Source organism: Macrosteles quadrilineatus, unplaced genomic scaffold (genome assembly GCF_028750875.1).
Source record: "Macrosteles quadrilineatus isolate MER2022 unplaced genomic scaffold, UCM_ALF_1.0 Scaffold_2__2_contigs__length_208266976, whole genome shotgun sequence".
In the NCBI taxonomy this organism is placed as follows: Eukaryota; Metazoa; Arthropoda; class Insecta; order Hemiptera; family Cicadellidae; genus Macrosteles; species Macrosteles quadrilineatus.
In genome coordinates, this window is record NW_026542595.1 from 71,522,040 (window position 1) to 71,794,821 (window position 272,782).

Genomic DNA, 272,782 nt, shown 5'->3' on the forward strand with positions numbered 1-272,782 from the left:
CTGAAGGGTAAATTTTAATGCCATGACCAGACTAATCGTCCCATAAAGGTTAGAACTGGCTAAGGAACTTTAATCTGGTTCTCAGATTTGAACTAGCTCACTTGGCTGCGTTTTACAAACAACCCTCATAGAAGAATGTATACAAGCCATACAGGATATAGTTACTGGGTGTAAATCCTTAAGTATTTTAGTAAGAAAAATCAACATTTCTAAGAATAATTATTTTGATCCAACTTATCGTACATCAGATGACATAGAGAAGAGCCTGAGGATTTTGGCTGTGCGAGGCAGCACACTGATGAGTCTGGAAGCAATGTTGTTGCACGCAGCATTGGACGGAGCACAGACCAACTGACGTACAGCCTTTCCCAGGGATGCATGCCACACCTACGAACAAAACTGTGGATTAATTGTTTTTTCGTCATCTATGTGGAAAGAACTGATGTAGCGATGTTGGGCTCATGTGGATCGTTCTTTGGCTCAACCAGTACCTAAAGAGAAATTGTGCAATATTCCAAGATTGAATTTTGAAATTACACCCAACTCTGACTATCTCACTATTGTCTAGTTCACTCAGTGACAGCTTTAAACTCGTTGATACAGTCACAAGTATTCAAACATACACAATGACCTGAGGACCAATCGGGTCAATACTACTTTTTACTAACAACTTTTTGCACAAAATTTTCAGTGCTGACATGATTGGTCCTTTTTTTGTGTCCAACTCTCAACTTGTGTGGAAACTTTGTAGCTAAGGTAAACCAGTATAAAAATATCATGTAGCTGGAAGCAGAACTACAATTCTGTTTGGCACTGCGGTAATCAAACTAAACACTGGCATCGCAATTAATTTTTGTATATAATAGGTTACATACCTTAGTCCCTCTTCAGTCTTAAATTAGTCTAGGGATGACTAGTTTCGAGTCAAAGACCCATTATCAAATCCTTGTCAACGTCAAATTGGAGTTATTCATAAATCCGACGGAAGTCTTCATCAACACGTAAAGTTTACAATTAAAACATAATTTAAATACATTCAAAAGGCAGTCGGCTGGCCACATTAATACACGGGACTAACCGACACAGGTTGTACGGCAAACATGACAGCACTATCCATGGATAGTAAGTTACCATTCTGTAGGTTACCTGAGTAATGGCCTCCACTAGAGTGACAGTTTTCCCAGTTCCTGGAGGACCAAAAACCAAGTAGGGAGCAGTTCCGGACGACTTCTGTACAATATTTCTGACAGCAATTTGTTGTTCAGGGTTTGTACCAATCAAAGGATTTATCCAAGGTCTGTAAAATTGGAAATGAACACACTTAAGAACAAACTGATCAGAGGTCAATTAAGCATCTATATATTCATTTGAAACTGGTTTTCTTTGTGACAGCTAATTTGAGAAAACGGCTGGGCGTAGAAACTCGGTAGAGGTGTCTAAAGAAAGGTCTTGGTCTGTAGATGAGCCATCAAAAGAGAAACATGGTGAATTCCCTTGGGGCTCTGCCCCAGTGGCCTTTAAATTCCCATCCCATGTTATTCTTATGGAGGAAAACTGGGTTTTTGTCACAGCTAATTTGAGAGAACGGCTGTGCGTAGAAATTTGGTAGGGGTCTCTAAAGAAAGGTCTTGGTCTGTAGATGAGCCATGAAAAGATAAACGAGGTAAATTTCCTTGGAGCTCTGCCCCAGAGGCCTTTTAAGTTCCCTCAGCAGATTTGTTTACATTACGACCATATGCATAATTTTACACTACTTTTTAATGAAACAGCTGTTAATGTTTAACCCTTTGGCTGCTATGCAACGATATATCGTCGTTGGCATTCATGCCGAGAACTGCTACGCAACGATATATCGTTGTTGGCTTTTGTTCTGAGAACTGCTATGCAACGATATATCGTTGTTATGAATTTTTTTTTTACGGCGCTAAATATTAGGTTATTTTTATGCGGTTTGCGGCAAATGACGGTTTAATAAGTGTACTGTTCGTTAAAAATTATAACAACACTTGTATTTGTCGAGTTTTATATAGTACACTAATAACGAAAACAGCTGTGATCTAGACTGCACTGGAACAGAGTTATCTGCGTAGTTGGAGAAGACAGCTGTTATTGATGTTCTGAAGTTTAGTGCTTTGGTGTTTCTATGGTTATGCGACGTTTGTTATGAACAAGTTTATTTTATAGTTGGTGTTTTAGTGAGTTGACGAATTATGGGTGATCAAAATCGACCGAAATCCCCAGTTAGTGAGAACACGATATTCAATTTTGCCCGAGAATCGGGACTGAACATTAATTTAGATAATAGTGAGGACAATGAAAGTGACTCTTCAATTGATGATCTATCGTCTGTTGATTCCTCTCCTGCTTTTGTTGACGATACAGACGAGGATCCGACGTATGACCCTGCAATTCCGGGCACATCAACAGGTAGGAGGGCTAGACGTTTTCCTGAAATCCAAGATGATCGTCCTGACTTAGGCCTAACCTCTGACTCAGAGGTAGATGAACCTAGGCCTATACAACAGACTAGGCCTTTTGGTGGTAGGGGTGTAAGAGGTCGCATGGTAAGGCGTAGGCCTATGGGTAACAGGAGAGGTGTTGGAAGAGGTAGGCCTAACGCTGCTCCTCAGCAAAATGCAGGGGATAGTAGCAGCTGGGACGAGGTTGAAGAAGAGAACGATGAGGGATACAACCACCAGTTTCAATATTCAGAATTGAATGGACCTAAACATTGCCCGCCCCAAAATTCAAGGCCTATTGAATATTTAAAACTTTTTTTCACTCTTAGTTTGTTAGAGACTTTTGTCACAGAGACAAACCGTTATGCCAGAAAGTTCATCGCAGATCAGCGTCAGCAGCAAGGATTGTCTCCATTTAGTCGAGTGAGAAAGTGGGTGAATTTGACCGTTCTAGAATTGAAGGCTTTTATAGCAATAATTCTAAATATGGGACTAATCCGCAAGCCAAGCATAGAGAGTTATTGGGACACCCACTTCAGCCAAGCGACGCCATATTTTGCAAAAATTATGCCGAGGGATCGATTTCAGGTTATTTTAAAAATTTTTCATTTGGTTGATGTGGATAAATTGGTGGCACATGGGGAACCCGGTTACGATCCTTGTGGGCGTTTCCAACCGATAATCGATCATGCAAATCGGTTGTTCAAGCTGTATTATTATCCGACAAAGTCGCTCTCCGTCGACGAGTCTCTCGTCGGCACCAAAAAGAGAGTTGCCCTAACTCAGTATTTGCCGAAGAAAAAGCACCACAAGTGGGGCATCAAATCGTGGGTGCAGTGCGACTCTGTAACCAAGTACTGTGTGCAATTCTATTGCTACAAGGGTGCACAAAGGAATGATGACAATGAAAGAGTAGTTGAAGCAGGCTTGGGCAGTACAGTAATGATGACTTTATTGCGGATGGCAAATTGTCTGAACAAAGGTCACCACATGTACCTGGATAATTTTTTTACTTCCTTGTCTCTTGCCAAATTACTGTATGAACACCAAACCTTGTGAGGTGTTTATGTCGGGTAGGGCACCTATCGTAAACTTACCTCCGATTTGCTCGGACAGCTCGAGTAGTCCAGGGTCTCGCTGACAGTCCTCGTCGCTCGCTTACCACTTCTGGATCTTCGTAGATGTTACTGTCGCGCCGATCTGCTAGTACACAAGTATACACTGTGTACCTCGGCACGTCGACGCACCGTACACGAGTTGCTATTAAGGAATACACTAAATATGGTTACTCCTATAACTTGGTGTCAGCACAGCGACGCGCTGACAAGGCCAAGTCGAAGTTAACTACTAGGGCTGATAGATAACTAGGCGAAGATTAGAAAATAAAATAAATACCCAGCTCCTAGGCTTAACGAAATGTCTCACTTTTCAAAATTAAACAAAAAATAATCTTCTCGGAATTAAAAGAAAACGACGCTAACTCGCGATAAGTAAATAATAAAATAAAATAAAACTTAGAAGGCGCCTATGCCAATTCTTCTTGGCTTTTAGGAAAATAAATAAAAACTCTTGATTAAAAGAAAACAAAACCGCTTTGGATTACTAAAAGTAGGCGTAGGCTACTGCGACACTACACTCGCAGCGTCGGTCGATAAACTACGTTATTCTATAATAAACTACGATAAACGTCCTAGAATAGCCTAATAAATAACGTAATTTCCCTCGCCAAAGTGGATACGGGGATGAATACAACGTATACGCTAGCTATATACAGTGTACTCACGTAACACGATACTTCCAGATTACTCTCGCCTTCGTCCGGATACCTTATTATTAGGTTCGCTCGCACAGCCTAAGAAGGGTTGGTGTGCGCGAACCTATCGCTCGCCGCCGACTGTCCAAAGAACTGTCCACTGTCCGCTGGTCTCGGCTTCTCCCCACCACGTCTACGGCAGCGCTTCAAGGTGACAGCGGCCGAGTCTCGAACTAGGAGACCTGCAGTGGACATGTTTGACATTGTTGTCGTCGTGACGAACCGCCGCGATTAATCGTTCGCGTATATAATAAAAAAAATTACCCCTAACAAAATTTGACCATTACAACCTTAGTCACTGGTACGTTGAGGAAAGATAGGGTGGGCCTCCCAAGACAACTGTTGGGGAAGTACGCTGTAGGCCAAAAAACTTATGTCCGGAAAGGGCCCATTCTCATCATGGCCCATAGAGAGAAGGCCACAAATAAATCTCAGTTCATAATTCTCAGTACTGATAGTGAAGCAAAAAAAGTGACATACACTATAAGAAGAAGTGGAAGAGATATTGTGAAAAACAAGACAAAAATTGCACACCAGTATAACATGGGTATGGGAGGCATAGACTCAACCGACCAAATGCTATATGTGTACCTTGACGAACGGAGAACCATGGAACATTCAAAAAAAGTTATTTTCAATGTGATGGGCCGCATGGTGTTGAATGCTTATTTGCTGTATAAGCTAAACACAACTCAAGGCAGGATGAGTAGGGCTAATTTCATGAGATCGGTAATTGAAGAGTGGTCAAATGAATGGCTTGCCAGCAAGCAGGATCAGGGTCCTGAGGATAACGAGGGTGGTGGTGATGGTCCACGTGTTGGCTTTGGTCTGAGGAAGTTACCTGGAAGGAAAGAAAAACTCTGCAGAGCCTGTTCAGGTGAAAACCATCCTGAAATGAAGAAAAGAAGATCACGCACAATCTGTGTACGGTGCGGAGCTGGGGTACACGCAGAGTGCTTTGTCAATCACGTGTGCCAGTAAAGTGTCCCAAGAAAATGTAAATAGTGTAAATATTAACTGTAGTTCTTGTTATTGTGTTCATAAACTGATTTTTTATATTTTACAATTATTATTTGGCATATATATGCCGGACCCACAGTTACGCAGTTTCTTGACGCCAATCTACAAAACGGTAAGTTTTTTTTTGTTTTATTGATAACTGTGTAAAATTCATTATTTTTGCTTGCAACTTTCAGGATTTACTCAATACAACATGTACTTTCAGTTAAAAATAGAGTTTACAGGAAGAGTTGGATTTTTATTTATGTTTTTTAGTCTCAAAGTTGAAAAAAAAAAAAAATTTCGTCAAATTTTTTTGGGCGTACTTTTATATTTATTTTTTAATGTTTTATTTTTTTATTTATTTAGAATAAAATATCCTACAAAATAAAATAAAGATCAATTTAATAACTTTTATTTTGCGGAAGTTATGATATTTTTAGTAAAACTCTACAAATTCACCATTTTAGGCTTAGCAGTTTAGGGATAAAACATGTAAAAAACCTTAGCAGTTTTCGGATAACATGTCAAAAAATTCTTAGCAGCCAAAGGGTTAAATTGTGATTTACAGAATTTGTCAAAATGAAGTATTTGCAATGGTTTTTTCAGATTTTAAAATTGATTTTCTTCTGCATCGTGTCATGTTTTGCAATATAATATTCTATTACCAAATCAGTGGAAAATCCTAATATCACTATCTATCAATATATAAAGATAAGATATTTACAAAAAATTTTGATTATATCTAACTGTTGTGTACATCTTGAGTATTTCCATTCAATCTTTGAGTCGACTGCTATAAAGTCATCCCAAATTTAGAATTCACATTTGCTAAATCTAGTTACTTTTAACAAATCAGAATAAGTCCAGATATATATTTATTTCTTTGTTCACTATATTATAATTTAGTGAAGGTCGGATCCGGATATCGGACTACCGGATCCGCCGGATCCGAGCTACAACCGGCACCGGATCGGATCCAAAAAATTCCGGATCTTGGGCTGGATCCGGTTTTGATGGATCCGATTTTTTCAAATTTTTTCCCGATTTTTTCCTAGCACAAAGCTGTCTGTATCACTGTACAACCCCCATTTGTTTACTACACACAAAGCTGTCTGTATCACTGTACAACACCGATTTTTTTACTAGCATAAAGCTGTCTGTATCTCTGTACAACCCCGATTTTTTACTAACACAAAAAGCTGTCTGTATTACTGTACAACCCCGATTTTTTACCAACACAAAGCTGTCTGTATCAGTGTACAACACCGATTTTTTACTAAGACAAAAAGCTGTCTGTATCACTGTGCAACCCCGAGTTTTTACCAACACAAAGCTGTCTGTATCACTGTACAACACCGATTTGATTACTAAACACAAAGCTGTCTGTATCACTGTACAACACCGATTTTTTTACTAACACAAAGCTGTCTGTATCACTCTACAACCCCGAATGTTTTTACTAGCACAAAGCTGTCTGTATCACTGTACAACCCCGATTTGTTTACTAAATACAAAGCTGTCTGCATCACTGTACAACACCGATTTTTTTACTAACATAAAGCTGTCTGTATCACTCTACAACCCCGAATGTTTTTACTAGCACAAAGCTGGCTGTATCACTGTACAACCCCGATTTTTTACCAACACAAAGCTGTCTGTATCACTGTACAACCCCGATTTTTTACTAACACAAAAAGCTGTCTGTATCACTCTACAACCCCGAATGTTTTTACTAGCACAAAGCTGTCTGTATCACTGTACAACCCCGATTTGTTTACTAAACACAAAGCTGTCTTTATCACTGTACAACCCCGATTTGTTTACTAGCACAAAGCTGTCTGTATCACTCTACAACCCCGATTTTTACTAACACAAAAAGCTGTCTGTATCACTGTACAACACCGATTTTTTTACTAACACAAAGCTGTCTGTATCACTCTACAACCCCGAATATTTTTACTAGCACAAAGCTGTCTGTATCACTGTACAACCCCGATTTGTTTACTAAACACAAAGCTGTCTGTATCACTGTACAACACCGATTTGATTACTAAACACACAGCTGTATGTATCACTCTACAACCTCGATTTTTTACCAACACAAATCTGTCTGTATCACTATACAACTCCGATTTTTCCAGATTTTTTTTCTAACACAAAGCTGTCTGTATCCATGTACAAGACCGTTTTTCCCCCGAGTGTTTGTCTCTTGATGCAAACAACTTATATGGCAAGGCCATGTCTCGATGTCTGTATCTAGATGCAAATAACTTGTATGGCAAGGCCATGTCTCAGTGTTTGCCTCTTGATGCAAATAACTTATATGGCAAGGTCATGTCTTAGTGTTTGTCTCTTGGTGCAAATAACTTATATGGCAAGGCCATGTTTCAGTGTTTGTCTCTTGATACAAATAAATAACATATATGGCAATGGCATGTATCTTTCCGAACTGAATCCGACCCGATTTTTCGGATATCTTCACACCTCTAGTTTTTAGTTTTGTACCTGGATGATAAGCTAACGGCCTATAATTTTGTCTCAAAAATATCCCGTTAGTATTTTAATCTCACCCGAAGCTACGTGATAAAAATAATAAAAGTATGATTTAAATTGGCATTCTGTTAATTACGTTTTTTTTTAACCCGCCCTTATGACAGTGTGTATCTGGATCCGGATCCGAAGTTTTTCAAGATCCGGATCCGGTACCGACATTTTCTTGGATCCTCCCATCACTATTATAATTAGATATATTAAATAACATAAAAGCTGGCTGTGATAGGCAGCTAAGGTAATATTGTGCACTTTGACGAGGTAGGCAACTTCCTTGCAGTAGAGTTGAACGACGACAGGAAATGTGCGTGATTTGGTAGTGGTAAGAGGAAGGTATATAGGGCCCAGGTATCTTCATTTACACTCATACTACTCCACATCACCACAAAACCAATTTTTTTAAAAATGTTTAAGATGATTATAATTTTCATTATACACGTATCGACATAGAAACATAAAAGTAGTTATAAATTTCTCAAATAAAGATTATTTTGGGAAAACCAATTTTTATCCCATAAACTCTGTTAAACCATAGTCTGATTAGGCTGTTTCCCAAACTCTTTTAAATACATGTAGGTTCACCTGTTTCTACCAATTGTCATCCAAATCGAATGATTTTTATTTGAGTTATCAAGCTAACAAACTTCATAATATATACATACGAATTTGAATTGATAGTGCTTTTTGCCATTGGGGGACATCATAACAAAAAAGTAAATGGGTCCAGAGTCTAGGTCTTACCATGAGACCTACAGATATTACTTGAGAGTGAGAGGCCTTGTAGGAGGCATGTAACCTTCCTCCTCATTCTTCCCCAAACCTACTGTTGCAGGTAAAAAAACATCCACATATAACTTACTTGAGAGTAAGAGTCCGTGTGGGAGGCATGTAACCTCCCTCGTTCTTCTTCTCTGGGAAGACAATCTTCAGAGCCTTGTGTTTTTGAATGAGTGACAGAGCTCGATGCATGTTCATGTAGGGAAATCTGTTCACAGTAAAACGCACATCCACTTTCGGTCGCCTACCCATGTTTTCCACCTTTCTATATTCTTCTGTAAACCTAAAATTTGACAAAAAAACTGATACATTGTACATTGTTAATTACAGGGTAATAGAGGTTTATGCAACAATTACGTAAAGATAGTCTTTACAACACAAGTAGAATGTTAAGGCACAAGCTTTGGCGGGTGCCTTAAAAACTTCTACATGTGACATAAAGGCCAATTACGCGAGTTGCTTACATTAATTTCTATGACCATTAAACTTCAACTATCTGACATTTTCAAAATCTTTCAATATACCTTCCAGCAACTGTTGGTAGCTAATAGTTCACCTTAGATTAAGGAAAGAATGAGCTTTATGGAGTTTATGGTGGAACTCAGTAAATCAACAATAATTGAATTGTCCGTGAACAGTTGATAAGTTGACGTTTGAAGCATTACAAAATTTTACTTCTGTTCTCTATCCTTAAACCCCATTGGAGTGCTGTAAAGTAAAGCGGTAAAGTGAATCTTATTTGATGTATTTCCCAGTGACAAGAACTAGAATATTTGATTATTGAACGTTTGTTACCTTATAGCCTTTGTTCTTGTAGAAAGATGTTAAATCCTCCAATATATTTCGCCACAGTGTGTGGCATCATCAGGGAGACGAGAAGATCTATTTACACATTTTATATACACACAGTTTATATACACATCACCAGACCGTACGCTTACGTCGCAGCGGCTTCGCGAGCGCGAGCGCGGGCGCGGACGCGCGACGAACACCTGTTGTAGGGGATCACACTAGTACCGTCACCGTCTTTGTTCACTGACCTACTACTGCTGAGAAGGGTTGGTTTTGCGGGTTGAGAGTCTATGCTTTGTTGGGGTGGGAAACTTTCTCTATTGCGGGGTTGCCAAATCGTTCGTAGATTTACACTGTTGCCGGTTGGTGCTGTATTTTCTATGTTGTAAATGGTTTCAAAAATGACGGAACTGTTGTATTCTTCTTTTTTATTAAGTAGGTTGTCTGGTCCATTTTTGTTTACGTGTTTGTAAATTTGGTAGCTCTCTTGTACTTTGGCTATTGTTTTGGAAAGTGTGTGGTTTAGTACTGTCAATGAATCAGGGAATGTTATTTTGTGGGTAGGATTTTGTTTAAGATGTTTAGCCACTATTGAGGTTGGATTATTATGATGGGCAGTGTTGTGTTCTTTGAAACGCTTATCAAAAGTTCTGTTGGTATATCCTATGTATTGTTTATCACAGGGAGAGCATGTGATTTTGTATACACCTTTTTGCTCCGCTATCGATTGGTCTGTGGTGACATTAAAATTATAGTTTGGTACCGGGTTGGTTTTAACTTTGTATGCTGGATTGTATCCTGCTTTTTTGAATATTCTTCCAATCTTTTCTGTGGTTTTGTCGATGTATTGGATGGATACATATTTCGGTTTTGTGGTTCCAGTATCAATGGTGTTATTGGATGTGATAAGCTGATCTCTATTTATTTTCTTTTTCATTTTGTAGATTATTGTGTCAACTATTGCAGGATTGTATCCGTTGTTTTTGGCAATGTTTTGAATTATGTTTTTTTTCCTTATTGTATTCATCCTGGTTTAGGTTGTAGTTCAGGAGTCTATAAACTAAGGAACGAAAAGCTGCCAGCTTTTGGTTGTATGGGTGGTTAGAATCTGCAGGAATTACAAGGTCGGTCTGTGTGGGTTTTCTGTAGATTCCAAATTGTAGGCTTGAATTATTTTTTAATATCTTAAGGTCCAGGTAGTTTATGGATTTATTATTTTCTGTTTCCATTTTAAATTTAATATTGGTGTGTATTTTGTTGAGGTAATTGAGGACAAGGGTAGCTTGACGTTGGTTACAATTAAGAATTATGAAGGCGTCATCCACGTATCTTGCATAGAACTTAATTTTGTTATAGAAGGGGTTGTTGTCAGACAGTATGTGCTTTTCTTCAAAATGCTGCATGTATAGTTCAGCCAATGTGGCGGATAAAGGACCTCCCATTGGTCCTTCTCAGCAGTAGTAGGTCAGTGAACAAAGACGGTGACGGTACTAGTGTGATCCCCTACAACAGGTGTTCGTCGCGCGTCCGCGCCCGTGCTCGCGAAGCCGCTGCGACGTAAGCGTACGGTCTGGTGATGTGTATATAAACTGTGTGTATATAAAATGTGTAAATAGATCTTCTCGTCTCCCTGATGATGCCACACACTGTGGCGAAATATATTGGAGGATTTAACATCTTTCTACAAGAACAAAGGCTATAAGGTAACAAACGTTCAATAATCAAGGTAAAGTGAATCTTTCCAATTCTAAAAATTGAATTGAAAAGGATAGTTGAAGAAAATTAGTTGCAGGTAAAAAGTTTTACGGTTTATGGAAACACACTCAATGAAATAACAACAAAATGTTTTCTCGGGGCTGAAAATGCATTTGTTAAATGTGATTTTGAAAAGTTTGAACAATCTATACTAATTGCTTTTCAAATGTGACTATTGTTCAAAAGGTATAAGTTATTAAAGGTAATTATAGATAAAAAAAGAGGCTTCAACGTGGACTTCAAAGGCGTGTTCATGGAATGTATCAAGCAAAGCAAGGCATAAGCCATTGGGTAAGTACAAGATAGAAAAACATTGATAAATTTCAACTGTCGGGACTTGACTCCATGACACTTAAACTTTTCACCATCCTTTACTTTGCAAAAATCTCCTATGCCAACAGCCTCTTGAAAGGGTGACACATGCCGAATGGATTCAACAAAAACACATAGTACCTCCCAATTAAAACTGTGTTTAGCATGTTTATTCAAACCACACTTATCTACAACATTTAGAGTGGATTTTGCAACAAGATAAATGAGTTTAGATTATATTTACTCAGTTACTCACTGGCGATGCAGACTAAGAAGCAGACCCTCGGCTTTGATTTCAATAATCATAGCTTCATAAATCCATTCGTTGTTATGATGGAACTGAACATGAACTTTGTCTCCTTTTTTGACAGAAGGTCTTCCTTCTGATAGGTCTGGAACCTGACAACATCGATGCAATTCCACTTTGAATGAGTGTAAATAAGCCAATATTTACGAACTTAGTTTGGAGCTCATTTTGGTTCCATATTAAGTGATTTCCATTTGAATTTCAAGTCTCTACATTTAGTACAATACATTTTCTAATACATTTCTATTCTATTCTATTAAGGGTTTTCTCTGTAACATCCCTTTTTAGCTGTCCTACTGAACCGATTTTTATGATTGAGGTGTCATTTTAAAGCATATGATCTATTGCAAGGACGAATTGTAAGTACAAAGGTAATTTCTTTTAGGGCTCCACACCTATTGTCTTTACTTTATTTCAACAGGTCCTTTCAGTGTTCAGGTGCTGCTTACAAACTTCCTTTTGAACGGTTTTAAATGTGAATTGTATTATTGTAATTTAACAGCTCTTAACCTTAGTTGAATTCCCACAGTCAAGTTGTTAAAGATAGACAAACAGTTTATAAAAATAGAATTTAAACAGCCTGCTTCTGTTATTGATTACTGTACTGTGACCTATTAAGTTTTGTTTTAGGTGAATCTTTCTTTATGGATCTACAATAAAAATATTTTTAATATTGTACCGATTTTGTTGTAAAAAGGCAACAAATCAATACAGGGTAACGCGAAGAACAGTCAGCTGGTTTAAACAATAGATCAGTATAGACCAGAATGCACCACGCACTAAAGCAGGAGAGGGGAGAAGTCTAGCCGGGTGGTCATTTGCTCCCACGAGTAGCCAGTTCCTATCCAAATCTCATCGTAACTAGTTCGGTAAAATTGTTTTTCGTTCGTGGAAATTAAATTCATCTCGCGGCGTTTGGTCGGGCAATCTTAAATTTCCTTAAAGTCGTACAGCCTATATCCCTAAGGGATATAATTGCCCCGCGATTGGAAATTAGAATCAGTGTCATTGTCAAAAAGTGAAAAAGTTTGTTACCGGCCAACGCAGTTCCGCCATTTGAAAATTACACGTTCGTTTCACGAGTTCAATTCATCGCGTCTTGTAGAATACCGGCTAGTTACATTTCCCAATCCCTTCCCCTTTATTTGTGTTATATTTGTGGACGTCCAAACTGTAAGTAATTTGTGTTATTTATTTGTTAATTTAAGATTTCAGTGAGTCGCACTTTTGTAAATTTTTCCTGTCTTGTTTTGTCATTTCATGTAGAATAAGCACATGTTCACAGGTTCGAATTCAAATCACTGATTTTCATATCCATTCATATTGTAGCAATCCGCTTTATTAATTAGATTGTAATAATCCTATAGTATTAAGAATAAATAGGTAAAAATGTTTTTATAGGGCAATTCAGAGTTATTTAATAAGATTTTTATAGTGTTGGAATTTTTACACAGAGTCATTGTTAATTCTCATTGTTGAGCGAATGGTACAATTCTTTTAAAGAGTGTCACAGTCAGTATCTTTTGGGGGAAATAAATTATTATCAGAGGAGGGAGCAGGTAGCTGGTTCGATTGATACGGAAGTGTTGTTGGAGGTTGTGCCAGTTTGAACATAGATGAACCACCAAAGTGCCAAATTAGCTATAAAATAATAAAGCAACATTCTGATAAACATTACTACGATTGAATACAATATTGTTCAATCAGTTGGACTGCGAGACGACCTTCGTTTTTAATCGTTGGCCAACGAAAGGATTTGCTTGGTACAGGTCATCTCAACCATTAGATTAAATACCACTCTTCCATTGATACTTTCGAGATCGGTGTGAAACCGCACCATACCTCCCCTTTGATAAATCCATTCAACAGTTTCAATAAATTTCCAACTGATTGTGTATCTCAAGGTCATTTTTATTTAAAAGAACACAACAACGACTGTAAACTGAAACAAGTGTATTTATTAAATTCTGTGCAATAAATTCAAATTGTTACTCACTTTTAGTTCTCAATAACCTTGGTATTTTAGTATATGCAATAGTATTTAATTGATAAACAAAAGGTAATTCAGTAAATCATAAGCCACTACAAAAGATTCACCTTTTAAGTGCAACACTAGTCACTAGTGTAGTAGTGAGCAAGTAAATTCAGTGTAGAATTAAGACTGGTAAATTGATCTCATTAAAGGTATTACTTTTTTGGAAGAACTACAAACAGTGCCAGGGGCGTCCCCTAAGGACCTTTGGGGAATATTTATATTTTGCAGGGTCCACTCATATTTTTCAATAACATCAAGCTTCCACTGCCAAAAAGCTCTGTCTGATATTTTTATTTTCTAGAGTTCTTCCAACCCAGGGGCAACCAACATTTGTAAAGAATTCATTTGAGAGCATTGCAAGGAGCAAATATATTTAAATATAACATTTAAATATATGAGAGTCTAAGTCAGAGTTACTTTTCTTTTTTTTCTTTACAAATAAATGGTAGCAGAGCGTGGTTTCTTGGTACCGTTTGTGTCTGTGCGATTCACTGAAATTGTTTAGATTATAAGAAATTCTATTGTTATTGCCATCGTCATTGTGTATTGTGCTGTAATTAATTGTCAATTGGTTTTTGTCATCGTGGAATATTCGTTTTGTTAAAGTGAGATATATTATCGTAAATTGAATTATTTTCCTAGCGGGAAAAATGCACGGACAATTTGGGCCTGGGTATAACACAACTGCAAATGATCGACGCGATCGTATGTCAAGGAGGAATTTAGAGGAATTACTCGATTTAAATGCGCCGATATACCAAAACAATGAACAAATTCCACCAAATAATAATGGAGTTAATTTAGGTAGACAAAATTCCGATTGTCGTTTACCGATCGTAAACGATGACCAACCATCGCCAATTAGACAAAATTCTAATAGTTGTTTAATGGACCTAAACAACCACGAATTGACTGAAATGCTATCAAGTACGTCGAATGCAACTCAAAACAACAGTCATGCCAATAGCTCGTCGTATGTGGATATTCAACCTTCAAACGTCGAACGTGCGAGAGAGATGGAGATATTCACTGCACAACAACGCTCGTCATTTCCTGTAGCGACTGGTTCATTGTCTACTGTTGCCCCGGCCAGTGCCACTGTACAGTCGCAACACACCCTCACTGACCATACCCAACACCCACACCCACACACTCGACCTCTCACATACACTCACCATGACACACACGTACACGCTCACGCATACAATGTCAGTCAATCACTTTCCAAAACTGATCAAATCGTGGTAATTGAATTAATTAATAAATTGAACATAGTCGACGGCACAGATAAACTTGAATTAATTTCATTTCTCAAAAACATCAAACCAATATTTGATATTTCTCCGAATTGTCATACAGAGATCATTAAACTTATTATCCCTAAGGTCAAAGGTCAAATGTTCCAATTGTTCTTAGAAGCAGTATCAAGTAACGCACGCTGGAATGTCTTACACGACGAGATATTACACAGATTTATTCCGTCAATTAGGCGACGAGAGATTGCATCGTTTGAGTTAGATCGACCACAACAACCGAATGAAACTTTTTCAGAATACGTCGATCACATCATATCTATCGCATTCGCTTTAAAATCGTCAATGTCAGAAGGCGAGGTGATTGAGATTGCTTTGACAAAATGTAATCCAACTGTTCGAAGTCATTTTCCGTTCGGTCAAATGCCGCAAAGCTTATTTGAGCTAAAATCATTCGCAAATAGAATCACTAGTTCAATGCGTGCCGAAGAGAGATATTTTGGTAATGCAAATCGACGCCCTTTGATTAATTCGTCGCCTAGGGTTGTAAACCAAACTCGTCATAATCCAACTACGTCGTCAAACGATCTACGTAATAGACCCAGGGAAAGGATCGTAAAATGTTATCGTTGTCAAGGTGAAGGTCATATCGCTAGGAACTGTAGGGTTTCTTTAAACTAGATTCCGACGTTGTCAAGGGCACACAACGTCGAACTGTAAAGTTATCGCCCAACAAAAGCATGCAAGCAACAGATGTATCCGCGAAACTGCCGCTGATTAAGGTATTGTTTGGAAACAATATAGATTGCCTATCGCTGATAGACACTGGCAGTAGTAGGTCATTGATTAGTAAAACACTTTTTAATAAGTTGAAAAGTGCGAATTTGATCAAACAGTCAAGTAAAATTAATCAATCAGTAGAAGTCGCGAACCGTCAGAAGATAACTGTACGGACGGAAGTCAAAGTTCATTTTAAGATGGATAATCTGTCATGGGACTACAATTTCTGGGTAGTTAATCAACTTCCGTTACAGTTAATATTGGGGTACGATTTTATGAAGTTTGCGCGAATGTCCGTGAATTTAGGTGATTCAACAGCGGAGTTTAAGTTTAGGGAGAGTATTAAATCATATTGTTTGATAGGAGAAGGAGAGATCCCAACTTGTGATAAACCCGATCTGGGTGACTCACCGCTCACGGAAGTCGAACGAAATAGCTTCGAAAACCTGCTTCGACAGTTTAGCGACGTTGTCACAGACAGAATCGGCTTAGCAAAGACTGAGCCTTACAAAATTCGTTTTAGTAAGGATATTGTGCCATTCCGACAAAGACCTTACCACGTCCAGCCAGATAAGATGGTAATAATGAGAGATACTGTACAAAAATTGTTAGACGAAGGGGTAATAGAAAAAAGTGTGTCAGAGTTTAGTTCCAGCGCTTTCCTAAGACCAAAAAAGGAACCCGGGAAATTTAGATTGGTAGTCAATTATAAAGAATTAAATAAGTTTATTGAAATGGACAGTTTCCCACAACCAGAAGTAGATAAAGTTTTTCCTTATTTTAAAGATGCTCGTTATTTCACTACACTTGATTTGAACAATAGCTATTACCAATGCCTATTACACCCTGATAGTAGGAAATACGTCGCTTTCAATGTAGGATATGCCTTATATCAGCCTCGTACTTGTCCCCAAGGAATAAAAATCGGCAGCCAGGTGTTAGGACGCATAGTCGACGAAATGCTAGGAGACTTAAAATTTAAATGTGTAATAAACTTTGTCGACGACCTCTGCATTTATAGCGCAAACCCACAGGACCATTACAATGACTTGAAAATGGTTTTGGAACGTCTAAGAGCCGCCGGACTTACGATCAAACCTAGCAAGGTCACCTTGGCAAAGAGGGGCATGCGTTTCCTGTCACACATAGTAAAGGATGGTAAACTGTATGTGGACGATACTAAAGCTGAGGTTATTAGTAATTTTCCTCGACCACGCAATTTAAAGGGTGTACAACGATTTATCGGCATGGCTGCTTTTTATGCCAAGTTCATACCTAATTTCTCCGAAATCAGTAGACCATTGAACTACTTAAAAAAGAAAGGCGTAAGATTCAGGTGGGGTCCCGATCAACAATCTAGTTTCGACAAAATAAAGCAAACATTGTCCTCGCCAGTCGTACTTCATTTGCCAGACTGGTCGAAAAAATTTATTGTGTCGTGTGACGCAAGTGAAAACGCCGTAGGAATTGTCTTGGAACAGGAAATTAACGGCAATAATGTTCCAATTGCTTTTGCCAGCAAAACCTTCTCAGGCGCTCAATTGAAATACAGCATGTATTTGAAGGAATTTGCCGCTGTATTGTACGGCCTGGAAAAGTTCAAAGATTACCTTACTGATAACCCATTCATCCTCAAAACAGATTGTATGGCTGTAACATATGTTATGGGTTCGGACAAGACTACTGGTATGTTAGCGCGTTGGAAGCTACGATTTTCACAATTTCCATGCGAAAAAATCGAGCATTGTAGGGGCACACAAAACATAGTAAGCGACGCTCTGAGCCGGATGTTTGAAGTCAATGAACCACAACAGACTAAAACCCCCGCGCCACAAAGCGACGTTGGCCCCGACCGAGTCAAAGTCAACAAACAACAGCAGACTAAAACTCCCGCACCATAAAATGATGTTGTCCCCGAACAAGTTTTCTTTCTACAACACTTCCCTGAAACTTTTGAGTCACTGAGTTCGAAACAATGCGAAGATCCACAGCTCCTCAATATTATAAATAACATCGAAGATGGAATCGACGTGCCAAATTATTTTATAAAAAAGGGTATACTACGTTATCAAAAAAACCCCAGAAATCCGTCTAAAATCGTTGTTCCGACTCAAATGAGGAAAATGCTAATGAAATATTTTCACGACATTTCAATATCCGCTCACTTGGGAATAAAGAAGACTATAGGGCGAATCACACGCGAATTCACATGGGAGAAAATTTTCGACGAGGTTAAGCAATTTGTCAGATCATGTAACCTTTGTCAGCTGTCTAAACCAGCTCAAGCGTTAAATATTGGCCTGATGAATTCTAAACCTCCCGAAAGATGCTTTGAACGATTACACATCGACACCTTTGGACCATTAATACGAACCGCAAATGGAAATATGTACGCATTAGTTTGTGTTGATACATTTTCGAAGTTCAGTTGGATTATTCCATTAAAAAAGGCGAATTCCAAAACAATCATTGCTGCGCTAAAAGAAAAAATTTTCACCCAACATTGTTTCCCAGAAATAATTGTATCTGACAACGCATCCATTTTTAAGTCTGAAATGTTTAAAAGTTTTCTATTCAGCTTAGGAATAAAACACATCAATACTTCTGTAGCTAGGCCAAACTCAAATCAGTCAGAAAGAGTAAATCGAAACCTGAAAATAGCGTTAAAAATATTCCATTCACAAACACAAAAACGCTGGGATGAAAATATCGCATATTTAAACATGGGTTTAAATTCAGCCGTCCATGAAACAACCAAAGCGACGCCTGCGCGAATTTTCTTAAGACGAGAAATTAATCATCCATTGCAATTACAGTGGGACATCGATCAGGAAAACGATACCGACGTTACAGAGGATTGTATCGCAAAAATCATGGATAATATTAAATCAGCCCATCGCAAAAGTAGCGCCAGATATAATAAAAATAGGAATCCATCTCCGTTCAAAGAAAACGATTTGGTATTATATAAAAGGTACATACCAAGTAATAAAGCCAACGAAGTATCGCACAAATTGACTCAAACATGGAAAGGTCCATACGTCGTAACCAATGTGTTAAGTCCAGTAAATGTCAGAATTGAATTAGTCGAGGATCCCAGTATAAATCGAGTAGTTCATGTATGCCAATTGAAAAAATATTACCAGCGGTAGGCGAATCGTATCGTATTGTTTTGTATGTGTTTAAATGTGGTAACGTAAAAAAATTGTAATTGTAAAAAAAAATATTGTTGTGAAATGGTAATAGTGAGTGATTTCCCTGACAGTGAAAAATCAATGATGTGCAACGGTGTAAGTGTGCTGGGTGACTCGCAGGCCAGACGGATGTGCGAAACATGGACTATGGACGACCCCAGTGTCAACATCGACGCCAGTGGGACTCGAGGCGGATGGACAACTACAAACCTATTATCATCCCTAAAATCCATAATGCCACATCTCCGTAAAACATGCTTTCTAATCATTTCTATCAACGACATATTTAAACGAGTCCCCCCAAATCATATCAAATCAAATATCAAAACCATCACAAAACTCATTAAAGCCAGCAGCAGAAATATCATCATTTCAACCCTCCCCCCCCACCCTCAACTATAATCCTCAACATCAAACTCAAATCAAAGAAATCAATATTTTCATTCAATCCTTACACAATCCGCCCAGAGTAAGAATTTTACAATTCCACAAGCTATTCCACCCTTTAAATAGTACACGGACGAAGAAATATTATAAACGTAGATATCCTAATGGAAAAAGGGACATTGTTCACCTGTCACGAGAAGGTTATCGCATGCTTATCGCATCACTGACAACACTGCTATCGGACCATTGTTGAGCGCTGGCCCACCCCTCCCCGCTGCGCCGCTGACTCACCACAACAATGGACTACTACTACTACACCACAACAATGTACGAGCCCAGCTGTTCGCCACTTCTGACAACACACTCTGCGGGTGGTCACCTTGGTGATACACCAAAATGTTATTCTGTGCGCGGGATGCCTTTGTGTGTTCAATAAGGGAAATGATCAGTTGATGTCCTTGTTACAAAATAGATCATTGTTATAGTTTAGTGTTATTGTTGCCATAATTTAAATTGTTGTCGTTATTGTTGATTGTAAATTGTAATTGTGTTCATGTGTATCGTCGTGGTCCACCGGCTAGACCAAAAATGCTCCGAGGTAGTACGATAGGTTGGACTGTCCTAGGCCGATCACGGATCATTTTTTTCTGCTAGGGGGCATTTTGTACCGATTTTGTTGTAAAAAGGCAACAAATCAATACAGGGTAACGCGAAGAACAGTCAGCTGGTTTAAGCAATAGATCAGTATAGACCAGAATGCACCACGCACTAAAGCAGGAGAGGGGAGAAGTCTAGCCGGGTGGTCATTTGCTCCCACGAGTAGCCAGTTCCTATCCAAATCTCATCGTAACTAGTTCGGTAAAATTGTTTTTCGTTCGTGGAAATTAAATTCATCTCGCGGCGTTTGGTCGGGCAATCTTAAATTTCCTTAAAGTCGTACAGCCTATATCCCTAAGGGATATAATTGCCCCGCGATTGGAAATTAGAATCAGTGTCATTGTCAAAAAGTGAAAAAGTTCGTTACCGGCCAACGCAGTTCCGCCATTTGAAAATTACTTGTTCGTTTCACGAGTTCAATTCATCGCGTCTTGTAGAATACCGGCTAGTTACATTTCCCAATCCCTTCCCCTTTATTTGTGTTATATTTGTGGACGTCCAAACTGTAAGTAATTTGTGTTATTTATTTGTTAATTTAAGATTTCAGTGAGTCGCACTTTTGTAAATTTTTCCTGTCTTGTTTTGTCATTTCATGTAGAATAAGCACATGTTCACAGGTTCGAATTCAAATCACTGATTTTCATATCCATTCATATTGTAGCAATCCGCTTTATTAATTAGATTGTAATAATCCTATAGTATTAAGAATAAATAGGTAAAAATGTTTTTATAGGGCAATTCAGAGTTATTTAATAAGATTTTTATAGTGTTGGAATTTTTACACAGAGTCATTGTTAATTCTCATTGTTGAGCGAATGGTACAATTCTTTTAAAGAGTGTCACAGTCAGTATCTTTTGGGGGAAATAAATTATTATCAGAGGAGGGAGCAGGTAGCTGGTTCGATTGATACGGAAGTGTTGTTGGAGGTTGTGCCAGTTTGAACATAGATGAACCACCAAAGTGCCAAATTAGCTATAAAATAATAAAGCAACATTCTGATAAACATTACTACGATTGAATACAATATTGTTCAATCAGTTGGACTGCGAGACGACCTTCGTTTTTAATCGTTGGCCAACGAAAGGATTTGCTTGGTACAGGTCATCTCAACCATTAGATTAAATACCACTCTTCCATTGATACTTTCGAGATCGGTGTGAAACCGCACCATACCTCCCCTTTGATAAATCCATTCAACAGTTTCAATAAATTTCCAACTGATTGTGTATCTCAAGGTCATTTTTATTTAAAAGAACACAACAACGACTGTAAACTGAAACAAGTGTATTTATTAAATTCTGTGCAATAAATTCAAATTGTTACTCACTTTTAGTTCTCAATAACCTTGGTATTTTAGTATATGCAATAGTATTTAATTGATAAACAAAAGGTAATTCAGTAAATCATAAGCCACTACAAAAGATTCACCTTTTAAGTGCAACACTAGTCACTAGTGTAGTAGTGAGCAAGTAAATTCAGTGTAGAATTAAGACTGGTAAATTGATCTCATTAAAGGTATTACTTTTTTGGAAGAACTACAAACAGTGCCAGGGGCGTCCCCTAAGGACCTTTGGGGAATATTTATATTTTGCAGGGTCCACTCATATTTTTCAATAACATCAAGCTTCCACTGCCAAAAAGCTCTGTCTGATATTTTTATTTTCTAGAGTTCTTCCAACCCAGGGGCAACCAACATTTGTAAAGAATTCATTTGAGAGCATTGCAAGGAGCAAATATATTTAAATATAACATTTAAATATATGAGAGTCTAAGTCAGAGTTACTTTTCTTTTTTTTCTTTACAATATTGTCAATTAGCAGTTTTGTTAAGAAATAAATAACTTTTAGTCGAAGAAATATAGGATATGACCTTAAAAAAATTGCAAGAAAACGTTTTATGGTTTTATTTTGAAGAGTTGGGTTTGCAGAATGACATACTAAAAGTTGCCAAAAATCGGTGCACGAGAAAACCACTAAAATCACAATTTAAAATGGCGGCTATTTCCAACATTGGGCAAACTAAAAAACACATTTCACATGCATTTGTTATGCACATTTTTCGAGATATTGACTTGGGACCACCGCCTGTATTTATTGGGTGGTTAGTACTTCATTTTGATAGGGAACATGTTTTTGGCCGCCATCTTGGATCCGCCGTATTGGACATAGATAATTTTTATTCAAAGTAATGATAGTGTTGTGACACATCATTACCAACTACACTTTTACACTGATTTCAATGCCGAAATCCGTTTTTAAATATCTTTATTCATTTAGAAGATATATTCAAACGAAAACTCTCCACCATACATTTCTTATGGACGTTTCGTAGTTTGATAATTTTTTCAAATGATTTTTCTTATATCTCCAGTTCCTTTTGACGCTTGTAGTTCGTTCTAGGCTTAAAATATTCAGTAATGTAAGGGCTTTCATTTGAGCTCTTGATCATTAAAATCAGACGACTTAATGACCAGCCACGAACCTTAGAACAATATTAAATTTAACTTTTTAGAAATATATATTTTATTAAAAGATTTATAACTGGGGTTGTTAATACGTCACAAAGTTATTTCTGGTCTCAAATTACTCAGTAAATGTTTGGCTTTGATTTGAAATGTTTGGTATTGATCATTAAACAACATCTGACAATTGTAAAATAAGTCATGGACCATAATTTAACATTATAATGTATTTATATTGAAATTTGTCTTTAGTTAAAGACGTATATCCCCAATTCTAAATAACTCCCAAAACACTTTATAGTCTTAAATAATTCGCCAAATTATTGACTTTTATTTTAGCTATGGATTACTTTCCAGGAGTTATTAGGGTTTGGGATATATGTCCTTAACTAAAGACAAATTTCAAAATAAATACATTTGAATGTTAAATTAAGAACCATGACTCATTTTAAAATTGTCAGATTTTGTTTAGTGATTAATAAAATCAAAGCTAAACATTCACTGAGTAATTTGAGACCAGAAAGAACTTGGTGACGTATTATCAACCCGAGTTATAAATCTTTTAATACAAATATATTTCTAAAAACTTAAATTTAATATTGTTCTGAGGTTTGTAGCTGGTCTTTAACTCGTCTGATTTTAATGATCAAGATCTCAAATGAAAGCCCTTACATTACTGAATATTTTAAGCCTAGAACGAACTACAAGCGTCAATAAGAACTGGATATATAAGAAAAATCATTTAAAAAAATTATCAAACTACGAAACGTCCATAAGAAATGTATGGTGGAGAGTTTTCGTTTGAATATATCTTCTAAATGAATAAAGATATTTAAAAACGGATTTCGGCATTGAAATCAGTGTAAAAATGTAGTTGGTAATGATGTGTCACAACACTATCATTACATTGAAAAAAAATTATCTATGTCCAATATGGCGGATCCAAGATGGCGGCCAAAAACATGTTCCCTATCAAAATGAAGTACTAACCACCCAATAAATACAGGTGGTGGTCCCAAGTCAATATCTCGAAAAATGTGAATTAAAAATGCATGTGAAATATGTTTTTATTTAATTTGTCCAATGTTGGAAAAAGCCGCCATTTTAAATTGTGATTTTAGTGGTTTTCTCGTGCACCGATTTTTGGCAACTTTTAGTATGTCATTCTGCAAACCCAACTCTTCAAAATAAAACCATAAAACGTTTTCTTGCAATTTTTTTAACGATCCCTATGTAAGTTTGTTTAGTTTGCTTGGACTATTTCTTAAATGAACCTTCATGTTATGTTTATTTTCAAATATGATGATGTTTTTTCTGGAATGTTAATTTTTTTCAGATACAAAGTCATTTTTGAAAGGTAAAAGGGTATTGCATTGTTCGTTATGCCTCTGAAACTAGTCTTCAAAGCTATTTAACTGTGCATGGGCTTCTTCATTATATATTATTTCTTTATGCTGAAAAATTCTAAACTGTTCTTTGTTTAAATTAATCAAAATCATTTGTGAGAAAAAAGTTCTGTAAGAAAACGTTAACCACAGCTCACAATTAAAAACATTAAAAACCTTAATAAAATTATATTTAAAAAACAAATCGTACCTCAAGGAAAAATAAAGTGTTACAACGCTTCAAAACTTGGTCTATCCGATCGTAGTTCTTGACCTGGCGTTGTTCTTGAAGCTCCTCCAGGTGTGCCAACAGAGCAAACCTGTCAGAGTAAGTGTCTGGTTCAAGCGGAGTGATGAACGGAGCCTTGGACTGGGCAACCTGACTCAGAGCCTCCTTGTAGGACAAGGGCCCGCACAGTAGTGACCTATGGACCAAATGTCAATAGACATTGTCTGGATATTAAATAAATTAGATAGGCCTAACTAATTTAGATTTGATTTTAGATCCAAAGTCAACACACAATTTAAACTGTGTAGACCTTTTTGTAGCCTATAGCTTAAAGTTGCTGATATAAAGAAAAAAATTGTGGTGCTTTATTGCCAGGAGGAATGAAGGACACTCAAACAGATAAAACCTAAGATTCAAAATAAATAACACACAGGAAATCCAAATTATCAAAACCACGAGTGGAATGTTTACATAGTTTAAAAAAAAATTTAATCTATGAATGTCAGGATGTATAATTAAGTTTGTATAATTTTAAGTTTGTATAATTAATTGATCCTTTACTGTACCAAAATGTTTTTTAAAGTACGTCTAAACTCCTCTAAAACAAGAGGGTTTTCTAGGAATTGAATTGTTCTTACGAATTAAATCCTTTCTAGGAATTAAGTCCCTGGCGGCCGAAAAAAAAGCGTGCACGCAATGCGAGGGTTGTTCTTATTAAAGTACAGATTTTCTTAGATGTATCATGTTTGTGTTCTCAATTTTAAATGTATGACAAATCTTAGAAGAGGATGAACCTGAGGATGTGGCTGTCACCATGAAACATGTAGTTCATTAACGACAAACAAGGATATTGTAAGGTAAGTAACAAAATATTTCTATTAATTTAATCAATATCCAGAAGTAAGACGATGAATTATAAATCGTTCTTCTCACACCTAAGCTGGCAGTCAGTCAGTACTGTAAAACTATTTTACATAGCAAATCGATGAACAATATAAAAATCATAAGTGGCTTTCATCTGACAGTTCCAACCAATAAATTAAATCCTATACTCTAAAACAAGCGCTTGTGCGGACCAACTTTTCGAACAAGGATTTTAAATTATTTGGTATATTGAAATGTTATCGACTAACGTCAATACCTTTTTGTAGCTGCAGTTAAGAAAACAGCTGATACAGGTAGTTTTTATTGCAATTTATGTATTTATAAAGGTGCATTAACATTTTTTCTTTGAATCATCAAAAATGTGTTCACATTGATTACCGTATAATAAATATCTTTAATTTATCTAAATAACCCATCAAATAAATATAATGTTTAATTCCAACCGAGCAAAGTTCTTTCTCCTGGTTCTAAATGAGAAAAAAAATTGTGGAATGGCATTCCTAGGTTTATTTTAAGAGGGGGAAAATTGTTAGACATTTTCATATTATCTTTTAAGGAAAAAATGATGATCACTAATAGTGCCAGCAGTGAATCGTGAATCAGAATTTCGGCTCATTCCTATCTTAAAATTTTAACGCAGATATTCATTGCTAAACACAGGCGTATCCACAGTTATAAAAATTCACAGCTTAATCACAGATCGGTTTTGAGATTTTCATGTTTGAGTCGGGTACCCAGATTTAATACATAAAAATGAGATTTGAACAATCCTACGCATTAGTGCACAATAACATTTTACCTTGAATAAACCTTAGTAAATAAATACCTCGAAAAGAAGTAGGTAACTTATCTCAAACTATAGGCTATGTATAGTTTTTATTACCTTAAAACTAAAACAAATTTGATAAAACTCACAGCATTCTTTTCAAATTTTCTTCATCTTTTTCACTCATGTTGTCATATCTTTCCAACTTGTGTATCAGGAATTTGTTATAGTAGTGTGGAACTTCAAACGAGCCAAGGGGCACTTTGATGACAAGTTTGAACTTGCTGTGAAAAAAGTAAGAGGAATTATACTAGAGGATGAAATAAAATCAAAATTAAATATGATGGATTAATCTCCATACATTTGAATAAAAAAAAACTGAAACTAGTTTATCAAGGCTCGTTTTTTCAAAGAGAAATTTAATATTTTAAATTAAATGTTGCATCTCACACATTTAATTTATTTATTATTTTGCTTTAGAATTGCAATTAGTCCAATCTTTTGACTCTAATAAATTATTAATTGATTTTATTATGTCTATTTTTTGTTTTCTCTCCAACCTTGTGAGCACTTAAGTCAAAATTTGAAATACAAGACAATAAATGTAAGACAATTTTCAATTAACACACACATAGAGTGTATAAGTAAAAAAGTAACAACATCCCCAATTTTATGTGCAACCGTGCAACTTATGAAGAATCTACCCATCCTGTCAGCTCCCACTGCATCTATTAGGTAGGCCTTCCAAACTATCCTTTGAGAGAAAAAAGGCTTAAATCATAACCAAGCTATAGATGGATTGTTTCAATGATTAGATTTACATCACGTTTACTTCCCTCCTTTTACAAGCATTGATTGAGAGTGGCATTCGTCGTGAGACTGCTTCATATAATCGCATGAGGAGAAGTCAAAGAGACTTAGAGAGTGAGTTGTTCAACACGGAAAGAGTGTTCAACAGTTCACAACTTGATGTAGTCAACCGTTAAAGACCTTGTACCAGAAATATTAGTTGAATTGTTGATGACATTGTTATAGCAGTAATTAAGTCTGACATTATATTCCAGCAAATAAGTTTTGGTTAAACTATTTTTGTGTTTGTTTAATTGTTTGTATAAAAATCTATTAACACCTGATAAACAAGCTGTCAAACAAAATAATCATTTAAAGTTTGTTTTCATTGTTTATGTTTACTTCTTAGCAGTTTATTTTTAACTGGATTTTTTACATTATTTATCTTATTTATTAGTTCCTATCTTATTTATTAGTAAGAGAATGTTTATTTATTCCTGTGTTAACTATTTCTACTTCAAAAGCTTCATACAAACAGTTGTGCATTATCAACATTTCAACTGTGTTTTAACACAGCTTAAAGTGAACATTGCCATTGCACACTTTTTTTGGACACTCCATTTTCATAGACCAGCTGGAATCAACTATTTTATAAGACAGGATGAAAAGACATCAAACTTTACTAAACCGAATACAATGTGCTGATGGCAAAGTTCAGAGCTATTGATAGTCAAAAAGAAGTTTGAAAACTGTTGATCTGTTTGAAAAAGTTGGTGTAGGCAACAAAATGTGAAGTTCATTAAATTAATTCTGAATAAAAATCTTAACTGGATATCCCAAATAACCCCTGATAAAAACAGTTGTAAAATTTTCACGTCCTAACTTTTTACAATCACAAAATTTTGGAAATAGCATACTGGGTTCATAAAAAAACCTGGTCACCTCAATAATGCAGCTCAGCGATAAAATGTCCTAACCTCACTGGTGTAAGTAGGTTTGTTGGGAACATACAAATTTTTAGTTTTACCTAACCAAAAATTGTAGACAAAATAAATTAATATAATGTGGAATTCATGTTCAAAGTGACTTTTTTACGCTTGATAAAATTGAAGCACGAGGCATGCTGAGTGAATATTTTGCTCTTGTTTACAAAGCGCCGCATTGCTCACTAGTTGAAAAATAGCTATTTTTCCACATATAATCGCATAGCCTAAACCAAGAGCACCCAGTGTTCACATCATGCAATATCATAAATTTGTGTTTTTGTTTTTTTTTATAAACCAGTGATTTGACTTACTTTTGTTCTATATACTCAGCAGGTAATATAGGACCTTCCATTTCCCTAATGATGGTCTCCTTTTGATGGATGTACGGAGCTGTCGGGGCCAGTTCGTCCATCAACTCAGACTCAACACGGAAAATCTGAGGGTTAAGAGTAAAATTCAACAACTTCAATTGAAGTATTCGATTTCTTGAAACACCACAGTTGACATAGATTAATATAACAGGAATTATGACTCCTCTCGTCTCACCTCCTCCTACCCTTGAGACCCAATGTTATTAGAACAGCTTTGATAAGTTAACATAAAAAAAAATCTTTTTTGAAAACGCAACTGACTAAGTTTAGGCATAAACACAAGATGTCAGAAACTTGTTGTCAAGTGCCTTATTTACATACCTGTTTATGTCTTAAGTAACTTGTTTTACTTTGCTTAATAACTTGTGATATACTTTGAATTTTGAAACTTTGAAATAATTCAATTATTGTGTATCACTTACTCTTAAAATAATTTTGATCTAAACTTCAAACAAAGTCATTTGCACCGTTGCACTATGTAGGAGTACCAAAACTGCCAAACATGGCAAGTAAAAAAAAATCATAGAGGGATATTTTCTTTCCAAAAATAAATGAGTGATCAAATCTCTGCATGCACCCTCAACAGTAATAACCACTAAACTATTATATTAATCAATATGGTTTTCAAAATATTACTCATAAATAATTGTTGTACAGTATGCTAGTACTGTGATGTATTTATTTTCCATAGTAAGAACGATTGGTTATAATAATTTTAGTTAGCATTTAACTGCAAGATTACACTAAAAAAAATATATATAGGTATTTTAGTTTTATGTGAGTGGAAAAGCAGCCGAAAACACCCTCTTGCATTTTAAATGTTTAGCACCTGATTGAGGGTTTAAAACTACATATATTCATGACATTTATTTTAAAAATTTCTCAAGACTTTGAGTTAGGAAATAAAAAATACAACGCTCTTGTTTTTTTTTCTAATTTAAAACACTAACCAAATCCTTGAGCAGGCAAAGTCTGTTGGTAGACATGACCTTGGCCACTAGAGGGTACAGATAGGCACCAGGCTCCTCAAACTTTGCAGATACATTCACCTCAATAGGAACATCTGTGAACAATGAAACACATTACACATCTGCAAATGTAGCAACTCTTGCTCAACAAATCCATGCATTCTCTGGTAAGGCAAAAACCTTTGAAAAATGTTTGATTCTATTGGATTATTAAGAAAGTTATGAAATGAAACCGTTCTAAACTTAACACTTGTTTTTACTGTACATTGAAGGCATAACATGAAATAGATTTACATGAAAATTTGAATTTAATTCAATCGTCAGTTTATCTTAGTTATCTTAAATTCCTATCCTTCTATGAGACTGATTTTCTTTTCAAGCTTCTTTTTTATCAAGAGAATAAGGACCAGTCCAGTACCTAATCAAGTACTTGTTTATCACTTAGGTTGGCTATGTTCATCACTGAGTTTATTCAAATACACCTGTTGGCATGGGGAGATTTGGTCATGTTTTGTTTAACAGTGGGCTTGAAGGTAACAGAGATGTTACTATCAGTGTGTCAAACTAGCTGGAAGGGATATACCAAGTCTGTCTACACATCGTAACAAACTACAAGAATATTGTATATTGTATAACCCTGCTTTGTTCAATTCACAGGTGTTTTCAAAATTGCCATCCTCACAAGGATGAGGACTGATTTACAAGTAAAACTTCAAACACACAGTCTGTTGCTGACAACAGCAGAAACTCTCTTCACCCTTGCTTATTTGATTTCAGGCAACCAACCCCATGAACTTCAGCTATACCACAAAGTGATGATACCTTGGAACACGTTGCTTGCTTTGCTAAGTTACTTCCCACGGTCTACCCAAAGGATGTAACAAGTGATTCTCCTTCACAAGACTAGTAATTAGAAGCTTAGGCTTGATTAAGCTGATGAGAAGGTTGGATACAGGTTGCTTGTCCTACACTATTAGCACTGTAGGCATATATTGTACCATTAAGTAAAGAAAGAGAAATAACATTTTAAAATTGTAAATTACATCTCAAACTACTTACTATTTAAAAACGTGAGAGGTGTCACACTTATTTCACCCAGGTTGAAATTTTTGAATATTTTAATGATATTAGCCTCTGTGTAAGTTTGACCTCCTAGCGAGACATTGATGTTGAGATGGCACTGCTCTCCGAGGCGTAGGATCACTTCTTTGTCATCAACGTTTCTATTAGCTATGAAAAATGAGGCGCCACCTACAGCTGATTTGAAGGATGACCTACAGAAATATTTACATTGATGAAGAGAACACATGTGATAATAAATGTTGATAAACATGTATTTTAAATTAAACAGCACTGAAAATAGAACACAAAATAAATTACCTATAAAAAAATAAATGATTGCAAAAATATAGTTTTAAATGTACAGGTTTTTTTTATACAACCCAAATTATAAGTGAGAGTCACTGTATCACAAAACAATGTTGCAAGTTGGCAACCTTGATTCCTTTATTTCCTTACTGATCAGCTGATATGCATTGTTGTCTGTATGGTTAAGGGTTATTGGAATTAGGTACTATTAATTTAAGAATAATAAACAACAAGGTTTTTTCTAAAACACAAAGAACCCATATTTTTTATTAATACACATTTATTTATGGAAAAACCCCAAATATTGTATTATTCATCCTTTACATTTTTAGCAAAATTCCCATTGAGAGAATAAATTATTGCCATAGGTGGTTTAAGGCCCGGGACTACTTTACTTTTTTGTTTTGACATCCCCAGAGGTCAAAAATACAATCCGTTCAAATTCATCTATGTCATACCAATATTATAATGTGAAAGTTTGTGTGTTTGTTTGTTCGGTTTGGGTTTGTAGTGGTCGGTTTGGACTGAAATTTAGCACGATGAAAGCTCACATTCTCTATTAACATATAGGCCTATTCTTAGCTCAAAAATCCTTTTGGACTCCACCCCATTGGCTCAAGTTACCGCCCCAAGGCCTTAACAGCTTTTTCAACTAAACAAGTTTGATCCATGATAGGGAGCGAGCTGGTCTAGTGGTTAGAGCACGAGACTTCGGGTCCTGAGGCCCCGGGTTCAAATCCCACCAAATCACCAATGGTTTTGATCTAAGTGATAATGCCGCAACCCATAGGTCTAGTTTGAAGTAATGTGAAAAACAATTCTGGGCTTGTGCCTAGAGTCGTAGGACAAAAAAATAATATATATATACATATATGATGTTGAATAGCGTTAAAAATTTACTAGGTTTACCAAAAGTGTGCAGCTCTATTCACTGTCAAAGTTTGATTGTTTACAGTTACAAGTATGTTTATGTTTTTAATTTAGCTGATTCAACTGGGTCAATTGAGCTGATTCTTTCCCATGAATAGAGCCAATATACCAAATCAAATATCTGTGTAAACAAAGAGTGAGATTTGTTCTTTTATAATAAAAAATATTTACAAGAAGATGTGTGTTGTGTTTAATAATATAATACAAGAAAGTAAATGTTTTTGTAATAAATAATTATGAGCCATACGTATTTCCACTATAAAAAAAACTACTGTGACTGTAAGTAAAATTTATTACAGTCTAACTCCTATAATAACATACACACTACAACATTGAAATGCCAAAAACGAGTTACCGTTTCTCGCGATACAGAAGTCGGAACTTGTGCTCGTCATCGTCGATGTGCTGCTCCTTGCTCTGCTCGTTGATGAAGGAGACATCGCAGAGGCGACACTTTGTCTGATTGACCACCTCCGGTCGCTGGATCTTGTCCCTAAACACTCCCGTCTGGTCGACGTACACCCGTGCTCGGGTAACAAGGGTTGGTGGCTGCACCTCTGTAATTGCACAAAATTACTGTTATAATTCCTCAAACATACACCATACATGTGTCAAGTTGTGTCCATTTTATTTTGTTACCCTTCATTTCCACTTTTTGTTTTATTGAAGAATGTTTAGTTTCTTGTTTTGCCTATTCTGACTCTCTGGGTTGAGTAAAAACAGTTTCATTACTTTAAAGTTCTTTCCTATGTTTTATTTGAGTACTTTCTAAGGACTGCTTTAGATACGAGTTTCTGAAATATCATGAAAACTTCTACCTCTACCAAAAATGAACTTCATACAATTAATTGTAAATAAGACAACTAACTCAACTACACTTATAACTGGGAGTTAATTAAAACGATTCAACAGAATCAAAGTACAAGTGTAAACAGCAAAACAACAGACAACTATGTATAGTTTGTTATTAGAATGCCCATCTACACCAGAAACATGAGAATTGCTCAAGTCAAAAGAGAGGCCCTTCTATGAACTCTTCCAATGAATAAAGCAGCCTATTCACCATTATCATACAGGGCATTTTTAAAAAGGGTAGCTCCAACTCAAGCATTTGTGAAAAGTGTTCTAAATAAACAACAGTTGCACTCTGAAGCCGATGAGACTAATATATCACCATTGGTTGGTCACTGTCCCGAGGTTAACAGAGAAGGTTGGATGACCACTGGAGGTACTGTATTTGGGCTAGGCTCTGTTGTGTGGCTTTTAAAAGTGAAAGTGTTTAAAAAAAATATAAGTTGATTGAAAGTGGATAGTTTTTAGATTTTGATTAAACAGGGAACTAACAAACCAATTTTTGTTGCGAAGGTAATGTGGCATCAAAAAAGTTGAGTGAGCCTTTGTTCTAATGATGGTAATTTGATAGAAAGAAATTTATCAAGGATAATCGAGTTAATATTTAATTCAAATGTAAAATCAGGAAAAAAAGGAAATCTTCTGACAGACACACGCATAACTAATATTTTTGAATTGTCGTCGAATAATCATGAACATTTGGTGACCAGAAGTGAACTCCTCTTTATAGAACCAGTTGCAAACAGCCTAAATGAGGAAATAAAGAATACAAAGTAGAGATGGATAAAACACACACTGATGAAAATAAACCACACTCTAGAAAAAGAAACTGTTGATTGGACGTCACAAGGTGTAAGGAGAATAGGAAGAGGAAGACCAGTAGGACGATAAGTGTTTAAATAAATAGAGGACAGGAAGGAGTTGGGAAGAAGTGAAGAGAGGGACCAGTGAATGAAACTTCATGATATCATATACTATAGTGGGAGTTGACAGAACTAAGTTTTATGTAAAGGTACAAATTTTTTACACAATAATGTTTTAGAGTTTATCAGCCTACAGGAGGTTTTGTTTGATCATACGCACTATTTGTAATATTCTGTACACATTGTGGTGAAAGTAAAGAAAAGACTCTTGAGTTCTAGTTCCATAGATAACTAACTCTGTCATATTAGCAGGTTTAGGGTTATCAAACAGCCACGCTACCTTAAATATATGCAAGTTAACCTCAAGTGAATTTTGCACACCACACATTACACTATTTTATAACCATTTACACTTTGCTATTTTGACACTTACGGCTAGGATGGGGGTGCTTGACAACACGGACGGTTTTGTTGGTTTTTTCATTCTTGTTTCTTTTACGCACGACCTGGTACTGTATCAAAGTATTCAATAGGTTGGGTCGTACAAGACTCGTGTGGAACTGAGGTTGGTACTGGTTAGTGAATATGTCAAGTAACTGACTCGTAGAGATGACCCCCACGTTGCTGTCCACTGGATGTCTTCCTAAGGCATCTAGTAGCTGAAGATACGCTCCAAAATGAATGGCAGAATCTAGAAAGTAAAGTTATATTATACTAAGGATTTACAAGTTCAAACATAACGTGGATTAGCTTCAATCCAATATTTATGTTGATAGATGACTTGTTTCTGGACATTACTATTCCATTTTCAAATCTTAAGTGAAACATTTAAACACAGTAGTAATGAGATAATACTTGAGGGATCTAAAAGATCCTGCACTTCTAAAATGATTTATTTTACAGAAAAATTCAAGATACATTAGATACTGTCATGTTTTCAAACATCCATCAATGCCAATTGTAAAACTAAAGCATACTAAGGAGCCAACGGATTTCTCACCCTTTATAGCAAGACAAAAGAAATATTAATCTAACTGTACCCTCAACTTAAGGAAACAACTTGATATTTGATCCCTAAATCAATAATGGATGAGTAACTAACATTTAGTTTGACATAAATTGTATCATGAACTGGAAATCGCTTGGGAGCGATAATCACAAATGCAAGAATAAATAAACAGTAGGCCTATAAGATAACCGATACATATTTTCTCCCATTAGCTTGCCAAAAACTCATATACCAATGGGTAAGCTATGGGAGTAATGTTTCTATGATATTTTTTAGGTGAAATCACAAAAATGCAATTACTTTTGAACCGTAATTTTTACAGCATTGGGAGTTATAACATTTCTAGAGTTTAAAGGCCTATAGCATAATAACTTTTAACGAGGGTAGATACCTGTGTGTAAAAAACCCCTTATTGTATTATTAAATATATTAAATAAAAGTCGTTCAAACTGTTTTTGTAACAGTCCTATTTTTCTGTTATTTTTGATTTTTTGTATAACAATTTCTACGCCTGGAGATACCATGGATTAGTACTCACGTCCCACATAACAAAAAATGTCATCAAAATCAGACCACAATGTAATTACAACTTTTTGGGTTCACAGAATGGTTATTAATGGATTTCCACAAAAAAATAGCTCATAAATATCTACTTTAAAGTAAAAAAAAAATAAAAATAAAAAATAATAAATAAAGCGAAACTTGTATACTCAGCTACAGATCTCCATTCGCAATAAGACTAAGAAAGTAAGACGTCTGGGGTAGCAGAGAGGAACTCGGGTACAAGGAATGAACAAAATGTGTTTTTTAAATAAAAATTTTAAAGTTAAAAGCAGTGTGTGCTAACAAAGAAAAGTATAGTCAATTGAAAATAACATCCTAATGCTGTTATGCCGAAAAGCTGCCTAAAGCCTGGTGCATATTTTTTTAGTAAAGTTCGGTGCAGTAAAAGGGGTTATCTGGTGGCACAGTCTGTTATAGTATTTCCCACAGAAATAGCAAACTACCTCCAGTACACGACCATTCACAGGGAGTGTCTCCTTGATAACCCAAGATCTCATAGACAAGATACTGTCATTAAAAACTCATATCTGCTATGTGTTCAAAGTAATTAAATAAAGTCACAATGATATTGGTACCAACCTCTAACTGGGTTTTCCATGTGATCTCGGAGGCTTTGCGGGTCTGGCACCATTTTTATAGATCTCTCTCAATAACATTAACATCCACAAAGCATCAATCTAAAACATAAAAAAGAGCTTAGATAACTACAATAAAGCCAATAATCATACTGAGATAACAAAAAATAACACCAACTGGCAGTAAAGTACCCTCATAAACCAGATAAGTAAGTCGAGAACCGTGCTACATAAGTAAATCCAAATATGACTATTTCATATTTTATTTTATAAAACAATGTACAAACACATCAGAAATTTTTCCTTGATTTAAGGATAACATTTGAGAAGAAAATACTTAAGATTTTATTAACTTAATCAGACACTCAATTAGATACTCAGAGAAATCTTGTTTTAAAGCAGCAGTTTTATTAGCGATTCACATTGCCTTCCCTCTACAATGATATCAGGATTTGATATCTCTGTAATGTTATTTTAGAGAAGGGTTTGTCACAGTCACAGAGAATTTGACTGTTGAAACAATGAGTCATATTTTGTTAACTTAAGCTATGACTAACTTTTGTCTTATCACTCAAACGTGATGATATGAATGAAAAGAAAATTAGCTTGATAAAAGTAGCTTCAAACAACTACCGCACAATGTTGGTTCAAATCGTATATTTCATAAAAAGAGTAGAAAGTGGGTCATTACATATTTCAGACCATGTTTAAGTGCAAGATTAATCAAGCATTTTTAATATGGTAAGAGAATTTATTTACCCATTATTACTCGTGTTTTAAACATTACTATTCTCTACACTCAAAGATATTTTTTTCTTAATCAAAAAAGACATTGGATATTTTCTTATTACTTTATTACAGCTAGGAACATTACAAAACCATGGCAGTTTTTTAGGTTATGCCTTCAAAGTTAATATTTACTTTGGATGTTGAAAATTACAGTAGTTGACTAAACAATAACAAATCTTTCTTTGTTAACGTTGGCAAAATAAAAAAAAAGTTAACATTACTTTCGCATAGTAAAAATTCTTTTTCTGTAGTAAACAATGTAATGATGAATTTTTACATGTGATAAACATAGAACGAAAGCTGGTCATTTCAGAGTAGTGTAGAGAAAATATTTGTATAACAGTTAGGAACATTTCAAAGCTAATAGTATTTTTTAGGTTAAGCTTCTATTTAAATAATTTAAAGAAAGTAAGTGTACTTACTTTTTGCTAATCATTTATTTAAACTCAATACGAGATTGATGAGATAAAGAAATTGGGAAAAACAATAGTATCTTATCTATAATATTAAAACGAAACAGTGTTTTTTTATTTCACGATTCTGAATCAACCACTCGACGGATTTTCATGATTTTTGTGTTGAAAGAAAGATAATTTTGTGAACTAGGGAATGTCGAAGCCATAATTTTAGTTTAGGGTCCCAGTTTTTTAAAAATTAAGTTTTAATTTTTTAAAAGTCTAGCATCCGACGCTAAGATTCTAAACTAGCTTTTGACATAAAATAATTTGCTTAACATAACAGCTGTAAACATTCAGCTTTTGTGTCACAAATTCAGCATTTGGATAATAATTACATGCTTAGGGTTGACTTATTTATATTATGTGTAATGTTAATCATTGATACGTTCAATTCTTCTGTAAGAGGATGACAGATTAATTGAATTATACATAGTAAAATACTAGGATGTTAAAATTATTTTTTAAAGCAATCTTTGTAATCTTCGATTTGTTTTAGAGCAATATAATTAGTTTTAACTAACAGCTGGTTAAATATAAACTATGGAACTATGAGGTTATTTTATTTACTCTTATTTTGTCATTGATTATAGGAAATAAGTTAGATTAGTAGAGATAATTAGACCACAGTTTAAAATAGTTTAGACCAAAATTATTAAACCACAGTACAAATCGAGGCTCTGTACACGAGTCTTAATAAAAAAAGGATAAATGCAAATTATTTTACTGCTCCACTTTTCAAGGAAAGAATAGAAAAATAACAATGTTTACATGTTTTAAATCTTCATGGTAGCTTTTTGTTTACAATTAATGTTTGTCTGCTTTAACTTTGTTTGGATTAGGCAGGGAAATATTGATGTCATAAAAAGAAGATCAAGAATAATCAGGAATCACGATTTTAAATTACCACCACAACCTCAGCCGGGTTTTATACAAAGATAAACAGATGGATGACATAGATTGAACACAACGTCAAAATTGGCCTAGGAGACTGCAATTAGACAAACCATCCTTTTATGAAATCGTGTTCGCAGTTGTGGTTACGTTTGGGGGTGCCTATATCAGCACCCCCAAACGTGAAAATATCACTTTTATTTCAATTATGAATATGTTGTAGTTTAAATTAACTAATATGGGAAATTACTATGTACATTTATTCAATGAGGGTGGGTAATTATCAAGGATAAAACTGATAACAGCATGGATAATAAACATTGACAATTACGTCATTAGCTTTACTAGCGTGTTTACTTTTTATATTCCTGCTACATGTGACCAGTTCTTTTTTTTTCAAATGAATGTTATTCGAACCAAACAGCTGTTTCAAAACAAACTGTTATTGTTTTTAGTTTTCTTTGTTTACACTTATTTATTTAGCAATTAATGCAGTGAAATTGATATATAGGATAGGTGTGACGATTAGTTTTGATGTTAGGACACCAAAGTTAAATTATGTGTACTGTGAATTTTATTGGATATTATCGTTTTATTTTAGGTCGTTTCTATTCAGACCTACTGGAAATTGTGTATAGTAACTTAGCTGTATTGTGGGGATAATAATTATGGAAGAGGCAGGTATGCTATGGAAGGTGGTATCGTTGTCTACGTCTATACACTTCTCAATTGACTATTACTCTCTCTACCGTAGGCTACTTATAATCAGTGTGCGTCTGTGCGAATCGGCTGCAAATCTCACTTAAACGCTTTTCACATCGTAAAAATTGCAGAATTGCTGTTTTATTGTAAAAAAATTGGATTTAAAATGCATATCGTATTAGGCCTATGATGGAATAAAAACATATTTGGTCACACAACATCTGTTTACAAGATGATTTTTCACATTAAAACTGCAAGAAACTTTGTCTTTATATGTGTAAACTAGCTGATCTGAATTGTACACGATTTTAACTGACTACTGATTTCCCGTACGTAGGACGGGCTAACACCTCGTGTTCAGTTAAAAATATTTGTTATTTTCATAGAAGCTATTACAAATGAATTAAAAATATAAATAAAATACCACCGCTACAGCAAACCAGCAGACTAAGCGAATTTCCAATTTCCTGGCTTGATTTTCTACTAAAATATTCCCTTAAATTGTCAGATTTATTTCCTACTAGCGAACCTGGGGCACAAGAGATGAAGGATTTGTATTCATCTTTTTTATTTGACATTTTCGGGATTCTTGGTTTTGTTGTTAAAGGTGTAGATGTTAAAAGGTTAATTTATTTTGCAGTTTCCATGCTGTTTATGCAGTTTTATTTTGTGAGAGTCAGTAAAAGATTCTCTTTTGATTAATCAACGATAACCTAAATGATAAATTAAAGTCCCTCGTTCCCACCACCACCCCTGGCTTAACTCTGGGACTTATTTTCCAGGCCAATTCCCTGTGAAAATCTTCTTTCTTCTCATGATTTGGCCACTTTCAATCCTCGTCCAGACACATTATGTGTCCAAAACCCTAACAGCACGAACCCTTTTCCCCAACTACCCTGAGCGATAGGGATCATTGGGATTTTCTCTAACCTTTCCTCTCCCCTTCATGGGGAGGTTTTCATTCCTTTTCTGTTGTTTCTTTTTTGAATTTTAAAGCCTGTATGTATCCCTGGTTCTTCCCATTTTCTTAGCTACTTTCCTAAGGGTCTCAATTGTTTCCTTGTCTCTCATCAAGTTTTATTATCTCATCTCTGGACCTTCCCTATCCAAGATTTCTTCCTGATCTCTCCTATTTGCCTCATGAAGTGGACAGTTCATAAATACGTGACTCGCTCTCTATTTCTCCTTATCTCCATACTTCCTCTTTCTCCAGGTTAAATCTCCACAATTTCGCCTTGAAATGTTCATGTCCTGTGACAAACTGCGTTCAATAATGGATCTTCCAACCTTGTTCCTGTCTCCTTCTGATGTTTAGCATACATCCAAACGTTTACCTTTATTCCTCACTCTGCTCCCAGCGCATTTGCCACTCATCTAATTTCTGCTCACTTCTGGCACTCTTGCTTTCCGATGTACTCCACCCCGCCTCCCTATCTTCCAAAATCCTAATCCTTTCTTTAATAAGCAGGTCAAGTGGTATGGCTCCGGTCAAAACCCCAATCATATTATGCAATACTGTGTTGTATGATTTCCCTACTTTCAACAAAACTCTTCTTTGCATACTCAAAAGTTTCCTTTTCAATCTTATCTTCGTAGTATCCTTACCCCTGAATTCACATCCGAACAGCATTGCTGGCTCAACACACTTTGTAAAGCGTCGTCAAATACTTCCCAGTCATGCCTCTATTTGGTTTTTCAAAAGTCATTCCTTTACCTACAGTCACTCCTTAATCAAGCCTGAAGACATATCTATCTATCTATATAATTAATACGCCAACATAAAATTTGTCTTTTGAATTCCTTTGCCATTTCTTAACTGATTTTGACCATTGACGTCTCATTGGAAAGAGCGTGTCGCGTAGATTTGCAAACTGACCTAATATTTTTGAAAAAAATCTGTTGGGCTCTGCCCCAGTGGCTTTTAAAGTTCACATGTTATCCTTATGAAGAAAATATTTTTTACATTATGATCATACATCCGTGCACAAGGGTTATACATACATTAAAGCAGGCTACATTAAAGGGTTACATTAAAGCACAATAAATATTAAAAAGTACAAACAAAGAAATTTCACTAATATATTTGTGACAAAGTATCAAACTGACAACTAAGCAGTGACGTCATAGCCAACTCACAGCTTGACACATTCTTCACTTTCAATACGACACCTGCTGCCTGGGATTGTTTGAATTGAGAGTTGCTGACTGCACGCTTAGCACACTGACCACAGACACAGCCACTTCAAACAGTGTCTACAACGTACTCCCAACCAGTAATACAGTGCAACACTGTATTCTTCATTACTTTACATCAACTTTTGACCAAGGAAATAAATTTATTTATTTATTTAAACATTTATACACACTCATTTTTTTCTAATTGACAGAAGCAACCAGCCAAAGCTTTCCTAAAAAACTTTCAAATTACAAATTTTTATCACACAATATTTTCAATTATCAACAGAAGCAACCAGCCAAAGCTTGCCTAAAAACTGTCTAATTTTTATCACACAATAATTACAATTTTCAACAGAAGCAACCACCCAAAACTTGCCTAAAAACTGATTAAACAGTATTTTTAATTTCCAACAGAAGCAACTAGCCAAAGTTTCGCCTAAAAACTGATTAAACAATATTTTTAATTTCCAACAGAAGCAACCAGCCAATGATTCACCTAAAAACTGATTAAACAATATTTTTAATCTTCAACAGAAACAATCAGCCAAAGCTTGTCTAAAAACTGTCCAATCTTTATCACACACATCATAAAGTCAACTCTCAAGACTCTATTTGGACAAAAGCAACTTAACTATGTCGAAGAACAACACAAAAGTTTCAAAATATCCCTGTGGTTAATGTAACATCGGTGTAAAATACTCCAGTATAAAATGTACTGGTCTCAAACTCCTGGTTTCATGGTGGGTGTGTCAATATCACAGAAAAACAATTAAAAACCCTTTCTAATGAGAAAATTGTCTTATGGAGGTGTAACAACTGCAGTGATCTTTCCCTCACCTCTGGAAACTAACATATGGAACCTGGCCAGCATTACAACTAAAAAAGACCAAACTCTCACACCCCCAAGTCAAATATCCTCTGAAAGTCAGATTAATAAAATGGGTGAGGTAGAAAACAAAATTCTAGAACTAGAAAACTCAGAAGATCCTGATTTAGAAACTTCTCTAACACTTGCAGCAGAAGTTGGAAACACACTTCTAGCACAAAATAGCAAACCAAGAGAAGAAGTACTCAACCTGACTCGACAAAACTTGAGTCTGGCCCAGAAACTAACAAATATACAAACCATCAACATTATGAACTACCACGCTCAAATAGAACAACTAGAAGATGAGAAAAACACTATTCTAATCAGAAACAACAACCTTATTGAAACAATAACTGAATTATAACACCAATTGGAAAAGGAAGTAAGTCTAAGAAACTCTCTACAAAAACATTTAAAGATTATGACAAAGATAGGGAAGAAACTTTTAATAGCTTTAACACAAAAATTAAGGACATGGAGAATGAAATAAAGCCTTAGGCAAAAAAAATACATGCAGCAGAATAAACACCAGAGAAGAATCTAATCAAATCAAACTTTATTGTCACAAAACGTTTATACATAGCATAGCTACAAAACAGGTGACATTGTCAAATTATAATAAATACATAGTTGGCCATCTTACAATTCTATAGTTAAAAATTAAATAAATTATAAAAATACTGACTTTGATTTAAAAATAGTTCACAACAAATACTCATTAATATTGTAGTTTTTTTTTCTATTAAAACTTTTGATAGATTATTTTTAAATGACATTATATTGGCTATATTGTTTAAACCTAGTGGTAACTTATTGTACAACATTTTCCCATGTATGTTGGTGTCTTTTCAATGAGACGCAGACGATGGATCGGTAATTGAAAATTATTTTTAAACCTTGTGTTGTATCTGTGGTCAAAATTATCATTTAATAAATTTTCATAGTTTGTTTGTACCATTACTAAGGTTTTGAAAATGTATAAATTTGGAACAGTTAAGATGTTTAATTCCCTGAACAGCAATTTACAAGATTTCCTAAAATATGAGAATGTCATTATTCTTAAAAACCTTTTCTGTACTTTAAAAACTTTAACTGAATCACTTGATAATCCCCAGAACTCAATCCCATAGTTAATAATTGAAAAAAAGAAAGCATAGTAGATATCAATTCTAGTTTTAAGGTCAATATAATTACGTAGTACTAGCATTTGATAACAAGCTGAATTTAATTTACTAATAATATTATCAATACAATTACTCCAAGAAAAATTAATATCCAGTTCCAAACCAAGGAAATTTGCGCTGCCACTGAGTGGTATCAACTGGTCCTGAAAGATAATTTCTGAACTGTAACTTTCTTTTGACTGTGCGGTACGAAAATTTAATAGTTGGGTTTTATCTTGATTAAGTTTTAGTCCATTAACTTCAAACCAGCTTGTGCCAATTCATAGAAAGTTTGATTAATTTTATTCTCCAATTCAAAATGGGACCTAGCTTTGATAATTGCTGTTGTATCATCTGCATATAGAATGATTTTTGTTGAAACATTCCTATAGTCGGGACCACGTAAGTTTGCAGTTGGTGGCAGCCAATCACAAGACAAGGCTAGTGCGATGTTGCCACATCGCTCGTTGACAACACTAATTAAAATATACTAAGCAATATTTTCAAATCAGCTGGTATTATTAGATTTGCAACACCGCACGGTTCTCATTGGTTCGTTCAAAACCATATGGTAAATAGGCTCCTCCCTCAACTGCAAACTTACGTGGTCCCGACTTTAGGTAAATCATTTATATATAGTAAAAAGAGCAACGGTCCTAAGATAGACCCTTGTGGGACACCCATTTTAATGACCCAAGGAGACTTAGATACCAAATAAGTTTTCAAAATTACAGTTCTCTGGAACTGGTTTTCTAGGTATGATTTAATCCATGTAATTGATTGCTTTGAAAATTTGTACACATCAAGCTTTTTTTAAAGGTATGCTGTGATTAACACAATCAAAGGCCTTGGAAAGGTCACAGAAGACCCCCATGGTTCGCTGCGACCCATCCAGAGCCCAAGATACTTCGTTAACAAGTTCGTTTGGAGCCCCTACTGTACTGTGACCTTTTCTAAATCCAAATTGCTCAGCGACCAAAATTGAGTGTGCGTCTAAATATGTAAAAATGTGATTTAGTGCTATCTTTTCAAAAATTTTGGAAAAAGAAGGAAGAACTGAAATAGGACGATAATTATTAGGATTTTCTTTTTGTCCTTTCTTAAAAAGAGGTTTTACTTCTGCATACTTTAAAGTTTCAGCAAAAACAGAAATTTAAAAAGATTGATTTATTAAAACCGATATAGGAACAGCAATAGAGTGCATTACTTTTTTCATAATCTCCAATGGTATTTCATCCCAACCTGCAGATTTTTTTTATTTTTTAGTAACTTTATTGTTTTAACATGATCTGGAGTCACATTTGTGAAACTAAATTTTACTTGATTTAAATCAAAGTCAGTCTGAGTTAAGATTAATGCGTCCTGCTCACATGGTTGAATACCTACTTATATCATTGCTCAGGTCAATAAACTTTTTGTTGAAAAAACTAGCTATATCATATCCATTTTTATAGGCATACTGTTATCTATTACAATATCAGGGAAATTAAGACAAGGTTAAATGTTACAACCGAGCTCAGATTTTACAACTTTCCAAGCAGCTTTACTCTTATTTTCTGCATTTTTTATAAGACTAGAATTATAAATTTTCTTTGACAATTTACAAACGCTACTGGAGATATTTTTTATAATTTTTAACTAATAAAATTTTATTTTTAATTTTTTTTATTAATTTTTAGTAAATTTTTTATTTTTTTATCAATAAAATTTATATTGTTTGACTGCTTTGCTAGTCTACTTAGCCCTCTCTTTTTAATGCTTGATATCCTAATACCATTTGTTATCCATTTTTTTTTTTTAAGGATTAACTTTACTACAAAAAAGTTTAAAGGAAATAGCATTCATCAAAAATTCTTTGAAATCATCCAAAAAAGTTTGAACAGTTTTCCTTAAACGTTTTATCCAGTGAAACTTGCCAATTAGTAATACTGATTTTTTAAATTAATGAATTAATGTTTTTATTTGAAAAAAAAAAATCATTTTTTAACCCTAGGTAAATCAGTTTTGTGCTGAGATGAAATATTTCTAGAAATATCCACAAAGATTGCCCTATGATCTGATATACCTAGTTCTAGGTTCATTGATGGAGTTTCTTCACACGTTTTTAACTTTAGTGATAGTATGTTATCAATACAAGAAGCTTTATTGTTGGTTATCCTTGTGGGAGAAGTTAAGTTTGTAATGAAACCGTATGTCTCTACTAGATAAAGAAACACAAATCTTTGCTGTGGTTTATTTGTGTATTCCAAAACATCAATATTGAAATCCGCTGCAATGTAAACATTATTTATTTGGTTGTCTTTGTTCAGAATCTATTCTAATTTAATACACAAGCAGGATTTTTGTGACAATTACTCCTCCGAAACTACTGAACCGATTGACATGTTTTTGGTCTTATTGGAAAGAGCGTAACGTGAAGTTGTGCAGGAAACTTTCTTTTTAGAGAAATAAATAGAGAGTGAGGCCCTTGGGCCCTTTAAAGTTTTGTATTTCTCCATAAGATAAACATGGGAAACGAAAATTGTTATGAAACTCCAGCTGTTGCAAGAAATTAAAAGTGAGAAGAAGAACATATGTTAATTGTAAACAGTCAATAAGTTTGCTAATTTAACAGCTTGCTAAAAACATTAACTGACTTGGTTGAAAATGTTTACTATTTGGGAAAAATCGAGAGAGCCTGGATAAATTGATATACTAAAGAAAACTGAATTAACACTGTGCTGCATTTCTTAGTAATCATTGAAAGAGCCGATTTGCAAACTATGGAATCATAGGAAAGTCATAGAACACCACCAAGGAGAAGAAATAGAAATAATGTTTTTGTTTTTTTAGAACTCATAATCGTTATTATGGACAACCTAATGCGGCTATGAGTAAGGCTATTTGTAGAAAACACTAAAAAACAAGATCAGCTTTTGAAAAGTGATAAGATATTTACAAGAAATTGTGATTATATCGGTCTGTTATGCACATCATGAGTATTTCCAAAATCATTGAGTCGAATCTTTTAAAATCATCAGGAATTATGACTGTTGTTCGTTTTAAAGTAATGCCTGTAATACTTAGCAATTGCTCGAATTCGAGCAACAGGTACACTAGTCCTTAATAAATCTTCAAACTTATTTAAAAATAATTTAAAGTTAGAATCATCCGGTACTCTGTAAATAGATATAACAATTATTTTTAAATCTATAACTTCTACACAAGACATTTCAAAAACAGAATCTGAATTAAAAATACATAAATCTTCCCTAATTTTATATTCTAATTTATTATTTTAAAGTATACATGAACCACCATATCCACAGGTCTCTCTACAATAAATACCCCCGCCGCAGCAAACCTGCCGTCTAAGCGAATTTCCATTTGGCCGAATTGATTTTCAATTGATCTATTTAAATAACATTAGGTTTAACGAGCACCTAGGTTTGCTGCTACAAGGAAACTAATAAAGTAGTGTGTTTTTAGTAAAATATTGATAGCTTACTATAAAATAAATAAATTTTCCAAGTTTGATATCCATAAACAAGCAAACTACAACATTTTACAATATTCTCCATAAAAATAACATGGGAATTTTAAATTTACCATTTTTTTAGTTTTCTCCGTAACCAATAACCGTACAAAAACACTTTGATATACTGAATTGTTTGTTTTTTTAAGCTCTTTAAGAAGGTTTAGAGAAAAATTGGGAAATTTTGTGTTTTGAGGGTAAGAAGTGAGAAAAACCAATTTTTACCCCATAAAACCCTGTTCCCATGGTCCGATCATGCTGGATCGCGAACTCATTCAAGTTTATCCCGCCTTACACCTTCAAACCAAATTTCATCAAAATCGGATAAAAATTACTCAAGTTATCGTGTTCACGGACACATATATATATATATATAAATCTATGTATATAAAAATTTGAACGAATGGTGTTTTTGGCCTCTGGGGACATTAAAATGAAAAAGTAAATCGGTCCCGGGCCTAAGTCTTACCATGAGACCTACGGTAATAGCTACTTCCCTATAGGGAAATTCGCTAAAATGTGCCAAATTATAATTTTCAAAACAATTTAAAATATCAATATTTCCTCTACTTAACCAATGTTCATTTAGGCAAATAACAAGTATGTTTGAGCTATCTAAAATCACCTCTAAATCTATTTTCTTATCAATTAGACCACCTTGAATATTCAAATGTGCCAATTATATTTCTTATCTATTTTGATTTCTTTACATACAGGCCATACTCTATTTACATTTGTTTTGTTAAGACTGTGAAATTGGTGGCAAAATAAACAAAAATTGTCTACATTTAAGTGGTCTGTATAGTCTTGTTTACGGATTCGTTTTTTGAGAGAACAGGGTTATCTTTGTCATTGGACAGAGATGCATTACTATTTACATGATTTACAACTAAAGCACTATTTACAATAGGAGACCTGTGTCTTGTAGAACACATGTTGTCTACCTTTGGGGTACTGGATGCAGGGCCAGTTGTGACGTCAAGGTCGGTTGTGCAGATTAGATCGGACGTGTTGGAGTCCAGTAGTTTTGTAGCAAAATGTTCGATGGTTATGTTGTCCCTAACACAACCCAGCGGGGAACACACCAAAGTTTTGACCATTTTTTTCAATCTATATAATTAATACGCTACATGAAACTTTGTCGGTTGAACTCCTCCGCCATTTCTTAACCGATTTTATCCATTGACGTCTCATTGGAAAGAGCGTGTCACGTAAATTTGCAAACTGGCCTTACATTTTTGAAAAAGTCTCTTGGGCTCTGCCCCAGTGGCTTTGAAAGTTTCCACGTTATTCTTATGTAGAACATAATTGTTTAAATTTTGATCAGTTGTATAATTTAATTGCTGTTATTTATTTTTCAATTCTACAAAACGCATTGGATATATTTACTGATTTTGTTGAAATTAAATATTTACTACTTTGATTTACATTCGTACATTTTACAATGAAAAAAATCGAGAAAGCCTGGGCAATTTTATATATTTTACCATATAAGAAAAATGAACTTAAAGGGTACTGTATTTCTTGAGCAATCATTGAAAGAACCGATTTTTTAACTATGGAAACATAGGAAAGTCATAGAACGCCACCAAGTATTGGTTTTTCAATACTGTAACTACTTTACTTCTTTGCAATTGCTCGATTTCAAGCAACATTTACACTAGTATCCTTTAAAGAGTAAATGAATTGTTGTAATCTTGAATATTAGGTTTGGAGTCAAATCTAGGTTTAGTTACCAGTCCATAAACTAGGCTTTTATTGAATTTTTGACAAGTAAGGCTGTTATTTACAAAGTTTGAGGACAATGGTTTTTTGAAATGTTTTTTGAAGGCAGTTGCAACCTCAGCGCTCATATGCCTGTCATCATTTACATCTGCAGAGATGCAGTGGGCAAAGGCAGTGTTTTCAGTGTCTCAAAGCTTGTGAATTACCTTATTCATGTCAGCCTCTACAACTGTGACGGGTTCTTCATCTGAAGGCAGTTGGATGTTGACGTTATTAGATAGAGGTGGGTTGAAACAGCAGTCGTGGATTATATTTAGGATTTCTTCAGAAATTTTTCTTTTACCTTTTTTGTTGAAATGCAAACCACGATTTGTGTACATTTCCCGAGGCAAGAGGTGTAGTTCTAGTAATCTTCTTTTTTCTATGGAGTTGTTCAATTTTTCTTCAAGCCAATAGTTTATGTTACTAATTTTGTTGTCTAATTTTGGCAAGTCATGTCGCATAGGCAGTGATGCAATAATCAAGTTTGTTTTATTGATACTGGTTAGTAAAGTGTTGAATTCCTCTTTTATGCTGCTCAAACTTTTGTCTTCTATATTATTTGTCCCACCTATTACCACAGAAAACGTACTACTATAACCCAGAATGCCAACCGCATGGTAAAAAGCATTAAGTGTTTTGAGAGAGCTTTGCCTGTCAATCCGTAGGCAGCGCCACCAGCGTTGCTATGCTATTGCATGGCAACGCTGGTGGCGCTGCCTACGGATTGACAGGCAAAGCTCTCTCAAAACGCTTAATGCTTTTTACCATGCGGTTGGCATTCTGGGTTATAGTAGTACGTTTTCTGTGCTATTACCAACAGATAATCATTTTCACGCAAGTCTTTAGAAAGATCCTTAACATCCTTTACGACATCACACAGCAATGCCCCAGGTTTTACAAAGGAAGTGATGTTAGCAACGGTCTTTTGTTGTACAAGATTGCCAAGGCCACGGCTATCAGCCAAAATTAGTAGTCTTGATTTGTTTGGTTTGTGCGAGAAATAGTTATTTTCTTTGGTTTTACATGTGTTTTAAAATTTTGTTTGTTATTTTTTCTATGTATAGAGGCTGTTACTGGTTGGGCTGTTGGAAGTTTATCCTCACCATTAGTATTTACATCCGAAAGAACTACAAACTTATTTTGACATTCAACTGTAGGCCTACACATTTCTTTTTCCCCCTTATTAGCTTTTGATGGATTTTTCTGTGTTTGCCACTCAGCACATGCTGAATTTTTAGTATTTATTCTCGGAAAACAATTTTAACATTTTAAACTGTACTGTTGGTTATTTTGCAGCTGAAGGTTTTTGTTTCTGAGTTCCTCATTTTCACTTTGTAGAATGCTAATGATAGACTCTAGTGATCTTATGGAGTCAATCATGTTTTTTGTTTCCTGACCATAAATATTACACCTTTTACAAGTGGTTTCACTAGACTTATCATTGATAGAATGTACATCAGAAGTTGCTTGTAGAGTTAGTTGATCATTTAATTTTTTTAGTGTATTGGCCTTGTTTTCTAAAGATTTAATTATAGCACCTAACTCATCTTCCTTTTCTTCTTTGGTTTTGATAAGATTTTTTATTTCATCATCTTTAACGATTAATTTAACTTCCAACTCAAGCTCATAGAGTGATTTTGAATTTTGTACAACATCATGTAAAGTTTGCTTCAACTCCTCATTCTCACGGAGAATTATTGCACTTCCTATCTCAGTAGCTAAAGTGAGAGAATTTTCAAGGTCGTCATTAACAAGTAACAATTTACGGCTCTCCATTGTACTTGTGGTTTTATCTTCCTCACTCCTGGTTTTAAACATGCAATTACACAGCCATAATTTTGCATTATCTAAAGATATTTTTATAGCCTCATTGTAGGTCCGATTTACACACCTAAGATGGTAACACTTTTTACAGGGACCATTGCAAAATATGGCTCCAACGGTAGCATTTTTCTCACAAACCCCACAAGGATACTTATTTGGTTTAAAACATTTTTTTCCATCTTAATTTCTATGAAATGCTAAATAAATTATATTAGTTAAGTAATGTTTTTACAAGTATAAATAATAAATTAATTAATGTATGGAATTTTCATACAAATAAGTTATTAGATAAGTTACTATGCCTTGTTTGTAAACAAAGATAACCAAGTGACAGTTATATTTACAAAGGAAGAAATTCAAACGAAAATCCGGTCATGTTATCTTATCATTAGCCGAGCATGGATTGAACAAACTTGCAGAAGTTGAGCAGGAATGATCAGTTCAGTCCTCTTGTTTGAAAAGCCCAACTAATAATTCCAGTTTACAAAAGTGTTCATGAAGTTAAAACTAGTATTAGTGCTCACCAGGTCTGTTGATGTTATGAGAAAAGCAAGCACTACTTTTATTTTTGAAACAGTGAGTATTAATAAATGTTATTTAATTTTAAAGCACACACATTTATAAGTCAACTTGCTTATAATATCCACCATCTTGCTTCTCCTTCAAAAACAAACAAAACCATTCAGAGAGACAAGCACACAGACAACCACTACAGAGGCGAAGGACTTCACAAACAAAACAACAGTTTCAGACAACAAAAAACCAGAAGCATCAAACACAGAAACATTAATTCTATTTGAACTAAAGGCCCTAAAAGAAAAACAGAATAATACGGATTCAAAAATGAAGAAACTAGAAGTTAAATAACAGTAGAAGATTCCCAGCACCTAATACATGAGAAAAAGGAGACTCCTTGCAAGCCAATTAACACAACAAACGAGTTTCATATAATAAAAACAAATTGGCAACTACTAAGAAAACCTACTTCAGTGTTTCCTTGCAAATAGCAAAAAGCAAGTTGAGGAAAGAAGCGCCAGAACATCAAAGTCAACCACAACAAACACAAAATCAAAACATTAAAAAACCTAAGGCCACCAAAGTCCCAAAAGGAGTTTGCTCTTTCCTTAAGGGCACTATCAAATCAACTAAACCAAAGAGCATAGGAAAACCTTCAATCTCCGCCAAGCTTCTTAAGCCGGGAGAGACCATTGAAGACTTCTTTTGGAAATATATAGACAAATATAAAAAGAATACTCTGTCACACACCAATATAATATAACACAATATAATATAAAGAATGTTTTTGGTAGAATCTTTAAATAGTATTATAATTGTATTGGTGGATCTACTGTGGTACACACTTCTGCAATTTCATCAGTGTTATACAGATTAAATCTGTGTTTTTCTTTTTAGAAAAATGTCTGTTTGTTGAGAAGGCACGTTCTTACTTCAAAGGGAGGCCCACCCTAAAGCTGTGTAAGTTTTATTTTTCCTTCGTCCCATCGGTCGTCATACCGTACTTATATGCTAATGAATAACCCTCTTAATTTAGCAATTTAATAAGTTAGGCCTATTTATTTGAGCATAACATTGATTCCATGACATCCAGATGTCAGTTTTCTCAGCCTTATCAATTAGGTACGGTACATAAAGTGTTCAATACTGTATAATATATCTTCAGAATGAATGTTAGGTGTAGTGGAAAGTGGAATATACTTGTAGTGAACCTGGCTTTTATTCTTGAAATGAGGGACCTCGTTCATATGGTCATGCGGCTTCATTGGCAACAAATAATGCAAATGACAAAGCAATGCTGCATTTCCAAAAAGCAAATACTGTAAACTGTTACGTAAATAGTGACGTTTACATGCATTGTTGTTAATCAACATATATCTTAGAAAGGATGAGGATATCTTAGTTCAAAAGGAACACGACCTTCCTGACATGACAGTAACTGCTTTTAAAATGGTACGTAATTACTCTTTGTGAAATTTGTTTTACAGTCGAAGTATAGTGTTATTTTCACAAATCTCACTTAAGGCCAACCAAGTTCCGTAATAGGCCACTGCAAAACATCTGTCAAGAAATAGGTACTATTTTAGACAAGGTTTTTGAGTTTGGATGTTATTAGACACAATAAGAGCACAATGTACTTCTTCTGCAGACAAGGGCGGTCCCAGGGCCCCCCCCCCTGCTGGGGGGGGGCTGTTTTAGGGTCAGGGGGGTTGTGACCCCCCAAAATATTTTATATAGATAAACTATTATACCAGGGGAACTTTAATAATTTTTATTGCAAATCGTTCTACCGAATTGAGTTCATTGTAGTCTTTACACTTGTGGTGAACGAATGGACAAATTACAAACTCTAACCCAAACAAACAAACCTCGGGATCGTTCGAGTCTGACTATTTTTTGTATGTTATGAAAAGTAGGGAAGATCGGCAGACGACGGAAGCTTTCAGCCATATACGGCAACGGCAGTGTTCGATGCTGGCGTTCGACCATCGGCCGCATTTTTCTTCTTATTTAACTTTTCAGCATTTAATGTTTTGTTGTTTTGTTTGAACCTAGATGGTTGAAAACTATAATTGTGTATTGGATAAAGAAAAGAAGTTGTATCAATAGTCAAAGCTTGAAAGGTGGTTGAATATCAATTTATCTGAGTTCAGCGATAGGAATTTGTTATTACAGTAATGTAATTCAATGATTACCGTAGAAAATTTTAAAACTTTCAATATTAAATATCATTCATATATTTAATGGTCCACTGGCGTAGAAAAAAATTTGAACACTGGAGAACCAACTCTTCAGGTCAGGTGGTACATCCACCTGAATCAGGTCTGATTTTGGACCATTTCTATTTAACATGCACATCGGCACCAGTTGAAAGGGTGTTTTCGTAAATCAAACATGCTTGAATGTGTTGTAATGTTGCGGTATTCCTTTGATATTAAAACCACAAGTCTCAATAATAAAAACATGACAATAATTGTCATGTAATTTTTTAACATTTTATACCTTTAAAAATAAACTGGGAAGCTTGAACCATAGATAAAACATAGGTACTCTTGAACACATTAAACTAGGTCCTCAAAATAACTTAAAAACCTATAATTTTAGCACGTTATGTCCAAATTTTTCCAGGGGGGGACCCCCAGGCCCCGCGGTGACCCCCCCCCCCAAATATATGTCTAGGACCGCCCTTGTCTGCAGATGGATAATCCGTTGGTTAAGAGAAATAAAAGCCTAATTAATAAATGTCACAATCCAAGCGCATTAAAATAGCTATGGCCTGAACTTTTTTGTAATATCGAGTTTGGGCATTTTGTTTATATGTTACTATCTGGGTAAGTTACCGGTGCACTTTGAGAAATTTCTTTTAGAGATAAATTAAATGTTTTTTGTTGCTGAGTAGCGCTAGTAAACATGTACAACCCTTTTCGTTACCGGTAGTTTAATAACATTCAAAGGCTCTACCCTATTGTGTTTTCACTAAGCTGAATGAATACATCGAAGTAACATCTCTAAAAAGTCTGCAATAAATTGCAATTTTGCAGATTAATGACTTTCTAAATCATGCACATATATCTTCATAAAATTATTAAAACTTAATCCAGTTGCTGTAAACCACTATTATTTTAACAAAATATGGAAACAGCTCATATGGGCAAAGAGCCTTTCTGCACTTGTATTATTTTGTATTGAATTACACAATCAAAATATTTTCCAATAATTGAAAACAAGTATGAAAATAATCTCATGGACCTATGATGATCTGTCTTGAATAGGTAATAAGTTAGGCCTACGGTATGTCAAAATATCAGCAAAAGTGGTTAAAAAGGCAGACACCAACCTGTACAATAGATATAGGCCTAAGATAATTCAATAAGAAATAATTTTAAGAGTTAGGCCTACTGTAATATTGAGGTTTTCCAATGATTTTGTAATATAACATTATATTACAAAACATGTTATGGTGCAGAACAAAATGAATTTTAAAATCAAAAAATTACATTACAAATACTACTTTTTTACAGACTCCGTAACTTCCTACAACGTGTTGTTTAAAATACAATTTGAATATTAACAGCTGTTCCATTAAAAAGTAGTGGAAAATTATCCATATGACGATAATGTACTTAAACATATCTGGGAAGGGAACTTTAAAGGCTTCTGGGGCAGAGCCCTATGGGAATTTACTTTGTCTTTCTTTTGATGGCTCATCTCCAAACCGAAACCTTTCTTTGGACACCTCTACCAAGTTTCTACGCCCAAGATTTTACATTAATCTTATGGGAGAAAACCCAACTTTGATGGAAGATCCTGCCCAAACTAGGCCTAATAGATTTCAAAAATTGAAAAACACTTTGCAAAACTACAGATCAGGGCCATTTTGTAAATACTTTAATCATCAAAATCGGACCAAAATCAGGGAGGAGTTCTGTTCACAAAAATCGGCTTAGCGTGTTATATATATAGATAGATGGCGAGTAGGCCAGCAAATTACTTAAAGCATTGCCAAATTTTTTATCGCTGTCATACTTTGGGAAGCAATAAGTTAACATAATTTTAACGCACCTCAAAATGTCAAATTTTGAATTTCAGGTGAGGTCTGGAGGTCGATATAATTACCAATGTCAAAACTCTACTTACAATCCTTCACACAAAACCTACAAAGTGTGCAAGGGGATAAAGTGGGTTTCTACCCTACTAGGTAGGCCTAGTAAGTTAATTACTTACACTTGCACTTTACTTTAAGTCCTACACTCATTAGAATGAAAATATCGATCAATATATCGATTAATCGATTGTTTCATTTGATATATCGTTTGGATGGTTAGGTAAGGTTACCCTAACCTAACTAACCAAACGATATATCGAATGAAACAATCGATTAATCGATATATTGATCGATATTTTCATTCGAATGAGTGTAGGACCTAAAGTAAAGTGCAGCCTTACATTAAGGTGTTAGGTACTTTTAATTTGACCTATGCAGAATTTAACCTAAAAATATAAATTAACATTTTTAAAATATGAGGTACCACTCATCTTACAAGTAAACCAACACTCTTAATAAAAAAAAAAAAAACAAATTAAAAGCAATACTTACAAGTAAATTGCACACAACTACAACTCAAAACTCAATACTCAATTGCAACCATGCAACCATCTATGTCTACAGGTTAGGCTGAAGCTGCTTGACTTGAACTTGAAACTGGGACTTGAAACTTGAAACAGTTGAAACTGAAAACGAGCAGCTGAGCAGTGAGTGAGCGAGCACTGAGAGTGAGCTCGAGCTGCTGACTAGCGTCTAGACTGCCAGTGCAAGTCCGAGGAACGGAGGATCGTGGATCAGATCATACCGGCGCATCAGCATAGCTTATCTAACTGTTCGCGGAAAATTGTTATCTGTATCACTGTTGCTGTCAAAACGTATAATTTGTAGATTAAATTTGAATTAAATATAATTAAACTATCATAACCTAACCAAACTAACGAAACTTGCTGATAATGATAAACTCGAATGAAGGTTTACTAATCGAAAAATAGCTCTGTTCTAAAAATAAAATTAAAAATGTCTCAAATTCAATTTTACAATCTTTTAATTATAAAATTAAACTGTCATAACCTAACCAAACCAACCAAACTTGCTGATATGAAAAAAATTGTTGACAAAAAGTTAGTGCTCCCAGTGGGATTCGACCCCGGCACCATCAGATTATCAGCCCGACACGCTATCCACTACACCACAAAGGCTCATGACTCAGTTCGGTTCAGTATCGTTGCAGTAATGGTTGACGTCACGCCATCGGCACTGAACGGTGGTGGGGGGTTTTTCGATCTGATTCACGATCCTACCGATCGGCCGTTCCTAGGAGTTGCACTGGCAGTCTAGATGCTTATGAGCTGCTGATACTCTTTTTTTCAGGGAATGAGAATGTGTGGTGGGGCACACGGGAGATTTTACAGTTACCTATTGACGTCACTAACCACTCGCGTCACCGGTCCCACGGCCGACTTTATGTGCCGGTCCACGCTGACACCGACAACGGGCTACAGCGAGATGGAGCACGGTGGATCAAGGCCCCAATAGAAAAAAACAGGCCATGCTGCAGCACGGGCAGCGCAACCACGGCCGCCTTTAACTACAGGCCGCGGCCTGGTAGAATTGGCATCGTTGCAAGTGGTGTTGTTCAGTGACAAACGTCCCATAAAATAACATGGCAGACAGGTGACATCAGCTAATTGTTTCGCACTTTATTTATTTAAATTTAAATGTATGAACATAAATTTATTAAAATATTGAAAATAAAACATGCAGAATTGCTCTGTCCCACAGGCTGATTTCCAAAGAGCTACGCCTGGCATGCTTCCAATGTTTAATAGCTATTTACATTACAAGTGTAGTAAGAGCGTTTTTACATCACGCAGGTGAATGTTGTGCAACGAGCGGAAGCGAGTTGCATAATTCACCTAAGTGATGTTTTACACGCTCTTGCGTAACGTGTAACGTACAAGATTTTACCTGACCCGACAATACATGGGTTTACGTACAATATTTTTCATCATTATCCATTTCACTCATCTTCTAACAGTAACGTTCTTTTACAAACAAAAGCTAGGTTAGGAAAATACTTTAAAGCATAACAATAACATTCAAGCGCACAGCTGATTTCTAGCGTTGAATGTCATTGGCTCCATAGAGGTATATTTTTTAAGTTATGCACTCAATGTTATTTAAATGGGTTTCTTTACATCACCGAGTGAGTTTCATACTTTACATCACTCGAGAAGTAAGGAAGTTGTATACATCACGCTTGGGATAGGGAAGTTTAACATGGCGGGTTAGGTAAATGATTTAATTTAATTTAGTTAATGAAACAGCTGGTCAGTTCAATGAACTGGTGTTTGTTTATTTACTCGAAAAAGATGTTTGTGATGCTTGATGTAGATTGAGGAGGGTTATGTTTGGTTTTAATGTGAGGTTGTATACGTTTTGTAAAGTATTTATCAAAGTTTCATTTGTTAATTTATATAGTAAGCTACATGTGAATAGGCTTGACTATTGAAGAATTATGGTAAAACATGTCATTCATGAATCATCAATATGAAGACTATAAGACTCAAAGAAAGCCAACTCCACTTGCTAGTGGTCTAAATGCAGTTGAGTTGAACCCCAAACCTCAACACACGTCTACAACAGCAAATTTTAGCAAATCCCCTCCAATATTTGCGGTTGTGAGAGGGAAGGAAGAAAGCTTGGAAGAATTTTTTAACAACCACTTAAAGGATTTTCTAGTAAGACAGGCCATAGGTACTAAGCTTACTCTTCGCCCAGAATGTGCCAACTCAGACAACAGAGACACACTCACGGCAAAGAGCCAAGATTCTAATCAGCCTCTCGGGTACTTGGATGCAAGTGCTCGTTTGGGGGCTTCGTGTTTGACTTCAGCTGGTGGATCTTTTTTAGACGGAGGTCAGAGCGGGAAAAGTCGATGGAAGCCGACACAACGGTAACTCCACATCAAAACCCGATAGCCAAGGATAGAAAACTTACGGTTTTTCATCAAAACGTAGATAGAATCTCCAACAAAATTGAAAGGCTTAATCATCTGCTCCATACTTACTCGCCTGATTTGGTTGTCTTGACTGAACACGGGAAGAACCGAGATGAGATCCTCAACACTAGGCTTATGGGCTACTGCTTAGTATCAGCTTTTGCACGTCAAGATATTCCAAAAGGAGGGGTAGCTATTTACAGAAAAAACACAATGGAGAATGTCTCAAGCTTGCATTTGGAACTCCGCAGTATCCCTCTGGTATGTGAGATTTCGGGTGTGTCAATCAAGCTCAAAGACAGGAAATCGCTTTTTGTTATTGGTGTATATCGCCCCCCTAACAGGGATCGTAACCTTGTTGACGAAGCCTTTCGGCTCCTGTCTGACACCTTGAACTCTTTGCCTTCAACATTCAGGTCCAAAGTTATACTTATAGGTGATGTAAATATAGACCGACTGAAGCCTTCGTTGGATTGCTCTCTTTTTAATGACCTTTTATTATCCCACAACTTAACAAGAGAGCAGCTACCAGCAACCAGGATTACCCCTACTACCAAAACATCTATTGATGCTGTGTGTACTAATTTCAGCAAAGACATAATCTGGGAGATATTAAATGCTTCAATCTCGGATCATACTGGACAACTGTGCTATCTTTCTTTTCCTGCTGAGCACACACTAACTAATACATCAACCCGCAGACACATTAACGCCAAGAATCTTCACAATCTTAAGCTAAATCTTGCAGAGGAGAATTGGAACGCTGTCTTTAGTTCTGTTACCGTGGATGATGCATACAACTCCTTTATGCAGTTACTTCTTGAAAACATTGACGTAACTTGTCCTCTGAAAAAGTCTAGACGTAATCACAAACCCGAGATGTCTGCAAAATATGACCACGAAGCTAGACTCCTAAAACAAGAGTTTCTAGATGCTCAGAGTAAGTTCTTACTCACCAACTGTATCCAGGACAAACAAGAAGCTTCTAAACGGAAGAAGGCTTATGATCTTAAACTTAGATCTCTTAGAAGAGAAATAAGTGCATCTAAGATAAATCAAGCCGTCAACAAAAGCAAAGCCATATGGCAGACCATCAACTGCGAGCGTAATAACAGATGTGATGTTTCCTCGAACTCAGTCAAACTGCAAATCGAAGGAAGGGAAGTGGAGGACCCTGTCGAAGTTGCCAATTTGTTTAATCACTACTTTGCAACTGTGGCTGAAGAAACAATAAGGAACAACCAAAACCAGGAAACCAAAAAGCAAGATCGATCGTCCAGAGTTTCTAGCATTGACAAACACAATGTAGTCTTTCCAATGCACAACCTCAAGCCGGTATCCCAAACGGAGCTCTTAGAAGTGATTAACTCCCTCAAACCTAAATCATCAACAGGGATAGATGGAGTATCAGCTAGGATAGTGAAATCCTGCAGACAGGAGCTTCTGCTGCCCTTGCTTCACGTAATTCAATTATCACTCACACAAGGTAATTTCCCATCGAACATGAAGACAACGAAGATCTCTCCCCTACACAAAAAAGGAACTCGACTTGACATTGGGAACTATCGACCAATATCTTTGATTCCAACCTTTTCGAAGATCCTGGAGAAGATTGTCTTGCAGAGGCTATTAGAACATCTTTTCTCTAATCAACTCTTGACAGAGAGACAACATGGTTTCGTCAAGGGAAAATCCACAACCACGGCACTTATTGACTTCGTAGAGTCCGTCATTGATGATATAGACAGTGGTAACAACGTTGTCGGCATTTTTGTTGACATGAGTAAGGCGTTTGAGAGTGAAAATTTAAAAACGTACGTTTTCAGGAAAAGCACTTTGCAAATTTTTTCCCCCTTTTTTCAAAACTTTTATTATTATTTTTATTTCATTAACATTTGAAGTTTCATAAAATGCCCATGGTAACGCAATATCTTTGGTATTTTTTTTTAAAAGAGCATCTTTAGTGGAAAAACACAAAATCCTGTCACGACCATAACAGACGTTTAAATGAATATTAAAAATAGTTAATATTATTTTTATAACTATGTTTTGCTATAAACTAATTTACTTTTATGACCATTATACAATAAAAAGGTCACTAAGCTTTTGGTATATTTGGTCTTTCTAGAAAAAAATAAAAAACTCAAAAAAATGAAAAAAAGCCAATAAAATCTTTTTAAGTTTGTATAACTCCGAAAAAACTTACCTGAGACCCGAAAATCGTTATGTTTGTATAGAGGTGTGCTTCTTTTGTGTATAAAACATTGAAATATGACGATATTTTATTTTTTGAAATTTTTATGATAGAAATCATAAACGTGATGGTCAGGGACAAGCGGTACGGTCGTGAATTTTCTGAAATAATCTAAATCTTTCTAAACAATCCTTTAATTATACTGTTAGGTATAATAAAAATAAGTGTTTCAATTGAACTAAACTGTTCAAATTACAATTATATTAAAGTTATTGTCACGACCAAACACACTATAATCCATAAGGCTGGATTGGTCGTGAAAAAACCCGCGATGGTCGTGAAACTTTGGTCGTGAAATTACGTGTTATTTGGCTCTGTTCTGGCGGTAGCCCTGCACCTCATGTTCGAGGATACAAAGTGGACTTCTAGGTTAATCTAGCAATTGAAATATCTTATAAACAAAAATTAACACCATGTCTACTTCATCGAATGACTACGTACGGTCATGGACACACCAAAATTACAAAAAACACAATCTTTCCTTTATTAATCTTGTAATTCCTCCTTTCAACTCGAAACGACCGGCACTACAATCCTGACGTACACCCCGAACTAGTCTCTAAAACCAACAGACTCCATCGACGCCAGGCTTGCCACTGTCGTGCTCCAAAGTTGAAAATTTTTCCCAAATGGTCGTGACGCAAAATCGAGGGACAGACTTATTTTGTCATGGTAGTCAGTTTGCAATGACAATAAAATTATAATATGCTCCTTTTTTGTAAGTTTAATAACCATTGATGGCATAAAAATATGGCTTTATATATTTCGGCATGAGTAATTAGTCTAAAAACAGCGTGAAAGTTGGAAAATGTACCCTAGGGACACGTCATGGTCGTGAATTTCGAGACTTTAAAAATACGAAAAAAATACCTAGAACCTATTTAAAACCAAATAAATGTGTGTAACATGTTGCCCCCGTCCCAAAAAATATTAAAACACATAATAATAAACTACAAATCCAGTATCTACGAAGTAAAAGGCCAGGGACATGAAAACGTACGTTTTTAAATTTTCACTCTTGACTGCCTGAGCCATGACTTGATCATCTCAAAGCTTAGCTCCTTGGGAGTATGTGGAACGGCTCTTGGTTGGTTTACTCAGTATCTGAAGGGTCGAACGCAGCTAGTCGAACTCAGCCACTTCAGGAATAGGACTATCACCACCGTTAGATCTGAAGTACGCCCAGTGTCCAGAGGAGTTCCACAGGGGTCCGTCCTGGGACCGGTACTTTATATCTTATCGACGAACGACCTTCCAGATGCCACCGAACCCTTCAGTAAAGCTATAATGTATGCGGATGACACTGTCTTGCTTTCTTCAAACTCATCCATCAACAACGTTGAAGTCAATGCCTACATTGGTTTGAGCCTAGCTGCGGAGTACTGCGACAATCATGACCTTGTTTTCAACGCCTCAAAAACCAAGCTAGTTTCATTTAGCAACAGGAAAAGTTTCGTCTGCTGTATTCCTGACATTGACTCTGTTAGCTCTGTAAGACATCTAGGTGTCATCATTGACGAACATCTCGCTTGGGACGAACACATTGAAGCACTCTGCCATAAGCTAAGCACCGCAATTTTTGCACTGAGAAGAACAATGGCTGTGAGCACAGAAGAGGCGGCACTAACAGCATACTATGCCCTTCTTGAGAGTATTCTCTGTTATGGCATTGTGGTGTGGGGTGGATCGTCGGCACAGAACCTTAACAGAGTTCTCATCATGCAAAAGAGGGCTGTTCGAACCCTGACTGGCATTGAGACAACAGATAGTTGCAGACCACAGTTTAGGAGGTTAAAAATCCTGACCGTAGTCAACCTCTTCATACTACGGACTCTTACCATTGTCGACTCTTCCAGGACCTGTCGTCATCAGGAGGTGCACTCATACAACACAAGACGAAGAAATGATTACAACCTTCCTGCTCACAACACAAGGCTCTATGAAGAGAAACCCTCATACTTGCGTGCCAAGTTTTTTAACGTCCTTCCCGTCCACTTGAAGTCTCTTCAACCCAGAAAACTGAAGAAAGAACTAAAGTGCTGGCTGTTACATAGACCATTTTATAGTCTGAATGAGTATTTGTCTTGGCAAGAACTTGAATAAATCATCACTGCAAGAACTCTGATCAGCTATTTTTTATTCTTAAAAAATAACAATTTGTTTTGACTTTTATAAAGCAATTGCACAATTCTGTATTGACGCCCTTTCAATCTTAAAGATTGTAAATAAAGTATTCTTGTATCTTGTATCTTGTATCTTGTATCTTGAAGCATGATGCTATTGCTACACTAAGGTATGATATCATATGGATCTATTAACATCAATGGTAGGGGTTTGAAAGTAAATAGGTTTACGCTTTTAAATCAGTTTATATTTTCAAATTAAATCATAGAGTTGCTTTATTTTAAAACGCACATAAGCACCACTTTAATAGCTCTCCAGGTCACATTTTCTTCCCGTTGCAAAGCACGGGTATAGCAGCTTGTATTTTGATAGTCCAGTAACCAAGCTTTCGTAAATACACCAGCAATAACACTAGCTGCTTCGAAACAAAACGGCTGTAACAACCCTACTTGCGACGTTGCCACTTTGAAGGCCGCGGCCTGGAGTTAAAGTCGGCCGTGCACAAGTTTTATCCCTAGCAATCTTCCAATCTTCTTCCCTATAAAGTAAGTTAGTAAGTCCCTATAAAGTTCCAAGGTAGGGTGAGTTCAGAATTGCTCGTCCGATTACGCTTATATTTTTGTAAAAGATTCCTTGCTCGGTCGAGACAAGCGGTAAACGGCTCTAACAGGCGGTCTTCTGCACTAATGATGACGTCATAACGTCGCCTGAAAAATCTCCCGTGTTCCGGACCGGATAATGTGTGTGTGTTTGGTGGCATGACAACACTCCGACTCTGGTTGAGTTGAAATTAGATTTTGTTCTATTTGTTCCCTGATCCCTGTTTAGTTTGAGTACTTGGTTTGAGTAGTGTAGTGAGGCTAGAAACAAAACCAGATCGTGGTGGTTCAAACTAAAACAAATATACGGTATCAGCAATTGAGCAGAATTCATTAACGTTTCTTAACCTATTCCTATACCTTAACATGTGTTAGTGCTATCATTGACTATTGGATACAGATCAACAAATCCAATTGTTAATTGTTAGTGCATTAACAAAGGAACAAGGAATAAGATGCGAAACGAAATTTACAAACGCCCCTTCGCATTTCCCCCTTTGTTGAGGAATAGGCTGTCAACAACCTTTATCATGGGGTTAACTGTGATATTTTACAGAGATAAATGACACAAGCTGCAATAACTTGAACCATAAATGTTAGAGCAATTAGGGGTCGCACTATTTTGTTTCGAATTGTAAGGACCATCTTATCTTATTTTATCTAACAGGGGCAGGCAAAGACCATAGCACATTATCCGAAAAATCGAAATATTGCGCACCCCAGACAATTGTTTCCTTGATGGAAGAGGTGGAATAAGAAGAGGTGAAGGAAGTAGTTAGGTGAGCAGTGTGGAGTGTGGGAACTGGAAACCGTTTGTAGCAGTTAGATGAATGTATCTGTATCTGCAATGCTGAAATGCTATGAGAAGGGATGGAAGCATCCCCACGACATAGAAAACGGTGAAAGAAGTAGTAAAGGCTAGCAGTGCGGAGTGTGGGGAATGTTTGTGGCAATTAGATTAACGTATTTAAAATACTAAAATGCTATGGGAAAGTGATGAAAACAGGTCCACAATGTAGGAAGTGGCTTAGGAAGTAGTAAAGTATGAGCAAAATGTGAGAACCGTCTGCGGCAGTTAGATTAATGTAACTTTAATCCTAAAATGCTTTGAGAAGGAAAGGAAACAGGCCTCACGACGTAGGAATAAGAATAAGAATAAGAAAGTTTATTGCCATTGACCAAGTTGTACATAGGAATAGGCATTGTCAAATTACATTAAATAAAATATCACTAAACATGTTCATATCTATAGATAACAAAAATTAAGAATAACGATTGAGAGTTTTTGATTTACAGTATGAAAGATTCGGCTTTAATTTTATAATTAATGAAGTCCTTAACTGAGTAAAATGGGTTAGCTATGAGCCAGTTATGAATTTTTGACTTAAAAAGAGGAAGAGAAAGGCTGTCTGCCTGAAGTCGTGTATGAAGTAGTAAAGGCTGGCAATAGAGTGGGGGGACCGTTTGGTTAGTTAGATAGATGTATGTAATACTTAAATGCTATGAGAAGGGAAGGAAACAGGCCCCACGATGTAGGAAATGGTGAAGGAAGTAGTAAGGCTTGCAGTGCAGAGTGTGGGAACTGTCTTTGGCAATTACATTAATGTATCTGCAATCCTAAAATGCTATGGGAAGAGAGGGAAACATGTCCACGACGTAGGGGGTGGTGAAGCAAGTAGTAAAGGTGAGCAGTTCTGAGTGTGGGAATGGATTAATGTATCTGCAATGCTAAAATGCTATGGGGAGAGACTGTAGACTGTAGGTTAAAATGATTACAAAGCATGAATCTATACATATTTTGATACATGCAATTGTTTACAATATAAATTTACAACTGAGTTCACAACAGCTGATTTTTACTCCATAGAAGCTACAAACGATTTTTACTCCCTAAAGAGTCAAAATGTAACTTTAGACCCTATGTACATACTGATTAAAAAAAATGTTTCATAAAGAAAATTAAAGACTTTAAGTTTCATTTGGAAATTATAGATGGTGTTTACACATACACTAGCTTAGGACAATAGTAAAAGAGTTGGTATTTGAAAATATATAGGAATTTGAAATGTTGGAGTTGTACAGTAGTATGGAACATTTGTATAGGGGTGTATAGGCAAAGATCAGGGTTTTTAAAAAAGGGGCTTAAAAAAATATCCTCGTGTTCCGGACTTTTTCTCGGTATAAAAAACGTCCAGGGCATGGCAAAAAAAAAAACGCCCCAAGTGACGTCTCTTTGTCCTATCCGCCCTACTCACTGAGGTGCCAGACCGGTGGTACTGTACTAGTTCTCTTCTCAAGCTTCCCAAAGAGAAAAGAGCATCAAAAAGCACTTTTGAACACTGTTTATTCAAACATGCCCACTAACGTTCTGCTTGAGACTCCGCCCGCATTCAGGCTCTTCAGCATGATGTCCATGTCATTAACCATGAGGCTCCACAGTAGTAAAGTAAGGGACACTTGGTCAGCCATATAAAAATACAATTGTAAAAGTCATATTGTAGGCTACATAAAATATTGAAAAATACGTTTAAAATTATTCATTATTTCAAAATCATTCATAATAACACCAGAAAATGAAATTTTGAATTTATTTTTCATTCTTTTTAATTGGACTAATGTTTTGATGAAAATTAAAAGATAACACTTGTTATAGCAATTGTATATTTTAGTGTATGCCTTTGCTTGTACCCAAAGCATCAACCCTCATGGAACGGGGAACGGAACGCAAAGCAAATCATGACGACGTAAGACGACGAGACGACGACCGATCAAGCCAAGAGCCAAAAGACTAGACCAGCAGAGCAGAGTAGGGATGGGGATGTTGCGATTGCGATACCACTGTCCTTCCGATATTTGGTATTGATACTGTATAGTGTATAGCAAAAAAGTATCGATACCAGCTCAGTATCGGAACTAAAGTATCGATACAGTCAGTATCGTATCCATTCGATACCAGTGACCTCATATTCTGATTCACTGATGTAAAGTTAAAGCTATGGTTAAAGTTAACTCAAAAGTTTAAAGTTCACTCACTCCAGTACAGTACAGCCAATATAGGATTCGAGCTGCTAAGAACTACTATTTACTAATTTATGTAAAAAGTTGATAACAATTAACCAAACCTAATTTAACCTTATTGGTTTGTTTTCAATTCTATCTTCAAGTAAAAGTTCAAGTACCTTATGTTCTAGGCCTATCTATTTTTAATAGACAATTTGATTACATTACCAACATACTCACACATTTGTGTTTACCGTCAGCCTAAATTGAAACAAGATGTTGTTAAAAACGATTAAGTGTCATCATTATTAGTTTAATTCGAAGTTAAAATAGTCCATGGTTTCATTTTATTTGCCAAACACAACGTAGCTAATATTGGGTTGTAATAAAAAATCCCTTTGCAACTAAATGCGACCCAATCCTTAAGTTTTACTTATACCTTTGACTATCACGTTAACTTATATTATGTAAAGTTCTATGAATGAATAGTGAATCATAATTTTTCCTAAATACCTAACAATGTTCTATCACTGATTTGAGAAAGCAAAGTGGCCAATTCGCCCATCAGTGAGACAATGTTAACATTGCCTCACTCTAATTACTTTGTCTCACTCCAGATTTGCAACATGAAGGAAGGCACGAACTAATGAGCGCGTAAGACAAGACAAGGTCGTATGCGCGCGAAATACGTTGGCAGCACTGGCTGTAAATCAGCTGGTCAGCTGTTGTACTGTTGCTACTTCACATTAAATGCCATATTAAAAGTTCACTTCTGTGTAAAAATATGCTATGTTTCTTTACCAATTTATTTGTTTTATGGTAACGGTAAGAAAAATATAATGTGCAACTCGAATGCAGCAAAGTGCAATCGCTCACTAGTTGCACAAATAACTAATACTCAAACCACATTATCATCAGACAAGCCGCTAGACAAAAAACTGAATATTTGGTTGAATGAAAGTCTTTCATTTTTGGGTCACTGTTGTTCCAGCCTTGGAAAACAATCGGTCAGCAGAAGGCACGAACGAGCGTGGCCATTTGACTGACTCAGATTAGGATTAGATTCAGATATTTCCTTCCGATACGATACTGGCCTCTTGGTATCGATACCAAGTAAATATCGGAACAACCGATACCGATACGATACAATACCAGCAGTATCAATCGCAATGGTACAGGTACAGACCCGAGACGACCCGACCATTTCCGAACGTAGGCGAAGATGGACGAACGATGTGGATTATTTGGTGTTGTCTACTGAATAGGATTTGTGTAGTAAGAATGATGTGAAATGCTAGTGTAATTGCAGGGTAATACATATATTACCCAACCCGAAATAATACATTTTTTTAACTATGTACTTCTTTAAACAGTGGTGATTTGTGTGTGTTGTCTAAGCATTATCGCTGTGGACTATTCCATAGAACGACCGTGTCTTCTTTCAAGATGGCAGTAATCTGAGCGACCTCGTCTTTGTTCCGGACAGTATGAAAGTTGTGTTTTCACGGGCGAAAACGGAGCGAATAAGGTAATATAAGGCTCAAAATAGTTTTTAAGCTCAATTTGTCCGGTATGCTACCTTTTTAAAACCACCTAGTGCATGAAAACCCATTTGTTTTTAGTCCGTATGTTGACACCGTTCCGTCGCAGTTGGGGATATCCAATTACGCAAATGTCCTCGCTCATAACTACTTAGATTAGGCTACTGTAGAAATAAATTAAATTGGTAAAACTTACGTTGCTAAACTATTTTAAATGTTCGCTCTACAAAACTGAAGCGTTGTATAACCCAACTCCCAGTAAAATACTTGTCTGGTTATGGTTATGAGTTGGGTACTTATTGCCTTGTAATGGTGGCCTATTTTTGGCATACGGGGCAACTAGGCCTAGGCCTAGTTCTTTTTATGTTATTTGGTAATCTATTTTCTCAGGTTTAGTAATCTTAATCTTTTAAGCTTTGTGGACTTGCAGTAGCCTAATAGATCATGGCTACTTAAAATAGCCCCTCATGATATTATTTTAGACTAAATATTGACCTTTAACTTATGTTAAATATCATGGTTCAATATGGTGGCAAGTAGCATAGTTGGGAAAGTTAGTAAAAGATTCTACCTAGTTAGAAGTTATTAGTTGGTCCCGTAAAAAGTAACTGATAGAAGTTGTTAGTTACCTATCTATTTTTTAAAAGGTAGGACTACAGTAAGTTAACTGATAGAAAATAAAGGTAGTTAACACGTTCACTGCGTTGTAGTTATATCTTCCAGCATTATTCCAATGGTGCGTCACCTACGAGATCTATAGTTCTCGTCCGCTATGATTACCCAGGTGTGATACGGGGTACAGTTTAACTGGGCTATGCTAATATCGATTGAAACTATTGAATTGAAAATATTGATTAATAATCGATATTTTTAAATATATCTATTATAAAATTAAACTATCGTAACCTAACCTAACCAACCAAACTTGCTGATGGTGAAAAAATCGCTTAAAGGTTTACTAATCGAATCGATAGTTTCAATCGATATTAGCATACAGCCCAGTTAAGAAACTGTACCCGCGATACGAGGCCCCGAGATTACATTGCGCAGTAGCCTAATCTTGTGCACATCATAACCTCGTAAAGAAAGGCGAGAGAGCGCTGAGTTTGTTTATCTGAACCAGTACAATGTTGACAATCTTCAGCCAGCCCAGGAAGTTTAAATACCAGACGTCATTGTACGAGACCCCGAGATCTCGTACCGCACAGCTGTAATAGTTCATTATTTATTTGTCCCTATTCTTTTCCTAACTTACAATAACAAATTTAAAAAAAATATATGTTAGGCCTAAGTATCTGTTTGTTTCCGAATTCCTTAAAATCGTAACCGTTATAAAAAATATATTTTATCTTTCTTTTATCACTTTTTATATGAATGCGCTTCCTTACGGCTGATTTCAGGCTAAATGAAATATGTTTACAAATTACTGTATTTATTTCGTTATAATTTTGGGGTTGGGCTATGACCTCGAAATGAGTGCGTGCCAACAGTGAGTCGAGTGGGCGGGGGGAAGGGATGGGTGCAACCTTGAAGCTATATTTAGACTTGCACTACTTCCCTTAAGGGCTGGGAAAGGGATTCCAATCGCAAAAACAAAAACCAATGATACAAAGTTGTTTATCGGAAATTGCTTGTCCGGTTTGACGATTATTTAGCATTGATTTTTGTATAATTTAGGGACCAGGAGAAATATTCGAATTAATGTAATGATTTGCTTTTTACTGTAGGGTACATCAAAATACAACATTGCACAATCGTGATATTTTAGGTCATTTTTTAACCCTCGAGCTGGCATGCGCCCGATATCGGGCGATTTACGCCGCGGCCGAAACGGCAGCGCCTGATACAACGTAACGGAAATCGCCGATTTTTGCACGAAAATGAAAAAAAATTCACTTAATATAGTATTTTATTCGGTTCAGAAATGAATAATCTGTCAATTGATGTGCTTTTCAACTATTTATACGCCTTTATGGGAAAATTTAAAACTATGAAAATAAAGCATCAGCTGACGACATTGTCATGGTGACGCAATTGCCTATTACCAGCGTCTGTTGTTGTTTATTTCGTGTTGTGTTTGGTTAGTTTCGGTGTTTTTTCATTATTTAAGTTTTATTTTTTATTGAAATGTGAGTTGATTTCACTTCAAGATGAATGAATGTAACTACTGTGACCGATCTAGTAAGTTCCGATTCTAAGTAGGTAGCGAGGAGACATGCAATTCAAGTACTAGGCCTAGTACTACACCGAATATGTATATGGTAATAAAAACTGTTAAGTATGTATTTTTTTTAGAAACAAGGTACATGTATTATATATCATTCTTTTCCTCATGGAATTCTGCACAACTTGTATATTTTGAAAAATTTTCATGAGTTAATTGATTTGTGTTATATTACCCGGTACGTAATTATATATGAATATAAATAAAAAAAGTTTACGCTTAGTAAATATACTAAAAAACCTTTTTTGTAAATTAAAATTTCATATCTAAAATTTATATAATATTATTCCTTGTTTTTTGCTGAAAAAAATGATACATAATATAATGTGTTTTCTGGGTTATTTATATATTTTTTTAAGTGATTTAAAAAATGGTTGCGCGGCACCTAAAAAACCCTTGCCACTACAGAGTAAAATGACTGCCAGCTCTAGGGTTTACAGTGACCTTTAATACGCATCCGTTAGTGCTGTTTTAAAAGAGAAACAAGTCGATAGTTAAACAAGATTTATGTTCCCGTATTTGAAAACGATAAATATTTAAACCTATAAAACATTAGATTACTCATAAAAATAACAGCATAAAAGCGCCATTATTCTTTCTCTTTGTTCTTGAATTATTTCTTTGGTTTCCTTCTTTCATCCAAGCATTCGACAAAGGTTACCATGGTTACTAATCACCCCATTAGCCTCATGTAGTGCTAGGAACAACTATTTTTGATACGGTCTCGTATCGTAATCAAGTAAAAGTTTATTACTTCAGTGCGTTACGACTTGTTCTTTTATATTTACTAGTTGATAGGCTACACCAAGAAAAATGCGTTATATATGTACAAGTTTCATTTCTTTACGATAACTGTACGCCGAAATATCGATGTCGTAATTTTTGGAAAGAAGTCAAATTATGGGTCCCGCACTACGGGCTAGGTACGATACAAGACCTCGGGATCTTGTAGCGCAGTGAACGTGTTAACTTACATAGTTTTCGTAGTAGTTAGCTGTTTGTTGGATTTAACTTAGATGTTTTAAAGGATTTTGTAATGACACATTTTGGTTATTTATCTATAGGCTACAATATGAGTAAAGTTTGCGCACGATGATTAAAAAAAACGGCTCATACGATTTCCTTCAATTGCAATAAGTTGCTAATGAGAATTGCTTAAATATAATACATTTGCAGTAGCCTATGATGTATTAGGAAAGCTGTGTACCCGGGACCTAATTCAGCTTTTAATTTTTTATTTTGATTTGTACTCAAAAGTTAAGGTTAGTTATATTACCTACTGATAACTACTACTCTTCTGCACTTTTTGTAACCGAAACTCAACAATTTTAACTGTTTCATTACAATTTGTAAACTAAGACAAATCGGACCTGGGTACAACACCACGATGTACCTAGGTCCTACACCTGATGTACCCAGGTCCTGATTGTGAAATATTAGTAAAATGTGAAATTAAGTTTTTCAATAGTCATAAAAGTAAACTTAAAAGTAGGCTAGGTTCATAAGTAAATGTCAAAACTATGTTTTTATTCAGTTTACCCTATTTGGTTTTGGTTTTAAGAATTATGATATCTTGAATGAATTACATAAACTTTAATAGTTAATGAATTAAAGTTAATGATAGGCCTAATAAAAAAGTAGCAAAGGCTTCAAAAATTCTTCAAACTTCTATGAAACTTAATTAACATTTCATTCCATATTAAATGTTGATAAGTTGACTCCAAAAGTCAGGTTTACAAGCTGCTTTGCTGTTCCTCCCTTGATTTTTGGTGGTGGTAACTTGAGAAGCACATCGTCTTTGTCAACATCATAACTGGTGTCATCAGCTCTAATAAATTGGAACGAATCTTGAAGCTTCTTCAAGTAGCTAATTTTGTAGTGATCGTCATGAACTTCATTCACCTCTGCTGTAAAGTACTTTTTGTCCTTCCTTGTAGTAGTGATTTGAACTGGAACAAAACTCGCCACTATAATTGCAACATTGTTTTGTTGCTGATTTGTTTCATCCTCTGAACTTGAGCTGCTCATGATTTTTTCTGGATTATCTACGTCTGATTCTGAGTCATAAAAAAACAGCTTCTTTTGCATTTTTTTACGTTTAATCAGATGCTGTTTTTTATCACATTTTTTCATCTTGTTTGCTGCTCTTGCATTTTTTTCAGCTTCAATACGATTTTTTCTGGCGTATCTGTTACAATACAAGATTTTCCTTTGGGCCTGCCCTTTCTGGTCAGCTTTCGAGGTGCAGCTTTTGGAAAAGGTCGTATTTCCTCTGGAGAAAATTTTGTTGGTGGCAGGAAGCCTTATAAAGAGTTTTTTGCTGCTGGTGTGTTAGGCCTACTGGATGATGGACCATCGTGTAATGGGAAAGTATTCCACTGGTTGACTGAGCAGAAGTGGTTGATGTTTCAACTGGAGGTGCCGAACAGGTAGACGTGGAAGGTGACAGCAGAGCTGGAACATCATCATTAGGTGGGTCTTCCTGGGGTCTATCGGTTACACTGCTAGACAAGAAGTCGATTTCACTAAAAATGTCACAGTTCAAAGGCGATACTCCAGTTTTTTTTCAAAACCAGCCAAGATATTTTTGGGTGTAAATGCTTCTAAAAAGGCACGATTGACTAGCTCAGGAATGTCATAGATAGTAGCTGGCTTAGCAACGTTCTCTGGTCTGGTCGTCCAGTCCTTCATTGCTTTGTTGTAAAACGTTTTGAAGGGGCCGAAAACACCTACATCTAATGGTTGCATCTTATGTGAGGTGTGCGGATGAAAGGTAACCATTATTACACCGTTGCTTTTTGCTGTCTGAATAGCTGCAACTGAGATATGTGACTCGTGGTTATCAAGCAGCAAAATTACTGGATTCTCAATACTAGCACCTGAATGCTTTATAAAGTGTAAGAGAAATTGAACAAAAAGCTCTTCATTTGACCATCCGGAGGGATTGGCGCCTCCGATACTACCAACTGGAGCTCCTTTGATCATGTGATCACGGTAATTTACCCTGGGAAATATTATCATAGGGGGGATGTAACCTCCACCAGCATTAATAGCTGCTATCACTGTTACATTGGTGCCACGCTCTGTATTGGTCATAGCACCTAGTTGTTTGACCCCCTTTTTTGTTACGACTTTGCTTGGCGCGTGAACATTAGTTACGCCAGTCTCATCGCAATTCCAAATTCTTTGTGGAAGTCAGAAATTTTCAAAAAAAAAGTAGCAACGTTTGCTCTGTTGAATGCTGTGGCAGGCGCCAAACTAGTGGCTTCGGGTTTTCTCAGGGATATGGGATATGCCATCACTGTACTTTGACCGAAAGAATCTTAACCAGAACTCACCTGCCATGCCGTTCTCATCCCAAGATTTATCGTAATTCTTATTTTTTTTTTTTTGCAAACTCATAAGCTAATATTTTTATGTCTTTCAGTGTTAATCCGTAATGGAGATAAGCCGCTGTTTCTATGTATTCAACTAATTGTAGTTCTTCGGCTTCATTAAAAACCTTCTTTTTGTCTCGATTATGGTGGTATTGAAAACTCAGCTCACCTGAATTTTGAACTTTTTCACCTGTCTAATCAAAGTTGTTTTTGACAAGTTGTAGTCTTTTGCGGCTCTGTAGTATGTCAGTTCACCCTTTGCGATGCGCTCAACTGCTACAGCTAAATCAACTTCATTAACGGGATCATCTTTCTTTCCATCTTTATTTCTTGGCATGGTTGCAGTAGGCTTAACCTGAAATCAGAAAATACCTTATTAGGCCTAGTTGTTTGAAACAACAATTAAAAAATTAAATAAATAAATTAGTTCAGTTTATTTATTAAGTTTCTCACAGTGTCACATATCCATTGCAAAAACAAAGTAAAATACTAGGCCTAACCCTGTTTGTCTAGTAACAGGAACATCTTTATAAATGCCTACTTAACATTATTTGTGGAATTAAAACACAAAAATTTTTCATAACATAAATAATTACTAGTAATTGAATTGCAAAAAAGTATTCTTCAAACACAACCTTAGGAGCAAGTGATTTACCCAGGACATAGGACCTGGGTACAACGTCAACAATAGGTCCTGGGTACAACTTCTGTACTTGTAATTTAAAAGAGTGAATACTGCCTTTGAGGTTATGTCAGAACCAATGTTATGCATATCAAATTAATCCTGAATAAATCCTTTTACCCAGAAGATCCTTTGTTCAGATCAAATTTATAGCACTAAAAGAATATGAAGTAATATTAATCTGAAAAATTACTTACGTTTTGCAGTTGAAAATTTGTGTTTTTCTCTCTGGCTTCAGCACATGGCAGCAAGTAAGAAAGAAGAGGGTTTTTGAGACCTCTGGTGGCAATACTAAAAACTATTAGTTACAGTTTAGAATTTCTTCAACAGATGGTGTTGTAATAAGCACTAGGACCTGGGTACATTGGGTCCCGGGTACAACAGCTTCCCTAACCAAAGGGATATTTACGATTGTTCAAAAACATTTAGTATTTTACCGCAAACTATTGAGTTATACACTGATAACTTATTGAACTTAAAATCCAAAGGAAAGGCTAAGAGGGTGTAGGCACATGACCCAGGCTGTAATCCTCTTTATCAAGGTCGGTTGACCTGTCAGTTCTAGGTTGGTGTCGAACGGTTCCACATCATAACGTGCATTGCCGAACTATTCGCGGCAAATTGTTAGCTGTATCACCGTCGTTGTCAAAACGTATCGTTTGTAGGTTAGATTGTCATAACCCAACCAAACTAACCAAACTTTATAAAAATGAAAAATCGAATGAAGTTTTACTACCGGTAATCAAAAAAATAGTTAGCCTATGTTCATACAATGTAATTACAAATGCCTAAAATTAAATTTTATAATTTTTTAATTATAAAATTCGGTAACTTAAACTATCAAAACCTAACCAAACCAACCAAACTTGCTGATAATGAAATTAATTTAATAAAGGTTTACTAATAGAAAAATAGTTCTGATCATAAAATTATAAATTATAACAAAAGATGTAGCCTACACTTAAGTAATCACATTCTAACTTAAGCGAAATCTTTGACAACAAGTTAACGCCTCCGGCGGGATTCAGAATTCTCGATTCCCCACCCCTCCTCCGGTGACCACTACCCTCAGGCCATAAATCAGGCCTTTAATCTAAAAGCCTAAACCTACCGTCATAGGACTTAATTGTTGCCACAAATCCGCATTAAGCTTGACCTGCCTTCCTCATCTGCCTAAAAAAGATCTGATATTAGGCATGGAAAGCAATGTTAAATGCTCAGCTGTTTTGACTTTTGTAACATTTCTACTTTTTATGCCTTTGTATTAGATTTACTTTTGTTTTTGTTGCTTTAGTTCTTGTAATTAGGTAAACTTACCTAAGTTGTTTGTGTCACCTTATGGATTTTGCCACTTTGTGTAGCCCCCTTCAAGGATGTTCTTGTTAATTAATCTTCTTATCACTAAAACGATTAGCTTAGTCTATCTATAATGTAATTATACACACAAGTAGCCATTAGTATTGAGGTTGGGTCCCGTCGACTCTACAACACGACGTCGGATACGCAGCGGAGTCAGGTCTGGCGGCAGAAGAGAAAGATTGGGTGCAGTTTCTTATCTGGAATACCATAACATTGATTGAACATATTGTTACTATCGAATGACATCGAACTTTTAACAATCTAATTGTGTTTAAATTGATTAAGTTAGGTACCGTTACTCAAAGTACCTAATTTACAAACAAGGTAAAATAACAATCAGATATGAAGCATGTCCTAGATCAGATATCCCCTAATCAATACAAATATGAACTTTTTATAGAACGAATTAAAACACAATAGAAGTTAAGCTGTGCTCGATTTTTAAGGGATCATTTAGAGCTCTCCACGGGGATTAAACAGATTCGAGTATTTGCTTAACTTAATGGATCTATGAAATTGGTAGTAACTTAGGCTATCATTATCGGTAAAGTGAATGTTTGATCTTTGATCCAATAGTTAAAAGATTGAAATATGCTTTCCATAAATCAGTTACTATGATTGTACCTGGTTTTACATGTTTGAAAATCAATGGGGTTTTTTTATTTAGGCCTTCCTACTTTTAAAAATATAAAATGTAAATAATTAACAAATTTCAAATAGTAACTAGACCTTGCCCCATGGTCGAAAACTCGACCAAAAGTATGTATTGTGCAAACTTCTCTATTTTCACTCCACGATGTAAATAAAACATAGGCCTAATTGGAATTTCTTCCATTTGTTTTGATTTTCTGTTGTTATTTTGTCACCAACATGGCAACTCATAAGGTCCATGCTATTTTATTTTTTATTTTTTTGTGCTATTTTTTAAGTGCTCTTTTTTACCCTATTTTAATTTATTAGGGATTCTGCTCATCTACAGGCAAATATCTTTCTAACAGTATGCGTAGATTTTCCCTGCGATGCACAGGAGCTGAGAAAAAAGGGTTTTCAATAAACAGGCTTGTCTATTAATATATAGAATTAGCCCCATGTTAAATCTCCATAAGAAAAGTTGAATTTCCATTGTTGACCCAATTAACATAAATATTCTCAAAATACAAATAAAACCTGCACATAAGACCGATAACCTTTCTTTTGGTACAACCCACGTGTAATTCGGTCCAGTAGTGTTGTCAGGCTACCTGTTATAAGTTTTTGTAAACTTTTTTATAAGATGTTAACAATCATATTCTTAAATTAAAAATCATCTACAGATTTCTATATCGACATAGGCTAGTGATTATAAAAATTTTGATATTTTTGATCATGGTACTATTTTGGTACTATTTGCGGTACTCTAATTTTGAACTGGAGACAGAATTGAACCATTAGGCTATTAGTTCTTAACCAGTTAGAGGGCAATTTCACATCTCGATCTAATGCAAAGATAATTGCCTTCTTAAAATGAAACTGCACCCGAAAGATCTCTTGCTAACTTATTAACATTTTATCAAAAACACTTTCCCTTCTTTGTAGGTGCACACCTAAGTACTTTATACTTTCTTATTAATGGCGACCCTACAAAGTAGGTATATTTTAAGCCAAGTATGAATGGAGATGAGTGTAGGATGAGTGGCGCGATCTTGTAACAAGACTACCTTAGACACAGCTGTAAATTGATAGCCCAAACAGCTAATGGCAACTAAGGGACCTACAGTTTATAGTGTAATCCACATTCTTGCCTTAGTATATACTAATTGGTCTAACTGTGAATAGTCGTAAATATGTGTTTATTCTAATCTTATTTCAATGGGGGGAAATTATTTCTTGTTAATGGAATCATATAGTTAAAATCCAATCAGACAAATTTGAAATTCGCATATTCTGCTGGTTTACCCTAGTGGGGATATTTTACATCTTAACTTGTAGAACGTACACAAAATTAAAAGGGCCATCAATTATTGGTAACACTGCTCAGTCATTAGACAAGATTTCATCAATTCTAGAGTCAGAACCTCAATACTGTGCTCTTTATTCCTCCCACCACCTTGGAGCTGTAAGTGTCCAATGCCGCCTGGCAAGCATTGACTGCCGCGGGTGGGTAAAACCATCCTTATCTATCTTTTGTTTCTCATACTCAAACCTTGTCCCTAACTTAATCTTAAACAAGATTTGAAAAATGTAAATTTAGTAGGATTAACAAGTAAATTTTACCTCCAGAAATATATATATATATATATATATCTGGATGGAATGGTGGTACAGTTGAACCTCGTTTGTACGAACCTCGATAAAACGTAAATAAAATAACAATAAGACAATAAGGTCTAGCCTCAATAAGACAAATTTTTTTTTGAATCCCCTTGAAAGACACTTTCATAAAGGGCAATGCTAAAAACACCTCTATACAACGTAGTAATTAAGTTAAAAACCTCCATAAGACGAATTTGTTTGTGACATGGGCTGGGACTGATTAACCTCTATACAACAAATATTCTTAGCACAAAACCTCTACAAGACGAACGTGACCTCTATAAGACGAATTTATCACAATCTTAACCTCCATAGTACGTAGTTTTCATAACAAACAGAAGCTTGTCTCAACATGAAACCCCCACCCATCCCTCCTCCTTCCTCAGTCATTGTTTGGAGAAACCTCTATAAGAAGAATAATAGCAGCATTAAACCTCGATAAAACGACCCTCTTTATTAAGAATACCTCTATAGTAGGCCTACGAATTTTTCCCGTACCCCTTGAAATTTGTCTTATAGAGGTTCAACTGTAGTAAGATTTTGTTTCATAATTCTGCTTCTCTACTAGAATAAATTAACATTATACCTACTGTACTAATTGTTGTCTTTTATATTCTGCAATAAAGAAGTAAACAAACAAAATAGGCTATATTCTGTTATTGCTCACATTGTCAATCAGGGCATGGGGGTCATCATACAAAAAATCCCGCTACTAGCCATAACTAAAACATACGGGTACCGGTTATTGGCAGTGGCCTACCCATAGGTATGGGTGAGTGAGTAGCAAGACACACAAATGTTTTTACCAAAGTACCCCCGCCAACCCCCTCACCTTACCATATCTAGTCCGCGCACAGAAACTTGGGGTGAACTATACCTCTAGGCTGATTGATTTCGTTGGAATTTTAAACTTAATGTCCTGAATTCTATGGGTTTCCTTAAAAAAAATATAAAAACACTAATGCCATTAAAATTATTGCAGATAATTTCTTTGCAGGGAAAGGTGTTGTGGGTCATGTTTACACAAACGACCAGCCAATGCGCCGGTAGCGGGAGTATTCAAGTCGCTCACAAGAAACGTAAACTGGAACATGTGTCCGAAACTTATGGGCCGGGCGACTACGCTGGATCGTTGAGACCTCGTGCTAGTAATGTGCAGTGTAAGAGCCCTACAGCGGTGCCTCAGAACTTCATTCGTGCATCCACTATCAAGCTCCTAGACACGTATCAGAGGTGTGGCCAAAAAGTAAGTAACCCATTCAGATATGTATTATTACCAATAATGTTGGCATTTCCATCCAGGAAATGTGTAGGCATTAATAACTGTGATCACCAAATTGCCTTTATGTGATGTTAACTGTCACGTTTCTTTGGATCACCTCACAGACCAGCAGGGTTAGGGTGTTTAGCCTTTGAGGTTTTTTTTCCCAGGTACTATTTTATTATGTGGGAAACAATTAACTAGCCTTTTAAAATATTTCACTTTGTCAATAGCAATTTGTTTTATAAACTAAACAAACATAGTAAATTAGTGCAAAATTAGGTCCATATGAAATTTAGTTGTAATTCTTAATATTTTCTTTGGAAAGTAACATAAACAATTTTTAAGTTGTTACATATTATTCATTTTTAAAGTTTTTTTTTTGTTAAGTTCTAAAAGTTCAAGCATTTATTTAAATTCCATTTAGCCTATCAAATTTTACTCCCATTGTGATAAAAGCTCAATATGTTAATCAATGCAAGTTCAATGTTAAGTCAATGACAGCCAGTTATCAGCTAGTGGTAAATAGAAGCAGATTACAACTTGTTTGATGTGTTTGCAAACTGTGTTAATATGGTGCATGGGTAACCCACTCTGTATTAAGAAACAAACTATTCTTAGTATAAAAGAAAATGTTGTCAACCCGGCAGACGGTCTTATGACCATTGCTGAAATGTGCTATTTTTAGTTAGGTAATTTTGTTCTCGTTATGCAGAAGATTGTGTTTAGTTATAAGTTGATATGTATTATGCAGTTTATTTTTGTGTAAATAAAGCACTTTTTCAATTTCAAAATTTCAATTTCAATTCAATTCTTAGTTGTGTCCTTTGTCAATATGCAGTTTGATAAAAATCAAAATTAATTAGTGAACTTGGCCAGAGCGCTTTTAGCTTGGTTCAGAGTAATTGTGCATAATTTTTATTACAGAAGATAAATTGGTAGCTTGATTAGTGTCAGTGCATGTGAGGTAGAGTCAGCTGAGTGTTTTATGTTGAGGTATGTTGTGGTTATCATTACGATCAATGTTATTGTGTTTACTTCGCCAATTCTGAGCTCTGGCTTCATTAGATTGTGTTATCTGGCCTATCTGCTCATTTGACCCATCATGTTATACTTACACAGCTTAGTTAAACTGCTATGGTAATCCAAGTTTTAACATTTTTAATTAAGATTAATAACCTATTGTTTTTGAAGTTGAGTAATATACTTTACCCAATATAGTCTGAGCCAACGTTTAAAAAGGTTAACCTCCAATATTCTTTTTGTATGGACTCACAGAATATTCCTTACCGGTAAACTTTATTTTTAGTAAAATAAACTTAGTTTGCTTCTTAGAATCTAAAAAAAAAACACACTTTTAAGGTTGAAAAGTATTAACTTAAATAGTCATTAACTCATCCAAAATACATGTGGAGAAGCAACACAGTTGTGTGATGATAATCAGGTGCCAATTTAAACAAGTGTTATTAAGTTTTTTTACAGTGCTACACTGAATGTTGTTAAACCTGGCTACCCAATACCCATGTCAAAATACTATTCTGACAATAAAGTTTTATATGTCTGCAAAAATGTTAAGAATTTAGTTTTGAAATTTAAAAAAAAATAGTTTTTTATTTTTACTTTTCTAACAGCAAAATGCCCAATTTTGATTACAACTATCTTTTAGAGCTTAAAAAAAACAAATTATTTTGTATGTTACCCGTTGTTGTAAAGTTAAGATTACAGAGAAATTATACTACGAAATTAAAAAAAAATAGTTTTTTATTTTTACCTTTCTAACAGCAAAATGCCCAATTTTGATTACAACTATCTTTTAGAGCTTAAAAAACAAATTATTTTGTATGTTACCCGTTGTTGTAAAGTTAAGATTACAGAGAAATCATACTACAGTAGAACCTCGGTTAACCGAGCCTCGCTTAACCGAGACTCCGGGTTAACCGAGGCCGTCCTCGAACGATTTTTTTTATTTAAAAAGCAAAAGAAACACGCACAAACTACGTACAGTAATGAGCGTTTGGGTGCTCCTTTTATCGCAATACGCACGCTAGCCTGCAATGCGTTAAAACTACTGTACAGTAAAATGTTGGCAACTGTTGTGTTTCCTCGGCCAAATATTTGCGTAGCTTAGCGCTTATCTTTGCCGAATGCATACGGCACTGTCACCCGACACCGCTCGCCAGAGCAGCTGCAGGTGTTGTAACCCGACACCGCTCGCCGCCGGACCAATGCGAACTGTTTCAATGCCGAGACGCAACTGAGCCACTCGCTCTCCCCACCACCCCGATTCGACAAAATTTTTTTAAACAGCGATGAATCTGATGGTTTCGACTGAGAAAATATCACATACAGAAGGTCTAAGAATGATCGAGGGAGCACTGGCATCACTGAGCTATAATTCTAACTGGAGGTAGCACTGAATGTCAAAGATGCGTGTCGCCAGCCGCCATGTTTGCGTGAGGTGTGAGTTAAAATGAAGCCATGTTATTGGATGAAAAAACTCACTGCTATGCAAACCTAGTTATAGAAGCCATGTTATGGATGAAAAAACCTGCTGCTATACCAACCTAACAAAATCAGCGACACGCTTTTGACAGACTTCTGCAATGGCAGTGCTACCTCCAGTTATAATTTTAGCTCAGTGACTGGCATACATTGAACAACAAGAAACCGGGCGCAACAACAAACGATTTAGTTTGGCTGCGACGCTGGCGCAACAGGGCGGCTAGCCTAAATCCTCTAATCTAAGTCAAAAAACAATAACTGATTTCTTTGGGAAAAAAGGTTAGCTTACTTTGTTTATTTTTGTACAATGTACAGTAAATTAATTTTCATTTCTTTGATTTAATTTTGTAAACAGGAATACTGTACTGTAACTAAACTTCTGTACATTGTGTAGCCTATATCATACGTATTCAGTTGTGCAATAAATTGAGTGTTATATTAAAACAGTGTTTAGTATTGTGAGTGTTACCGTTTCCTCTCACGTTTTATTGCGTACTAATAACATTTCTTGTACTAATAAACTAAACAACAGTTCAGTTAATAACTTTTGTTCATGTTTTAGTATATCTTGAGCTATTATTAGCCCCGGTAACGATTTTTAGGTTACGTTCCGTGTTATCCGAGGTTCGCCGTATCCGAGGTACCCTCGGTCCCAATTACCTCGGTTAACCGAGGTTCTACTGTACATATAAAATTCCCCTGTTATTCTTATGGATTGTAAATTGTTGTAGTTCGCTTGTTTATCAATCATTTGATCGAACTTGGCTAATTTATTTACTTCCTTCAATACTTATTAACACTAAAAACACACATTTTTATCCTCCCTGTAGAAACAAATCTTAGTTATTTAAATAGGGAGTAATTCTGAAATGTTAAATTTTTTTAGTAGAAGTCCAATATAAAAATATTTTAATCTTCACAGTCACGATGCAAAAATGAGAGCGAATCTAGACCTACTTTAATAGGACAACATTACAGTGTTATTTGATTAAAACGGTACTTTAGCTCAGTGGTAGTCTTAGGCTGATAAGCTAGACTTGGTTGGTTCAATAGTGGTTGCCTGCACTGTCTTATCACTGCAGTCACAACTAGCTTTCCCGTGTGACTCATACCATAACAGAACTTCTCTGGACAAAAATCTGTAGTAAACCTGTGGACTATGTAAACTATTGTTTGTGTGTTTGCAGCGCAAGTCGTGTGAGGGGAATGAGCCAGAGGGAGGGGGCACACACAGCAAGACGACGGCTCACAGTAAGGGTGGGGGGGCGCCCCCCTCCTCCCACCCCCAGGCCTCGGACGGAGACTACCAGCTGGTCCAACACGAGGTGCTCTACTCCATGACTACACAGTATGAGGTCCTCGAGTTCCTGGGTAGAGGCACATTCGGTCAAGTAAGTACAATCACAAGTGTGTGTTAAACCACTTTTATAAATACTGTAGATCTTTATTTGTGATGTGGAAAGCGAATAGGGACCTCTTGTCGGGAATTTTCGATTTTGAGTTATATATTATATTCAAATTCCTCATTAAATTCCGAATCACTTGGTGGAAGTCCCATGCATCTACGCTTTTTTATAGGACTTTGAAATTTTGTTATGGAAAAGGGTAATTTAAAAAAAAAATATGTTGAAAATTTCAAATACATAAATACAGTTATTTTCATATTTAAGAAAAGATTTTGGTATCAAAAGAAAGCTTACAATGTCCTCTTTGGATGCTAAACCAATTTTTGTATTAACTCCTGGTGGTTTTTATTTAAATAACTGTTTCATTGAAGCATGTCGTAAAAATCGCATTTCTTGTCGGCCCTATGTTATTTCTCCATAAAATAAGAAAAGGTACCTCTTGTCGGGACCACAAAATTTGTTAGATATTTTGTTCTCCGTACACTGAACTTTGTCGTAGTTCTTTAAATTTCCTCTAGAATGCAGGACAATTAATTTTTTGTAGGGATAGACGGGATTAAATTTTTAGTTCGGGACGGGATTTTTATTTCCTTCCCAATTTTTGGGACGGGACGGGACGGGATTTTTTTTCTGTGCATAAGAAGAAAGTCTTGAGTATTGCAGTTACCAAAAAAGACATAGGAAATCAATTTTTACCATTTGTGGCGCTGATCTATAAAAACAAAAAAATGGGTAACATAGAAACTTGTGACTCACGGTCACGGCGCGATCGTCAAAATGACCGCGGTCACGGGGTGATCGTCGGTATGAATCCGCAGTCACGGCATGATCGTCGGTATGACTCCGCGGTCACGGCGTGAACGTTGGTATGACTCGCGGTCTCGGCGGGATCGTCGAAATGACTTCGTCTCCTGCGTTTGCGGACCTATCGTGAACATCTCTCGCAACAGCGGCGTCATCGTTACTCTCGAAGCGGCAAAATCGCCGACGTTCGGACCAAATCCCGTCCCGAAAAATTCCCAAAACAAATTTAATCCTGTCCCGATAATCGGGAATATTTTTTTTCCGAAAAATTCCCAAAATTTCGGGACCCGTCCATCCCTAATTTTTTGGACTAAAGTTTGTTCATAAAGTGAATATTAGAAATGGGACCTCTTGTCGTTATGGCTGCTACGCACAGTAAAGCTTTCTGTAGGTCTATTTAAATAAATAAATATAGGATGGAGAGGACACAGCTAACTCACCTGATGAAAGGTTGCAGATGAGTCAAAGAACACATAAAATCACACACATAATTTACTTAATATTTCGCCTCTTTCAGAGGCTTCTTCAGAAGTAGGCCTAGATGGTAGTTACAAAACAACAGTTTAAATAGGATGACACAGTTTGAATTCAAAATGTCTGACAGGTTGTCCAACTGACACTGCACAAAGCACTAAATACAGGCACATTGCAATATTGTATTTACATATAATATGTACATTGAAAAGCAAATTAGTTTTGTCCATGAAAATAAATACTTAAGAGTTAGCTGTGAGGGTGAGGATATGAGGATATTATCTAATGTTGAGGTTAGGTGGGGTTCTGGAGTTGGTCACAAACTGGTAAGCTAATTCCCATCTTCTGAGCATTGAACTATTGCATTGGTTCTTTGGCAATGATTTTAGAGCTTTTATGGTGAAACAGTCATCAAATAGAAGTTGGTGGGATAAGGCATGTTGTGCAACTGGTTTTTCTTTGCTAGTTTTAACATCATGTCGATGGCCGTTCATGCGTTTTCGGAGAGTCTCGGTTGTTAGGCCTATGTACTGGGCTGGACAATGTGAACATTGAAGCTGGTAGATAAGGTTCTCTGAGCTGCAGGTATGATGGCCTTGGATTCTGTAATTTTTATTATGGTATGTGCTGGTAAAAGTTTCTGTAGGATGGTGTATCTGGCAAGATTTACATCGGTTTTCATTGCATGGGTATGAGCCCGGTCTTGGTTTCTCAGATGGTATTTTTGATGGATTTGGGAGTTTTGGGTGGACTAGCATATTCCTCAAATTTGGGGGTTGCCTATAGATTATGGAAGGGGCTCTTGAAAGGAGGTTTTTGGTTTGGCTGGAGGACTCTAGGATTTTGAAACCTGTTTTAAGGAGGTTGTTTAGTTGTTGCAGGCCAGGGTGGTAAGTGGTTATCAAATTTACTTGAAGATGGTTGGTATTTTTCTTTGTAGTTGGACGTGGGTTCTGAGCCGCTTGGATCTGAGATTTTACGAGAGTGCTAGGATAGCCTCGGTTTTCGAAGGCTTTTTGAAGTTGGGTTTGGTATTGTGTACGGTCTTTCGGTTCTGAAATTAGGCGATTTCCCCTTAGGGCAAGACTGTAAGGAAGTGATCTCTTGGTGTTATTCGGATGACAACTAGAAAAATGGAGGTATTGTTGGTGGTTGGTCGGTTTTATGTGGATAGATGTGGTGAGGCTATTGTTCCTTAGATGAATTGTAAGGTCTAAAAAGTTGATGGAAGTCTCAGAGAAATCCCAGGTGAAATTTAGCGGTCCAAAACTGTTGAGGTCTTCCAGGAACTTCCGTAGTGATTCTTCACCGTGGGTCCAAATTATGAAAATATCGTCAATATATCTAAACCAGCAGATGGGGAGGTGTTCACGGCTAGACAAAAACTTTTCTTCATAATTCCCCATGTAGAGATTAGCATAAGATGGGGCCATTCTTGTACCCATGGCAGTGCCCTTGATCTGTAGGAAGTGTTTGTCCTGAAATTGGAAATAGTTCTTTTCCAGAATGAATTTTATCAGTTGAGTTATAAACGAAGTGGTGGGTAGGGATCCTTTGGGTCTGTTTTGAAGGTAGTTTTCTGTTGCTGTTAGGCCGTGGACATGAGGTATGTTTGTGTAGAGTGAGGTGACATCAATAGTGGCCATGAGAGTGTTAGCGGGGAGTGGTTGTCTGACATTGTTAAGTTTTTGCAAAAAATCATTGGAGTCCTTGATATATGAGGCCAAGTTTTGTACTAGCGGTTGTAGATAGGCGTCTACGTATGAAGAGATACGTTCCGTTAAAGAACCGCAGCCTGATACTATGGGCCTTCCTGGCGGTGGTGTTATGCCTTTGTGGATTTTTGGTAATATGTAGATTTTAGGGCAGATGGGTTCTTCTGGTATTAACAGATTTGTTGTTTCTGGGGAGATATTGTTGGATTTGGAGTGTTTGTAAATTATTTCCTTGAGTTCAGCGGTGTACTTTATAGTTGGATCTTCTTTCAGAGGGAGGTAGGTGGAAGAATCACTGAGCTGGCGTTGGATTTCTGACACATAATCAGATTTATTCATTATCACTGTGGTCGAGCCTTTGTCAGCTGGAAGGATCATGATATCAGTATTTGATTTTAAAGTTGAAATGGCTTTTTTCTCGGCTTCGGTGAGGTTATGGAGTGTTGTAGAGGTTACGTTGTTTTCGAAAGTGGGATCTGAGATGTTTTGTACCAAGAAGTTGATGTATTGTTCTATCGGATGGTCTGCTGGTAACGGACTTCGATCCCCCTCCGTTACCAGCAGACCATCCGATAGAACAATACATCAACTTCTTGGTACAAAACATCTCAGATCCCACTTTCGAAAACAACGTAACCTCTACAACACTCCATAACCTCACCGAAGCCGAGAAAAAAGCCATTTCAACTTTAAAATCAAATACTGATATCATGATCCTTCCAGCTGACAAAGGCTCGACCACAGTGATAATGAATAAATCTGATTATGTGTCAGAAATCCAACGCCAGCTCAGTGATTCTTCCACCTACCTCCCTCTGAAAGAAGATCCAACTATAAAGTACACCGCTGAACTCAAGGAAATAATTTACAAACACTCCAAATCCAACAATATCTCCCCAGAAACAACAAATCTGTTAATACCAGAAGAACCCATCTGCCCTAAAATCTACATATTACCAAAAATCCACAAAGGCATAACACCACCGCCAGGAAGGCCCATAGTATCAGGCTGCGGTTCTTTAACGGAACGTATCTCTTCATACGTAGACGCCTATCTACAACCGCTAGTACAAAACTTGGCCTCATATATCAAGGACTCCAATGATTTTTTGCAAAAACTTAACAATGTCAGACAACCACTCCCCGCTAACACTCTCATGGCCACTATTGATGTCACCTCACTCTACACAAACATACCTCATGTCCACGGCCTAACAGCAACAGAAAACTACCTTCAAAACAGACCCAAAGGATCCCTACCCACCACTTCGTTTATAACTCAACTGATAAAATTCATTCTGGAAAAGAACTATTTCCAATTTCAGGACAAACACTTCCTACAGATCAAGGGCACTGCCATGGGTACAAGAATGGCCCCATCTTATGCTAATCTCTACATGGGGAATTATGAAGAAAAGTTTTTGTCTAGCCGTGAACACCTCCCCATCTGCTGGTTTAGATATATTGACGATATTTTCATAATTTGGACCCACGGTGAAGAATCACTACGGAAGTTCCTGGAAGACCTCAACAGTTTTGGACCGCTAAATTTCACCTGGGATTTCTCTGAGACTTCCATCAACTTTTTAGACCTTACAATTCATCTAAGGAACAATAGCCTCACCACATCTATCCACATAAAACCGACCAACCACCAACAATACCTCCATTTTTCTAGTTGTCATCCGAATAACACCAAGAGATCACTTCCTTACAGTCTTGCCCTAAGGGGAAATCGCCTAATTTCAGAACCGAAAGACCGTACACAATACCAAACCCAACTTCAAAAAGCCTTCGAAAACCGAGGCTATCCTAGCACTCTCGTAAAATCTCAGATCCAAGCGGCTCAGAACCCACGTCCAACTACAAAGAAAAATACCAACCATCTTCAAGTAAATTTGATAACCACTTACCACCCTGGCCTGCAACAACTAAACAACCTCCTTAAAACAGGTTTCAAAATCCTAGAGTCCTCCAGCCAAACCAAAAACCTCCTTTCAAGAGCCCCTTCCATAATCTATAGGCAACCCCCAAATTTGAGGAATATGCTAGTCCACCCAAAACTCCCAAATCCATCAAAAATACCATCTGAGAAACCAAGACCGGGCTCATACCCATGCAATGAAAACCGATGTAAATCTTGCCAGATACACCATCCTACAGAAACTTTTACCAGCACATACCATAATAAAAATTACAGAATCCAAGGCCATCATACCTGCAGCTCAGAGAACCTTATCTACCAGCTTCAATGTTCACATTGTCCAGCCCAGTACATAGGCCTAACAACCGAGACTCTCCGAAAACGCATGAACGGCCATCGACATGATGTTAAAACTAGCAAAGAAAAACCAGTTGCACAACATGCCTTATCCCACCAACTTCTATTTGATGACTGTTTCACCATAAAAGCTCTAAAATCATTGCCAAAGAACCAATGCAATAGTTCAATGCTCAGAAGATGGGAATTAGCTTACCAGTTTGTGACCAACTCCAGAACCCCACCTAACCTCAACATTAGATAATATCCTCATATCCTCACCCTCACAGCTAACTCTTAAGTATTTATTTTCATGGACAAAACTAATTTGCTTTTCAATGTACATATTATATGTAAATACAATATTGCAATGTGCCTGTATTTAGTGCTTTGTGCAGTGTCAGTTGGACAACCTGTCAGACATTTTGAATTCAAACTGTGTCATCCTATTTAAACTGTTGTTTTGTAACTACCATCTAGGCCTACTTCTGAAGAAGCCTCTGAAAGAGGCGAAATATTAAGTAAATTATGTGTGTGATTTTATGTGTTCTTTGACTCATCTGCAACCTTTCATCAGGTGAGTTAGCTGTGTCCTCTCCATCCTATATTTATTTATTTAATCCAAGCTAAATGCTTTTTCCTAAAAACATAACCCTGTAGGTCTATTTATTAACTTACAAAATTCCTTTGGCTATTAATTTAGCCCACATTGAACTCAAAGTAATTTCTTAATAAAGATCATTCTTAACTTGTGTTTTATTTATGTCTAATGAGGTAAGTCTTTATCTTAATCTTATAATATATGAATTACTTTAAGAATAAATAGGTGGGGAGAGGCAACGGTTGAAGCTCTGGAAGTCCATGTCCATTGTTTGAAATGATGTACAGCTTGTTAATTCACATACATGACACTTGCCACAGTAATTTTGATTTTCTTTGGATAATTTTGAAAAGTAATACTATATTTAAGATGTTATTATTTTATTGCAATTTTCTTACAATTATATATTATTCTAAGTAAATTTGATTATTGTTGGTTTTTGATAAGTATAGGATAGATATGGTGAGAATTGGCATACATATTATATTGTAAATATAACATAAACATAAATATAAACATAAAATAACATTGGTTCCAGAACAGAGCCGGTACTCCATACTTGAGAGTAGCCTCGTCCGACCACAAGCCATTTAAAAGTACACGTTGTTTGCGATCTTCTAGGTATGATTTAAAAAAAGAGAGAGCAGACCCCTTAACACGTTGACTGCTAACGCCGACTTTAGTCGGCGTCGCTAGCACTTCAATGTGGCGTGCGCCGACAAAAGTCGGCACCAGACCAACAGAAAAATATTGACTCAGTGTGAGCTTAGCCTCAGACGGAGACGTTATAATCGTTGCCAGACTGCCAGCTTAGAATGCGAGCTTTACTTTGGTGTAGGTTGGTACTAAAGTTTCCGGTAAAATCCTGTCTGGCAATGCTTTTGTCCCGGTTTCGGGGATTTTTTCTCTTCAACCCACATTACAAAGACACTGGATGCGGATCCGTGCAGTGCTGCTACCTTTGGGTGTTTCAGTGAACTACATCCACTCTCGGGGTAACGCAGCACAGTCACCACTGCTCTTTTGTGATTCGTCAGACTGAAATATTTGAATGCCAATTGCGTTCGCTGATTCGGTTGCGTGGCGGGGCCTCGCCCGCCACTGGGGAGCGCCTGTACGTTGTTTTCAGCAGTCAACGTGTTAATGCCTAAGTACTCTAATTTGCACAATAAATTATCATGGGCCACACAGTCAAAGGCTTTGCTCAGGTCACACAGTGAGAGGAAGGCCTTTGCTTGGGCCACACTGTGTGACCTGAGCAAGGCCTTTGACTGTGTGGCCCATGATAATCTATTGTGCAAATTAGAGTACTTAGGCATTAAGGGGTCTGCTCTCTCTTTTTTTAAATCATACCTAGAAGATCGCAAACAACGTGTACTTTTAAATGGCTTGTGGTCGGACGAGGCTACTCTCAAGTATGGAGTACCACAAGGCTCTGTTCTGGGACCAATGTTATTCCTAGTAGCCATAAATGACCTGCCAAAAAAAAATACGTAGCTTAACAAAAACCATACTGTATGCTGATGACACTACTTTTGTATCAGTTAGCAATCATTTAGATCTACTTAAACCTTTAGCTGATGGGGCTTTAAACAAGGCATCAGTGTGGTTTCAAGAAAATGGGCTTCTATTAAATAACGATAAAACACAGAATATTATTTTTAGTCTCAGGCCTGTTAACCTTGAACTGCCTAATAATGTAAGTTGTGTTAAGTTTTTAGGCATTTATCTTGATAACTAGTGGCCTGTAGGGGCCATAGCCCCTAATTTAGACTACAATAAAAAAATCATATATAAAAAGACAAATATTCGAAATATGTTTTTTAAATTATAAATTTAATGTTACTTCAAATTAACAGTGTTTCTTGTTTTATATCTTGGGTTTCCTTCCGTTGGAGTCTTATATTAGTTGCTTCTGATGTGTCAATGAAATACGATTGTAAAATAATGATTAAATAAATAACACAACATATTAACAAATGTAAACGTGCGCACGGTGTGGCCTGAGCCCGGAGAACGACGAATCAGAGCTGAAATCATACAGCCAACACATTGCACATCTTTTCTAGTTTTAAATTGAAGATTTGTTTTGTAATCTTAAGAATTCTGTTATAGTTTCCATTTTTAGAACCAAATGTAAAGGTTAAAATTATTATTAATTATTATAAAGGCAACTCCCCATTTCGCGGTAGTAAGTCTGAAATATATCTATGAATTTGTCCCTGAATTTTAAAACAGTAGGCTAAGGCCCATTTCCCGGAATCTCTTGTGTAGCGTAAAGCGACGCAAAAGCCATTGCACTGTTGTATTGCCTTATGTTTTTTATGAAGTTCGAATCATGTAAAAACAGTTCTTTTAGTTCGTCATTGACTTGTGGTTGTGGCATGTCCATTGTGGCAACATGCGTTGAAATGTCCATTTGTGGCCTGCTCTGTGAAGTGAAATGCGCCACAATGCATGCAAGTGCTTTTAGAGGTCCTAGATTGTGAGAAACAACACTCAACTCATTTTCCAGCGTTCTTCTAAAGACAGGTTGTATAACAGCTTCTAGATTTCTTTCACAGTTAGGCCCTACATGGCATTCTCTTTCAGCATTTCTTAAATCTGTTGAATTCCTGGACACTCTTCCACGTCTTGCAGGTCTTCCCCTACCCTGTCTAGTTACTTCACGTATTATAAAAACGGAAAACAAAAAAAATAAACAAATACAATTCATTTTGAAACATTATTTACCAACATTGACTTTTGGAATAAATGTAAACATTGCAAATAAATAAGTAACAGCTGATAGAATGCAGACGTTTTTCAGTCCCCATGCATTTCTTATGGTGGATATTTTACTTTATATCTCGTTTTCTGGTTACATTATGGAAATTCTGCTATTTTTCCCGAGTCCCTGGGGTCAAGACCTTTAATTCAAGACCTCTCCCACTTTTCTGCGACTTACCAGACGTCCACAATTTCCTGGTAAAGATTTGGTCTTACAGAATTATATATATAGATAACCTTCAGTGGGACAATCACATCGATCATATAGCTGCAAGATTGTCCAGAGTGGTACATCTCATTAGACGTCTTAAGTATTTTGTTGACTTTGACTACATAAAAATGGCCTACTTTGCATTTTTCCAAAGTATTTTCCGTTATGGTCTTATCTTCTGGGGAAACAGCTGCAAAATTACAGATATTTTAATCATACAAAAAAAGGTGGTTAGACTAATTGCAAGTTCCACCCAAGACGCTCATAGTAAACCTTTATTCCTCGAGTTAAAAATTCAAACTGTTGTTAATTTGTACATTTTTGATCTTATGTCTTATGCTTTAAAGAATCTATCAACTTCAATTTTTAACAATCAAGTCCATACATATAATACAAGAAGTAATTGTCAGATAAACAGAACATTTAATAGGCTGAGTAAAACATTGAAAAGTCATGTTGTTATGTCCGATAAGGTATTTAATAAATTGAGTAAGACTGTTCAATTTTATCCAGGTAGACATTCTTTATTTTTAAGTAAATTTTATGACTGGCTCTTAAGAAACCCTTTTTTTTCTATTGACGACTTCATGGCCGTAAAGGAAGTTCAGTTTTAGACTCATTGTCAGTGCCTAGGTTAGTTTATATTTTGTTAATATTGGTTAGTTTATATTGTTGTTAATCTTTTATCTTAATTGTCTATCAGCGTTTGTTATACTGTTTTTATCTCTCTTGTCTATTGTTGTTTATATTTTAAATGTCCATCAACATTTGTTGCAATTGTTAATTTTTATAAGCTTTTATCTTAATATCTGTATTTTGTTGTTGGTTCATATAATTTATTCTTTGTTAAATTTTCATATTTATTTACAAAATGTATTTATTGTTAAATCACACTCCATACTGTTGGTAATCCACAGAGCTGACACCAAAAAAATTAACATATTGGACATGTTAGTTGTAATGTCTAGCCTGACTTTAGCCATGCTATATACACATGACAATTAATGCATTTTTGTAATGTCCAATGACAAATAAATATTTCTGATTTCTGATAGGATGATATTTCTGTGGGGTGATGGGATATTATATAACATTGAACAAAATTGGAGAAAATAATACATTAACAAGGAGAAACAGATTAAATAACTGATAACACATTATCAGGGGCATTAACAAATATTATGGGAGAAAATATACAAAATAATAGAGAAATTAATGTTAATCATGAATGAATGACATGTAATATTACATGGCGAAATGACATTGAGCGACAAGAGGTACCTTTTCGCAGACCGTGCAGAGGCTAACAAAATGATTTATTTCGACCTTTAACGTCTTCAATTAAATATTTTACCGATACTGTCCTGTTCTATGATAAATGAGGTATAACAATCGATAAAAACCCAAATTTCGATAGTTTTGACCTTAGGTACCTATATCGGCCGTACTGAAAATTTTGCATCGCCGACAAGAGGTGCCTTTTCGCTTTCCACATCACATTTCCAATTTTGTATAGCTAATACGGTCTCTCATTTATCATACTCTGCTTTTATAAGCCTAAAAGAAAACAATGTGTATGTTGTTATTGTAGCCTTTTTCTAGCCTATGTTGTGAAAAGACGCCTACATCTGTCACTACTCAATTGGCTTAAGTGTTATAAAAAATTGTTAACGGTAGTGCCTCTGAAATTTGGACTAATAAAACTTGGTTCTCTATTCAGGTTTGTACCTTTACTATTGTTTGTAAGTTATCTATTGTATTAATCTAGGCCTAAATTATTAAAATATATAAATAGACAAACAAAATCCCAACAAACTGGCGCCGCCAATGAAGATTTTAAGTTGGCCTACAAATACTTTTAAAAAGTAATAAAAAGTCAAATAAAATCTATAAAATGTTAGGCAATAATTAAATCAATGTGACAAGAGCTTTAGTGCACTCTCTGGCAAGCCTGTTAATCTTCCCACAGTGATTATAAAGTAATACAGTATAAAGGTTTTAGCACTGTTATGCAGAAACAGTTCTAATCCCAAAAACAATTAGGCTATAAGAATCCTGATATATGTATCATAATAGATCACACAGTTAACCACAATATCCTGTTACGATCACAAACATATCTTATCTCTATGTGGTTAGTGGCAAACTAATCTTACTTGGAACTTGTGATATGTCTCTTGTCAAAGCTGTAAATAATATTTTGATTAGATTAAAATAAGGAAAAACATCCAAAGAGAATAAATATTAGGCCCTATGTTACGTTTGATTTATTTAAATTGTGTATAATGTGTAAGTGTGTCTATTAAAAAATACCCTGGTGCAGCAAACCTTTAGACTAAGCCAATTGCTTTACTGAATTTCATAAAAAAAACTGATTTATAAAAAAAATAAAACGTTCAGTTATGTCACCACAGCTAAGTTATTGTCTATGAGTTAGCGTACACAAATAGTCTCAATCTCTCCATTCGTTTATAGTTAGGGTAGGCCCACTATAGGGAACACAAACCATTTTTGTGTTGAAATTTTGTTTTTTACAACTCCAAAAGCCTATATATCATCAAATAAATCATGAGAACTAGGTATTATCCGTAAACACCCAATAAAAAGGAATTTATTTTTTTACCTTTATTATCGAGGACAACTGTAGCATACTAAACAAATCTCAGTAACCAAAATGTTTTGAATATAAAATCAAATACTCAATTTTACTTGAATTTTATTAAATAAACAGTTTTAAATTTTTCTTAATTCATTTTAAGAAAAGGGATAAAAGTAAATGTCCAGAGTATATTTAAAAAAATTGCAATGAAGTTCTCAGTGAGTTCTTTATTCAATTAAGACATAACAAAGAGTGATGATTGTTACACCCTAATATTTGTTTACAGGTAGTAAAGTGCTGGAAAAAAGGCACAAATGAAATTGTTGCCATCAAAATATTGAAAAATCATCCTTCGTATGCTCGTCAGGGACAGATTGAAGTAAGTATTTGTTGTCTCCTTTAATTTTTGAAATAGCCATCTAGAAGTCTTATGAGAGTATTTAATTTTACTTGTAAACAAGTCGTATGTAGACCCTAAACATCAACAAAATGTTAAGCTGAAAATAGCTTTTAATTTATATTTGCTCCCAACCAAAAAGCCAAACCCTTTTAATTTTTCTCTTAGGACAAAATCAAGGATTATTTAATAATCAGTGCCATCTTTCTTCTATAAAAACTTTTGACTTTGAATCATTAGTTGCAACCCTAAAACACAATACATTATGTTGTAGGTAAGCATATTATCTCGACTAAGCCAGGAAAATGCAGACGAGTTCAACTTTGTGCGAGCGTACGAGTGTTTCCAACACAAGAACCACACATGTCTGGTGTTTGAGATGCTGGAACAGAACTTGTATGACTTTCTCAAGCAGAACAAGTTCAGTCCCTTGCCTCTCAAGTACATCAGACCGATCCTACAGCAGGTGCTCACGGCCCTTCTCAAACTCAAGGTTAGTTAGTATACATACATGGCAAAATGCAACTGTCTATGTTTAAGGCAAGTTACATTCTGGTGTTGTTTTGATAAAATAGAATGATTCATGGACGTCTTTTGCGTGTTAGAAACATTTCTCCTACTATACTGTAGTGAACTGAACATAAATGAGGCAAGGACGTCTATTGTCTATTTTTGTTAATTGCACTTGCCAGAAAACGACGTTGACGGTGCAGGGTTTATCATGGTTAACCCATTTTCTAATGGAAACATAGAGTTATCAAGCTATTTGCTCAACAAAACTGAACCAATGATCACACATGTTTTCAAGAAAGAATATTTCAAAATTAAGGTTAGCACTATTATCAGTTAACCACTAAAAACGTGCTTTGTAGATGGCTGAATAACCTCATTACTTGGGAAATGAGTGCCAGATGACATGTCACACTAAACACCGACCAACTGGTCTCATGCGACCCATGTCCGATACAAAGATGATGTCTCGGACCTGCTTTGCAAGTAGTGTCTAAGCTCTGGCGGACACAATGTCTACAAAGCTAGTATGTAACCAGCCTAAGGCAGAGGTTGTTGTCGTTGTACAGTTCTAAAGAGATGCAAAATGTCATTTAGTATTTTTGTCAGTGCAGCGACATATACATCCCTCAAAAACTAAGATTTAACAGTTTACTGGGACTGAAAAAGTGTTCATTTTAGTTTAGATTACAATAGCGGTTCTATTAAAAATTTTCAAAATTAGTCATTAAAAAAGCTACTGTTGTATTAGTGACTTATCAATAAAGCAAATCTACCTGTTTGTCACAGCAACTGGGCCTGATCCACGCAGACTTGAAGCCAGAGAACATCATGTTGGTGGACCCTGTGAGACAGCCGTACAGAGTCAAGGTGATTGACTTTGGCAGTGCGTCTCACGTCAGCAAGGCAGTGTGCAACACCTACCTGCAGAGCAGATACTACCGGGCCCCAGAGATCATTCTTGGTAAGAGGCAGGACATCCAGTTGAAAAAAGAAGTCATCAATATAATGACTTCCTTCTGACCAAAAGTCAGAAATATATTTCGGTTTAGCAAGAATTAATTTTAAAATACCAGCACCAGGCCTAAAAACCTGTGATGTTTCAAATATGGAATGTATGTATTTAAAAAAAACCCTTAACCCTTTGGGTCCCAAGCATTATGTTAATTTTGTATCAGAGGTGACCCAGACCACTAGTTGTGTTGTCACACCAGATGACCCAGTTACTCTATGCACACTTTACCCCAGAATCCCAAGCCATTTTCAGCTGTTTTGTACTATTATCAAATAAATATTCATAACTCACCTTAGAAAGCAGCTAGAGTTATAATTTTTTTTTTATCTTTTAGCTAATAGAATCTACTTTAACAATGATAAGTAAAATTTTAAAAATATATGAATAAATATATATATATATACAATTTATATGTATGAACGGCCTAATATTTTCTCAAATTTTCATTTTGTAACCCATAAAAAGAATATTAGCTGTATTTTTTTTCCTATAAGTTTATTATTTTATTAAATACCACTAAATAAAGAACATATTGTGAAAGTTTTAGCAAAAAATAATAATAAATAAGTATTTTTATTTATAAAAATAAAAAACGTTACTTTTTTGCCGAAATCGACATATAACAAAAAAAACACATAAAGTAATTATAAAACCCAAGTTTATTAAATATTTACCACATACTACAGAAATACTTTTACAATAACATTTCTACATGCATTTATAAGCCTGGATCTATTTACAGTAATTAAAAATAAGTATCATGCAAGAAATAAAAAGGTAAAATGAAGTCTCTCACCTATACCACACTGAGAACACTGAGAAGCTACTGAGAAGAATAGTGAGAAGAATGTGAAAGCAGTTCATTATATGCACATCTTTCTTATTATGTAATGTTTTCTGTTAATCAATTGAAATAAAACATTTAGAAATAACACATTTAGAGCAAAATCTCTTTACATATTTACATTTTTTATGGAACGGCTCATATATTTACATTTGTGTCGAGGAAGACAGTCCACCTATTTCATCTATTTTAGACACTGAGAAGAATGTGAAAGCAGTTCATTTTATTCACATCTTTCTTATGTTATAATGTTTTCTGTTAAAAAATTGAAATAAAATAGAGCCAAAACTATTTACATTTTTTCTGGAACGGCTCATATATTTACATTTGTGTCGAGAAAGATAGTCCACCCATTTCACCTATTTTAGACACTAAGAAGCTACTGAAAAGAATGTGAAAGCAGTTCATTTTATGCACATATCTCTTACAGGTTATAATGTTTTCTGTTAAAAAATTGAAATAAAACGTTAAGCGCTAAAACTATTTACATATTTACATTTTTTCTTGAACGGCTCATCTATTTACATTTGTGTCGAGGAAGACAGTCCAAGTGACATCCACGCCTACAATTAACACAAATTGTTTTTGACCTTCTTCTTTTACCCATGGGGTCATTTTTCCCACTGCACACACAACAATTGCTTTCCTTATTCCCTTCTAGTTTTTCTAATCCAAATTTCCTGTTGGGTGAAAATCCATCGCCGCCCCCTCTATTTTCAGCAACCGGAGCTTTTTCTAAAAACCATTCATTTGCCAACTCCTCAATGATGGATACCTGGAAATGAAGTCTGGAGAGGGGTCTGTCTGTATTCAACTTATACAGGACATATGCATTCAAGACCATTCTACCAAAAATATTAAAAATTACCTTTTTGAAATGCTTCATACACCTACGCTCATCCAGATAGGTGTAGAGCATCTGGTCTGTCCCGTCTATACCTCCCATCCCATGATTATACTCGTAAACTATGTGAGGTTTGCACTTAATTAACATTTTTCCTCCTCTTTTCACTGTGTAACGCACACTCTTTGCTCGGGCATTGGATGATAGTAAAATGAATTGAGTTTTGTTGGTTGCCTTTTCACGGAAGGCCATGAATAAGAAAGGTCCTTTACGAACGTAAACTCTTTTGCCTACAGGGAACTTGCCTAATAGCTTTTTAGGGACTCCTTTTCTATCGGTACGAACTGTGCCAGTCAACCATGTAAAATTTTGATACAAAAATCTAGCTAATTTTTTTGAAGTGAAGAAATTATCAAGGTATAGATGGTATCCTTTGTTTAGGAAATTTCCCATCTCTAACAACTTTTTAACAACCGAGTAGCCCTGCCCTAGACGCTGAATTTCTTCTCTATTGTCTTCATATTTGGCTCCTTTATAACAGTAAAATTTTAAACAGTAGTTGGTCAAAGCATCACAAAGCACCCACAATTTTATCCCCCATCTGTGATGTTTTTTTTTTGGAAGATACTGTGTGAGAGCGACTCGCTTTTTGGTGCCAACTAGTGACTCGTCCACAGACAACTTTTGGTGAGGTATGTAGTAATGATGGAAAAGGCGGTTTGCATGATCTATCAGAGGTTGAAATCGTCCACAGGGGTTGTAATTTGGGGAATCAAGTGGTGCTAGAGCGGTTGAGTCTGTTAGATGGAAAAATTTCAAAATGGCTTGGAATCGATTTCGGCTAAGTACTTTACCAAACCAATCACATTTTTGAGAGGAAGAAGTGTACCAGTAACTTCGTATTGAGGGTTTTCTAATAATGCCCATGTTGAGTACAATAGCTATGAAAGCTTTCATTTCTCCTAGACTAACCTGGACCCAATCTTTCATGCGGTTTCTTACAGCTGGATTATTTCTGAAAAACTGCCCAGCATATCTGTTTGTTTCAGTCACTAAGGTATTTAGTAGATTTACAGTGAAAAAAAGGTTGAAGTACTCAATAGGCTTTGAATTCCTAGGTGGGCAATGTTTAGGGCCGGGCAATGTTTAGGGCCGGGCAATTCTGAGAATCCAAAGTTGTGGTTGTATTCAGGGTCATCGTCGGAGTCAAGTTCCTCCCATTCGCTGCTTTCTGGGCTTTCCGGTTGTTTTTTTGATTTTGATTTGGGATTTGTAGGCCTATTACATCTAGGGTTATTGTTTTGGCTCTTCTTCTGTCTACTGGTAGGCCTATTGCTTAGGGTCCTCGACACAACATGAGACCTCCCTGTAGAAGTGCTTGGCTCATCAATAGGTAGGCCTACAGGATCATCAGGATCTTCACTGTTTGACGTAGAACAGGTTTGGTTTACACTTACATCACATTCAGTCCTAGGCCTATCCTGCATTAGAGGGCTGTCACTGTCACTACCGGTATCAGAAATCAAGTTTCTTCCATTTTGTCTAAAGTTGGATAAAAAACTATATCTGTTAGGGGTAAGTCCATCTTTACCACTAGGGTCGTAGTCGGGATCTTCGTCAGTGTCGTCTACGTCCTCACTTGAAGAAGAAGAAATATCTAATAGTGAATCATCACTCTCATTTCCATCAATAAATGTTACACCGGACTCCAGTATATTTGAAATAAGTGTTCGTTCACTTTCAGGGGAATGTTTTCTTTTTGATTTTTTCTCACTCATTTTGATTGGCTGTAAGTTTTAACTAGGCCTGCTTTTATACTAATTTTTAGATACATACAACTTTATATCGGCATATAAGATGATTATAAGTAACTATACTTCAAAAAAAGTTAAGTTCTCTCATGATAAATGAAGGACAGAGATCTCAAGTTTGGCCTAGGCATACCCTAGTTCAAACGGTAAGATAGGCAGCCTAATTTAGTTTATTCACACTAAAAACAAGTTCATGCACATGCAAATGGAAAAGTGTTAATCAATTAAAAGTAAGGAATAGAGTATTAGTTTGGAGTAATAAGAGCTTTTAAAAAGAAATAAAACAACAGACACAGAGGACAGAGAAGTCAGGTTAGTCCTAGTTCAAACGTTCAAACAAAGCTTCCAATACTCAAGACATAATCAGTGCAAATTGAAAAACTTTCTGTACGTACACAATCTATTTTAGCAACAATAGTTTATATAGAAACTCATTTTACTTCATTTCATAATAAAATTCACTAAACAAACTCACGAATAACAACAAACAACATTTAGTACTTCACAGTGAATGTCAACAACGAACAACGTCGAGTTAATGTTTTGTTTTGATGCGCAACAGCTGTACAGACAGACCGGTCAAGGCCACGCAAATTTCGTCGTTCTTCTTACTCTCAAGCTCTATATAAAGTACGTTTTGAGCGTGTTGTTGAATTTACTTGCTTAGAGAATTTAATTTGCTCTCGTTTGATATATCTTTCAGTGGAATAGCTTTATAAATAATTTTGTAGTAGTAGATTTACGAAAAGCCGATGACATCGGCACTTGGGTTTTTTCGCATACATACATAGTGCCGATGATATCGGCACCCGGGCTTTTTCGATCGTAACGGCAGTGCCGATGTGATCGGCACTCGGGTCTTTTCAGATAAAACTGAAGTGCCGATGTGATCGGCACTTGGGACCCAAAGGGTTAATGTAGCAAACCTGCTGACTAATCGAATTTATTTGCTCACAATCTCAACCACAGAAAAGTAAGATACAGAGGATACATTCAATGGTACACTTAGGTGGTGTCTAGCACCAGTCGCTGGTGTCTAGAGCAAGTTCTATTCATAGTCTCTTTCCGCTCTTCTTTTCTCCCTCACATACTACAGCGCTCATGCTGTAGGAAGACCTTGTGTGTTACTGCTGTACAAAAATGCTATATGGCCATCGGCGTTCAGGCTGTTCCTTGCTCGGAACAAGTACATTTGAAATATATATTAAGTATCAAACAAAAACTTAAAAACTTCAAATAGCATCAATAGCATCGTATGTTAAATTTAGGGGTCTACGGTGCATTTTCGGTACGGTTCCTTAATTACCGCCATTGGTTCGGTACAGCATTTTACTCGGTACAAATTCGGTTAGGTACAGCCTGTTGGTTAGGACCACTTAAAAGGTTTATCAGATGTTTTTTACAACTCATAATGTATTACTAGGGTAATTATGCATTTTATCATGACAATAATTACAATATTGGCTCGTTAAAGTTTTGTCACTTTTATTCCTTTCTTCCTTTATTTATTACTTGCATTACATAATTATTATGAGATCCCAAACCTATTTTATGTGAAAATAATAGTTTTATAATAGCTGGTCAGTGTTTTGATTGTGTCTGGTATAAAACTGTTTACGGTTTCATATTAAACTTGTAATTAATGAACCCAAAGTTAAAACTTTTTTTAGATATTTTATCTTTCAATTAACAAAAGCAAAAGGATGTTGTTGATATGGACCCTTCAAAATAAATTAGGTCTAGGCCTGGGTCTTTTGATTCTTTTGAAGAGCTTTAAAATATAGTAACACAATTGAATTGAGCCCAAGATAATAAAAAAAAACACCCAGTTATTGTGTTAGTTGAAAATAATTTACCAATTGTGTGAAATTATCTTGCCAAATTATTTCTTCAAACATGTTTATTCCTAAAAGTTCTCACCCTAATTTTAAAACCACTTTATCATGGCCATGACTTATCTGAGTAGTAAAATATGTAAAGCCTTTGTCTTAACTATGTGTTTCTTTCTTGACACAATCCTGTTAGGAGTAAAAGGTTTTAATAATGTGTGGTACTGTGATTTTTGTTTGTAAACCACAGTGAATTCCATTCATAGTAATCTCAGTGTATTAAAATGAGGATTTAAATGCAATTTTGAGAAGAAAACGGCAAAAGTAGCCTACTTATAGCCGCAAATCGTACTAATTTTGTACCGAGGAAACAGATTAGTTAAATTGCATATAATTTTAAAGGTGTTGCAATTCCAAGGAACTTTAAAATCTAAACTTTATCTGTAGCTATCTCTGTTAGATTTGGAGTTAGCCTATCAACTTAAAACATGTTTGCCCATAAAATGCTTGTTTATTGTTTATAGTGCCGTTCATATCTCATTGGACCTTGTGACACATAGTTTTTACAGAGAAGGAAGGTACAGAGGAAACTCGCTTATGTGACGACCGTGCGCTTTCAGCTCTAGCATGTTGTGCTGGTAATATACTTGTGATGAGAGAGGAAGAACCCGAGTGGCGAACACTGTGTGAAAATTCCTATTATACAGGTCACAGAGTGTTTCTCCACCCTGAGCGTTGTAGTACATGATGGCAAGGGGGGGGGGGGCAGTGTTGGACTTGACACCAACAAATACTGCTAGACACCACTTGAGTGTACCATTCAGTGTTTCCTCTGTACCTTACTTCTCAATTTAGTTTTTAAGAATTAGCATGGATCTAAAAGCTTAACTAATATTTCATAACCAACATATTGATTGTTGTCCAGGTCTCCCGTTCTGTGAAGCAATTGATATGTGGTCGCTGGGCTGTGTGGTTGCTGAGCTGTTCCTGGGATGGCCTCTGTACCCAGGCAGCTCAGAGTACGACCAGATCAGATACATCAGCCAGACCCAAGGGCTGCCTACAGAGCACATGCTCAACAACGCCAGCAAGACAACCAAGTTCTTCTATCGTGACATGGACAGCACATACCCTTTCTGGAGACTCAAGGTGAACACTGTTCAGATTTGTATTTTTGCGAAAATACAAAATTTAATAATCTTTTGTAATCAATCCCATTGGACAAATTAGGTCACTAAACTTTTCGGGGAAAAATGGAATTATTTATTTATATATAAATACAAATCAATGTTTTCCTGTTGTGTTAAGGCATCCATAAAATTTAAATGCGCCAAAAATGGAAAAATAACTAATTGTTTGTTTGTTTGTTTGCAGACACCAGAAGAACATGAGGCAGAAACAGGCATCAAGTCCAAGGAGGCTCGCAAATACATCTTCAACTGTTTGGACGACATTGGACAAGTGAACGTTCCGACAGACATAGAGGGGGGAGAGTTGCTAGCAGAGAAGGCAGATCGCAGGGAGTTCATTGACCTGCTGAAACGCATGCTCACCATGGACCAGGTGGCAATATTTATACCTATATCTTCCTCAAAAACCCTGAAACTGTATAAATGGACGTTAATGTGATAATTTTTGTGTCTGCCATTATTGCTCTATTATAGATAATCATCACTGGATTCCAAAAAAAAACACAAAAAACTTCATGCCTACTTAGGTTTTTTTTTACGTTCACTTGAGAACAATAGCCCTTATAATTTTAAGCTCACACTCGCTATCAATATTGATTCAAATACTAAGAATCTTATTTTAACACTCTAGAACACAAGGTTATAAACAACGTCATAATCATTAGGCCTAAATGATTTTTAATGACCGTGAAAACTACTTATAACGTTTTGTAACACTTTTAGTGTCCAAACGATTTTTGCCGCCCTCTTTCTAAACTCACTGCCACTTGGTTTTTGCTCATATCATAGAAAAAGGGTGTGATATTACAAAGTAAAAATAACATTCGTTGAACGTAAATAAAAACATAAGCAAAAACTAGGGATGGTTAAGTCTCGAAATTTCGGGAAATTTTCAATCTCGTTACACGAGACGAGATTACTTTTTGGCCGAGATTTTTATCGAGACGAGAATAAAAAAAAAAAAAATAAATAAAAATTAAAAACGCCTGCAGAAAGTCAATGCAATACCCGCAATACAGGAGCGTGTTGTAGTTGCGTTTCCTTTTCGAAGGCGTTCTTATTTAATTAATTCTTTTAATGTAAATATTACTTTAATTCTTTTATATTACTTTTTATATTACTTATATTACTTTCATTATTTTAATAATATTACTTTAATAACATTTGAGAAGTTTTGTTAAGTGTAAGCAGTGTGAGGAATGTTTTATTACTATAAAAAAAGTCAAAACAAGTAACTATTTTATAAAAATTAATATTGCTTTTATTTTATGATTTATTTTATTTTAGGATAAGTTGAACTCTATCCTAACTGATATCACCATGTTTCCTAATCGTAGGCATTTTTAATAAGTTAGGCGTGATTAATAAAAAAATGTTATGCTGATGTTATTTAATGAAAGATTGTAAATATTCTTGCCTATTATCATTATTTTAGTATTTAAACAGTCATCTAACAATGTTACAAAATCAGGTAAAAATTTCGAACGTGCATTTCCCGTTGTGTATGAGAAGAGAAATCTCGTCTCGATCTCGTCTCGAAATTTTATGAGAAATAAAAAATCTCGTCTCGTCTCGTCTCGAACTAAAAATCCAATCTCGTCCATCCCTAGCAAAAACATGGTATTATCTTTATTTGCTAACCAATTGATAGTATGTTTCTCACCCGATTTGACAAAACCAACTGACATTAATGAGTAATTGAAAAATTAATAGCCTACAAATAAAGGCAGAGGATTATAGTCAATGATAATATGCAAACAGTGGCAGTGATGAGTCATGAGTGGGAACCGAAAAGTGTGTAGGATTCTACTGTTGCGCTATTTCATATATTTTCCAAATAGTGTCAATTGCTTGCGCCCCCAACAAAACCAAAAAAACTCTTGCGCCCTTGGGCCAAGGCCCATTTGTAACCAGTTGTGTAACCGAATTCCCAACTCCATTGATCAAAAGGGTGAAGCCCTTGGAAGCGCAAAATCAATGGTGGGATTCCGGCACAATATTGCTGAGGTGGAGGACCAACAATGACAACACAAGAGCTGGCTGGACACAAATATAAATTTATTCATTCAAATATATATATATAAATGCAACAATAATAAATAACAATAATAAATAAGACATTGCCCTAGCCAAGATATAATAATTAAAGCTTTAAAAATATTTTAAAATTTCTTTAATAAAAAAAATACAATTTAATTTGAAAGGGGAAATTCAAGTTAGGCCTAAATGACATTTAGTTGCAAAAACATTTAGTTTACCATCTCAAACAAATTTAAAACAAGTTAGCTTAGGTGGCCACCTTATAAAAATCATTTAAAAACAAATAATTTAATACCTTTAGTCCTAGGCCTACATTAAAATAAATAATTTTTACATTTAAACGAACATGAAACATTTACACATATCAACAAATGTGGTCGCCTCGCAAAGCCTAATAATTATTTCCAAGCGGTTAAAAATAACCGTCAAAGGCAAAAAAGAATTTTACCCTCAATCAAGGGGTGTGAAACAGAAATACAGAAAGGAATTTAAAATTTGAATAAAATATTAAGTAAGTAAATTTAGAGCGGAAAGACTAATTAGTTAAATAGCAGGTAAAAGGATTACAGATTTTGTTATATAAGTTAAATAAAAGCCTATGTTGAGTGAGATTTCTTCGTGATGGGTGAGACTCTCCAAATGGACTGGACTGACCTGACCGTAAAACCTTGCTGGCATCCAGGTGAGTTAGCAGGAAGTAGAAGTAGGCCGAGAACGTGGTGGCCGCTTCCCAGACACTGCAGCACGGTATTAGGCCGGAGTACACATAGGCCTAGCTGCGTAGGTGTCGCCATCAGTGGTTGGTGGTGCACAGTCAGTGGTGCGACGCAGTCCCATCCGCCTGGGAGAAGACTCATCGTGGTGCAGTTGTTAGCATTCTAATGGTGGCAGGTTTCAAGTGGAGTCGCCGACCCTGATACAAAGTATAGATCACTGACCTGGCCTAATTAAGCTAACATGTCTCAGAGTCCATTTATTTAGTTTGCACTAGGTCTGAATACATCAAAAGAGCGTAAAACATTCCCTTTACCTGCAGTCAGCGACCACATTTTTACAACAGCTGTTCTAGTGTCTAGCCTAATCAAACATTGTTTTCTAGAGAATAGTAACATGATCTCACATGAATAAAAGTGCATGAATGTGCTTGCTTACTATTCACAAGTTTAAGAACAAACAAAATGGATATTTAAAAGGTTATTATCTTGGCTAGGCTACTGTAATTGACCAGAGCAAAAATTTAGGCTAGCAAAAGTTACTAGCACAACCAAAATTGGAACTAGCCTAGAAACTTTTAACATGATTGGGTCCAGACCAGCTCACAGTTAAACACCAAAAATTACACAAAATGACTCAAAAAAATTACACAGAAATGACGTTGACACTTTAACTTGGTCTTTTAACCTTAAACATGGAAATTTGCTCAACTTTTAATATCACTTGTACTGACCAAGTTAACTCAACGAGGCATGCACATTGTGTTATCTAGTGGACTCGAAACTCTCAGAAAACAGTACAATAAACATCAAAATGACTCTATAAAACATTTCTGCACAATAGTGAAACAGTAAAAAAATGAAACAAAATGAAATAAGCGAGGACTAGGCCTGGCGAATTCAACTTACCCGTGGTATGAAAACTCTTAGCCAAAGTACGTCATGATGACGGGAAATGAAACGGATCTATGAAGGTAAAAACTTCAGGGTTCACAAAAGAAAACTCTTCCGGAAGAAAACCCCGTAGTTTTGGAACAATCTCAAACCCAAAGTCTGAGAAACGGGAGCCACAAAATGTCAGCCGATGAACGTCCAGCAGACGCGGCCAGTAGTACCAACCACGCAACAAAATAAACAGTGCCGTTGAGCATTGAGCACATACACACGGCACAGTTGTATACTCCATTACTTTCCATTGGTCAAGCCAGACCAACAACTCGCACCACAGCTGACAATTCCCATCAATTAGCTCTTTTTTCAATTGATTTTAATTTCAAATGTGATGGTTTTGGGTTAAATCTAACTGGGTGTGGATAATGATGTTTTACTGCATATGTTATCTGCATATTATACAAAAACGTCTTCTTTACGCTCTGCGACAAAGACATACTGAACTAACATTGTGGTTATGTTTGCAGGAGCGCCGCATCACGCCTGGTGAGGCACTCAATCACGCGTTTGTGACGTTGGCACACCTGGTGGACTACGCTCACTGTAACAACGTGAAGGCGAGTGTGCAGATGATGGAAGTGTGCCGACGCCACAACGCACCCCCAGCCCCACCCCTAGTGGCTACCCTCACATTCAACAACCAGGTACCTCGCCTCCGGGTCTCCACTCACCAACACCACTCTACCACCATTGACAATTTGGTTTGTTTTTGTTTTTTTGTGTTTTTCCACTTGAGAATTTCTTATGGATTAAGATGAGGCTGTGGAGTTTTTCTTTTGAAAGCATGTGCTTTAATTGGGTTTGAGGAGAAGCGGTAGAACCTTGTTAATTTTAACCCATTTAGGCCCAAATTATTTTTTTCCAAAAAACTTATAATTTTTATTTTTTTTTAAATAGTTTAGAGTATAAAAGTAACATCTTAAACAAAATTTTGAGTTTCTAATTTTTTTTATATAAAATAATTAGTGTTCCCAAATGGGAACAGTGGGAGCGAACGGGGTGCCATTTTATATATATATATAAGGATCTTTAGTAAGCATTATAGGATTATTTATGAAATAATTTTACAAGGCAAGATAACATTTTATTTACATACATATGAGGAAATACGATTGTTAGTATTGTTACATACATATTGATACTTAGCCTACTTAGGCTCACAGTGAAAGGTCTCAAAACAATGCTGGTGCAAAGCGACATTACATTTCTTACATTTCAGCCTAGCGTTTTTCTTACACAGTGCACAGCGAGATTGTCTCGCATTGCTGGCTATGAAATGACCAATTCTGTCGAACCGCGTTTCATCCATTACACGTGACTCAACTGGATTTACAAGCCTAGGAGGTCTTCCCAGGGTCAAGCGTTGGCTGTATTTCTGGAGGTATGATTTGCAAATCACTCTAGTAAAGCCTAGGAGGTCAAGCTGCTCACTCTTGTTTTGAACAGCATATCTGTGAAGCTGCCAGGCATTGTTCACTGACACATTCAATGGAAAACATAGCAGTTGCCAGTACCACTTCTTCCCTCTTATGTTGATTCTTAGCTTTGCTATGTTCTCATCTAGGCGATCAACCCCTCCCATGTAGGCATTATATAAAACAAAACATGCTGGCTGATCAACATTTATGTAGGCTTTACTTGATTGGCTAAACCTCTTTGCTTTTCCGATTGGTGAAGATCCAGCTTGCGTTGATGCTATGGTTACTACATTATTGTCGTTGTATCGGATGAGTGTGATATCAGTCTCTTCATTGGTTACCTGCACATGACTTCCACGCGGAAGCTTCTTCATTTCTTTTTTTGAAGGCAATGGAGCACCCAGTGACCTATTTATTCGAAGTGTTCCAGTCCCATGGGTTCCATTTTCTTTCAGTTTTTTCAGTAATGGGATGCTCGTAAAAAAGTTATCAAAAAATATGCTTACTTCTTTATTAGGTAGCTTTTCCACAAGATCCATTACAACAGACCCACCAAGTCCTAGATCTGGTCGTGTGTTTCCAGATTTTTTGCCTTGATATGGGATTGCCTGTATCAGATAACCCAATCGTGTGCACAAACACCAAACTTTGAATCCAAATCTTATGGGTTTACCGTGCATGTGTTGCTTTGCACCGTGTCTACCATAATACGGTATCATAGACTCATCAACACTTAGATTATTGTCTCCTGGGAAAAACTTTAACCATTTCTCATTTATTTTTTCCCATAGTGGTGAAACCTTGGCAAAACGATCTCCTTTTGCCAAGTTATGATTATCACACACGTGAAAATATTTCATGATTTGTATGAAGCGGTTACGAGCCATTGCGTTACTGACTGCTTGGTTATTGCAGTCAGGGCTCTGCTCCCAATACATACGGAGTCTTGGCACTTGACAATAACCACTGAGGAGAAGAATGGCTAAAAAGACTTTAGTTTCTTCAGTGGTGAGCTTTAGATTGTGTTCTCCATTTTGGAAAGCATTAAGGTTTGTGAGGTTCCGGATTAGATCGATGACTTCATCATCATAGAAAAGTTCAAAAAGCTTTACAGGTGAACCATCACTGTTTTTTAGCCAATCCGGGAGCTCAAACTCTCTTTCTTCATATCTTGGAATATCTTTAGTAACCCAGACTAGTGGGGGTTTTGTAGTTTTACTACTTGTTTTACCTCTCCCATTTTTCCCCACTAAAGATTTAGAAGACTTTGATTGTTTTTTTACTTTAGCTTTAGGTGTACTGTCTATATTAGATTTATTTTTCCTTTTCCTCTCCCTTTTTCTAACATCTATAGGCGTTACTACGTCATGGCTATTACTAGGCTGAGGCTCACCTGAGGAAAGGACGATTGCTGTACCACTATTTTCTTCTGCAATAGCACTGTTTTGCTCAAGTTTTTCATCATCTTGTCCTGAATTAACTCGTTCTGGATTATCTTGTTTTGAATCATCCTGTCCTGGATCATCTTGGCCTGGACCATCTTGTCCTAAATCATCTTCTTCTGGATATTCTTGTACTGGATCTTGTAGGTCTTCAACCACTTCCAAGTTCTGGTCCTCAATGATTTCATAAGGCTCGTCCATAACATCCTGTAGTGTTCCTATTTCCACGGTAACAACCTCTCCGTCAATAACCTTCCGAATTGTAGACTCAGCATTCGAAAGTAGCTGGTTTCTAGACAATCTTGAAAAATCAACTTCATCTTCTTCTCCACTATCAGCATCAGAATGTATGCCTTCGTTTGGTATGATGACGATTTCACCATCCAAAACATCAGTTTCATCTTCTAAAATGTCCTGAATTTGGTTCAGAGTAAGGCTGAAACAAAACAGAAATACTAACAACCTTTCTACTGACTTTATCAGCCCCTAATAGGCGCAATAATATAAATATAATGACCAACCTATTCAATCCCATTGTTCCCAAACGGGAACAAAATAATAAATCTAATGACCAACCTACTCGATCCCATTGTTCCCAAAAGGGAACAACAAAGTTTACACATAGATTAGTCACATCTAAGCTATCACAATTATACAAATATGTATTGAATCCATTGGCTTAGTGTATTAACAATATTATTTGTAATAGTAATTAGCAATATCACTAAATAACAAAGATTAACAGCTTACCTTTCATAATAAGTCATGGTGACAAAACATAACCTCAAAATGAACTACTGCTGCTCCAATGCAATGTGCTCAAGAAAAACAACAGGTGTGTTAGAGTAAACAGGGGTACCATACATACAGGACTGCAGTAAAAAATTCCCTCTAAAACATGAAATTTCCCACTTTATGGGGGGAAAAGTGAATGTTCCCAAATGGGAACAGCGGATCTAAACGGGTTAATATAAATTTAGTTAGACGTTGATTAATATGACCACAATGTTATCCGGGTTACAAATTATACTCCCTTTGAGTCCTTAAGATTTCATGTCGAATTCATGTTTAATAAAAAATAGAACACAATTTTCCGTAAAAAATATATTGTTATTACTTTATTGTGGTTGTACAGCATCGTTAAACTCTTTTGCAATTAAAAAAATTGAATTTTGTCAATGATTAATTAGCAAGGTTCTGCTGTATTTTGTTTATACATTTTAAAATATTATAAATAGTAGGCTATTTTTAAATAATGGTCAAAAAGATTTTTATCAATAAAGCCAGGGTTAAGTTTGCTTTTGGCTATCACTTGCATTCTAAAATACTTTGATTCTTTTAAATTAATCTTCATTTAATCATTTTAATCTTTGAAGATTAGTTCTTGCTCAATATTTAATTGCTCAAGGCTTTATTATACATAGGGTTTATGTTTCTTGCTTAATAATGTTAATCCCTATGTCAGGTTTTGTTATTTTAAATTATAATTTTGCAGTGTTATTTAATCTGTAGCTTTATTATTGCATTAGCATCAGAAGATACAGAGCAGATTTTAAAATTATGATTTATTTGTTACAATTTTTGCTTTGTGTCAAATAAAACTTGGTGTTGGATGTTTTGAGATTGTGGGTTTGATGTATATTAACTGAAATTTGAAGTATTTACATTAAGTTTATTGGCACTGTTGGTATCCATTATAGTGAGTTTATACAAGTTGTATTACTTTTCATTTTTAAGCACTCATTTTTCACCAATTCAGCAACAAATATTTTTACCTGTACTATGATTTGCCTTTTTCATCACAAGAAGAGGTATTCAAATCTTAAATTTTAAACTTTTGGTTGCTTTCATGTCCAGGAGGTATAATATAAATTTTACATTCATGCACAGTATTCTGAAATACCTCTTATGACTTGGAGGCATGTAGGATACAATTTAATATTAAATCTTACAATTAAATAAATATACTGGGTTGGAATCTCGGTCTTCTGGTTGGAGCCACGTGAAGTCGTTATTTATACTATGTACAAAACCAAACGTTTCGCCCATGCTGTGATGAGGCATTCTCAGTGGGGTGAGAATGTTCCTTATGATTTCTACGGTTTCTGGTATCTTCTCACCCCTAAGTAAGGAGCTTGCAGATCTGTGTCTCAGATCAACATATTTTTTTTAGGGTGTCTGGCATCCGGGAAAAGCGGGAATTATAAAGGAATATTATGACTGCGGGAATTATACGGAAATTCTATAATTATGGCAGTAATGTGCGGGAATTTTTTAGTATAGATTTTTTATTTCAAGTAATAAATATTTATTGAGAGTTTAACAGAACATGTAAAAATTTTCTCCATTCAGAAAAATTTACTAGCCTAAAAAGCTAAATCAGCATGTTACGAAGACGACAGGCTACAAACGCCATTTTCTCAAAGCCAGGACTAGGAATCGGGCTACTACGTCAGAGCTCGGTTATAGAACGACAACGCGACGCGTGAATGAATACAACTCTTAACTCTATGTTCTTGATGAGGTGTGTCTGTTCTTGTTCTTGATTTAAAAAGATCTGACAGCAGTCATAACATATCTTAAAAAATATTGTTTAATTTGGGCTCTTCAAATATATAAAAATAAAAATACTGTTCCATTTTGAAAATGTTTAGACAGTATCAATGCTAAGTAGGTGTAGTGGTGTAGTTGAGTTGAAGTGTGTTGTAACGGTTTATATTGGGTGTCCAGTATCAGTTGTACAACAGTCGCGGGGTGGCCAGGCAGTACAGTGGCACTAGAGCTGATCCCTTCGCTCAGCATCAGCTGGTGTCATCAATACTGTGCCCTCCAGGATATCAGAGTATGGGCTCTCCTGCCAAACATGTGACTGTGGTCAGTCAGCAACCCCCGCCTCAGCTGCAGATACAACCACCCATTATATCTCAGCAGGTATGTCATCTCTGATACTAAAAAAGGAACTATATTGATATGTTTAGGTTTTCCCGTTACCAATACAGTAATATTCCAGTGAAAAAGTCAGAAGTCTTCTATTAAATTTTTTTTTTTTTCAAGTTGGGTAGCCTCCAGATTACCAAAATCTACAGAGGCTTAAATACCTGTATTATTGATAATCTTATTGTTTGCGATGGCTACGAGTTTCATCTTGCTTTGACGGCGAGAGTTGTCTAGTTGAATATGACGGCTTTCAGAAGAAGGGATGTTCCCATCCTTGTAACGCCTGTAATGGTTCCATATCGAGTTGAAACTAGTTGCAACTGCAATCAATTTGATTACCAATAATACCAAGTATATTGCCTCTAACTTCTTATAGAAACTTTTCTTAACACAAAAATATTTTATGTAGAGGTTAATTATTTACTGTGTTTAATATTTCTGGAAAGATTTTGAAACAAAACATTTTCCTCAAACTAATGTTTTGGTTTTACTGATAATTAAAACTAACTAAACAAATAATATAAAAAAAAAAAAATTATGAGGTATAAATTTGTAATTTCCAGAGCGTGTTTCATGTTATTATATGTATTTTCAAGTAGCTCTGCCATTAAGAGTTTTCAAATCATATTTTTTGCCACAAACATCAGTGTGACTGTCCCTTGTGCCAAAGTGAACTTTTTATATTCAGGTAAGCCTGCCATTGTAACAAAAATCCTTAAAACTTAGGCCCTTGTTCTCTGTGTTACATCATTAGCCTATAAGTTATTGCATAGTTGTTTTGACTAAGATGTTTGTAACCGATTATAGAATTGTAATATTTAAATCGGACCAATTGAGTTTAATATTGGTTTTTTACAGGTGCCACAGCAGTATGTGCCGGTATCCATGGTGGAGAGTGGACGTCAGATGTTGCCAGTGCAGACCTCGTGGCCGACCAACAGACAAATGACCATCGTACCTTCCTGGCCGCAACACACAACCATTCAACAACTAGACACAGACTGGGGCAGACCTCTGCTGGTCGACTCCTCACAACTCATACAGGTAGCCAGTACTGGTACTTACAAAATATGTAGATGGGAGGTCATCAAGACGTCTTAAATCAGTGTGCATTGCTATTGTGGTTAGAATTCAAGCCAGAAGTTAATTGTGTTGTTTGCACTGGAAATTTCAAGTACACATATTATTAAAACTAAGTAAGAGAGTAAAAAGGGAGGGATAAAAAAAGGTGGAAAAGCTACCTTTTAGTGGCAATTTCAAAAACTACTTAGCGTAACTTCTCTGGCGGATTATATAGTATATTCTTCCTGTTCAGTGAATGAATTCAAAACCCAACAATCAGCCAAACTATAACAAATTTGACTCAAACCAATATTTTATACACACTTTTCTAAAACCTCAGGTGTGCAAAATTAGTAAACAGCCACACTGTACAAAACGAACACAATAAAGTGATACTGGAATAACATTCAAGTCACTGGTCAAAGTACTGCTTGTGTCCAAATTTGTGTGTTTCACAGGTAACTGTCCAAACTAAACACATTCTAAAGAGTGCAAATCTATTATGAACATATGATTGAAATAATGTCACACAAACTAAGAAGATTTTAATCAACATTAGTTTCCTCTGTTATTTTATTATCTTAATAAACCATTGGACAATAGCTTTACACTTATTAATTAATTACCCTACTTGATTTGTACTCGTTACACGTTTGAGAAATAACAACTAAAAGTGTTAACTATTTCCCATTTATTGTGCTGCAGTGTGGATTGACGGTAAGTTTGGTTATGGTTGTTTAATGTCATTAAATGTGAGATGTGTGAAGGATAGGCCCTAAACAGGTTCTTCCTTCTGTGCACTAAATCCTTGGTGTTTTTTTTTTATTTTTTTTTATTGTATTGCTCAAATATCAATCCGAACCTGAAGCATTTTACAATTTACTCATCAATATTTGTTCCAGGCATTTCTTAGGTACAAATTGAAGATACATTTAGAAATTAAATATATTTCTTTGTGTTCTAAAATTCAAAACCCTTTTCTTTTATCTATTCTAAAGATAATTTAGTTACAAAAATCTTGTAAAAGTTATATGCTTAATGATAAATTTGTGTTGTTTTGGTGTCAGTTGTGTTGAAGTTGATCTGAGGGCTATATACAAGCACCATGAACACAAGCTTATGAAAGCAATACCATCTGGGTTAGTTTCAAATGAAGGGGTGACTAAATTGCATGGAGTGATCAACGGCCAAATCATCCTGTATGTTTAAGGAGTACATAAAATTACAATAAGTTTGCCACTAGCTGGACAGTCCTAATTTAGAACTAACTAATGCAACACTTATTCCGTAATTTTTCATACAAAGAATCTTAGCAAGTTTTTTTTTGAGGTCCTTGAAAAATCCTGATTGTTTTTATTGGTATGTTCCATATCCATATATAAATCCCAAATTACCCATGAACTTTAGAGAAACCAGAAGTCAAACCGCCATATACTTAAAATTTTTATCATGACGAGAAACCTTGCGCAAAACTATCCATAATTTCCTAAATTGCCCTTTAAGGTCGCAATTACTTTCTAAAGGGAACTTTCCATATACCTAATGTTAAAAATGTAAAGAAAGGCAATGGTGTTTTAAAACTCATACAATACCGTAAAGATCTGCGGCACAGACAGTTTTACATTGGGTCAAACAAACATTTCCTTGGGTCTTCCTCAAATCGTAGTTGAATTGTGACTGTCTTCCTTGGTCATAGAAAAATGTTGAACTTCTTCCGGGGCTGTGGAGGAATTGTAAACGTCTTTTGTGGTCACGGCAAACATCCTCTGCGGTTACGGCCATACCATTGTCTCCCACAGCCGTATCTCAATTTTCGACCATGTATCTTTGTAGAGTCTTTCTGCGATCAAATCTCGGCTCTGCTCAGCCTCGGGCCTGAACGGATCCCTTGAGCCAACTGTGTGAAGGTGTGTGTAGAGTTACAACCGTGGTGATGGTGTTACAGAGACCAGCTGTGTTCGCGACAGAGGTGTACGATGGACTGGTAGAGTCCCCAGGCTACAAGTCTCACCTACACACCACACACCTGGCAGTGCCTCGCAGTCACGACAAGAAGGAGACCACACAGCTCAGTCCGGTCAAGAAGAGGGTCAAAGAGGGAACTCCACCTACAGGTAGGCTACTTCACTGTCCCTCTCTGTAACCATACTACAATCTATTTGTCATTAGCCTACATATTATTTGGTAAAGAAGTTTAACAGCAAGCTTACCTTGCTGAAGAAAATTGTTGGAAAGTACTCTAACACATTATTTTTTCTGCAACATAAGTTAATCAGAGGCAATATGAAATCTGAGTATTGAAATAATTAATATAAATCCTTGTGTAATGTGAACTCTAATATATTTATTGATTTTGTTTGAGTATTCAGCGGTTATCAAATATGTTTGTCTATGTTTTCAGCATCATGCAGTGCTAGGAATAGAGACAGACACAGTCCCACGTGGCAGCAGAGCTCTTCAACACATCACACGCAAACGCAGGTAAAAAACTTTCTAATTCATGTGGCCGATTGAGGAGAGCTCTATTCTAGCAATAGAGATAAGTTAGTTTTCTGACTGGCAAAATTAAGTTAACGGGCTTAAATATTCAAAGAATGTTTTAAATATGATATTTTATAGGCTCCGGAATGCCAATAAATATTAAAATGGCATAGGAGTGTATGAAGCAGTATACATTTTTCATTTTGATACAACAATCCGATTCAAAGAATTTTATATTCAAATTAATACATTTTGATTTTAAGCAGCACGGCATTTTTCCAATCATGTAACTTTTCAATTGAGTGAAGTAACAACAATTAAAACTTACCAGATCGTATTAGTGTTCTGCAATTTTTTGTAGATGTGGTATGTGACCTATTTGTTAAAATACATATTATTCAATCATATATTGCTGGTAACGTCAGTGAATTTCGGCCTATTTCATTTTATATTATTGATTTTATAACTAAAGATATGTTTTGGTGTGACTGACACTGAAACTTTCAATTGGTTCACACTGATAGAATAAGACTATAGAATCAGACCTTCAAACTATAAGACCAACTCTTTATTAACCAAGTTCAGCTAAGTCCACTTGAAACGTAGGCAAGCTTAAAGAGTTGTTTTTTAATTGTTTTGTATAGGAGTTCTTGTCGTATTTAAAGATGACAGGTATCAATTTAGATTTACCTGTAGATTAAAGAGGAGGTATTTCCCAAGTAGTAACTCGTTTCAGTGAGGTAAAGAACAAATATAAAGATGTTTTAAAGATGATAAAGATGTTTCTGCGGATGTTAATGCGACTAATGATGACTTAAATCTAATTATTTAATGTACTTGATGTAAATAACTTATACGGCAACGCAATGTCTCAGTGTATGCCTTATAATCGACCCCTTCTCACATAAATCAAATCGTTGTTCTGACTACCATAGAATCAAATCGGAATTTTGATTCAATACATTGAATCGACATTTTGATTCAATAAATTGAATCGGAATTTCGATTCAATACATCGTATAGGAATTTTGATTCATTTTCAATGCATCGCACACCCCTAAATTGGTGTAAATACCTTCTTGCACAATTCTTACAATTCTAAAAATATGAGTTGGACATTATTTCTAATGTTGACTAAAATTGGCATCACTGAGAATTTCTATGTTGTTGCACTTAAATGTAAATTTCTCATTTGCCTACCCTTTCAAACAGTTCTATACAGTAGAACCCCTCATATCCGGCCTTGGTTTTACCGGTCCTCTGTTTATCCGGCCCCTTCCAGGAAGCCAATATCAAAATTTTTTCTCACAGCTTACAGACGTTTAGATGCAGCCAGTAGTCTTTGTGACTGCTCAAGTCATAAAATAAATTGTTCTCATTATTGATCTGTTTGTTTATACATTTATTTGCTGAGTCACTATACTCAGTTGAGCTAGTAGGCCTAACCTCTGATCAGTTGGTTGATTATTTCCAAAGTGGGGTTAGTACAGTACAATACGAGTACATTAATTTTTGTATTTCACAAAATGGTTAAGAATGTTGAGTAGAAATGCATGTACCATTTAAGTCCTAATGATCTTTAAGTACAATTTATTGTAATTTTTACCTCCATTTAATAGGTTTTGTTACCTGGAATCATAATATTTGTACATTAATTACTTAATGACTTTAACCTACAAATATTTTTTTTCTTTTTACAAACATGTTTATTTTTCTAAAAATGATCCCAGAACAGAATGAAATTATACTTTTGATTGCATATATTGATTGATTACCTATATATTAGGTATGAATTATCATTTTCATAGTAGGTTGGTTTATCCGGCCAAATTGTTATCCGGTCAGGGGCTTGGTCCCGTGGTAGCCGGATATGAGGGGTTCTACTGTAATAGGAAAATCAATGTTAATTCACGCAACCTTTTGTGTGCATTATAGGCTCCAGGCTCTGATTTTCTGAGGTAAGTTAGTTAAACTCCAAAAAAACTTCTATCAACAAAAAAAAAAACTCTTTAAAACATAATGTTCTCAATAATTATTGCGATTCTAATTGTGATTGGCATGTCTCGGTAATGGAGAAGCCACTTCTGAGTGGATAAAGGAAATGGTATATGGCGGATATTTTCTATCTCTGTAGTTTATTCCAAATTAAGTTGGTTTTTGTGTATTGTTAGTTGCAATGTGTTAGTCTTTTTTCAACTGAAGATTTCAGATCCCGAAACACTGTGTTTGTATCTTTCCTCTGTTGATAGAAAATGTCTGCAATAAACCTTTAAGATGTTGTTTTAAATCATTGAAAGTTATTTCTGTTATTCGCGCTGAACTTTTTTCCATTGTTTAATAGGTTTTGATGTGGAATAAGTTGAGTGTAGTATAGAGATAGTGATGGTGGTGATGGTGTGTTTCAGCATTGTAACACTCGCAACCAGACCATCACAATCAGAGACACTCCGTCACCTGCCGTGTCTGTCATCACCATCTCCGACAGTGAGGACGAAACTCCCACCAAGCCCAAGTGAGTCAACACTTAAGTTTGAGTTGAACACTAGTTGTTGAGTCTATGGACGAGATAGCTGCATTGTTGCTGCCTCCCTCCATTCTATACACAAACTGTATTTGTAGTCATTCTTAATACTCAGATTGATAGTCATAAATGCATCACAAAAACTGAAACTGTTTAGTCATTACTGATGACAAAAATGCATCCATCTATTTTAAGTAGAGCTTATCCTGTTCTAAGGCAAGGTCCTCTTTATATTCAAACCAATAAAAGTCTGGCATCCGATGTTCCATCCACTTTTATTAATCTGGCTTTTGGTGTAATGGTGTGAAAAAAATGTTAACACTGTTTTAATCTATATCAGCTTGTTCGGCAGAGTGAGAAATGATCGGCAGACGTTGGGAGCAAATAGCAACACCAGTTATCTTAAGAATTTTATTTAACTACAACTACAGTAGAGTCTCACAAACTTGGCGTAATGTGGTCTGGAAGTGTGCCAAGTTTGTGAAATGCTGTGCTATCGGGAACTAGGGTTAAAAATAAGAACAATCCAATTTTTAAGCTTTTTAACCTCATGTTTTATTTATATTTATTAGGGATGGACGGGTCCCGAAATTTCAGGAAATTTTCGGGAAAAAATTATTCCCGATTTTCGGGACGGGATTACATTTGAATCAGGAATTTTTCGGGACGGGATTTGGTCCGATCGTCGGCGATTTTTTTTTTTCCGCTTCGCGAGTGACGATGACGCCGCTATCGCGAAAGATGTTCACGATAGTTCCGCGAACGCAGGAGGCGAAGTCATTTCGACAATCGCGCCATGACCGCGGAGTCATACAGACGATCCCGCCGATCGACCGTGAGTCATACTACGATCGCGCCGTGACCGCTAGTCATACCGATGATCCCGCCGTGACCGCGGAGTCATACCGACCATCCCGCCGATCGACCGCGAGTCATACTACGATCGCGCCGGGACTGCTAGTCATATCGACGATCGTGTCGTGCCGCGAGTCATTTCAACGATCATGCTGTAACCACAAAGTCATACCGACGATCACGCCGAGACCGCTGCGTCATACCGACAATCGCGCCCTGACCGCTAGTCATACAGACGATCACGCCGTGACCACGGGAGTCATACCGACGATCCCGCTGATCGACCGTGAGTCATACTACGATCGCGCCGTGACTGCTAGTCATATCGACGATCGTGTCGTGACCGCGAGTCATTTCAACGATCATGCTGTAACCACAAAGTCATACCGACGATCAGGGCGAGACCGCTGCGTCATACCGACAATCGCGCCCTGACCGCTAGTCATACAGACGATCACGCCGTGACCACGGGAGTCATACCGACGATCCCGCTGATCGACCGTGAGTCATACTACGATCGCGCCGTGACTGCTAGTCATATCGACGATCGTGTCGTGACCGCGAGTCATTTCAACGATCATGCTGTAACCACAAAGTCATACCGACGATCACGCCGAGACCGCTGCGTCATACCGACAATCGCGCCCTGACCGGGAGTCATTTTGACGATCGAGCCCATCACCGCAAGTCATTTCGACGATCGCGCCGTTACCGCGGAGTCATACCGGCGATCACGCGGAGTCATACCGACGATCGCGCCGTGACCGCGAGTCATACCGACGAGTCATTTTGAAGATCGCACCGTGACCGCGAGTCTTTTTATACCTTTACATTTATAGGCCTACCCATTTTCTTGTTTTTATAGATCAGTACCATAAATGGTAAATATTGATTTTGTTTGTCTTGTTTGGTAACTGCAATACTCAAGACTTTCTTTTTATGCACAGGAAAAAATCCCGCCCCGTCCCGTCCCGAAAATCGGGAAGGAAATAAAAATCCTGTCCTGCCCGAACTAAAAATTCAATCCCGTCCATCCCTAATATTGAGCCAGTATTAAGTCATCAGAAATAGTACAACAATTCCTTGGTATGAGTTGCGAATGATTTGACTTGAGCTGGCTTGAGTCCATGTTTAACTCAGACTCAAAAAATCACTAATTTTCTGAGACGGTGATGGCCGAGTTATCCAGACTGCCGGGTTATAGAGTGCCGAGTTTGCGGGACTCTGCTGTACTAAAATACAGAATAATAGCCTTGACAATCTAAAACTAGCAGTATTCCATCACTGCCCAAGTGCCTTACTGTAGCCTGTTTAACAAACTGATGTGCGGATGGGTGTATTTCAGTATTGCTGCTCTCAACACAACTACCAGCAGCACCAGTAATATTGTAGCAGCAGCAACAACAGCAGTAGATCCGTCTGTAGCAGCTACCAGCAGCCGACACAAGGGACCCATCTATTGTGTCACTGTAGGCGACAGTGATGAGGAGCACAGGAGTCCTACTCAGCCTGCTGTGAGTTACAAAAAATAACAATCAGTCTACCTGTTATAGACCGTTCTGATAACAAGACAGTATTGTCAACTCTAGCAGATATGTAATATTGAGGTGGATGACTGTTAACATCTTGCTGGTATACTTTATGACATATTATATCTAAAAATATTTGTACAGAAAGTTTGTTGCTTGGTGTTAGGAATGGCAAGTATTTTATAGTGAACCTACCTGCTAGTTGGTAAGTACCCTACCTAATGGTCGCTTATGTTTTGGGCAGGTATACAGCAGCAGACCTGTGTCTCCAGGAACTAAGAGTGCTGTAGTGTATTGTCCTCCCAGTCCTGTCACCAAACACTCATCCACTCAGGCCCAAACTCAGGCCTCCTCGTCACACGCCACACAGCTCAAACACGAGATCAAGCATGAGCCCCACCAACACAGGTATGGCATCACCCCCTTAACTTATCTTTTAACCTTTTTAGTTTTTTTGCATTTCCATTTGAATGAATTGCAATTTGGCAAGAAAAATATTTAGTATTATAATACAATTTTAAAAAAATTGTATTAATTAACTAGCCAAACAACATTCTTTGCCAATTTTTTTTTTTTATAACATCAGCGAATCATTTTATGTTAATATCTTCCGTTTTTGTTTTTTTTTTTGCAGCTCAAGCTATTCACAATCACAGAAGAAGAGATTGTTGGCCAAAGTACAGCAGGAATGTAACACAGTGACAAAGCAGGAGCCTGGTAGTGAATTGTATCAGTCTGTGTGTCAGGGAGCTGGCTGCAAGGAGCCTTATCACTATGATCAGCACATTGTGTACAGCAGGTAAACAAACCATTTCATAAAAAACAATGCACTAAGTTCTTTAGTGGAATTTCAGTGACAAGCATCCCTAATTGTTATTATTACTTTTTAGGAGTAACATAGGTAGGCCTATGTATTTTTAGTAGAATATGAATTCAAAATGATTATGGACTGGAGTGAGATCATCTGTGTAACTTGGTTAATAACTAAAATCAGCTTAATAGTATACTCCGTTCACAAAATGTAACTTTCCTCAAAAAGTTGAGCATTAAAATAATTTGCATTTTCTTTGAAGACTTGTGGCCAGATCTTCGATTTGTATACAGCAATGGTCTTAATTATCTCTTACTAATCTTACTTATTTCCTATAATCTATGACAAAACGAGTAAATAAAATAAACTCATAATCCTATAGAATTTTTTTTATATTTAACCGGCTGTTAGTTAAAACTAATTTTATTGCCCTAAAACAAACCTAATCTTATAAAGACTGTTCTAAAAAATAAATTATAACATCGAGTATTTTACTATGTAATTTTAAATAATCTGTCATCCTCCTGCCGAATAAATGAAGGTATGGGAATGACGCCGTGTTATCCAAAAATAGAGTGGTCTTGGCTGTGTTCCGAACCTCTTGCTCTCCTCAAAATGGAGGAAATTGGCTTCACTACTGGTTTTGCTATAGATATATGAGTGACGACTCTATTTTTATTCTCTGCTCTGTGAGAACGTCCATTCTCCCCCAATCAATAATCACAGAGGCCACTTTTCTCATTTTACACTTTACAGTTTAAAAAAGTTAAAAAAAGTAGTCATAATCCCACACACTTTTTTGGATGGGCCAAGGATTGAGCATGTCATCTTCTTACAGTGGAGAGAAGGCGTACACAATGGCAGCCCCCAGTCACAAGCGCGGGGGAGGAGAGGTGGTGGTTAGGGCAGGGTATCACCTGGTACAGCCCCCCACTGCTCATTCTAGCAGGGACCATGTCATCACTACAGCCAAGGCCTGGTCCTCTCAAGCCATCCCCGTACACCAGGGATACAGGTAACACCTGAATTTTATACTTCCAATGCCCGTTTTCAAGAAATTAATTTTTGCCTAGCCCCAACAGCATTGAAACAATAAAGTAACATTAAAACTAAGCTTATTCAGCACAGGAAGAAACAAATCGATCTTTGGAGGTTTTTTTACACTTAATAACTTTTTTTACACCTAATAACATTCTTTAGAGATTGCAGACAATTAGCTTGGATCAGAGATTCCCCAAAAAAACTACATGAAAATTAATAACACACTTTTGACTCTATATTTTGGCAGTGTTCATTATTTTGAACAACAGCTTTTTTTAGACGGGGCTCAGTAACCAGTTTTTTTTTTTTAGCGAATTTCCTTAGGGAAGTAGCTATTACCGTAGGTCTCGATGGTAAGACCTAGGCCCGGGACCGATTTACTTTTTCATTTTGATGTCCCCAGAGGCCAAAAACACCATTCGTTCAAATTTTTATATATCTATATATAGATATATATATATATATATGTGTCCATCCGCACGATAACTTGAGTAATTTTTGTCCGATTTTGATAAAATTTGGTTTGAAGGTGTAAGGCGGGATAAACTCGAACGAGTTCGCGAACCAGCATGATTGGACTATGGGAACGGGGGTTTACGGGGGGTTTTATGGGGTAAAAATAGGTTTTTCCCATTTTTGACCAAAAAAAAATAAAATTTTGCAAAATCTTTTCAAACCATTTTGTAGAGCTTAAAAAAACAAATAATTTAGTATATTGAAGTGTTACTATGCGCCTAATGGTTACGGAGAAAATTCCAAAAAAATGTAAATTTTAAATTCCCATGTTATTCTTATGGAGAATGAGTAAACTGTTGTAGTGTGCTTGTTTATGAACATATTTTGATCAAATTTGGAAAATGTTTTTATTTCTTACTAACTATTAACATTTTACAAAAAAAAGTTTTACCCTCCCTGATGCAGCAAACCTAAGTACCTGTTAAAATAATTCTATTTAAATAGGAAATAAATGTTAAATTTTTAAGTAGACATTTTAGTGTAAATCCAATCAGACATATGGAAATTCGCTTAGTCTGCAGGTTTGCTGCGGCGGGGGTATTTGTTAATTTGGTTCTAACTAAAGCCTGTATGTTGCAGCACTCACCTGTCCCCTCAGCCCCTGAGTGGCAGTCGTTTGTCTCCTCTAGCAGGACAGCCACTGTATCACCAGAGTGAGTTGTACCGTAGACAAGCAGCAGCAGTGTACGTCACTTCTACTCAGCCCACCTACCTGCCTCCCACACACCAGGTGCCTGCCTTCACTACTGGGAGAGCTCTGCCTCCGCCAGCACACCACGCCAGCGCCCGCCCACTGCTAGCCACCCACTCACATCCATTACCTGCCCACATGCAGCCTGCAGCCATGTTCCCTGCCCACCCTCAGGTCGCCAGCTTCGGCTACATCAGCCCTGCCAAGAGTCACCAGTACCATCAGACTCCTCTGTGGTTCACAGAGTAGACCAAGTAAGTGAAATCCATCATCTAGAATGCGGCTGGTTATACAGGGTTGCCACCAGCCATGAAAACCTTGAAAAGCGTGAATTATGCGTGAATTTAGGTGACCATGAAAAAGTGCGTGAATTATGCGTGAATTTCGCCATTGGACCATGAATTCTCAAAATCATTATTAATAATTCAGCCAAAACCCCTAAATGTGCTGAATCAAATACTCCGTATTAAAACCATTCTCGAAATGAACACCGAGATAAAACGTCAAAGTGGGAGTGTCAAGATAAAAAGTTTTGTTGCCATGCCACGAACAGAAACGATTGCGTAGTTTATTCAAGGTCAAATCCGATCGTAACCGACGTCAGCCGAGTAGTCTAGAGATGAGAATTATCGTTGTTTTCCGGCAACGGTTATAACGATAACGCAGCTGCCCAATAACGTGTTGCGGCGTTCAGTTATCGTTGTCGGTTGATCAGTTCAGTTTTCAGTTGTAGTCGGGAGTCGGGCGTGGCCCAGACAGGATGCGTTATTCTCACTGAGCTAAAATTATAACTGGAGGTAGCACTGCCATGGCAGAAGTCTGTCAAAAGCGTGTCGCTAATTTTGTTAGGTTGGTATAGCAGTGAGTTTTTTCATCCAATGACATGGCTTCTATAACTAGGTTTGTATGGCAGTGAGTTTTTTCATCCAATAACATGGCTTCTTTATAACTCACACCTCACGCAAACATGGCGGCTGGCGACACGCATCTTTGACATTCAGTGCTACCATTGACTAATGGTGCTACCTCCAGTTAGAATTATAGCTCAGTGGTTATTCTAGTTCGTTTCAGAAGTTATCGTTGCTCTGGTAGCGTTACGGCAACGGCACTAATGGCAATGCATGTTTTCGTTTTCGTTGTCCGCGCGGCTTTCCTGCAACATTGTGTAGATAGATACGTTATTATAATAACAGGGAGTTCTCCGCAACGTGTTGCCGCGATAACGTTGCCGTGGCCGCAACACTGTTATTCATCCTGTTATGTTATAACGCCCATCTCTACCGAGTACCGATCTACCGATAAAATCGATGCTTTCGGAGCCAAAACATCGATCACATCGATGTTTGTTCCGAGTTTCTCGTCTGTTCTCTGCACTGTAACAGCCAATTAACCTAAAACCAATACAATTCAGTTACGGAAAACATCAATACTGTATTTCATTACTTTTTTTGGCCTAAAAGACCGATGTAACAAACCAAATCATCGGTTCGGTAATCTACCATCGATGTAAACAAACAACTTCGAACATCGATAGAAAAGACATCGATGTTTCGAAAACATCGACAATCGGAATTGATTTGATGCTCGCTCTCACTCATGTCTCATTCTCTACTCTCTACTCTAGTGTTCGTGTGGAAGGAAATACAGAATAACCATAACCTAAAAGTTTTAAACTGATCTGAAACTTGTCAAACGTTTGAAGTAGTGGTGGACACTGGACAGTAAGATCACTTTTTGCACTCGTGATTCCGTTTTGTGCTTCTTATAATTGATTACCCAACACTCAGTGGAACAAGTGTTCAGATTAAATATTTTTTATTACTGATATATCATACTTCCGATACTTTACAACGTTAAAATAAGAAGTACCTTGCCTTGCCATAAAGGTCAAAATGGCTTGCTCCGGCTGGAACTTAATCGTCTTCTGTGTTTGTTTGGTCAAATATGTCGTATTTCAAACTACTGTCAGTGTTGAGTAAATGTGTTTACAACGTGAGTTTAAGTTTATTTATTTAGGCCTAAGTTGCAAGAAGTCAATGTTGTGCTGAAAAATGGTGATTTCGTTCTGAGGCTGGTAAATGTAAATGTTTTGTTAGAAGCATAGGTGTTTTCAGTCAATACGAATCTAACTAATGAGATGTAAATTTAATTAAATAATTGTTTTAACTGTGATTTAAACCTGTGTAGGCAAATGATAATATATAAACTGATCCAATCGGAAGAAACATCCTTCTAAACTAAGTTTATTTTAACCTTTTCTGTAATGTAATTAATTATTTTTTTATTACTTAAAAGTTAGCCTATGTTTAAACTTACATTTAACTAATCCACTAATATTTAACTATTTAACTAAATATTTATTTACATAATATTACCTTTTTAGAGTGTTTTTATCAGTCAGTCGGTAACCTTTAATCTTCTCAATAAATAAAAGTTGGTTCAGGCCTAACTTAGCCTAGATTCAGCTTTGGATTACAATGTAGGCTAGCCTACTGTGTTACAGTAGTAATAGATTGCATGTGCGTTTTAGTAGGCCTAGATATGGCCCATTACTAAGTTAACCGTTTCTTGATCATGTTCTTAACATTTGTTTTTATTATGCCTATTATCTTAATTACCGGTATGCGTTATGCCTATTATCTTAATTTGATGTTTAGACAGTAAAGTTCTAGGCCATTGCTGGATTAACTAAGTTAACCCTTTTATGTTTGGATGCAATGTTTTTTAGGTTAGGCCTATACCTAACTACCAATCCGACTTATTATTTATTTATTATTTCTTCTAACGTTTGAATTTATCATTAGGCCTAAGTTATGATGTTGTTAAATCAGATGTTTCAATTTTTTTTAAGAATTACATTGTAGTATCACACACAAGATTTTTATTAAATATCCTTTTTCATCTGTGATTTTACTTTCTTTAGACTGGATAAATTTTATTAAATTCTTATTTTTCACTCTAAAATAATTGCATGAAATGTGTTTTATTTTATAGTAGCACACAAAACTATATATTGTCGATAAATTAATGTACAATTCTGAACTAGGCAATACTCTTTTATGGTGAAATTGTGCGAGCATATACCCCATGAATTTTTCAAAACTACCAATGAAAACCTTGAATTATGCATGAATTTTTTTATCTCACTTTGGTGGCAACCCTGTTATAACAACTAGAGTGTGCGGTTTTTTTATACACTTTCTTCTGGAATTAGAGTTTTAAGATAAAAACCTGCCCGCTACCAACGTTTGTTGAATTAAATGTTGGTTTTATATAAGAACTAAATAAAATAAGTTATTATAGGTCTGTTTACTAGAGAGATCTCTCCAGTAGGAGCTATACATATTCTTCTTAGGTAACCAGTCTTAACTTTTCTCTCAAAATTTGTTGTCTCATCAAATTCAAATTCAAAAATTCAAATTCAAATATATTTATTTGTGATAATACAAAATCTTGGCCTCGCGAAGTTTACAAAACTTGTCGGCGAGGTCCAGTTGATCCACAAAAATCCTTTATTCTTCTGAATATTGTTATGTTTTTTTCTGTTTCAGTTGAACTGCGATGCAGATGAACAATTATTTTGGACTGGATGAGATTTGTTGCAATCTTTATCTTAATGTTGGACATTGATGATATGTAATTTATCTTATGTTTTTATTAATCGTTTTAATTGAGGAATAACATTGTGATTACGTAACGACTGGGGCGTTAGTTGACTCTGTGGCTATATTTTTTTAACGTAGCTTAGGCGTATAGTGGTGGCTGTTTGGTTACCTGTACATATTGTTCATGTGCCTATGTAGTCCTTGCCCCGAACCATGGCCAGCTTCCGGTCAGAAGCCTAAATTGTGACCATTTCAGTGTTAGTGACCATTACTAGCATTGTTTTTGTGGAGGAGGTGAAAATGATAATATTGTATAGTTTGTTCAGTGATCACAAATTTTGATTTATATTTTTAACATTTTTTTAAAAACAAAGTCAAACTGTTGCATAAAATGTATCTATTTCAAGTTCAAAACTTGTTGAGGAATGCTGGATCATTATTGTTTGTTTTGTTAACTAAACTGGATTTAGTTGGTTCAGATCACTATGTATTTATTGTTTGTTTTATTGGTAGATTTTACCAACTTGTAATAGAGTTTATTACTTGGTAGGTTATAACTTGAGGTTGTAACCAAAAGAAGAATTATTTACACAAAATTTTATTTTTATCTCCAATAATATTTTTTTAACTTTTTTGAAGAAATGTGCATGTAAATCTGTTTAGATAAATTCTCGTTTTTATATTATATGTTTTATTATGTTGTAGTTGCTAAAAGAATGGAATGTTTGATTGAAATGGAAAAATCACTCTAACAAGCTGTAAAGATGTGTCGTAACTTCTCTATGTTAATAACTATTGCTAAGAAGTAATACTTATTTCTTGTGTTGACATAATATTTCTCATGTTTATCTTTGAAGAAAAATGTAGTAAAATATTCTTTTTAAGTTTCATGAAACTTTCACACTCTAAGCTAAATCATTAGAATTACAAACATAAATAGCACTCAGGGATTTTGTATGTAGTTTTAGACTGCAAGAATTATTGTAGATATCTCAATAATGAAACTATTCTTGTGCTTGAAGTGTAATAACTGGCAATTTACAATCCTAGACCATGCAGTAACACTTTCACTACTATATTGCCTCTGCCGTGACTAGGATATGTTAGGACACCAATAAACGAGACTAACACTAAAATGATCACAAAAAGACTGTTCCGAAGTTAGCTACTCCTAGGTTAGTGTTGTAAAATAGCTTAAACATATTGTGATTATATCGTAGACTAAGAATTGTAGGGGTTGGTATTTAATAATTATTGTGATTAACTAATGTATTTTATTCTTAATTATTTAACTACCAAATTTAATTTAGATGTTATTGTAGTTGTGCGATGATTTTACTGTGAGGATTGTTTAGCATGTTTTGTTGTGTATATAGGAGAACATAAGTACAACTGAATGTACACTCGGTCGATGTTAGTGTAGGTTGGGCCTTAGTGGGACGTAGGTTTTAGCCAATCATATTTTTATTGAAGACAGGGATATTCTCCTAATGTTGCACGGTTGTTGCAAGATATATTGCCTTATTATTATACACACTATGTCGTGAGCTCCCGTCTAGTTTTATCGTTCTCTAGCAACCGTGGTTCGGTTTTTGTTCACCAATTGTTCTGGCTTTAAATGTAACAGCTTCGGTTGTTGATATTCTTTTACATTGCATTCCTGATGAAAAGAAACATGTAATAGAAATTATCTTGTTGTTCTTCATGTCAAATTACAGTGTTTGTTGTTGTTAGTGCATTATAAGAATTAATGTATTTTAAACACATCATTTTAAAACATAACGCTTTTGGTGTATCAAAAATATATTTTAAATTATCATATGGTGTACATAAATATAAGTTTTTAAATTATGTTTCATCAAAATAATATTTTAAAGTGTTTATTTTTTTAAATTATTTGTTTGCTTTGGTGAGTTTATGATATTGAGATATGATAAAGATTAAATTTATTTATTTCTCAAAATGCATGATTACCCATAAATTAATGTAAAAAATGTGTGGCTAGAATATTTATTTTGTATGTTTTAAATGTTTAACGTTTACATGTTTGTATAGTTTCAAATAATCAAAAATATATTTTGGACATTTTAATCGTTTTATCCTTGAATATATTTTTAAAATAAAATGTTTATTCAATGTAGAGGATGTTTTGAACGAACTACAACAAAGTATAAGTATTTGAACAATCAGAAAAAATATTAGTCGATGCTGTGTACATGACCCTACTAACCAGACCAATATTTCTTGAAACCTAACAGACCAATCATGTTGTACACTATAGGTGAGTGAATCTATTTGACGATTAATTTAATTTACACTGTCGGAATTAAGTTTCAAGGTGGATTTTTTTTTTTTATTCAAACAATAGAATTGTTTCTAAACACCTCATAATAGATGATAAGTTAACCATATATTTGAAATTATTGGTTATTTGCTACGCATGTCTGTCTTTTTCACATCAGTGAACATTAAGTACATTAGTATACATTCTTACTTACTGCCATGGCCACTTGTACCCATGATGGTACTTGGCCTCGCCAACACGTTCTCACCAGTTCTCTCGGTCCTCCGAATCTTCTTCTACTAGTCTCATTTTTTTTCATATATTTCCGGACTTGATCATATACATATGGTCTTAAATTGTACATAAGATGAATAAGTGTGATACTGTCCAAATATCTGAGTTGAAAGGAGCAAAACATTTTGACCGTTTTTCATAAACTTTATCTTCAACTATCAACATTTTTATCGTCTAAATTCCTATGTTAAGGAGCGAACGATGGGTGAGCTCATCCATGTAAATATTTGTTTGTGTAAAGATGCATTTTATGAACATGCATCAAAATGCAATTTGTAGGTTGTAGGTAGTCTCTCTTATATCTTAACTGTTAGGCTGTGAATAACTTTTCAAAAATTCTATTTTTGTTCATGCTAATTTTTGCACCGGCTTTTGTAACAGTTGTTAGTATCTTTTTTACCTGGGGGCGAATATATATCAGCAAGCCCTCTTTTTTTAAGAAACACTCAAGACGGAAGTAATTCATATTAATTGTGGCTATAAAATAAAACTTATATGTTGTGTAATTAAATTGAATTGTTATTGATAATTTCAAATGCTACATTTACGTACAAGTCAGGGGTTTATAAATTAGTTACACATGTATTTTATTATCATTGATTAGTAGTAAAGAGTTTTAACAAGTAGTTGTGTCGATTACTCGATTTAATGAATTACATGTAACATTTAGAAGTTTTTGAGAGAAAGCTAGTTAACCACGATTACTTTGATACTTGCAAGAAATATTGGTCACTCATATTTATAGAGGTGTTTTCAAGCAAAATTTTACCAATGATAAGCACTTACTGTTCCTGCCAGTTTTGTACTAGACAATTAGAATAGCCTGTTAAACGTCAGTTATTCTTGCAAATTTTTACTCTTTATCTCTAATCAATGTACTGTAACAAATTATCATAAGGTGAACTGTTTGCTATAGAATCATTGTGATGTCTAAGTCTGTGGACAATATTGTTTAAATATATAGCTCAATATCTCGAGGATGTACGATATTGTCTTGAGTGTCTAATTAGCTTTAAATAGAGGAATATATATTTAATATCGACCGAATTATCGTAATACCACACACTCTTTAGGTGTTAGATGTATCGTAATAAAATATTATCTAGGGAAATTGTCTTTGTTCGATTAAGCTTCTTTTTATTATTTTTCTGCATAATCGAGGTAAAGGATTGATATATTTTTGGGTCTGATATTTTTGACATTATATTATATTAAGGAATAAGTAGAACGCTGTCACTGTAGGATTTTATAGAAATTATTTAGCTTTAAAGTACAACTTGTTTAATACGTCAGATCGTTTCATTATGTATATTTTCACCCAAATACGTAGTCATTTGCTTTATTGTTTGTTAGTTGGTTTTACGTAATAGACATAATGCATAGCCTTACTGGTACGAACGCATTTGTGTGGTATTGTAGGTATAATTATTTCTGTAAGTATGCATTTTATCCTATAATCCAATGTTCGGAGGAGGTTACAGTAGCAGTGCTATGGAATTGAGTTTCGTTCTGTTTTACTCCTCTTAATAGAGATGTGGTGGTGGAAAAATGTCCATTCTTAACAATTAATTAAAAACATGTAAACAAAATTTTAATAGAAACTAATATAAGTCATATTGTTCACATAGTATAACAGTTAGTAATCCTCTGATGGTAGTTCGGAGTGTATTTGCAATTTTAAATGCTGTTTATTAGTATTTTATACTCATTCGTCTTCAACTTCCTATATAAGAGATTTCTTCAAAGTCTGTGGTTCACTTATAAATCCGATAATTGCATTTATTTTAACACATTGCCATACAAAACTACTTGCATTTTCAAAGTTTTCCCCTAGCACATTTCTATTATTGTTTATTATGATGTTACACGTTATTATTTGTATTCTATGTTTGGGTAGTTTTGTTAGTAGTGTCTGTAGATTATTAATTTTTGGTGGATGCAGTGGTATTGTTAATGGGATGGCTTGTGGCCTAAAATGAATTATTGTACTTACCGATTCATAAGTTCTACACCCAAACAGTTAGAAATAACTAACATTTCAAATTTTTTATGAAAATCTTGAGTTGTGTGAATAGACCCATAGTATGATTTTATGTGTTTAATGTTTGTTAAATATTACCTGTACTATTCTCCTTCAAAATTCATTCTAAACTGTCGTAGTGTTCTATAATTCTATTAATCTGTAATCCAGATGCATGCTGAATGTGATTTGTTAACACATGTTGTAATTATGATTTTCGCTTGTCCAAATTAGTTGAATCATTTTCAGGGTGATATCTGTGTACAACTGGCCTAAATCCTGCTATGTTGAGATTATGCCTGAGATAAGGAGTCACGTATATTCATTAAATAACTCATAGAAATATATTAGAGGATCATTATAAAGGTTGAATATTTATTGCAAATACTATATATTAGGTTTAGATTTGTTTAGGTTTATGGTTTTTAGTGATTGTAAGCTGTATCTATCACATTTACAATGTCATTGCATGGCTCAGACTTGATACAAGCGTGATGTTCGTTATGTTACGACTAACCCAGGCTAGAGGTCAGGAAACTAGTGGGCTGGATATCCTTGCCGATGTGCAAACACAACTTGGTCATAGAGCCCATATGCTCCCACTTGATGATGTTTTTCCAACAAAAGATTAACGTTACCAAAGTAAAAAAAAATAGTAACGGGACCAGAGTTTGGACCGATCCTTTCCAAGAAACGTAAAAATAATAATATTGATTTTCTATAGCTGTTTGTGCTTCCTAAATTTTTTCATTACAAATGTGGATTCTGTAGATTTTAACTACATATTTTTTATTTGTAAACTGTACTCAAATTTAAAATTAAACAAAAAACAGTAGACTTAAAGATAATTTACATATTTACGATAAGTAAAATGTTGAACCAATAACATGTTTAACCTACAACAGGTTTGAACTTGTTTCCAGTCCACTATTTTCCCCGCCCCAATCTCCTACTAGTGTCCACTAACCTGTACATATTTTTGTTTGTGAGGACTTTATTATTGTAAGTGACACATATCAGGTCTATTGTTTGTAGGTTATACGCTTCAACTAATGTATTCATTCATTTTATGTTGAACTGCTTCTGTGTTACTACTAAATAAATACAAAAAATTTGCATTTTGTCAACCCATGCATTTGTTTGATTACCTTTATTCTTATCTTTAAAGAAATTTAAATCTAAAAATTAATACTGTTAGTCTGTTTTAAAAGTGTAATTTTAAATTCTTTCATGCGGCGAATAGACAAATTTTGACTATTTTAATTGCCCTGATGGTTCTTGTAACTAGGTTCACAGTTATTTGTCTTTGGCTGTGTTCATGTCAGAGCTGTGATTAGCGATACTAGCTGCGATCCCAACAATGCATAGATTATACGACATGCTTTCTTGATGGGCCCGTTTACGTCGGAGCTGAGTTGTTAATCACTCTTGGGGCCCGACCATCGATGAGAGCTCAGCGATAATAGCTTAGTCCTTTTCCTCAGCTAGTATCGAGGTTCCTAACATGTGTGAGATGTAGACAATTTAATATCGGAAGTTATTATGGGACAAGTGTGATAAAAATAGATTTATATACAGTTATGGAGTGAAATCGCTTATGAATTTACAATTTAATATAAATAGTGTTAGGATGTACATAATATTCCTAATATTTTACATCCTTATATGTCCCTTTACTGTATGTGATGCTAAAATGAACTATTCCTGAAAATCATTACAAGCTCATTTTCAACTAAACACACAAACTCACAAATCAACCTTGCAGTGTGAGTATCGCGGCTCAGACATGTCATCGTTGCTATGATCGTTTATCACAGCTCCAGCATGAACCTGCGATTGTAAAAAACCTTTGCTCACTTATAAAATTGTTATTGATGTTCATTGTCAATTATTAAACTAACTTGGTCCATTCCTTGGCTGTATTACTGTTGGATCTTTTGACTCCATTAGGTTTTGGGTGACTCGGTATGATAATTTTATCAATTGAAATTTTAATCTAATACATTAGGGACTTGGAGATTATGAAGAAGAATTTACATCTGGTCCAATAGTTACTCAGCTCCTAAACCACTTGGTTAAGAGAAATGAGAATTGCTATCAAAGATTCTTATAAAAGAGGTTGGCTGCCTCTTACAACCTTGCATTTGCTAGACCACATAGTCCTCGGGCCTTATTTATTTGTATCATTAGAGCAAGGGATGAGCCAGCACGATTACTAGAGTGGACCACCAGGATGCAAACCCATCGCCATATTACTGCCTTGGATTTGTTGTCAATCAATCCTTCTACTGACTCGCCTAATTAAATTTGTTGCAAGGTTATACTTAATTATTTAAATATTAAAAATCTGTTTTTATCTTGATCAATTCTCTATGGTTAACTAATTAATGGGTTCGCTCAATAAACAACCAGGTAATGCAATTATATGTTTTGAAGTTATTTTTTGTAATTGTGAGAAAAATGTTGTCTACTGTAATAAGAGTGTGAACTACATCATTGCCGCTACGGATTAGCCGCACGAAGCTTTTAACTGAGTGTAACCATACATTTTGAGTGTGGTAATGAATGACTGCTTGTAATACACACAAGATTTTTCTATCGCCATAATTAACTTATAATACACAAATTAACTGTTTGGTTGTATATAAAATATCATTTAGATTATGTTATTTCTGTGGTTGGTATAGAAAAGACAACTGTGATATCAGCATTCCCGCTCTGGCAATGCGCTATTTTGTGTATTTTGTGCGCTATTTTGTATAATGTGTATTTTGTGCGCTATTTCGGGTATGGCAATGTGATCATTTTTCGTTTTTTTAACGGTAATAGGGGTTGGCTTTCAAGAAAAATATGTAATACAAGTTTTCTGTTAGTTTATTTTTGCTTACTGTGATATTTACACAATGAGCTGCAGGTAAAAATTCCCGACAAAAGTTCAATAGTTAGGGTACAACATAGGCCCATTTATTTTATGTACCTATGTGAAATCATTATAACTTGTTTTTTTGTTGTAGTAACCAATGTTGTGCAATACTTTTTTACCTATCAACCTATTAAGCAAGTTTTTTTTCAACTAAGTAGGCCTAAACTTGTAATTAAGCTATCATTTGAAAGTTAAATCGTAAATTACAGTATTTTCATACACGCATAAGTGCCTCATATAATTTTTAAGGTAGCCTAGCCTTATAAGTTAGTCTATCTTTAAAGGATAAGAATATCTCTTTCAAACTAAAGAGGACCAATGAAATTTTGTTCCTGAAACGAAACCAAAGGCGGATGTGTAATTTTTACATAACATATTTGAGCATAAATTTTTTCTCTCCAGAGTGTCCTCTCCGTCGCAAAGCACGGATACAGCAGCTAGTTTATAATGAACTTTAAAGCATTTTGCCAGCGTTTCAACTACACAAGTTGGTTCTATGATATTCAATAGCATTACAAGTGGGAACTGACAAAATAGAATTACAGTAATGCTTATTATGTTTTTGATTTACAAATAATTTGTGATATTGTGCAAATATTTGGTTAGTGCATGTATTTTTTTACTTCCCCCCCTACATATAGTATATGGAGAAAGTATGTTTTCGCCAAGTTCTTCGAGTAAGTTTTGAGTGAGTATATCTTTTTGGGTCCCCCTGAACCCCAAAAAGTGGTTTTCAAAGAGGATGTCTGTGTGTATGTGTTTGTCTGGATACTCAGAGCAGAGCTACAAACCACACCTGTAGTCCGATTTTGATGAAATCTGGCATGTACTAATCCATGGTATATCCAGGAATTTTTTTAATTTTATTGAAATTTTGATTTTTTATGTTGATTTTTCCATAAAACCCATAAAATAACGGGAAATCGGATTTTTTTCAATGGATAGCACAATTTTTGCTATATATAGCAGGATAGGATCTACTACATCAATGTTATGTAGCACTTTCGAAAAAGTTACTTTTTCTACTTTTAGCAAATGTTGTAGGCTATAACATTTGCTAGATGTTAGGCCTACACAAATATGCTACCGTATATGGCAGATTTTGCTGTCTTAACTTACGAAGGACGGGTACTGTACTCTGCTAGTAAGTAGTAGTCTAATAAATGGATGAGGAAATCGGGTCTTGAGAATAATATAATTATGTATTCTATAATAGCCCCGTGGGCTGAGACTCGTGAGAAAATAACATTTAGCCTTTAGCCTCGATCTGTGTCATCATCGCACAATCACCCCTTCCTCAAACTGTCATGGCGGACTAATATTTTGAAGCCCTGTGCGAGAGTATCAGGACATCGACCGCTTTGGCGCGTCAGCTACATTTGACGGGACTGGGCAACGGAGAGAGGCCAATACCAAGAGCTGCTGATTCGCCTTTCATTGGTGATACAATTTCCGACCAATCATTGGGAATAGTGCAGTCTAAAATATCCAATGTAAGTCCACAAATTATAAAACATCCGTTAGGCTCATTATTTTGTTATTCACTTGATAACTTTGATTGTAAATCAGCCAGAATTTTAAAATTTTATTTTCACTTGAGATTTTTACCTTGCAGTTGGGAATGAGATTGTAGGGAGCCATTTTGTGTCGTGTCAAAACTTAGGTGCAATATTTTTATTAGGAATAGGATGTTTCTTCTGCGTTTAGTAATTAGGTAGGCATTAATTTTTGTAACCTTCAAAATTCTCCGACATAATTTTGTTAGCTTCGTTATGAACGGAGAACTAAAACTAAACAAAATAGCTTAGGCCTAGGCTAGAAGTCAAGACCACCCTAGCAACAATTCAAGGTCTTACAATATTGAGGCCTAAACTTATGTATAACTTGTACCAGGGACATCCTACAACGATACAATTATTTAAGGGTTTATTTACCGCTGACTTGGAAGAGAATACGTAAATCATACCTACTAAATATGACACAAGGCTTTGTTTCAAAATGTCATTCAAGTTAACCTAGGCTAGGCCCTATCTGATCTGAGGATCAGGCCTAGGCTTAGATCAAAACAGGACTGGTCCAAGTTAGACCTAGTTTGATTTTGATTCAAGAATCAAGAATAATTTATTCCAAGGCTAGGCCAAAGGATTAGGCCAAGGCTAAATTATGATTTGGGCTCTCTCAAACTATTAGGTTAGTAACTTAGGCCTAGGGCTCATTTCAATTTTTAAATTTCCACCAATCTATACGTAAACTAGGTAAAGGCCTGTTTTGCAAGAAGCAGCTGATGCGTCTGGTGGTTAGCAATGACCGCTAGATCAATAAAATAAGTTAATTGCTCAGCGACCGCTAGATCAATAAAATAAGTTAGGCTAATTGCTCAGCGTCTATCGCCCGGGGCTATTTTGCCAGAAGTGCCTATTCCTTGGGATTATTTGACCAGTGAGTGGGTTTCTTCGGTTGCGAAAGGAGTGCTGTTTGTGATATCTTAAGTTATGAGCTGTAAAAAGCAAATAAATTAGTACCTAAAGTTTTGATAGCTAAGGAATTGAAAGAGGGATAAGTTATTATAAATTATTAATAGAAAATCATCTCCGTTCTAGAAAAGCAGGTTTTCTTAAATTTCTTGGATCAGTTTATCATATTAAGTTAAGTTATTTGTGATAAAGTTAAATCCCCACTTTGAATGTGGCATGTCAGTGTGAAATTAAAAACTGGGTTAAAAATACAAGTTTTAATTTAACAGTGGTACTTTGGTATTATCCAGAGGCCATCCTTAAATAGCGCGCTGCGGCGGTCATTTCAGGTTGGGTTAAGTTATCATAAATGGAAAGAACATAAGCTACCTACTTTAATTGACCTACTGTCCAAATTTGACATAAATTACAATTAGCGGCCGTTGAGTTCTGCCTCCCAGAAGGTAGCGATGTCGGCGAGGATTGAGTTGAATGCGTCGCCCCCGCTAGCTGCCGCACCAGATAAAGGCGGTGAAAGGTGATGCGCGCACGCTCCGGTAAACGACCTCACCTTGGCCTACTTGGAGGGGATTTGGCTGGTGAAAGTATGACTCATCTGGTATTGTTTGATTCTTACTTAAGTTAATGAAATAAAGAAAGTCCTACAAACATATTTATGATAACCCAACCCAACATAACTACTGCAATAAGCTTTATAAGGGTGGCCTCCGGATAATATACCAAAGTACCATAACAGTCAACAACAAAACATGTGTTTCATCTTCTATAGGATGCTAGCGACTGTGTCTCCATCTGCTCCATGAGCAGTGGTCCCGGGTCCGCGATAGATGCTAGCAGCGGCTTAGTTACAGACACTGGTGGCCATACGGTGCGATAAGACGCTTCTGACAATATAGATTAACCTGTAACAATGCAAAGCAGTGGGCAGCAATTGACGCGGAGTGATCATTGCTACCTAATTTATTTCTATAACCCAGGTGCTAGACCTACATCTATTGCTGCAAGCTACATTTGTTACATAGAAGCTATCTTCTCACATTTAAGCTCGAGCTTAGACTGCTTGATTGCTTCATGCAAATGAATCGCCCACACCCTGCCTTACCTTAGGACCAAAAGCCCTCTTTCAAATTTGTAACGTATCATGATAACCTACGTGTCAAATGAACAAGTTTCTGTGAATTTTACACCAAATTGTTATAATAGGCCCTACGTCATGAACTTTTTCATTGTAAAGTGCTATAAAAGATGGTCTTTTACAGCAGTGATTCAGTGGACGAAGTAGTGCGATGGAGCAGCAAATATCAACTGCTGATGGTCAGCAGATGACAGTCATGCAGACAGTTCCTGCTTCAGCCGGTCAACAAGTCCAGGTGTGTAAATTATTTTATGTTATTTATTTTTAAAGGCTAAAGTTTGTACTTAAGTATGACTGCAGTACTGCACATAAAATAATTTAAATTAAGTAGGCTATATAGGTAAATTTTATGTATTTTGTTAAAGCCAAAGTTTGTATACAGTAACTTAGGCCTAATAGTATCTCTGATCGATTTTGAAGCATGTAAAGTTTGTAGCGAGTCAAATTCAAATGATCAAGAACGTGCGCCGAAACAAGGAAACAACAACGACCAATCACGTGAACGCGCAGTGATATTTAACTTGCAACGGTCACCGCACTTGGGGACCAGACGTCTGTCGTTGATGATCGGAAATTTGTAATTCTCAAATCAATTCGTCAAAATTCACTTTCGGAAGATCATTACGTGTGTTTCGGAAACAAAAACAATTGTTTGATTCCCGGAGTGTTTAGAAATCGAATCGCGAAGCAACGAGAGCAAAAATTAACTAATTGAATTATCATATTTGAGTCTGACTGTCCGGCATTGATCGAGAAACGTTTTGTCAAAATTGACCGTTTCGCGTAGTCTTACCCCAAGTGAAGCCTATTAGTAAAAATATGTTTTAGTGTCGTCTGTTTGTCTTCTATGTATGTATAAGTAAATGTACTGTGTAATTTATGTCAAGTGTGTTTAGTTGAGCCAATCTGTCCAAATTGAATGATTAATCATGTTTCTTACAGCATTCATGTTATAGTATGTTAGCCTAATCACATGTTTCGAAATTAGTGTCAATTATTTTTAATAGTTAAAGCATTTATAGGTCTTACATATGATAAATATTTGAAAGAGAGATTTATGTCAATTCTATTTTTATATTGAGATTTTTATATCAAACTTCATTTTTAATATTTTCAATCAAGGTTATATCATCGTCACAAATTTCATTCTTTTGTAAACTATATTTTAATCTAAATCACTTCCTGAGTACATTAAATAAATCTGAGAGTATTTGATTGTGCAGAGTAAATTCAATCATCAAATCAGAGCACAGGGACGGATTTCCCACTAGGCACACTAGGCCAGTGCCTAAGGGCGGCAGGCCCCCGACCGGTGCCGTCCCTAACGTTTTCCCCGCTGCTTACGAGTGCCGCCACTTACAAGTGCCACCCCTTACGTTTTCCCGCTGCTTACGAGTGTCACTGCTTACGAGTGCCACCCCTTACGTTTTTCCCGCCGCTTACGAGTGCCGCCCCTTAGTTTTCCCCGCCGATTACGAGTGCCACCACTTACAAGTGCCACCTCTTACGTTTTCCCACCGCTTATGAGTGCCGCCGTTTACGTCTGCCACCTCTTACGAGTGCCGCCGCTTACGAGTACCGCCACTTACAAGTGCCACCCCTTACGTTTTCCCGCCGCCTACGAGTGTGCTGCTTACGGCTGCCGCCGCTGCCATAGTCCGCCGACATTAGGCGCGACCGCGACGGCACGGTGGTGACGGAAAACAACAGTCAAAGGGCAATGATGAGATAGATGAGTTAACAATGGTTAAAAGTAGGAGGAAACCATTGTAAGGACTTAACAAAGATATTTATGTGAAAATATATAAATTCAAAGTCGTTATTTCTTATATTCAACTCAAGTACTGTATTTCAATATTACGTATTTTAATGTTTGTGGGATGGTAGACCTTTTCAACTGTAATTAAAATTAAAAAAAATAACTTGCAGTGTTCTTTTATAAGCACTCAAGATGGGTTGGACCACAGAAAACGTACTACTATAACCCAGAATGCCAACCGCATGGTAAAAAGCATTAAGCGTTTTGAGAGAGGTTTGCCTGTCAATCCGTAGGCAGCGCCACCAGCGTTGCCATGCAATAGCATAGCAACGATGGTGGCGCTGCCTACGGATTGACAGGCAAAGCTCTCTCAAAACACTTAATGCTTTTTACCATGCGGTTGGCATTCTGGGTTATATTAGTACGTTTTCTGTGGTTGGACTTAGTTTATATTTAAAAAATAATTACTTTTCACCACACAATGTTTTAGCCGTTTTACAAAACATTAATTGGAGGCTGGAAGCTATGTAATTGCTGTCCAGGACCGAAATGGCAGCTGTCATCTTCACTGGGGACTGATTTGGTTTTTACGGCCATAGGGTCACAAAACCAGTTATTCGCTTACTTACTTAAAACAATGTATACAAAATAAAATATTCAAGCAATATCCATATGAATTTTATGTCATCGCTGCCTGGCAACTATTTATTAGTATATTTTTGCTGGTTTCTCTAAATTATTTCTTCACATACGGTAACCTTAAAGTTGTAGTTGTGTAAACTGTTAATGTGCATTTATAGTGTGAAAATTACAACTGGCCATCCATTTTTGTATAGTGTGGTGAAAAATGGCGTTCGTACCACGGGTCGAAAGGGTTTTGCAGCTCTTGACTTGGTCCCGAATTTAAAAAACTACGAGCCGGCAAAACCTCATTTTCGGGCCTAGGTACGAGGGGGGTGGCACTAAGGATAGTGCCTAGGGGGGAAATATGTATAAATCCGTCCCTGTCAGAGCATAGTCTCGGTAGAAGGATAGGGTTGCAATAAAGGCTATGAGGATAGGCTTCCATTAAAGTCGTAAACATTCATTTTAATAAAACAAATCAAATAATCGACTCAGTAGTCGATTTGGCCCAGTTTTTGCAATTGAGCACTAAGGTGTGAGTCATTCACAGATCCACGAATAGCCCCTTTTGTATCATTCAATTAGCTGGCCAATTGTAAATAAACTATCACTTGGGAAGCCTGGTAGCCTAAAAATACATTAAATAAAATAAACCTAGTTTCCCGAGGCTCTGCACCCTCAACGTCACAAAAGAATAAGTGTCACAATCAATTCTCTCTTTTGATAATATTTGGAAGTTTTCATTGGGAATATATATACGCACCTTTGTATTGTTAATGAAAGAGTATGAATATTTGAAGTTATTTAATATACAACATTGTTATTCATTGATTCTATTGATTTCCCTGTGTTCATCATTTATCAAGGTAATCGGCATAACCGAATGATTGCATTAGAGTGTAAAATATTGGTATTGATCTTTTGAAACAACCATTATAGTGATTTCTACAACTAGGTTTTAAACAGTGTATAAAAAATTGGTATTTACAGCTATTATATTACAGAATCAATACATAAATTGCAGCATTTCAGTAAAGTCAACATTTTATTTTCAGGGTGAAGGCTTGCATTATATTATATTGTAAGAAGTGTTATAATATAAGATCATTGAAATTAATTATAGGAGGACTCCTATCAGATCTCTCACGGTCCATCAATCGGACTTCTGGGGTACTTAATTACAAGGGCTCACATTTAACATCTTAATTCCACTGCGCGGCTCTGTGATTTGTCCTCAGTAGTCTGATTAAAGTTATTAAATTTCATTTTCAAACCCCACCAGGGGGCAACTTTTTGGTATAGTCACACCTCTATGCAATATCAAAATATATTGCACTAGTGTACCTGTTGCTCGAATTCGAACAATTGCGAAGCATTTCAGGCGACTCACGAAGATTATGGAAATACTCACGATCTACACAACAGTTAGATATAACCAAAATCTTTTGTAAATATCTAATCTTTTTTTAAAAAGCTGATCTTGTTTTTTAGTATTTTTAGTGTAAATAAAAACATTATTTCTATTTATTTTACTTGTTCGTGTTCTATGACTTTTTCTATGTTTCCATTGTTTGCAAATCGGTTATTTCAATGATTGCTCAAGAAATGTAGCACAGTGTTAATTCAGTTTTATGTTTAGCCTATATCAAATTGTCCAGGATTTCTCGCTCTTTTCCAGTGTAATAATTACACCAACCACACGATTGCGTCTACAGATGCAATATGCCAAAGAATATCACCTACTTACAATCTCCAAGAAGTGGTAAAAAAAGGCAGAAACCAACCCATACAATAGATACCTATAAGTTAACTCCATAAGAAATAATTTTAAAAGTTACTGTGATATTAGGATTTTCCACTGATTTGGTAATAGAACATTATATTGCAAAACGAACATGACACGATGCACAAGAAAATCAATTTTAAAATCAGAAAAATCCATTGCAAATACTGTACTTCATTTTGACAAATTCAATAAATCACAATTTAAATATTAACAGCTGTTGCATTAAAGAGTAGTGAGTGTAGAATTATGCATATGGTCGTAATGTAAACAAATCTGAAGAGGCAACTTTAAAGGCTTCTGGGGCAGAGCCCCAAGGGAATTTACCTCTTTCCTCTTTTGGTGGCTCATCTACAGACCAAGACCTTTCTTTAGAGACCCCTACCAAGTTTCTACGCCCAGCCGTTCTCTCAAATTAGCTGTGACAAAAACCCCGTTTTCCTCCATAAGAATAACATGGGATGGGAATTTAAAGGCCACGGGGGCAGAGCCCCAAGGGAATTCACCATGTTTCTCTTTTGATGGCTCATCTACACACCAAGACCTTTCTTTAGACACCTCTACCGAGTTTCTATGCCCAGCCGTTCTCTCAAAATAGCTGTGACAAAGAAAAACAGTTTCAAATTAATATATAGATATAGAAGTGAAGTAATGTTTTGAAGAGATGAGATGGTGATAACAAAGTAGAAGTTTTTTATTTTTCTTTACAAAAAGATTCAGCAAGAATCTTTTATTTTTCTTTACAAGTTATAGATTTAGCCTAACTGATAAAAAACTAATTTGTTTTGAAAAGTCATCAAGACTTGATGAAATATTTTTTTGTGAAAATGCAGTATTTTGTACAAGGAAAATATATTCCTAACCATCATTAACCCAAGATCTGACGCACTAGAAATTTCTGTAGGGGCGGAGTCATTATTTTTACTACCAATTAATAAGCCATATCTTATACTAGTTGTGTTTTGTTAATTTTATCTCAGGCCTGGGGGTTTCCTTTCCTGTGTAGTGTAGCCAAATCTTAAGAAGTTTGTGATGAAATTTGAGACATTTAATTGCCATAACAAATTGATAAACCATTCTAATCTTATCATTAGTGTGTTTACTGTAAGATTGTCACAACTGATAAGAGCTTTTAAAAATAAACTATTTCAATTATAATAATAATTTAAATAATAATACAGTAGAACCTCTATGAGAAGTGTCTCAATGGGATTGGGGAAATAGTCTTATTATCGAGGTGCTCTTCTTGTCGAGGGTCGTATTATCAAGGTCATTTCGGCCAGCCGTCGTATCATCAAGGTTAATAAAAGCACTGAGCATCTAAATATTGAGTGCATTTCAGAACTTATGCATACACATATTTTTCTTTTTATTACAATAGTGCAGAAGGCTACTGTTAATATTGTGTAACAAATTGAAATAGGTTATTAAATAAAATGTAAGGGTTCGGTAATAAAAAAAAAACTAGAGTTAATTTTTTGAGCTATGGTAGCCTATAATAATACAGTACATACATTATTATAAAAAAATAACAGATTTTTGTTTGTTTGGACTTGTTTATGAATTTGTAGTCCAAGGCACTATCAATTACAGTTATCGATTTAAGAACTAAATACATTACTTGACTTGTAATAATACAAACGATAATCGGTAATGCAGTAAGTAAAGACTTAGATCACAATGAATTGACACGCTACTGGTAGGCTACTAAAGATCTATCGAAGATAAATCATTTGCTGAAAAATGGTATGGGGTCGGTGCGTGTGGACCAGGGGTTCCACTTGTTCTAGGTTGAATTGACTTTGTTTCCTCCAAACCACCCGTTCTAGCGAATTCCCGTGGGAACTGCCTCATACAGTTACGTAGAGTCACAGAGAATTTGTTGTCCCTTCCGCTATCCTTTCCCCCCTTTCCATCACATACTACAGCACTCATGCGGTAGAATAACCAAGTGCGCTACAACTGCTGTACAAATACGCTATGTGGCCATCGCTGTTCAGGTTCTTCCTTGCTCGATAGTAGTAAATTTCCACCCCAACATACCAGAGCTATAGGCGCACGGTTGTCCCATAATCTTGTATCCTCTGCACGTTACTTCTCTGTGGTATAGTCGTGTTACCAAGGTTGACTTCTCAAAACGACTTGTCATAGAGGGTCTGAGTTGCCTAGTAATTTTGCAAAAAGATGAGGATGTTTAAATGGAAATAGTCATATTATAGAGGATAATTTAACATAGAGTGTTAATTGCTAATGTTTCAATGGGATTCAAAAAGTATACCGGTACTTGTAATCAAAGTTATAGTGTCATTGAGGGTCATGTAAACTAGTTTCTTTTGTAATCTAGTTTAATAATCTAATTGTATAAATAACATGATTGTGATAAGAGAGAGTGAGAATACTTTCTTTTTAAATGAACAATATATTTTCAATTTTATGTTTCATAGATCAAATGTGACACAGGCCTGCAATTCCCTTCAGTGAAATTGCACACTTTTAAAATGATTCAATGATTCAATGATTCAATGATTCAATGATTTATTCGGCCATTAAGCAAAGCAATAGGCTAAGTCAATACAATACAATACAAAGTAATTAAATAATAAATAGTCTCTTGATTCACAAATGAATGCATGTTAGATAAATATAATAATAAGGAAACAAATAAAACCATGCAAAACAAAACTGTAGCAAAACCATGCAAAAAAAAAACAGGCAAGAAAATAGCCATGCAAGGCAGTCAGTGCATGAGCATTACCTATAACAAAACTGGTAGTCCTACTTTATAAAATTCAGACAGGTCATAAAAAGGGTTTTCCGTCAACCAGTCCTTCATTACTGCCTTGAACCTTGAAATAGGCAAGTCCCTTATGGCTACTGGTAGGTGGTTGAAAAATCTGTAACCTGAAACAGGGAAGCATTTAATTGTTCTGCTCAGCCTGTGTCTATGTGCAAAAACATTTAAAGAATTTCTTGTGGCATAGTTGTGTACTTGGTTGTTTCTCAAAAGGTGCACTTCATTTGCCTTAATTTCTAAAAGACATTGAAAGATATATACATTATATACAGTCATGATGTGGTTTTGTTGGAACAGAGGACGGCAGTGTTCCAGGTACTGGGCTCCACTCAGCACCCTGACAGCCTCCTTTTGCAACACTAGAATTTTACTTACACCAGAAGAATGGCCCCAGAGCCTGGTTCCGTAAATAATGATGGAGTGGAAAAAAGCAAAATAAGAGGCTCGAATGAATTCCCCAGACAAGTCAGTACTCAGTCTTCTGAGCAGGAATATGACCCTGCTCAGCCTACCGCACACCGACTCTATGTGGTCTCCCCAGGTGAGGTGTGGGTCCAGAGTGAAGCCCAATAACTTCACAGGTCCAGTCTTTTCACATGCCATGTCCAGACTGAAGGTCATTGATTGGGTTTTGGACTCATTCAAAACAAGTTTGTTATCATTGAACCATGAGGTGGCCATGACAAGAAGGCTTTCAACCTTAGATCTAGAAATACTGAGGATGGGATCCTTGGCAAACAGGGTTGTGTCATCAGCATAAAATATGGCTCTACCAGACACATGGTAGTACAAGTCATTAATAGACACAAGGAACAGAAATGGGCCCAAAATGGAGCCTTGAGGAACACCATGATTCACAGACAAAAGAGAGGAGTTTCTACCTCTCCAAGATACTACCTGTTGTCTATTGCTAAGATAGGATCTGAGCACCTTGAGTGCATCGCCGCGTACGCCATATCTTTCCAGCTTCAGGATTAGGATATTGTGTGAAACACAATCAAATGCTCGTGAAAGGTCACAAAGCAAAACTGAGACATTTAATCTATTTTCGAGTGAGTTGAGCACAGTCTGGAGAAGGGAGTCCACTGCCGAGACAGTAGACCTGCCCCTCCTAAAACCAAACTGAGCTGGCACAAGCAGGCGATGGTCCTCAAAGTGCTCGTACAACTGTTCTAGCATAACAGCTTCAAACACTTTGGCAAATATGGGGATAATAGCAATAGGCCTATAACTACTGACATTGTCATGGGCTCCTTTCTTAAACACTGGGACTACCCTGGATATTTTCATTGCATCAGGAAAAATTCCCTCTTTCAGACAAGCATTGATCACATTTGCAAGGTGATTTGCAACATAGTGGACAAAACCTTTTAGTAGATCAGTTGACATATCAAAGTAATCTTTACTTTTAGATTGCTTGAAACTGTGAACAATTTTAATTATGTTAAGGGCAGTAACAGGCTTCCAAGAAAAGTCGAAGGGAACCAAAGGAACCTTTTCCAGGTTACATCCAGTACTGTCTACATTGGGGTTAGCCCCTTGTGAAATATTATTTACAGTGCTACAGCTGTTTACAAGTTCCTCCACAGAGTTAAGGAAATATTCATTAAAATCCTCTGCTTTAGCAAATTCACAACTAACAGGAGCTGACTTAGTCCTAGTTCCCTTAATAAAATCCCAAGCTGCTTTACAGGGATTAGGTGCCTGTGAGATAGATGAGGCAAGGTAAGCTTGTTTTGCCTCTTTTACTTTTATTTTATAATCAGTCCTCAAACTCCTTAAATAAGGTATGAGAGCAGGGCTACTTTTTGAAATATCGCTAACTAGGATTACTTGATCTCTCAACTTAGACAACTCTGGATTGTACCAGTTACCAGACTTCTTAATTTTATTGTTTTGAGTAGGCCTACTATCAGTTATCTTTGTTTTGAGGGGGACACAAGAGTCAAAAGCATACTTAATGTTGTCAAAAAAATATGTAAATGACATACAAGCTGGAAGATAGGCCAGAGATTTATTCCATAAATTCTGATATGATTTCAACACATCGTGAAATGCCTTAACATTTGATGGGCTGAGTAACCTAAAGCTAACCTTAAAACTAAGTTTACCAGCTAACAGTTCCTCCCCCTTCAAGTCAAATTTAGGTCCAGTAGACAAACTTAGGATGACATGTTGATGGTCAGCAATCTGGTCTCTGCTAACCCAAGCACGATAGTTCCAGCAGTCAAAGTTGGTTAAGAATGTGTCCAGAGATGCTTTACCTCTTGTTGGCTCAATAATACTACTATAGATATTGAAACTACGTAGTAGGTTTAAAAAATCACGAGCCTCACTTGTAGGCTTTAGTAAATCTATGTTATGGTCAGTTCCAATAACCACAGAGAGACCAAGAGTGGTGAGATAATAAAGACATTGGTTCAGAAGTCTTAAGAAAGTGACAATACTACCACTTGGTGACCTGTACATGGTAACAACAACAAGAGATAGTTCATGTATTGCTACAGCTGCAAATTCACCTTGTACTTCAATAGAAAAGTTACTCAGGTCCAAAGGTATACAGGTTAGTTCATTGCGCACAAACAATGCCACACCACCCCAGGGGCGTGAACGACAAAAGTGGGATACAAGGTTGAGATTTGAAATTTTACTATAATAGTTTATTTCATCGTTTACCATCCAATGCTCTTGAATACATAGAATGTCAATTTTTTGTTCCATGCACAGAATTTCCAAAAGAGGAATTTTGTTTCTCAAGCTTTGGGTATTTACAGTACAAAAGTTTAAGATATTTTCACAAGCAGCACTGGGCTGACAGATCACATCCTTTTCCCTAAAAAAGTACGAGAGGGCACGTAGTCTCGGTTTTGTCTAGGCCTAACCTCAAACTCCTTAACTAAGGTACCTACTGGCCAAAAGGACGAATCGAGAACCCTGGTAATCTCCGCTGGAGATATTCCTACTTTAAAAGAACTGTACGAGTCGTACTTAGTATTTAATTTTACACACTCACCAGCTATTTTACTGTCTTGGAGGTATGAGGTAATTTCATCAGGTTTAGTGTCACTGGCCAATCTAGAAACGAACACCCAACTTTTCCTCTCAACCGCCCTAACCTTAGATTGGGAATTACTGGAATCGTTTAACTTACTCCCAATAATGATAGACTGCTTTCTATTGCTAGGTCGGGATTGTTTAGCCACTTTGTATTTCCACTCCTGATTACCAGATTTCGCGGTAGCCCTATCTCCAGTACCTTGTGTAGCCTGGGCATAGGACTTGGCCTTCACTGTAGGCCTATCAGATAACTTGGTGTTGTTTAGGTCTAAGTTTATACACTCCTGAGAGGTTAATGGAAAGTCAGTTACTTGTACAGCAAGATCTTCCTCTTTGGTGAAAGACTCAGGTAAAACTAATTGACTAGATATATTAGCTTCTAGGCCAATATTGACACTAGGATCAACCGGCTTTGTATGTGAATCCAATATTAAATCTAGTTTGTTGTTGATACAAGCATTATCAGAAACAACTTTGTTAACAATTTCAAGTAAATTCAAAATACTTGACTTAATTTCTTCGACATCTTCAGCCTTCTCAATGACTTTTTCAAACCTAACCTCACATGCACTACAAGCCCACTTGGACTTCTTACCTAATAAACTCATATAATTGTACTCTTCGCAACTTATTAGCACACATTCAGAATGATACCATTTACGGCAGAAAAATTCACAGAAAACTCCTTTACCATCATCTAAAACAGCATTTTTACAGACTGGACAGATATCTTCGTTCTGCCCACCAGCCATGACAGTTCCACTCCATATCCACATAAAAAAGATATGTTATGAGTTATTAGTGTTAATTTTTTACTTCATACTTTTACTTAAAATACTCCTGGTCAATAATATTTTATACCCAACCAAAAAATGACAAAATATTTGAATTTCTGGCAATTACAATATTTTCACAAATAGGTTGCTTGAAAATATAAACCCTTTCAAAAGTATTAAAAATATTTACTCAGGTACAAGTGTCATTAGGCTCTGAGGAGTGATTAACTTGTTGTTTAATAAGACCAACTCTTTGAAATATAATCTTTGAATCACAAAAATTTGTTAGGTTACCTAAATTGGTATGTAAGAGTCAGCCCTACTTGGCGGGCTTTGTTGCATAGTAAAGCCCCTTTTACACCCTGCAGTGCGCTGGAAGTCGCTTTGCCCTACGACAGACACTGCAAGTTTGTGCAGTGGCAGTGGTGGGGGTATTAGGGCTACCAACTTAAGGATTTCTATTCTTCTCTAAAAGTGATTTGTAACAGAGAAGTAAGATACAGAGGATAAAAGCTAAATGGACAACTGTGCGCTTTTAGCTCTGGTATGTTGGGGCGGAAATGTACTTGTAACAAACAAGGAAGAGCCCAAACGGCTGTGGCTACATGGCCTTGTTGTACAGCAGTTGTAGCACACAGGATCTTCTTACAGTGTAAATGCTCTAGTACGAGGTGGCGAGGGGGAAATGGGAGCGGAAACCTCTGTATCTCATTTCACTGTGTTTGGAGTAACTTAAATGAATTTGAATATAGACATGTATTCAATTAAGGTAGTATTCTTATACTTAAATACGAATAATAATTCCTTGGTGTAGCACCGTGCTAAACTCAGACTTAATACGTCATAAAAACATTGCTGGTTTATAATAATAAGTAATAAATAATACCATTTTTAATCCTACTAATATTATAAATGAGAAAGATTGTATGTATGTTTGTGACAAGTGAACGCGAAAAATACTGGTCGGATTGGGCTGAAATTTGGCATGATGATAGCTCACATTCCCGATTAACATATAGGCATATTCTTATTTCAAAAATCCTTTCGGGCTCCCCCCCAGTGGCTCTAGGGTTTCCCATGTTAACCTTATGAGAAATGGAATTATTGAATCTTAACAGCTGTTTCAATTAAACAAGTTGGTTCTGTTCTATGATGTTCAATAGCATTAAAGTTACAAGGATTACCAACAGGGTGCAGCACTATTATTTCTTTTACATTTATGACAACAGCTAATTTGCAACCAAAAGGTGAGTGAGCGTAGCGAACGAACTTCAACCTGGAGGCGAGTTAGCCTAGCGAACGAGCTAACCTGAAGGCAAGTGAGCGCAGCGAACGAGCTCGAACCTAAAGGTGAGTGAGCGTAGCGAACAGACTTCAACCAGGACGTGATTGAGCCATGCGAACGAGATAATCTTGAAAATTAAGAAGTTAAACGGGTTAAAGCCCGCGGGTTACGGCTAGTTGTAAAATAAATATTTCAGAGGGTATACAATAATAAATGGGGACTATTTAATAAATTGTTATCGTTATTTATCATGCTTTAAAACTTAATAAACAAATAATGCAGGTACATGTTGGGAAGTCTTTTTTTTTATCCTGTTGGCTGCACTTGTAAGCTCAGCTGCGCAGCATATGCTATTTATGTCAACAATGTGGCCAGTAGTAGTGGCCAATTGATGAAAAGGGGCCAAGATGAAATGTCAACTAGAATCTTTTATATTTTATCATATAAAGTAAAATAATGGAGACAGAAAACTGTATTATTACTTTAATGAAAAAATAATGGTTTTGTAGGTATTTCAAGTGAACCAGACAGGACAGGTGATCCAAGGGGCTAATGGGCAGCCTATAGTTGTCCACTCAGTACCTACAGCTGGGCAGACCATACAGATACAGGGGGGTCAGGCTATTCAACAGCTGCAAGTGGTGCCTGTACCCACACTGCCGGTATGTTATTAATACTGTAAATTCATTGAGTAAAGCTGTTTTTAGTTTAGTAAAATTGTATTTGATCCGCCAGTCATGCTACTCTGACACTATAAAAAATCTGCATAGAAGAAATCTGTTTGTAGAAAGACCCTGTACTATAGCAAGATCTTCTAGACAACAACAGTGTTCTTGAAATCTCCCCTAATTTGCTAACTACAAAACTCTTTGATCCTTCTAATCAATATAGAGTTAGGCCTACCTTGATGATATGTCCTGTATTTTGCAGTGTCTTACGCAGGGTTTTAATTGGAGAAAAACAGTCTGGAGAAATAGCGAAATCATTCCCTGTTGTGTTGTTTGTGTTATTCCCTGTTCGGGCGCCATTTGATGTGACAAAATTTCGGGTTGTGAGACAAAATTTGATTTTAAAATAAGTAATAGTCGTCTCAGTCTCGAGTTTATTGGCTCAGAATATTAAATACAACACTGCTAACAACGTTTAGCTTTACTTTAACAAGTGATCATCATAGCCACCCAAAAAGATAGTGAAGCTAAATTTGGAATTTTGAATAAATTATCTTAAATGCGAATAAGCCTAATTAATTATAAACTTAACCTAAACGTGATTCGTTCGTTGTACTTGGTAATCACCAAAGTAGACGTGTCGGGAAAATTAGACTCGGTCGATCACCAGAGTCGATACGGGGTTTCTTAAATCAAATTTACTAAGGGCGTTCAGGGTAACGGAGTAAGCCCTACGGATAAGGTAAACCACCCAAATTCCGGTCGGATAAGGTAAGGTTAGGTTTTAATCAGTTGTTGCATGAATTATTCAAATGTTATGATCATATATTTATATTTGTTTTATTCTCCTATGTTTTCTTGTATAAATTATATAAAAAATAAACAGATATCTAAATAAATAACATTGTTTTGGTTTATTTTCTTGGACTCCTCAAATTAACCCTATAATCCTAATCCCGGTCGGTTCCTACCCTAATGCCGGTTTCTCCCTGCCTAATTCCGGTCGATGTTGTTTTCCACCTGACAACGATTATTTTTGCTATTAATGCAAGCCAACATATTAAAAACCACTGTAAATGTAACTCAATTACAAAAAATCTCATCCAAAACCTCTAAATGGGCAGTTTAGACACATTCAAAGACGTTTAAAATAATTTTACTTATCAGTATTGGTGGGTACAAAAATACAATAAAAAGAATGCAATAAAGTAAAAAATTATATTATGTTATAGGAGAAATCACACATTTTGAGGAAAAACTATTACATCATGAAAACTATTACACCTACATTATAATTGAAATATAAAATCAGTCGTCTGTCATAATAAATATCAAATGTCAAAAATATCAAAATATCAATACCTCTAAATGGCCAGTTTTGACAAATGCATAGACGTTCAAAATACTTTTACTGGACAGTATTGATATATACAATAAAATACAATAAAAATAAAGCAATAGGCCTAAAGTAAAGAACAATATGTTATAGGAGAAAATCACACGAAGTATAGAACAATATGTTGTAGGAGAAAGTCACACGGAGTATAGAACAATATGTTGTAGGAGAAAATCACACGGAGTACAGAACAATATGTTATAGGATAAAATCACACATCTTAAGCAATTAATGCTACACATACATAATTAATAGGCGATCAATCTGTCACACTGGGTAACTATTATGTAAGAAAATGTTAGAGAAAACTAGTCATTTAAACTTCCAAGTATAACAAGTGTCTTTAGAATGCTACACATTTTAACACAAATATAACCTATTAAGGTAACTTGAGAAAATCACGTCATGTTTGGTATTGGATTACTAATGATTTAGGTGATGATCTTTTGACGGAACGTGAAAAAACCTCTCCGTTCCCGAGTAGGTTCTGTTAAAACTTGAAGAACGTCTTCTAGAGGAACATCGTTGTCAACGTCATCTTCTACAGGCCAAGCAAATTTATTCCCCTTTCTCTCCAGAAACTTAGGACCAAGTTTATCTCCTTGGATGGATTTAATCTGACCCACAAAATGTTCCTTATTACTATTTATCAGGTATGGCACTACCACCCAATTGTTGACAGCCAAGCATCTTCTTTCTTCATCTGTAATAACAGTCCCGAGTGAAGAATATATATCACCATCACTATCTGAGCTGGCTGGGTCATCCGTTTTTTGTTGTTTTCGTTTTTTATTGTTGTCTTTGCTCTTGCCTTCTTGTTTTATTCTTCTTTTTATTTCATTTTCGATTTGTTTTCTTTCCTTAGCTGCTTTTTTTTCTTTCTTGTCATCCTCCCTTTTCTTTAAATATTCTTTGTACGGCGCGGAAGTAACTACTGCAGGAAGCCTCTCTTTTTGTTTCCTTTTTTTTTGAGTAGATGTACTTGGTTCAGGCCATAACAGACATCTCTTGAAGGGTGATGGGATGTTAGAAGGTGAGCTGCTGAATTTTTCTGGAGTAGCCTTTGAGTGTGCACCTATAGCAAGGTCAGACGTCACATCTAAAATCACCTCGATATGTTCTGAATTTCCTTCAATGTTATTTACAACGTTCTGCAAGACGTTTTCTTTGGTTAGAGTGCCATGCTGGAAATGCTCTTCTGCAACAACCTGAATTAGTTCTGAATTTGTTAAGTTATGCTGCTCGGCGGTCGGCTGAATGTCCTCAGTACTTGCCAGGTTATTTCCTTCCTCCACGACCATCAATAGGTCACCAATGTTTTCAATTTCTTCTTCACTATTTCTGATCCCAAGTAAATTTTCAATTTCCATAATAACATTATTTGCAGAAAAATCTGCAACGTTTCCCTCTGTTGTTTCATCATCAATGTTGTCCTCAATTCTGTCATCAGCAAATGTGTCAACAGGAATGACGTCCCCATCCACTACTTCACTGTCACCCTCTTCAATTTCTGTTACTTCTTGTGCAGTCTGATTTTTATTTTGTTCACGTTCTCGCTGATTTTTTGCTTTCGCATCTGCTAATTGTTTATTCATGTCAGCCACGTCTTTGTTGATGGTTTGCTATAAGGCATACAGCGATTCATCTGTTGTTTCGACCTGAACTGAAGCAAATCTTCTAACTTTGTCCACACCGATCTTTGTCTCAAAGTATTGCAGATGTCCCTTCATCTCTTTCAATTTCATTTCTAGACTTTGAGCTGAAGGAGCAAATTCTTCTTTCTTCAGCAACTTTTCATATTTGATCTTGTCCGGGTCCAGGTTAGCCAATCCAGTTGAAGAAAATCCATTTTGGATAGTCTCTTTTTTCAAACATTCTTTTATGACTTTCTCTAGATTAGGCGAGAATTCTTCCCTTTTCATTTTTCTGCCCCCGTTGTCAAAGCGCCATTTCTGAACGAACTTTTTCCAGGACGACTTTAGGGGACTAAACACAGCCACGTCTAAAGGTTGCATTATATGCGTAGCGTAAGGGAATAGTGCTACTAGTTCTATTTGGTTCTTCTGGCAGAAGTCTGATAGGTGGAACGTTAAGTGAGACGTGTGGCCGTCGATAAATAGGACCACGGGAAAGGTGTTGCCGTTTGCTACGAGCCAGGGATGGAAGACAATCGTTACGTATTCATAAAATGTCTCACACGTCATCCACCCTGACTCGGACTTCCCTATCCCCCAATTATCTGGCATGTGATTTACAATGTAGCCAGGGATTCTCGCGTATGGGAAAACGACCATTGGTGGCACAACGTCCCCAGCGGCATTTGCGTTGATTAAGACGGTTAAACATTCCTTTTCGTCGTTCCCGCTTACAGTGTGCACCCTTTTTTCTCCCTTTTTAACGAGAACCTTTTTACCTTGAGGGCTGAGGTAAAAAGCGGTTTCATCTGCGTTAAAGACTCTTTTTTTGTCTTTAAACACATCTAATAGGTTATTCTCCTCCATGTATAGTTTAACTTCATGGAACCAGTTCCTGATCTGCCCTTCTGTCACCCCTGCTCTTGACGTGGTTAGCAGTTGGGTCACACGTTGGGAGATTTCAGGGTGCCGCTTTAAGAATAACGAATACCACTTCTCCCCGGGAATTGAATCAACAAATGGGTTTACCCTTTCCAAGTCTTTCACCAATTTTGCGACCGACGATATTAAATGGTCTTTATTGATGGGGAAACCTCGGTTAGCCATCTGTACCACCCACTGCACTAGCAAATCCTCCTCTTCACTGGACAGTACAGATGGTCGACCAGCCTTTGAGTTTACTCCATATTTCCCATTTATTTTATCCTGTAAAGTGGACTTTGGTATCCCAAAAGATTTTGCGGCGGCAGCAATTGATATCCCCTCCCGCCGAACTGCATCGATGGCCTTCTCTACATCGTCGATGGAGTATTTCTTCGCTGGTCTAGTTGGAGTCTGCATCTTTCCTGTGAACAAAATAAGTAACTATGCTAGTGTGAAGTTTGGTAGCATATACCTTTTTTATATATATATATGTGTGTGTGTGTGTGTGTGTGTGTGTGTTATTAAATTCACGAGGAGAACTGGTACTCGATAAAGTATTAATAAATTATCCTGGGAAAACCAACAGTGTTAAGTTAATACAAATCTCAAAATATCACTACGTCCTAAATCTTACTTAAAACATTGAACAAAACATTTTTTCCCCCGTTAGTTTAATTTAATGTCTGATCGAAACTAAGATTTAACACTTTGACAATCATATAAAGCATTTTTATTAATTTTTTTCTTTATATCTATGGACAACCGGGATTCGGCAAGTCAATATAACGCAACGCCGTAATCCCGGTTTTGCCGACCGGAATAACGCGATGCTACATTGTTTACACCCTAAACCCGGTCGGTTTATTACTCTAAAAGTTTTCGGAATTACTCATTATAAATCACATTAAAACAAAGTATTCACATATGGAATCATAAAAACAGGTAGTTTATTTGACGTATTTCACAAAAGTTTAAGTGAAATCTTATTTCTCTTACCTCTATCCTTAGCAGTTAGCTCTAGAGATGTTGCATTTTCTCCCGCCAACGTTGTAGTCCGTCCTTCCAAGACCAACAAATATTTTACTTCTTCTCACTCAATCTTCAATCCAGTACGGTTATAAACTAGATTAACCTCGAAAACGACCAACGACAATATCTTATGGATTCAAACCATACAATCCTTATTTTTGGAGCTGTAAACTATACGACCGGCAATTGGTGGCAACCGGAATTAGGGTGGTTTACCTTATTGCTCGGGTGGTTAAAATAACTTTCGTGGCTAGTAAGAGTCGAGAGTATGTGTACAAACAACGGAAAAAAGCGTGCAAGTCGCGCAATTGCGGGCACAATAAAAATAAAACTTATCTGCAACTAAAATTAAACAAAAGACTATATCGGTAGCACACAATAACTAAGGACTCCACCACCAAGGGGAAAGCTATATCTAACTCACCGGGATGATTCGGATTTACTGATTGCTGGATTGTTCCAAACAGTAACGTCTTGACGGTTCTGAGGCGGGTTGGCAACTGAACCTGAGGTCTGCTCCTCTGGCCCTTCTTCCCCATCGCCCCTGGCGACGGGGTAGCTAACTATCGTCCTCCCCTCTACGATGATGTAGGCCTGCTCCTTCGATGTCGTTGTCAACGCGGGCGCGGTTTACCCCAAAAGAAAATTAATAACTTTTAAATAAAACTTTAAAACGGTTTTTTCCCCCTGACGGCTTTTGGGTCGTTACAAAACTAACAACTCTTATTACGGCTTATTATAAACTAAACTTTATCTTCCTAATCTTACTTTAAAAGTAGCTTACAAATAACCATGGGATTGCATCGCAGCTGGAACAGCTTATTGTGCCCTCTCATTCACAGGTCCTCATTCTCCGTCAAATCCCAGGTCCTTTGTGATGAGATCCTCTTGACTATGGTAACCTGTTCTTTCCCTTTGATCTCCAGTCGATAGGCCAAGAAATATCATACACAGACCTTGTAGGGCTGGGCACGTAAATATCACATGGAAGGCTGTCTCTTCCTCCTCTCCACATGTCCTACATAAGAGGCTTTAAACTTGAATTGAAGTCCGCGGAATATCCAATGGCCGCTAATGAAGCCAACCACCTTCCGCAGGATCTTCCTTTTCAACCCAAGGCATCTGCCGCTATCGCACTAGTAGGTGTCTGCAGCATTCTCTTTGATTGTACATTGCCTTCTGTTCTTTCCCAGCTCCGTCGATGTTCTATGCCCATCCACTGGCAAACAGCTCTCCGTGCTGTGTTGTAAGCAATACTACACGTCGGCTCTGGACCCATGAGCGGGTTTTCAGCTACATTTTTTGCCCACTTATCAGCTCCCTCATTGCCAGCAATACCTTTGTGTTCTGGAACCCAACTAAGGATAACCTTGTTGTTCTCTCCCAGGGCTTTTATGGTCTGATGACAGTCCCATACAGCCTTAGAGGTAAAGTCAAAACTGTCAAGTGCCATTAGTGTTGCTTTGCTGTCAGAGTTCATGTATATAGTGTGGCCTGTCAGACCACGCTTCAAACACACTCTTGCACACTCAGACAGGGCAACAACTTCTCCCTGGAATACAGTGGCCAGTTTCCCCAAGCTTACGCAAAACTGCGCCTTGGGTCTGACTCCATATATTCCCACCCCAGTGCCTGTTGGCTTTTTCGAGCCATCCGTATACCAAGTAATCCACCATTTCATGTATTCAGGTTCACCCTTATTCCGCAGCCCTGTCAACAATGTTGGCATTGTATGGCTTATCTAGATCTGTGATCTTCACCACCCTGTCTGGTAACATTTCCAAGGTGTTCATCTGCACCTTGTCCACAATTCTTGTGTGCTCATTGGAGGCATTATACTTCCAGTTGCCACTGCAAACCATTCTGTAGGCTGCCATCCTTGCCTCTCCTTTCACAATAATGTCAAGAGGTGGCAGGTTTATAACCCAACCCTAGTGTATAGCCAGTTAGTCATTTGTGAGCTTAGACCCCAGGTCTTCCCAACAGCCCGTCTCATCGGGTCGCCGGAATGGTCGCCCCCGGAAACATCACCCCCCAGGCTAAACGTGACGTCACGAAACCAGACAACCAGCTGGTATAAAATCTATGTCCGCGACCGGAATCGTTCCCCCCCAAGGGCTTGACAAGTAATTTATCAAAATCTAGTTGATATGAACTAATTATGTTATTAATTTTAATTCAAACAAGTAGAAACGGAAAGGTCTTCCCCGGCAAGGCATCCCCTATGTACACCCCGGAATCGTCCCCCCCTGAAACGCTACCCCTAGTAGGGCTGGGCTGCTCGGCAGCCTACCTGCTGCCCGTCCTCCTCAGTCCATTGTTCTGAGGGTCGGCCGCTCGTTCAGTATTATTGTCGCTTGGACAACAGCTTTTCCACAGAAGAAAATTGCAGACGCTGTGGTGGAATATCAATCAGTATATTTAGATGTGTATGAACTTCTAAGACAACTAAATAATGAGAGCAAAGATTGACTTTAAAAAATGATTCTTTTATACTTAATTCATAACCAGCGATACTGCGTAAAGTATACATTTTTTCTGTTGCATTAAATGGTAGTTATACTTATCAACATCAGTAAACTTACCTTACACCCTATGGTAATTGTTAAGCAACACATTTGTAAAAAATAGAATAATTTCTAAATGTAATAAAAATGAATCGCATTGCTTTAGGTTTGGCCCCGATTTAATTAATAATTTGAAAATTAGAAACAGATTATTAAATAAGAATAAACATAATAGTATCTTTTAGGGGATTAATCCCTTAAACTTATCGAAATAATTAATTGTTAGTAATTACAAATATGTAAATGATACTATTCTAAAGGTTATGCCAAAAAGTATCTTAATTCAGAAACAGCCTAGGCTAGTTTCATATCACTGGAATAGAGTCAAAATATAATGAAAGTATAATCAAAATATCAGAATCACTTTAAATCGAGAAGAGGACTTGCAATCAGTGTTGATATACCAATAAATTAGTTTTGTTATAAGATGTATATGTTTAGAAAACCTTTTTGCTACTGAAGTTTGCAAAATTCTGAAACATATATGTTTCATAATTACTAAGGGGAAAATATACGCGAGTTCAAATTTTTAATATGTAATCAAAATTTGAAATGTTGAGCTGTAAACTTGTATTACATCGCTTAAACGATAGTAACATTCGTATATACTCCAATTAATGTATCACAAAGTGCCAATTATAATTAAAAATACCCCCGACACAGCAAACCTGCAGACTAAGCGAATTTCCACTTGCCTGATTGGATTTACGCTAAAATGTCTCTGTAAAAATATCACATCTATTCCCTATTTAAATAACATTAGTTCAATATATATCAATATCAATTGATATGGGGACGCCACCTAGATGCGTATTTTAACCCAAATATGAGTGTAGAATGGTGTGAGATAATCTGTGTAGCTTTGTTACTGACTAAGATCAGCTGTTTCATTAGCCAGGACCATTTATTTAAAGCCCAATGATCAGGAACAGATGGGTCCAGTTTTTAACCATCAAAGTTTAACGAGTACTTAGGTTTGCTGCAACAGGGAGGGTAAAAAGGTGTTTTTTTTTTTTTTTTTTGTAAAATGATAATAGTTTAGTATGAAATGAATGCATTTTCCAAATTTGATTAAAATATGTATATAAACAAGCAAACTACAACAGTTTACTTATTCTAAGTATAACATGGAAATTTTAAATTTACAGATTTTTGGAATTTTCTCCGTAACTATTAGGCACATAATTAACGCTTCAATATACTAAATTATTTGTTTTTTAAGCTCTACAAAATGGTTTATAAAGAAATTGCTAAATTTTAAGTTTTTAGTGTCAAAAATGGGAAAACCCAATTTTTACCCCAAACCCCCCATAAACCCCCGTTCCCTTGGTTCGATCATGCTGGTTCGCGAACTCGTTCGAATAAACGTAGGTTTACACGCTTGTACCAAATTTCATCAAATTTATGAATTTGAACGGATGGTGTTTTTGGCATCTAGGGACCTCAAAACGAAAAAGTAAATCGGTCCCGGGTCCAGGTCTTACCATGAGTACTACGGTAATAGCTTATTCCCTATAGGGGAAATTCGCTAACACAAATTTAGGATTTTGTAACAAAGTTTGGAAGACAGGTACTTAAATTGAGAAATAAATACACACAATGAGTACTAAATCGTCTATTAGGCCTATACATTTTAATTATGGAAAGAAAATACAAAATTATAACTGAATAACAATTTAATATTCTACAAAGTGTCAAGGAATTTATACAGTACCGGTACAAACTTCATTTACAATCTATAAGTATAAAAGAGGATGTCCAATTGGGTCCGCCCCAGTGGCTCTGGAGTTTCCCATGTTAACCTTATAAGAAATGGAATTAATGAATCTTAACAGCTGTTTCAATTACACAAGTTGGTTCTGTTCTATGATGTTCAATAGCATTAAAGTTGCAAGGATTACCAACAGGGTGCAGCACTATTATTTCTTTTACATTTATGACAACAGCTAATTTGCAACCAAAAGGTGAGTGAGCGTAGCGAACAAACTTCAACCTGGAGGCGAGTTAGCGTAGCGAACGAGCTAACCTGAAGGCAAGTGAGCGCAGCGAACGAGCTCCAACCTAAAGGTGAGTGAGCGTAGCGAACGAACTTCAACCAGGACGTGATTGAGCCATGCTAAGGAGATCATCTTGAAAATTAAGAAGTTAAACGGGGCAAAGCCCGCGGGTTACAGCTAGTATAATTTAAAACAATAAAATATATCAAAATCAAAATCAAGAGCACAAAAAGAAGAAAAAAGCATAAAGATAAATGTTTTGTGTTACGCACTTTAAATTTGTGTATTTCGTTTCTTATTATTATTTTTATTTCTTTTTATAAATACACATTTTGCTACTGTAGTACCTTTACCTATTTGGTAGTGTTTGGACACCTTCTTATATGGGAAAAGGTTGAAAAATATGTTGATAATATTTCAAATAATCAAATCAAATACTTAGTCATTTTAACTACTTAAAAAATAATGTAAGTAAATAATTAAATATATTTTCTTAAATTGTTTTTGGCAACAAATAAATCATTAAAAACCTGGTAAACATTAAAGACCAAGAGCACAACAAATAAAGAAAGCGAAAAGAAAAATCATTTGTGTCCTAAATGAAAAATGGCTTTAATAAAAAAAAACGTTTTACTAAGTTGTAGAATATGCCTACGGTTATCTGTAAATATCAACCTATGCTCTTATTTAAGATTTCCTTCTGACTCCTTGCGGGATGTCCCCATTATATGACAGAAAACTGACAGTCTTTAAAACGTTGTTTTCAGGTGTGGTGTTTATGTACCAAATCTTATTGATTTATCTATTGCCGTTTTGAAAATATTAAGCCCATGCGGGACTTTATAAATACACCCTGTATATGTGACCGTGAGCGCGGTAACTCGGGCAACAACGCTGCGAGTTTGATGAGATTTGTTACAAACGTGTAAGCCTAAGTTTATTAGAACGAGTTCGTGAACCAGCATAATCGGACTATGGGAATGGGTGTGTCTGAATTGCGAACACCTCCAAAATGCTGGAGACTGAACATAAGTCGCCAAGATTGCGCACAAATATTCGGAATCGGGGAAAATGGATGAGTCACTGTTTCTTGTAATTTATGGAAGATTTAATACAATTGTTTTAAATGTAATGTTTTAAGACTTGACTTGGCATGTACAAAAACGCAAAGAATAGTAAACGGATAAGCAAGAATTCATATGGGTGGGTTTCATCGATTTCCACTAGAGTGTGCAATTAATTGTGATATATTATATTTTTAAACGTGACAGAGTTTTTTTTTCATTTCAGGATTCTGAACCAACCACTTTTGCGATTTCCTTATTTTTGTGTTGAAATAAATATAATTTTCTAAGGAAGGGAATGTCAATGCCATGATTTCATTTTTTTAAGTTTAATTTTTTTAGTCTAGCAGCCGACGCTAATAATTTAAAGTCGTTTCAGTGCTGTTTTAACTAACAGCTGGTTTCAAACTGTCATTGACGTTTTTATGTTACAAGTAGTTTACTTAAATATTGATCGTCGGTGTTTGCCCGCATACTGTTTCAATTTTAAATGTTGTTTTTTTCCTACCGTAACGGATCTTCGTATTCAGGAAATCTGTAGATTTGAACTATACATCTCTAATACTTCTACCCTTGGGTAAAATCAAGATTTGTCTGAAATCAAATCTGTGTAAGTAGGCCTATAAGTTTATGCCATGAAAGTTATGTCATGTTTGTAGAATGTGTGTAGTCTATATCGATATACCAAAATTTCGAGGGTTATAAAAACTAGCTGTCACCCACGGGCTTCGTCCCGTTTGACATCATAAGTATTAATAAAACTATGGATTGGTTAAGTTAACCTGAAATAAACAAAATACAGTAAAAGAAACAAATAAGCACACCTGATTTTAATAAGGTAATAAATTGAAAGAATAACAAACAAATAAGTACAGCTGAAGTATTTTTAACATTAGTTATATGAAAAGTTCCCTTTAGAAAGGAATTACGACCTTAAAGGGCAATTTATGAAATAATGGATAATTTTGCGCAAGGTTTCTCGTCATGACGAACATTTTAAGTATATGGTTTATGGGGGTGTGACTTGTAGTTTTCTCAAAAGTTCATGGGTACTTTTTGCTTTATATATAGACTAGCTGTGTACCCGTTCTACGCACGGGGATCTTATAATATTCAGTTGAAACCTTCTTATATAAAGAACAGCAGTTGGTTTGCATATTTTAAGATATGCTGGCCAAACTATTATACATAGCTTCATTTTATGTTGTTTTTTGTTGTTCCGGATCGGTATGACAATCAATAAAAGGTTAAATTACCTCTGTGTCTGCCGGTCGATCCTATAACGGTAGGCTTACTTTTATTTTTACTATCTGATCTCGTTTGCATGGCTCAATCACGTCCTGGTTGAAGTTCGTTCGCTACGCTCACTCACCTGTATGTTGGAGCTCGTTCGCTGCGCTCACTTTCCTTCAGGTTAGCTCGTTCGCTACGCTCACTTGCCTTCAGGTTAGCTCGTTCGCTACGCTCACTCGCCTCCAGGTTGCAAATTAGCTGTTGTCATAAATGTAAAAGAAATAATAGTGCTAGTGCTGCACCCTGTTGGTAATCCTTGTAACTTTAATGCTATTGAACATCACAGAACAGAACCAACTTGTTTAATTGAAACAGCTGTTAAGATTCAATAATTTCATTTCTCATAAGGTTAACATGGGCTTCCAGAAATTCCACGTCAAAAATCGACAAAAACTTGATTTTCAAGGGTTTACTGTTAAATATCTAACTGTCTCATATTCGATGAAATACGTCTAAAACCATCTCATATATGTATAGTATTTGGAAAATAAGTTTCAGGCGGGACAGTGCTATAGTTATTGAGGAGTAGTTGTAATAAAGTGCGTATTTTAGCGTTACCAAGAGAATGACAGATAGACAGACAGACAGACAGACAGACAGACAGACAGAAATTGAGATAAGGTTTGATTCGGTTTCTCTGACCTATGAAATGTAAAAATAACCAAAAAGTTCATTATTCTAAGCAATGTACAGACAAAACTCTAATTTTATTTATATAGATGTGAACCGGTGTAGCAGGTCTCTAGAAAACACTGGGGAAAATCCCCTACCATATTTTGAGCAGATTTTATTGTTAGTGCAACTTCAGAGTATACTTTTTACAAATTACATTAACATTTTCAAAATCTGTTTAAAACTCAATGAGGCGTTCTGTTCACAAATTAACCCCTTCCAAATTAATTAAGTACATAGGCTAGATAACACTGATAATTATGAATTATGTTAATGTACGAATTATGGTAAAAATATGAAACTGACTTTAGTAAACAACTAACTAAACTTTTCCTTGACTGTGTTAAACAAACGTATTTGACTCAGGTATTCTTGGGAGGGATACCTGAAGTGGGGAAGTCTAAGCTATTTTACAAAAAATACTTCCCGCTATAAATACAGTTGTACTCTACGAATTAATAGTATGCAAATTACAGACGAATTCCTTAAATCAATAATCTGAGAATAGTGGATACTATACTTAGGATCATGTTCTCTTGCAAACTTTTAAGTTATACGTATTAATATTCTGCGAACTACAGGTAGATTTAAATGTGTAACTTTCAAAACAATGGGCGACCGTTCATGGAATAACTACTGTACTACTTCAATGTCAATTTAGTTATTTAATATCAGCAGTGTGAAATCATGAAATAAAGTGAATGTGACACTGTTGCTTGCTTCTCTGTCAACACAAACGTAAACAGTGTGAGCTTTTTCCTGTTTATTGCCGAAGAAACTAACCAATATTTACTTTCTAAATTCTTTTTACGGGAAAGAGTCCTTCACCAATATCAAATCAGGAATATTCTCAATGCATTTATTTTACCATAAAATCCAGACAACTATTTAAATGTATAAAAATTATATACAGCATTTATTGCTCAATGTTTACAATTTAAGAATTAGGAAATGTGAAAATATGTTTGTCAAGTGTGTATTATGATGTTGAGTGGTTGAAGCATGCTCATATTAATACGAGTTGATTCCTTACTTAATTATTTACTTATATTACTATAAACATTTTATTTCATTTCCACGTGTTTCAAATACATTTTATACGTTGACGGAAAAAATCTATATGTAATTTATACATCATTTGGTGTATAAAATTAAGGGGAAATGTCTAGAGAAAGCACAATATCAAAGTGTTAATTTGTATTTATCTTAATATCCACAACATTTGCGTAATAATACCAAATCCTTCCCATTCTTGCGAGTTCAGTCAAGCGGTGGTAATATGGGACAGTCTCTACCCTTGTGAACAATAGCTGGCTCGAGTCACGAGCCCAAGCCCTACAGCAGGTATACCGGGGGAGATCATGGCAGGGGGGGACCTTTCCGGGGTGTGCATTTTGAAAACGATCGGGGTTAACGTATCCGGTTAACATCAATTCTAATTAGAAAATCTGGTAATTGTATATGATAAGTGAATATAATTATCTAATTAATACGCAAACTCAAAAATAACTCGTCATATCGACGAGTGCATGCTGCAACTGAAATTGAGTGTCCGCGGCCGGAAACATCACCCCCCGGTCTCTGACGTCAATATGACGTAGGGGGGTGATGTTTCCGGGGGCGGCCTTTCCGCGTCCCCGTCTCATCACCATAAGTCTGGTCTGAGAGCGTTGCGTTACATGTGCTAAATGGCTGTTCCAGGTGAGCTTGTCGTCCAGCCTTATTGCTAGGTACTTGAACTCCTTCTTAACCTGGATCTGATTACCGAAGAGAGTTGGTACTCTAGCGATATCAACATTTCTCTTCCTTGTAAATGGTACCATTACGGTCTTCATTGGATTGACCCTCAAACTTTCCTGGTTACACCACCTTTCCACTCTGGACAATGTCCTCTGCATGAGTTCCAAGTGTTCATAAATTTTCCTCTTATTAGGACAACAATATCGTCAGCATATCCTTGAGCGTACATGCCCTGTGCATTGAGCTTCGACAGGAGATCGTCAACCACCAGGTTCCATAGATTTGGGGACAAGACCCCACCATAGATAAAACATACTCCCTTAGTAGATTTCTCATCCTTATGGAACAGCTGAAGATAATTTTATTGTTAGTTCTGTACGGTTTATGTGGAGGTTGTGTTTGGTTAGAATTTGTTTCCCTTTATTACAGTAATTTAAAACCTCGTTCAACCAAATAATACGATCTAATCATAAACAATAACTTGTCCCCTAGTTATATAGCCAAACAGTAAAGCACAAATCAAGAAATTAACCCTAAAATAATATAAACAAAATTTCATTGACACTAGCGCCCAGTGTCACCGTACATGAACAAGACACGAAAAACGGGCTTCAAAATTTTCAATGGGATGAGAAGTCTACTTATGTTGGTTAGTCTATGACGCCACTCTGTGGACACCCTCTTTGAGCCTTGACCTCTCTCAACATCCCACACAGAGAAGTTGGGCTCTCCTACTTTCGAGCATGTTGCCTACCCACCTCAAAACAGTGCTTTCCACATTTCTTGATACCAGCTTTTATACAATAGAGCGAGTACTAGTGTTGTCAAAAGCTCCTTCTATATCAATAAATGCGGCCATCGCTATTTCCTTGTTCGAGATAGCATTTTCAATCTTGCAAACCAGCGTATGCTTGGCTGTTTTGCATGACTTTCCCTTCTGATAGGCAATTTGGTTCAGGGGCAAAGGACGGCTTACAAGGACCCTATCCTTTATTTGTCTATCCATTAGGGTGTCTAGTAGTCAGAAAAAACGGGAAAGTCGGGATTTTTTTCAGTTGGCTGGCTGAATGATTGTACAGTGTTGTGTTTTTTATACGGTACGGTACTGTGCAGTGTTGGTCGGTCAGCGCGTTTGTTGCGCGGTTGCGTGTTGGACTTGGCGAACTGGCCTGCGAATTGGTGTATGTCACAAAAGGTTGCTTCTGCACAGAAAACTATACTTTTTTTACTGTACTCTGAGGGTTTTGTTCTCGTTACTTTATTTATTGTCGTTATGTCTATTGTTTATTACTAAATGTTATTTGTTATTATTTATTCGTTGTTATCTTGTCTCAGTCTCATTTAAATATTACAGTATGTAAATTGTGATGTGTGTACCAAGAAGACTAAAATACTGTACTTTCTAAAATGGACTTAAATTTTAATTCTGCATTGTAAGTGGGCTCTTTGCCTGTAATGTAGTATTGTCATCTAAATAAATAAATAAATAAATAAAATATTCAAGGAAGTTGTAAATAAAGTGTGTTGTATATACTCTAATGTGTTGTATATGCTAATATAGTATTAAGAAATAGTTTTGCATTTTGTAATTTAGAAGGCTTTATCTACAAACTCTCACTAGACATGTTTAATAAAATTCCCTGGTCCTTCAAATTTATATAAAAATTAAACATTTTTATTCATCTTACCCGTCCATCCAATAAATGTACATATGTTTGTGATACTCATTTGCATTAAAAAATGATGGTAGGCCTATATCAGGATTCAGGGGGTAAAATATAAAATAACATATACAAATTAAAAATCAACCCAAAGGTGATTTTTTTTTAAATTTAATAAAGACCTCTTAGGCTAGTAAGTAGGCTCCTGTTTCTTCAGATGAATGCCAACCTGTAAAATAACATTTCTTAATTGAGCCATGGCTCGGTCCCCCGGTACTGAAACCTTAAATGAGTTACGATACCTATAATTTTAAAGAAGCATATGTTGGTAATCATAGTAAGATAAAGATATCTTTGTTTTTCTTATCACATATTGTAGTTTTTATATTCAATACAGTATATTTAGGCCCATAGATTTAGGCCTACTAATGTGTTCTAATGGTATTGCAGAACTCCCCTGGTCAGCTGGTCATTCAGCAGCCACAGCAAGCTGCAATCATCCAGACACCAGATGGACAGACCTACATCTACCAGCCACCTGTAGAAAATACTGTTCAACAACACCAGCCAACGTGTGAGTATTTCTCACATAAAAACATTCTTGCATGAAGGATGTCCAGTAAAGAATAATATTTCTTGTAGTAGGCTACGTAAATTATAGTATTCTAGTTTAGGGTAAAAAAAGGTTGTCACCTTTATTGACCTTTTAAATTGTAATTTTTGGTTAAACAACCTTTTTGTCCATGTATTTTTCTTGGGGCTAGTAAATTAAACTTAAGTGTTAAGTTTGGTTGGGCTCTGAAAATTTAGGAAATTAATTTAGTTCCACTTTTACTTAAGCCTTTTTTAAAGAGACAGTGTTCACCTATCTTATCCTAGAAAATTAGTCAAAAGGCTTAAGGGGTACCATACACACCATGACAACACTGACATTTCATCCTAGTATAGGACTTCTCCAGAAAGTGTATTGATACAAAATCTTCTGATGATTGACTATTTTATTATCAATCTACTCTCTATGGAAAAACTGAACAATCCAACATTTTCTCGGGTAAACAACCTAACACAATCTTGAAAAAAAAAACAAAAACAGAAATAAACGGTATCAGCATTCTGACACATACTTTCTCCCATAAGCTTGTCAACAAGCTGAAGATGTTTAAGATGTGAAGATGTGTGAAGTTCTGAAAGTCTGATACTATAGTAGGTAGTGTACTACTAAAAACAAGGAGTTCTTGACGAAGCCAGGTAGTTTAAACCATTTAGTGATCCAGAGGCTAACACCATGACAACCTTTATGTTTGTTGTTGATAATGAGTACATACATTCAATGTCTACAAAAATAAATCCTCATTCCTTAGGTAGGTAGTGATTTGGACTGTAGTTTTTTTAAGGCCGTCGACACACGGGAAGACTGTTTTTCAACTGAAATCGGCAACTAGTTGGACAAACTTGTCGCCTGTGTCCCGGCCAATGTAGTTAGGTTGGACAGTGCACACGGTGCGACTGTGATGTGACCAGTTGAGGACCAGTCGGCCATCAGTCGTTAAGCAACCAGACCTGCCGGTTGGAAGGTGATTTCAGTTGCCTGGTTTGAACAACTTTTCGCATATATATTGCGCTTTTCAAGGATCAGGTATACCAACTGCGATAACTCTTCGTAAGTACTTTTTGACATCCTGTACATAGGCTGAAATTTTGCGTCTGTTTCTTGTAATGCAGCAGCAGCTACAAAGAGTCTACATTGAATATTTGTTTTAACATAAGAATGTACCCAATACCTTCTACGTCCAGGGCTTTCTTGATTGTTTATAAAACACCAGGGCTTCATCACTACTACTCATTTCAAACACCATACACAGTACATATCGTTATAACAAAATTAGAACTCATTCACTGTCTCAACTCAACTACAGTCGTGCCTGTGTACAGATTTAACCAACGCAACTTCAATTGTAATCGCGTCTCAAAACAGTTGGTTCAACTTTAGTTGGGTTTCAGTCTTCCCGTGTGTCGACCGCCTAATTCTAAGAAGTTGATAAAATACCTTATATTAGCTATTTCATAGTCAAAAACAAACCCATTTGTGGTTGGACTAGCAACTAAATTGTTAAACAAGTAACATAATGCCATCGTCAAAGGAAATACCAGTCCCTACTTGAAGAGTTGTTGTTCGCACCCACGTCAGTGTGGAACCAGTTAACAAGAGTCCAGTCCTTTGCAAGGGAGCTGCATGCTCACATAATATGTGATGTGTGTCCTCTGTTCAGTAATCAACGTGAATGGCAACATAATGCAGCTGAGTGCGCCACCTACTCAAGTGCAAGCTGCGCCAGTCGCCAGTCCGCCAGTCTCAGCTAACACTGTCAGTCACACGCAGCAGACTGCACAATCTGCTCAGAATCTGCTCATGGTGAGTTCACACACATTCATACTTACTGACTGTTTGTTGTCTTGATTTTACTCTGCACATATTTACCATTTATCTGCTAATGTTATCTATATCCTACGTAGTCAGCACCTATCATGTCATTGCATTTCTTTTTATCTGTCAATCCCACTATTTTTACTGTAAACATCTGGTCAGATTAGAAATGGTTAAGGTAGTTTTATACCATCTAAACACAGTCATGTTTATGTTAAATGATATGAAACTAAGTTAACACCACCGAACCTGACAAAATGTTTGCAATGCAATTAGTGAGACAAGATAATTGAAAACTACTGTCATTGCTCATAATCATGCGTAAATATGTTTGTTTTTCACTCAATTCTGTTTCAGAGTAAGCAGGAAAGTGAAACTGTAACAAATTTTCAATTGTAGGTTTTTATTTTGCTTGACTTTGAGAATATTTATGCCTAGTGTTGACTAAACATCTATTTGCTTTTGTAGTAACATTAAGGTTTATTTTCATTTCTCTAATCCTGCAGTGTTATAAATGTAAAACTTTAAAATCACGTTTTCATTTGGATTTTTGTTTCAAATTTTTACAAAATGCATGAGGTTGATTTGTAAACTAGTTTTCAACGTCTTTACAAAATTTGTTTTAAAACTGCTTGCAAAAAAGTGTTATTTACGTTGCAACTCTTCTAAATTTCCTGATGAGGTACAAAAACATTTTGAAGAACTCGATGTTGCAAATATTCATTAGATATTAAGACATGATTAGCACTTCGAGCTGACCGTAAATTTAACTAACAATCCCCCTTAATTTGTTTAAACACATTCAACAACATTCATTTTAAAACTGCATTCAAAATAACAAGAACTTTGTTCATCTGAATATATTGCATTATCAGACTTTCTTTTCTCTTTTCCGCAGAATTCAATGCTTCACCTGCATTTCTCATAGATATTACACATTTATTGATATGCTTGCATGTTTGTATTCCTTGTAATGAAAAAGCAGTTTTTTTAACACTAATTGGGAAATGGTTTTATTTCATATCCAACGAAGCAGAGGCCTGTACTTCTGCAACCATTGTAGGCATTCTTATCATGTGTCATCATTGAAATTTGTTTGCAGGGTCCAGAAAAACAAAAGGATTTATCTGGATTTATTTATCAAAACCAACCTATTATTCAAGATATCTTCAAAAACGACTTAGATTCAAAGGTATTAATTTATTAAAACCAACGAATGCCTCATGTGGCTAATGTTGAATGGTTTAGATACTTTAGATGGTAACTGACCATCTATAAAAACTAATAATATTGTGTCAAATTTTATTGAAAAACTTCCAGCTCATACACTGAACCTGTCTTCAACCTTAAATTTTGTCTCATCATTTTAATTTTACATAACCAAAACTACGTGCCTTGAATCGGAATTTCAAACTATGTTGCTACTCTTGTTGATTTTAAGGGGGGTTTTGTTTGGGGAATCATATTTGGTAAACACGTTTTTGTTGTTGTATATATTAAGTTGACTCAATATTCAGGCATAGTCAGTAATAATTGAGTTATCAGCCAATATCTGCACTGTACATGAATTTGATTTGTGTTATGTTAAAGAGTCTCTTTTTTTTCTAGTCGTTGGTGATTATTCTGATTCTGCCGTTCATACAGTGCTAGACAACACTAATCGGTTTATAATTACAAGATACGGCTGTTCATGAGACTTAATGAACTAATTGGATAAGGATTATTTGTACTCAACAAACGTTCCTTTTTGTAAAATAATGCCTGAACTTATTAATTTGACCTTTGGTATAACAGCACCCTGTTATAATTGTCTCTCGAGAGACTATTGAGTAATATTAAGTAACAGTATTAGGCTGTTTCATCACAAATTCAAGAATGGTACGGTTTGTACACCTACTGTGCATGGTACCTAAGAGTAATAATTGCAATTTGCTTGAAATCAATTGATTAATATTAACACTGTGAACCTTATCTAAAGATTTTGTTTTGCTTTCACAAGTCTGCTTCTTTTTTGCACGTTTGTAATATCATTCATTTTAGAAAGCATTTGTTGAAAATTACTGTTTTTTTTTTTATTCTGTGTAGAAATTCTTAGTAATATAGCAATCTAATATTTATCTTTTATTTTGCCATGAATCATTTTTATGTGACTTTTTGTGAAAGTGATGAAACTAATAACCCTTCAAAACAAACAAAATGTTTAATTATTTATAAATACGAGGGATCGTCCAGTGGTCGAAAATTGAACCAAAAATGTATAATGTAAATACTTCTCTATTTTAACCCCACACTGTAAATAAAACATGTGACTTCATTGGAATTTCTTCCATTTGTTTTGATTTTCTGTTTATATTTTGTTATTATTTCGTCACCAGCATAGCAGCCCATATGGCCCATGTTTTTTTTTTATTTTAAATTAATTTTTTGTGCTTATTTTTTAGCCTGTTTTAATTTATAAAGGGGATTCTGCACATCTACAGGAAAATATATTTCTAACAGTATGCGTAGATTTTTCCTGCAATGCACACAAGCTGAGAGAAAAGGTTTTTAAGAAACATGCTTGCCTATTAATATATAGACATAATATGAGGCATAAAAGGTGCTATAGCTTACAATTAGTCGTTCTATTAGTTTGACTTTGTTAAAACGACGATTAAAACAGCGTGTATTCAACAGAATCAGTAATTTTCATCAGCACACTATCTCTGTCTCAACTCAATTACATCCATTTTGATTTTTAAAATGGTGACGACTTCTACATGAGAATGGAATGGTTGGTTTTATCAATACTCAAATAAAGATATTTATAAAGTATTGTTTTTATTGGTTCATTAACTATCAACAATTTTATAGAAAATAATTTGTTTATATTTTCAAACAGCAACTCTGCCTCAGACAAGTTAAAAACAAAAATGAAACATTTATAGGTTATAATTATTTGTGGATTAAATATTTGTTTTTGTGAAACATTTATGGATTTGTGGACAGGTAGTAGAGTCACTTTTTTACAGATTATAAATAACAGCTGTTATTGTATAGAATAAGCTGACTAATGTGTTTCTCAGGTAGGGGGAGTGAGGGGGTCTCAGTTCGAGAGACTTCCGCTGCCCGACACTGGCTTTCTAGAGGAGGAACCTCTCTACGTCAACGCCAAGCAGTACAAGAGGATACTCAAGCGGCGTCAGGCTCGGGCCAAACTGGAGGCTGAGGGGAAAATACCCAAGAATCGACAGGTATAACGTCTCCCTTGAAATAAATATAGCCTATTGGTTGATCTCTTTAACGAACAAGGATTTAGTTCTTAACTAATGAACCCGTGTGTATATCGCTACATTTTTGTCGAATTTCCAAGGGTAGTAACTTTCCTTTGCTAATATACCTCAATTTGACATGTTCTAGAATTTAAATTGAAATTTTGTTTATAAAAAGAAAAACTTTTATCGTTCGAGCTGCACGGTTATAAATTTACTTTCAATCATATGATATGTTTGCATTTTATGAAATTAATGTACACTATGAAAAAATAAAGGAATTGAAATCTTCGTCAATCTTCCTCAATGACCAAACAGTGTCCTGTCATGTGAACCTATAATCTTCTAGATGTGCAGGTAAACTATACTATGTCCCTTAAAAAACTACTTTAAAAGCCAATCACCCTGAGTTAAAGTAATCAATTGTACCATTGTTGTATCACTTACAGTTTTTGTTCTGTTGTTCCTTTCCAGAAATACCTCCATGAATCAAGACACAAACATGCAATGAACAGGATACGAGGGGAAGGAGGCAGGTTTCACTCAGGTTCCGTGAAGAAGAAGAATGAACAGCAACAACACCAAAGCAACGCCAACAACATGTGAGTAAATTACCTGTAGTTTTCTAACCAACCCATTGTCAATTTGAAATCACCATCTGATTACACACAGTAATTCATATTTTTTGGCTCTCTAAGTGACTTACAAAAACAACTAACTTTCTTATTCATGATTATTTTGTCTTTAATTATTATCTTCAGAAAGATTGGAAGACAATTCACAATTCTATACCAGTCTATTTCCCTAGATTGTAAACAAGAGGTTCACACATTTTGACACAAAAAATTACCTCAAAACTTTCACATGTTGTTTATCAATATTTTTGTTTTCAGACAACCAAAAAACTACAAATACAAGCAATAAATATTGCAGATACAGATAAAACAATTTTTGACCCGACAAGTGCTGGGATCCGGCGTAATAATGTCAACCTAGTAGCAATGTCCTAAGACGGAACAGTTCCGTCTAGGAATGCCAGAGGGCATAGTATAAGTTTGCAAGACATGTCTCATCTCTTTTTTTACTACATATTTATATTATTTTTTTAGCACACAGCACATATCTGACCTTAGGATGACTGAATGCTCAGGCTATCCGCATAGTTTTTGCTTGCCATATGTTAGGACAAATTTCAATGAATTATAGGGTTCCTTTAGTTAGTTTATTTTGAATATTGTGTTCAGTTTTTCCTCACACTATGATAAATGCCCAAAATAACTGCCTCACTGTATTAATTACCTTAATTAATTAATTTAACGTTTCTGGCCATTATTTTTAGCTCCGACACATTTTAAGCTTCTCTGACTGTCAAACCTTATTTGTTTTTTAAATCACATTACAGTCCCAGCACATATTAAAGAGTTAAGCAACTTGTCTGTTTACAGGCACCAATTCCAAGGCAGGCTACAAGGCATCTCAATGGCAGCTTTGGACCATACAACTCTAGGGGCTCAGCTTATCATCGAGGTAAATACATTTCCTTAATTTCTTGCAAATCATATTTGTTTGTGATTTTTTCACCATAAATATTTATATTTTCAACTATGCATATTCGAGGAAGATAAAAGTCTATGAACCCTCAAGGGTAAAAACACACATATAGCAATTGAGAGCGGAGAGGGCGGGGCGATCCAGACGGAGCTGTAGCGCCGCGACTGAAAGCGCATACCACAACTAGCGAGAGTGACACAAACAGGAGCTCAATCAGTTTCAAGATGTCACATAGTAGGCTACAGCAAAAACACGTGGTTAAAAACATTCATTTTGCGTGCTTCAAACCAATTGGACTGTGCATGTAGTGAAGGAAGGAAGGGTGGTATGTACCTCCCTTCCTTCCTTCATGGTGAATATCACCATTTGTTTCCAGTTCTTAAGATTCATGCAATACATTGTGTATGTCTACCAAGTCCTTTGATTACATTATTTTAAAACTCGAAGTGGGTAGACTTCCGTATCTGTTGGCACAAACAACCGAATGAAAATATTAAAATATCAATCGATAAATCGATACACAATCGACCGATTGCCACTACCGACCGCCGTTGACCGTGTGCTGTTGGTTGCACCTATTGTGATTAATGGATTAGTTGTTCCATTGATTGAATTGAGTCTATCGATGGTTGTTGATGATACAATCGAATAATCAATATTTTCATTCGGTTGTTTGTGCCAACAGATATGGAAGTCTACCCCTTCAAGTAGACTTGGTAACAAAGTAGAACCAAAAACCTCCACAAGATAGTTGCCCGCACCCCTCCCAAAACACAAGATTGTTCTGAAGCTAATTGCTCTGCTCCCAACAACTGTTTGTGTGCGTGTTACTACTTGATTTTATGGGTTTGGTTTTGTCGCTCTAAATCGCGCCACCCCGTTCCGCTTCCAATCACTGTATGTGTGTTTTTACCCTAACAGTTTTCATTCATCCAAGCTGTGGAGTTACTCATACTAGTCATGATTTTCCAATGTAATTTTGCTAGTTATTTGTAGGGCTAAGTGTAGGACCATTTTATATTTTCATGTTCTCATTTGAATTTCATAGGTTGTTATCACCTTTCTTAAAGTCATATTATTTTTATTGTGTTTATCAGACATAATACATCCATTGTTTTCATATCTTCTCACTTTTCTAGTTTTTACTGCATAGTCTAATAAAATATACAATATTTCAACTTAAAATCCCTTTTAACTATTTAAACAAAAACTATTTTTAACCATTTTACAAAACTATGAAACAATGTTCAGAATAAATTTCTTTTCCAGAACCCTGATCAACAATATTGGAGCGTCTCGTAGAACTGATGAAAAAGTGAGCGTTTTTCATTTTTCACCCATCTTCATTCACTGACCTTTTATTGGGAAAAAGTATTTTTGTGATATTAAATACTAACTATTAATGGATGGATGTGCTGCTATTGTTAATATTAATCAGGTGGTTTGGAAATAAGCTTATTCATCTAGTTGTTGCATGATAAAGTTAGAGTAGTGTACAGTATTACTAAAGTTGTTCATTGCAAAAACCAGGTTAGAATATAATTAGTTTTGTATGTTATTACTAGGATTGAAAGTGACTATTTTTAGACAAACTCTTTTTAGCGAATTTCCCATATAGGGAATAAGCTATTACCGTAGGTCTCATGGTAAGACCTGGATCCGGGACCGATTAACTTTTTCGTTTTGAGGTCCCCAGAGGCCAAAAACACCATCCGTTCAAATATATATATATATATATATTAGGGGTGTGCGAGTACTCGAATCTTCGAGCTTTTTGGTCGAGCTTTTCATTATTCGGCTCGGCTCGAGGCATTTTGAAAAAGCTCGAAGTTCGAGTCGAGCTTTTAATACTAAGTCAAAACTAAAAAAACACTTAATTTGGGTCGTAATTGAAAACAATGTTATCACAATTCTACGTTGTTCATGCATTCGAGGTTTGATAAGCACGAACACGAACCTCAGCTCAGTCAAGACGCAATGATTATCGATCGTAATTTTGAGGAGATACAGTAGTAAAGAGACAATCTACCACCTATCCTATCGCGTTGTCTTTCTAACACAGCTATTCGTATCGTAATACACAACGCAGTGCGAGTGCGTGATTGGCTCGTCGCTATGACGACACATGGTTGGGTACAGTGCGCACTGAGCACTGCGCCTTGTGTGGGAGGGGAGATTATACCAACAAACTATTTCAGGAATTCTATTTTGGGACCGATGGAAGATAAGGAAGAAACTAAAAGTGGTCACGTGTGCAAATGTAGTGGGCGACACAATAAGGCTGTAAACGAGTATCGTCATGCCGTTGTTCCTTGTTTGTTTACTTTTTCAGATTCCTTATCAAACGCCCCTATCTGCTATCTCTCTTTCTCTCTCTCTCTAACAGTGTACTGATTAAACAGATTGTGGTTGACGACTTTTCTACTTATAAGATTCCCTGCGGTTATTTTAGTTCAATCAAACCCATAACCTTTCTAATGTTTATCAAAATAATTAATTTATCTGTTTTGTATTTTATTCCCTTTAAACCAACCCCTATTTACCATCTATATTTTATAGAATAAAATGTTTGTTTATAAAGTTTGACTGGTCACACAATTTTGTACCTATTTTATTTTGTTTAAAAGTAGGGGTGTGCGGATATCTGAAAAATCGGGTAACCGGGCCCAAATTCGATATCCGACACTATCCGTTATATATCCGGCTTTTCGGATAGACAACATATTTTGACGTTTTGGACAAAAAACTAAATCTCCATAGCCACCATTAGTTTCCCAGGACAAAATTACAGCAATACGTTTCCAACGACCTAACAGCAAACGGCAAAGAAGCCTTGTATGATGCAATACTGATAACTAGTTTACTCGTTATCGGCTGTTTTGCTTTACGATTAGATTCGTCTGGAACGAACAGACATAAAGCAGAAAAGAACTACCATGGTCAAATGAAAGTCAACTCGTGCTTGTAGCCCTCCTGATACTAGGGGCGCTGCGTAATAGTTTTTTTTTACAGTACTGTTTCAAATTCAAAGTAGAAAAATCTAGCCTACTACTGTGAAGTTACGTAAACAATAGATTTAATGTTTCCCAAAAAAAAGTCAGAATAGAAACAATAGAAAGGCAACACAATAGAAGGGTGGGAGGGGTTGGGCAATGACCTTGAAAGGAGCGCGGGTATAGTGAGTCAAGTAGGACCGAAGGGGGAAGGGGTGGGTAAGACCTTGAAGCTATATATAGACTTGCACTACTTCCCTAAACCTAAAGGACTGGCCGGCGAGTGGTATTCCAATCACAGGACAAGATACGTTGTGTTTTAGGTATTCATTGCCCGGGTTGACTTTGGATTGTCTTACTGTGTAGAAACTTTGAATAATAAAAAATAAAGTTAGAACTAACCACGATTATTTAGCATTGATTGTGTACATATTAAATGATTAAACTATAGGGACCATGGATATATACAAACTTTTGTCGTGATTTTAATTTCAACATCAAAATACAATATTGCACAATCGTGATATTTTAGGTCATCGACCTTTATTATGCATCCGGTATTGCTGTTTCGGAAGAGAAGCACGTTGATAAATTATAAATTGATATTCCCGTAGTTAAAAAGAATTATTTTATAAATCTATAAAACAAAATCATAAAATCTTACATACAGATAACAATAACGGAAATTGTAAAAAAGGTATAAAGATAACACGTTATTCTTTCTCTTTGTTCTTCTATTTCTTGGGTTTCCCTTCATCACGCATTCAACAAGTTGCCATGGTTACTAATCACCCATGTCGTTACCAGCTTTTGTGACATAACGCACAGCAGGGGGGTAAAACTTGACGAAAATCGGTTAATTTTTACCTATTATTTAATTACCAATGAATGTACTACTTTATTGGTATTTGGTACTGTATTAATAATCGGTCAAAATGGCCGATTTTTGTCAAATTTTACACCAAATTTATTGAAATTTCAAGGTGAATATTAATAAAACAATTATTACCAAATATTTGTATTAATTTAAAAGATTGATTTGTGGTATTGGGTTCCCCACTGAGTGCAGCCGAGCGAGCAGCACTAATGAGGGTCGGACCTTCTTGGGGGTGAACAATAGACGGCTTATCAGACCCTCCCCTCCCCCGTGGTCTGGAGAAAGCTTGTAAACAAACTATTGCACAAGCGACTTGACATTTGGCTGCTTCAACTATAATTTTGTCAAATGAACTGTGATGTTTCAAAATCAAAAACAATAATTTGGGACCATACTGCTTAACAATAATGGACTGCAATTATTGTTAAACATACAATCCATTTTTAACAAACTAAGATTATACGATTCAAATAGAATTATAAAAATTATCTTGGTATTATAATTGGGGTAATGAAGTTATGTAGGCTAGTGTAATTCTCAGTTCATCAAGGTTCTACTGAATAATGTTTGGCAGTGAATAAGTGTAGAATGCAATTTATAAATTCAGGGATACACACCTTTTACACAGTTATAAAGTCGTTAATTAATAGAAATAGTTAATTCTGGAAAATTAAAAATAGTGATCGCATTCATAAACCTGTTGTCAAAACAGCAACACGGGTGTAAGGGTTTATTGTTTTAGATGCAAGGGTGTTTCAAGGACAAAGTACAGTGTTGGGCCTCCCGGCTTAGGGGGGGAGGGGGGCGGTGAGACTGTGTGAAGGGGAGGAAACTGGTTTTGGCTATTTATTGATTAGTTCCCTGACCCTTCTAGATAACAAAATTGAGTGACAGTATTAAATCATCGTGTACTTTATTTCATTTCTTGTTTACTTTGTGTGTTATTCTATTAATTTTACTGTTTTGGTCTATTTCCTCTATGTCAATTATATCTTTTTTAATATATAAGTTTACTTTTTACTTGTCTCTCCACCTTTTTGGATCCAAACCAACCATGTTCTTTTTTTGATTAATACGATTCATAAAACAAAAATATTTTGTGCATGGAAAACAAAAAGAATAATCACGTGTTTTAAAATTTATTTTGTATTTATTTATACAAAATAGAATTAAATATTCATAGTAGTTACAATATACATTATGTAATCGAGTTGCTAGTTGTTTTGTCGTCATTCAATGTCACGATGCTGTTCTGTTCAAGAATCAAGAAGAATCAAGAATATTTATTTGCCATTAAATAACAGAACGTTACTGTTATGAAAGACAATCTGATTGTCTCAGTCTGCACTGCATATCTCGTCAGGCCTTCAATCGATATCCTTTTATTTCTTGCATCTTAATTTAGTTCAGTTCAGTTCTTATCGTGATTATCTACTATTTGATGTCTTGACAATTCTCAACGTTTTTAAACATATTAAAATAACATTGTGTTTATTTAAAAATTGACAGAACATTATTATTATTATGCACTTTTTTAAGAAAAAAAGTTTAATAACTTAGATAAGGTGACGCTAAGAAAAGCTCGGCTCGAAAAAGCTCGAGCTCGAAAATTTTTTAAAAAGCTCGGCTCGGCTCGGCTCGAGGTTGAAAATCACTATTCGCACACCCCTAATATATATACACACACAAAAAATAGAATAATAGGGCTATTATATATAAAGGAAAATTAAACATTGAAAAACAAGTAAGTCTTTTCTCTTGGTTAAATAGTTAGCATGTACAACAGAAATCAGTCATTTATATCAGCATTTACATCGTTGGCTTAGTTTTACTACAACTTTTATCCTTAAACAGGTTACAACTGAACATGGGAATGGAACGTCTAGTTCTATCTATGGATACTAAACATTCTTCAGACCTTCAATATTTACAGTTGTCCTTAAAAGTTTGTCAAGGAAGATAAATTATACTATCTAGAGTCAACTATACTATAGATGTGTTATTGTTTCAGAGCTACTACAGTTGTGTTATTGTTTCAGAGCGTAGGTGGTGTCGTACTCCCAGACCCCCACTACGAGCCTTGAGTAGATATTGTGATATTGTAAATACACTTCTTTTGTACATAAGCGTATTTATTTAAAAAAAAATCAAAGACTTTTTCACTGTACAAATATAAGTGTGGTTACTATGTTTACACTTTAGGATTTAAGGTTTCCCGTTTTGCAATTTAGTTTAGTCGAGTGATTAAACATACCAGTTTGGAAAGATGTTACATTTTGTATTCCTCTAAAATTTCAAGATTTTTTTATTTATTCCTTGTTAAAATGTTAGTAGAATATGTAATTGGTTTTATTTCAATACAACCTTGTTTATCTGGCCTTTATACTCTGGGATCTTTTATTGTCTCTAAATATTACAATAACATTAATAAACTTAATAGGTGTGCAGTAGACTCACGATTTTCAAAATTAATTAAGACCGTCCCGGATTAGGTTGTCCCAACCTATGATTTGGGAAAACTCAGATAATACAGAGGTTATTATGGGCTATCGTGCTAAAATAATTTTGAAAACTGAAATATTATAAAGGTATTTATTTTAAGAAGAAGTGTTAATAAAATGTATCACACACAAACAATATTAATTCATTTAAAATTTGCAAAGTAGAGGCACTCCCTCACTCACACTCATATTTTGAAAGTCATTGCTTTCAAGTCCCATTTTCTGTAGTAATGATTTTTTTCCATTACAACTTAATTATAATATGTTTTCTACAATTTTTTAGATAATTTTAAAACCTTTTTCTTTTGAACATTCTAAGATATTATTTGAATGTAAAAAGGTGATGGCATAGAGGGCTTGCTATTAATTGAAAAAAAATAATTTAGCCTACACTACTATTTACCGAGCATCTGTATTTTAGTGTATTCCAACAATGTTGGTTCAGATGAACAATGTTGTATTGTATACCATGCCTACTTATGAAGCGATTTGTTTTTAGTCTAGAAAGTTTGTACCAATTTTGTACATAATTGTCAGTCATTTTAATTTTAATTTTGTGCAAAGAATTTTAAAGGTAAATTAATAATTGAATTTTAACGTGTCATAATTGAATGGCTTTTCACAAATTTTATCTGGTTTGCCAGATGAGAATTTTAAAAATTATGAGTTTCTTTAGACTAAACAATAAGTGAACAGTGAATTTAATATTTATAGTATTCCTGGCATGGTTTTGATGCATACAAATTTAAATAGTGTGATAGATAGAATATTGTCTAAATTTCTATGCTTGTGGGGTTTTTGTATCCATTATGTCTGAAAGGTTTTGCTAGTGGAGTACAAATAAAAATGAAAATGTTACCATTTTGTAGTGGTAATTTTAATATTTAAGTATTGTTTAAGCATTAGTTACACAAAGTGATAAACATTTTCTGTAATTTTTTGTTAGATGTGTTTTCGTTTTAAAAGTTGATGACTGTTGTATTCAATGCAACCTTCAAAACAGTGGCATAACTAGAACATGGCTTTGGAGGGGGATGGATGAGCTCCAAGTCTGCACTCACTCATCCTGGGCCACGGGGGGTCTGGAAAGAGGGGATTACCCCCATGGAAGATTTTGAACAAATAGAATTCCAAACTTGCGTTTTCAGGCATTTCAGAGGTGTGAGTAACTAACCCCTAAAAGCCGTCAGGCATCTTCTTAGTGCTTACATACAGCACATGCTTGCAGTGTTACCACTGCCACTCTCCAAATTTACTCCCGCTGCCTGGGTTTATTAATTAAATAAACCTTTTTAAAATTAGTTTACTATACAAATCAACTAATAATTTTAACAAATTAGATTAATAAAGCCAAATCAAAACTAATTTTTCTCAGTTCAAACTTGAGCAACTGTTATTTAAAGAAGTAGGATTGCTGTGATACAAATATTTATTTTACATTTGTTAGTTCTGGGGGGGTTCTATCCCCCTCATCTCCCCATAGTTACGCCACTGATTCAAAATTATTTTTATTTTTATTAGTACCAATTTTTAAATGATTATCATTTTGGATAAGGCTAGGATTATACTAGGATGCTGGCGTCCGAGAGGCCGGCGTCCGGGACGCTAGCGGGGCATTAAATCAAATGGGGGCGATTATACTATGGATGCTAGCGTCGGATGCTAAAAAAGCCACCGAAAGCTCGAAGTTATTACCGTAGGTGGCATGGTAAGACCTAGGCCCGGGACCGATTTATTTTTTCATTTTGATGTCCCCAGAGGCCAAAAACACCATCCGTTCGTATAGATTTAAATATTATATGTCTGTAAACGCGATAACTGGAGTAATTTTTGTTCTATTTTGAAGAAATTTGGTTTTAAGGTGAAGGGTGGGATAAATTTGAATGAGTTCGCGAACCAGCTCGAACATACCTTGGAAACGGGGTTTTTTGTGCTAAAAAAGGGGGTTTGTCATTTTTGACCCAGAAAACTAAAAAATTCACAATTTCTCTCTAGACAATTTTAATGAGCTTAAAAACAAATAATTTAGTATATTTAAGTGTTTTTGTACTGTTATTAGTTATGGAGAAAATTAAAAAAAGAGTATATTAAAAATTGCCATGTTATTCTTATAGAAAATGTTGTTAAGTGTTGGAATTTGCTTGTGTATGGATGTATTTTTATTCAACTTGGCCAATTTGTTATATACTAAGCTAATAATACAATATTTTACTAAAAAAACAACACTTTATTAGCCCCCTTAAAGCATCAAACCTTGGTACTCATTAAACCTAATGTTATTTAAATAGATATAAACAAAAAGTTACTAAACATTGAAATGAAATGGCATTCCGAGAGGCTAGCATCCCAACAAAAATCACGTCATTTATCGAGGTGGGACGCTAGCCTCTCGGATGCCAGCATCCCGGATGCCAGCATCCCGGATGCCAGCATCCTAGTATAATCCTAGCCTAAATTTACAGTAAAATTATAGCATTCAGATTATGTTTATAAATGTGTCTCACTTTGTGTAAAATCTTGCAATGCAGTAATTTAATTTTTTCTGTTGTGCAGATAAGGTTATAAAAACTATAATATTTATTTATATTTTGTGTAAATAAGATATATAATGTTTAATTTCCTTTTTTGATCTAAAATATTATACAAAGTGTAAAATAATAATTAGAATGTTTGTGGTTAGATACCACTCATCACCAAACACTTGTATTTTTTTAATTTAGCAAGTATTTGAGCAAATACTGTAAAAAAAAACTTTAAATCCATGGAATTTGTTGTAGTAATTTATTTTTCAGATTTAAAAAAATCCCAATTTGTATTACTACATTTATTTACAAATATCGAGGTTCAAAGGTTACACTTATAAACTGGACAGATTCATAACTAGGCTAAAATATTTATTGTTGATGTTAGCATATGTTTTTTAGAATATTAAGTAGTTTTGCTGAGGTTAATTTTGTGTTTGTTAACATATGCTTTAATTGGTTGTACTTATTATTGCCCTTCTACGTATAAGATATGATAGGTAACCTTTGTTTGTTCAAGTTGCACCTAGATTGGAGTTAATTTATTATATTAGTTGCTAGTTTAATGTAAGCTATTACATTTGGGTTTTGCTTTCATTCTCACTTTGCTAATACAACTATTTCACTTCATTCAACTGTTTATTTTTAATTTGTTCATACACAGAATCAATAAAGTGTTTTCACCGAGGAGGATAAAATTACATGGACCATCCCTTAAGTGTGTCTCTCTAGTCATCAATGGAGTAAGACCGCTTTGCCTCATTAAAAATTGAATATGGTTTAAATACAAATGGTTCTTCTTAAAAGAAATTCAGTTCGACTAACAAAATAATATCAAATAACCACAACGAGAAAAGAATTAGTGGATTATTTACATCATTGCAGTTTGGTAAATGGTAAAAAAGGATTAGTTTTATTTATTGTGCTACCTATATAAATTTGAGAAATCTCCAAAACTTTGATATCTGACTCCATTGTAGGTGGTATTCATAAAATATTGAACCAAAATAATGATTATTTTTATTCATGTTATGACAATCTTTCATAAAGTTAACTAATGTATTCAAAGAGGATTTAAACTTAATGTAACCTTCCAAATCTACCATGATAAAACAGCAATTAATAAATAGTAGGTATATATAACAAGTGTATATTAACCCTTTGCGGTCGAATGGGGAGTATAGGTTGCCACGCGCCATTTTCCTGACTGCTTAGATGGCAACCTATACTCGCTGAAAAAAGAAAAAAAATTCTACCTCAAAGAGTTAAACCAAATCCAAACTGTTTCAGTCCAATAGTAAATTTAGCTAACATTGAATTGATTTTTATAAATTGATTATTTTAAACTGTGGAGTCATACATCAAATTTCTGCTGTGAAATGTCATGTTTTTTTTATGTATAAAAATTAACATTTTAAGTAATTAATGTTGTCAGCTATTTACTCAACCACCTTTAAAAAAAACAGGCCGTAATGCTCGTCAAGCATGACGTCACGATAGAAGACGGCAATGACGTAGGTATTTTTTATTTATTTTCCAAGGAAAGATTAAAGCAAGCAGCTGATCACAAACGGCAAACAATACGTCACTGCCGTCTTCTATTGTGACGTCATGCTTGACGAGCATTACGGCCTGTTTTTTTAGTGGGGCCTTGGCTGTACCCTGTTTTAATTTTTAGACAAAAACAAAAAAGTTTAGTTTTAATTAATAGGATTGTTAGTTTTAAATTATAACTAATTTAATGTTAATTTTTCATTGTTATAAACTTTGTAACATCCTATCACATACATTTGAATTAATACTGATTGTAGCCTTGGATGTGTAATAAATTATCACTACTTAACAACTGTTAAAATAAATTATTTAATATTCTAAGCACAAAATAAACACTGACATGATATTACACCTACATTAGTGAGCTCATCCTTCATCACGTACTTAAACATTAAATTTAAATTGCTATAGTGATTAGTAGGCGTGCCTTACTCGCTTGTCATGTCTACTGTATGTATTCTAATAGAAACAGCTGGGTTTGGTCAAAACAATCTTAATTACATTCTTTTATTGGAACACTAGCCTAAACATAACAAGTATTGTAACATTTTTTGTATGCTTTAGAATCCCAAATTAAACTTTTTTAACTGTTGGTAAAAAGTGTTTTATTTAGTTTTCCTGATTGATGAATACACAAAGAGATTTTGATTGACTCAATGTAAAACCAGTGAGTTAATTCGGCTGGATGAAGCAGCAGGGTGATTATCAATCACTTAATTCTCATCCCTCTTTTGGCGAATTTCCCATATAGGGAATAAGCTATTACCGTTGGTCTTATGGTGACTTGTGCTAGGGACTGATTTACTTTTTCGTTTTAGGGTCCCCAGAGGCCAAAAACACCATTCGTTCAAATTTATAGGTATATTACACAATAGATGTTGCCTGTCAGCTTTGCCCGACATACTTTTGGATTTTTACTATATACTGTTAATCCGCAGAAATTGTGACCTCGCCAAGGAACTACTTACTCCAAACACGCCAGTTATACAGGAACACCTGACCTATGATCATTCTCCTCAGGTCTAGACTCTGCAGCCCAAACAGTTGTAACAAATCATGGTATGGAACTTCATACAGATAACTATTGAAACATTTTAAAAATAAGAATCTTAAAAACTTCTTCTGGACTTTCTCCAAAGAATCTTTAAATGATATGGATTCCAAATTATGAAACAGGCTTCTAATCTTGATCTGACCAACAAAGGATAATTCAAGTTTCAATGTTTCTCAAATTTGTACTTGTCTAACTATAAACCCTATCATTTTATTTGCAGCAGCAATGCATGTTTCAGTATGAATATTAAAAGACAGTGCACAATTCATGTGAACACCTAAGTCTTTAATTTGTTTACTCTACTACAGTAAACCTTTAGTAGTTCGACACGGTCCCTCCACCGCCCACTCCACAATAGGCTCTGTAGTGTAACTCTCGTACACAGAACTAAAATATTCGGTGAATGCATTTACAACCGCTCCTCCGTTATCCAGTCTTACTCCATTGTCCTCCATTATCATAATTTTATTTTGTTCCGATTTTTTACTTTGAATAAAATCCCAAAACTTACTGCTATCAATATTTACAGTGCCGGATTTACCACTAGGGGCAAACAAAAGGGGGCAGATGATTAACAAAAATATTTTTTGTGTAAAAAAAAAATTATTTTTTTGACCATCAGTTTGCTGCGACCCCATGACTGCAGCCCGTGGATGATGTTCACGATTTTGCTGTAGCCACAGGTCTCAATAATGATGTTCCCGTGATTGCGGTCCGTGGGTGTTAAGGCCCAATCAATTTTCGATCAATATTCGACCCCAATACTCTTTTATAATATACTGTACAAAGAATAAATAGAAACATGTTTTCAAGAACAACTTATGAAAAACAGCGGGAGATGTTCACGATTTTGCCGCAGCGGCGGTTGTTGATAATGATGTCCCCGTGATTGTGTCCCGTGGTAAATGTTCATGATTTTACAATGGCCGTGGTTTTCGATAATATCCCCGTGATTGCGGCCCACAGGAGATGTTCATGATTTTGCCGCAGTTAAGGGTGTCGGTGACGATATTCCCTTGATTTAAGGTAAGTAATCGGGATTTCTCCGCAATCGTGAGTGACGATAATAATGTCCTGCAATTGCGGTCTGTGGGAGACATCCCAGATTTGGCTGTAGTTGCGAGTGTCAATGATTATGTCCCCGTACAAAGGGATGTTTATGATTTCATCGTGGTCACAGTTGTCGATGATGATGCCCAGTGATTACGGCTGTATTGTATTGTATGATGTCCCTGTGATTGTGGCTCGCGGCAGATGTTTACGATTTTGCCGCAGTCGTGGGTGTCAATAACGATAATATCGTCTCCATTGTTTAAGGGTAAGTGTTCAAGATTATTCCCCGATTGTGGGTGACAATGATGATTTACTTGTGATTGTGGCCTACGGGAGATGTTCACAATTTTATCCCCGATCGCTGGTGACGATGATGATGATGATGACGACTGTGGGAGATTCTTTCTTATGATTTCACCCCTATTAGAGGGAATTCCACCACAGGGTTGGGGGCCGCTCAATTAATTTGGCCTAGGGCCGCAAGTACCTTAAATTGGCGCCCCTAGGACCTTAGTGCCTCCTTGCACTGCTGGGGGTATTATTTATACGCTACTGCACAAATCATACAAAAGAAAATTATTCAAACCCTTTGAATTAACGAACCTTAGATTTTACTACAACCTGCAATAATGTTTCAAAAAGTTAAGAGCCCATCAAAAAATCAAGTGTAAAATTTGTATTGTACATTGTTATGACTTTAAATTCAGCCACTGATTTTCCTGGAAAAAGTCCTGTTAATAAACGTATTGTTAAACAATTTTTTTGTGGATACAAAGTAATAGTAAAATAGCAAAATAAGCAATAACAAATCAGCAAAAAATAATTCATGTCAGATTTTGGGTGCAACTTAACCCATCGTGTTGACTGCCAGCTTGAACTCCTTGTGACCTGACCAAAACTGGGTTTGAACTCTAAAACTACAGATCTTTCACCTCACTTGACCACTCATAACTGTCTTTTGCTCTAACAACACTGGTCTTCAGCTGCCAGGTATAACTTTTAGCCATACAGTATTTATTTAGTTAGGCTCTTGGCTCACACGGAGCATAAATAATATAAAGTGGAAGTTTGGTTTGTTTACTCTTGAGAAATATATGATGAGTTAAGAGCTTTAGAACTCAAAGGAAAATATTATTACAGATCATAGCCATAGCTAAACTGATCAACACAACAAATCTAACTATAGGATGATGCTTTACAAAGATAAAAAAAGTGTATAATCCAACTGTTACAAGGATGGTAACCAGGTTATAGTAAAGAAGTAGACCTTTTATAAATTGCAACGATAAACTTTATTAACTACAAAAAAACTCAAAATAGACATCTGTCAACAAAAACTTAAATTTCTTTAACCTTAGTCATCTTAACCTAAGAACTTTGGATAGACACGAGTACATATTGTAAAAGGTATCATGGATCGTTTTACTTATATTCTTTTAAACCTAAGTTTGTAATGAGATTGTACCAAATTGCAGCCAAAATATCAACCAATCATTATTGCATTGTTTATCTGGAGACTTTTATGAAAGGAAATGTTTATATTGAGCCTGTAATACATTAAACTCCTAGACATGAATAAACCAGCCTTATTAGGCAGTTTTGTTAACAAATTACGTTTTGAAATATTATGAGAATATAGTACGCAGATTCTAATTACTTAGTATTATAAAAGATAGATACAGTACAGTTGTGTATATACGTACGCAAACTTATTTTCTTAAGACTCACAGGTGATGAAATATTAGTGGTAACCAGATAGTGATAAAATACTGCAGTCAATATACTGTACAATTACTTGAGGACAAGATTATCAAAGGAACTATCAGTTTCAAAGCAACAAAAACGTCTAAACATAAAATTTACATTCAGTTCTTTCAATAACTTATTATAAAGATATATACTTTTGATTTAACAATAATAACACTTACTATCTTACTAATAAAATTACGGTTGAACTAGAGATCAATACTTTTAATAAGTTGTTCCCCACTTGATATGGAACCCCTCTTTAAGGATAAAGATAACTTACTTTTACTGATAAATTTAATCAGAATCTACAGAATTAGGGTACATATTTAAAATTAGGGTCTGAAAAGTGTAGTTCTCTTTTGATTGATAAGTGTTTACTAATGTTATTATCATATATTGGACTCTGAGTTGACTCTACTTGACTAAGTACAATCGCCTCTGTATGACACAAATATGTACAGCTTGTAAACAAACATGCTAATAGAGTGTAGATGTTATTGTAAAATATGGTGGGCTACTGTAGTTTACTAATACATATCTGTTCATTTAGTATGTAGTTTTTTGACGGGTTTTAAGTGAACATTAGTCCAATACCAGGGAGTCCGCTTCAGAAAAAGTGTGATGTATTTTAGTTTTCCTATTTTAAGTGATATTTTTATTTATTGTGATGATTTTTGTTTTATCATTAAGTAAGTTGTTATTTCAAATCAATCTGAGATTCAAGTTCAATGGCAAGTTCCTAAGTATATTATTGAATTTATTTGTTTTGCAAGTAATTGTGTTATGGTTTCTTTTAATGTTACAAAAACCTTCCTGTTCCTTCAAACTGGAAGATTTATTTAATCTAGTTACGATCACTCCATTTACTATTTATCTACAGAGCCTGTTTGCGAACAAAAATTATATCAGAGTTACTTTTTAATAATTTTTAGTGGTTTAAGTGTGTTGCAATTTATGGTTAAAATATTTAAAGTACAATACTGTACTGTACTATTCATTTATAATTATTATAATTTTAACATTAACAGCCTTATCAATTAATAACCAAATTCTGAAAAAACCCATTTGTTTGGAAGTTAAATATTCATAGGCTAAATAAATTTATTAAATTTTTACTACTGTAATGTGCTAGATGTTATAAATTCGTATAAACGGAAAGAAGGTGGGTTAAATGATGAATGAATGACAATATACCAAGAGGAAAATTAATATCACTTGTTTCATTTTAACACAAACTCTCCAAAGCTTAAAAGCAACAAAATGAAAGCACCGGTACAAGTTTAATTCACTTGCCTCATGAAAAATACAATATGTAAACATGAATACAATCTTACAAGTCTTAACTTATGAGTGATGACTTTTAACTCAGTCTTACAAGTTACCTATTGAAATAAACAATATATAAACATGGTTACAATCTAACATACATTAGGTTATGAGTAATGACTTTTTACTCAGTCTCAAATATCTTACTTATAAGGAACGACTTTTGCTCAGTCTTCAATGTCACCTAACAAAATAAACAAACCTCTTTTAACTGAGTAATAACTTTCAACTCAGTCTCAAATTACTGGATGTTTCAATCTACTATTTTCAACAATCCCAAAGAGCTTTTAAAAACAGATGTATACTGTCTTAACTATGACAATTAAATATCAATATTTTACTTATATTTTCAATTTTTAAATGTTAAACACCAACCTAAAAATGCCCATGTCTGGTATCATATTAGGAAGAAACTATTAAATGTTTTCATGTTCACAACTTTGAAAAAATTAAAATTATGTTTATGAAACCTAAAACTATTACTTCACGACTTTTGTGTCGAGTCACTTTGATTCAATAAAGAAGTTATAGTCCTCACCACCCTAACTTGAGGCAGCCCAAGGCCGCACTAGATATACGGCGTGCGGATCTAGTACGGCCTTGGGCTGCCTCAAGTTAGGGTGGCGAGGACTATAGATATATATGTTTATATAAACATGAGTAAAAAAACTATTTTCCATCCCTTAAACTTTTGTTTATTTTAGGATAAAGTTCAAGATTGAAACACCCTCATACAACTCTTATAAACTACAAGGACACTTTGTACAGTTTTGTCAAAGTAGGTAAAAAATGAATTTAATCAGTAAATCACTATGCTTGATGAGCTTAATCTTACATCTACACAAACACAACTGAAAAAAGATTAACAAACTTATCCATACAACATTGCACAAATGCTGTGTAAATGTTTACACAATTAAGTTCACCCTAGATCTGGCAAGAATCTCTCAGACGGATTTTACATGTATCATTAAAATGATTTTTGTACTTCAAACATTAGTTTAACTTAATAACCCATATACCAAAAGAAAGATGATATTAAGGGAACAGTTCAGCAGAGAACCTGCAATATATTATCAGATTAGATATTGATATGTATAGATTTTTATTCGGTTCACTATTAATATCGCATCAAATTTAATTTATGATATATATCAAAGTAATAACAAAAGTATTACTTTTAAGTAGTTAATTTTATCCTTAGTTTGGAAAAAAAATTCTCCATTTCCTAAATGCAATTACCAATTTAGCCCTAGATTTTAGTTCCTATGTACATTTACATTGCCCACAATACAAATGCATTATTCTTAATTTTTTTCCTCTATAGTTATTTCATTGAAATAAAGTCACAAATTTTGTCATTAAACTATTGAAAATTAATTGAAAACATATTGTTATAATCATATCCAGTGTTGTTTAATAAAACAGAAAATGTAAATTGTTTGTACTTTTCTTGTAAATCTAATTTTTTATTGCGGCTTTAATGTAAAAACTACAAGAACTGCTTTAAATCTCTGCCAGCTCACAGGTTTGTCCAGTCTGCCAGATCTAGGGTTAAGGTGGCAAATTTACACCAGGTTTTAAGCACCTTCAGGGCCATATTCTTGCAGCTTTTCTTCTCCTGCGTAGCACTTTGGACACACAGTCAAGTCCATGAGGAAGACCGTCTACAAAAAGATCAAAGGCAAAGATCAAACATCGTATCATGGATTTGGCTCATACTTAAAAAGGTGTTTTACAGGCAATTAAAACCAGGGATAAAAATATAGTTACTTCTCAAATCTTGATCCGAACAGCTGTTCGCTATTTCATTGATGATTATGTGAAAACATTGTGAGAAAACTTGACAAAAATCGCACAAAATTGGGGTTTTAAACGTTCGTAAGTTTTTTTACAAAGTAGTGAGGCCATATTTTAATAGCTAAAGACACTTTCGCCAATCCAGTGAATACATTAAAATGATTCGAGGATCTTGATAGGTACTCTCGTTTTTCAGGAGAAGGCCGCGTAAAATGGCTTTTGGACCGTGACAGACGGAAGACAGACAACAACGGAATTGAGATAATAATTGATGATTGAGATAATAACGGAATAATTGAGATGAAACTTGTTTCGGATTCTTGAATGTATAAAACGTGAAAATAATCTAAAAATTGATGATTTTGAGCAATGTACAGACAAAACTCTAATTTTATTTATATAGATTAGTACCTGTGGTGATTTTTATTAGAAATTTATTGAAATAAATAAACAGCAAAGTTAAAAACCATCCAACCAGTGTTTTATTTAAAAAGTACGTAGGCCTATTTGATTGGCTCTGTTTTCTGAACTAAAATATCTATTTCTTGATCTATTTTTAGTTCCTGGTTTCGAAACATAATTTGGCAAAACAATTATTTATTCATTAAACAACTTGATCTAAAAATAATTTCTAAACATTGGAGGACAATTTTAATCATAAAAAACCTTTTGAATTCTAATAAACCTAGCTGCCGTACCTGTGTTTTACATCGGAGATGATTTTGAAGAGAAAAAGTTTGATACACGTCACATATTTCAAATTCCACTCCAAACACGTCATGTTAATACGTTTACTTCCTTAAATTAAGAAAGTCACAATCTCCAATTAACAGGTCCGTAGCAAAAGTTAAAAGTTTCACAATTCGAATCGTTTCTACCTTTAGGACCGCAAAATCAAAGCACTGCATTGACAGCATTTACAGCTGACTTCGTTTAACATTCTGTTATCTACATTCTTCAAAAATGTAAACATTGTGAAACTTTGGAATCCCATGGGGCGTAACTCAAAGAAAACACGTTAAAAGTAATCGGTATATGTGTTAACCAGGTACAGGGCTACCTCTTGAATTTATATCTATATAAATAAAATTAGAGTTTTGTCTGTACATTGCTCAGAATTATATACGTTTAGGTTATTTTTACGTTTTATACATTAAAGAAGCAGAAACGAGTCTTATCTCAATTTCTGTCTGTCTGTCTGTCTGTCCCTTTGTCTGTAACACTCAAGATGGCATTTTACGCAATCTTCTCCGTGAAAACCAGAGTACATATCAAGATCCAAGTCATTTTAATGTATTCACTGGATTGGCGAGAGTGTCTTTAGTGATTTAAATATAGCCTCACTACTTTGTAAATAAAATTACGGACGTTCAAAAATGCAGTTTTGTGCGATTTTTGTCAAATTTCCGTTCAATTTTTATCACATAATCGTCTATGAAATAACGAACAGCTGTTCGGATCAAGATTATTTTTTCTAGCTGTCAATGACATGTTTACAAATGTTGTTTACAAATACCGCAACTATTTCGAATCACGTTTTGAAAGCAAATCCCAACCAAGTGAGATTAAAAACGTTTTTCTTACATAACGGTTTTAATTAATCGCAAGTGCAATAATATAGTCTAATAGTGTAACCAAAAATGAAATTAAATAACTAGACATCGTCCAAATCGGAACCAGAAATTCTTTGAGTATAAAATGTTTCTTGAGTTTTGACAACCAGAAAGAAGAAGACCTTGAATCAGTGTTGTATAGGGCTGTGACACTGAAATGATCATCGCCAATAGCTTACAAAAAAGGTTTCCACTCATTGACGGCGCTTCAATGGCGGTTGTGTAAAGTTTAAAGTAAAAAATCACAACTGCAGTGGGTGATTGTAACAGAGGTTTAACAGAGGAAGTGCTAAACTCGCTTTTCCAATGTGTCACTTTCTGTTTCTACTCACCGTGTGATGCAATCGCTGGACCATACAGCCAATAGGCCCATAGCTCATATCTTGGGTACGTAAGCCTACATATTTATTCATAACAACCTTTTTGACGACGATCCTTGATACCGGTACTTTTCCATAGAATACATGGCCTACCTACTTAAAAAATAAAATTACAAATGACCAAAACCCCAACATTGTGTGATTTTCGTCACATTTCCTTCTAATGTTAATAGATATACTAATCATTGTTTAGAGAATGCGTAATCTATTAAATAACAAAAAGTTGTTTGGGTAAGGTTGCTTTTTTTCAAACTGACACCGATAAGTTTACGCTATAACTTTTTACGAGAAAATCCAAAAGCAAGAGATCAATAACCTCGGGACTAGATATTAATGTATTTAATTGGTCCAATTTACTATAGTTCTTAGGTAGGTTCTTACGTAGGTACTGGTTCTTTTCCTTAGAACCGGTAGTTTACAAATTTGATATCGTTGGTGTTGCACCTTATTTATTAGAGCCGTCCGTATTCAATTTAAGTGATGTCTTAACTCTGTATAGTTTTGCTTTTTCTGTCTGGATTCCAAATCTTAGCTTACCCGGTATGCTAAGAAAATGATAACCTATTTGAGTAAAACATTTGTTGGGCAAACCATCATGAATTGTTTACGCCTTTATATTGTTTATGTATCAATAGTTCGTGGCCTTTGTTGGATTGTTGTATTGTGTTGTTTTGTTGTATGTTGGTAACGCATTAATGTCCTTATTTCTCAGTGTTTCACGGAATGGACAAGAGCACCTTTGATACTGAAAATGTCAACCGGAATAAAGAGTTAAATGGTGAGGTTGAGGTAGTACTTTAAATACGTTTAAGTTAACCGATGTGGAAAGTAACTTTCAATTATAGGCCTACTTTAGGGCTACGCTTCATGGATCTATAAAACATTTTTTAGTTTAATCATTGGACTTATGGACCAACACGATACGGGTGACATTTAATTGCGAAGCATTTATTTTGGCTTACTGTCAGATACTGTATTTGCGAAGGTTTATATATAATAGTTTTGCCAGCATATCTGCAAATGTGCAAACTAATTGCTGTTCTTAATCTTAATATAAGAAGATTTCAACTGACTACTATAAGATCCCCGTGCGTAGAACGGGCACACAGCTAGTAGATAATAAATCGAAAAATAAAGAAATATAAGTTGATTGATTATTGGCTCTTACAAAAGGGTAAACAATCAAGGAACATGATATGATTAAGTAACCACACATCACTGAGTCTATATCTTCATTCTTTCTTGTAAAAATCGCTTTGATTGTGGCTATATAAAATAGGGAAGTAAGATTTCACTGTACAACGAGCTCAAAAAGCTCGAGAACCAGCAATAAGATGGAAATAACCGGCCGAACCTTTAAGGCGGGTTACACACCGGTATCGCGGATATGATGTCGCCGATATTTTTCGCGTCCGCGACATGCCCCTCGAAAACCAACCTATGTTAACTTATGGAGCTTTACACACCAGTGTCGCAGACACGTTGCCTGCGACTCGTGTCGCAGACGCGTGTCTCGAGCGAACCAACCGGTCGGTGTTTGGACAGACATGTCTCGTGTCTCTTGGGCCCGCGCATGCGCAGAACACGTTTCTAGTAGTGTTTGCGCTTTATTACTTAATTTATTGCCTTATGGTGTGAAATGTAGTATTGTGATATTAAATACTTCAATTTACAACATAAGGAAATTACGTAAGTACTGTAATACAATTAATTACAATGTATTATGGAATGATTACCATGAAGTTATCTTTAATGTTTTTGTAGAAAGAACAGCAGCAACAACACATCATCTTCTTATGACGATGACATTATTTAAAGTGATGAATGTTGTGATTCCTTCACTCTCATGTCGCCAGCACGTGCCTCTTCCCATGGTTGCATTTTATTATATGTCGCAGACAACATGTCCGCGACATCAGAAATATCGGCGACATCATATCCGCGATACCGGTGTGTAACCCGCCTTAACCATCCACTGGCTCGCTAGTCGCTACCCCAGGTCGGTCGGTAGCCGGGTAGCCCATCAATGGAACCCGTTAGGCCCACCCCGACCTCTCGCCACAAGAGAGACAAGAATTTTGCCTTGTTCCACGCGCCTTTGATTGTTTGAGGCGGGAAAACTATTTGTGTGCTACGGCCCGCGCAACACAGGATATTGTTTTCGTATTAGTTGGCCTTTTTTCAAGATGACCGTGACTGTTAGCTTATTTTATGGATCCCTTGGAGAATAATTCAAAACTACAAAGAACATTTCTAATCCCACAGTATACTAGCTATTTAAATTATAAACACTTTGGTGTTTGAAAAATATTTTTGGACGATACATTTTGCAGCTATTTGAAATCATCCAAGATGGCCGCTTGCCTCCAAGGACTCAACAATAGGCCTAATTGTGCGACTATAAAGCAATAACTTCCCACCTTGCGCTTGCGAATTAGTTCGGTACATATTTGTATCCACAGTTGGCAGGACGACCATTAAGACGACCAAAGATTACATTGGCTTTTAGGTATTTAATCTGTAGAATAGTACTGTAATTGTTAAGTAATCTGGAAGACAATTAATTAAAATGAAGTGCGAAAGATTGGTTATGAGAGTGCTCAATGCCTGAAGCATAATCCGTTTGTTTGAGGTGCGGATTTTCAAGCTTGTAGAACAAATAAATATCACAAAGTAGAAGGGCAGGGGTGAAAGTGACTGAAGTGACGGGATACCCGGTGGATTTTCAGTGACTGGATTCCAGTGGTATGCGGTAAAATATATAGTGACTGGCTTAGCAGCACAAATTTTACGTGACTGGCTTTCCCATGCAAATGCGGAGGTGACTGCATTAGCATAGCATTTTTTACGTAATTATATTTTAGTAATTTTAAGAAAAAAAGATATATACGTTCAGATATGTCTAGGCTTAAGATATTTACCAATATATATTATATATATATCATAGTCTAGAAATATATTGGGGGGTGCAACTGGCTGACTTCCAGTGTATATTTCATGTGACTGGCTTCCCGGGCTCGGCCGTGTATATATATATATATATTTGTTTGGCAGTGATAAACTCAGACACCGCTGAACCGATTCGCCACGAAACTTGGTACATACGTGTAGAATTTCATGGAATAGGTTTATACACCATCAATTTCGTGATCCGTCCAATCGGCTCCGCCCCAGTGGCTCTGGAGTTTCCCATGTTAACCTTATGAGAAATGGAATTAATGAATCTTAACAGCTGTTTCAATTAAACAAGTTGGTTCTGTTCTATGATGTTCAATACAGGGTTGCCACCAAAGTGAGATAAAAAAATTCATGCATAATTCAAGGTTTTCATTGGTAGTTTTGAAAAATTCATGGGGTATATGCTCGCACAATTTCACCATAAAAGAGTGTTGCCTAGTTCAGAATTGTACATTAATTTATCGACAATATGTAGTTTTGTGTACTACTATCAAATAAAACACATTTCATGCGTTTATTTTAGAGTTAAAAATAAGAATTTAATATAATTTATCCAGTCTAAAAAAGTAAAATCACAGATGAAAAAGGATATTAATAAAAATCTTGTGCGTGATAATAGGCTACGATGTAATTATTTAAAAAAATTGAAACATCTGATTTAACAACATCATAGGCCTAATGATAAATTCAAACGTTAGAAGAAATAATAAATTAAAAAATAAGTCGGATTGGTAGTTAGGTCTAGGCCTAACCTAAAAAACATTGCATCCAAACATAAAAGGTTTAACTAGGCTAGTTAATCCAGCAATGGCCTAGAACTTTACTGTCTAAACATCAAATTAAGATAATAGGCTACTATAAAAACAAATGTTAAGAACATGATCAAGAAACGGTTAACTTAGTAATGGGCCATATCTAGGCCTACTAAAACGCACAAATGCACTTTATTACTTTATACTGTAACACAGTAGGCTAGCCTACATTGTAATCCAAAGCTGAATCTAGGCTAAGTTAAGCCTGAACCAACTTTTATTTATTGAGAAGATTAAAGGTTGCCGACTGACTGATAAAAACACTCTAAAAAGGTAAGATTATGTAAATAAATATTTAGTTAAAGCTAAGAACGAAACAAAAGTTATGGAATGTATGTAAGTTTAGACATAGGCTAACTTACATTAAGTAATAAAAAAATAATTAATTGCATTACAGAAAAGGTTAAAATAAACTTTGTTAGGAGGATGTTTCTTCAGATTGGATCAGTTTATATATTATTATTTGCCTACACAGGTTTAAATCACAGTTAAAACAATTATTTAATTAAATTTACATCTCATTAGTTAGATTCGTATTGACTGAAAACACCTAGTTATATGCTTCAAAAAAACATTTACCACATTTAGGCTACCTTCCTCAGAACGAAATCACCATTTTTCAGCACAACATTGACTTCTTGCAACTTAGGCCTAAATAAATAAACTTAATCTCACGTTGTAACACATTTACTCAACACTGACAGTAGTTTGAAATGACGACATATTTGACCAAAACAAACACAGAAGACGATTAAGTTCCAGCCGGCGCAAGCCATTTTGACCTTTATGGCAAGGCAAGGTACTTCTTATTTTAACGTTGTAAAGTATCGGAAGTATAATATATCAGTAATAAAATATATTTAATCTGAACACTTGTTCCACTGAGTGTTGGGTAATCAATTATAAGAAGCACAAAACTGAATCACGAGTGCAACAAGTGATCTTACTGTCCAGTCTGTCAACCACTACTTCAAACGTTTGGTTTGACTCGTTTCTAAGTTTCAGATCAGTTTAAAACTTTTAGGTTATGGTTACACTGTATTTCCTTCCACACGAACACTAGAGTAGAAAGTAGAGAATGAGAGCGAGCATCAATTCCAATTGTCGATGATTTCGAAACATCGATGTCTTTTCTATCGATGTTCGAAGTTATTTGTTTACATCGATTGTAGATTACCGAACCGATGATTTGGTTTGTTACATCGGTCTTTTAGACCAACAAAAGTAATGAAATATTGATGTTTTCCGTAACTGAATTGTATTGGTTTTAGGTTAATTGGCTGTGTTGGTTTATTTAGACCAGACGAGAAACTCGGAACAAACATCGATGTGATCGATGTTTTAGCTCCGAAAGCATCGATTTTATCGGTGGATCGGTACTCGGTAGAGATGGGCGTTATAACATAACAGGATGAATAACAGTGTTGCGGCCACGGCAACGTTATCGCGGCAACACGTTGCGGAGAACTCCCTGTTATTATAATAACGTATCTATCTAAATGTTGCAGGAAAGCCGCGCGACAACGAAAACGAAAACATGCATTGCCATTAGTGCCGTTGCCGCAACGCTACCAGAGCAACGATAACTTCTGAAACGAACTAGAATAACGCATCCTGTCTGGACAACGCGGCAACGCCCGACTCCCGACTACAACTGAAAACTGAACTGCAACTGATCAACCGACAATGATAACTGAACGTCGCAACACCGACCGACCGGCGGACAACGGTTTAAGCGGCAACGAGTTGGCAATCGTTTGAAATAACAGGTTGCCGCAACACGTTATTGGGCAGCTGCGTTATCGTTATAACCGTTGCCGGAAAACAACGATAATTCCCATCTCTAGACTACTCGGCTGACGTCGGTTACGATCGGATTTGACCTTGAATAAACTACGCAATCGTTTCTGTTCGTGGCATGGCAACAAAACTATCTCACACTCCCACTTTGACGTTTTATCTCGGTGTTCATTTCGAGAATGGTTTTAATACGGAGTATTTGATTCAGCACATTTAGGGGTTTTGGCTGAATTGTTAATAATGATTTTGAGAATTCATGGTCCAATGACGAAATTCACGCATAATTCACGCACTTTTTCATGGTCACCTAAATTCACGCATAATTCACGCTTTTCAAGGTTTTCATGGCTGGTGGCAACCCTGCAATAGCATTTAAGTTACGGATTACCAACAGGTTGCAGCACTATTATTTCTTTTACATTTATGACAACAGCTAATTTGCAACCAAAAGGTGAGTGAGCGTAGCGAACGAACTTCAACCCGGAGGCGAGTTAGCGTAGCGAACGAGCTAACCAGAAGGCAAGTGAGCGCAGCGAACGAGCTCCAACCTAAAGGTGAATGAGCGTAGCGAACAAACTTCAACCAGGACGTGATTGAGCCATGCGAACGAGATCATCTTGAAAATTAAGAAGTTAAACGGGGCAAAGCCAGCGGGTTACAGCTAGTAATCTATATATATAAAATGCAACTATGTTTGTTTGTTTGTCCTTTATGGACTCCGAAACCGCTCGACAGATTGTAATGAAACTTTCAGGCATTGTTAGGCATTATTCAAGGATGGTTTGTGTGAAGTTTGGTGCAGATCCGTCAAAAGGGCTCCGCCCCAGTGGCTCTGGAGTTTCACATGTTAACCTTATGAGTACTCATATTTAAATGGAATTAAAGAATTTTAACAGCTGGTTCAACTAAACAATTTGATTCTGTGATGTTCAATAGCATTAAAAAGTTAATAGGTTTACCAACAGGGTGCAGCACTATTTTTTTTTTATGACAACAGCTAATTTGCAACCAAAAGGTGAGTGAGCGTAGCAAACTTATGAAGTTAAACGGGGCAAAGCCCGCGGGTACAGCTAGTAGGCTACTACTTTAAGTTTAATAATAATAGCGTTAAACCCCACTGTGTAGTTGAAGGCTCTGTCCCAATTTAATTACAGTATCTTAATATAAATCAATATTGCATTGTTTTATTTCACCCGACCAGCCGACGGCCGACCTTGGGACTCATGGTATAGACAATGACTTCAAATATGCACGTGTTGACGTGTCGCCCCTCCCCCACCCACCACCAACCCTTACCCCAATCACTCCTTTCTCCCACGGCAGTCTCAGCTCAGCTTAGTTTGATGAGTGATTACAAGTTTCACTATTAATTAATAACATATATAGTAGGCCTACTTTTGATAGGTTTTGATATTTTTTACATTAATTGTATTGATTTAATTATCAAAAACTAAAAAAGATTTTCATAAAAAATTTAAGTGATTTAATCCCTGATTCCTGACTCTAGCAATTTTGTAAGGCAGTACCTATATCCTTTAGGGTGTTTGTTGTTGGGAATGGGAATTAAAACGCAGATAGCAAAGCAACTTTGTATAACGAACATCACTTATTATGTGTTTTTTTTTGGGGGGGGGGGGACGCCTGACAACATCCCGCCCCAGGCACCAATAAACCACGCGACGGCCCTGACATTATGTAAGTTATATCAATCGATGAATCTATATTAACAACTCAATCTTACCTTAGGATGGGCTGGGCAAGGAGTCTGTTTTCGTCCGATCAGAGTATGGCTACATTCACTGCACACCAATAACCCCTTTTTCCTTTGGCAGATGCAGTTTTCTTGCATTGGCTGTGGCTTTCTCTCTATTCTTGTCATGTTTATTTGTCTAGATCTTTCTTTCCAAATAGGTGGTTTTCTACAATAAAATGAAGGAAGATTATCAGCAGATTGTCAGCTGTTTCAATTACCTACACAAGTTGGTTCTATAACTTAATATTGAATAGCATTTAAAAGTAAGTTAGGTTTACCCACAGGGTGCAGCACTATTATTTTTTTCTATTTATGACAACATCTAATTTGAACCACACCACCGAGGCTTATGGCTCTACTCCGTATTGTTGCGGTAATGGCATTCTCTCAAGGGAAGAGATCTGACATATGACGTCATCGAAGGCTCTTCTATAACTCCCTTGAGTAATACCCAATAGGTGGGCCTAAGCCCTAATCAGGATATAACAGCTGTTAACTTAAGGGATCTATTTAATTAATTACCATACACTACCTTAATCGTTTCTCTATCAAGTTAACTTAGCTATTTTGCTTAGGCCTAGCTCAATAATTATTGTTACTTAAGGCTAATAAGTTAATTAAGAGGCTGATTACCGGCCAATAACTTACTCTTTTCAGTACTTATTCAGGACCCAGACCCCAGCTTTAACGTTCTAAAATCACTTTTAAACTATTCTAGGACATCAATACTAACCTTTAATAAAGAATTTTTTGGCGCAGAGGACTCGTTTTATTAATAATTAAATACCTATATAAACAACAATCCTAACTCACTAGGGAGCCGGTGGGAATTGGGGGTTTTGGGTGGGGGAGATAAAACATGGTGGGGGGAGATAAAACATGGTGGGGAGAAAAGGGTAATTTGACGGGTAAAAGGGTAATTTATAGGTAAACCAGCAAGAATGGGAAATTAGTCAATACTTAGCCGCCGACGACGACGACAAGCAGAGCCAGCAGAGACAGGAAGACCATCAGAATTGTATTGTACCATATTATGATATAAATAAAAACAATAACAAAGTAAAAATAAAGTTGTTTGTTTATTTTATCCTATATATTTATTCAAAAAATGGGTTTAAAAATATTTAAACAGGTCAATAAAAAGTGGTGTAACATCTATCACCTGTGCGAATAGCCTATCCTTAAGTTGCCTCTAAAAACGTGAAGTTAAGTTTTCAGTCATCTTTTGTTTGAATATAGTTTTATTTATTCAAGTTCTTTAAAAACGTACACCGATCGTAAGTGAATTTTTACATTCAAAACATCAATCAAACATATCATAACCTATTTCCATGTTTGTTTACATTGAAAATAAAAAATATTTAGAAACGATATATTGAACCGAATCTATATCGATATTTCTGCAGACATATGTTACAAATACATAGAGAAAACAAACTCCTCAAGGAGTATGGAATTAATAATTAAATAAACATATTTATGGAATTAACCCTCCGAGTGTCATGCGTCGCTGCAGCGACGCGTAACGCACTTTGTATAGTGTCGTGCGTCGCTGCAGCGACTCGCGAACACTGTTTACGGCGAAGGCTCTATGACTAACTGAATCGGACTGTACTGGATTGAGTTAGGTATCGTTCTGTCCGTAATATTCTAAGCTTTCTCCAGAGGTCTGTCTCTAAGCACTATTGTAGTAGACAGCTGACTGAGCTGACGTGCGTGTATTTGTAAACAGCTAGGTTACCCTCGGACCGATGACTGATGTGTTTTATTACGTTTATCATTGTTTTAGTGTTAAAAATCAAAAGTAGTGATATACGTGGTGCATTATAAGAAGATTTAAGTGGTTTTGAAGTGCTGGTTGATGATCCTGAAGAAGTAGGTAGTGATATTGATGTAAATTATCAGCCAGATTCCTAGCTATGGTTGGGCTATGCATTCTTAGCTAAACGCTATGTACTGAAATCTGTTTTTTGCCCATAACTTTTTTATTTGCAAATCTACTTCCTTATATTATTATAGATTTGTAATCCTCATAAAATTTAGAACAAAGTGGCTATTTTCAAATATTTATAGGCCTATAATTTATACAATTTCATTGAGCGCAAACTTATTTTTTGTTGAAAATTTTCGAAATTATACATTTTTTAACCTAAAAATTTTTTTTTTTTTTTAAATCTTCCTTATGTTTTATATATAATATTGAAGCCCAAGATTTTCCAAACAAAATGGTATATAGAACAGTATAATTAACATTGTTTTTAAGCTTCTCAGATCAGTTTTAATAAAACCTTGCAAATGAGCAAAAAATAGGCTGACATTAAGGCCAAAACACGTGACACTCGGAGGGTTAACCAACACACAACAGTGAACAGTGGCAAACAGCGGGTAAGAAAAAACATTTAAAGCGTGATGGACTAAAGCCCAGTATTAATTCTAAGCATATTGGTTCCACTAAACAACAGTCTCTTCCAATCATCGGGACCAATAAAAATCTAGACTCTACAAAGGTTCGTGCGGTAGGTAAACTTTCATGGATTTTTGTTTCCAGACTCGCCGTAGATTGCGTGAAGGAAGATATTTCTGACTTTCTTAACAAATCTGGTATCCAGAGTGATGTGGTTCCTCTCAAACCTAAACACAATTCCTACACTTCTTTTAAAATAGGTATTCCTGACAACCTAACCTCAAAAGTGTTGAATGAATCCTTTTGGCCAGAGGGTGCACTCGTTAAAGAATTTGTTACTAAATCTAGATTTCAACGTAACTTTATAAACTCTCAAACTTTTTTAGGGAGTCGGCAGCCAAAGTTAGCACAGCCCTAAACAACATGGAATTCCTAAACTTTTGCTTACCATTTTTAAATGTCCAGTGTCTATGCTACACCCGTGTTATGGAACTTGAAATGATGCTCACTGATAACAAATACAAAATATTATGCTTGTCGGGTCACTGGTTGAATGATGAACATATTAAGCTTGTGAACATTAAGGGTTATTTTTATGTTTCAGCTTTTTGTCGTTCTCAACGCAGGCAAGGCGGAGTTACTGTTTTTGCTTCCCTAGAACTTAGTGACTCATTTATTGTAATCAATGTAAATAGTTTTTGTTTAGAGTTACATCATGAGTTTGTCTGTGTTCATTTCCCGGCTATGAACATTATCCTTATTGGTGTCTATAGGTCCCCTGATGGTGATCTAAATATGTTTTTGTCTAGCTTAGAGAACCTTATTTTGTCCCTAGGCAACAAGAGGGCAAAAAACCATATTATCCTGGGTGGTGACATGAATATTAATGTGTTGAAACAAAACCGTTTGTCTGAAGATTTTATAAACTTGTTAAAATCACTGAATCTTTACTGTACTGTCTGGGTGCCGACTCGTGAGAACTCTTGTCTGGACAATGTTGCCACAGATCTTCCTCGTGAAGATTTTAAAGTAGAGGTGGTGAAACATGCCATAGGTGACCATGATGGCATTCAGTTTAGTCTCGGTATCCGTCTGTCCAAGAATAAAGATCCTTATATTGCTATGACTTATCGACCAATTACTCTTGATAAAACATATCACTTTATAGTTGCTCTCAACTCAGTTGATTGGAATATTTTACTTGCGGGTAATGCTAATGTTATTTTTAGTAATTTTTTAAGAACATTTATTTTGCTCTTTCAAGAATCTTATCCTAAAAAAGTGTCTAGACCGAAGAATACAAAGCATCCACTGGCTCCAGAGTGGAAATCAGAGACTATTGTAATATTGAGAAGATGGTTGCTTCTTTCTTACGATATTTATAGACAAGAAAAAACCCTTGAAGCCAAGAGGAGGTATCAAGCGATAAAGAAAGATTACCAGGTGAGTTTAGTACGGTCAAAACAAGTGAACACAATGCCAATTTCATTGAGTCCTCTCAAAATTCTTGTGCTGCCGCTTGGTCTGTCATCAAAAAAGAGGGGGCCCCTGCAAAAGCAAAACCAACTACTAGACTTTCTGCTGAGGAGCTGAATGATTTCTTCATTAATTCTGTCCAACAGACTCGGGATGCAATTGGTACTCCACCAACCCCCGCTGTAAACCTCCTAGACCAGCATCCTAGACCAACATGTTCTTTTAACATTGAACCTGTCTCTTGTGAGAAAGTGCTATCTGTTGTACATAAGATGAATAGCTCAAAAAGTAAGGATGTTTTTGATCTCTCTGCAATCTTAATTAAGAATGTGATTTATCATATTTTAGTTCCACTCACCTATTGTATCAATGTTTGTATCAAGGAGGGTGTTTTTCCAGATGTCCTAAAAACAGCCAGAGTAGTCCCTGTCCATAAAAAGGGGAACCATAATGTGCCTGAAAATTTTAGACCTGTATCTATTCTCCCTGTGTTTGGTAAGATTTTTGAAGGTATAATTAAGGATCAAATGTTACCTTATTTTGAAAGTAATGGACTGCTTGTGTCAGCCCAGTATGGTTTTAGATCAGGCCGTTCCACAATTGATGCAGTTGAAGTTCTGACTGGGGTTGTTTTAAAATCAATTTGAGAGGGGAGGCTTTGCTGGGGCCACAATGTGTGACCTCAGCAAGCCTTTTGACACCGTGGACCACAAAATTTTGCTTGACAAACTCCATTTTTATGGAGTTAGGGGTAAGGGTTTGGACTTACTGGGATCATGCTTGGGCGGGCGCAGACAGTTTGTCTCTGTAAATGGTCAGTCCTCTGTTGTCAAATCTTTAACTCATGGCATCCCACAGGGGTCTGTCCTTGGGCCCTTGCTTTTCAACACAATGATAAATGACCTTTCTTTGCATTTGGGAGAGGGGGTTGTTTGCTATGCAGATGACACTACTCTGATTGGGGTAAATGATAACTTAAATGTCCTGCAGGGCACTATGTCTCAGACTCTCCAAATGGCCTCGGCGTGGTTCCGAGCTAACTTTCTCTTCCTGAATGAGAGTAAGACTCAGTCCATAATATTTAGTCTTAGACAGCTTAAGCAAGATGTCACAATCGTTAAACTACTTGGATTAATGTTGGATCCTAAGCTGGATTGGAATAGTCACATATCTTTTGTATGTAGTAGACTTTCCAGGGTGATTCACTTGCTCAGGAACTTGAAGAACTCTGTACCCACTGAATGGCTAAGAACTGCCTACCTTGCCTTTTTTCAGAGCATAATTCTTTATGGTTTAAGACTTTGGGGTGGCACTCCGGGAGTCAAGAGGGTTTTGACGCTCCAAAAGGCGGCAGTCAGAATCTTGGCAGGTGCTGATTTTCTAGACCACTGCAAACCTATCTTTATTTCTGAATCCGTTATGACAGTGTACAGCTTATATTCAGGAGTCTCTTCTGTGTACTAAGCAGGAGTCAGGCTCTCTCGAACTCCGAAGTGATATCCACCCTCACAATACTAGGAGGAAGGACGACTTGAATGTACCTTATGTTAGATTGAGAGGTCCAATCTAGCTATTGTATACAGAGATATAAGTTTTTTAACAAACTCCCTTGTACAGCTCGGAACCTGCCGGAAGCAAAATTCAAAATGGGGATGGAATCTCTTCTGTTGGTAAATCCGATTTACTCATTCAAAGAGTATTTTGAAATTTAACCTGGCCAAGTAAGTAAGTTTTTTTAGCCAATGAGTGCCAATGTGTGATGATAAATAAGTTTTTTTTTTTCAATTCTCTGCATGGTGTGTTGCAGGCTTAGGCTAAGATTTTGATGCATTGATGTTTCCTTGTACATATTATGCTTTCAGGAAATAAATCATTCTCATTCTCTCATTCTCACAAGTTGTTACTCGTTTATAGTGTTTACAGTAGTTCATGTTGGTGACACTGGGTGCGCTGGTGTCTACAAAATCAGATTTATTAATAGGGTTATTTATTTGTTATTTAGTTTCATGGTTTGTACTTTACTGTTTGGTTGTATATCTTTGTAACGAGTTCTCTTATAAAACCGATTTATGAAATCATACAGCAAGTTTAATTGGTTTGGTTAGTTTAGAACAGTTTCATTTCATAATGAACAATTATTTTTTCCTCATGAAATCATACAGCAAGTTTGGTGGGTTTGGTTAGTTTAGAACAGTTTCATTTCATAATGAACCATTATTTTCCCTCTGGAAATCATACAGCAAGTTTGGTTGGTTTGGTTAGTTTAGAACAGTTTCATTTCATAAGGAACAATTTTTTCCCTCATGAAATCATACCAAGTTTGGTTGGTTTAGTTAGTTTAGAACAGTTTCATTTCATAATGAACGATTATTTTTTCCTCTGGAAATCATACAGCAAGTTTGGTTGGTTTGGTTAGTTTAGAACAGTTTTAGCGAATTTCCCTATAGGGAAGTAGCTATTACCGTAGGTCTCATGGTAAGACCTAAGCCCGGGACCGATTTACTTTTTCATTTTGATGTCCCCAGAGGCCAAAAACACCATTCGTTCAAATTTTTATATATCTATATATAGAGATATATATACATATATATATTATATATATATATATATATATATATGTCCATCCGCACGATAACTTGAGTAATTTTTGTCCGATTTTGATAAAATTTGGTTTGAAGGTGTAAGGCGGGATAAACTTGAATGAGTTCGCGAACCAGCATGATCGGACTATGGAAACGGGGGTTTTATGGGGTAAAAATAGGTTTTTCTCATTTTTGACCCTAAACACAAAATTTCACAATTTCTTTTTAAACCATTTTGTAGAGCTTAAAAAAACAAATAATTTAGTATATTGAAGCGTTATTATGCGCCTAATTGTTACGGAGAAAATTAAAAAAAATTGTAATTTTAAAATTCCCATGTTATTCTTATGGAGAATAAGTCAACTGTTGTAGTTTGCTTGTTTATGAACATATTTTGATCAAATTTGGAAAATACATTAATTTCTTACCAAACCACAGTACCTTTTAATATTTTACATTAAAAAAACTTGTTTACCCTCCCTGTTGCAGCAAACCTAAGTACTCATTAAACTAATTCTGTTTAAATAGGGAATAAATGTGATATTTTTAAGGAGACATTTTAGTTTAAATCCAATCAGAAGATGGAAATTCGCTAAGTCTGCAGGTTTGCTGCGGCGGGGGTATTTTTTCATAATCAACAATTATTTGTTTTCTGAACAAGTGGGTGTTCATAACATCTACATGTTGAAATCTTAACTGCAAAGTACTTTGCTATTAAAAACGGGATTTTACTATAAATACAGAGGGAATTAAGGTTAAATTGAGGGAATTCTAGAGGTAATTGTGGTACGGTGACCTGTCACTGCAGATAAAACGGATCTCAACAGATGATGTAAGTTAATTGTGCAGATTTCTGATTGACTGATGATTTCTTTCGTGTAGTAATCTGATTGGCTAGTGGTTTCGTTGTTAGTTGTTTGTTTAGAACTGTCTCCATGACTCCATGTTGTTAGTTCAAAGTGAAGTAGTGACAGAGGAGGACGTAGCTCAAATTTGTGATTAATTTTCATACTGATTGGGGTCGGAAAATCGCGTTTGGACATTATGTAGAAAACGGGGTGATTCCTGGTGAAATATGTGGATAGGCCTACCTATAAATATGTTTTTGTTGGACGAAGTGATTTTAATTTTCGTTGTAGGCTAGTTGCTGTTGCTGGTTGGCTATTGGCCAACCAAAGACATGTTGCTCTCCGTGCGTGCCGGTTTTGGTTATCTTTGAGTGAGCAGTAACGAGTGCATATTCCTTGTGAATTTTTCACATCGATGTAGTGAATCCAACATTCTTAAAGTGTGGAATTGTGTAAAATTGTTACTTATTGAGGTTTTGGAGGAACTGTTGTAAGGGTCGGTTTTATTAAATTCCAGTCAATATTTGGGACTGGAATTGCTTTCCCCCCAATTATTATCCTCCAAAACTTCATTTTATACACAATTTCACTTCAGGAAGTGTTTTAAGCTGGAGCCTGGGGTCGTAAATTTTTACCCTCTTTTCATCCACCACTTAGCCTAGCCTAAGTTAAGTTAAGATAGTACATGCACGTAGATAGTACCTAGGCTACACTAGTCTTAGACCTAGGCCTACCGTAAGTCAAATAGCCTAATAGGCCTAACTTATCAAGAATCAAGAATTTTCATTTCCATCAAATGCGGTTACATTGCTGGAAAACGTCAGTCAACTATAGCTAAAATGAAAACTAAAATAAGACAATGGACTTAGCCTATTCTTGGTCTTCAGTTGTAGGGTAGGCCTAGGCTAAATAGGTATCACCAGAAACTAGATAATGAGAATAGGCTAGTCAGCAAGATTTAAGCAACGGGTAAACGCCTAACAAGTTTCAGATGTTAGAAACATACAAAAAAATATCAATTACTTACTAACTTTACCTCACGTAGTGAAGTTGTTCTTCCTTTGTAGGGTAATGTCGCCTTCGTGACCTAACTGTGAACCAGAGTTAATTAATCAATTGATTCAGTGTTGGCCTAGGCTATTTAACTGTACAGTTTTAATAAATGGCTTCTTTGATACAAATTATATTGAGTTAGTTCTAGTTGGTCGACTCGTGGCGTGGGTCGTAGTTTTATAGTTTAAGCCGTTTCGTTCTAGCAGATTAATTGTTCTTCCTTCCTTCACTATCACTGCTTCTTCTTGTATCTTCTTGTAATGTAGTTGAAGGCCTGGCCTAGCACTTTAACAGCGATCTTCTTTCTTCTTTCCTATCTTTCCTTTCGTTCAATCAATCCAACCAAAATCCAAATTACAAACAAATTCAATTTGAATTGAATTGAAACTTAACTGGGACGGCGCTATTGGCATGTCTGTGAAACTGCCAATAAACCAACATTAAGCTATGACGTCACGTCAGATCAGTAGATCAAGAAGGCCGTGGCATCAAAACTTCCTAACCTCAAATGCATGTATCAAAACTTTCTAACCTCAAACACATGTGTCACATGTCAAAACTTCCTAACCTCAAATACATTTTATGTTTAAATTACACCTTTTGAGCAGTTATTAAGTGTTTGATTTACTAGTATACCATTTTTATGTTAATGCGGTGCCGAAATAAAGTGCAATGACCACTAATAACACTTGTTTTTATTCCATTGATATGTAGGCCTACTTCCACTAACCTCAAAGTGCATTTCACACTACAAACATACATCTGACTAGATTTATGTAGATTACTTTTATGGATTATGTTACATTATAAGTCAATACATGTGATAATAAAATAGCATGCCCATACGATGCTTATGATGGTTTCTATATGTGGTAACAGTTAGACCTGCTCCTTACCCAACTACCGATTTAACAGATTAAAAAAAAACAATTATATTTTAAAATTCGCTCGATAAATTTTCATTATTTTAATGGAGAATGTTATTTACACGTCTACACATGTTATAATAAAATGGCAAGCCCATTCGATGCTTATGATGGTTTCTATAGGTGGTAGAAGATAGGCCTGCTCCTTACTGAGCTACCTATTTTTCAGATAAAAAAAAAATATATTTCAAATTTGGCTCGATAAATTTTGATTATTTTTAAGGAGTATGTTATTTACACGTATACACGTGTCATAATTAAATGGTAAGCCCATTCAATGCTTATGATGGTTTCTGTATGAGGTAGAAGTTGAACCTGCCATTTATTAGACTACTGATGTTACAGATTTAAAAAAAATTATATTTCAAATTTGGCTCGATAAATTTTGATTATTTTTATGGAGTATGTTATTTACACGTATACACGTGTCATAATTAAATGGCAAGCCCATTCAATGCTTATGATGGTTTCTTTATGAGGTAGAAGTTGAACCTGCCATTTATTAGACCACTGATGTTACAGATAAAAAAAATATATTTCAAATTTGGCTCGATAAATTTTGATTATTTTTATGGAGTATGTTATTTACACGTATACACGTGTCATAATTAAATGGCAAGCCCATTCAATGCTTATGATGGTTTCTATATGTGGTAGAAGTTAGGCCTGCACCTTACTGTGCTACCGACTTTTTCAGATAAAAAAAATATATTTAAAATTTGGCTCGATATATTTTGATTATTTTTATGGAGTATGTTATTTAGACGTCTACACATGTTATAATAAAATGGCAAGCCCATTCAATGCTTATGATGGTTGCTATGTGTGGTAGAAGTTAGGCCTGCTCCTTATTGAGCTACAGATTTTTACAGATTCTAAAAAAATTATATTTCAAATTTAGCTCGATAAATTTTCATTATTTTTATGGAGTATGTTCTTCACACGTTTACACATGTTATAAAAAAATGGCAAGCCAATTCGATGCTTATGATGGTTGCTATATGTGGTAGAAGTTAGGCCTGCTCCTTACTGAGCTACCTATTTTTCAGATAAAAAGAAATATATTTCAAATTTTGCTCGATAAATTTTGATTATTTTTAAGGAGTATGTTATTTACACGTATACACGTGTCATAATTAAATGGCAAGCCCATTCAATGCTTATGATGGTTTCTGTATGAGGTAGAAGTTGAACCTGCCATTTATTAGACTACTGATGTTACAGATTTAAAAAAAATTATATTTCAAATTTGGCTCGATAAATTTTGATTATTTTTATGGAGTATGTTATTTACACATATACACGTGTCATAATTAAATGGCAAGCCCATTCAATGCTTATGATGGTTTCTGTATGAGGTAGAAGTTGAACCTGCCATTTATTAGACCACTGATGTTACAGATAAAAAAAAATATATTTCAAATTTGGCTCGATAAATTTTGATTATTTTTATGGAGTATGTTATTTACACGTATACACGTGTCATAATTAAATGGCAAGCCCATTCAATGCTTATGATGGTTTCTATATGTGGTAGAAGTTAGGCCTGCACCTTATTGAGCTACCGATTTTTACAGATTCTAAAAAAATTATATTTCAAATTTAGCTCGATAAATTTTGATTATTTTTATGGAGTATGTTATTTAGACGTCTACACATGTTATAATAAAATGGCAAGCCCATTCAATGCTTATGATGGTTGCTGTGTGGTAGAAGTTAGGCCTGCTCCTTATTGAGCTACCGATTTTTTACAGATTCTAAAAAAATTATATTTCAAATTTAGCTCGATAAATTTTCATTATTTTTATGGAGTATGTTCTTCACACGTTTACACATGTTATAAAAAAATGGCAAGCCCATTCGATGCTTATGATGGTTGCTATATGTGGTAGAAGTTAGGCCTGCTGCTTATTGAGCTACCGATTTTTACAGATTCTAAAAAAAATTATATTTCAAATTTGGCTCGATAAATTTTCATTATATTTATGGAGTGTGTTCTTTACAGGTCTACACATGGTATAATAAAATGGCAAGCCCATTCGATACTTATGATGGTTTCTATATGTGGTTTGTAGTTGATCCTGTCCTTTACTAGGAAGATACACTCGTTTGCATCGCTCAATCACGTCGTGGTTGAAGTTTGTTAGCGACGCATACTCACCTTTAGATTGGAGTTTGTTCACTGCACTCACTTGCCTTCAGGTTTAGCTTGTTTGCTACGCTCACTCTCACTCACCTTATGGTTGCAAATATAAATAATAAATAGTAATTCATTTATTAACAACATTTAATAACAAAATTAATTTCTAAAGGGAATTTTCCATATACCGTACCTTATGTTTTAACCATAATTTTTACTTGTAATAATTTTACCACTGGGTAAATTTACCTTAATTAAACTTATTTTTAAAAATTTCACTTTATCTTAATTTTAATGAGGTTTTCATTATTTAGCTAAAACTTTACATTATATGTTACAGTGACAATTTTTAGTGTTTTTTAGATTGCGGCCTCCTCCTCCCCTAATAGCTGCTCCTTACCTCGCCATAATTTTACCACTGGGTCATTTTATCTTAAGTTCACAAATTGCCAACAATGGTTTATCTTTTTGTTTAGGCTTTACATTAAATGTTACATTGACTATTTAACTTTTTTTTAATGCAGCCTCCTCCTCCCCTTATAGCTGTTCCTTACCTCGCCATAATTTTACCACTGTGCCATTTTATCTTAAGTAAGTTCACAAATTGCCAACAATGGTTTATCTTTTTGTTTAGGCTTTACATTATATGTTACATTGACTATTTAATTTTTTTTAATGCAGCCTCCTCCTCCCCTTATAGCTGCTCCTTACCTCGCCATAATTTTACCACTGGGTCATTTTATCTTAAGTAAGTTCACAAATTGCCAACAATGGTTTATCTTTTTGTTTAGGCTTTACATTAAATGTTACATTGACTATTTAACTTTTTTTTAATGCAGCCTCCTCCTCCCCTTATAGCTGCTCCTTACCTCGCCATAATTTTACCACTGTGCCATTTTATCTTAAGTAAGCTCACAAATTGCCAACAATGGTTTATCTTTTTGTTTAGGCTTTACATTAAATGTTACATTGACTATTTAATTTTTTTTAATGCAGCCTCCTCCTCCCCTTATAGCTGCTCCTTACCTCGCCATAATTTTACCACTGTGCCATTTTATTTTAAGTAAGCTCACAAATTGCCAACAATAATGGTTTATCTTTTTGTTTAGGCTTTAAATTATATGTTACATTGACTATTTAATTTTTTTTAATGCAGCCTCCTCCTCCCCTTATAGCTGCTCCTTACCTCGCCATAATTTTACCACTGGGCCATTTTATCTTAAGTAAGCTCACAAATTGCCAACAATGGTTTATCTTTATGTTTAGGCTTTACATTATATGTTACATTGAATATTTAAATTTTTGTATTGCAGCCTCCTCCACCCCTTTATAGCTGCTCCTTACCTCGCCATAGTTTAAACCCTTACCACTGTTTCATTTTGACTGTAGGCCAATATTAGATGTAAAAACCTTGAGCATGATTTTAGTAAATATTAGTAAGATTTTTAACAGTGTTCTCATGTGGTTTTTAATGTAATAATGATAATCACTGTTTTATTTAAATATAAATTTTACAGCCTCTAATTTTCAAAGACTTAGAGACAGTGAATGAAGGCAACCTATTACTCTTATTTTTGTTGTTGTAAATATTTAGTTTGGTAGTACCTGCATAAAATACAAAAGAAATCTATGTGTTCTAACACTTGAGTAGAACATGGCACATCAGGTGGTAAGCAATTTCCACCACCTTTCTTACTAGTGTGAAACCACCTTTTACAAGCAGTACATTCAACGCAAAAGTCATTTTGGTTTCTTGGTGAGTCGGGAAATTGTACATTGCAAATGTAACATGTATTAACCATATAGCCTGAATAGCTAAGGAGCTTTTTGAATAACAAAATTCTATGTTGGTCTGCATCAAACATCAAGTCTATTGAACCATTTGTTTTTAATTGTTCTATGAAATACAAAATGAATACACCACAATTGTAACTGTCAGTTTGAACAGGATGTCTTAAATGGCCATGTTGCCATGTTTTGACTAAGTCATCAAACTTAGTGTTGGTTATGTTTAAGTAAAATTTGAGAAAGTTATTAAATATATACTTCTTTCTGTTAGGATTGACAAAATCTGATGAAGGATCAATAAGGTAAAATGTATGGTCCTTCACGTTTGCATAGCCTAAAACCCAGTGTACGTTATCAATGTTCAATGGGAAAAATAGCTGTTCTGCAACAGAAATATCTGCAATTGATTTTGTAATCAACCAGTGGTCAGGTTTGATATATTCTCCTTGGACAAGACTTAACGTTGCAACATTGTCATGAATTATTGAACTGTTATGGTTGTCTTTTCCCATGAGCATAAGCCCTACAGCCTCTATGACAGAGTTGTCCAGCCAAGATTTGCCCCGTAACAGTTCAATATCATTAATGTACAAGCAACACTTAGAGTTGTTTCGACCTTCGATGGAACAAACAATGTAATTGTTTCTCTGTGTTAATTGAGTATAATAGTTAGGGTCAGAAATCAAGCCATTATCTAAAATCAGATTTGTTATTGTTAATTGGTGTTCATGTGTCATAACGTAAGGTTTTTGAACATGATTTTGCAAGTACTTAGATTGAAAATAGCTTGGGCGAGTTATCTTAGAGGGTTTTTCCCAAGACTCCTCGACAACATCCATGTCTTCATCTGACAGCAAAAGCTGTCCAGTTTTATTATTTTCCGGTGCTGCCTGTGATTTAGAATTTTTTTTAGATTTAGTACTCAATTTTAAATGTCTTTTACCAACATTATTCCTCGGTTTACGAACACAACAACCTTCCTTTGGTATGTTTAGTGTGATTTCTTTGCAACGGGCCTCAATAACCTTTCTTATCAGCCTAATAAACCTGTTAGCTCTGAGATTAGTTTGTCCCTTTAAAATAACATTTTTAACCATACCAAACCAACTTTCAACCGGGGCATTGCTTAATCTCTTTAATGCTTTAACATTAACTTTGCTTTTTAACAATATGGCAGACCACAGTGGTAAAAAAGCTACAAATCTCTTAGCAATGAGAATTGCTAATTTTGGGCAGTAAAACGGATTCTTATTAGGCCTACAGTCTAAATTTGAGCTGTCAGGGCTATTTTCTTCAGATAAAGGACAAAGGTCTAAATCGGCTTTATTTTCATCATTTAAAGAACTTACAACTAAACCATGCATAGCAAACAATTCAGCCTTAGTGTAACAAATTTCGTTAAAGAATGGACTTTTTTTGTATAAAGTTGTGCAACTTGTATCTTGAAACATTTCATCTGTACATTCATTTTCACTATCAAAATCTGTTTCAAATGTGCTTTCCTCAACAGTGCATTCAAAGTTTAAAATACCTAAAGCGTATTGGACTTCAGAGTTGTTGTTATAGGTCATTAGTACAGTGAAGGTGTGACTCAATATTGTTTTAATTTTTTCATATGAAGTACAGTTTATGATAAAACAAAGTATTTGTAAAGCAAACTGTTTAATTGATTTTCGTTCCTTTGACTGCAAATTTAATGTTGCTGCATGTATATTATTTACACATATTTTCACAAAATGGCAACAGCAGACATGTACAGTAACTGTGACCGGTTGCACACTGGCTTTGTTATGTACAAAGTTGTGGCAATGGATTAAGTATGAAGTAAGGTCCATTTTGTTCCATTGAACAATAACAGCTTCGATTAGGGCCCAGCTAAAGTCTACAACAACCCGTTGAGCAAGAGGCCACTTATTTTCTTGAATAAGAAAATCTTTAAGTTTTAATAACCAACCCCCAATAGAAATGGCATTATGTTTGCAAGTAATATATTCAGACAATGGTAAAATTGAACCATCAGTTTGGAATACGATACTATAATATAACACTCTTTTACCATTACATTGATCAACTGGACGTACAACCTTGCCAGTTGCATCCAGATGTAGGACAAAATCACTTTTTAATTGCTTAGTTTTTTCTTTTGCTAAGCAGGCAACATGTAAAACATCTTTGCTATAAATAATAGCTTCAAAGGGATGTGTTACATGTTGCAAATACCTATGTTCTGGATCACTTTGTTGGTCTCTCATTAAAAATAAATCGGTTAGGCAATCTTTATGTAAGTCATCCTTAGCTAATTCTTCTGATTTAGCCAACCTTAAAACACTATAAGATTTTGCATCTTGTATATTGTTTAATTGCACACCCTCAACATCACACTTCTTGACACTCTCCAATCTAATAATAGATGCACTTGTTTGCATGAGTTTTTCTTTCATGATATCTCTAGCAACTCCACTTAATTCTCTAGTTTTTTTGTATACATTCATTCACATTAGTATAAACATTTACCTTAATCGAATTGGATTCTTTGTGATTACAACAATCCAATCTGAATGTGGTAACATAATTATGACCACAATAACAATAAATAGACATTAACTTCTTTGAAGGTTGTTTACAATAGTTGACATTGTTCATTTGAAAGATGCAGCCTTTACTTACAGAAAACAAACAATCAGATATTACTTTGGGATAAGTTTTTGTTAATAATTTACCTTTTTCATCTATTAACTGTGACCATACTGACAGTGGAATAAAAAACGTTGTCATGTAGTGGGTACACAAGAAACTTCTTTTTTGTTTGTCAGTATTTAAGGATTTAGGAAAAATATCAAACTTTACAGATACTGAGCTAGTTGGTTTGGACAACTGTTGATATTCAGAGTTGTCTGGCTGTGCACATGTGACTTGAAAGGCGTTATTCATTTCAGATTGAGATTCATCAAGTTCACAAATATTTTCATTAGCAACCCCATCAATTTCAGATTGAGATTCATGGAATTCAAGTTTTTCATTAGCAACCCCATTAATCTCAAATTGAGAGTCGTTAAGTTTACAAATTGTTGTATTATCAAGCACTGTTCCATCTAAATTATTAATTTCCGGGTCTCTATGTTTAAGAATACAACATGAACTTATGAACTCATTGTTGTCAAGATTAACCCTTTGGTTTGACAAACTGCTACACGAAGGTGAGCGAATTGATGAAGTCAATTGTGGCTTTTCAACTTTTGATGAAAATTGAATTACCGTCGGTCTCACCTGGTTTGCAAAATCCGATCTTAATTTATTTGCTTCACATACAATACTGTGAGCATTTCTAAAAATAAATGATTTAACTCTAGCTTTGTCTTTGTTTTCATTTAAACCAAAATGAATAATAGCATCATTAATTAATGCAGCATTAATGGTACTTGTTTGCAGCTCTTTTTCTGTCAATGTTGGTAGTTTTAAAGACATTTTAGCAATAGCAGCAATTTTTTTAGAAACAGATACTTGTTTCCATGAGTATCTGCTTTTCATTAGTATTATGTTTAAGTTTATGTCTCTATGCACATTCATTGTTACGATTTACTAAACCGGTAGTTTGTAAAATAATTTAGGAAGTACCAAGTTTTTAAGTTTATTGCCTTGTAACAATTACATTGCCTTATTAGGCTTTGTTGTTTAAGTGCTATTGAAAATTCTAACAAATGTATAAAACAACACTGCATCAATGTACATGTCCTGGTGCTTCAAGGCAAATTGTTAGCAGTAGGCCTACACAGTTTGTTACTAAAATTAAGATTTATAAATAAATACTCATCCGTGGTACAAGGTAGTCTGGGTGTTCTTCAATATGGTGGTCAAAGGAAATCCAGGTGTTCTCCACAAACAGCAGAAGGTGGTAGATGAGCCAAATTTCCGTTCCACTGAAAAGGTTATTGTTACTGATTTTAAGCTTTGTAGTAGTGTTTGACTTATACAGTTTATTGGAGAGATCCCTAAGTGGATTTTTTTCAATCAAAAATTGTTGAAAATATTTTTAATCCGTCTTGTATTGCAAAAGAAAATCATTATATTTTTTAATTTTTATATAAATCTAAGAAAGTACAAAGTGAAATGATGAATGCTATCTGACTGTTATTATACTGTTTACGAATCATGTTAACGGTCCGTATGAACTTGTACATAGCGAGTATGAGGATAAGCATACTGCGTTGTCTGTCTGTCGTCGATGAGTCACTAGGACGGCGCCGGCGCAGACGACCTGCGCGAAATTTTTAGCGCATCTTGGGGAGGTAATGGCGAAGGAGGGTATGTTCCCCCTTTCCGCGACGTAACTGTGTCGTGGGAGTTGGAATCCTGTGTTACCAAATGGAACTGGATACACAATGATATAATAACATTTTATCATTTTTAAATATGGAAAATGAATTTTTTAATTATGAAACTAATTTATAAATGTTGAATTATAAAATTAAACTGTCATAACCTAACCAATTCTACCAAACTTGCTGATAATATGAAAAAGCTCTAAGAAAAAATTTGAATAAAGGTTTGCTATTTTAAAAAAATAGTTCTCTTCATAAATAACATTATAAATGGCTCAAATTCGAACAAAAGATGTACAGTTAAGAAGTATTAGCATTCTAAAGCAAAATATTTGACAAAAAGTATATGCCCCCGGGTGAATTCGAACTCGAGACCTCCTGAACAGCAGTCCGAGACGCTATCAACTACACCACGAACGCCACTGGAACCTCTTAGTGATTCAAAGTATGAAAGAGGTAAGTGGAATAAGCTTTAGTTTAGTATATTTTTATATTACATAGACAGCGCCGTCCTTGTGGAGCGGCCGCTTCAGGCCTCGCGCAGGAGAAGGCCTCGCGCAGCGAGGCCTGCCCGGCGAGGTCTACCCGGCGAGGCCTTACTATCGCTAGAAATAAGTTAATGTTTTGGAATGAAAATAAAAAAATAAAGGACAGACAGATACATGTGCCTAAAATATGTCTTATTTATTATGAATTAGCCTATATCAATTGTTGTATCGATTAAAAACCTACGAACGACATTTAAAACACAAAAGAATATCAAACAACGTTTGACAGCTCGGCGGCGATGACGGAACCCGAGCCTCGCGGCAGCCACCGAGCCACCCCGGTGAATGTGAGTGAGTCATACGCTTACTCTTACTGGTGCCATTAAAGTTCTATTGTATGATTAATTAAGTTCAATTTATTTACAGATGTAAATGTTTACTGGATTGAATGGATAATCAGCGTGGATAAGACTGACTGTAAACTACTCGCATTTCGCAATAAACATAAACCTATAACAATTTTGTCATTAAAGTAAAAAGTAATACTGTGAATCAATTCCACTGTTTGTAATGATACTACCTCTTTTAATTTATTATTAAAAACTCATTGACAATTATAGGTAATATTTTTTACCTTTAAACCCCCCATTACAGACCAACTGCCGAAAACACAATAAACCTATATTTACAAAAAGTACATAAACAAGTTAGCCTATGAGCATTTACTATTTACAAAGTGACGGGACGACAATCCACAGTGAAGAGAAGTGTTCATTTTTTTATTAATTATTGTAAAGAACTTCGTGGACAATATTTATGATATCCACTTTGGAATTGGAACAATAATATGTGCAATTAGCTATAATATTAACGGCCATTTTCAGAGTATAAAATATTCATTTTTTTTCGTCAAAGTGCTTAAAATGACGACTTTACAAGTATAATTTTACACAAATTTTCCGGGGGAAAACCCCCAGACCCCCCGGTAAGCTTGGTTAAACAAGGCCTCACAATTATGTATTGCCCCAGACCTCGCATTTTATAAAGACGGCTCTGTACATAGACAATATACATGCCTGTATTGGGGCTGTTTACCTTAATCTGTTAAAAACAACGATAAAATATCTCTGGACGACCCTTAAAATAAACATCACGCCCTTTGGTAGGCTATCATAATTGTAAACAGTGATTGAATAAATCTGTCAACAGATCTTCCGGCATTTCTACTCTAGCCCTCCGGATGAGCTAAAAAAAATAAAAGTATCGTGTTACTTTCAATGATGTTATCAGCCCAGTGGGCCACAGTCCGTAATAGGCCACTGCAAATAATGTGTCAAGATAGGTACCATTTTAGGCAAGGTTTTACGTAACAATTAAGTATGCTATATTAATTAAGTATAACATTAAGTATGCTACAGTTCAAAGATATGTGACCAATTCCATTTCAATTATGAAATACAGTCTAAATAACATACTCCATAAAAATAATCAAAATTTATCGAGCGAAATTTAAAATATGATTTTTTTCTTCTGAAAAATCGGTAGCTCAGTAAGGAGCAGGACTATCTTCTACCAACTATAGAAACCATCATAAGCATTGAATGGGCTTGCCATTTACGTATGACATGTGTATACGTCTAAATAACATACTCCATATAAATAATGAAAATTTATCGAGCCAAATTTGAAATATAATTTTTTTATCTGAAAAAAAAAAACCGTAGCCCAGTAAGGAGCAGGCCTATCTTCTACCACCTATAGAAACCATCATAAGCATTGAATGGGCTTGCCATTTAATTATGTCACGTGTATACTTGTAAATAACATACTCCATAAAAATAATCAAAATTTATCGAGCGAAATTTGAAATATAATTTTTTTCTTCTGAAAAATCGGTAGCTCAGTAAGGAGCAGGACTATATTCTACCAACTATAGAAACCATCATAAGCATTGAATGGGCTTGCCATTTACGTATGACATGTGTATAAGTCTAAATAACATACTCCATAAAAATAGTCAAAATTTATCGAGCGAAATTTGAAATATAATTTTTTTCTTCTGAAAAATCGGTATCTTAGTAAGGAGCAGGACTATCTTCTACCAACTATAGAAACCATCATAAGCATTGAATGGGCTTGCCATTTACGTATGACATGTGTATACGTCTAAATAACATACTCCATAAAAATAATGAAAATTTATCGAGCGAAATTTGAAATATAATTTTTTTATCTGAAAAAACCGTAGCCCAGTAAGGAGCAGGCCTATCTTCTACCACCTATAGAAACCATCATAAGCATTGAATGGGCTTGCCATTTAATTATGTCACGTGTATACTTGTAAATAACATACTCCATAAAAATAATCAAAATTTATCGAGCGAAATTTGAAATATAATTTTTTTCTTCTGAAAAATCGGTAGCTCAGTAAGGAGCAGGACTATCTTCTACCACCTATAGAAACCATCATAAGCATTGAATGGGCTTGCCATTTACGTATGACATGTGTATACGTCTAAATAACATACTCCATAAAAATAATGAAAATTTATCGAGCGAAATTTGAAATATAATTTTTTTATCTGAAAAAAACCGTAGCCCAGTAAGGAGCAGGCCTATCTTCTACCACCTATAGAAACCATCATAAGCATTGAATGGGCTTGCCATTTAATTATGTCTCGTGTATACTTGTAAATAACATACTCCATAAAAGTAATCAAAATTTATCGAGCGAAATTTGAAATATAATTTTTTTCTTCTGAAAAATCGGTAGCTCAGTAAGGAGCAGGACTATCTTCTACCACCTATAGAAACCATCATAAGCATTGAATGGGCTTGCCATTTACGTATGACATGTGTATACGTCTAAATAACATACTCCATAAAAATAATGAAAATTTATCGAGCGAAATTTGAAATATAATTTTTTTATCTGAAAAAACCGTAGCCCAGTAAGGAGCAGGCCTATCTTCTACCACCTATAGAAACCATCATAAGCATTGAATGGGCTTGCCATTTAATTATGTCACGTGTATACTTGTAAATAACATACTCCATAAAAATAATCAAAATTTATCGAGCCAAATTTGAAATATAATTTTTTTCTTCTGAAAAATCGGTAGCTCAGTAAGGAGCAGGACTATATTCTACCAACTATAGAAACCATCATAAGCATTGAATGGGCTTGCCATTTACGTATGACATGTGTATACGTCTAAATAACATACTCCATAAAATAATGAAAATTTATCGAGCGAAATTTGAAATATAATTTTTTTATCTGAAAAAACCCGTAGCCCAGTAAGGAGCAGGCCTATCTTCTACCACCTATAGAAACCATCATAAGCATTGAATGGGCTTGCCATTTAATTATGTCACGTGTATACTTGTAAATAACATACTCCATAAAAATAATCAAAATTTATCGAGCCAAATTTGAAATATAATTTTTTTCTTCTGAAAAATCGGTAGCTCAGTAAGGAGCAGGACTATCTTCTACCACCTATAGAAACCATCATAAGCATTGAATGGGCTTGCCATTTACGTATGACATGTGTATACGTCTAAATAACATACTCCATAAAAATAATCAAAATTTATCGAGCGAAATTTGAAATATAATTTTTTTCTTCTGAAAAATCGGTAGCTCAGTAAGGAGCAGGACTATCTTCTACCAACTATAGAAACCATCATAAGCATTGAATGTGCTTGCCATTTACGTATGACATGTGTATACGTCTAAATAAAATACTCCATATAAATAATGAAAATTTATCGAGCCAAATTTGAAATATAATTTTTTTATCTGAAAAAAACCGTAGCCCAGTAAGGAGCAGGCCTATCTTCTACCACCTATAGAAACCATCATAAGCATTGAATGGGCTTGCCATTTAATTATGTCACGTGTATACTTGTAAATAACATACTCCATAAAAATAATCAAAATTTATCGAGCCAAATTTGAAATATAATTTTTCTCTTCTGAAAAATCGGTAGCTCAGTAAGGAGCAGGACTATCTTCTACCAACTATAGAAACCATCATAAGCATTGAATGGGCTTGCCATTTACGTATGACATGTGTATACGTCTAAATAACATACTCCATAAAAATAATGAAAATTTATCGAGCCAAATTTGAAATATATTTTTTTATCTGAAAAAAACCGTAGCCCAGTAAGGAGCAGGCCTATCTTTTACCACCTATAGAAACCATCATAAGCATTGAATGGGCTTGCCATTTACGTATGACATGTGTAGACGTCTAAATAACATACTCCATAAAAATAATCAAAATTTATCGAGCGAAATTTGAAATATAATTTTTTTCTTCTGAAAAATCGGTAGCTCAGTAAGGAGCAGGACTATCTTCTACCAACTATAGAAACCATCATAAGCATTGAATGGGCTTGCCATTTACGTATGACATGTGTATACGTCTAAATAACATACTCCATAAAAATAATGAAAATTTATCGAGCGAAATTTGAAATATAATTTTTTTATCTGAAAAAAACCGTGGCCCAGTAAGGAGCAGGCCTATCTTCTACCACCTATAGAAACCATCATAAGCATTGAATGGGCTTGCCATTTAATTATGTCACGTGTATACTTGTAAATAACATACTCCATAAAAATAATCAAAATTTATCGAGCGAAATTTGAAATATAATTTTTTTCTTCTGAAAAATCGGTAGCTTAGTAAGGAGCAGGACTATCTTCTACCACCTATAGAAACCATCATAAGCATTGAATGGGCTTGCCATTTACGTATGACATGTGTATACGTCTAAATAACATACTCCATAAAAATAATGAAAATTTATCGAGCGAAATTTGAAATATAATTTTTTTATCTGAAAAAAAACCGTAGCCCAGTAAGGAGCAGGCCTATCTTCTACCACCTATAGAAACCATCATAAGCATTGAATGGGCTTGCCATTTAATTATGTCACGTGTATACTTGTAAATAACATACTCCATAAAAATAATCAAAATTTATCGAGCGAAATTTGAAATATAATTTTTTTCTTCTGAAAAGTCGGTAGCTCAGTAAGGAGCAGGACTATCTTCTACCACCTATAGAAACCATCATAAGCATTGAATGGGCTTGCCATTTACGTATGACATGTGTATACGTCTAAATAACATACTCCATAAAAATAATGAAAATTTAGCGAGCGAAATTTGAAATATAATTTTTTTATCTGAAAAAAACCGTAGCCCAGTAAGGAGCAGGCCTATCTTCTACCACCTATAGAAACCATCATAAGCATTGAATGGGCTTGCCATTTAATTATGTCACGTGTATACTTGTAAATAACATACTCCATAAAAATAATCAAAATTTATCGAGCCAAATTTGAAATATAATTTTTTCCTTCTGAAAAATCGGTAGCTCAGTAAGGAGCAGGACTATATTCTACCAACTATAGAAACCATCATAAGCATTGAATGGGCTTGCCATTTACGTATGACATGTGTATACGTCTAAATAACATACTCCATAAAATAATGAAAATTTATCGAGCGAAATTTGAAATATAATTTTTTTATCTGAAAAAACCCGTAGCCCAGTAAGGAGCAGGCCTATCTTCTACCACCTATAGAAACCATCATAAGCATTGAATGGGCTTGCCATTTAATTATGTCACGTGTATACTTGTAAATAACATACTCCATAAAAATAATCAAAATTTATCGAGCCAAATTTGAAATATAATTTTTTTCTTCTGAAAAATCGGTAGCTCAGTAAGGAGCAGGACTATCTTCTACCACCTATAGAAACCATCATAAGCATTGAATGGGCTTGCCATTTACGTATGACATGTGTATACGTCTAAATAACATACTCCATAAAAATAATTAAAATTTATCGAGCGAAATTTGAAATATAATTTTTTTCTTCTGAAAAATCGGTAGCTCAGTAAGGAGCAGGACTATCTTCTACCAACTATAGAAACCATCATAAGCATTGAATGTGCTTGCCATTTACGTATGACATGTGTATACGTCTAAATAACATACTCCATAAAAATAATGAAAATTTATCGAGCCAAATTTGAAATATAATTTTTTTATCTGAAAAAAACCGTAGCCCAGTAAGGAGCAGGCCTATCTTCTACCACCTATAGAAACCATCATAAGCATTGAATGGGCTTGCCATTTAATTATGTCACGTGTATACTTGTAAATAACATACTCCATAAAAATAATCAAAATTTATCGAGCCAAATTTGAAATATAATTTTTCTCTTCTGAAAAATCGGTAGCTCAGTAAGGAGCAGGACTATCTTCTACCAACTATAGAAACCATCATAAGCATTGAATGGGCTTGCCATTTACGTATGACATGTGTATACGTCTAAATAACATACTCCATAAAAATAATGAAAATTTATCGAGCCAAATTTGAAATATAATTTTTTTATCTGAAAAAAACCGTAGCCCAGTAAGGAGCAGGCCTATCTTTTACCACCTATAGAAACCATCATAAGCATTGAATGGGCTTGCCATTTAATTTTGTCACGTGTATACTTGTAAATAACATACTCCATAAAAATAATCAAAATTTATCGAGCGAAATTTGAAATATAATTTTTTTCTTCTGAAAAATCGGTAGCTCAGTAAGGAGCAGGACTATCTTCTACCACCTATAGAAACCATCATAAGCATTGAATGGGCTTGCCATTTAATTATGTCACGTGTATACTTGTAAATAACATACTCCATAAAAATAATCAAAATTTATCGAGCGAAATTTGAAATATAATTTTTTTCTTCTGAAAAATCGGTAGCTCAGTAAGGAGCAGGACTATCTTCTACCAACTATAGAAACCATCATAAGCATTGAATGGGCTTGCCATTTACGTATGACATGTGTATACGTCTAAATAACATACTCCATAAAAATAATGAAAATTTATCGAGCGAAATTTGAAATATAATTTTTTTATCTGAAAAAAACCGTGGCCCAGTAAGGAGCAGGCCTATCTTCTACCACCTATAGAAACCATCATAAGCATTGAATGGGCTTGCCATTTAATTATGTCACGTGTATACTTGTAAATAACATACTCCATAAAAATAATCAAAATTTATCGAGCGAAATTTGAAATATAATTTTTTTCTTCTGAAAAATCGGTAGCTCAGTAAGGAGCAGGACTATCTTCTACCACCTATAGAAACCATCATAAGCATTGAATGGGCTTGCCATTTACGTATGACATGTGTATACGTCTAAATAACATACTCCATAAAAATAATGAAAATTTATCGAGCGAAATTTGAAATATAATTTTTTTCTTCTGAAAAATCGGTAGCTCAGTAAGGAGCAGGACTATCTTCTACCAACTATAGAAACCATCATAAGCATTGAATGTGCTTGCCATTTACGTATGACATGTGTATACGTCTAAATAACATACTCCATAAAAATAATGAAAATTTATCGAGCCAAATTTGAAATATAATTTTTTTATCTGAAAAAAACCGTAGCCCAGTAAGGAGCAGGCCTATCTTCTACCACCTATAGAAACCATCATAAGCATTGAATGGGCTTGCCATTTAATTATGTCACGTGTATACTTGTAAATAACATACTCCATAAAAATAATCAAAATTTATCGAGCCAAATTTGAAATATAATTTTTCTCTTCTGAAAAATCGGTAGCTCAGTAAGGAGCAGGACTATCTTCTACCAACTATAGAAACCATCATAAGCATTGAATGGGCTTGCCATTTACGTATGACATGTGTATACGTCTAAATAACATACTCCATAAAAATAATGAAAATTTATCGAGCCAAATTTGAAATATAATTTTTTTATCTGAAAAAAACCGTAGCCCAGTAAGGAGCAGGCCTATCTTTTACCACCTATAGAAACCATCATAAGCATTGAATGGGCTTGCCATTTAATTTTGTCACGTGTATACTTGTAAATAACATACTCCATAAAAATAATCAAAATTTATCGAGCGAAATTTGAAATATAATTTTTTTCTTCTGAAAAATCGGTAGCTCAGTAAGGAGCAGGACTATCTTCTACCACCTATAGAAACCATCATAAGCATTGAATGGGCTTGCCATTTAATTATGTCACGTGTATACTTGTAAATAACATACTCCATAAAAATAATCAAAATTTATCGAGCGAAATTTGAAATATAATTTTTTTCTTCTGAAAAATCGGTAGCTCAGTAAGGAGCAGGACTATCTTCTACCAACTATAGAAACCATCATAAGCATTGAATGGGCTTGCCATTTACGTATGACATGTGTATACGTCTAAATAACATACTCCATAAAAATAATGAAAATTTATCGAGCGAAATTTGAAATATAATTTTTTTATCTGAAAAAAACCGTGGCCCAGTAAGGAGCAGGCCTATCTTCTACCACCTATAGAAACCATCATAAGCATTGAATGGGCTTGCCATTTAATTATGTCACGTGTATACTTGTAAATAACATACTCCATAAAAATAATCAAAATTTATCGAGCGAAATTTGAAATATAATTTTTTTCTTCTGAAAAATCGGTAGCTCAGTAAGGAGCAGGACTATCTTCTACCACCTATAGAAACCATCATAAGCATTGAATGGGCTTGCCATTTACGTATGACATGTGTATACGTCTAAATAACATACTCCATAAAAATAATGAAAATTTATCGAGCGAAATTTGAAATATAATTTTTTTATCTGAAAAAAAACGTAGCCCAGTAAGGAGCAGGCCTATCTTCTACCACCTATAGAAACCATCATAAGCATTGAATGGGCTTGCCATTTAATTATGTCACGTGTATACTTGTAAATAACATACTCCATAAAAATAATCAAAATTTATCGAGCGAAATTTGAAATATAATTTTTTTCTTCTGAAAAATCGGTAGCTCAGTAAGGAGCAGGACTATCTTCTACCACCTATAGAAACCATCATAAGCATTGAATGGGCTTGCCATTTACGTATGACATGTGTATACGTCTAAATAACATACTCCATAAAAATAATGAAAATTTATCGAGCCAAATTTGAAATATAATTTTTTTATCTGAAAAAAACCGTAGCCCAGTAAGGAGCAGGCCTATCTTCTACCACCTATAGAAACCATCATAAGCATTGAATGGGCTTGCCATTTAATTATGTCACGTGTATACTTGTAAATAACATACTCCATAAAAATAATCAAAATTTACCGAGCCAAATTTGAAATATAATTTTTTTTATGAAAATTTGGTAGCACAATAAGGTGCAGGCTTATCTTCTACCACCTATAGAAAACATTATAAGCATTGAATGGGCTTGCCATTTAATTATAACATGTATAGAAGTCTAAATAACATACTCCATAAAAATAATAAAAATTTATCGAGCCAAATTTGAAATAAATTTTTTTTTTAAATCGGTAGCTCAGTAAGGAGCAGGCCTATCTTATACCACCTACAGTAACCATTATAAGCATCGAATGGGCTTGCCATTTTATTATGGCATGTATATACGTGTAAATAACATACTCCATGAAAATAATAAACATGAATCAAACCAGATTTGAAATAATACACTTTACTCATTCTGTTGATTGTACCAGTTGAAGCTGTTTTTGTTTACTGTAACACTGTTACAATCTCGTACGTCGGGAGTATATTTCGTGATTCAATATTATGGTATAACAGTAACAGTGTTATATCATTATTTTTTTTTCGTATGTGCCTCGGTTACATTTATTAATCAAATTAATTAAATTTAATATTAAAATAGGCTGAAAGGAATGTTTACATATCTTTGTTGCGAGTAATGCACTTTGAGGTTAGTGGTTCATAGAGTGATACAATGGAATAACAACAAGTGATATTAATGGTTATTGTACTTTATTTAGGCAACTCAGTTATATAAAAATGGTACATTAGTAAAACAAACACTTAAACACTGCTCAAAATATATGATTTCCACATTTTTCAGTGAAACATGCATTTGAGGTTAGGAAGTTCTGAAGCCACGGCCTTCTTGATCTGCTGATCTGACGTTGACGTCATAGCTTAATGTTGGTTTATTGGCAGTTTTACATCCATGCTATTGGCGCTAAACGGCAAACGCTGCTAAAAAAGTACGAACAGGAGCACACAATAATAGTGCTGAAGGCTGAAGGGCCACCAACTGTAAAAATATTTTCTTCGTCTCTGTGAATAAACTTCCACTATAATCACTGAGCTAGTGCTACCTCCAGTTATAATTTTAGCTCAGTGACTATAATAGCACGGCCACCTTTATAATAGTGAGATGAGATTAAAATCACAATTTAACTTGTGGGCAGTCCCACGGCCGCCTTTAACTCCAGCCGCGGCCTTCGAACTGGCAACGTCGCAAGTGGTGTTGTAACAGCTGTTTATTTTGGCACCAGCTAATGGTAATTGTGTATTTACGAAAGCTTGGTTACTAGACTATGACAATATTGACTCCACTTTAAAAGTATAAAAATTGATTTTATATTTAAATATTGTTTTTGTTTTCAATCCTATATGTTTTATTTTCAATCTTTCAATAAATATATGTTCATAAATTTTAATTTTAATTAATAAAACGTGAAATAATGAGCTGGTGTCACCTGTATGCCATGTTATCTTATAGGACGTCTGGCGCTAGACAACACCACTTGCGGTGTTGCCAATTCTACCAGGCCGCGGCCTGTAGTTAGAGGTGGCCGTGGCAGTCCTCACTGACTCTGAGGGCCGCTTTCCGTCTGAGAATGGACTAAGAATTATTCTCTGAGTTTAAAAAATAAAGTCAGAACGCGGGAAGTAGGATTCCTCTCAAAGAAAAAAATAAACGGTATCAGCATTCTGACACATACTTTCTCCCATAAGCTCACCAAAAACCTTTATCATGGGTAAGCAGTAAGAGTAAATATGATATTTTATAGTTTAAAATCACAAAAGTAGCAATTACTTTTGAGCCGTAATTGTTACAGCAATGGGATGTTGTACTATTTTTTTTTTTTTTTTTTTTTTTTTTAGAATTATAAGGATTATTATAGAATTATAAGGAACATATTAATTTTGATGAAAACCAACTATTTTCAAAAAATCTGATTTTTTTACTTTATGGTTGTTTATGGGAAAATAACATAAGTTTACAACGACTTTTGAACCTTAATTTTTACAGAAATAGGATTTGTACCAATTTGTTCAGAATTTAAAGGACTACTGTATAATATACTAAGTTTTTAAGAAAGTCGTTCGGACCATTTTCGAGAAAATACTATTTTTTCCTTTATTTTATGGGGTTTTATGGGAAAATCATGGAAAATCCCCATTAAAAATCTGAATTGAAAAAATTGAAAAAAACTTTCAAATGTACTAAAGGACATTCTAACATACAAAGTATATCAAAACCAGCTTATTTTCTAAAATCCTATTTTTTGTTATTTTATGGAGTTTTTGGGAAAATAACTTAATTTACAATAACTTTTGAACCGTAATTTTTACAGAAATAGGAGTCGTACCATTTTGTTTATCAAAATCGTTATGCCATTTTTTAGAAAATCCAATTTTTCCGTTATTTTATGGGGTTTTATGGAAAAATCGCTACTAAAAATAAAAATTTCAAAAAAATGAAAAAAAACCACCTCGAGATACCATAGATTAGTACCTACATACCAAATTTCATCAAAATTGGACTACAGGTGTAGTCTGTAGCTCTGTACACATCCAGACACACACACACACACACACACACACACACACACACACACACACACACACACACACACACATACACACAGCCATCACTTCGAAAACCACTTTTTTGGTTCCAGGGGCGTGGGGTCCCAGTTTATCGACATCCCAAAAGATCGACACTGAAATAGTCCCACTTTGTCGACAACTCAAAATGTCGACAGTGTCGGTAATATGGGATGTCTGTAAAGTGGGATGTCGGTTATGTGGGATGTCTGTTATGTGGGACGGTTGTGTAAATTTTCCCACTTTATCGACACGCAAAATGTCGACAAGCAAAACAGATCGACAAAGAGCGGGAGATTCAAATTGAAGGTGAACAGTTCTTGCTGAACAGATCGGTTGAGTATAATGAGAGTCGTTCTTTTTTAAACTCCGAACGACTTCTATTCACGGCGCTTGCAGTCTCCTTCTCCTTCAAATTTGTCAATGCTATCTCAACTATCTTGTGTATATAATATGTGTTCTGCCGTTTGAAGGCTTAAAATAATTTGACATTTGTCGCACTTGTATTATGATTTATTGACTGTTTTTTTTTTTCGTGTAAGAAGGTAGTTAAAACGTGCTACCTAGGCCAAACTTTGACAGAGGATGATTATGGTATCCATCCAAGTTTTTTCAATCATACATATATTTGAAATTATAATGATATAGTACATAGTTTTTTTTCATTTAACTTGCTAGCTTAGTGTTAAAAAAGATTAACCCAAATAACAATTTTACGTTGTTCATTTTTACACTTTGAAATATTAAATGAGTTGTAGTACATTTGTATCAGCAACTTACACCGGAAATGAGGAAATGAAAAAAAAACTGCGTTAATTTGCCTCTGCAGATGCTTTGATTCTTTTGTTAACCTTTCCATTGCCAATATGGCGATCCATTAAAAGCAATGACGTCATAAAATTTTGCAATAATTTCTTTCTAAACTATTTTGTAGAGCTTAAAAACAAATTATTTAGTATATTGAAGCATTATTATGCGCCTAATGGTTACGGAGAAAACTCAAACAGTTGCCTAATGGTTACGGAGAAAACTCAAACAGTTTTAAATTTAAAATCCCTATGTTATTGTTATTAAAATCCCTAAAATCCCTATGAAACGTTGTGTATTGTTTTTTACATTCGTGATGGATGTCCGCAATAAACCTTTGAACAACCTATGTTATTCTTATGGAGAATAAGTAAACTGTTGTAGTTAGCTTGTTTATGAACATCTTTTGATCAAAATTTGAAAATGCATTTATTTCATACTAAACTACCTATATGTAATAATATTACAAAAAAAACCCTTTAAAACCCTCCCTGTTACAACATACCTAAGTACTTGTTAAACTAATGCAATATTGAAATAGGGAATAATTTTGTGATATTTTAAGGAGATAATGTAAATCCAATCAAGCAAATGGAAATTCGTTTATTCTGCAGGTTTGCTGCGGGGGGTATTTAAAATAAATCATAGAGTTGTTGCAGTATTTAGAAACACACATCAGAACCACCTGTAAACTGTGAATGGCTGCTTAAGAAACTTAAACACCTTATCTAAATGCAGTAGGTATAAAGAAAATAATAGTATATGCCTACTGTATTACGTTACTAGCCCGGTAAGCGGTAAGGTGTTTTATCGAAGGCGTAGCCGAGTACGGGATTTTCGTGCGGCACAATTTATTTAGGACAGAACATAAATTCGATTTTTTTTTCTGAAAATAAAATAGGCCGCTGAAATTAGCTGTTTATTTCAACAGCTGACTAAGTACACGGTAATAGTATATTACGTTACTAGTCCTGAAAATAAGTGTGTTTACCCAGGCCATGCTGCAGGATCCATGACGTCACACTATTGGATAGATTTCATTGATAAATTCATTGCCATTGCCATTCCCATATGTTTTAGGTAAAAAAACAAGCTGATGGCTGTTTGTAAGATTTTAATGGTAAGAGTTTAGTACAACTATCCACCACTGTGACGTAGTGTTGCGCTGCCCGTGCTGCAGCATGGCCTGTTTTTTTCTAGTGGGTTTTTTTTCTAGTGGGGCCTTGGTTTACCGGACGAGTGTGGTCGTTCCCGTGCGAGACGAAGTCGAGTACGGGATTACCATACAAGTCCGGTACACACATTTTGGACGAGTTACGTGCGATAGTTTACGTGATATTTTAAAGGAGACATTTTAGTGTAAATCCAGTTAGGCAAATGGAAATTCGCTTATTATGCAGGTTTGCTGCGGCGGGGGTATTTTACTCTAAAGTCATAAGTGATTTATTTAACCAGATTTACATAAGTTATGCATATTGGTTACGTCAATTGCAGAAATACATAAAATATATACAAAATTCCTTCTGCATGCCATACATAAGCTATTTACAATTGGTTAACATTTTAAATTTTGTTTGGAAATTCACTCATTATGCCCATTTAAAAATCTTTACCTTATTCTTATTACCCTCATAAACTCATTTTCGCGTATTCCAATTGTGTTGGTTCGCGGACTCATTCGTTGTAGGTTTACACGACACGTTTGTACAAATTTCATCAGGATCGTATTATTTTTGCCATGAGAGATTTTTTCGCTAATTAATAGCGTATTACCATAGATAAAACATACTCCCCTAGTAGATTTCTCATCCTTATGGAACAGCTGAAGACAATTTTATTGTTAGTTCTGTACGGTTTATGTAGAGGTCGTGTTTTGTTTACAATTTGTTTCACGTTATTACAGCCATTTAAAACCTCGTTTAACCAAATAATACGATCTAATCATAAACAATAACTTGTCCCCTAGTTATATAACCAAACAGTAAAGCACAAATCAAGAAATTAACTCTAAAATAATGGAAACAAAGTTTCACCGACACTAGCGCCTTTGTGTCACGTAAATGAACTAGACACGAAAAACGTGCTTCAAAATTTACAATGGGATGAGGAGTCTACTTGTGTTGGTTATTCTATGGTATTACCTATATGGAACATTCACCAAAATGTTTTTACCTACTACCGTTTTAAATACGACAGTTTTTTAAAGTAGCCATTTCAGTTCAGTTCTTAGAATTGAAAAGTTTCACTTAACAGCTCTTTACTTTCATAACAGCAGTTTCATTTCACAACAGCATAGTTTTTCTCATAACAACACAGGCAACGGACCAATGAGGTTCAAGGATTGAGAGAAAAGAAGTAAAATTGGAATTCTTCGAACGTCAACTAATCAGCTGATCAGTTGACAATTTTAATTGTTGATCCAACTTTTTCCTGTTAATACCAGCGAACACAGAATAACAAATTGCATCCACATTCCATAAAGACCATAAAATGCACAGCTTTCCACTTTTCAAGGTTTTCGCTATTTTGGAATTAATATTTTTAACTAATTTTATGGTCTTTTTGGAATGTGGATGCAATTTTAAGACTTATTTGACTTATTTACTCTTCGCATTCTCGCTATAAGCCTACTTGTTTAGGAGCTACATGATGTAAAATGTACACCGGAAGTCTCTTTTCCATAGGCTGTAACTCCTAAACGAGTGGGTTTATCGAAAAAATTTCAAGAGTAAAAAAGTTTTTAAATTGCATGTTTTATCCGAAAACATGAAAGGGTGTTCCATGAGAAATTTCAAAGTTGGCCGCCATTTTCAAAATATAAACTCATATTTTGAACTGCCACAAAAAATAAAGGAATGTCCCCCATTTAAAGTTTTCACTAATTCTTACCGTTTCCGATATCCCAATGGTGGCCTCCTTGAGTTGATAACCCTGTATATATGTAGCCGTTAGCGCGATAACTCGAGCAAAAATGATCCCATGTAGATGAAATTTGGTAAAAACGTGTAAACCTACGTTTATTCGATCGAGTTCGCGAACCAGCATAATCGGACCATGGGAACAGGGGTTTACGGGGGGTTTTATGGGGTAAAAATGGGGGTTTTCAATTTTTCCCCTAAAACAAAAAGTTTGCAATCTATCTATAATATTAAAACGAAACTATGTTTTTTTATTTCACGATTTTGAATCAACCACTCGACGGATTTTCATGATTTTTGTGTTGAAAGAAAGATAATTTTGAGAACTAGGGAATGTCGAAGCCATAATTTTAGTTTAGGGTCCCAGTTTTTTTAGAAATTAAGTTTTAATTTTTAAAAAGTCTAGCAGCCGACGCTAAGATTCTAAACTAGCTTTTGGCATAAAATAATTTGCTTAACATAACAGCTGTAAACATTCAGCTTTTGTCAAGTAAAGTGCAGCCGATAATAATTATGGAAGAGGCAGGTATGCTATGGAAGGTGGTATCGTTGACTAGGTATATACACTTCTCAATTATGACTATTACTCTCTCTACTGTGCTACTTATAATCAGTGTGCGTCTGTGCGAATCGGCTACAAATCTCACTTCAACGTTTTTCACATCGTAAAAATTGCAGAATTGCTGTTTCATTGTAAAATTATCGGATTTAAAATGCATATCGTATAGGCCTATGATGGAATAAAAACATATTTGGTCACACAACATTTGTTTACAAGATGATTTTTCACATTAAAACTGCAAGAAACTTTGTCTTTATATGTGTAAACTAGCTGATCTGAATTGTACATGGTTTTAACTGACTACAGAATTCCCGTACGTAGGACGGGCTAACACCTCGTTTATTTTTAAACCGTTTTGTAGAGCTTAAAAAAAGAATGTATTTATAAATTAAAATAGGTTCAAAAATAAGCACAAAATGGATTTAAAATCTATATAATTAATACGCTAAATGAAACTTTGTCGCCACCATTTCTTAACCGATTTTATCCATTGACGTCTCATTGGAAAGAGCGTGTCACGTAGATTTGCAAACTGGCCTTACATTTTTACACACTGTGAACTCATGGGTATATATCATCAATCTCTATTATATCGATCCGAATCTGCTAAGCTAGCACTTCAAACGCCATATAATTAATACGCTACATGAAACTTAGTTGGTTGAACTCCTCCGCCATTTCTTAACTGATTTTACCCTTTGACGTCTCATTGGAAAGTGCGTGTCGCGTAGATTTGCAAACTGGCCTTACATTTTTGAAAAAGTCTCTTGGGCTCTGCCCAAGTGGCTGTTAAAGATCCCATGTTATCCTTATGAAGAACATAATTGTTACATTTTGATCAGCTGTATATTTTAATTGCTGTTATTTAGTTTTCAATTCAATGAAACGCATTGGGTACATTTACTGATTTTGTTGAAATTAAATATTTACTATTTAGCCTAAATTTACATTCGTACATATTACAATGTAAAAATTCGAGAAAGCCTGGACAATTTGATTTATTTTGCCAAATAAAAAAAATGAACTGACATAGTACTGCATTTCTTGAGAAATCATTGAAAGAACCGATTTGTTAACCATGGAAACATAGCAAAATCATAGAACGCCACCAAGTAGAAGAAACAGAGATAAAAAAGTACAGTACTATCGTCATCAACCTATATAATGAGGAACACCTACAGCACCAATATGAAGATTTCCACAAACAATGAACAAGAATGTTAGACGAAGTGCTACTATTTTGTAGGAAACATGGACTTAACTTTATGATGATTTGCAAAGGAAACCCCTCTAAGTCTGAATTAAACTGGTACGGCAAGGACATTAATAATTAAATATAGTATATCTTACTAATATTATAAACTAGGTGAAACCCGTCGAAATCGACTTACTTTCAAGCTTACGCTAATTTATCTAACTTAACTGCGAAAAATTGAGTGAAATTATACATATTTCGAGCATTTAGCATTGTTTAAAGATTAGTAAGTGTAAAAACAATAATGATATTAATTGAGTAAGATATCAATTATGGTTGATCATTAAATAAATTATTTCCCATACATTACGTCATCGGAGTTGTTATTAAGCTATCTGGTATCTCTTCCTTTGGAAGAACGTTTAAATTTAAAATTGTATTGGCGAATCTTTTCTTTTCAAACACTTCCGTGATTTCAGTGTAATGCAGATTAATCTATGATTTTATTTGAAAAAATATCTGTTTGTTGGGAAGACACTTTCTAACTCCAAAGGGAGGTATATCCGTTACAGTGTAAGTTTGATTTTTCCTTTGTCACGTCGCGTCAGTTCATATCGTACTTCTGTGCCAATGAATAACAGTCATATATAGACTTGGACTTGGGTGTAGTTTTTATTCTCACCACTCACTAGTCCTGTCTCCTGTCAAGTTAAGACGTCGTCACATATACAATACATATGCTCATCCTGCGTACAGGATTTAATCCTGCGTAGCCCATTTCATAATAAACTACAAATTACAAGTTATAACAACTTGTAATTCCCATTAGATTTGCATTGGGCGATCAGCTGATTTACTAATAATATTATGTACTTCATTATCAAATGGGCCCCAGTTAGTATATGTTTTCTGTTGTACAGTCGGGAAACGGTCCTTATACGAACTGCGCCTCGCAGTTAAAACGCACCCTCGAAAGGGGGGGGGGGGGTCAACGTCTAAGGTTGTTTAGGCCTAAATTAATATTTCGGTTGAAAACCAATAATTAATTACGTTATTAATATATGTCTCTGTTTGAAGTAAAGTAAACTATCAAATAATTTTTGATTTGTTATTTATACATATTTGAAATGATTATTACAGTACAAGTATTATTTTAATAACGTGCCAAAGTTCCGCATTGACCTACCTAGACAATTTGAATCATAAAAGTACAGTACTAGGTTGACCGCAACTGTAGCCGTTGGGAGGCTCACATCGTTGGAGGATCCTTTATGATATCAATGGCATTTCCGGCATTATTTCCGCTCGGGCATTGTATACTGCTGGAGAGATAGACAGCAATTGAGATAAGACTTGTTTGAGATGTTTCGGCTTCTTTAATGTATGAAATGTAAAAATACACAAATTTGCAATTACCTTCACCTATTGAACTAATGTATTATTATCAATTGCATGCACCCAACGTTTTTCGTTTTAAATCTTAAGTATTTATAATCTCCACATATTTATAATTTATTTTCCAGTTTTTAATGTGTTTGGATGTTAAATCTATTTCAAGCGTCTATATCAGATTAAGACAGAGGCATGTAGGAAATCTAAGGTTTATTTGAGTTTCTTTTCATATAATTATGTATTATTAGATTGAATGTATGGCCTACCTACTAACTATAAATATACCAATCTACTAGCAGAGTACCCGTCCTTCTTATGGGGTTGGCATATAAGTATAAAATGCTTATTGTAGTTATACCATGGATAAAAGGAGTATAGACATATATACTCAAGAGTTATACTCAAGCTTTGTGTATGCAATGGGGAAGGACACAGTTTGATAAAATTTGCTTCTTTAAATTTACAGTTTACATAAACATAGCCATTATGTTCTACCACTTCACCTAAACAATAGAGAAAAAAATTATAAAAAATCACAAAATATCACAAATTATTCATGAAATTAGAAACGTAAAGATAACACAATCCTACTTTGACATTTCTCATTGCGTATCACAGTTTTTTTTTTTTGCTGCTTAGTTCAAATTAGCTGTTTTCATAAATGCAAAATAAACGGTATCGGCAATCTGACACATACTTTCTCCCATTAGCTTGTCAACAACCTTTATCATAGGTAAGCGATGGTAGTGGTAGGCCTATTTAATAGGTAAAATCTCAAAAGTTTCATTAACTTTTGAACAGTAATTTCAACAGGAACTAGTGTACCTGTTGCTCGAAATCGAGCAATTGTCAAGTACCGGTATTATGCAGGAGTTATTTTAAAACTACAGTAATAACAGTCATAATTTTCGATGAGTTTAAAAGACCCGACTAAATGCTAAGGTAACTAATTGAAATACTCACGCTATTTCATACTGCTTTGAAATTATAAATAAACGTTTCTTGTAAAAATATTTTAGCATTTTTAGGACCCAGCCTTATTTTTTAGTGTTTTCTACAAATGTTTCCCGACTTGAAGCTGATACCAGTAAACATTTCTTGCATGTATTTCTTTGATCTGACTTTAGGTAGAGGTTTACTTTACCACTGTGACAACACGATGTGTATATTCTTCATGGTTTTTTATTTACTTCCAAAATAAGTTGCTTAGCATAACTGGTAAAAATGATTGATCTCCCCAAGTGATTGCATACCTGGATTCCTTACTGTGAGACCTAGGCCTCTCCTCTACTCTTCTCATAAGTATAAGATTTCCTATTAATTGTCTCCTCCTCCTGTCTTCAATATTTCTCCTTTAAATTCAAGACATTTTCTGTTCTTCCAACAAAACTGATTAACTGTTTGGATTTGTTTATAACCTCATACATATTACAAACATAAATACTTACTCCTTACTCCAAAAAAGCTGGTGAGTTTATTTTTATGTACAGCTGTTTTTGTTTTTAAATTTGTTTTCAATGTAATTCTTATGGGGGAAATGCGACCTTTGAGAGCGTCTCGTGCCCTTAAGAGCAATGGCAGAACGCCTAACAGAAAAATGGAAGAAACCTTTTTGTGCGACGACGTTAAGGGCCAGCAGCATGGGTCTAAGGAGGACAAGGAAGAAGTGGAGGACCCTTTTAGAGAGTTTGAAGATGGGGCTGGAGTACCAGTTATTTATTAATTTAAATAGCAAATGTTTTATTATTTTTCCATATCAAAATTGTTAATTATATTATTTAGTATAAAAAAAATTTACAGATGACTTAAATTAATTGATATATTTACATTCTTTCAAAATGTAAACATGGAAAATTTGGAAAGCCATAGGGCGTAGCCAAGGGAAATGTGAAAATTAAATGATATAATATTGCATTGTCATCCATTTGGGAGCTATGTTTCAAATTTCAAGTCTCTAGCTCATCGGGAACTTAGTATAAAATTGATTGCAAAATTTGGGTCGCCGGATTTCTACCCCCGGATATTTACCCCCATGAAAAAACGCCTACGTCACTTTGACGTCACATGTATGGGGGTAAATTTCCGGCCGCGAACTTTTAGGATGGATAAATTATTATTTATTCAATCAACTCGCATTTCACGGTTTACTTAACAGTTGAAATTAATCAAAATGCTAATAAACCTGACACCGGAACTTTACCCCCGGAAATCTACACCCAGACATCTACCCCCGGACATCTACCCCCAGACATCTACCCCCGGACATCTACCCCCGGACATCTACCCCCAGACATTTACCCCCAGACATCTACCCCCGGACATCTACCCCCAGAAATCTACCCCCAGAAATGTACCCCCAGTAAATCATAAATGAATCAAATCATAAAAGTCCGACCCCGGAATTCTACCCCCGTGCTACACTACGTATCGGCCAATATTCATTGTTGTAGTTGATTTTAGTAATTGGTTTATAAAAATAATCAATGGCTCTTCGTTTAATAATTACCCCCTATTAAGCATGTGATATGTCGTTGTCTTGTTTAATGTCATCTATCTTCCCGATTCATTAAGCTGTAACTGATTTAGGTGTCATTTTTAACCACTGGGGGTAGATTTCCGGCGGTAGATATCCGGGGGTAGATATCTGGGGGTAAATGTCTGGGGGTAGATATCCGGGGGTAAATGTCCGGGGGTGGATTTCTGGGGGTAGATGTCCGGGGGTAGATTTCCGTGCCATGGCAAATCACTTTATAATCAAACAATTACATGTTGATTGTTTAATATTGGGGGTAAATTTCCAGTCACGGGCTGTTTCTCGACCGTGTATGGGCCCCGCCCCTCGTGACGTCAAAATGACGTAGGCGTTTTTTCATGGGGGTAAATATCCGGGGGTGGAAATCCGCTACCCCCAAAATTTGTACCAGACAAGAAACAAGCGAGCTAATAAAAAACTTTTTAATATATAATTCTGAGCAATTTGCAGACAAAACTCTAATTGTATTTATGAAGATTTATTGTTTGTTTGTTTACTCTATTACTGAATTATTAATTATTAATTATAATTATGAATCTTTGATTCTTAATTCTCATTACTGTATAGATGATGTTTGCATTACCACAAAGTTATTGGTTTTTGTTCTGTCATACTGTTCAATGCAAACACAAGGTTGCCTGCATATTCCAACCATGGTAAGTGTGTGTAACTTATTCAGTTATAGGCTAGTTTGACTTGCCAGAAAACTGGGCTGACACTAACAATGACAGTTTTTTACTTTCCTAACCCTATTTTCACAAGGTCAGTTTGTGTGGTATATTTTCCAGGGTGGCTATTTCAGTGACATCCATATCCATGTTAATCTGACACAAGAACAAACACTGAAAATCTTCAAAAATATTGTTCAAAATGGTTCTTTGTGCTGGAAATATGTAAACACCTTACCTACCCTATGTTAAAAAAATCTAAAATCGTATAACTCATTGAGCGAAGCTCTTATACGTCGACTCTTATGCATTTCGTAATACGCAATCTCCTCCAAGACGGCTGAAGTAATCATTTTCAAATTTTGCATGGTGATAAAGACCATATATCGGTGAGTGCTAACAACTATATGGCGTTAAAATAACTCTCTAAGGAATCCCCCCACTGGCTGTAAAAATTTTTATGTAATCTTTATCCACGCAGTATTTGACACAAAAACAAAGACACAAGATCAGCTGTTGACGTATTAAAGGACTTTACTGAAACGGCTACTTTAAAAAAGGTCGTAAGTAAAAGGAATTACTGTAACTGTTATCACCGATATTAGAACAGAAACGGTTACAGATTTGATCTTTACAATCAGGTGTTTGCAATACAAGTGACATCAGAATATGACGGGAATAGCACACCTATGTTTTTTCCTTCCACCATGGACTTTTAGTGTGTTGTAGAAATGTTTCCCACTTACAGTCGCAATAGGTTCTCCATGTTGGTCTTTGTCAATGATAATGTAGTTTGCGTGGTATCACCCATTGTCGCCAGTACATTTACAAATTTCAGTCTTTATTTTAATAGCACCAAATAACCATTAACTATAGGTCGGCCGCTTAGAAAACGACCTCCTCCAGCATTGGTTTAGCATTAGCGCGCAGGTCGTTTTCTAAGCGGCCGAACTATACCTGATTTTCTGCATAACCTCTCTGTCACAATTTTACAATTAACATATGTTCTTCTTCTCACTTTAAATTTCTGACAACATTTGGAGTTTCATAACAATGTTTGTTTCCCATGTTAATCTTATGGAGAAATACGAAACTTTAAAGGGCCCCAGGTCCTCACTCTCTAATTATTTCCCTAAAAAGAAAGTTTCTTGCACAACTTCACGTTATGCTCTTTCCAATGACACAAAAAACATGTCAATCGGTTCAGTAATTTCGGAGAAGTAATTGTCACAAAAAACCTGCTTGCGTATTTAATAAATACTAGTTGCTCTGCCCGTGCTTCGCTACGGGGTAAGAATGCAGAAAAGAATAATTTGGTTTTACTTTAAGATACTATAATATACTGGAAAATACAACACACTTACCAGGAAACATATAGGCAAAGGCTCAATCGTACTTATTGATTATTTAAGTGAATATCTCTTATTATATTACAGTACCATAATTTTATATAGTGTATATCATTTAAAATATATGCAAAAGTATAACTTATTGACCACATGGCACTAAGAAACAATTCTCCTTGTAAACAAATTAAATTAAATAAATAGCAGAACAGCATTTCTGACAACAGCTGGAGTTTCATAACAATCTTTGTTTCCCATGTTAATCTTATGGAGAAATACAAAACTTTAAAGGGCCCCAGGGCCTCACTCTCTAATTATTTCCCTAAAAAAGTTTCCTGCATAACTTCATGATACGCTCTTTCCAATGACACCAAAGACATGGCAATCAGTTCAGTAGTTTCGGAGGAGTAATTGTCACAAAAAATCTGCTTGCGTATTAAATAAGTACGAGAGCACGCCCTGTGGTCGAAAAATCGACCAAAAGTATGTTTTGTGCAAACTTCTCTATTTTCACCCCACACTGTTAAATAAAACATGTGATTGGAATGTCTTACATTTGTTTTGATTTTCTGTTTATATTTTGTTGTTATTTCGTCATCACCATAGCAACCCATAAAACCCATGTTAATTTTTTTAAATTTCAAATTCATTTTTTGTGCTTATTTTTGTGCCTATTTTAGTTTATAAAGGGATTCTGCACACCTACAGGAAAATAGCTTTCTAACAGTATGCGTAGAATTTCCGTACGATACACACGAGCTGAGAAAAAAGGTTTTAAAGAAACATGCTTGCCTATTAATATATAGATAGATAGATATATAGATTTAAAAAAATTAGGTACATCAATCTCCTTAAAACCAAATCACAAATCCTTCAATCACTCAAAAGTCACAATAAATCATTAATAAAAACACAAACATTAGCTGTTATAAACTTTAGAATATTGTGTCATCAACAAATAAAGAACATTTCATTTCATATAATTTTATTCATTTCAGTACATCAATACAGGAATAGCGATCTATACTATATAAAGTTGGAAATGATTTAATTTACCAAGTATCGAAATATAAGAAGGTTCCTACTGACTTATACAATCCCCGCCCATAGAACAGGCACCCTGCTAGTTAAATATCAAGATATATCTTTTGTTACCCAAGACAAGGTCAGTTAGTGAAAGTAATCATTTTAACAAACATAATAAACAGAATTTTTTTTAACAGGCAGAAGTACAAACAAATATTAAAAATGTAAGAAAACATCTTCATAAAAACAATAAAATTATCTTAATTTAATAATCTAAATGAGAAAAAATGTAAATACTGATGTTCAAAATAAATGTTAAACTAATCAACATAATGGATCCAAACTGATTTGTCTCCACTTCTTCAGCCTCCTCTCCCCCAACCTCCATGCATCCATCGCCATCCACCCTGTCATCAGGCCTGGATATAACAGAACAAAAATTAATATTAAAAACAGTATTCTGAACAAAGAGTCTTTTTATGCATACTTCTATCATTATTTAATGTAGGCTACTCAGTGGCGTACTGAGGGGGGGGGGGGACGGTTTGCACTAGGCCCCACACCAACATAGGCCTCCAAATCAGGGCCGTATTCCCCTAACAGTGGACACTGCCATTGCCAAGGGCTTCGGCCTGGGAAGGGGACTCACTTGGGGCCTCAAAAGAATGCTTTTTCTCTTGGAAAATGTATTTTCCCACAATCTGTTAGAATTAGGGGTACAATAAGCCAAGTTTTTCTTGTATTCTCATGATAGCCGAAAGCGTCTGCAAAGATTGCGTGATCGAAATTTACGACTACCAGCGATCGCGGGTGACGATAATCAGGCCTCGCAACCGCGAAAGATGTTCACGTTTATGATATAACCCAGTTATAAGAACAGTTTTAATCAATTAATTACCTTTTTGGTTTTTCTTGCCTTGAAGTTCTTGTTGGTTTTTGATCGGTGGTTTTTGACCCTGGGAATTCCACACCCCAACCCGTCCATCCACCAGGCACTCTTTCTATCAGTCTAACAACGATCCCGGCACAAGTAAACACCCCGCGCTCGCAACACACGCCCGCCGCGCCGCGAGTGTTAACGCTACCATGTGAACCGGTACAGTGACTCTTGTGTATATAAACTGTGTATATATTAGAATGTAAGTGTAGGATAGTGAACTCTGAAGATGCCACAACCTGTGGCGAAATGCGCATCAGGTATCAAAAACCAACAAGAACTTCAAGGCAAGAAAAACCCAAAAGGTAATTAATAGATGTTCACGATTGCTCCGAGGATGCCCACAATTTAAACCACTGGCGACCTTGGGAGATGAAGATGATGACCCTGCAATCACGATTTGGTCATTACCGAGGACAATATCGTTTAATTTTGCCACAATTGCAGTAATCGTTTGGATCAATATATAAGTGCCGACCCATATAACCCATTTTGTATAGGACAAAATATAATGTACAGAGTGTGGCAAAATTATCTGACAGTTTTCTTTGCTGCCCTGTCGGGCGAGTGACTGGCGGAAGGTGGTGGGGATAGGGGCGCTTCAAGGCCTACGTGCAGACATTTTTAGTTGCCATGGAGCTGGTCATCACTGAAACAGAAGAGTATTTTGAAGGCTTTTCAAGTTTGTAGGGTACTATTTATTTGGACATAATTTGAACGAGGTTGGAGAAACTTTAAGATAAGTGTATAGAGCTAAATAAAAGGAGATTATAGCAAAATAAATCAAATTTATCACAAAAATTGTGTTATACTATATTCTTCTAAGGTCTTATTGAACCACGCTTGTACTAAATACCTTATTGATGTATGAGAATTTTTATACTTGTTTCAACTGCTTCTGTTGACAGGGGCTTTTCCATTTGTCTTAAAATTATTGTTGTTTCAGTACTTACCAAATGTAAAAACTATGACATATTCAGAACAATTATAATTATGGTGTCAAAAAATATAGCCTACATTTCCTAAAAAACAAAAGCAAATTTTTGAGCGCCTCTCGAGTTAAAATGCTGGTTAAATACTAGTAATTCAGGAGGGTTATGCGACATAGGCTTGGGGGCAATGGACACGGCTCTGGATTTATAAGTAAATGGCAAAACTTACCATTAGTTACTTCTCTTCAATCTTAGTCTTTACTTCGCCCCATCCTCCATCTCCTCTTCCTCTGACACCTCTCCCCTGTATTCTCCAATGTCGGAGGATATTAATTACAACGCCCCCATTTTACTGGTAGGCTTCAGTTCTGTACAGAAATATTGCAAAAAATAGTGTTAGGCCTATACAAATAATTTTAGTCCAAAAAATAATACTAAAATAATAAAATAATAAAAAATAATAATAAGTGTGTACACTCCTTTCTATAGCCTATTTGCGATATTAAAATAGGTACAGCTAATAGGAAAATGTTTGAGCAAATCTGGGTCAAGTTAGTACAAATATTAGAATTTGTAACAATAATTTGGTTTAGACAAAATAAATTGGTTTAACTTGTTCGCTACCACAATTATATGGAATTTACGTTCGCATAGACCAGCGACGCAATTGTGCGTAGACTCGTTTCTCACGAGACCACCGACGCATATTTGCGTCAGCTGATCACATTGAAATAGACTAACGACGCACACTTGCGTCGGTGTTCAATGTTATTAATCAGCGTATCTCTTAGCAACGGTCTATTTTAAAGCCCTGATTTTATCGTATCGGTCTAGAGGGATATCTGCCGCAAATGTGCATCGCTTGGTCTGTGGATATGACGATTGGTTACGTCACACAACAGTTGGCAACATTGTTGTTTACATTGTGCATTCCGCGACATCTCAGAACAGATGTAAACGTTATAACCTTTGCAGTTTTGGCGAGTGGTGGAGTTTCTTTATTTGTTTGTGTAAAAGCTTGAAACAACCAAATTTACAACAATTTAAAAACAACGACGCTTAAACGTGTGTCGCCTGGTCTATTGAAACGAAAATGTAGGTAATCTTTTTATCTAGACTAGTGTACATGTTGCTCGAATTCGAGCAATTGCAATGTATTACAGGAGTTATTTCAAAACGAATAACAGTCATATTTACAATGAGTTTAAAAGAGTCAACTCAAAGATTACCGGTGTGTAACTCAGACCATGTTTATCTTCATTATTGATAAACCTAAAGCATTCCGGCCGGTTTTCTCCTTCTCAAAATGCCTCGCTGTACAGGCAACACAGGTCATTGATAGAGGGCCAATTGGGAACGAAAAGTCGTTTTGGGATAGTGTTAGGGCCCATTTGTAGCCTAATAGTAGAGATTGTCCAAGGTCAGGTGCTGACTGTGATGATTTAAGCCTATTACGCACCACTGTGGATTGGAATTGGATATAAGTAGCTGTGGTCGTTATCACGATTACGCCTCCTGTCTATGTTTCGTTGTCGTCGCGTCGAAGGCATTTAAAAGAAAAAACAAATAAACAAATTATAGCTACACAAAACAACGAACAACGATAAATGCACAAATTTAAGTTACAATCGTGCTAACACGATCCGTCATAGCGACACAAAACAACGATAAATACACAAATTTAAGATAGAACCATACTAACACGATCCATCTTGGGGGTTATGTTTACACAAACTCAAATAGTAAATAAATAAATAACAGCAATTAAATTATACAGCTGATCAAAATGTAAACAATTATGTTCTTCATAAGGATAACATGGGAACTTTCAAAGCCCCTGGGGCAGAGCCCAAGGGACTTTTTCAAAAATGTAAGGCCAGTTTGCAAATATACGCGACACGCTCTTTCCAATGAGACATCAATGGATAAAATCAGTTAAGAAATGGCGGAGGAGTTCAACCGACAAAGTTTCATGTAGCGTATTAATTATATAGATTTCATTAAATAGACTGACCGACGCATACATGCAGCGTTTTAAAATTTGCTCAAAACGATAAATAAAAACAATATTTATTGCTTACTAATTCACTTAAGGTTAATATGAAGTCAATTCGTCCATTTAAACGATATTTCTCTTTTGGTCTGTTGGCAATGTTATTCCTATATCACTTGGTCTGTAAGCAACATCATGATCATTCCTTTTGGTCTGTAGGAGTGACCGGACCAACGCATATGTGCCTCGCTCGGTAGCGAACGTGTTAAACATTAATTATTTGTTATTTCCCAATTTGCAAAAATGCAAGCTCTAGCCTAATTAAGACATTTCCAAACAACATGTTTCGAGATGTATCCAAATACATTTTAAGTAGGGGCCTAGTTTTAAATTTTTATAAAAAACTATAAATTTGCATAAAGATTAATTAATTATCCTTATGTTCCACAAAAAACTATTAATAATAGTTTATTTGTGTAGGTAACTTAGTGGGCGAAGTGGGACTTTGCTACACATAAGAGAAATGTTTACGCACGAGCCGTAGGCGAGTGTGGAAAGTTTCTCGAGTGCAGCAAAGGCAGTTTGCACTTGTGTTACACATTATATTTTTCCTAAAGTTAACATAAAACATATAAATAATTAGTTGTTCAAACTCTGTTCAACACTAAATGCAAATGATTCAGTTTGGATCAGTTTCTATGGTTGTCGATAATATGGAACCCACCCAAATATGGACAGTAGGCCTAGGACATAAAAATGTTCCTTTCATTTATGATAACCCAACCTAACATAACCGCCGCAAAGCGCTGTATAGCCTATCTGTAGCCTCCGGATAATACTTACCAAAGTACCGATTTGAACTTTGAATAACTTAGTTAACAAACATAGCCTAGAATCTATCACAAAGGGGAAAGAACGTTGACTCACCTCACTTAAGTTATGGTTAGACCAAGTAACATTATCGGCAGTATGGTAATTGCCTCCAGGGTCCACAACTCTGGTCTCTCTTTCTCTCTCATCTGCAGTGATGTCGATGGCAATGTCGTCCAGAAAGGTTAGTCCTCTTAACTTATTGGTTCAAGACAATATTTAAAATAGAGACCAATTTGGGTTCAGGTCAAATTACAGCCTTTGCTGCAGGATCATCTATAAAATTAACATTGATGTCATGAGCAATGAATTAAGTTATATAATCCAAGTCTAGTCTTACACCAAATACAAACAGCTCTAGAATATTTGACAGCACATAATTTTACGTCCTACACTCATTCCAATGAATATATTTCTTTAAACTTTCTTTCTTATTACTTGGCGACCATACAAAGTAGGTACCGTATTTTAAGCCAAGTATGAATGGAAATGAGTGTAGGATCAGGATGAGTGGCGCGATCTTGTAGTCTCGTTAGTGACTAAGGCTGACATTCCTTAGACACAGCTGTTAATTAATAGCCCATACAGCTAATGGCAACTAAGGGACCTACAGTTTATAGTGGAATCCGAACCACATTATTGCCTTGGTATATACGAATTGGTCTAATTATCAGGATAGTACTGCGGATAGTCGTAGTACTCACTCGTGCGGACGTTAATCCACACCAGGGAGTATCGCATCCACAGTGCAAGCCTATAAATATCCACAATTCGTGACCTCCTAGTAGCTCTCTGGATTACAGGACAACGCCACCTGTCCCAGTCATATTGATTATTTCATTCAATAAACTTAGGCCTATATCAATTTTGGTTAATGTTAGGGTAAAACCTAACCTAACTAACGGAATAAAATATTGAAAATATTAAATAGTCTATGTATTAATATATTTCATTTGAATGAATGTAGGACATAAACTAAAGTGCAGCCAAATATTTTTACATAACTTAAACAAATTCTTAAAGTTGACACTGGGTCAGTGGGAAAAAGAGACAATCCTAATAGCCTAGGGATAGTGCCTATCCAAACATTTGCTAAAATGTTGCTTGATGATCCAGAATTAGCCTACGAATAAGCTGTAGGTTCTTGTTGGTGACTTACCTAAGTTAGTGTATGGTAGGACTAATGTTATTAAGTTATCATGTTGATTAAGTTATTTACCCTATAAAAATTCACTTATTTCACATTATTCCTTAAAAACTATTGTTTGTAACACTCGAGTCATCTATTTTATTGTAAACAAGGAAAGAAATAAAAAAGATAAATATTTACAATATACTTAAAAGTTTTTAGTCAATAAATAACTTAAATGGTCAGCTTGAAGATGTCCGTCGGAATTCGGAATACGCCCGGAATCAAATATTGCGACTCGTGAGTTGAGGAACTGAACGATGAATTAGAACAACTCCTTTTCAAGAGTAGCTCCAAAGAACGGGAGCTTGTCGATATACTGGGACTATTTCAGTGTCGACATAGTGAAACTATTTCATTGTCGACAATATGGGATGTCGACAATTTGTGGTGTCGATCATTTGCGACGTCGGTTATTTGGGATGTCGGTTAAGTGGGAATATTCCAGTGTCGACAAACTGGGAATAATTCAGTTTCGATCAATTTCTACGGTTGTCGATATTATGGAACCCACCCCCAGGGGGACCCAAAACGAATATATCCGCTCAACACTCAAACGCGAAAATTTTGACGAAAACAATACTTTCTCCATATACTATGGTATAGAGGGAGAAATTAAAAATGACTAAACATGGAATTGGTGGTTCAGCTCTAAAAACAGTTTCTAGCTATCTTGCCAGTAGAATGCAGCTGGTTTCGGTAAATGGGGCCTCGTCCAGTATTAACAGTTACCCCTTGGGGTACCGCAGGCCGCAGGGTTCGGTGCTTGGGCCGCTGCTATTCTCGATCATGATGAATGACCTTTGGCTTAGTGGTCCTATATTGCTTTTTGCAGATGACACCACGATCATATCCAGAGGGGGCGATATTCCACGATTACTTACTGAAGCCTAAGATCTCCTTGAACAGGCCAAAGTTTGGTTCAATATGAAAAAAAAACTCAAGCTTAATGACGATAAAACAAAGTCGATTCTGTGTACCCTGAAGACGGACGCAAGGGAGGAAAGCGCTGTTAAGTTATTGGGTTTTTGGATTAACCCGAAGTTACCCTGGAATCACCATCTCAGGTACCATATGTGTCAAGTTGACTAGAACGTGTTATCTTCCCAGAGAGCTCAAATCTGTCACATTTGGTAACTGTCTACCACGCGCTCTTTCACAGCCACCTTTTGTATGGGATTGTGGTCTGGGGACATTCAACAGATACTCAGGACCTACTACTTCTTCAGAAGAGGGCAGTTAGGATTGTGTCCAATTCTGGCCAATTAGACAAATGTAGGCCTTTATTGACTTGAAGATCCTCACGGTTTTCAGTCAGTACATCTAAAGCATCTTAACTATGCTAAGAGTAAACCTCGAAGATTTTAGGAAAAGAGGAGCCATCATGACCATGGTACCCGTAGTGCTGGTGATTTGGACGTACCCCGATGTCACCTTGGTATGACACCGCGAGCCTATCCTCAGTCAGCCCTGAATATGTTTAATGCTCTACCGGATGAGGTGAAGGACCTAAACCCGAAGGCTTTTTAAGAAACGACAAAGGCGCTCTACTATCTTCGAGAGCTGCAAGATTGAACACCTCTATTTGGGCAGTAAATAGCCCCAACACTCTTCTGACGCAGTCTATCCAATTTTCACTAGTCAACGACGAAGAGGACAAGTATTACAAGTATTACAAGTAATTAAGTAAAGGTGCCAGTGGTCCCAGACTGATATCCCAAATGATCGAAACTGAAATAGTCGCATTTGGTCGACATCCCAAATAGCCGACAGTGTTGGTCATGTAAGATGTCATTTATTTGGAATGTCTGTCAAATGCGACAGTTTATTTATTTATTCCAACGGGTTCTCCATGAATACAATTTTGTCTAAAACTAGGTTTACAAGATGACAGTTCTAAAGATGAAAGTTCAAGATGAAAGTTCTAAAATACTAAATACAAGATGAAAATTCATGCTAATTCAAACTATGAACTATAAATAAGTAGCAAATAATAAGTTAATGTTAGTGGTCACAGAAATCGTTCAATAATAATCTTACTAATATTATAAATCTGAAAGTTTGTGAGTTTGTGTGTATGTTTGTGTGTATGTTTGTGTGTGTGTTTGTTGCTCAATCACGCATAAACTACTGGACGGATTGGGCTGAAATTTGGCATGATGATAGCTCACATTCCCGATTAACATTAAAGCATATTCTTATCTCAAAAACCCTTTCGGGCTCCGCCCCAGTGGCTCTGTAGTTCCCCATGTTAATCTAATGATTTTTCTTAAAAGGAAATTAATGAATCTTAACAGCTGTTTCAATTAAACAAGTTGGTTCTGTTCTATGATGGTCAATAGCATAAAAGTTACAAGGATTACCAACAGGGTGCAGCACTATTATTTTTTTTTCTAATTTATGACAACAGCTAATTTCCAACCAAAAGGTGAGTGAGCGTAGCGAACGAACTTCAACCTGGAGGCGAGTTAGCGTAGCGAACGAACTTCAACCAGGACGTGAATGAGCCATGCGAATACTTATGAAGTTAAACGGGGCGAAGCCCGCGGGTACAGCTAGTAAATAATAAAGCTGACAATAAATAGAATGGGACCTAAGAACTACAATAAATAACAACAAAGTAGTCTATGCCTAGTAATGATGGTAACTTTACTACAAGCAAGCTGTGTAAGTTTTCGCATCTGATTGACCCTGGAATGTCCCCATTTTAAAGAAAAACTCCATCAATGAGCGTGAGATTAAAATTGAAGGTGATCAACCGCGCTGATCCGTTCTTGCTGAACAGCTCGGGTGGGTTCAATGAATCAATATAGAGTGTCCACTTCTTTTTTACTCCGAAAAAGCCAAAGAAAACTGTGAGCAATATTCTACAAAACTTTTACTAGGCCTGTTTCTAACCAAACATAGCCCTCTCAACTAAATAACACACACAATATCTCATTATTAATAAAGCATCACGAACATCGTTTTCAAGTAAATAGTAAGTAGACAGTATTGTTGTCAGTCTACAGATCTCCTGCCAGTGACTTTAACGTTTTCCTTTCCCAACTTGAACTGTGCCTTGATCACATATCTAAGTCTGACAATAACAGCCTGTGGGGATTTCAATGTGCACTTGGAGAAACCCTCACCCGAGGAGTTTGCCTTTGCGAATCTTCTTCGCAGCTATGGACTTTACATTCCCACGAGGCTCCCAACACGAGGAGAGGCTTGTCTGGATGCTGTAGCACCAATTTCAACTCATGGGACATTGAGGCGGAGGTGGTAAGGCCTCATATTGCTGACCACGACGGTGCGGTGGTACTCACAGTCAAGACTACCAAGGTAAGCCATTCCCCCTTCTGGATAGATTATACTCTGTTGTTAAGCGTACAATAAACATGGATCTGCTTCCCTTGCTTAGGAGTGAACTATCTGCTGTAAACTGGAACTTTCTGAAAACAATTTCTGACCCCAAACTTGCTTTTACAGCTTTTACTGAGACTTTTTGTGATAAATTTAACATTGTATATCCACCTAAAATTAGTCGACCCAAGCCAATGTCTAGTTCTCCCGGTTAAAACCACAACGGCACCTAAGGTTCTAAGGATTGGTACACCCCTGACCTGGGTAGGCTACGACAGCTCATGCTACTTGTTCATGATCACTATAAGGGCGCAACAGATGACAATATCAGGCAGAGATATTACTTACTGTACTGTAGAATTAAGTGCGACTATGGTGTTAAGGTCAGGGATGCAAAGAGAAAGTATAATGCAGATAAAATCCTCAACGCTCCCAACCCTTGCAAGGCTGCATGGGACATTGTGAATGATTGCAGGTCTCCTTGTCCTGGCCCCGAAGTTCTTGCTACCCCTGATGATTTCAACACATATTTTTTAAATTTAGCAGATGAACTTATCACAAATATACCCGTGTTGAAGACAGACCCCCTGGATTCTGTTAAGGATCTCACCCAAACACACAACTTTAACTGCTGGACAAAGGTGAGTGTCAATGAACTTATCTCTACCGTTAAGAAATTCAAAGCCTCGGCAAGTCAAGATGTAAATTGAGTGTCAACTAATATCTTAAAATCTGTAATAGACTTAATTGCACCACCCCTTACAGATCTGATCAATCGTTGCCTAGATAAGGGTATGTTTCCAGATAATAGATGAGTGAACGAAGTGAACGAATCTGTGTATCGTATCGTGTATAGCGGAGTCGGAGAAAAGATGTCCGCTGGAGTATGTGTGTGACTGTGTTCGCACCTAAAACTCAAGAACCGTTGCACTTATAGCGTTCAAATTTTGCACAAATAGTTATGACACCAGTGTAAAGACACCATTAAAATTCTAGACGATTCCACTCAGTAGTAATTATAGGCTAAAATACTTAAAAAACATTTTTAAATTTGTCCCATAAGAATAACATTATAGGAGCTACCTTCTTCTTCTTTTTATTTGTTTACGTTTTGCGACCAACAATTTTGTTGTCTACTTAAGACAGAGAGAACGACTTTTACTCTAAGCTCTTTCATTCATGGAGTAAACAGTTTGGCATCTATGAATATATATCACTAGGTGTACAATGCAGTTGTCTGCTTGCAATATTGAGCGGAGCTAGCATATTAATCCAATACTACATCAGTCTACTAAAGTCTACTAAAGTCAATGCTACATCTGGTCCTCGTAAATAAGATTAAATACTTGCAGTATCCAATGTCAATGGTATATTTGGTTCACTTATGGAATGTCTATTTGCAGTATTCTAAGTCAATTACCTATAAGTCTGGTTCACGTAAATGAATGGTCTACTAGCATGAACAAAGTCTATGTTTAATCTGGTTCTCATATATTGAATGTCTATTTACAGTATCCAATGTCAATGATACATTTTGGTTCACATAAATAAAATGCCTATTTGCATTATCCAAAGTCAATGGTACGCCTGGTTCACTTAATTGAAATGTCTATTTGCAGTATTCAAAGTCAATGATACGCCGGGTTCACGTAAACGAATTACTTGCGGTATCCAAACCGAATGGCTCATTTTTTTGGTTCACGTAAATGAATTGTCTAATTGCAGGATCCAAAGCAATAATTAATTTGATTCACATAAATGGAGTCCTTATTTGCAGTATCCAAAGTCAATGATACGTCATCGGGTTCACGTAAACGAATTGTTTACTCAAATCAAATCAAATCATTTTTCAACTTTCAAATCTTTTTTTACTTGCAGTATCCAAACTCAATGGTACATTTGGTTCACGTAAATGAATTGTCTACTTGCAGGATCCAAAGTCAATAATACGCCTGGTTCACGTCAATGGGAAGTCTACCTGCAGTATCCAAACTCAGTGGTATATTTGGTTCTCATTATTAGAACTGTTATTGCAGTACCTATTTAAAGTCTGCACTATTGAATGGTACGTCTATTTCAGTAGTTCACATAAATGGAAAGTCTACTTGCAGTATCCAAACTCAATCGTATGTAGGCCGGGATTTGGTCCACATAAATGGAATGACTATTATTTGGATTATTTAAAATCAATGGTACATCAGCCTCATTCCGGCGACCATATGGATTTTCATTTTGTAGTAAATTATGCTCAATGGCATTAATCCGATTGTTCTTCCCTTTTTCTCTGTACGGTATTTGTAATGTGCTATTTAGATGATTCGTTGACTAACATATGGATACCAAGTCACATAGGATTACCTGGCAATGAAAAGGCTGACAAACTGGCCAAGACCGCAGCTAATTCAAATGAAGCTATAGACAAAGATTTCATTACACCTATGTCAGACATAAAGGTTTATATAAAACATAAATACAAGATTAAAGCAAATACAGAATTTGACAACAATGTTAAAGGACAATGGTACAAAACCATCCAACCTAAAGCACCTCAAAAGCCATGGTTTTGCAGCTACAGGCTAAGCCGGGCTGACACTACACTAATTTGTAAATTAAGATTTGGCCATGTATACAATTCTATGAGACTATTCCAAATGAAAAAGAGGGAATCTCCATACTGCACCAGGTGCGAACCAGGACATCATGAAACAATAGAACACATCATTACAGAATGCCCAGCTTATAATAGAATGAGACAATGCTTTTATACAAAAATTAAAACAGCAAATAGGAATCTACCACCAAATGTACAAACACTCCTAATGGAAAAAAATTGCAAGCTATGGCCACCATTACTAAAATTTCTAAAAGATATAGAAATCCAACTTTAATAATAGCCCAACAAGACACAAAAATAAAAATTCACAAACTAGCATCTTTTTGACATTTTAAAAAAACCCCGGGAAAATTTACTTAGGAAGTAGTGTGGCTAAGTGGTTTTGAACCAAGCCAGCTTTTTTAAAAGCGAACTAGAAGAAGAAGAAGAAGAAGACTAACATATGTTGTGACTCTTGTTTACCTTTTTATTGTTATCTCGCAAATAATGTCATGGCAACCAATTAACCCATAAGGCCCATGTTAAATTTCCAAAAGTTTGAATTCACGTACAGAAAAGTCCTGTGGTCCGATTTATACCATTTCAGATTTATACCTCCCCATGGTTGGTTACTATGATTGTGCTAAATTTGATGCAGATCGCTTCAGCCGCTCAGGAGGAGTATTTGTAAAACAAAAGCAGGAGTGTAGTATAAGAGCTTCGCTCGCTTCGCTTCGCTCCGCTCAATTATAATTTCACAGCTTTCAGAATAATGTTATTTAAGCTAATTAAATTTCACAACCTTCAGAATAATAAATTGAACATTGAACTTAACAATATTAGTCGGCAGTTATATACCGTTTATGTTTAGTATTAAAATTCACCTTTAAATTAAAAGTATATAGGTATGTATGTATTTAAAACAAAGCAGCTATTTACATTATTCAATTTAATGTTGGCATTAAAGGTGAGCAGTGAAAAGAAAGGAGTACGGAAACCCTTTATGACTGTTAAATTAACGTATCTGTAATACTTAAATGCTATGGAAAGATAGGGAAACAGGTCTAAAAGACTGTTAGAATAATGTATCTGCAATTCTAAATATGCTATGGGAAGGGAGAGAAACAGGTCCGCGATGTAGGAAGTGGTGAAGAAAGTAGTCAATGTGAGCAGTCCAGAGTGTGGGAAGCCTTTGTGACAATTAGAATAATGTATCTGAAATTCTAAAAATGCTATGGGAAGGGAGGGAAACAGGTCCACGACATTTAGGAAGTGGTGAAGGAAGTAGTCAAGGCGAGCAGTCCGGAGTGTGGGAACCCTTTTTGGCAGTTAGATTAATGTATCTGCCATAATAAAATGCTATAGGAAGGGAGGGAAACAGGTCCAAGACGTAGGAAGCGGTAAAGGAAGTAGTCAAGGCGAGCAGTCCGGAGTGTAGAAACCCTTTGTGGCAGTTAGATTAGTGTAACTACAATTCTAAAATGCTATGGGAAGGAGGGAAACAGGTCCACGACGTAGGAAGTGGTTAGGGAAGTAGTCGAGGCGAGCATTCTGGAGTGTAGAAACCCTTTGTGACAGTTAGATTAATATACCTGCAATACTAAAATGCTATATGAAGGGAAGGAAACAGGTCCACGACGTAGGAAGCGGTGATGGAAGTAGTCAAGGCGAGCAGTCCGGAGTGTAGAAACCCTTTGTGACAGTTAGATTAATGTACCTGCAATACTAAAATGCTAAAGGAAGGGAGGGAAACAGGTCCACGACATAGGAAGTGGTAATGGAAGTAGTCGAGGCCAGCATTCTGGAGTGTAGAAACCCTTTGTGACAGTTAGATTAGTGTAACTACAATTCTAAAATGCTATGGGAAGGAGGGAAACAGGTCCACGACGTAGGAAGTGGTTAGGGAAGTAGTCGAGGCGAGCATTCTGGAGCGTAGAAACCCTTTGTGACAGTTAGATTAGTGTAACTGCAATTCTAAAATGCTAAAGGAAGGGAGGGAAACAGGTCCACGACGTAGGAAGTGGTATTGGAAGTAGCCGAGGCGAGCATTCTGGAGTGTAGAAACCCTTTGTGACAGTTAGATTAGTGTAACTGCAATTCTAAAATGCTAAAGGAAGGGAGGGAAACAGGTCCACGACGTAGGAAGTGGTATTGGAAGTAGCCGAGGCGAGCATTCTGGAGTGTAGAAAACCTTTGTGACAATTAGATTAGTGTAACTGCAATTCTAAAATTCTATGGGAAGGGAGGGAAACAGTCCACGACGTAGGAAGCGGTGATGAAAATAGTCGAGGCGAGCAGTCCGGAGTGTAGAAACCCTTTGTGACAGTTAGATTAATATACCTGCAATACTAAAATGCTATAGGAAGGGAAGGAAACAGGTCCACGACGTAGGAAGTGGTAATAGGAGTAGTCGAGGCGAGCATTCTGGAGTGTAAAAACCCTTTGTGACAGTTAGATTAATGTAACTGCAATAATTCTAAAATGCTATGGGAGGGGAGGGAAACAGGTCCACGACGTAGGAAGCGGTGAAGGATGTAGTCAAGGTGAGCAGTCCGGAGTGTGGGAACCCTTTGTGAAAGTTAAATTAATCTATTTGAAATTATAAAATGCTATAGGAAGGGAGGGAAACAGGTCTACGACGTAGGAAGTGGTGAAGGAAGTAGTCGAGGCGAGCATTTCGGAGTTTAGAAACCCTTTGTGATAATTAGAATAATGTACAGTATCTGCAATTCTAAAAATGCTATGGGAAGGGAGGGAAACAGGTCCACGACGTAGAAAGTGGTGAAGGGAGTAGTCGAGGCGAGGAGTCCGGAGTGTAGAAACCCTTTGTGATAATTAGAATAATGTACAGTATCTGCAATTCTAAAAATGCTATGGGAAGGGAGGGAAACAGGTCCACGACGTAGAAAGTGGTGAAGGGAGTAGTCGAGGCGAGGAGTCCGGAGTGTGGGAACCCTTTGTGACAGTTAGATTAATGTATCTGCAATAATAAAATGCTATGAGAAGAGAGGGAAACAGGTCCACGACGTAGGAAGTGGTGAAGGAAGTAGTCAAGGTGAAGAGTCCAGAGTGTGGGAACTCTTTGTGACAGTTAGATTAATGTATCTGCAATAATAAATGCTATGAGAAGAGAGGGAAACAGGAAATACATTACGTACATTACCAATGACTTTGGTTAATTAATGGACGAGAAGTTAGGATTGTTGTTGACTGAGATTTGGTTTTTTTTTTAGAGGTTGGCAGCCTCTTTTAACCTTGCACTTGCCCGTCCACATAGACTAAGCGCCCGTGCGTGGATCGTTTACAGCAAAGCAAGGGGTGAGCCGGTACAGTACAAAGGTGAACTGTACTGATAAAATTTAGTGGCAGTGACCAGGATCTGAACCCACGACATCGCTGCCTTGGGCGCGTAGTCCGCGTGACGCTACCGACTCACCATTATTTGCCCCGACTCATGGGTTGATTTGCCCATACAAATAACATTATTGTGTTCACCAGTGACACCGGTAAGTATGCTAGGTGTAGGTGGACTCTTTCATTATTGCGCTCATGTTCACTCATCCCGTTACGCGCAGAATAAGCGTACTACTAGTTTAAAAATAGCCCGGACGATACCCATCTACAAGAAAGGGGACCCTTCACTCTTGTCCAACTTCAGACCGATATCTATCCTTCCATCTTTCTCCAAGGTGATAGAGACCATTATGAAGAAACAACTAATAGCCTACTTGGAAGGTAATGACATTCTGACGGAAGCCCAACACGGATTCAGAGGTAAACACTCGACCACTTCTGCACTTTTAAGCCTTGTTGACGTTATCTCCAGTGCTTTTGAGGAGGGTGAGTCTGTCCTGCTAAGTTTGTGTGACTTGAGTGAGGCATTCGATGTCGTAAATCACAAAATCCTTCTTGCTAAACTTAGTAGGTATGGGTTGGGTGGTGCAGTCCTTGGCTCGCTGACTGAATACCTGAGTGGCCGCAAACAGTATGTCACTCTGAGAGGTGCCTCTTCCAGCGTTGGCAGCATACACCTCACGGCGTGCCGCAGGGCTCGGTGCTGGGGCCGGTGCTCTTCATTATCATGATCAATGACCTCTCACTTAACAACCGTACTCTGCTGTTTGCAGATGATACTACTTTGTTCTCTAGAGGGAAGGACCTAGAGGATCTCCGTGAAGAAGCTACTGTTCTACTGGAAGAAGCGAAGAGCTGGTTTGCTGCCAATAGGCTCAAGGTGAATGAGGACAAGACACAGACCATCCTGTGTACCCTCAAACCTGCTGTAAAAGATGAGGCTGTAAAACTCCTGGGTTTCTGGCTCGACCCCAGGTTAAATTGGAGGCATCACATAGGCAAGGTATGTGTCAAACTATCGAGAGTTATTTACCTACTAAGAAGACTTCGCCCTACATTAAGGCAACCCTCTCTGCTGATGGTCTATCACGCCCTCTTCCACAGCCATGTGTCATACGGCCTTGTCCTATGGGGCCATTCTACAGCAGCCCATGAGATCCTATTGCTCCAGAAGAAAGCCATGAGGATAGTGTCATCTGCTGGCTACAATTAAGGAGCACTGCCGCCCTATATTCATCCGACATAGGGTGCTCACTGTATTCAGCCAGTATATCCTCGACATCCTTGTAATTCCTAAGGACAAGGTTGGACTCTTTGGCAGGAGGGAGGAGGTCCACACCCACAATACCCGCAGAGCCCTAGACCTCGACATGCCTCGGTGCCGACTTGCACAGACGATGAGGAGTTACCCGCGTTCGGCAATTAGGGTTTTCAACACCTTGCCCAAGCGAGTGCGGGACATGGACCTGCCAGACTTTAAGAGTGCGATTCGCGATGGACTGCTGAATAGGCCATTGTACGCCTTGCAAGAGTTGGACAACGAACCCCTTTTTGTAACGTGACACGTTCGCCACAAAAAGTATATATAAGTAGATATTTTGTAAAGTGTTTAGCAAATATGTAAATAGAAACAAAACATGACGCAATCCATCCGACATGTCGGTCAACGATGTAGAAGACAAGTATTCAAGTAAGTGATAGTAGTACGCATGTTCTGGATGAGTGAACGTGAGCGCATAAATGGGCGAGTGCACCCGCACCTACCGGTGTCACTGCCCACTGGTGAACACAGTTTTATTTGTTGGCAAATCTACCAAGTCTCAGCAACCATAACTTCTCGTCCATTAATTAACCTAAGTCATTGGCAAAATTTGTGGCGAATTTCCAACAATTATCGATAGGTGGTAATCTATCGTTCCTGTACAAATCGTCTTTTGTAATTTCAGTTCTTTAAAATTATACACAATAGTTTAACGGACCAACGTTTGTTTTTAGAAATGTTTCCTAATTTAGGCCTAGCATAGACTACAAAGCCAAACTGAAGTAATCTAACAAACTCCAAACTGCTCGCCTCTACCACTTACCACTTCCTACGACGTGGACATGGTTGTGGTTCTCTCCCCTCCCAATCCCATAGCATTTTAGTATTGCAGATTCATTTATCTAACTGCCACAAACGGAAACGGTTCTTACAATCAGCAATGCAAGTACCACATGGATTCTTTAGCTTTGATATTTCTTCTTCGTTGATCGTAAGAAGAAAAGTTACACTTGTACATATGTTGAACCGGAGGATCTCATTTGTGAACCAATGATCCATCCATGGTTGTACGGTATGTTTCCTATGTTTCTTATTAACCCTTCGGGTAAATCATTATATTTATTGAATTTACCATGTCATTGACAGACTCCAGAGTATGTATGGAGTGCCAAGGTGTCAAATAATCATCCATAAAAAATAACTGGCCAACAACTATAATATAGAACAACGAAGCTTAATAGCAAAGCTGAGCCTACATAAAATAGGCAAATCAGAAAAAAATCTAAGGTTGTCTAACTTCTTTTCTAACCTCAATTCTCTTCTCATCTCATCCACTCATCCTCCCTCGACCACGACCACTCTTCCTCTTGTCGTCTTTGTGTGTGTAATGGTAATGTGACTAATGTGAGTGTGAGTTGTGTTTGTGTCCAGTTGTCACTCTTGTGCTTGTCAATACATATTACATACTTACACTAGTACAAAAAAAATACAAATACAGTAAGTGTTTCGTGTATTAGGCTTAAAGTAATTTTAACCGTAAAGTTTTCATCATAGAAAAAATCAAAAATGCCAAATGGGCCTTACAGAAAAAAGAGATTCCACCGAGGTGATCCTCTTATGAAAAAGTATAAAACAAAAAGGAAGACTAAGGATTTGGATGAGGTAGGACTGGGATAATATTCACAAATCCATGCATTATTTATCTCTAACTAGGCCCAGGACTTATCATTAAGAGGATATAGACCTAGATTCTATGTTCGTAATAAACAATGTAACTTAGGGCAGCACTTTAGATTACATCCCACGGTTATTGTTCAGTTTCCACAACTCACCTAAAACGCACTTAAAAACGTTCTTAAACTGTTCTTTGACATCAATACTAACTTACAACTCGCTTAGAAAAATAACTTTTTTGTCACCGAGGCTTCCTTTAACCCTCCAAGTGTCCATAGTTTAGGCCTTAATGTCCACCTATTTTTGGCGCATTTGCAAGGTTTTATTAAAACGGACCTGAGAAGCTTAAAACGATGTTAATTCTAATGTTCTATATACCATTTTGTTTGGAAAATCATGGGCTTCAATATTATATATAAAACATAAGGAACATTTTTTCAAAAAAAAAAATTTTTAGGTAAAAAAAATATAATTTCGAAAATTTAAAAAAAAAAAATAAGTTCGCGCTCAATGAAATTGTATAAATTATAGGCCTATAAATATTTGAAAATAGCCACTTTGTTCTAAATTTTATGAGGATTACAAATATATAATAATATAAGGAAGTATATTTGCAAATAAATAAGTTATGGGCAAAAAACTGATTTCAGTACATAGCGTTTAGCTAAGAATGCATAGCCTAACCATAGCTAGGAATCTGGCTGATAATTTACATCAATATCACTACCTACTTCTTCAGGATCATCAACCAGCACTTCAAAACCACTTAAATCTTCTTATAATGCACCACGTATATCACTACTTTTGATTTTTAACACTAAAACAATGATAAACGTAATAAAACACATCAGTCATCGGTCCGGGGGAACCTAGCTGTTTACAAATACACGCACGTCAGCTGTCTGCTACAATATTTTCGGAACTAAAATGAATAGCGCTTAGAGACAGACCTCTGCAGAAAGCTTAGAATATTACGGAAAGAACGATACCTAACTCGATCCAGTTCAATCCGATTCAGTCAGTTATAGAGCCTTCGCCGTAAACGATGTCTGCTTGTCGAAAAATCGGCAAGTAACACTATACAAAGTGTGGTGCTTGCCGAATTTTCGTCAAGTAACACTGGGAGGGTTAACCCTCCGAGTGTTAACTTATGTGTCGTAAAATCGACACATAACACACTTTGTGTAGTGTTTTGTGTCGATTTTTCGACTTACAAACACTGTTTACGGCGAAGGCTCTATGACTGACAAAATCGGATTGAACTGGATCGAGTTAGGTACAGTAGACCCCCTCTTAACCGACCTCGTATTAACCGATAATCGGATTATCCGCCTTTGATCGTAAAATAATACAGTTTGTTTTAACCGACCTTGCTTTGAGAGCAGCTCGGTTTAACCGCCGCTTTCAAGGAATCTCGGCATTTCCGCTCCCACGCTGGGCGATGAGAACTGAAACATACGCTTATCTCCACAGGATATGACTAACAATATAAGTTATTTTGTGTTGATCACAAAAAATATAGCATAGCCTATTGTCAGTTTGACATCATCGTTAGTAGCTCAAGCACATCTGATCTGATTTGTTATCTGTGCGGCATAAAGTGCGTAACGATTTTGAGAACTGATTATCTTATCACTGGAGTAAACAAACAACGCAACTTGTAGGGAAGGCAGGGAAGAGGGGTTAACAACTCCAAGGTGAAGATAGTTTTTGTGCCTCGTGCCGGAGAGTGAGAGGCTATAAATAAACGTCCTGTCTTGTAACAAAATTGTCGCTTGTATCTTTAATGTCGACAAAAGGTTCTCTACTGTGTTACGATGTATTTGGAAAGCATCAATTAATACATTACACTACTAAAGTTATTAAAATAGGAATTTTATTGACTCTTGCCTAGTATTATTAAAATAGGAATTTTATTGACTCTTGCCTAGTATTATAATATATTCCACTGAAAGTAGGCCAATTTGACTTAACCGTGTTTTGTGTTGTGTTTATTTGTGACTTTTCTATCAATATGAAAAAGGAGATAAGAGTAGTTTATTTTATAAATAATGCAAGTATGACTTCAAAATAACGATTATATAATTCCAAATGAATAGTAGGCCTACTTCATTATGTTATGATTTTAGGGATTGCCCGTTTTAACCGATCTTTTGAGTTATCCGACCTAGGTCCGGTCCCATTAGGGTCGGTTAAGAGGGGGTCTACTGTATCGTTTTATTTGGCAGATTCTAAGCTTTCTCCCGAGGTCTGTCTCTAAGCGCTTTTTTTTCTCGAGCCGATCATAATTGTAGCAGACAGCAGACAGCTGACGTGCGTATTTGTAAACAGCTTGGTTAACCTCGCACCGATGACTGATGTGTTTTATTACGTTTATCATTGTTTTAGTGTTAAAAATCAAAAGTAGTGATATACGTGGTGCATTATAAGAAGATTTAATTGATTTTGAAGGGCTGGTTGATGATCCTGAAGAAGTAGGTAGTGATATTGATGTAAATTAACAGCCAGATTCCTAGCTATGGTTAGGCTATGCATTCTTAGCTAAACGCTATGTACCGAAATCTGTTTTTTCCCATAACTTATTTATTTGCAAATCTACTTTCTTATATTATTATATTTTTGGAATCCTCATAAAATTCTGAACAAAGTGGCTATTTTAAAATATTTGTAGACCTATAAATTATAACAATTTATTGAGCGCAAACATAAATTTTTTTCATTTATTTTATAATTTTTGAGAAATGTTAACCCCCCAAGAATTGTTGAACATTTTTTTGGTAATGTTTTATATGTTACATTGAAGCCCATAATTTTCCAAACAAAATGATATATAAAACAGTATACTTTACATTGTTTTTAAGTTTCTAAGATAGGCCCTACATTTTAATAAAACCCTGCGATTGCGCAATAAATGGGCGAACATTAAGACCAAAACTAGAGACACTTGGAGGGTTAATAACTACAATCGGTTTAATACCAGCAATAATTCCTACTCACTAGGGGACAGAGTGGGAATTCGGGGTTTTGGGTGGGGAGAAAACTCGCTTAAACATCGAGACAACTGGCTAATTTAACTTGCTAAAACATCGAGACAACAGGCTAATTATTTAACTCGCTAAAACATCGAGACAACAGGGTAATTTTTATCAGCAATAATTCCTACTCACTAGGGGACAGAGTGGGAATCCGGGGTTTTGGGTGGGGGGGAAAAGCCTCTTAAACATCGAGACAAAAAGGTAATTTCATGGGAAGATGGGTAATTTGTACAACGAATATGGGATTTTTTTTATTATGCGAGATAAAGTAGCCTACCTAAAACGCGATAAAAATCAAAATTACTGGGGATAATATCCCCATTTCAGGGATTTTATGCACATATCAGGGATAAATGGCTAGTACCAACCTAAATGGATGTCGATGTGGCAATGCCACGTCACTAGGTGTACCCGTCCCACACTCATCCAATGAATTTTAATACCGTACTTAATACTTTTGGGTAGACTTCCTTATCCTGTTGGCAAAAACAACCGAATGAAAATACCGATCAATTATTCAATATATCGTTTGGTTAGTTAAGCTTAGGTAAGGTTAACCTATCTAACCACAAGATAAATCGAATGAAACAATCGAATAATCAATATTTTCATTCGGTTGTTTGTGCCAACAGATACGGGAGTCTACCCATACTTTTTATTGAAATGGGGACCATACAAAGTAAGTTAGGTATTTTAAGCCAAGTATGAATGGAGACGAGTGTAGGATGAGTGGCTTGATCTTATAGATATTCCTTAGACACAGCAGTTATAATTAATATACCATACAGCTAATGGCAACTAAGGGACCTATAGTTCATAGTAGAATCCGAACCACATTTTACCTTGGCATTGACGAATTAGTCTAATTATCAGGATAGTACTGCGGATAGTCATAGTACTCGCTAGTGCGGACGTTAATCCACACCAGGGAATATCGCATCCACAGTGCATGCCTATAAATAGGAATTGGTTGGGATAAAACGGGTAGGCCTATAAAAACGAGCAAATTTCAATTTCTAGGCTAGATAGGCCTAAACAATGTTTTTTTTTTTAATATTAAAAAAAATTAATGGTTTCAGCTTGTCATTATTATCTCTTAGAATGGTTTAATATGTATTGTTAATAAATAAACTGTTTGTTATAAAAATTATTAACATTATTTATAGAGGCCTATACCTATTTTACCCCGTGGTTGGGGGAAAACGGGTATAGTAGATGTTTTCTAAGTAAAACACAATAATAACAATTGAAGTACCTGTTTTACCCCACTATATGTGTTAAGTAGGTATATTAAGAAATAACTATTCATTAGAAATATGTATACAGACCCAGTCAAAACCGATAGAAAACAAACAAAATTGAATGGTTTGGGATTAGTTTGCCAGGAAATAACTTCATTCTGGGCATTGTTATTACAGTGTCAGCTTAAAATGCTTGTTTCAAGGTTCAAAACTTCAAAAATTTCTGGCGGAAGCCACCCGTACCTCCCTTTCCGGTGTGGCAATTTTAGGCCTAATTATAGTTTAAGCTAGGTAACTTAGTTCAAACACTTTTAAGGGAAATTGGTCGAAACCCTCTCAAGTTTTGAATTGAAATCGTCCTTCCTACAACGAAGTTTGAGACGCTAACCAACTAGTTTACAACTCACCCAAATAGTAAATGATAGATAGGCTTAAGCTTATATTATTTTTGCTAGCTAGTTTTGAACTCAATCTTAATGATTTTCCAGATTTCTTTACTTTGTCCAACATCTGAAATTTTGAATATCAAATCATTGCTTTCAGATAGACAGTGACCTGAAAAAGGAAACAGCAGAAAAGTTGTTGAATCAAGAAATTGATGTAGACAAACCTGGAAATGCCCAATTCTACTGTTTACATTGCGCGTAAGTATATTGGTGAACTACTTTCATCAGACTAGGCTATTTCACTGTATCTCGATTATGAGACTGTGACGCATCCCAGGTATATAGTAGAGTCCTACCATTTTCGTTTTATAAGTAGGCCTACCTAGGTTTGCTACTACAGGGAGTATAAAGTGTGTTTTATAGTAAATCTATATATATATATCCTACTAATATTATAAATGAGAAAGTTTGGATGTATGGATGTATGGATGTATGTTTGTGACAAGTGAACGTGAAAAATACTGGTCGGATTGGGCTGAAATTTGGCATGATGATAGCTCACATTCCCGATTAACATATAGGCATATTCTTATTTCAAAAATCCTTTCGGGCTCCGCCCCAGTGGCTCTGGAGTTTCCCATGTTAACCTTATGAGAAATGGAATTATTGAATATTAACAGCTGTTTCAATTAAACAAGTTGGTTCTGTTCTATGATGTTCAATAGCATTAAAGTTACAAGGATTACCAACAGGGTCACAGAAAACATATTACTATAACCCAGAATGCCAACCGCATGGTAAAAAGCATTAAGTGTTTTGAGAGAGCTTTGCCTGTCAATCGTAGGCAGCGCCACCAGCGTTGCTATGCTGAGTGCATGGCAACGCTGGTGGCGCTGCCTGCGATTGACAGGCAAAGCTCTCTCAAAACACTTAATGCTTTTTACCACGCGGTTGGCATTCTGGGTTATAGTAATATGTTTTCTGTGACAGGGTGCAGCACTATTATTTCTTTTACATTTATGACAACAGCTAATTTGCAACCAAAAGGTGAGTGAGCGTAGCGAACGAACTTCAACCTGGAGGCGAGTAAGCGTAGCGAACGAGCTAACCTGAAGGCAAGTGAGCGCAGCGAACGAGCTCCAACCTAAAGGTGAGTGAGCGTAGCGAACGAGCTCCAACCTAAAGGTGAGTGAGCGTAGCGAACAAACTTCAACCAGGACGTGATTGAGCCATGCGAACGAGATAATCTTGAAAATTAAGAAGTTAAACGGAGCAAAGCCCGCGGGTTACAGCTAGTATATATATAAGGCAAAGCCCTCACTGACTCACTGACTGACTGACTGACTCACTCACTCATCACTAATTCTCTTACTTCCCATTTACCTAGGAGGCTGAAATTTGGTACACTGATTCTTTAGGCATTAAATAGGAAAACTAAGCTGTTTTTATTCTGATCGGACTCTCGGGCTCCGCCCCAGTGGCTCTGGAGTTTCCCATGTTAACCTTATGAGTTCTCATATTTAAATGGAATTAATGAATCTTAACAGCTGTTTCAATTAAACATGTTGGTTCAGATCTATGATGTTCAATAGCATTAAAGTTACAAGGATTACCAACAGAGTGCAGCACTATTATTTCTTTTACATTTATGACATCAGCTAATTTGCAACCAAAATGTGAGTGAGCGTAGCGAACGAACTTCAACCAGGACGTGATTGAGCCATGCGAACGAGCTCACTTATGAAGTTAAACGGGGCAAAGCCCGCGGGTACAGCTAGTTATTAATATTTTAGTACCAGTATAAAATAAATAAGTTTGCCAAGTTTGATCAACTTCATCACATTTTTGGATAAAGGATAATTTTAATTGTATTTTATTAAACTATGTGTTGTTTCAGGAGATATTTCATTGATGACCATGCTATGAAAGAGCATTTTCGTTCCAAGGTTCATAAACGCCGCCTCAAGGCTTTAGAACTTGAACCTTACACTGTCGAAGAATCTGAGAGAGCCGCTGGACTTGGTAACTTTACACAAGCCAAGAGGAGAAAGATCGAAACTCAACCATCCAAAGAACCAGAAGAAATGAAAGTTGATGAATCAAATTAATAAATTTAAAATGGCTAAATATTTTAAACTTTTTAAGAAACCTCTTTTTTTAATCAGACCTATGGTCAGACCCTTCAGCTCTTCCTTAGAAGACCAACCAAAGTCATCACTTTTTATTTCAGGCAAAAGAGCTCAGGATACATTTGTTGCTGTGGTTCCACATATAGACTTTGATGAGAGATTCAAAGACATAAACAGTTTATCAGATAACATAAAACGGAGGAAACTAAATCTAAATGCTAAGGAATTAAGTCAGTCTTGGCTATTTTATAAGGATTGGAATGATAAAAGAAATAAGTTACAGAATAATCTAGATGAGACGGGGAGAAGAATGAGGGAGCTTCTTAAGAAAGAAGAAAGTGAAGCTAAAGAGGAGATGAAAAGGTTAGAAAGATTAAGAGAAATCCTGAAAAAAGACATACATGAGGTAAAAGAAAATATTTGGGGGATGGAAGACAATGTTATTGGCAGTTTGTTGAAATTGCCAAATCATTTGCATAAGCTCGCTCCTGAAAATGAAGAAAATGTTTATTTTTTAAACAATGAAAGCAATGCTTCCAAAGGAGTGGATCATTTGAAAGTAGGAGAGGATCTAAACATTCTCAAATATTATGATCAGTTTACTTATTTTCTAAAAGATGAAGCTGCTATGTTTGAATTAGCTTTATCAGACTTTTGTATTGACAAATTAGTAAGAAAGGACTTTATTCAGTTTTCAAATCCTGATTTTACTCGAAGTTCCCTTGCAGAAGGTGTTGGAACTGTTCCCAATGATACTTCTGAACTGTTTCTGCTAGAAAACACTGAAGCAAACAATGATCGTCTACACATGTGTGGTGGAGCCTCGATATTCCCATTCTGTGGTTTTCATGCCAAACAAGTGGTTCAGAAAGATTCCCTGCCTGTAAGATATGTAGCCTCAGGCAGACAGTACAAACAGACTACTTCTTCATTACCTGGTCTGTACTCTGTCCACCAGTCGACATCGGTTCAAGTTTTTATTGCAACATGGAGTGACAAAGAAATGAATGAAGAGTTTAACTCTTGCTTAAAGGTGTTTGAAGAACTTTTTAATGAATTCGGCCTAAAATTTAGAATAGTAATACAGCCACCTCATACTTATAAAAGCTGGGATAGTTTGAGAGCAAGTTTACAGGTGTTTTCTCATTTAAATAAAAGTTTTATTGAAGTTGGACATCTGAGTTTAATAGATGATTTCATTAGTAAAAGACTGAGAATGTGTTACAATGATAAGAAAGGGGAATTATTTCTTAAAGTAATCTCTGGAACTGTCATCAATGCTCAGTCATTCCTTGCTCTTTGTTTAGAACGATCACAACAAAAGTTGTTTGTACCAGAGAATTTAAGACACTTTTTCTATTTATAATTCACAAGGTTCATTTTATGTAGATAATCTGTTGTATAGTCAATAAAGGATTCAGTTTTGGTATTCATGATCAGATTTGATAACCTCTGAAAAATTCTGTTTTGAAATTAGTAAGATGCCGAATTCTAGAGGCATAATTTTAATTTCAATTGGAGATCCGGCATATACGGCGAATGGAGTCTTTTGATTGGCTGAACCAACAGTGACATCATGACTTTGGGTACAGTTTCTGGGCTGCCCTTATATTGATTTGATTAATAAACTTGATTTGAAAAAATGGGATCGAGTACCAAACATGTGCTAATACTACTTAACATGTTCGCTACTCATTGCCACAGACCGAGGTATACATTTGAATCTTACCCATAGACCGGCTGACACTTGGTTAACAGTACAAACAGACCACGAGTGAAAACCTGTAAAACAGTGATCATTTACATTGTAATGTGCTACAATCGTGTTTGTAAATAATTTATTCTTGGTTTTTTGTATTTTTTATAACCTTTTGTAAAGTTGCATATTTGCGACGCCCGGTCTACAGCAAAGACAATAGTGAAAATTATCATAGTTTTCTTGAAATAGACCAAACGTCGCATATTTGCGACAGTTCATTTTTGTTTGTGTTTTGAGGTAAAAGTAAGTAAAAAAAAAACAGATTATTCAAGAACAGTTTATAACTGAACAAATTTAAAAGCTACAGAGGGTAATGCAGCATAAATACTGCATACATACATACAGTGATGCAGAAAAGTAAAGACCAGTTTTTCCAACTATCAGATGACGTCACCAATCATCATATCCACAGACCAAGCGACGCAGTTGTGCGTCAGACATCTCTGTAGACCACTGCAGGGAATTCAGTGCCTTCAAATAGACTGTTACAAAGATATAAGCATTTGCGTCGTCAGTCTATTTTAATGTGACTAGCTGTCGCATATATGCGACGGCAGTCTATGGGTGGGAACCGGCCGTCGCATATGTGCGTCGCTGGTCCATGTGAATGAAAAATTTCGTACTATTGCAGTAGCGAACGTGTTAAACACAGTAAAATCAATTATCAATTAATTGAGATGGGGACGTGTTTTGACCCAATATGTATGTTAGGTAACTGCGTTGTGTTGAAATAAACTTCTTATAAAAAATAACTAAAGAGCTTTAAGTGGACTGTAATTGTGTGTATTTAGAAAAACAATGAATATAACAGATGTTAATTAAATCATTCGAAATACAAATGTCATAGAGGAAACAAGCAATTATGAGAGTATGGCAAAGAGTATCAAACAATGTATGAGTGAAGTATCAGATTGTTATGGGTGCTCCTATTCAACTAGGCCCTCATGAATTTGCACACTGGTTCAATCATATGTTCGTCCTGCTACAATGCATTATGCCTACCATCTATTGATTACTCAAATTACTATTTAAAGCCATATGTTTTAGTCATCCTTACAAAAGCCATTTTTGATAGGATCGGTGTAAGTAAAAACAGTGGCGCCAGACCTTTTAACTTGATAAACAACCCGTCACCAATATTGTACATATTCAGCTTGATAAAAAAGCTTTACATAATTTTAATTTTGAAAGGAGTGTTTAAAAAATATTCATAGAAAAATTAAGCTCTACACTGAGATGTTATTTGAAAAAAATAGCATAAAACATAAGTTAAATGTTTAAAAACAGAAATAAATCATCATTGATTTATTCTCTTGTATAAACATTCTTTCAGTTTAAGATTATTCTTTATAACAAATTTCTAACGAAGTTTTATCTTCCCTGAATGTGATTCTATAATGTAATGCTGTAATGCCATCATATACTGTCAAGAGACTTTTTATCCCAATGGGGCATTGGGGTTAGTTGTTTATGTTATTTCTACAGTAGGCAAAGTAGTGTATTATTGAGATTTAATAATATAATTTGTATGCTACTTTTTTATTCTTTTTACAATTGATTTGTGTTATCTAAAATCAATATATTTAAACAGTTAGGGCAAAATAGTTTGAAAACATTTTACCCCAGGCGAACTATGTTGACTAAAATCATTCACACTAGGTACTTACTGAGTGTATATTAATTATATTTACGTACAACTGTTTTTTAAACTAGCTTTTTCAATTCAGTTCTTAGAATTCTTAGAGACAATTTTTGTCCAGTCAATTTAGACCAAAAAACTACCACTTTCTTAGCTAGTTAAAAGCATCTGCAAAGAACAAGAAGTAGAAAATTTGTATTGGCTGTTTTAAAGGATGAATGCTAAGCTCTTAATTGATTCATTTTACATAATTTAGTGTATACAGGGTGATTTGTACTCAGTGTGACAAAATTTTTTTGGTGTAAGTACAAAGTAAATGAAGTGTGATGATGCATATCAAATGTTCCAAGTCTCAAAATTAGCGTCCCAAAAAATTGTTTTATGTTTTTCAAAAATAACCATGTTTTTAAACTTAATACAGCGATTTATCAATTACCTGTATATGGATTTGAGTAGATAATGTCATTTTCGTGTTCTACATTAAATTTTGAACAAGAATAATAGAAAATTACGGAGGATCAGTCGTATAAACTCCATTGTAAATAGATTCAAAGATAAAAATTAAGATGTTTGATAAAAATTTTAAAAAGAATGGTCTATTGCATTTTTCACACCCTGTATACAAGAAAGTGTCGGAATATGTTAAAAACTGCGCCATTTTATAAGCTTTCCAACGATATGCTACACTATTGAGGTTTATGTCTGCTTATGTACGCTTTAATAGTTTGAAGACTGCAAAGCATGGTGTATTTAACATTTAAAACATAGAAAGTCGGCATGTAAAGCAAAAGTTGTATTTTTGATTCAGCATGAACAGTAAAAACAGTAAAAAGTTCCCTGTTTTCTGGTATTCAAACCACTCTTACAAACAAAAAAATATCTAAACCTCAATAACGTAGGTTATGGTTGGAAAGCTTATAAAATGGCGCAGTTTTTAACATATTCCGACACTTTCTTGTATACAGGGTGTGAAAAATGCAATAGACCATTGTTTTTTAACTTTTTATCAAACATTTTAATTTTTATCTTTGAATCTATTTACAATGGAGTTTTTACAACTGATCCTCTGTCATTTTGTATTATTCTTGTTCAAAATTTTATGTAGAACACGAAAAAGACATTATCTACTCAAATCCATATACAGGTAATTGAGAAATCGCTGTATTAAGTTTAAAAACATGGTTATTTTTGAAAAACATAAAATAATTTTTCGGGATGCTAATTTTGAGACTTGGAACATTTGATATGCATCATCACACTTCATTTACTTTGTACTTACATCAAAAAAATTTTGTCACACTGAGTACAAATCACCCTGTATATGTTTAATACAGTTTAAACTAAGGTTAGTAATGTGGTCCGAATAAATTGCTTATAGATTTATTGATCAAATAAAATAAAACTTGATGGGACAAATATTTATCATTCACTCTGTGCGTGCTCTCGTGTTGTCATAGCCACAGGCACTGGTACTCTAGGACTAATCATATTTACATACCACATTCTCTTCATGGCAGTCTTCAAAAAAGTGTGCTTAAGCCCCTGTTCATTTTTTTTACATCCAAAATAGAAACTTTCTATATCGAGTGACAAAAATATATTTTTCCTACAGTCACCCGACAAAGTTGGCTTCCTTGTACTGTTTATAGTACAGAAAGCTGCTAATTGCTGCATATTTATACTTTGTCGTACGGTTTATACTTTGGCGCACATCAGGATTCCAACGAAACAACAAAAAACAGCGTGGTTCTATTATGCACGTAATCCGTGTACGCTTGGAAATAGGTTGGCAACACTTAAAGATAATAATACTATGAGCAGCTAATTGACTATTATAACTACAATTTAACCTGTCATTTTGTGTTTATAGTTTCGGTATTTCTGAACTTTCTAGGCTTTTCTTTTAAACGTTTTTAAAACATTCCTACGATCTTAATAAACAAGAAAATACCTTTAAAGAATTTTTTTTAGGCGCGGAAACCACTTCAAATTATAAAAACATACGGAACTATATTCTCAAGTCGCGGAGCACATTTCTTGCTGAGGAAAAATAGCGGAGTGATACGGACCGGGTACTACTTTCTCTAGGGCACCTATTTGTGTTGCCAGCTGAACCTAAAAACGTGTTGTATAGTGTTTGAAAGACTAATTATTTATATGCTTTATAGTGACTGTAAGAAAAATATAATGTGTAACACGAGTGAAAAAGGCCTTTGCTGCACTTGAGATCATTCCGTAAACATTGCTCTCGTGTGCAGCAAAGTGCCACTTTGCCCACTAGTTACACAAATAACTATTTTCTACACAGTTAAAGCACATTAGTTCATGGTTTTTTTAAATCAATTTCAAGGAATTAATTGCTTGAAGAGTAAAAAAAAGGATCTTACGTAGAAATCAAAATATGTATTTGGTGATGGAAGCGATGAAAGCCCTAAGCTATATTACAATATTGCAGGTCTAATACAATTGTACTAAACCCTAAGGTGATGGATTAAACACACTAATATTTAT

General features: G+C 35.7%; 6 protein-coding genes and 2 long non-coding RNA genes across 16 annotated transcripts in view; 4 read left to right on the forward strand and 4 right to left on the reverse strand.

Moving 5' to 3' along the window:
* Positions 1-54,450, reverse strand: part of LOC128985505 (putative helicase MOV-10) — an 88,091-nt gene extending 33,641 nt beyond the window's left edge. Inside the window, exons 1-13 of the mRNA XM_054405061.1 lie at positions 54,343-54,450; positions 35,080-35,177; positions 33,361-33,618; positions 31,568-31,769; positions 29,974-30,188; positions 28,897-29,009; positions 27,887-28,011; positions 25,950-26,084; positions 24,132-24,345; positions 11,717-11,859; positions 8,684-8,884; positions 1,147-1,297; positions 244-387 (exon numbers count right to left, since the gene is read on the reverse strand). Of these exons, the coding sequence (XP_054261036.1) occupies positions 244-387; positions 1,147-1,297; positions 8,684-8,884; positions 11,717-11,859; positions 24,132-24,345; positions 25,950-26,084; positions 27,887-28,011; positions 28,897-29,009; positions 29,974-30,188; positions 31,568-31,769; positions 33,361-33,618; positions 35,080-35,131 (1,953 nt within the window). The 5' untranslated portion in view covers positions 35,132-35,177; positions 54,343-54,450. The remainder of the gene's footprint in view (positions 1-243; positions 388-1,146; positions 1,298-8,683; positions 8,885-11,716; positions 11,860-24,131; positions 24,346-25,949; positions 26,085-27,886; positions 28,012-28,896; positions 29,010-29,973; positions 30,189-31,567; positions 31,770-33,360; positions 33,619-35,079; positions 35,178-54,342) is intronic.
* An 11,511-nt stretch (positions 54,451-65,961) lies between these two features.
* Positions 65,962-131,623, forward strand: LOC128985504 (homeodomain-interacting protein kinase 2). Of its 4 annotated transcripts, none has more exons than XM_054405056.1 (20): positions 65,962-66,296; positions 77,241-77,489; positions 81,194-81,397; positions 93,132-93,224; positions 93,517-93,735; positions 94,542-94,716; positions 101,021-101,244; positions 101,470-101,661; positions 105,457-105,690; positions 110,580-110,780; positions 111,645-111,833; positions 113,794-113,962; positions 114,250-114,329; positions 116,735-116,841; positions 119,051-119,219; positions 119,479-119,642; positions 119,869-120,033; positions 120,884-121,060; positions 122,182-122,547; positions 125,845-131,623. In XM_054405056.1, exons 2-19 carry the CDS (start codon positions 77,259-77,261, stop codon positions 122,540-122,542), a joined length of 3,354 nt encoding a protein of 1,117 aa, XP_054261031.1. In that variant the 5' UTR covers positions 65,962-66,296; positions 77,241-77,258; the 3' UTR covers positions 122,543-122,547; positions 125,845-131,623. The 4 variants fall into 4 exon arrangements, with proteins under 4 accessions (XP_054261031.1, XP_054261034.1, XP_054261033.1 ...); XM_054405059.1 differs by having other exon boundaries at positions 105,457-105,633; XM_054405058.1 differs by having other exon boundaries at positions 101,470-101,658.
* On the reverse strand, positions 71,075-71,629 carry LOC128984415 (uncharacterized). The gene has a single exon (XM_054403734.1). It carries the CDS (start codon positions 71,627-71,629, stop codon positions 71,075-71,077), a length of 555 nt encoding a protein of 184 aa, XP_054259709.1.
* Positions 131,624-134,797: 3,174 nt separating the features above from the next.
* Positions 134,798-184,014, forward strand: LOC128985509 (nuclear transcription factor Y subunit alpha). Of its 6 annotated transcripts, none has more exons than XM_054405067.1 (11): positions 134,798-134,912; positions 137,153-137,263; positions 149,616-149,768; positions 166,202-166,325; positions 168,022-168,164; positions 169,279-169,368; positions 171,242-171,409; positions 171,902-172,029; positions 172,873-172,954; positions 174,248-174,293; positions 178,888-184,014. In XM_054405067.1, exons 2-10 carry the CDS (start codon positions 137,180-137,182, stop codon positions 174,278-174,280), a joined length of 1,005 nt encoding a protein of 334 aa, XP_054261042.1. In that variant the 5' UTR covers positions 134,798-134,912; positions 137,153-137,179; the 3' UTR covers positions 174,281-174,293; positions 178,888-184,014. The 6 variants fall into 6 exon arrangements, with proteins under 6 accessions (XP_054261042.1, XP_054261046.1, XP_054261048.1 ...); XM_054405071.1 differs by having other exon boundaries at positions 137,156-137,263; XM_054405072.1 differs by lacking the exon at positions 134,798-134,912 and adding an exon at positions 134,941-135,133 and having other exon boundaries at positions 137,156-137,263.
* Positions 184,015-186,800: 2,786 nt separating this feature from the next.
* LOC128985511 (uncharacterized) lies at positions 186,801-208,485 on the reverse strand. Its single transcript, XR_008490036.1, has 3 exons — positions 208,070-208,485; positions 199,712-199,889; positions 186,801-190,274 (listed from the first exon to the last, which is right to left on the reverse strand). It is a non-coding gene; the product is annotated as an uncharacterized LOC128985511 (long non-coding RNA).
* A 34,588-nt stretch (positions 208,486-243,073) lies between these two features.
* LOC128985512 (uncharacterized) lies at positions 243,074-248,033 on the reverse strand. Its single transcript, XR_008490037.1, has 3 exons — positions 247,826-248,033; positions 246,724-246,942; positions 243,074-244,171 (listed from the first exon to the last, which is right to left on the reverse strand). It is a non-coding gene; the product is annotated as an uncharacterized LOC128985512 (long non-coding RNA).
* An 11,710-nt stretch (positions 248,034-259,743) lies between these two features.
* LOC128985510 (zinc finger protein 593 homolog) lies at positions 259,744-267,050 on the forward strand. The gene is made up of 3 exons (XM_054405074.1): positions 259,744-260,070; positions 264,902-265,002; positions 266,642-267,050. Exons 1-3 carry the CDS (start codon positions 259,975-259,977, stop codon positions 266,850-266,852), a joined length of 408 nt encoding a protein of 135 aa, XP_054261049.1. The 5' UTR covers positions 259,744-259,974; the 3' UTR covers positions 266,853-267,050.
* Positions 266,857-268,302, forward strand: LOC128985507 (serine--tRNA synthetase-like protein Slimp). The gene has a single exon (XM_054405064.1). It carries the CDS (start codon positions 266,863-266,865, stop codon positions 268,237-268,239), a length of 1,377 nt encoding a protein of 458 aa, XP_054261039.1. The 5' UTR covers positions 266,857-266,862; the 3' UTR covers positions 268,240-268,302.
* The last annotated feature ends 4,480 nt before the right edge of the window (positions 268,303-272,782 follow it).

Coding starts and splice junctions, on each gene's coding strand:
- LOC128984415 (XM_054403734.1), bottom strand. CDS start 71,629: ATGACCAATACAGAGCGTGGCACCAATGTAACAGTGATAGCAGCTATT.
- LOC128985504 (XM_054405056.1), top strand. CDS start 77,259: ATGTTTACACAAACGACCAGCCAATGCGCCGGTAGCGGGAGTATTCAA. Junction 93,736..94,541: donor CGGCCCTTCTCAAACTCAAG/GTTAGTTAGTAT, acceptor TGTTTGTCACAG/CAACTGGGCCTGATCCACGC. Junction 121,061..122,181: donor CCCGTACACCAGGGATACAG/GTAACACCTGAA, acceptor TGTATGTTGCAG/CACTCACCTGTCCCCTCAGC.
- LOC128985509 (XM_054405067.1), top strand. CDS start 137,180: ATGGAGCAGCAAATATCAACTGCTGATGGTCAGCAGATGACAGTCATG. Junction 166,326..168,021: donor TCAACAACACCAGCCAACGT/GTGAGTATTTCT, acceptor TCCTCTGTTCAG/TAATCAACGTGAATGGCAAC. Junction 172,030..172,872: donor CAAAGCAACGCCAACAACAT/GTGAGTAAATTA, acceptor GTCTGTTTACAG/GCACCAATTCCAAGGCAGGC.
- LOC128985510 (XM_054405074.1), top strand. CDS start 259,975: ATGCCAAATGGGCCTTACAGAAAAAAGAGATTCCACCGAGGTGATCCT. Junction 260,071..264,901: donor AGACTAAGGATTTGGATGAG/GTAGGACTGGGA, acceptor CATTGCTTTCAG/ATAGACAGTGACCTGAAAAA. Junction 265,003..266,641: donor TTCTACTGTTTACATTGCGC/GTAAGTATATTG, acceptor GTGTTGTTTCAG/GAGATATTTCATTGATGACC.
- LOC128985507 (XM_054405064.1), top strand. CDS start 266,863: ATGGCTAAATATTTTAAACTTTTTAAGAAACCTCTTTTTTTAATCAGA.